Source organism: Solanum verrucosum, unplaced genomic scaffold, assembly GCF_900185275.1.
Source record: "Solanum verrucosum unplaced genomic scaffold, falcon-dt-bn FXZP01000220.1, whole genome shotgun sequence".
In the NCBI taxonomy this organism is placed as follows: Eukaryota; Viridiplantae; Streptophyta; class Magnoliopsida; order Solanales; family Solanaceae; genus Solanum; species Solanum verrucosum.
The window spans coordinates 363395-584765 of NW_026020308.1; the positions used below are offsets into that span (position 1 = coordinate 363395).

A 221371-nucleotide genomic window follows, 5' to 3' on the forward strand; every position below is an offset into this window, starting at 1 on the left:
AAGACAGTTCCTTTACATAACGTACATTGATAGAAATATGTTTGAGTTTCTCTTGAAAATTAATATTTGAAGTTAACTATTGAATTGTACATTTGTTGTTACATTGATTTGTTCATGAATGATTTAATTGTTGGTTGGATTTTTAATTTTTAGTTAAGAGAATGCCCATATATATATAATTAATTTTTATTTTTTTAAAATAAAAGTTTGATTCTTCGGTGCACAGAAGTTTTGAGACCCTTACACCGAACATCGAACCAAAAAACCGAACTTCCGAAAAAGTAACACCGAATCGAAAAACCAAAAAACCGAAGAACCAAATTAGTTCGGTTCGGTTCGGTTTTTCGGTTTTCCGGTATTTATGTCCACCCCTACTTTTCTTCATTTTTATCCCAAGAAAACTCAAGCTCCTACAACTCAAAAGAAAGTGAGGAACTACAAAATTATGAGAATTTTATGGAAATGAATGGAAGGTTAAAAGGTTTGTAACCGATGTGCAATTATAATGACCAATAAGTATAACTCAATTAATAAAAAATAAAGGTGATTGAAATTTATCAAAATTTAAGAAGTGTTTTAATTTTTAACGAATGAAAGAAATATGTGAGAAGGAAGAGAAACGGTTTTAGGAAAAAATAATTAATAGTATTAGTAATGAAATTATAAAAAGAAACAAAAAAGATTAATTTTCTGAAATTTTTTGTGACAATACATTAAATGAGATTGATTGAGACAAAAGTTAATGAAAAAAAAACGTTTATGGTAGTAGAAAAAAAGTTTTTTATTTTATAGAAAATTATTATAGACATAAAAGGTAAAATTTGGAGTTCCCATTTTGCTTGAGTAAGTCTTCCGTTGAGTAATGAGCCAGACCAAGGGTTCGCTTGGAAACCAACAATGGTTCTCGAGTGTGAGTCACGTTTAGGGTGTAGACTCGGAGCGTGACATAGAGTCAACAAGTGGATATAAAGTAGAACTGGTTGGAAGGATTAGAGAGCTAATGCAGCATGTGAAGAAGTCTAAATTCTATACTAGAATGCTAGATGATCTCAAAAATATAATGAGATCATACAACAACAATTCAAAGAGGCTCATGTACGCATGTTCATGTGGTAATTTGTTTGGGGAGTATTGAGTACGATTTAAGTCCACAGGTTCAACTTGCTTTAGTTCTCAAACTAAAAGAAGATGTAAAGTTCAGTCGGCGGGTTATGTAGAATGTCTCTGAAAACCGCTTATTTATTGTAATTGCAAAATTGCAAGTGATTTTGTATTTAAGTTGGGATCTTAGCGATACTAAAGACTCATTAAAGTTTCTATAAATGAGTTTATAGGTATTATTGTGATAAAACTTGTGTAATTATATATGACAGTATTCTCATTTTATCAATTTGGCCTGATGAATAAGGATTCACAGCTTAACTAATTGTGTGCATTTGTTACTTATTTGCTCTTAAGAGATCTGATTTAAGATGTGTTTGGTACTGGTTAAAATTTTGAGAACATTCTCCCCACAACCTATACCCCTACTTGATGTTCTTACATTGATTTTGATTCATTTTATTTGCCGCCTTAAATTCGGTATTAGCGTGAATGTTGTACTCTTAGTTTTCCTAGTGGATATCAACAAACATGTTTGCCACGAAAACAATTTGAAGAAAGTGGAATAAAATCCTAGTTTTTATTTTTAAAATCCAAAGTTATTTTTTCTTTTTAATGAAAATACTTTATTTTTTCTATGGTCTTAAACTATATTTATATATATATATATATATATATATATATATCAAAATATTTTTTAATCTTATGGTCTTAAACATGTCATGTGGAAGTTAAATTTAAAAATTGACAAAAAAGAAAGAAACATTCTTTAATGTTTCAAAACGAACTAAAGAAAGACAAAATATAATTTATTTTTTGTTAAAAAATACTTATAATAATTCTATTATTACTATAAAAAAAAATGGGGCCCCTCAAATTGGGGGACCTAAGACGGATGCCTCATTTTTAAACGCATCAAGCCTCTAAAATAATGCCTCAACTTTTTTTTTTATTAGTAATGATTTTATGGTTTTGGCTGTGTTAAAAATGAATGTTTATGCTTGTTTGAGATCGAATATAATGGAGAATTCTATTCATGTACTATGGTTGAATAATAAATTAAGGTGAAAATATGTACTTAATATTCGTTGGATTGTGGTTGTATTCATATTAATTTCAAATTTCCAGAATAACGTTTTCTTTTTTATTTTATTGTGCCGGTACTTTCTTCTTATTAAATTTTTGTTAGTTTTTGTGTTCCTAATTTATTTTTAAGATTTTTTTTTAAAAAAAATAATTCCTTTCTAGGAGCTTCTACATACCTTTTTGTTTGTTTGGGGACTCAACTCTCAATCTTAGGTTTGTATTCATAATTTTATATTACTAGACAAACTTATTAGATTTTGAGGGATACATCTATCCGAGTGAACTATTCTTGAGACTATGCGTTTGATACGTGTGAAACTTTAGAAGAATTTCCTATAATGTTTTGTGATCAAATATTTTCATAAAATTTCCAATAATTTTTAGGCAATCTTATGAAAGTCCTTGAGCAAGGATTATTTTGGTCATAACTATTTTACGTACTTGAGCAAGGATTATTTTTTTTACGATAAAATTTCTTGCATTCTTATAATTATATTCTGCAATTTACTTTTTATTTGGTGTTTGAAGAACAACACATTGTAGGTGAGAGCTAAAATAATTGTTGGTATTGTAGAATATAGATTAATCATTAAAACAAGGAAAAACTACATAATTACTTAATTAGATATATTTTACTACCATATATATTAACATTATCTATACTCTCAAATTATTACGTATCTTACTACTAATTGAGAGTTTTCTATCACATATTGAAGAAAATACGCTTATATACATGTATTTTTGGTACAAGGCACACAAAAATAGGGAGAGAGACGAGCGAGATTCGTATGTATCCCAAATACATGTGAATCACACTAGATAAATGTATTTGTATGTATCTGGTGTGATTTGCATGTATCTCGGATACTAGCGAGATGGGAGAGAGGCGAGGGATGGCGAGAAAATTTTGTTATGTATCTCAGATACATGTGAATCTACTTGAATACAATGTATCTAGGACAAATTACACATAATTGAGATACATGTATCTGGACGTGTATGGAAGCAGGGGCGGATCTACCTTGGCGGTAGGGGGGTCACCCGAACCCCCTCGTCGAAAAAATTACACTGTATTTATAAGGTCAGATTCGATATTTATAGTTATATGTAACGAAATGAACCCCTTTAGCACAACTACGAAGCTTGGCTCAGTGGTCTTGCGGGTTCAGAATGATGTTCATGTTGCGTGTTCGATTCTCCCTGGTGCGCCATCATTTTTTATGGCTTTTCCAGCAGTACTTGGGTTATTTAATAGTTAATACATATATCACCAGAAATATATGGGAAATTGGCTTGAAATTGGATGATAATTAATTAACATAACATTTGATTTTTTGTTTTGTTTTTTTCATCATTAATATTTGCATAAATTATGTGTAAAATTTTATAGTATTTTACGAAGAATATAATATAAAATAAAAATTGGGTACTACTAATAAATATGTTTAAAAGCTAAAATAATAAAACTAGTTGCGTGATTGATTATATTTCTAAAATTTGTAATTATGAAAATTACTTTTTATATTTCTAAAATTTGTAATTATGAAAATTACTTTTTATCAAAGTATTTTTGTATATTAACAATTTGTGTTTGACTAATCAATTTAATTATTTTTTTGTTAATATATTAGAGTTCTATTTGTCTTTGACCAAGATTCCAAAACTGTTTTTGAAGAAAAATAGTAATTTCAAAGATAACATACGATTGAAAGAAGGAAATTAATTCAGAAAAAGCTCAACATTGCAAAGTGAAGGGGAAAAAAAGCACAACAAATTTTAGTAAGGACTCAATGTAGTAAATGTTAAACGGGACATGATAATGTGAGTTAAAATTTAGTGGGTTAAAATTAGTGTTGTCCTTCCTTGTGTCGCTTTTTTTAGTTATACTGTAATTTTTGCGGGTTTACTTCATATATATTTTGAACCCCCTGAACGAAAATCTTGGATCCGCCACTGTATGGAAGCACCAAAATCTAGTAAGATATGTAATATTACAAACTATAATGGATTTAAGTGATTAACTACTCCTAAAATAATTGAATTTATGTAAGCTCCCTTAAAACAATCGATCGACAACTTGTATTATCCAAAAACAGTATATATCATTCTTAAAATAAGATAATAGGGACATATAATACCAACCAATATTAAAAGTAAATAACTCCAATCAATGCTATCAATAAAGTCAAATCTGTCAAACACAATAAACAAATGGGAAAAAGATTGAATTCGAAAACAAAATAAACGTACAAAGAAAAAACATAATTAAGGTGATATTGATTAATGATTTTGGTAACTAGTTCTAGGCTTCTAGCTAATAGCAACTCCAAAGATCACATTCAACATACATAATACATAACAAATTGATTGATGAACATCATTGTAGTAGTGTACATATCCCGGCTAGAAAACAAAAATAAAAATAGCGATAAACAAAATTTCTTGCTAAATAATAAAAATTTCATGTTAACCCCCAACCCTCTGCGAACGTGGAGGTTAATATACACTAGCGACAGAATACTCACATAAGGCACAAAATTCACCAAAAGGATCCTCAAGATTCGCTCGGAACCCCTTACAATAAATCAGATATGCTAGCTACTTGACTAAACTCGACATTCCGGACTTAATGGAACCATCGAAACATGAATTCGAGGTCTCCTTAACCCAAAACCCGTGAAAATTACAAGAAGCAAACATAACGCCTAAAAAGGTTAAATCAAGCTCGGGATCCCTGAAAATTCAACCAAGACCTCCTCTAGGCCTAAAATCATCCCTTGAATCCAACAGAACTTTAGGAATCCGATTTGAGCATCTAAACCTTGAATGTTGACGAAAGTCAACTGAAAGGCTAAAATCTCAACAATTTCCAACTTTTAGGACCTCAAATCCACAACTTTAGCCTTTCAAAACTTTAAATTTCCACAATTCACAACTTTTCACTCAAAACCCGAAACCAATTTCAAGATCCAATCAGAAATGACTCGGAGTCGCTATCAAGAAGGCTAAAACGATAAACGAAAATTGATTGATGACCATCATTGTAGTGTACACATCCCGGCTAGAAAATAAAAAAATTAGCGATGAACAAAATTTCGTAGCTAACAATAAATTTTTTATGTTAATCCCATTTAGCGATGGATTACAAAAATAAAAAGTTAGCTAGGTTTTTAGTGATGGATTAGCAGCTAGAAACTACCACTGCTGATGTTAGACCAGAATGAGTTTACAGGTTCTATCCCTGAAAGCATTTTCAATATATCAGCAATGCAGATCCTAGATTTTTCAATGAACAAGCTTTCAGGTACTCTTCCTTAGGATTTAGGTCGTGGAATGCCCAATCTAGAAGAACTTTATTGTGGAGAAAATAGTCTGAGTGGTTTTATATATGATTCAATCTCAAATTCTTCAAGACTCAGAATGGTTGATCTCTCAGACAACAGTTTCACAGGTGTAATTCCTGAATCACTAGGTAACTTAGAGTACCTTGAGGTTTTGAACTTGGAGCTGAATAATTTTATCAGCGATTCATCGTTGAGATTCCTTACATCATTAACAGACTGTAGGAAACTAAGAGCACTCCGGTTTAATGAGAATGCATTGGATGGGGCCTTATCGGCGTCTGTTGGTAATTTCTCAAACTTGCTGCAAAATTTTCAAGGAAATGGCTGTAAGCTAAAGGGCGTCATTCCTCGAGAAATTGGTAATCTTACAGGAGTGATATATATGAGTTTGTATAAGAATGAGTTGACTGGACATATTCCAAATACTATCCAAGACATGTTTAACCTTCAAGAATTTTATCTACAAAGCAACGAGATTGAAGGAGCCATACCAAATGTTTTATGCAGTTTAAAGGATCTTGGTGCATTAGACTTGTCAGGAAATCATATTTCTGGTTTGGTACCCTCATGCTTAGGGAATGTTACTAGTTTGAGGAAACTTAATCTAGCTTACAACATGCTGAATTCTAGATTACCTGCAAACTTGGGGAACCTTCAAGACCTCATAGAATTCAATGTTTCATCCAATTCATTAAGTGGTCATATTCCTCTAGAGTTGGGAAATTTAAAGACAGTGACACTCTTTGATTTGTCAAAAAATTATTTTCCTGGTAAAATTCCTAGCACTTTAGGGGGTCTAGCTGAATTGGCTGATCTTTCTCTAGCACATAATAGATTAGATGGGGCTATTCCAGATTCATTTGGCAAAATGTTGTCACTGGAATACTTGGATTTATCGTATAACAATCTTAGTGGTGAAATTCCAAAGTCATTAGAAGCTCTTGTGTATCTCAAATACATGAATTTCTCATTCAATAAACTCAGTGGAGAAGCCAAGAGGAAAAAGAGTGCTTATCGGTTTATATACATTGTTAGGGATTGGATCACTCCTTGTGTTGGCCGTTGGATATGTGGTGTTAAGATTGAGAAAGACAAAGAAGAATGAAAGTCAAGCAGATGTGTCTTTAGTAAAAGAGCATGAAAGGATTTCCTATTATGAACTTGAACATGCAATAGAAGGATTCGATGAAAGCAACTTGCTTGGTACCGGGAGTTTTAGCAAGGGAGTAAAGGGATACTTAAGGATGGTACTCTTTTGGCAGTAAAGGTATTCAATGTGCAATTGGAGGGTGCATTCAAAAGTTTTGCCATGGAGTGTGGGATACTCCGGAACCTTCGCCACAGAAATCTGACCAAAGTCATCACCAGCTGCTCCAATCTTGATTTCAAGGCCCTGGTGTTGGAATACATGCCCAACGGGACACTTGATAAATGGTTATACTCTCACAACTTGTTCTTGAACTTATTGCAGAGATTAGATATAATGATAGATGTTGCATCTGCAATGGACTATCTCCACAATGGCTATTCAACGCCTATTGTGCATTGTGACTTGAAGCCAAGCAATGCCTTGCTAGATCAAGAAATGGTTGGTCATGGAAGTGATTTTGGCATTGCAAAATTGTTAGATGCAGGGGAGGCTTTCGTTCAAACAAGAACAATTGCAACCATCGGATATATTGCTCCAGGTATATTAGTTAAGCAATTCTTTCCCCTAGATATGGATTGATGCTTTCAGTTTTGGCATATTCCATTTTAATTAGGAGGCTTTTATGATCATTTTTTACCATGATTACAGAGTATGGACAAGATGGAATAGTATCCACAAGTTGTGATGTTTATAGTTTTGGCATTCTGATGATGGAGACATTCACAAGAAGAAGACCAAGTGATGAAATATTTGTCACGCCCCGAGCCTACACCCTGGGCGGGACCGGCACTCGAAGACCATTGCTGGCCCCAAGCGAACCCTTGGTCTGGCTTTCTTAACTCAGCGGAAACTTAACTCAACAGCATAACTCAATGCAAGGAAAGGTTAAAAACAACCCAACTGATAAAATTTGGCCAAAACGGCAACTCGAGTCTCAAAATAGAATATTTACATATATATACACAAAAGAGAGACTCAAACTAACTGACTGACTGACTGTCTATGAAGCCTCTAAAATACTGAGATGGATGTTGGGACAGACCCCGCAACATCCTAATAAAACAAAACTTAAGAACATAAATAATTGAGTCCTCCGGAATGCAAGGAGGCTCACCACTGACTCTGGAGTTCTCAATTGGATCAACGGCGTACTGGATGCTGATCCTGGGTACCTGCGTCTGCATTATAACAAGATGCAGGCCAACTGGCATCAATACATGGAATGTACGAGTATGCGAGCTGGACCGCTAAACAACAACTTAAGCTTGAAAAGAGATGCAGAAGAGAACTTACCTTGGTTTTGTTCAACTTAAGAATAACTGAACTCAATATATAAAGCAATAAGACACATGCAATATATAAAGCTTGTAAAACTATTAAAACATGACGTAAAAATCATATTTATAATATCATGAAAATACCATGCTTCCTTTCGAAGTCTACTTGTGCAATGCATGAATGAAGTCCCATACCCCCATCCACACTAAGCAGAACTTCTCGAGGAACCAAGCTCTTTTTACTATGGGAGTTCTCTAACCGATAACCACCACTACATGCTTAAGTAGTGATACAACATTTTACCTCACGTTGCCCAAGGATCATCCTATACCTTGCCGTGATATAGGAAGCTAACTTTACTTTAACTTTTGCTTAATGGATCCACTAGCTTAACTTTCGTGATCATCTAAAAAGTATGACCCGAGAAATCCCATGTTTGGCTACATGGTTCTATGGGGGCTGTGAGTTCTTTGAATGCTACCCCAATTCGGTGCTCAAGACTACTCCCAAAAATACTTTGGCTCATAAGTGTTTGAAACACATCTTTCTTTAGTTGAGATAATTACTCAAAACTTAGCCCAAAGGCTCTTGAAAAACTCTCTTTAAAAAGAACATCTCAAAACCATATTTTTAATATGATCATTGATGACTCGGGATATTCATACTGCTTAAACATTGATGGTATATCTAGATACCATACTGTTTAAACATTGATGACATACTCGATTTGTCATACTAATCATGTTTTAGAAACTCTTTCGCAAAACTCATTTTTTATCAAAAAGAGATAGTACTCAATTGCTCAAAACTCTTTTGGAAATCTCAGTTTGCTCTCATCTAAAATGTGAAAACATTTATAAACTTCTTTGGGAATACTTAGTTCCCTAATAACTTTTGAGAAATGAACTCAACTCTTGACTCTTGACTTAACTGGAAACTCGATACCCTTTACTCGACTTGAAACTCTATACTTAACATAGAACTCTATGCTCTTTACTCAACTTGAAACTCTATACTTAACTTGGAACTTGAGCCTTAAAAAGAAGTTAAAACGTTCAATGAAGACTCTTGGAGAATCTTAAAGACTTGCTTTGACTTACTTACTTCTAAGCTTGACTTCACTTGACTTGGAAACTAACTTTCCTTGAATTGGAATTATGAATTCAAGGTGTTTGATCACATGTTATGGAGGGGTTCTTGATGTTTAGAGTACTTTGGAGTGTCGGAAACAACTATGAAACATAGGTATAATACCTAGGAACATGCATGAGAAAGTGGGGAAGGAATGGGGGAACTTGGCGCTCTGAGAGGTGTGGAGCGCCAGCCCAAAAACTTCAGAGGAGGCCTGCTGGCGCTCTGATGGGCGCGCCACGCCAGGGGTAAAACATCAGAACCCCTGTTGGGGCGCGCTGGCTGGCGCGACGCCTCAGCCTTTCCCCCAAAAATCCGACTCTTCTCCTTCATTTTTCCAACTCTAAACCTCCTTAACTTCAATGGATCCAGCCCCAAACACTTAGAATCATAAACCCCTCAACATACAATAGATTTCAACTCACAACACAACCGGAAACAAGTCTCAAATCAACAAGAACTTCAACAACACAATCAACAACATCAACAGCATCAACAACCCAACCAACAACTTCAATAACACAACCAATCTTTTCTCAATAATAAAATGAGTTTGGTGTTTGGGGGAAAGGATCAACCCAACACTAAGAACTCACATACCTTAATAGGGATCACCCCCGACGAAAACCACGACGATCTTGACGAATCTTAGCTTCTTCTTCTCTTTTCTCCTCTTCTTCTCCTCTTCCCTCAAGAACCTTAACTCTCACTCTCACTCTTTTAAAATGGGACCAAATGATCCATAAATCAGCCTAACACAACCATATAACCCAAAAGAATTGGTTAGTGAAAAGACCAAAATGCCCTTAAAATTTCCGGACGGACTTCACTTCCCTGCCAACTGCCCAACTTCCAAAGGGCATAACTCACTCATACGAACTCGGAATAGAGCAAACTTGGTGGCGTTGGAAAGATCATTCCACGAGCTTTGCAATCATACTGGAACTACATCTAAAACATTCTGAGCTAGGAGTTATGACTGTTCAAAGTTGGCCAAAAACTCACTTTTTTTTCCATAGTCAATTTTCCAGATCTTTAAAATTCTTTCCAAAAATGAAAATTTCCAATTCTAAGCCTCTTCAATTATTTCACATTGCTAGATGTTACAATATTTACCGGAGAATTGAGTATACAACGTTGGATTAGTGATTCCTTCCCAAGTGGAATTCATAAGGTGATGGATTGCTCTTTGGTACAGCCAGGGGATGAACAAATTGATGCAAAGATGCAATGTTTGTTATCAATTACAGAATTAGCTTTGAGTTGCACTTTAGTGACACCTAATGCAAGAACTAGCATGAAAGATGCACTTTCAACACTCCAAAAGATTAGGCTCCAGCTTGTCAGTAGTCAACACTAGGTGGGAGCAGGTAGTCTACTCTTGTATGTTATTTGATTACCTATATCAGTTATGTTAATATGAGGACAACATTTTCCAAAACTCTTCTCCAACTTCATATTACAATTTTTTTTGTTGAAAATAAATAAATTTAAAGCTTATTTTTTAAAAAAATATTTTCAGCTTCAACTTTTTTTTTTATACCCCACCCCACCCTCACCCTACCTCCCCTCGACATACCCCTACCCCCTTCCCCCAAAAAAAAATAATTAAGTTTTTTTAAAAAAATATCTCCAATTTCAAATTTTATTTTTATCCCACCCCCACCCCCACCCCTACCCTAGACCCCTCCCCCCGCCAGCCACCCCCCTCCACTCCCTCCAAAAAAAATAAAAAATTAAAGTTTGTTTCTAAAAAATATTTTCAAATTCAAATTCTTATTTTTCATCCCCCCACCCCATCCGACCCAGTCCCCTACCACCACCACCACCCCCCCCCCCTCCAAAAAAAATAATTTAAGTTTGTTTTTAAAAAATATTTCCAATTTCAATTTGTTTATTTTTTTACCTCACCATCACCCCTACCCCCCCCCCCTACCAGCCCCCTCCAAAAAAAAATTAAGTTTGATTTTAAAAAATATTTTCAATTTCGAATTTTTATTTTTTCACCCCCTACCCGCGACCCCCCCCCACCAACCCCCCACCCCCTCCAAAAAGAAATTTAAGTTTGTTTTTAAAAAATATTTTCAATTTTAATTTTTTATTTTATTGCCCCATCTCATCCCTAACCCCCCCCCCCTCCCACCACCACCACCACCCCAAAAAATCTAAGTTTATTTTTAAAAAATATTTTCAATTTCAATTCAAAAATTATTCTCTACTCTCTAGTAAAAATAAAAGATATTTTTCTCAAAAATATTTTTCATTCATTAATCAAACACTAAAATATCTTTTCCTGGAAATATTTTCTACTCACCAACCAAACATGAGAAAATAAGTTCAAAATCAACTTGTTTTAGGAAAACATTTTCCTTCATACCAAACACACCCTTGATGTAGTAATCAAAGAGAATAAACATTGTGATAGAATAACATATTATAGGGATAGAATAACTTGTCTTTAGATAGAAATGATAAATCTTTAAATTTAGTTTCAAGCAATCTTAGCTTGTTGACAATGCCAAGAATCGGCCTAAGTACGCTTTGACGGTCTCAGATTTCTCTTCCATGGCCTCCAAAAACTCTTCAGCCTCAAGATAAGTCTATTTTTACTGCATAAAGCTGACAATTTTCATTATCAAAGACAGGGGAAGCTATCTCAAAAAAAAAAACTATTTCCAGAGTTAATTTCTCACTTACAAGTCTCTCAAGAAAAACTATTAGAAATGGATCATCTATATGTCATATGTTAAAGTTTTGGTTCATTTATGTCATTATTTTTTAACGGTGATTTTGTAAAACCAACTTTGCCACATGACTTCTTGTTAGAGGTCCACATCACCAAATTAGACCCTTTGAAATCTGACCTATTAAAAAACACATAAGTGCCATTTAACTTGGCATCAACTGACATTTGTATCCTCCAACTTTGAATGTACAGAAGTAAACACTTAAACATGTATAAAATTGAACAAGTTGACGTAGGACTACAAAATGTCATGTAGGACTTAAATGTGTAATGACTTTTTGACTTAAATGAATTAATTTAGGGAAAAGGATCTGAAAAATATTCCAACTTTGGCTGAAATTGTTGTTACGATACCAAACTTTATGGAGGACATTTTACCCTGCACTATTTAATAGTGTATTTTAAAGATATATATGTACCCACGTGGACACATTACTATTTAAAATGATGAAATATTTATGATGTCCACGTAGACATATATATACCTTTAAAATACATTATTAAATAGTACAGAGGGGTAAAAGGTCTTTTCCAAAGTTTGGTATCGTAACAACAATTTCAACCAAAGTTGGAGTATTTTTCAGACTCTTTTCCCATTCTAATTAAATGGATAATATTCTAGTGACTCCTTTTTCCCCTACCTCAATCATAACTCAGCTTTAATCAAATGAAGGTGTCAACTAACACACCCCATGCCCCACACAAGAAATATAGAGGCAACTTGGTGTACTTAACTTTGAAACTATTGGCTAAAAGACACTCCGCTAAGGTTGACTGACTATCACTAATTCGAGTAAACGTCAATTGGGAGGCCGTGGAAGAGGTTATAATGTTCTTCCGCTGCCCAATAATCCCACGATGACAATACACATTTCTTGATTTATGTAGTTTTGATAATATATGGAATTGTATTCTCATATATTAGTTTATTTTTCTTGAGTAAAATATTCAATAGGATGAACTAGTTTCTTCCAAGTTACAAATGCCACAAGTGACCAGAAATAAAGGACTATGAAGTTGACTTTTTTTGGCACATATCATAGAGGCAAAAGAATGCCTAGTGCCTAAATTGTTGACTTGGTTTACTTTGATATTTTCTTCACTACTTAATTCATTATTTGCAAATTACAATTGGAGATTATCATACAATGTGAAAGTCATAAAAAAAGGCTTGACTACTAAGGCCCACACCGGGCAATTTGTCATAAAAATCTGCTTTAGCACATAAAATTCTTTTTTTTGTTGACCACAATAATGTTTGTTTCCATTAGTAGTAAGACATTAGTGTCTAATTCTGTTCACTCTCAAACCCCACAGAAGAAAAGCAGACAGAGGTGGTCACAACTTACAATACAACTTGTGCTAACCAAAAATAGTAATAACAAAATATCCACAAGAGAATTTGTGGAACACAAGTTTGATACGTTATCACTTGTGCGGACCTCCTTGTATTCTGAGTAAATTGGTTGATGTTATTTCTCTCTATATTTTGTACTCTCATATTTATAGTGGATTGCTCATCTCCTTTGTGGACGTAGGTCGATTGACCGAACCACGTTAAATCTTTGTGATTTGGTATATTTCTCATTTGTTTTCTTACTCATGGTCTTTTGAGGTTTGCTTTGCTATCTTCCGCATGACACCTATTTTCAGAGGTGCTCAGATTATCTATGCTCGAACTAAAACAACCTATCCAAAATTGGACGACACTTAGAATAGAAATGACATTTTATGAGCAAAGTAAAGAAACATAGTAGAATTAAAACTCCTATCGTAATGGAGCAGCTTCAATATTGGCACCACATTGTCATAACTCAGAACAATAATATATCTATAATCATTGTTAAAAAGTTAAAGTTGATTTTTTTGGATTATGATAGATTGTTCTAGTTATACTAAAAATAGGGAAGCCACAAAGTTAAAAGTTGAAATACCATTTTACCCCTATCCTAATTCAAAATGTGATAAAATAGCTATTAAGTTAAATCTTAATTAATCAAAATGTTTCACAATCTTTTCACCTCCTAACTTAATTGCAAAGCTAAAAAGTCATAAAGTGATCATATTCATCTATAAGTTACAAACTAACAGTTCTTGAAGATGAATATGGTCAATATATTGGTTAACTTTTGAATAAAATCATTTTATTGAATGATCAATCTTTTCTTTAACATATTGCTTTCAAGTATGCATTTAGTTTTGTAAAATATAGAGACAATGTACCAATCTCCTTGTTCTATTATTCCAAGAATAAGAGCTATTTGTAGGTGTACATGTAAATCTATCTAAGGAAAGAAAACCAGAAAATATCCCTAAATACCTCTACCAATAATTATGCTATGAGTAGATATGACTATGTACATTTTGTAACACTCCTCCTCAAGTTGGAGCATAGATATTAAGCATGCCCAACTTGTTACAAAGATATTCCACCCAAGTTCCATTTAAAGCCTTCGTGAATATATCACCCAATTGCTCTCATGTCTTCACATAGCCAGTAGAAATCACGTTCTCTCATGGTTTGAATCCTTCTTTTCCAACAAAACTTTGGTGTGATAATCAGGCTGCTCTACACATTGCCTCAAATCCAGTGTATAATGAATGGACAAAACATATTAAGATCGACCTTAATATGTTTTGTCCGTTCATGATACATTGGATTTGAGGCAATGTGTAGAGCAGCCTGATTATCACACCAAAGTTTTGTTGGAAAAGAAGGATTCAAACCAACCTCAACTAAAAGGTGTTGTATCCATAGTATTTCACATGTGGACTGAGCCATAGCTCTATACTCGGACTCTGCACTAGATCGAGATACAACATGTTGTTTCTTACTCCAAGATACTAGATTTCCACCAACAAAGACGCAATAGCCAGTAGTCGATCTTTTATCAATTCTTGATCCTGCCCAATCTACATCTGCAAAACATTCAACACGAGTATGTATGTGGTCACTATACAATATGCCAAGGCCAGGGGATCCATTCAAATAATATAGAATTTGTTCCAAGGCATCCCAATGTTTGACTGTTGGTATAGACATAAATTGACTAACAATACTAACTACATAGGCAATATATGGACGAGTCACAGTAAGGTAGTTTAGTTTCCCAACCAACCTTCTGTATCTTTCTGGATCATAAAAAGGCTCAACATCATCCTTATTAAGATGTGCATTAGGAGCCATTGGTGTGCCACAAGGTTTCGCTCCCAACTTACCAGTTTCTGCAAGTAGGTCAAGTACATACTTTCTTTGAGATAAGAAAATCCCATTCTTGCTTCTGCCTACTTCTACACCTAAGTATTTCAGTTGTCCCAAGTCTTTGGTATGAAACTTGGCATGTAAAAACTGCTTGAGAGAAGAAATTTCAGTACAATCATCTCATGTAATCACAATATCATCAACATAGACAACTAGAAGAATAATACAAGTCATTGATTGTCGGTAAAAGACTGAGTGATCACACTTGCTCTTCTTCAACCCAAATTCTTGAACTACATCTCTAAATTTTCCAAACCATGCACGAGGACTCTGCTTTAGACCATATAAAATTTTCTTAGATGACAAACTTTTCCATATTCCCTCTGAGCAACAAACCCAGGTGGTTGCTCCATATACACCTCTTCATGTAGATCACCATGAAGGAAAGCATTCTTGATATCCAGTTGATGTAAAGGCCAATGTTGAGAAGCTGCCAAGGAAATAAACAAACGAATAGAGATCATGAGCTTAGCTATGGGGGAGAAAGTGTCAGAATAATCTACCCCATAAGTCTAAGCATGGCCTTTAGACATAAGTCTAGCCTTAAGTCTTGCAATAGAACCATCCGGATTGACTTTGACGGTAAAAACCCATTTGCATCCTACCTCTTTCTTTCCCTGGGGTAAATCCACCAAATCCCAAGTATGATTTTCATCTAGAGCATGTATCTCTTTAAGCATTGCATTATGCCATCCAGAATGATTCAAGGCTTCTTTTATTGTTTTAGGGATAGTCACAGAGTCTAGAGAGCCAACCAAACAACTAGATGCAGGAGATAAGTGATCATAAGAAACAAAGTTAGCTATGGAGTATGAGGATTTACACTGACATGTACCTTTTCGAAGAGCAATAGGAAGGTCCAAACTTACTAAAGGATTAAATGGAGAAGGATCTGATAATGAAGTTGATGTAGGGTATGTATCGTTAATCTCTCGCCTCCTTGAGTAAACTTGAACAATTGGTGGTCTTACTGGTGCAGATTGAGTAGGTTGTGACGGCACAATGGTCGATTAATGCTCAATAAAAGAACTGGGAGATAGAGGAACAATGTCATGCCCCGAGCCTACACCCTGGACGTGGCCGGCACTCGAAGACCATTGTTGGCCCCCAAGCGAACCCTTGGCCTGGCTTTCTTAACTCAGCGGAAACTTAACTCAACATCATAACTCAAAGCAATGAAAGGTTATAAAAAAAACCAACTGATAAAATCTGGCCAAAAAGACAATTTGAGTCTCAAAATAGAATATTTACATATATACATAGATGAGAGACACAATTCTAACTGACTGACTGTCTATGAAGCCTCTAAAATACAGAGATGGATGTTAGGACAAACCCCGCAACATCCTAATAAAAACAAAACTAAGAGAACAAAACAACCGAGTCCTCCGAAAAGCAAAAAGGCTCACCACTGACTCTGGAGTGCTCAACTGGATCAACGGCGTGCTGGATGCTGATCCTGGGTACCTGCGTCTGCATTGTCATAAGATGCAGGCCAACTGGCATCAGTACATAGAATGTACGAGTATGCGAACTGGAAAGCTAAACCACAACTTAAGCTTGAAAAGAGTACAAGAGAACACTTACCTTGGCTCTATTCGACTCATGAATAACTGAACTCAATATATAAAGCAATAAGACACATGTAATATATATATATATAGCTTGTAAAACAATGTAAACAACTTAGCTCGTTAATGATAAAACAATAACAAACTCAACTTTTCTTATATAAAAGTAATATAACTTTAGTGGGAGATTCTTTAACCGACAACCACCACAATGAGCCCTAGTGATGATACAACGTTTTACCTCACATTGCCCAAGGACCATCCTATACCTTGCCATGATATAGGACCTTACTTTAACTTAGTGGATCCACTAGCTTAATCTTACGTGATCATCTAAAAAGAATGACCCGTCAAGTCCCATGTTGGCGCATGGTTCTTATGGAGAGTTGAGTTAATATGAACTCGTATCCCCAATTCGGTGCTCAATACTACTCCCAAAAATACTTTGGCTCATAAGTGTATTTAAACACATCTTGCTTTAGTTGAGGTAATTACTCAAAACTTAGCCCAAAGGCTCTTTTGGAAAACATGGTTCCCCTCTTACTCAAATGTAAAAACATTTATAAACTTCTTTGGGAATACTTAGTTCCCTAATAGCTTTTGAGAAATGAACTCAACTTTAAACTCTTGACTTAACTTGAAACTCGATACTCTTTACTTGACGTGAAACTTGAACCTTAAAACGAAATTAGAACGTTCAATAAAGACTCTTTAACGACTTTGAAAACTTGCTTTGACTCACTTCTTTAACTTCTAGACTTGACCCTTAACTTCACTTTGACTTGATCCTAACTCGCCTTGAATTGGATTACGGATTCAAGGTATATGATCACACGTTTATGGATGAGTTCTTGACATTTAAACGTACCTTGGAGTGTTGGAAACAACTAGGAAACATAGGTACAATACCAAGGAACATGCATGAGAAAGGGTGAAATGAATGGGGAAACTTGGCGTCCTTGGCGCTCTGCAAGGCGCGGAGCGCCAGCCCTCGAAGCTCAGAAGGGGCTTGCTGGCACTCTGCTAGGTGCGCCGCCCCAAAGGCTGGACTTCAGAGTCCTTTTTGGGGGGCGCTGGCAGGCGCGACGTGCCAGCCTCTTCGCCAAAAAATCTGACTTTTCTCCCTATTTTTCCCAACTCTAAACCACCCTAACTTCAAAGGTTTCAACCCCAAACACTAAGGATCATAAAATCCCTCAACATACAAGAGATTCAACTCAAATACACAACCAAATCATGGCCCAAATCAACAAGAACTTCCACAACACAATCAACAACATCAAGAACACAACCAACAACTTCAACAACACAACCAATCTTTTCTTGAAAATAAAACGTGTTTGGCGTGTGGGGGAAAGGGCCAACCCCAAAACTATGAATTCACATACCTAGTAGGGATCACCACCGAATATATCCACGACGATCTTTGACGAAATCTTACTTGAACTTCTCTTTCTCCTCTTCTTCTCCTCTTCTCTCAAAAGTGCTAACTCTCACTCTTTAAAATGGGAAAAACTGATCTAGAAATCAGTCTAACACACCAATATAACCAAAAGAATTGGTTAGGGAAAAGACTAAAATACCCTTTAAAATTTTCGGACTAAATTCCCTTCCAACTTCCCAACTTCCAAAGGGTATATCTCAATTATACGAACTCGGAATTGAGAAAACTTGGTGGTGTTGGAAAGATCATTCCAAGGGCTTCGCAACCATAACTGGAACTACACCTAACTCATTCTGAGCTAGGAGTTATGACTGCTCAAAGTTGGCCAAAAACCCACTTTTTCCCATAACCAAATTTTCCAAATTTTGAATTCCTTCCGAAATGACTATTTCCAATTCTAAGTCTCTTCATAGTTATTTCAAATTGTCGGATGTTACAAACAATATCAGCTGATTGCTCTATTACAACAAGAGTAACCTGGTAGGCTAACTACTCATCTTCCTCCTTCAGACTTGTAGAATTTGGAGGTACATAAAAGAATGGTGTAGTCTCTGAAAATACCACATCAGTTGATACTAAATATTTACCAAGTATTCTACTGATACCCCTTCTGAAGGTGAGAATAGCCCAAGAAAAGACACTTTAATGCTTTAGGATCCAACTTGGTAATAGATGGTCGAACATCTCGAACATAACATGTGCTTCCAAACACCTTAGGTTCCACTGGAAATAATGATTTGTTTGGAAAAAGAATATTATACGGCGTATTACCGACCAATACAGTTGATGGCATGCGATTGATCAAAAAACAAGCAGTAGAGATGGCATCAGCCCAAAATTGCTTAGGAACCTTCATTTGGAACAGCAGTGCCCGAGCTGTCTCAAGTAGATGCCTATTCTTTCTCTCGGCAACTCTTTTTTGAGAGGGTGTATCAACACATGAAGATTGATGGAGAATACCATGTTGTCTCATGTAAGACCTAAATAATTCTGACATATATTCTTTAGCATTATCACTCCTTAGAATACGCACTTTGGCATCAAATTGAGTTTTGACTTTAGCACAAAAGGCAAAAAAGTAAGTGAACACTTCAGATCTGCTCTTCATAAAGTATATCCAAGTCATTCGAGAAAAATCATCTACAAAGGTGACAAAATATTTATGCCCAGTTTTGGACAACAAGACATGGTCCCCAAACATCAAATGAACTAACTCAAAAGCTGACTCGACTCTCTTAGTAACCCTTGGACCTAAAAGAGATGTGATGGTGTTTTGCAAATTGGCATGACTCACATTCCAATGAGGAAATATTCTGAAATTGAGGGCAAAGCTTTTTCAACAAAGGTAACGAAGGATGTCCCAGTCGACAATGTGCCTCAAATGGAGACACGACACTAGAGCAGGCAATAGATAGAGAGTCCCACTCATCAAGGATATAAAGATCATCAGAAACATGTCCTTTACCAATAACTTGATTTGTTATAAGATCACGAAAGAAACAATAATCGGGAAAGAATGAGATATAACAATTAAGTTCTCTCGTAACTTTACTAACATAAATCAGATTAAATGCCAATTTTGGTAGACTTAGTACAAATGGTAGAGTAATAGACGAGGTTAGTTGAACAGTACCCAATCCAATGCTATTACAAATTGATCCATCAGCTACAGTAATAGGAGAGGCTGTTTTGTGTGATCTAAAGCTAGAAAAAATATTAGGATTCCCTGTCATATGATTTGTAGCACTTGAATTGATTACCCAATTATTAGAAGAGCTGATAAGACATGTTTTATCTGACCTAACAAAGGAATTAACAGAAGCAGATTCCTTCAAAGATTTCTATTATTGAGAAAATTTGGCAAACTCCTCAACCGAAACCAAAACCATTTTGTCGGATAATGAACGTGAAGCAGCAACTTTTAACAGATCTGTCATTTTACCAACTATATTTGAAAGTGTTTCAAAATCCCCAAACAAACAAACAACAGCCTAATAACACAATAAAAAAGAAACTGACAGCAGCCAAACTCGATGGTCCTCTGGAAATAATTTCCCAAATAAGCTTCAAATAGCCTCCAACAAACAATATCAACTCACAAGTTGGTCAAGCAACAATTCCACTGCTGCACTCATACACAATTTCCATAATCAAGTATAATTAGCAACAAACAGAGAAGTCTCAAACCTGACCAAAGAGGGTCCACAGATTATGTTTGGAGGGTTTTCTTCTCGGAAAAATTGGTCCTATAATTAGGGGATCACCACCAATCAACCAGAAATGACAAGCCGATGCTAGAAAAGAAAGCCGGACCAAGCTTGGTCCACTCACTCGTGGCAGAAACTAAATTCAAGCTCACTAATTTCATTCACGGACACTGACCGGATTTCGGCAAGCTCCGATGAGCTTTCTGACTGACAAAGAACATACAATGCTCTGATACCATGTAAAATATAGAGACAATGTACCAATCTCCTTGTTCTATTATTCCAAGAATAAGATCTATTTGTAGGTGTACATGTAAATCTATCTAAGGAAATAAAATCAGAAAATATCCCTAAATATCTCTATGATCCCCAAAGATCTCTACCTATAATTATGTTATGAGTAGATATGACTATGTACATTTTGTAATATAAACTAATAAAAAGAATGGTATTGGTCAATAACATGCTAACTTTTTCATATTTCGGATGAATATAGGCAATTTAAAGATTAATAAATAGTTATGTAACTTAATGAAATCCTATTAAATATTAAATAATTGTTAGATATTGCCAAACCTTTTGTTTTCCATCATTTAGTATCAATCAACACAATAATATGATATTTGAAGAAATTTTGAGTGTGGTGAGTGGCAAGGTTGAGAAGACTTGACTATTGACATTCTTTAGTCTAAACCCAAAAACACATAAAAATCTATCTTGCTTTATTTCAAATCACTCTCTTCCACACAAATGAAAAATATAGACAGACTTTTGAGTGTTGTGAGACTTGACTATTGAGGTCTTACATTGCTATCATTAAATGCATGTTCTAACATCATTCCTTTGCATTATCAATTCTGAGAAACCTTCTTGGCTTAATTATGGGCAAAAGTTTCATCCTTCTCTTTTTTCTTGCAATTTTCATTCTACCACATGACAATACATTACTTGCTAATATTAGCACTGACGAGGCTGCTCTTCTTGCACTTAAATCACATATTTATTCTGATATTAACAATATCATAGCAAGCAACTGGTCTTCTTCCACCCCAGTTTGCAGCTGGATCGGAATCACTTGCAGCTCCCGTCACCATCGAGTCACTGCTTTAGACATTTCGAGCATGCAACTTTATGGTACCATTCCTCCACACCTTGGAAACCTCTCATTTATTTCATCAGTTGACATCAGTAACAACACTTTCCATGGAGATTTGCCAGTAGAGTTGGCTCATTTGCACAGGTTGAAATTCATTAATGCCAAAAACAATAACTTTACCGGAGCCATTCCATCATTTTTAAGTTTGTTACCAAACCTACGCTCTTTGTACCTATCGAATAACCAATTTTCGGGGAAAATTCCAACTTCCCTTTCCAATCTAACAAAACTGGAAGTGTTGCAATTACAGAGCAATTTTCTTGAAGGAGAGATCCCTCGAGAAATTGGTGATCTTCGTTACTTGACTGTCCTAGACCTGCAACTTAGTCAGCTTACTGGCTCTATACCACCATCAATCTTTAACATTACTACAATGCAAGTGATTGCTCTTAGCGGCAACAATCTTACTGGAAAGCTTCCAATAACTATATGTGATCATCTTCCAGACTTGGAAGGACTTTACCTCGGTAGAAACTCCCTAGAAGGAGTTATTCCACCAAACCTGGAGGAATGCAGAAAGCTTCAACAATTGGTATTGTCATTCAATGAGTTTGCTGGAACTGTACCAAGAGAGCTTGCCAACTTAACAGATCTTACAAAATTAGCCATGACAGCTCTGCATTTGGAAGGTAGTGTAAAATTTTCTTCCTTCTCTTTTCCCCCAAGCTTGTACTCATATATTTCCCGAAAATTGACAGGAGAGATACCAATGGAGCTAGGTAATCTTAAGAAACTTCAAGCATTGGGATTATCACAGAATGAGCTTACAGGCTCTATCCCTGACATCATTTTCAACATGTCAGCACTGCAGATTATAGATTTTGGACTAAACAAGCTTTCAGGTACTCTACCTTCAGATTTAGGTCGTGGAATTCCCAATATAGAAGAACTCTTTTGTGGAGGAAATAATCTGAGTGGTTTTATCTCTGCTTCAATCTCAAATTCTTCAAGACTCACAATGTTAGACCTCTCCAACAACAGTTTCACAGGTCTCATTCCTAAATCACTTGGTAACTTAGAATACCTTGAGGTTCTGAACTTGTGGGGGAATAATTTTGTCAGCGATTCAACATTGAGCTTCCTTGCATCATTGACAAACTGTAGGAATCTAAGATTACTCACGTTATCTGGTAATCCGTTGGATGGTGTTTTGCCTGCATCTGTTGGCAATTTCTCCAACGCCTTGCAAACTTTTGAAGTACAAGGTTGTAAATTGAAGGGCGTCATTCCACAAGAAATCGGTAATCTTACTGAAGTGACAAGGATGATTCTGGTTAACAATGAGTTAACTGGACATATTCCAAATACTGTGCATGGCATGTCGATCCTTCAAGAACTTTACCTATATGACAACAAGATAGAAGGAACCATACCAGATGTTATTTGCAACTTAAAGAATCTAGGTGCATTAGTATTGTCAGAAAACCATTTTTCTGGTTCAGTGCCCTCATGCTTAGGTAACATGACCAGTCTGAGGAAACTTTATCTAGATAACAACAAACTGGATTCTAGATTACCTTCAAGCTTAGGGAACCTTCAAGATCTCATAGAATTCGATGTTTCATCCAATTTATTGAGTGGGGAAATTCCGCTGGAGAGTGGAAACTTGAAGGCTGCAACACGCATTGATCTGTCAAATAATTCTTTTTCTGGTAAGATTCCTAGTACTCTAGGGAGTCTAGATAAATTGATTAATCTTTCTCTAGCACATAATAGATTAGAGGGGCCTATTCCTGAATCATTTGGCAAAATGTTATCCTTGGAATACTTGGATTTGTCCTATAACAATCTTAGTGATGAAATTCCAAAGTCATTAGAAGCTCTTGTGTATCTCAAACACATGAATTTCTCATTCAATAAACTCAGTGGAGAAATTCCCACAAGTGGTCCCTTTGCAAATGTCACCAGTCAATCTTTCTTGTCCAATGATGCACTTTGTGGTGACTCCCGATTTAACGTAAAACCATGCCTAACCAAATCTACAAAGAAGTCAACAAGAAAACGAGTGCTTACAGGTTTATATATTCTATTAGGGATTGGATCACTCTTCATGTTGGCTGTTGGATTTGTGGTGTTAAGATTGAGAAACACAAAGAAGAGTGCAAGCCAAAAAGATGTGTCTCTCGTAAAAGGGCATGAAAGAATTTCATATTATGAACTTGAACAGGCAACTGAAGGATTCAACGAAGCCAACTTGCTTGGTAATGGGAGTTTCAGCATGGTTTATAAAGGGATACTTAAGGATGGTATCATTTTTGCAGCAAAGGTATTCAATGTGCAATTGGAGGGTGCATTCAAAAGTTTTGACACGGAATGTGAGATACTCCGTAACCTTCGCCACAGAAATCTGACCAAAGTCATAACCAGCTGCTCCAATCTTGATTTCAAGGCCCTAGTGTTGGAATACATGCCCAACGGGACACTTGATAAATGGTTATACTCTCACAACTTGTTCTTGAACTTATTGCAGAGACTGGATATAATGATAGATGTTGCATCTGCAGTGGACTATCTCCACAATGGCTATTCAACGTCTGTGGTGCATTGTGACTTGAAGCCAAGCAATGTCTTGCTCGATGAAGAAATGGTTGCTCATGTAAGTGATTTTGGCATTGCAAAAATGTTAGGTGCAGGGGAGGCTTTTGTGCAAACAAGGACAATTGCAACCATTGGATATATTGCTCCAGGTATATTAAAACTTTTTAAAGTTCTCATATCATATAAATAAAAACAATTCCTTCCCCTAGGTATAAATTGATTTATGATCATTTTCGACCATGATTGCAGAGTATGGACAAGATGGCATAGTATCCATGAGTTGTGATGTTTATAGTTTTGGCATCCTGATGATGGAGACCTTCACACGAATAAGACCAAGTGATGAAATATTTACTGGAGGCTTGAGCATACAACGTTGGATTAGTGATTCCTTTCCGGGTGAACTTCACAAGGTGGTGGATTCTAATTTGGTACAGCCAGGAGATGAACAAATCGCTGCAAAGATGCAATGTTTGTTATCTATCATGGAATTAGCTTTGAACTGCACTTTAGTGAGACCTGATGCAAGAATTAGCATGAAAGATGCTCTTTCAACACTTAGAAAGATCAGGCTTCAAGTTTGTTAGTAGTTGGCACTAGGTGGAATCAGACCAGCCTGCTCTTGTATGTTATTTAGTTACCAGTCTGCTCTCTTATGTAATTCAATTTCACACAAGTGTATTTTATCTTGGTTGTTGGAAGCAACTCAGTTCTTGATATATGGAAGTTGAAAATGAGATTTAACATGCTCAACACAAGATTTTCTTTTCGTATTTACATAACTTCGAGAATCCTTCCAATTATCAACACTGAATAACACAGAACACGACAAATACTTGTGGAACGATTCATGCCTAGGTTTTAGGTAAATCCTTTGCTCCCACCAGAAGTCAGAAAGTGCACCTCTCAACAGTTGCTAAAAAACTATTTCCATTGAGAGTCCAAACATAAAAGTAGATCTAGTCTCGATTCAATAATTCCATTAAACCTTGAGCATGAGGATCCTGATAAATGAAAATTCTTTTCCAAGGTTGTCTTGAGAAACTACAACATCTGGCATTATCCCGAAATGAGCTTACTGGTTCAGATTTAGGTCATGGAATGCCCATCCTAAAAGAACTTTATTGTGCACAAAATAATCTAAGTGGTTTTTTCTCGGCTTCAATCTCAAATTCTTCGAAACTTAGACTACTTGATCTCTCAATAAACAGTTTCACAGGTCCAATACCTGAATCACTTGGTGACTTAAAATACCTTGAGCATCCCTTACATCATTGACAAACTGTAGGAATCTAAGAGTACTCATGTTTGGTGGTAATCAATTGGATAGTATTTTTCCTACCTCAGTAAGTAATTTCTCCAACTCATTGAAATTTTTTGAAGCACCAGCTTGTAAACTGAAGGGCGTCATTCCAAAAGAAATTGGTAATCGTACTGGAGTGATACATATGAGTCTGCAATACAATGAGTTGTCAGGAAATCAATTTTCAGGTTCCGTGCCACCATGCTTAGGAAACGTTACCAGTTTGAGGTATCTTTATATAGGTTACAACATGCTGAATTCAATATTACCTGAAAGCTTGGGAGGCCTTCGCGATCTCATAGAATTCAATATTTCATCCAATTTATTAAGTGGGAAAATACCCCTTGAGATTGGAAATTTAAAAGGCTGCAACGCTCATTGATCTGTCACAAAATAATTTTTCTGGTAAATTGATTAATCTTTCTCTGGCACATAATCGACTAGATGGGCCTATTCCAAATTCATTTGACAAACTGTTGGCAATAAAAGGGAAGTACAAAGTACCACTTTGTGATACAAAAACTGGTAGATATACTCTAAGTTGTGCTGTTAGTAGGATAATTGAAAAATGAAAATGCCCTCAAAGTTCTTATGAGCGTCTCAGAAGAAGGAAAAAAGAGAAATATACCATGCTCGAGCTCGGTTCTACTGTAATAAAGCTCGATTGAATTCAGACAAATTTACAACATAGGCAGGCAAAAATAACAAGTTATTAGGTTGTCAATTTCATACTGATGCAACTTCTAAAATTTTATGACTGGATACCGTGCAAAAAAAAAAGACTCGCATCATGTATACATCATAACACGCAAAATGTGGTAAGCAAAAAAAAAAAAAATCCATCCTGACAACGTTTAGAAATGAATAAGTGCATTCAAATTGAAGTAGAGACAACTTAACTGCACCAATCTAGTATAAAATAAGCTCTCTCGCCCCCGCCCCCGCCCCCCCCCCTCCTCCCCGTCCCCCATGAGGGCAGGGAACTTTCCGTAAGTTGCCCATTTCCGAGTTGCAGCAACTGATTATTTTCATCAAAAAGCTTTTACTTCTTTTAATTGACTATGTCAAGGTCTGATTGTTCCATGAGTAGTAGAATTCTTCATATACATCAAACGATCACTGAAAGCTGTAAACATATTTAGTTTTAGTTGCAGGTTGAGTCTCCTAGGCGGACAACTCCATAACAAAGCATCCACAAAGGAAGAGCACTCCATATACTGAAATAGAACGTTCACTTCTAAAACATCCACCTGGGTGGTAGCACCAACTCTGTAGTGTTGTTGCAGATGTTCCATTTAGTAATCAGATGGAAGAAGATGTCTTATTCCAATAGGTAAGCAATGTATAAATACAATAGATTGTGTGCTAACTTAGGAAAGAAATAAAAGATGATTCCTGTGAATCTGCTAATTCCTACAAATCTTCTATCTAAATAAGGCTATGTATTCTACTAGGAATCAAGTCTATATACATTCTATAACACATTTTAATCTCAGTGAATTCTTCAAAACGAATCGAAACTTGAGACCAAGAGGCCGGCGACTTTGATAGAAACTTTCTCAACTTACAAAACCAGTCAGCATTTATATTGTCTAAGCTGTAAAGAGAGATTTTTGAGTGCTCCAACTGTCTTGCAATTTTAGATTCAGGAATTTGCTTCCCCGTGTACTCAAATGACACCAAATTTTGAGCATCAATCTCCAATATGCCCTTTCTATACCAAATCTTCAAGACCTTAAGGTAAACTGACTTGATCTTTTGAAGATACGCCGTTTCCAAGCCAATACGATTCTCAGAGATGAAAGTGTCAATCAAGGGACAACTATTGAGTATAGTCTGACGCATGTTTTTGTTTAATTCTACATGAGACAGAGAAAGCTTTCTCAAAGAATTTTGATTCACAACACTACTAGCTAACGAAAGAGTATAATACGCAAGAACCAATTTTCTTAAAGATTTTGCTGCCAAGATTGTTAAAAATAGGCGTGGGGTATGATATACGGTCAAGGACAAGATGTTTTACACCATTTTGAAGTGCAATGTCAAGACAGTTATCAATAGGAATGGGAGGTAAAACTTTGTGACCATAAGAGTTGCTCTCTGATAATTCAAACTTTTTTATCGGGACTTTTCCGTCCCTATATCTCTCCATGATTGTGTCGACTATCTTTATATTGCATTTGACACTATGAAGACAGAATTCCAAGCCGGGAAGAGTCGACGATGCTTGCAGCCATGTTTTGGAGAGAATGCTCATCTTGGATGCTTCTTTATAACTAAGAAAACAGAGTATTGTTTGAATGAGACATTCAGGCAATATGTCAGCCATGATATGGTGGTTGTGAAGGATCACAATCCTAATTTCACTTTTCTCAGAGCTACTTGTGAGATCTGTACCAGGGATGTTATCAGCTGATTTGTCACATCGATTCTTCGAAAAAACAAAATATAACCACCTGAAATTACAATTTCATGATGAACATTAAGGCTTTAATACATGATAAGTCTACTATCAACCAGTAAACAAAAATGGTACTTTAATTTAAATTTTTAAAAGAGAAGAGAAGAAAACCACAGCGGACAAGTTATCAAGAGACTAACTAACAGCTCCAGAACTTGCTAACTGTACTGTCACTTGGTGGAAGGAAGATATACAAGGAACTATGCATGTTAAAACAAAAGAATATTTTTTACATACAGGTAACAGTGATTTCTTCAAGAGTTCACTAATCAGCATCAGCCACAAAAACGCCTCTGATCTCCTAAACCCCATAATATTCTGTCCAGGCCCAGTGTTTTGTGTTCCCCAACCAGCACCAAAATTCTCGAATCTTTGGGGACCAGAATGTTTGTGTTGCTTCGCCTGAGAAGAGCTATCATGCTCTGCCCTCGACCCTTATCAGCAGCTGTTGAAGACCCAGGAAGCAAGCTAGCACCACCACACATCACCATCTTGGTTATCTATAGGCGATAATTCTACAGACAATGGTAAATGATGAATGGCGAGTCGGGACCCACTGCCGATCCTAGAAATTGTGTTTCCATTGATTTCAAGTTGTATGCCATAAGCCTTAATATGATTCCTTATGTTCACTTTTCTCATTACTCTTTTTCATCTCTTTTTTTCTAGTTTTCATTAGAGTTTACACTAATGTAAAACAATCAACCAACTGAGGTAATTCAAGATTTTTCCTATAAACAAAAGTAGGCACAATGCCAACCTACTACAATCATGCGATTGGTTCTCGAAGTCCTTTTTTAGGAAGGATTGTGTTCCCACTCCAATAGATATATAGAGATCTTCGACATAGTTGTCTTTATGGTTGAAATGGTCCAAAATTTGACACTGAAGTATAGAGAGCATAGTCCTCTTTGTGCTTAAATTGATCCAGGAGAAAAGTTATTGAAAGCCACCTCAAGATGAAAAGATATATATATATAGACAACATATCAAAAGCAGCAACAACAACAAAAAAAAAAGAAATTGTGAGAAATCAATGGGAAAAATATTATTGCATTGTTGTTATAATAATTACATAGAGAACCCTATTTATAAAAACTATATAATACAATTCCTTACCAAATAGGAGACTATAAACTATTCCTATTTTGTGTAGGATTGTGTATAGCTATTCTATTCTAACACTCCCCTCAAACTGGTGCATACAAATTATATGTACCTAGTTTGTTACAAATGTAATTAATACGAGGACCGGTGAGGGACTTGGTGAAGATATCTGCAAGTTGATCATTTGACTTCACAAATTTGGTAACAATATCTTCTGAGATTATCTTTTCTCTTACAAAGTGACAATCAATCTCAATGTGCTTAGTCCTCTCATGAAACACTGGATTTGATGCGATATGAAGGGCCGCTTGATTATCATACACAAGTTCCATATGACCGGCTTCTCCAAACTTTAGTTCTCCAAACAATTGTTTGATCCAAACTAGCTCACAAGTTGCTACAGCCATTGCTCGATATTTTGCTTCTGCACTGGATCGAGCAACAACACTTTGTTTCTTACTCTTCCATGACACCAAATTACCTCCTACTAAAATACAATATCCGGATGTAGAACGTCTATCAAAGGGTGATCTTGCCCAATCAACGTTTGTATATCTAGTGATATGCTCATGGCCTTGATCCTCGAAGAGTAGTCCTTTACCAGGAGTTGACTTTATATATCACAGAATACAAACAACTGCATCCCAATGACTATCACAAGGAGAAGTAATAAATTGACTTACAATACTCACAGGAAAAGCGATGTCTGGTCTAGTCACCGTGACATAATTCAACTTTCCAACCAACCATCTATACTTTTCAAGATTCCTGAGTGGCTCCCCTTGTCCTGGAAGGAGTTTAACATTCAGATCCATAGAAGTGTCAATGGGTTACATCCCATCATTCTTGTCTCCTCAAGAATGTCTAAAGCATACTTGCGTTGAGAAATAACAATATCTAATCTAGACTAAGTAACCTCAATACCTAAAAAATACTTCAGTCTGCCGAGGTCTTTAGTTTGGAAATGCTGAAAGAGATACTACTTCAAATTAGCGATACCAACTTGATCATTGCCGGTGATAACGTTATCATCAACGTAAACAACCAAATAAATACACATATTTGGTGATGAATGCCGATAAAACACAGAGTGATCAGCGCCACTACGAGTCATGTCAAACTTCTGAATTACTGTGTTGAACTTTCCAAACCAAGCTCGAGGAGATTGTTTCAGACAATAGAGTGACTGACTCAATCGACATACAAGGCTTCTAGACTCCCCTGAGCAACAAAACCAGGTAGTTGCTCCATATAGACTTCGTCCTCAAGATTACCATGCAGAAAAAGCATTCTTAATGTCTAACTGATGAAGAGGCCAATGACGAACAACAGCCATAGATAGAAAAAAATGAACTGATGTTATTTTGGTCACAGGAGCAAAAGTGTCACTATAATCTAGCCCAACTATCTGAGTATACCCTTTGGCAACAAGGCGAGCCTTGAACCGATCAATTTGACCATCTGGACCAATTTTGACGGCATAAACCCAAAGACAACTAACAGTAGACTTACCTGTAGGAAGGTTGACAAGCTCCCAAGTACCACTCGAATGTAAAGAAGACATCTCATCAATCATATCCTGCCTCTATCCAGAATGAGAAAGTGTTTCTCATGTAGTCTTAGAGATGGAAATAGAGGACAAATATGATACAAAGGCATAATAGGGAGAAGATAAATGATGATAACTCAAGAAAGTATAATGTGTATTAGTATTTCGAGTAGATCGTATACCTTTTGGAAGTGTAATCGATTGGCTAGCAGGACGCAAGGCAGCAGTGAGAGCAGGGTCCGGCGCATGACATGAATCATTTGAGACTATTGCTGGACGTGGACGCCGATGATAAGTTAGAAGTGGTCGCACTACAACTAGAGATGGAGAAGTAACCGTAGGTCCCTCAAAAGTCGGTACAGGCAAGACCTGAGGTATGGGTAAGACCTCAGAGATGTCAGGATGATCAGAAGATGTGTAGTAAGGTTGAGATTCAAAGAATGTTACAGCGGCAGATATAAGATATTGATGGAGATCATGTGAATAGCAACGATACCCTTTTTGAACTCGAGAGTAACCAAGGAAGACACATTTAAGAGCACGAAGGGCTAATTTATCTTTTCCTGGGGATACGTTATGAACAAAGCATGTGCTCCCAAATACATAAGGAAGGATAGAATAGAGATGTGACTGAGGATATGGTATGGAATGTGGAACCTGATTCTGAATAGAAGATGAGGGCATTCTATTAATTAACTAACAAGATGAAAGTACTGCATCTCCCCAAAAACGCAGCGGAACATAGGATTCAATGAGGAAAGTGCGAGCAGTCTCAATGAGATGCCTATTCTTCCTTTCTGCTACACCATTTTGTTGAGGAGTGTATGGACAAGATGTTTGGTAAATAATTCTTGGTGAGACATAAACTCCTGAAACTGGGATGATAAGTATTATAAGGCATTATCACTACGAAAAATACAAATAGAAACACAATACTGATTTTGCATTTCAGCAAAGAAACTTTTGAATATAGAAAATAACTCAGAACGATCTTTCATTAAGAAAACCCAAGTGCATCTCGAATAATCATCAATGAAACTAACAAAATAACGAAATCCTAAGGTTGAACTGACTCTATTAGGACCCCAAACATCAGAATGAGCTAATGAAAAAATAGACTCTGAATGACCCTCAGTACCACGTGAAAATGTGGCACGAGTGTGTTTCCCAAGTTGACACGACTCACAATCAAATTTGGATAAATTAGATAAACTAGGCACCGTTTGTTGCAGTTTAGATAGACTCGGATGTCCCAAATGTTTATGAATGAGGTCTGGAGGATCTGTAACAGAGCATGTTGTGAAGGAATTTGAAGAGGTAAGATAGTAAAGGCCTTGTGATTCATGTCTTGTGCCAATCGTCTGTCTCATACTGCAGTCCTGCATAAGAAAAAAATCATCAAAAAAGGATGTAGGGCACGTGTCAAATGACTAACAGATGCCAGATTAAAAGAAGAACCAGGGACATAAAGAACAGAGTCTAGAGTGACAGAAGATAGGGGTGTGGCTTTTCCAACCCCTTTTGGTTTTGTTTGTATCCCATTGGCCAAAGTAATAGCAGGAATAGATTGTGAATAAGCAATATCTGACATAAGTGATTTGTTACCAGAAATATGATCAGAAGCGCTCGAGTCCATAACCCATGATCCATGAGTATTAGACTGTGAAACACAAGCAAAAGAATTACAGGTAACCGCAACATCATGTTGAGCAACCGAAGCTACTTGTGGAGACGTTTGGTTACTTGCTCGATATTGAAAGAACTCATCATATTCTGATTGAGCAATATGAGAATTATGGGATGGTCGATCAGACGGAGCAACAAATGCTTCTTGTGAAGATGTCTGCTTACTTGCACGATTACGAAGGAACTCATTATATTCCTTTAGAGCAGCAAGATCATAACTGGGTGGTGGATCATGTAAATTATGACATATGTCACGAGTGTGTCCAGACTTATAACAATAACTACACTTGGATCGAGGTTTTCCAAAATGACCTCTTTTTTATCGATTCCCCATAGATTGATATGCTCGTTTTTCTATGGTTTGAGATGTGAGAGTAGATGAGTCAATGGTAGGTGATAAACTACTTTGTGGTTGGGAGGCATGGCAAGACGAAGTAGACGAGAGAATAATTCATCAATTGCAGGAATTGTAGGAATTGTAAGAATTGTAGGACTAGCTAAAATCAGATCACGCACTGAATCATGGTCAGTAGGAAGTTCAGCAAGTGTAAGAACTAGAAACAACGTTTGTCTGTGTTCTTGTTGTTTGTCCACATTTGTAGTGATTGGCATCAACGTGTCAAATTCCTCCATGACTGCTTGTACCTGACCCAAGTAAGTAGACATATCGGATTCTTGTTTCTTTAAGCTAGTCATTCTAGATATCACATCATAGAATCGAGATATATCATTAATATATAAAGTATGAGCCTTTTCCCAAACTGAATAACATGTTTGGAATGGGCGAAACAAGGGCATCAACTTGGAATCAATAGATCGCCATAGGAGACTACATAATTGAGCATCAACCTTCTCCCATTGTGCTTTGACTTTATTATATGTCTCACTAGCCTTTGCCTTTTCATTTACCACACAAGTATTGTTGGTTAAGTTATCTTGAACGCCTTGCCCCTTGCACCATAACTCAACCGAGGAAGCCCAAGCTAAATAGTTTGAGCTTTCCATTAATGGTTCGGAAGTGATCATAGCACTTGAACTACCTATATTCTTGGAGCCAAAAATATCAATCCCTAAAGACATTATGAATTTAGAGAGAGAGAAAATAGATAAGGCAGGTCGGAATCTGGAAAAAAAAGAAAAAAAGGGTGCAGTCGTCGGAAATTAGGTCCGACTGCCCGAAATTGGTCGGAATAGGAAAATAAATATACAATCTGCCTCGGAATGGAAAGGTGACCTCAATGGGAAAAAAATTGGTCGAAAAAATTGGCGGGAAATTGTCACATGCGTCGGTGTGTGACGTGCGTGGTGACACGAAGGTGAAACTTCCGGCGGTGCATGAGGGCGCGTGACACAGTAAAATTAAGAGGAGTTCACTGGGGTTTGCTTGCCTGAGTGTTCCGCACCTCGTGGTGGTGTGGGTTTTCACACTACACTGATAAAACAAAACAACAATGCAAACCAACCGTTAACAGTCACCGAATTCTAACTTTTTTTTGTTTTTTTTATTATTATTATTTTTGGGTAAGTTTATCACCAATGCTCTGATACCATGTGAAAAATCAATGGGAAAAATATTATTGAATTGTTGTTATAATTATTACATAGAGAACTCTATTTATAGACACTATATAATATAATTCCTTACCAAATAGGAGACTATAAACTATTTCTATTCTGTGTAGGATTGTGTATACCTATTCTATTCTAATAGAAATTATGACGGTGATGTCAGGGCTAGCTTGCATGTACCTCGACTATTCCACCACGTACCTACTACCCCCACCAGAATAGGTACTGGGCCCACCAAGGCTTGGGCAAATGGAAAGATATTGTTTAGATTGTTTTATCACCGACGAGATTTAAACCTAAGACCTCACATTTCTCCACCCACTTCATAGACTACTAAGCCACACCTTTGGATGCAGAAAAATCTTATCATCAACGATGCAGCAAAAAAAGAGTTTTTGGAAGAACATCTGATATTAGATGACTAGTTTTACACATAAATTGGTTCTTTTTTAGAAAGAGCATAGGAAATAATTAGTACTGAATAATAAGGGTAAAAAAGGTATAAATTGATAAATTATCCCTTGGTTTTCTAAAATGGACAAGTAAAAATGGACGGAGGGAGCAGCAGGTGGCAAATTTTTATATGGCTTCCCCTCCAAACCAACCATAACTTCTACCAGACAATATCTAAACCAAATTAAAATATAATTAAGATTCGGTGAATTTAGAGAATCCAAAATATTAAGTCGAGCGTGCTATAAACCTGAGGAGTGAGATTCTGCCGCGGCTGAGAGGCATCAGAAGGTTGTGCACTTTTAGAAGACAACAAACTGCCAGAGGATCCATAAGAACTGTTTTTGGTTTGAATCATGTCAGTCGCTCCACCAATTTTCAGCTTCAACTTTTCCAGCTTGCTATCAGTAGCGTCACCGTCCCCACTCCCTAGCATTCCCTAACTGCCTAACCGACGCATCATGCCTGTGATTTGTATCATCTCCCCCCACATGCATTGTCGCGTTTCCTCCTTGTTCTTTTTAGAAAAATAATAACCTTTGAACTTGTTTGCAGAAGAATCTCTAGATATAGAGTAATTGAGGTTGTAGATTCTTCCTCCTGCATTAGCATCATCATCGCTAGAGGCACTATCAACAGTATCTGAAAGTGATGTCAAGGGTGAGTGAACATGGTATACAGGAACTATCAGATTCTCTATCCTAGGTCGCTGCAACGTCTGGCTCATTTTCTTTCTAATTGTACTCAACAATCTTTGATTTCTAATCCTTCCTAGAAGCGATAACGAGATACCTAAAAATTTCTTTCTCAATAAGTATAATTAAATCAGAAAATAAATTGCCTCAACTGCTCAACATAATAATTAGAACATGTGTTTTCACAAAATAGACCAGTTACACCACTAACAATATCACAATGTATCTCAGATGTATCAAGTCAAATCAGTACCACAATCATCTCAACTCAATGTCAAATCAATATGAAATGTAATGTAATAAAATGCACTGGTCAAAAATTGGTATACACTCACTTCCTTTGTCGAATAGTCAGGACCCATGGGGGACTCATGAGGTCCATATAGCTGCCACAACTATTTCTCATCAGCATAATAACACTCGCTGGCACCATTTTCCATATCACTCACCGAAATCATTTTCCATCGACTTTTGTAACGATCTACTAGGTTGTTTTGAGCACTAGACCTATTTCTCTTGTAAAAGAACCTTTCCGAAGATTTTAAATAAGAATTTAGAACTATTAGTTTAACTATGGTTATTTAGTTGGCAGGTATTTTAATAATCAATTTTTAGTTGGTAGTTAATGGGCCAAGTCTGAAATTTAGTTAACACCTTATACCACTTGGCCCAAGTTTATTAAAATAAATTAGTGGAATTTAACATTGATTTATTTATTGAATCATAAAATTTTTGCCCTAATTATCTAAAAGAAACCAAAGTGAGCGAGAATACTTACCCGGACAACAACTACAAGGAGTAATCGTGAAGTTTCTTCAACTAGTATTGTTTAGTTAAGGCATTGATAACTATGGAATAAGATTGTTGAATAATTTCATTCATATGTTTCTATGTCATATACATGGATTTATATATACATAAGAGATTGTGGAATAGAATCACCTAAATCCCATGAAATTTGGGATTATACACAATCATATATTTTACATTAAGAGAAAAATCAGAGTAATTCAAAAAAAAAAATATTACCACAATTATCCTAAGATCTTAGAGGATCATATCTTGATATGAAGAATATATTCTCATATTAGAGGATCATATCTTTGATGACAAGAATATCTTCTTGGAAATCCTCTATCAGCCAACACTCCCCCTCAAGCGGGTGTATGGATATCTTCCATTTCTAGCTTGCTTATTAGATCTTGAAACACATTGTTTGGCAATCCTTTTGTTAAAACATCACCCACTTGATCTTTTGTAGATACAAATGGCATACAAATGAGTCTGCTATTTAGTTTCTCCTTAATGAAATGTATGTCTACCTCAATATGCTTAGTGCGATCATGTTGTACAGGATTATGAGCTTTAGGCTTATTGCTGACCAATTTTATTCATCCTATCTTGAAAAAACCCATTTTGCTATCTGTATTTGCCCAAAACATGTCTGAAAATAGTACTGCCACAAACATTCAAGACTCTGAAAATGTTTCTGCAACCGTAAAGAATAACTCTACAGTTTCAACTAGAGATTTACAACATTCAGCTTCAACAAGTAGTTGTTCATTGGCCTTCATAGGTATTTCTTACTCTTTTATTACTAATATCTCAGACAAACTTTCTCCAATGTGAGTGATTGATTCTGGGGCAACTGATCACATGACCATTCTCTCTCATCTCTTCATATCATATTTCCCTTGTCCTAGCTATAAAAAAAAATAACTATAGATGGTGGTTCAGTTATCACTGTAGCTGATCAAGGAGACATACCACTTGGAAAATCCTTGATACTTAAAGATGTCCTTCATATCCCAAAGTTGGCACCTGAGCCTAACTCAACCCCAAAAGCTAGCTCATGAGGGGAGTCCAACTCCATATAAGGAGACCAAATTTCCATACCTCTACCAATGTGGAACATCTTAACACTCCCCAGCACGCCCAGACTTCAACTGGAGCGTGAACACTTCTAAATGGGGGGCCATCATCGGTGAACAATAAATTGGGATGGGTCTAGCTCTGATACCATGTGGAATAAGATTGTTGAATAATTTCATTCATATGTTTCTATGTCATATACATGGCTTTATATATACATAAGAGATTGTGGAATAGAATCACCTAAATCCCATGAAATCTGGGATTATACAGAATCATATATTTTACATTAAGAAAAAAATCAGAGTAATGATATTCTAGATTACCACAATTATCCTAAGATCTTAGAGGATCATATCTTGATATGAAGAATATCTTCTCATCTTAGAGGATCATATCTTTGATGACAAGAATATCTTCTTGGAAATCCTCTATTAGACAACAATAACTATCATCTTATACTGTTATGAGAGAATGATTTTTTTTTAAAAAATTCTAATTGTAATTTCTACTACTAAAGATTGCAAAGTAATTTAAAGATGGGGTTTAGGTTTAATGATGATATGACGACAGTTTAAGGTAAGTGGGATCTTCACACTTTCATTTGGATAGATTATAAACGCTATTTGGTGGATCAATATGTGTAGGAAAGCTATCTTTTCTTATACCGGATTGTAAATTCTTTAGCCGAAAATACATTACTACCACCTTGATTAATTTTTTTCCTTGAAATAAATAACAAGAACAATAAGCATCATCCGCACTAATGTTATATTCCAATCAATCACGATATTCATCAAACCACGTATAAACAAAACGACGTAGTGTTCCCAAAAAATCAGTTTGAGGGAACTGATGAGTTCGAGGTTGACAAAGACCTTATGATGTATGCCCTCTTTATCTCATCACGAAGGTTTGGATGATCACTCAAAATTGGAGTTCTTTCAGCCGGATCATGCTTTAAATCATTTACATCAAATTCTCGTCTTTTAGAAAAGTGTGATGATATTTATACTTGGTCGACATTTTCATCTCGGCGTAGTTGACTTTGCTTTTGAGACGCCAAACTTGTTTTGGATTCTATGTAAATTGAAATAACAGTCAAGTGCACCACACTTATTAAAAATCAATCAACAATACACCAAATATTTGATCGATACTCGAATAAATAAAGTAGTTTTCAACATAAAAATTAAGATACACAAGTCTTTCAACACATGATTAGAAAAAATTAAACTAACGAAAAAAAGAATTAAGAAATACCACTTGATTTACATTATTTATGTTCTGATTGAGCCACTTGATTTTCCTGAATGTCGGTGTTTACAATTGTTGTGCAGCAATATGATGCCAGGTTCAAAGTTACAGCCTAACAGGTTCAGTCAGCGGGCTATGTAGAATGTCTCTGAATACCTCTTATTTGTTTTATTGTAATTGCAAAACTGCAAGTGATTCTGTATTTAAGTTGGGATCTTAGCGATAATAAAGACTCATTAAAGTTTATGTGTATACATGAGTTTATAGGTTTATTGTGATAAAACTTGTGTAATTATGACACTATTCTCATTTAATCAATTTGGGCCGATGAATCAGGAATTACAGCTTAACTAATTGTGTGCATTTGTTACTTATTTGCTCTTAATATATCTTATTTAAGATGTGTTTGGTACTAGTTAGAATTTTGAGAACGTTCTCTTCACCACCTATTTCCTACTTGATGTTCTTACACTGATTTCGATTCATTTTATTTGCCGCCTTAATTCGGTATTAGCATGAATGTTGTATTCTTAATTTTCCTAGTGGATATCAACGAACATGTTTGCCACGAAAATAATTAGAAGAAAGTGGAATAAAATCCTAGTTTTTATTTTTAAAATCCAAAGTTATTTCTTCTTTTTAATGAAAACACTTTATTTTTTCTATGGTCTTCAACTATATATATATATATATACCAAAATATTTTTTAATCTTGTGGTCTTAAACATGTCATGTGGAAGTTAAATTTAAAATTGACAAAAGAGAAAGAAACATTCTTTAATGTTTCAAAACGAACTAAAAGAAAGACAAAATATAATTTATTTTTTGTTAAAAAATACTTATAATAATTCTATTATTACTAAAAAAAAATGGGGCCCCCTCAAATTTGAGGACCTAAGACGGATGCCTCATTTTTAAAGGCATCAAGCCTTTAAAAATAATGCCTCGACTTTTTTTTATTAGTAATAATTTTATGGTTTTGGTAATTATGTTAAAAATGAATGCTTATGCGTGTCCCATACATGCTCGTACATTCAATGTACTGAAGTCATTTGGCCTGCATCTTTCATGATGTAGATACAGGTATTCAAGGTCATCAACAAACGCTCTGTTGATACCACTTGCAGTTCCAGTTAGCTTTGGTGAGCCTCCTTGCTTTCGGAGAGTTCCACTTTTACTTTCAGTTGTTAGGATGTCATGGGTCTTGTCCCGACAATCCTTCTGTAATTGTAGAGGCTTCATAGATAGTTTAAAGGTCGATGAATCTATCGTTATTTCTTTTGTTATTGTAATGTTTAGAGGTCATTAGGCATTTAACTAATATTTGTTAAATTATTTTTAGACAATTATTGGATTTAAGTTTAAATTGAGTTTTTAAAGTTTAATTATGCATTTGGAGTTCCCATTTTGCTTGAGTAAGCCTTCCGTTGAGTAATGAGCCAGGCTCAGGGTTCGCTTGTGAACCAACAATGGTTCTCGAGTGCCGGTCACGTCCAGGTTATAGGCTCAGGGCGTGACATATAGTCAACAAGTGGAAATAAAGTAGAACTTGTTGGAAGGATTAGAGAGCTAATGTAGCATGTAAAGAAGTCTAAATTCTATGATGGAATGCTAGATGATCTAGAAAATAATAAGATCATACAACAACAATTCAAAGACGTGTTAGGCTCCTGTACGCATGTTCATGTGGTAATCTACTGTTTGGGGAGTATTGACTACGATTTAAGTCTACAGGTTCAACTTGCTTTAGTTCTCCAACTAAAAGAAGATGCTAAGTGGATTGGCAATATAGAAATATACGATCCAGTCATATATATGGTTGATATATTGGCTTGCAATAGACTAGGTCTTAAGGTTCTAGACTTTACTAAAGATTGTAAGAGGAAATCTCAGAGACCAACAATGTTCTACATGTCATATCCGTACTATACTCTTATTGGAAATCTATTGGGAGCAAACTGGTCTTCGATTTGTCTTAACTGGATCATACTGCTGACATGCTCACTTCACGAAGCATTCAAAAAAGTGTCCCACAATCTCTTGTGTAATCATGAAACGATGATACGGTTACAGAAAATTATGAAATTCACAATAGAATTTGACATTAAAATTACCGAAAAAGAAAAAGAGGAGAAGTTCCCAGACGTTGCCTGGCATTTCTTTGGCGTGGATGCCAACTTCGACACAGACATTGTGTCACAACCCGAGCCTATACCCTGGACATAGCCGGCACTCGAGAACCATTATTGGTCCCCAAGCAAATCCTCATCTGGCTGACTACAAGCAAAAGACTAACTCAAGCATACAAAAGCTTAAAAACTGAATTAAATTCAATATACTCAACTTTAAAATAATCTGAACAATACTCAATAGATAACTCAGAGTTTGTAAAAAAACAACTCAAGGAAGATACATACTGAAAACAACTCAACTTTGTCTATCTATGAAGCCTCTACTATAATAGAAGGATACCGGGACAAGACCCACGACATCTCAAAACTACTAACTGTAAGATAAAGGTGAAGTCCTCCGGAATATAAGAAGGCTAACCAAAGTTGACTGGAACATCCCATGTCCTCAACGAAATGCCTATTGATGATCCTGAATACTTGTATCTGCATCATGAAACGATGCAGGCCAAATGGCTCAATACATGAAATGTACGAGCATGTAAAAGGAATTCTAAAGCATAAACATAAGCTTGAACTGGTGGAAAAGAAACATACTTACCTCTTCTCAAACTCACTCAACTTAACTCAATCTCAAGAATACTCAAAGGTACTCAAACTTACTCAACTCAGAAGTACTCAAGGATACTCAAATGTACTGAAACTTACTCAGCTCAAAAGTACTCAAGGATATTCAACTCAGTGAAAAAGGACTCAACTCAACAACAAGATACTCAACTGTGGATACTCAACTCAAGGTAAAGCTGCAATAAAAGATGCAATATATGGAAAGATTTAAAACAATATATAGCAACTGAATGTCTTAAAGAATACAATTATAACTCAGTTTGTATATAAAAATACCTATGGGGGATTCTCGAACCAACAACCATCACTATGAGCTATGTGATGATACAACGTCTCACCCACGCTGCTAGAATTGTCATATACTTTTCCAGGGTATAAGACCTACTACTAAGTGGATCCACCAGTCTATGATAAAATCATTAATGAATCATCTAAAAAGTATGACCCTTTCTACCCACGTTGGCTACATGGTTTATGGGGGTGTGAGTTGTATGAATTCTCCCCCATATCGGTGCTCAATACTACTCCCAAAATATACTTAGCTCATTATGTTTTAAAGAAAACATTTCCTCTTTCTATGGTTTGAGATTATTACTCAAAAATCTCTCTTAAAAGAGATGGTACTCAAACTGCTCAAAACTCTTTTGGAAATCTCAGTTTCCTCTCATCTTAAATGTAAAAACATTTACTCTTGAGAATACTTAGTTCTCATATATCATTTTAAAGAAAATGAACTCAGCCCTACTCTTCCTTAACTCAGTGCTCAAGTCTTCAAAACAATTAGTAAAAATACTTCTTAAAATAGGGTCCATGCCGAATTATGGACGTGAACGACTCAATTCAAGACCATGCATAGAATTCAATACTTGGAACTCAACAACTCCAAAACTCAAGAACTTCAATGATACAACTCATTTCAAGAATACTCAACTCAGAGGTTTCATGCAGAATCATGGGCACGAACAACTCAACTCAAGTACTTCATGATACTACTACATCTCAAGAATGCTCAACTCATAGGGTTCATGCAGAATTATGGGCATGAACAACTCAACTCAAGGACCTTCATGGGTAACATATATGTCACGACCCAATTTCTCAAGTCATGATGGCACTTACTATAACCCACCAGTAGGTAAACCAACCCGTAACCCGGAATAACAAGTAATGGGTCTGAGGGTAGAAACTAAACAAGAGTAGGCAAATAACAATATAAACAGGCGGAAGCAAACCAAAAACATATATACAAATAAAAATCCCTCCCAGAACCTGGAAGTCACTAGTACAGAGCTACTAACAAAATGAGTACAAGACCCAAAAGGGGACAACAGAGACTGGACTGTCTCGAAAGGAAAAAGACAAGTCTATATATACAGATGGAGACTAAAATAGTACAAAATGTCGTGTGCTCACCCCCGTCTCCGGATCAGTCTGCTCCAAGCTCGATCAACGCTGGCTACTAGTACCCGGACCTGCATCACGAAACAAATGCAGAGCGTAGCATGAGTAACAAAACAACAGGTACCCAGTAGACATCATAGGCTGACTGAACTTGAAAAGTAAAGGCAATATGAAAAGAAGGAATAACACAAACTGAAGTTAAGAACTAAAATCTAACTAACAATGGAATGCACACGAGTGTAGAAAGAACTAACTAAAGTAATCTATAAGCTAACTACACCTAACTGGACCCCATAAGCCCAGAAGGTACACTCGCGCGCAAGTTAAATAAAAACCCAAACGGACCCCCATAAGCCCGATGAGTACAAAGAATAACTATAACTAAAGAGAATTGCATATGAGAACCCAAGAATGGAGAACACGAACCAGAACCTCAACCCCAATTAGTAGACTCTGACAGTACGGATGTCGGACATCGAATCAGATGCTCACCAGAAGTACCTAAGTAACCAATCACAAGTATCAAGTATATGAGGTCGGGACTCTAACCGGATGCTCTGTATAGGTATCTGGGCAATAGAGGCCGGAACTCTAACCGGATGCTCTATATAAGTATCTGGGCAATAGAGGCCGGAACTCTAATCGAATGCTCTATATAAGTATCTGGGCAATAGAGGCCGGAACTCTAACCGGATGCTCTATATAATTATATGGGCAATAGAGGCCGGACCTTAAACCGGATGTTTTATAAAGGTGCCAATGTAGCTGCTGAAAGAGTCCTAATCAATCCACACTCATAAATGTCCGTGGAACGCCGTCTATACTTAGCCAATCAATGTAAGTCCTTGGAACCAAATCGAAAATCAAATTCAAATCGCGAAGTAGAATTAGTGTCGCCGACGTAACTCGTGAAGCCGTAACATCGGGGAAAAATAAGGATAACTAAAGTCAGAGCAAGCGTATCGTCTAGCTAAGGCCCAATCTATCAGACTCAAGTCTGCTACACCAGTCTACAGGGATCTAAGTCGGCCGAGCGACGTCGGGGCAAAACTAAGGCCTATCGGATCTAAATCATGTATTTCTAAGGTAAGCCCTAGTCAAACCTAAACTAAGGCCCAAATGCTTCAACAAATAGTAAATTAAGCATGAAAGCACTCCACATAGCGAGGAGGGTCCATTAATAACACAAATTATGCTCACAGTTACCCGATAATTCTTGAAATAGGCCGAAAACATAATTTTTAAACACTTATACGTGATTCAATAACTACCAACCCAAATCCCAATTAATCAACATGCATTCACACTCTCAAGCTCAATCTAAGAGAGGGAAACCGTAGCCTACCTGTAGGCCGATCACACGCGCTCCAAAATCACTTCTTCGGAGCTTTCCCTTTTTGAACGGTCTCAAAACGCTGCCCCGCTATCCAAAATAGAGTCACAACGTTAATACGGTCGTTTAGACACCAAAATCACAACAAACGGAGATGGGTCAATTTTGGAGTCAAAACGAGAATCGTGGGACCCGCGCTGGAAATTCTGGATTTAACCCCAAAAGTGGGTCCTAACCAATTTTCCCCAGCTCATATCCCAAAATGGGACACAATTCGGGGCTCGGGAACAACACACTATCAACATGCAACCAAAACCCAAATTACACTAAAACGGAACAACAATAGCAGCAGCTATTTACAAGAAAATATTAGAAACGAGGGTCCAGATGCTGAAACCAATCACACCATGATGATCCTCACGAAAAACCCCACGATCTAGGCTTTTGAATCACCATATTCGCACCTAAAATGACCACGAAATCACCTTCTAAATTTTCCCAAGAAATTGAGCTCGAAATGAGCTAAGACAGCAGCTAAAGCACAATTTTTTACCTCCAACAAAAAGTTAAATACGAAATCTAACCACACCAACGCATTCTCCTTGAAAAACCACTCAAGATAGCCCCAAGAATCACCGAAATCGGATCTAAAATGACTGAAATATCAAGTCTCAAAAATTCCCAAAATCAAGTTCACAAAAAGGGTGTGGCAGCAGGTATTTTACTAAAATTACCTCAAACGGGGACCCCAAATCACTATCCAAGCTCACCAATGCATTGGCCTCGAAAAATCTCACAACTTTGCCTTTTGAATCGGCCAAATCGGTTGAGAGATGAGAGAGTTCTGAGAGTTTGAAGTTTGGAAATGTTACTGGTTTTTCTGCAATAAATAGCAGATTGCTGCAAAAAAAATTTCCAAAATTCTAAAACTTCGACGGAGTGCTCCGAACTCGTTCGGAACCCCGTGTACGCAAACGAGATATGCAACCATACCAAATTTGATATTCCAGACTCAACGGCGCAATCAAAATTTCCATCAGAGGTTATTTCGATAAAAAGTTAGTCCCACTTCCAAAAGTCATTTTAAGTCAAAACCCACAAAAGGGCTCAGAAAGATATCGAAAACCTCCAGACACAAAAGAAGGGTCAATCTAGACCAAACTTCACATTCCGGAGCTAACCGCGCTGACGGAATTTTCATCTAAGTGCGTTTTCCAAGAATGTTGACCAAAGTCAACCTTATGCCAAATTTCAAAGGCTAAAACGCCTAATGATCCAAACTCACATCGAAGGCCTCGATACTCGTGCCAACTATGCTACTAGTCTGATTTGGCCTTTCAGGAGCTGATGGAACCGTCAGAATTCTATTCTGAAGTCGTCTTCTTGAACTTTTGATCGAAAATGATCGTTCAAGGTTCATAAGCTCCAAAACACAAAAACTCGCACCAAGATCAAACTAACGACCAGGTGACCGAACTGTCAGTCCCAGCAAGTCATAAATGACTTGGGGTCGCTACAGGAACGCTCTAAACGACATACAGAAGGTAAGACACAGAAATGACCTGGAGGGTCATTACAATATAATAGTCTCATGATTAAGAATATAATCTCAAAAGGATTGGGAACTCAATACTCAAGACTTAGAACTTGAAGATACCACTTCTCTCAAAGATGCTCAATTTATGAAGTTCATGTGGAATTTATGGGCATGAACGACTCAACTCGAGGGTCTACATAACAATATGGAACTCATGTATACGACTCTTCTCATTCTCATACTTACTTCCTCAAAATTTAGCTCAAATCGATAGTTGATCTCAAAGGATTCACAATCGAACTCAAAGACTTTCTTGAACTCTACTCTTAAATCTTTTTAGAATTTGATTAATGAATTCAAGAGTTATGGTTCATGAAGGATCTCATGATGACAAAGTAGACTCATGAATACGTTCTCCTCATTCTCATACTCACTTGCTCGAGTCTTGAAACAAGTTATTAGAAATTGTAGAAGACTCTTCAAAAAGACTCAAAGGCACTTTCTCAAAATGTTCGAAAGAACTCTCAAGACTTAACTATTAGCTCTACCTTGAATTTGAATTATGAATTCAAGGTTATGATTTGTGACAGGAAAGATATATTGATGATTAAAAGTGTTTTAGATAGTTAATCATGAGAAATGGTTGAAAAACACTGTCTGGGGAGCAAGTCCGCGACGCGGAGATGAATTATAATATTTGGTTGTGAAATAATTTGAAACAGTGGAGTCTATGTTCTCTCCACGATGTGGAGAGGAAAATTTCACTTATGTTTCTTACTCGTTTTTCGACCCTAATTCACCTAGAATCGAATGGTTTCTTTTCCAATCACTTAGATTCAAATACTCAACTTATGTACACGATAATCTACTCCAAACCACCCTCAATTCACTAACTTTTATCTCAAGAATTCATCAAACTCATCCTAATTCAAGAACGGAAACAATACTTTTAAGAACAAATCAAGAACTCAAATTCTTCAACTTCAAGAACGAAACTTCGGTGAAAATAACATGATTGGTGTGTGGGTGAACGAACCCAAGACTATGAAAAACTCACATACCTCTTAGGGATCAAACCCTTGACGAAAATCGGCAATGAAACTCAAGAATCTCGACAAACGCTTTGATCATTTCTTCTTTTCTCCTTTTTTTCTCTTCTTGAAATCTCAACTAAAACCCTAAGCGTAGATTAGGATTATAAAACTGAAAAAAATCAGTTTAGACCCCTAAAACCTTACTAAAAATGAATTAAATCTGATTGGGTAAGGAGAAGACCAAAATACCCCTCATATTTTCGGGTAACTTTCCCTAACTGGACAGCCTGACTTCAAAAGGGAATATCTCACTCATCCAAACTTGAAACTTAGAAAACTTGGTGGCGTTGGAAAGATAATTCAAAGACCTTTCATTTGATATCTTATGGGCCACCTAACTCATCTTGTACTGAAAGTTATGTTCATTTGAAGTTGACCTAAAACTTAAAGAACTTACGAATGACTTGAATGAATTCTCTTTAGTTCTTTTTTTTTTTGGAACTCAAGGTGTTACATCTAGTGACTTTAACACTTAAGAAATTTTAAATTCCTCGGTAAAATCCTACTCACAACGAAGGATGGTTCGAGTCTTAGCTCAAAAATTTTCGGGGTGTTACACATTGGCAAGCTGGGATATTATTTCTTTGATATGCAAAGGTATTTGGGGTGTATTGATTAAATACTGAAATTTCCATTTATTATGAAATGTGATTTTCAGTCATCGTTATCCTGTAACTTTTAATTTTTCGTCTTGCAGGCAGGGGCGGATTTAGGCATATCTAAAGTGTGTCACGTGACACGGCTTCGTCGAAATGTTTTACCAAGTATACCTATATAAAAAAAAACAAAAGGTTAAAATAATTGAAAGGACACTCCTTGTAACAGATTGCGCCTAGCTCAAATGGTAGACACGCTACATTCTGGGCGCGACGTCACTGGTTCGACTCGACTCCCAAGGGGGTGTTTTTTTTTCTCTGTTTCATTCACGTTTTCTGTTTGTTTTATTCACATTTTAATTTTTTCTTTCTTAAAATTATTAATTTTTTGTTTTAAATTCAAAACGATAGGTCTCTTCATTAAAAACCCACCCACCCACTTTAATTCATTCAAAATCTAACAATTTTTATTTTATTTTTAGAATTAATATAAAACTCAAAATCTCCTTTATCAATTAGAATTATAGTTCCACTTTAATTCATTCAAAATCTAACAACTTTTTTTTATTTTTAGAATTAATATAAAACTCAAAATCTCATTTATCAATTAGAATTATAGTTACATAAAAATAGTGTTGACTCCTTATCAGGTTAATATTATTTTGCTATTCTATTTTTTTATTATGTTCTTGAATTTTTATTTTTATTTGTTCATAATAATAGTTACTATATTTTTTACTATCTACTTGTTTCAAATGGAATAATTTAGAGGCATAAAACAAAACTTTCATTGATTTTTTTCTGGAGCCATTTTGTTTCTTTAATGGTGACACCGCTTAGAAAAAATCATGTGTACGCCACTGCTTGCAGGTATGTTGAAACCAGACTATTAACTTGTGGTAATCAAAGTTATGAGATTAGTGAGTGGCTTAGAGAATTTGTGGGTCATTACCGTATGCCTCATCATGCTAGCATAAAGGAGAACCAGCAAGGGCAATTTAGTGGTGTCTTCCGAGATGAAAACGGATTTTGTTTAGGTAGTTACAGTGGTGAAACGGAATTTGTTTAGGCGTAGTTACAGTGGTGATACTGATGTCCAAGACGATGCTTGTTGGACTTGAGGACTTGATATATGGGTTGAACACAGCAAGGAAGGAGAGCCAAATGCAGAAAAATTGATTGTGGAGTCGCTTGTCCGATAAGAGAATTGGGGTCACTTGAGGCATTTCATAACTAATCCACTAGCTCCCAAATTAGTTGAAGTTTTAAAGCTTGTTTGGCCAAAAAATTTTAAACACTTATTTTAAAAGTATTTTTATTCATATTTGGATAGTAAAACTTTGTGTTTGACAAACTTATTGGAGAATAGTTATATTAAAATTTAATTATTTAATAACAATATGGACTCCTTATATGTGTATTGTAATTTGTAAACATATTTCCTTCCTACCCTTGCTTAATTAACTTAAGTATTCTATCTTAATTTGACTTAAAGTTTGTGTCAAGAATAGTGCTATATATATGAAATGTTACAAATATTATTAGTAAATACTCATATATAAACTGCTATACATGGATCATATGGATTCAAGTCATCTAAAAAGTTTAACATGTTAGATAACAACTAGTACTTTTATTTATTGTAATTGTTAAGTGTAAAACATGCATAACAAACGAGATTCTTTCTTCTTTATTTCTTTTGAGGTGAAAATATTTAATTAATGAGTGATGATGAAATTAATTCAAATTATTATATATAGCTACAAATTATTGTACTTTACTTTTAAATTTTTAATTAATCATTATTTACATGTTTATTAATATTATTTGTATTATTTTAAAAATTATATATGTTGACATTGGACAAACATGAAACGCACGTTCCCAAAGACTAGTATTACTAAAAGTAGGAAGCTCTAAAGTGTAAAGTTGAAATATCATTTTACCCCTATACTAAAAACTTTTTTTAAGAATCATATATTATTAATTATTATATATCAAATATCATGGGATACTAGAAATCTACTTTTTTTAATGAAATAGTAAAATGTCTGAAGAATTTGAAAAGTTAGTTTTTCATTAAAAAACATAATAAAAGATTGCATTCATCTATTAAAATTGTCAATCATTACTACTAAAATATAAAGAATGTGAAGAGTTAATATTGAAATAAAGTCATAATAAAAGACCATAATCATCTATATAATCAAATATATACGGATCATTTTGATAGGAAAGAAATGAGAGAAAAAACCATGAATTTTGTGGATTAATGTTGGAGGTGAGAATTTTATATATATATATTTGAATTTTTTTCACTAACTAATTTTTATTTGTTTCTCTACATTTCAGATTTAAAAGTGCAGTTGTTATTCTTCACTTCTCAATCACAACATCGGGTACTCATTTTCTGATAATTATTATTTGCCAATTTTTTAAATTTTTTTCGCTAACTAAATCTTATTTGTTTCTCTACATTTCAGAGTTAAATTTGCAGTTGTGTATTCTTCACTTCTCAATCACAACATCAGGTGCTCATTTTCTGACAATTATTATTTGCCAATTTTTTAAAAAAAATTCTCTAAGTAATTCTTATTTGTTTCTCTACATTTCAGATTTAAATTTACAGTTATGTTTTCTTCACTTCTCAATCACAACATCAGGTACTCATTTTTTTTTACAATTATTATTTTACAAAAATGTAACAGAATAAGCAGAAAAATGTAACATATGTCTAAGATTAAGATTTATGAAAACTATAAAAGATATAAACTTTAGATACATACATGATTATTAGTTCTTTGAACTTTTTTCCCTTTTTGGGGGGATATTTATACATGGTGATAGATTTTGTTATATTTTAAACATTATTATTATATTTAAAAAGGTTTACTAAAATTATTGGGAAAATACATAAGTACCCCCCAACCTATGCTCGAAATCCCAGAGAATAAGGTCATATTACCCCCTCCCCCCCCCCCCGACTTATTTTATAAATAATTTTCTACCCCTTTTCGGCCTACGTGGCACTATCAACCAGATAGCTTGAAAAAATAGTCAACATGCGCTATGCCCCAGAAGATAGTGCCACGTAGGCTGAAAAGAGGTAGAAAATTATTTATAAAATAAGTTCGGGGGGGGGGGGGGTAATAGGACCTTAGTATAGTATAAGTGTGTCTCTCGGATTTCGGGCATAGGTTGGGGTACTTATGCATTTTCCCAAATTTATTTTGTCAAATTCACATGTATTATAATTTAGAATCTTGAATTAAACAAAGGATGCATATAGTATGTACAACTATGATTTATATATATAATATAATAATCTTGAATTAAACAAAGGATGCATGTGTGTACAACTATGATTTATATATATGTAGTATTGATTAAATTTTCTGATATCACTAATTATTAATTAATTATCTCTATCACAAGACTATTATTTTTACACGTGTTGAGCCATGAAATTGACAATAATATACTAGAGTATGAGACTTTATAAAAGGAGAATGCTACAATTTCTTAAGACAAGATACAAACTTTAAGACTCGAAGCATTTGCAAACATCACTGGCCATGTTGCTCGTGTTCATATTCGAACTATTTGTTATTGAAATATCAAAATACAAAGAAACATATATCATAAAAACCACACAAGAAAAAGGTCAAATTAATTCAAATTATTATATATAGCACAAATTACTGTACTTTACTTTTAAATTTTTAATTAGTCATTATTTACACTAATATTATTTGTATTATTTTAAAAATTATATATGTTGGCATTGGACAAACGTGCAACGCACATTTTCAAAGACTAGTTCAGGTATAAAACTCAAGATACTAGGAAAATTTAAGAGTGTATTTTTATCATTTAACTTTATTTTATCATGTCCTCTTTATTTTTATAATTTACTTTTTCAAATTACTTTGATATGCGTTATTTGAGCCCAAAGTCTTTTGACAACAACTTATCTATCTCTACATAGAATAATCTAAGTAAAATTTGTGTACACTTTATCTTCTTTGGACTTCACCTATAAGATTATATTATTATACACTGTGCAAATTTAAATTAATTGAAGAAATAAATAAAAGAAAAAGGAAAAGTAGGGGGACAAGGTATGACAAGTTTTAATGAAATCCACCCATCTTTGAGGGTACATATTCTTGAGGCAGTTCACACAACCACTTGATTGTTTCCCTTGAAAGAGACCTCTCAACAACTTCTCTCAAGAGTGGATAAGCTTTATAAGATATTTATCTAACATAAAAAAAAAGTATCTAGTGCAATAAATATTTATTTACATCAGGTATTTAGATCTATTTAATATAAATAATATCAAGTGCGAAATTAACATATAATCCTAAACCTACACTCCTTTTTTTGTTTCATTTTATGTGTCATTGTTACTATTTAGCAAGTTAAAAAGATTTTATTCTTAACCCACGATAATTTCAAATACATTGTAATTAATTTTTGAATTGGTAATATTGTCACTAATTATAGCTTTTTGTTATGTATTGTCAAAATATTTAAATTTTATTTTTAAAAAGTTAAAAGATTTTTATGTTCAAATTCATACCGAAAATTTGTTAATTTGACCTTCGCACTTTGAATTAAGTTACATCAGTTGAAACGGAAGTAGGGATGGTGGATCTATCCTGTCGATACCATTCATCTCAATTTATTACTTTCGACACGTACTATAAATTTATATGTAAAAACTCATCAGACACTAAATATAGTGAATATCAAAGCATAACTTTAATTTGAGTATGTAATGAATTAATGCAAAAAAAAATCTCTTTACGCGATCAGGTTATTTTGAACCTAATATTTTTCATACAAAACATAAATAATGACCAACTCCTTCGAATGAATATGGTCTTATATGGCCACTTACCATTTGAATAGAACAAAATAATCTTTTCAAAACTCGTGTATGTTATTTTCAAATGTGCTATGTATAAAATTGAAAATCTCTTATTAAAAAAGCACACAAAACCAAACACTTATCAATATTTGTATAAAATAAAATCTTGTATAATAACCACTTACAATTCAAACATAAAAAAAAATACTTTCAAATTCTCGTTTGTTATTTTCATATCTGTTATGTGTAAAAATGAAGATATATATACGAAACCAACCTACCTACCACCAACTTCCAAACCTTCAAAATATCTTTTTAGGAAGAAATATCTACCCCCAAAGATACCTAACTACATTATAACATTTGTAGCACATGATATTACATTGATGAACCCCTTCAACTAACATCAATCAAATAATATTACCCTTTTTTTACTTCAAGGTCTTTAACAACAACAACAACAACAAGAAAATGGAAGTGAATGGAAATATTAGACCAAATAGAAGTGATGTTCATTTATCAAAAGAGGAAGAAACAAAGATAGAAGAGACAACAAGGGAGTATTTTGATGGCATTGCACCAAAAAGACACACTAAACCTCAACGAAGTGATTATTCTTCAACTTATGTTGATCACATCAATCTCCATCCTTCTTCTCATGACACAATTCTTGAAAATCTCGAATTTCATCGTCTCGAAAATGATCCTCAAGACTACCTCCTTCTCTACATTTGTCTATTTTGTTTTATTCAGTAGAGGCGGATTCAGAATTTGAAGCTAGATGAACTCTTAATATAAAAGTTATGGTTTAATATGTAACATCCGACAATTTAAAAATGAATATGAAGAAGCTTGAAATTTGGAAATAGTCATTTTTGGAAAAAATTAAAATCTGGAAAATTTGGCTAAGTGTGGAAATCAGTGAGTTTTTGGCCAACTTTGAGCAGTCATAACTCCTAGATCAGGATGATTTAGGATTAGTTCCAGTTATGGTTTCGAAGCTTGTGGAACGATCTTTCCAACGCCACTGAGTTTGCTCGATTCCGAGTTCGTATGAGCGAGTTATGATCTTTGAAAGTTGGGCAGTTGACAGGGATTCCGTTCCGGAAATTTAAGGGCATTTTGGTCTTTTCACAAATAATTTCTTTTGAGCTTATATTGTTGTATTAGGCTGATATTTGGATCATTTTTTCCCATTTTGAAAGAGAAAGAGTTAGGGTTCAAGAGAAGAAGAAGAGAAGAAGGAGAAGAAGAAGAGAAGAAAGAGGAGATCAACAAGATTTGTCAAGATCATTGTGGATTTTCGTCGGGGGTGATCCCTATCAAGGTATGTGAGTCTTTAGTGTGGGTTTATCCTTTCCCCCCACATACCAAGCTCGTTTTTATGATTTGAGAAGAGATTGGATTTGTTGTTGAAGTTGTTGAAGTTGTTAGTTGTTGTTGATGTTGTTAGTTGTGTTGTTGAAGTTATTGTTGGTTGTGGGACAGGATTGGGCTGTGTATTTGAGTTGTGATCTATTGTATGTTGAGAGATTGATGATCCTTAGTGTTGGTTGGTTCATACCCCCACACACCAACTCGTTTTTAATTCCAAGAGAAGATTTATTGGTTGTTGAAGTTGTAGTGGTGTTGTGTTGAAGTTCTTGCTGATTTAGTACAGATTTCTGGCTGTGATTTTTGAGTTGAATCTATTGTATAATAAGGGTCTTTATGGTTCTAAGTGTTGCTGCTGAAACCTTGAGGTTGAGAGGGTTTAGAATTGGAAAGAAACAAGGGGAAAAAGTCGGATTTTTGGGGAAAAAGGGGTTGGGCTGTTGCACCTCTCCTAGTGCCAAGGACACCAATCCTTCCCTTTCATTCACCATTTCTTTTTTTCATACATGTTCCTAGGTATTATACCTATGTTTCCTAGTTGTTTCCAACACTCCAAGGTACTTCCAAAAGTCAAGTAAAACTACAATTCAAGTGAAGTTAGTTTCCAAGTCAAGTGAAGTCAAGCTTAGAAGTAAGTAAGTCAAAGCAAGTCTTTAAGGTTTTCCAAGAGTCTTCATTGAGCGTTTTAACTTCATTCTAAGACTCAAGTTCCAAGTTAAGTATTGAGTTTCAAGTCAAGTCAAAAGTTAAGAGTTTCATGTTAAGTTAAGAGTTTCACATCAAGCCAAGAGTTCAAGTAAAGTAAAGAGTTTAAAGTTGAGTTCTTTTCTCAAAGTTATTAGGGAACTATGTATTCCCAAAGAAGTTTTAAAGAAATGTTTTTACATTTAAACAAGGTTGGAAACTGAGATTTCCAAAAGAGCCTTCAGGCTAGTTTTTGAGTAATTATCTCATATCAGCAGGAAGAAATATGTTTTAAAAACATAAGAGCCAGTACATTTTTGGGAGTAGTATCGAGCACCGAATTGGGGGAGCGTTCAAAGAACCCACAGCCCCCATAGAACCATGTTAGCCACCATGGGTAGAAAAGGATCATACTTTTTAGATGAATCCTTTTCAGATTAGACTAGTGGATCCATTAGGCAGTTCAGGTCTTATACCTTTGGCCGGGTATAAGATGCTCTGGCAGCGTGAGGTCGATCGCTGTATCATCACTATAGCTCTTATGTGATGGTTGTCGGTTAGAGAAACTCCCACAGCAGTTATTGTATTTTTCATACACAGAGATTATTGTATTTTTTATATACATCAGTTCATTGTATTTTTATACACATTTCAGGCTTATTGTATCCTTGTATACACACAGAGTTCATAGCATGTTTTAAGCAATCTTTCTTTATATCGCACTTGTTTTAAATTGCCTTATATTGAAAGAAGTCAGTCAGGTTGAGTTAAGTTGAGCCAGGTAAGCTATTCAGTTTCTTCCAGTTTTCCTTCTAGCCTTTGTTGCTTAGTTTTCCAGCTTGCATACTCGTACATTCCATGTACTGATGCCAGTTGGCCTGCATCGTTTGATGATGCAGATTCAGGTACCCCGGATCAGCATCCTGCACGTCGTTGATCCAGCTGAGCACTCCAGAGTCAGTGGTGAGCCTCCTTGCATTCCGGAGGACTCAATTATTTTGTGTTCTTAGTTTTTGTTTTATTAGGATGTTGCGGGGTCTGTCCCAACATCCATCTCAGTATTTTAGAGGCTTCATAGACAGACAGTCAGTCAGTTAGTTTTGAGTCTCTCATCTATATATATATGTAAATATTCTATTTTGAGATTCGAGTTGCCTTTATGGCCATATTTTATAAGTTAAGTTGTTTTGTAATATTGCATTGCATTGAGTTATTCTGTTGAGGTTTCCGCTGAGTTAAGAAAGCCAGGCCAAGGGTTCGCTTGGGGCTAGAAATGGTCTCCGGGTGCCGGTCCCGCCCAGGGTGTAGGCTCGGGGCGTGACATAATACCTACTATTTATTTGCAAATTTTATGAATTTTTTTTGCATAAATTATACTCCGCATTGAAAGTATTGAATCATAATTCTTTTTGTTTAATAGGTTCTGAGTAGATTATCTGTACATATTAGATGCGTTTTTAATACAAATATGATGTTTTAGTTAAAGTTAATGAATTTTGTCGAACTCTTAACTATGCCTTGAGAATGATTTTCATGTCAAGCTTTTTTTCCCCTCATTTTTTCACTTTTGGGGTTTCTTCTTGTTGGTGATTTATATATCAGTAGAAAATGTAGATTTAGAATTTCTAGTAATACAAAAACATGTTTTTTTAAAATATAATATTGGAGCGAGATGAGGTTAAATGAAGCAACCACTACTGAAAATAAAGGTTTTTCTCGCCGCAATTCAATGGGAAATTTGTGTAATAGGACATGATTTTACCATTTATTTCCCATCGAACTAGCTTTACTAAGAAAATGTATAGTGGAGAATAACTTCCCACTAAAATAGTGAGAAACTTCCTAAGTTTTTCATAGGAATAAGGTACAAGTATTCCCTAGACTATGACAAAAATCTTAAATACATATATTAACTAAACTAAGGTCCTATTAGCCCTGAACCCATTTTTTTTGTATTTTTATACACCTTTTTGTTTTACGTGGCATCCAAATATCTCTCACGCGTCTCAACTGTGTGGAGTCACAGAGTGTGCGACTGCCACGTAATCCCAAAGGTGTACAAAATTACAAGAAAAATGAGTTCAGGGGTAATAGGACCTTTTAGTTAAGGTGTGTCTCTGAGATTTCGGTCATAGTCTATGGGGTACTTGTGCCTTATCCATTTTTCATACGAAAACATTACTATTTTTTCTTTTCTCACCGATCTAATCAAAATATCTATGGACGTAGCCACTGAACAATGACTTTTAGTAGTGAACATGATGAAGAGTAACCTTTTGTATAGCTGACACTAGCTTGGAATTGAAGTGTAGTTGATCCATCTGAATCTCACTTTTGTTGATCCAATGGCACAGAAATAGCACTTCCCTTTTAAGTGTTGAGTCATGTACAATTTTTTCTTCCCGATGTATCAAAGAGTACCTATGAACTATGTTCCGGTTTACTCATAAGGAAGATAACGGGGGACGGGGGTGGGAACCGAACTATATGATGTGTTAGTAAACAGGAACCATTATGTAAAAGATTTGGGGATCTATGTTTGGTCAGATTCTTCCAAAAACATCGCTAGGTTTGTGTTGAATCCTACAAAATGTCTGTATTTTTGAAGGATCTGACACGGGAACAGAAACATTTTGGAGGGTCTGAGTAACATAGTCGGGGATTATAAATCACATTAACGTCAATCGGATTCATATATATTTTGGTTTTGCAGAAATTGGTTTACAATGACAGCCAAGTGACAGAGGAATTTATTGAAACAGAGTATTACAAAGATCTTAATTGCATTGACAAGCAGCACCACACGGTTACTATTCTCACTCTTATAACACTCTTATTACCAAACAAATCCAATTACAGTCGAACCTCTCTATAACGACATCGTTTGTCTGAATATTTTTTGGCTGCTATAGAGAGCATATAAGAGTTAATAGTAAAAAAATACACTTACACACTTTTTCGCGAGTTTCATATCTCAACTATGATTGTTCTCTTTATCTAAACTATCACTTCTTTTGTATTAAAGTACATATCAATGCTGAGTTGGCCAAATATTTGTTCACAATCAACAATAGGCGTGTGTAGGCCAACTCAACGTCGAGATATGTTTTAATACAAAGGGAGTGATAGTTGAGGTATGAAACTCGCGAAAAGGTGATAGATTAGAACAATATATTGTTGAGGTATGAAACTCATGAAAAAAATGATGATTTAGGTGTGTTCTTTTACCACGAGCTCAACATATAATATAATCTAATGTGCAAAACGGCTCCCAAGAAAATTTAATTGTTATAGTGAAATGTTGTTATTGAGGATGGATGTTACAGAGAGGTTTGATTGTATTCCTTTAGTCTATGTTGTTCGGGTTCTCTAAAAATAATGCAATTTCGGAGGATCTGACATGCTCGTGGCCGTATTTTTAGTCGATCCAAGAGCAATGTAGCTTTTGGTTAAAAAATAAGGTTCATGAACTATTTTTTGTGGGAAATTGCAGACAGGAACAGGATTTATCAAAGTGGAGAATAATGGGAACACTTTCAATATAGGAGCTGATTCTGCTACTGATCCAAGCCATGTTTACAAGGGGAATCCAGCTACTAATGATTGGATTCCTTCTGCTGTTGATGAGGTATGACCAAATGAAACTTTTTGTATATGTGACAAAATGTTTGCGATAACTTGCTGAGAGACGTGTGAGATGAAAAAGTCTAAGAAATGATCTCATGTGACACAATGAGTTCATGGTGAACACCTGATAGGGGGAGGGGATTGGGGGTTAATCTATTCACTCAAATTAATTTCCACATGTATTGCCACTTGGAATTCTTTGGAGGAGCTTTTGAAACGTGATATTCACCAACATGCCATATTCCTCCAAGGGTATTCTAAAAAAAGTTCAGGATAATTCCGTGAGCACTCAATAATTTAAATATGAAACTCACAAAATGAGATTGGTTTAGTGTTTGTTAACCTATTTCAGGGGCGGCTCTTGCTTAGAAAAATTAAGGCACATGCCTTAGGCCCCCAATTTTGGGAGGCCTCAAATTTTTACCAAGAACAAATTATGTGTTTTTATTTTTATAAAAATAATAATTATTTATAATCAAGCAACGGGTATTATATTATGATATATAAGTCATACGCAACCACACATGCAAATCCTTGATTTGAGAGAGAGAGAGAGAGAGAGAGAGAGAGAGAGAGAGAAAGAAAGAGAGAGAGAAAGAACCTTTGCCCATTCATATACCACTTCAACCAAACCAAACTTCAGGTTCTCTTGGGCATACTCCTTTGGGTCAATCGGTAGCTTAAACTGAGCCTGAAGCTCCCCAAGTCTTATTGCAGTTTCATGTAATCTGAAATCCAACGATAATGATATTGTCATTGAGAACAAAGTAACAAAAAAAAAACTATAATCCCAAAGAACAGGGTTAAGTTACAGCTCATGGTAATTAATGAGAAAATACCTACAGAATACATCAGAATGACTTGAAACAATTAGAAAAAATATGAATGAAGCTATCAGAATGAAATTACTGTAATCAACAACTAGAGTTGCACTAGTCAACTAAAGACAAGTAGACAACATTGACAAAGTGCAAGGAGGAGATGACATGACTTCAGAAGTAAAAGAGAGCGAAGTGGCCATACACCGTTTAAACAGTAACAACCTTTGTAGGCACAAATAATGACAGAAATGTTCTGCGGAAGATCTGAAGCTGTGTAAAACTCTATCCTCTGTTGTTCCAGTAACTTCTTTACAGAAGGAAATTTGGCTATTTTGCAGTCAAAAGATATTCCATTAGCAGTTGTGCATTCAGAGAAAGACCCAAAATCAGCAACCAGGTCTTAGACCATTACATGATTGATTTGTAAATCTGACCAAATCCCATCTTCAAAAAATCTTTCAATAAAGGAAAAGCAGGGCATACACTGACAATATAAGAGAATTGGCAGCTGGCCCGAAAATTCTTTCCCTCTATAAAGTGTATTCACTATAACAAAGAAGAAACAACTTGATAAGAAATGAGCCTCGAGCCTAAATCAACTCCAAAAGTACTCATGAGGTAAGAATTGCCCAGGACCATATAAAGAGACAACAACCCATTTCCACCATCAAGGTGGGACACTCAACAAAAATTGCTTACCACACATTTACTCTATCAGTACTTTCACAGCACCCACTTTGTGATATCAAGAAAGTGTGTCATAGCTCTTTGACCTGTGACCTTGTGATGTGTCTATTCGGATGTGCAATTCCGTGAAACATGTGACATATTTAACTTGATATATTATAATCCAATTATAGAGATATACCCAAGTTAGTAACTAGCATCCCGTACAACTTGCATATGCGATTCTGTGAAACATGAGAATACATTTGACATGATATGTTTTGTTCTCATGAAAAAAAAGAATGATGTATTTTATTCCAATCCTAGAGATAAAAACCAATTTCGAACCCTAAATTGTCCAACAAAGTAGTGATAAAAAGGAAAGTACATCTTGTTTGATATCATATTCCAATCATCTCATCAATTAATTTTGACGAGTTTTCTATCATTAAACCTAATGTATAACAAGGAGAAGTCTTCACTGTCTTTTAGGCTCATCCATTAAAGAAACATTACAAAAAATCGACATGGCTGATATACAGGTTTGATCCCACAATAACTCAGACACCGCAAACACAAAATCTTACCAAAACTCTTCAATAAAAAAATTTTTATCCAAAATTACTAACAACAATTGAATATATATTTCATAGATGAACAGGAAAAATGACAACACGAAGACATGAGCATATCACACCATATATTTTGAAAAGAAAAATAACCTCTTTTTAGCCTGAGAAAGCTTTGGCGTGAGGAAAGATTCAGAAGTCTCCTTCTGCTGAAACACAAAGGAAGACATGATCGCCACTGCCTCTTCTGGTTCCAGGTCATCTAGTTGATTCTCAAATAAACATTCTGTGCATATCAACTCCTCTCCGGAATTCATTACGCAAGCAACACGGCCTTTGATTTGAACTACAAGGTCAGCATCTATGCAGCCAATTTCTTTTAACACATCTATCTGCAAATAGTGTAAAAGGGGATGTTTATGAACCCTTCCTTTGCAAGAATTGATTGGCACGAAAAGGGAAACCAAATTGTTATGATAATGTGGTTCCATACCCGACCCTGAAAATCTGGCATCTGCTGAAGTGCCTCATCTGACATTTCAAACCTCATCTAATTCTTTAGCCAATTTCATGTGCTCATCCAATTTAATACAACCATGACTCTTATTCTGTGCCATTTTCTGCAAGAGATTATTCCATTTGTAGTATGCTTCCACAAGATTCATGTCTTTCAACTTCAGATCTGGCATAGAATCTTCATTAGAGAATGAAATGTGGAGAATCTTACAGACAGTCATTGCCATATATTCACTACAAAAAATTCAAAACTTTAGAGACAATGCGAACATTGGACTAGTAAGTCAAAAGGTTCTTTCTCCAGGATCACCGGAAACCTTGGTAGCCGTGTTTTCCTTCAAGCATACTTGATTGACTAAAAACATGGTCAAGAAGAGTAATATTAAGGCTGGAGACAAGTCATCCAATATCACAAAGAATGTCACCTCGTCGGAAAACATGGTTTGGATGGAGGGAAACTAGAGATAACTTGCTTAGAAGGATGACAATCAGATGGAAAGTTGTGTCATGGATTTGCTATTTATTGCACAAGGCTTCTGAGGTCAGAGGTAATGAAGTCTGGAGGTGGAAGCTTAGGGACCATCGAGCCGTTTATTTCTGTACAAAGAAGTTAGTGCTTTCGGCAGATTTGTTTCCATTGTCGCAGTACAGGGGAGTAAAAGGTCCATTATTTTTATTATTCCAGAATCAGCATTCAATGCTGGTTGAGACAAGCCAGCACATAAAATTGGAAATTTTATTCAGAGAAAAACAAGATTACAACAGTCACATCTCCCCAATAATTGAACTCTTCCCATGCTGAAGCTACTAACAAATACAGATGGACAGTGAGATCTGGCACTCTCTCAATGGAGGAACTCCATAAAAACAAACGGATTGGAGGAATCCAGGATAAAGAGATCCTGGGAAGATGCTTGCTGGGCCATTTCGACGGTCAGGAGATCCCAAACCATAGTCACGTGGATATGGGCTAACAGAAAATGGGGAAGCTACATAGGGGTATTCGAAATGTGTGACCATCATTTTCTCTTTGAGTCCCTTTTTGAGAAGTCTTTTGCAACTAATTCTAACTTGTTTTAAGACTTGAGTAAATGAGTTTGAGGATGAAGAGGGTTGAGTTTCATATTTCAAAATGAGTTTAAGGGAACTAAGTATTCCTAAGCATGCAACACTCTTACATTTAAGGTGAGAGATGCTTTGATTTCTAAATGAGTTTATGAGGAATCTTGGGCATCACCTCTTTTAAGAGGATATTTTTAGTAATTATCGCACATTGAGGAAGAGTTATGTTTTTAAACATTTGAGCATGAGTTATATATTATTGGGAGTAGTATTGAGCACAAATATGGGATGAGTTCAGGCAACTCAAAATCTTCATAAATCATATATGCCAACATGGGTAAAGGGTCATACTTTTTAGATAATTCCTTATTGCTTTTAAGCATAGCTTAGTGGATCTACTTAGTTGAGGATGACTATACTCCGACAAGGTATAGGGCAGTTTTGGCAGCGTGGGCGAGACGTTTTATCATCACGTAGCTCATAATGATGGTTGTCGATTCGAGTTTCTCCCAAATAAGAGTTATTATTATATTTTTATATACAGTTGAATTATTATTGTATTTTTACATACAATTGAGTTATTATTGTACTCTTACCTACAATTGAGTTATTATCCATTGTTTTAAAAGTTTTCCATACATTGTATCTTTTATGGTTGCTTTATCCTTGAGTATTTTGAGCTGAGTATCTTGAGCTGAGTATTTTTGAGTTGAGTTGAGTATCTTCGAGCTGAGTATCTTATCTTTGAGTTGAGTATCTTACCTTTGAGTTGAGTATCTTATCATTTAGTTGAGTATCCTATCCTTAAGTTGAGTTTGAGTTGAGTTGAGAGAGTTTGAGAAGAGGTAAGTATGTTTCTTTTCTATCAGTTCAAGCTTATGTTTATGCTTTAGAGTTCCCCTTACATGCTCGTACATTCAATGTACTGACGTCATTTGACCTACATCTTTCATGATGCAGATCAGGTATTCAGGGTCATCAACATACACTCCATTGATACCACTTGCAGTTCCAGTTAGCTTTGGTGAGCCTCCTTGCTTCTGGAGGGTTTCACTTTTACTTTCAGTTGTTAAGATGTCGTGGGTCTTGTCTCGATAATTCTTTTGTAATTGTAGAGGCTTCATAAATAATTTAAAGGTCGAGGAGTCTATCATTATTTCATTTGTTGTTGTAATGCTTTGAGGTCATGAGGCATTTAACTAATATTTGTTAAATTATTTTTAAACAATTATTGGAGTTAAGTTTAAATTGAGTGTTCAAAGTTTAATTATGCATTTGGAGTTCCCATTTTGTTTGAGTAAGTCTTCTGTTGAGTAATGAGTCAAGCCAATGGTTCGCTTGTGAACCAATAGTGATTCTCGAGTGTCGGTCACGTTCAGGGTGTAGGTTCGGAGCGTGACATAGAGTCAAAAAGAGGAAATAAAGTAGAACTAGTTGGAAGGATTAGAGCAGGGGCGGAGCTACAGTGGTGTCAGTGTGTCCAACCGGACACCGTTCGTCGGAAAATTATACCGTATATATAAGTAAAATGGTATCCTAAATGACTCTTAATATATATTGGACACCGTGAACACATAAAGCATGTGTAGGCCAGTGGTTCTTTGGGCTGACGATGTAGCGTGCAACATTTGTCCTTTATGCTTTTTTTTATATATATTTTAAAAAGCTTTTTTAGTTACTTTCTAAATCTTAATAATAGTTAAAAAATCTATTATTAGAAATAATTTAAAATTAATATTATTTGATAAAATTATCCTTAATTAGATACAATTAAGAATTTTAGAAAAAAACTTAAAAACTTAGCAGCCAGAATTTTAATTGATTTGACTTTGACTTTTTTTTAATTAAAATTTTAAATAAAACTTATTTTTATTTAATTTAAGTTAATAAAGAACCCTCAAATATTATATAAAACAACAAAAAGCAAAAAAGACTTCATATAGAATTCTTTTTAAAAAAACTTGTTTGATTGTACTCTTTATTTTACATGTCTTGTTGTTACTGTCCTCGTTGCTTGAAGCGTAAAAATAATGTCATTCTAAGTTGAATTTTCTCCCTTTTTTCTCTTTTTTTTTCTTCCGTCTGATCACGTCATATTAAACTAAATATACACCTTAAAACTAAATATTATGTAGTTTAACTTTATTTTTTTTGTACATTTGTTCATTAAGAAATTTTATTATTAATATTACGTAGTTTGATTTAAAAAATTTCAGTACACTCATTCGTCATTTTTTTTTAATTGATGTAATTTGTGGACACCCTTAGTAAAATTTCTGGCTACGCCACTGGATTAGAGAGCTAATGCAGCATGTAAAGAAGTCTAAATTCTATGTTGGAATGCTAGATGATGTCGAAAATAATAAGATCATACAACAACAATTCAAAGACGTGTTAGGCTCATGTACGCATGTTCATGTCGTAATCTACTGTTTGGGGAGCGTTGAGTACGATTTAAGTCCACTGGTTCAACTTGCTTTAATTCTCCAACTAAAAGAAGATGTTAAGTTCAGTCGGCGGGCTATGTAGAGTGTCTTTGAAGACCGCTTATTTTTTATTGTAATTGCAAAACTGCAAGTGATTTTGTTTTTAATTGGGATCTTAGCAATACTCATTAAAGTTTCTGTGTATACATGAGTTTATAGTGTTATTGTGATAAAACTTGTGTAATAATGACAGTATTCTCATTTAAGATGTATCTTAATTTTCCTAGTGGATATCAATGAACATGTTTGCCATGAAAATAATTAGAAGAAAGTGGAATAAAATCCTAGTTTTTATTTTTAAAATTCAAAGTTATTTTTTCTTTCTAATGAAAATACTCTATTGTTTCTATGGTCTTAAATTATATATATATCAAAATATTTTTTAATCTTGTGGTTTTAAACATGTCATGTGGAAGTTAAATTTAAAAATTGACAAAAAAGAAAGAAACATTCTTTAATGTTTCAAAACGAACTAAAAAAAAGACAAAATGTAATTTATTTTTTATTAAAAAATACTTATAATAATTCTATTATTACTAAAAAAAAATGAGGCCCCTCAAATTTGGGGACCTAAGACGGATGCCTCATTTTTAAAGGCATCAAGTCTTTAAAAATAACGCCTCAACTGTTTTTTTATTAGTAATGATTTTATGGTTTCGATTATGTTAAAAATGAATATTTATATGCTTGTTTGAGATCAAACATAATGGAGAATTCTATTCATGTACTATGGTTGAATAATAAATTAAGGTGAAAATATGTACTTAATATTCGTTGGATTGTGGTTGTATTCATATTAGTTTCAAATTTCCAGAAGTTTTTTATTTTAGGGAAAAAGGATAAATATATTCCAAATTATCGTAAATGGTATGCAGATACCCTCCGTCATATTATTGGGATATTGGTTTCCCTGTCATCCAAAAACTAGAGTATATATGCCCTTCACACTAACAAAAGAAATAATAGGGACATGTGGTGCAATCTTATCCGTCGATCCAATATTTAATAAATATCGAAACGGTGGATAAGATTATGATACGCGTATGTCCATTAGTATAAAAGGTATATATGTTCTAGTTTTTGGACGGCAAGGGCACCAGTGTACCAAAAGTATGACGGAGGGTATCTACATACCATTTACGATAATTCGTGGGTATATTTTGTCTTTTTTTCCGTTATTTTATTGTGATGGTACTTTCTTCTTATTGAATTTTTGTTAGTTTTTGTGTTCCTAATTTTTTTTTAAGATTTTTTTTTTAAAAAAAAATTCCTTTTTAGGAGCTTCTACATACCTTTTTTGTTCGCTTGGGGACTCGAACTCTGAGCCTTAGGTTTGTATTCATAATTTTATATTACTGGAAAAACTTATTAGATTTTGAGGGATACATCTATCCGAGTGAACTATTCTTGAGACTATGTGTTTGACACGTGTGAAACATTAGAAGAATTTCCTATAATATTTCTGATCAAGTATTTTCATAAAATTTCCAATAATTTTGTGGTAATCTTATGAAAGTAGGTCATAGCTATTTTACGTCCTTGAGCAAGGATTTTTTTTTTACGGTAAAATTTCTTGCATTCTTATAATTATATTCTGCAATTATTTCTTATTTGGTGTTTGAAGAACAACACATTTTAGGTGAGAGCTAAAATAATTGTTGGTATTATAGAATATAGATTAATCATTAAAACAAGGGAAAACTACATAATTAGGTATATTTTACTACTATATATATTAACATTATCTATACTATCAAATTATTATGTATCTTACTATTAATTAAGAGTTTCCATCACATATTGAAGAAAATACACTTATATTATATATATGTATTTTTCCTACAAGGCACACAAAAATTGAAAGAGAGGCGAACGCAATTCGTATGTATCCCATATGAATCACACTAGAATGTATTTGTATGTATCTGTTGTGATTCGCATGTATCTCGGATACGAGCAAGATGGAGAGATGCGAGAGAGATTTGTTATGTATCTCAAATACATGTGAATCTACTTGAATACAATGTATCTAGAACAAACAACACATAATTTTGACCCATATATCCGAGATACATGTATTTGGACGTATATGAAAGCACAAAAATCTAGTAAGATATGTAATATTACAAATTAGAATGAATTTAAGTAATAAACTCCTAAAATAATTGAATTTATGTAAGCTCCCTCAAAAGTTTCAGGAGTTAAAACAATCGATCGACAACTTGTATTATCCATAAACAGTATGTATCATTCTTAAAATAAGACAATAGGGACATATAATACCAACCAATCTATATATATATATATAAAGCTGAATATAGAATAGCTTATGTGGCATGCCTAAATCATATTTATCTTCTTCTTTTTTTAGGCTTTTTTTTTCATTTTAAAAAACACAATATTTATTTAAAGTTTTAACATAATATTAAAGTTTAGTATTTAATTTTTTCCTCATTAAAAGATGAGCATAAAAACTTCGGTTATCAATCTTTACCGTGAAACACATTTTCCTTAATTACATAATCTGAAAAGTCTTTTCAAATTTAATTTGAAAGTTTATTCCTTATCACTTAATTAAGGAATTTGAAAAGTTTTTTCAAATTTAATTTGAAAGGTACTACTAATCTATAAATTAGAGTAGCTAATCACAATATATTGCATACAATATGGTAAAAGGTATCCACCAATTTTTATTTTTGTGTTTATTCTTGTCGCGAGTAGTAGAAATAATCATGGTTTGATTAGTTTTTTTCAATATATTATTTTTGTGGTCAGACTTTTTGTTTTACTTATTTTCCTTCTCTTATTTACTTTTTAAATTTTGCAGGAACATCAAACAAGTTTCATTGAACATACATACATGTATCAGTGAGAGGAAAATTCAACAACGACCCAAAACAGCAACAACAATTATAAAGAAAGAAAGATAACAAGCAACAGCAAAAGAACAACAAAATTGACACAACACACTAAAAGCTAATTTAGAGATGAGGAGAAGAGATTTTAGAAAGAACAAAAAGATCGCGACTCTTTTACTTTGTCTCTTCTTCTGATGATGATGGAATGTTATATCTTCATGAAAAAAGAAAGAGATGATTTCTCATGATAGTTCTGAAAATACTGATGTAAGAAGAAAAAGCATGTATGTTGAGAGAAAAATCATTTTGATAGAGAAACTTATAGAAAGAATAATAAGTGGTCCAAGAGCAAGAAAATTATTTAGAGAGAGAGATTCAATTTATTTATGGAATTTATATTAAATTAGGAGGAGAATAAGGAGAAATCTATCAATATTTTAATTTCATTTTTTTTATTTTTTTTCCTTAAAACGTTTTTCTAATTTATTTTTCCTTATCTATTTGTTTTATTATCTTTTATATATTTTTAACTGAAGTTTGTCTATATTTTTGTAGTTTTTTGTTTTTGTTTTTAAATTAAATTATTTTTTCTAATTTTAACGACTGAAATTTCACTTTCAAATTTTATTGAATATCAAAGCTGACCATATTTAATTTCATTCATCATCAATCAGACTTTTTCTTTACTCCCTTGCCTTAATTTGATCTTTTTATTCTCATTATATTATTTTTTTAAATTGCTTCTTTCCTTTTCTTTTTTTTTATTTATTTGTTACAAGAAAATAGTTATTATAAATTGATAAGAATTGCATATATATTTTATGAAATTTAATTTATTATATTTAAACTTAGATTATTTCTTCTGCTAAAAAATTCATATCTATACGTAATAATAAAGTTAAAGTTAGAAAAGAATGGCAACCTTCTTACTTCAGATATTTATTTATTTATTTTATTTTTATGACATTTTCTCTTATATTTTCTTAAAATAATTGGTAAAAATTGTGTCTAGAAGTTTATTTATTTATTTTTCTAATTCTTATTTTGTGCATTTTTCCTATTTTTTAAAATAATGAAAATTTGACCTTGAAATTTTGCAGAATATCATATATGACCATATTTAAATCCTTTCATCATAGATGCTATTAATTTTAAAAAAAAAAATTCCTTAATCTCATCATTAATGTAATTTATATCATTTCCTTAAATTAATTTCTTCCTTTCTTTGTTCTTTGTTCTTTGTTCTTTGTTCTTTTTATTTATTTATTTTAAAAATTAACTGTTATAACTTTATAAGAATGGCATTTTTTATACATAAATAGACTTTAATTTGTCATTTATTTCTAATTTCCGTTTTTTTTTTTGCATTTTTCTCTTAAAACGTTTTTTTCTTATCTATCTTTAATTATAGTTTTTTTTTTTCTTTTATATAACTTTAATTGAAGTTTGTTTTATTTTCTTTGATATATCTTTGATTAGTTTTTTTCTCTTAAAATGTTTTTTTCTTATCTATCTTTAATTATAGTTTTTTTTCTTTTATATAACTTTAATTGAAGTTTGTTTTATTTTCTTTAAATTTTTTATTAGGGAAAAAGGACAAATATACCCTCGAATTATCGTAAATGGTATGTCAATACCCTTCGTTATACTTTAAAGTTGTATTTACCCTTACCATCAATATTTTAGGTTGTGTATACCCTTGAGACTAACGGCTGGACACGTGGCTACATCTCAATAATTTACCTAATATTTATTATTTTTTTATCCGAAATTAAAAAAAACCCACCCATCCTCCCTAACCCGTCCATAACCCGAATTAAAACCCATCTTTCATAACAATTCCCTTCAAACAATGCTAATTGTTCATCTTCTTCTCTTCTATAATTCTCAAAAAATTGTTGCACAAATAAAAAATTTCACTAACATTAGCCATTTTTTGTGTGTTTTAGAGTTCATGGATGATTGTGCACAAAACCATCAAGTTAATTTTGTGATTGGCCACCGCCGCAGTCGCCGCCTTCTTCTCCGAAGTTCACACACAAACATTTGAATCATTAGAAATGTGATTCATTACGTTTCTCTTGATGAAATGAAGTGATTTTTTGTGGGTTGTGTCCGCCTTGGAGAGGCACCCATCTTGGCATTGACCTTGCTCCGTTAAAAGCGCCGGGAAACTGTCGTCGACGATCAATAGTGGTCTATCGGAGTTCAAGCCGCTTGAATAAACCAAAATTTCTTGATATAGAAGATAAGAGGATGGGAAATCCAGGGGTATTTCTTAATTTAAGTTAGGATTGGAGTTTCCAAACATGTGAGTAGTGCAAAGCATTTGAAAAATACTGCCAAATGAGTAAACCCTTGTGCAGAGCTTATTTCCTTCTCGACCTTAGCCTGCATTTCGCGAAGAGCACATGCTTCATCCTCAATCTCCTTAGCATTAGGGTCATCCTCAGATTGATTGTCCTGGTGCTCCATCTCCCCTCTCTCTCTCTAACTGTATTATAACACAAGTGTTCTCTCGCGGCGGAGTAGGGCCGGAGATGGCGGCTATTCAAATTATTTCAAAAAAGATTTCGGGTGGGTTTAATATAGAAATGGGGCGGATTTTTTTTAATTTTGGGTAAAAATAAATAAAAATTGGGTTAGTCGTTGAGATGAAGCCACGTGTTCAGCCGTTAGTCGCAAGGGTATACACAATCCAAAATATTGACGGTAAGGGTATATACAACCTTAAAGTATAACGAAGGGTATTGACATATCATTTATGATAGTTTGGGGACATATTTGTCCTTTTTCCCTTTCGATTAAGATCTATATATATATTAAGGCGTAAAATTTATTTACTTTTTTATTGTTTTTTTCGTTTTTTTAATTTTTAATTTTTAAAAAACTGAAAATTTTACCTTCAAATTTTAGTGAATATCAAAGTGACTACATTTAATTCCGTCCATCATCAATCATATTATTTTTTCTTACTTCTTTTGGATTATTACTTTCATTTATCTCATTTCCTTAATGCACTTTTTTTATAATTTTTTTTTACCTTTTTTAATTTATTTTTTATAAGAAATTAGTTATTATAACATGGTAAGAATCACATATATACTTTTTATGAAATTTAAATTTATTAATTTAGATCACTTCTTCGGCTACAGATTCATATATATGCGTAATAATACAATTAAAATTAAAATTAAAAAAAGAAGACTACCTTCTTATTTCAGATATTTGTTTATTTTAATCAAAAAAAAAATTGACAGTTTCTCTTATATTTTCCTTAAATAATTGTTAAAAATTATGTGTAAGTTTATTTATTTATTTTTCTATTTTTCTTATACTTTTCCAAATTTTGAAAAGACTGAAAATTCTACCTCAAAACCTTATTGAATTATCAAATACGCCCATATTTAAATCATTTCATCATTGATGCTATTAATTTTTTAAATTTTTTCCTTAAATTCATCAATAATGTTATGTGTATCATTTCCTTAAATCATTTCTTTTCCTTTCTTTTTTCTCTTTACTCTTTTATTTCTCTATTTATTTCAAAAAATAATTGTCATAACTGTATTAAAATATATTTTTTTAATATATAAATAGAATTTGATTTGTCGTTTTATTTTGAATTCTTAGATTATTTCTTCTACTAAAGTATATCAATTTTGTTCTTAAATGTCTATTGAAGTATAAAAATAAAACTAAAAGTATAATAATGCTATGAATGGCACAATATCGACTAAGAACAACATTGATACCAGGTCATTCATAGACTATTTCTTATTATTTGATCTGAGCAAATTAATATCAATGTTGTTTTTAGTCAATACTGGGTCATTCATAGCATTATTATACTTTTAGTTTTATTTTTATTTTTCAATAAAAATTGATGACCTACAAAATTCAAGCTTTATTCATATTGAATTATCGATTTAAAAGTAATCACTTTTAGATTGTTAAATTATTTCTGATTTATTATTAATTTTCTATTTTGCTAACATAATATATTAAAATATTAATTTCGTTCTTATTATTGATTAACTATTATAACTTATGAATCTAAGGGTTTTGGAATAAAATACATATGAACTTGAAGTAGTGCAAGTTATATTTCATGAATAGGTAATTTATAAAAAGCTTATTTTAAATTATTGTTATACCGTGTGAAACGCGGACAAGTTTTCTAGTATTTTATAAAAGTAAATAACTCCAATCAATGCTATCAATAAAGTCAAATCTGTCAAACGCAATAAACAAATGGGAAAAAGATTAAATTCGAAAACAAAATAAACGTACAAAGAAAATACATAATTAAGGTGATATTGATTAATGATTTTGGTAACTAGTTCTAGGCTTCTAGCTAATAGCAACTCTAAAGATCACATTCAACATGCATAATACATAAGAAATTGATTGATGAACATCATTGTAGTAGCGTACATATCCCGGCTAGAAAATTAAAAAAAAAATTAGCGATAAACAAAATTTCATGCTAAATAATAAAAATTTCATGTTAACCCTCAACCCTCTGGGAACGTGGAGCTTAACAGACACTAGCAACAGAATATTCACATAAGGCACGAAATTCACCGAAAGGATCTTCAGGATTCGTTCGGAACCCCTTACAACAAATCAAATATGCTAGCTACTCGACTAAATTCGACATTCCAAATTCAATGGAACCATTGAAACACGAATTTGAGGTCTCCTTAACCCAAAATCCGTGAAAATCACAAGAAGCAAACATAACGCCTAAAAAGGCTAAATCAAGCTCGGGATCTCTGAAAATTCAACCAAGACCTCCTCTAGGCCTAAAATCATCCCTTGAATCCAACGAAACTTTAGGAAATCCGATCCGAACATCCGAACCCTGAATGTTGACGAAAGTCAACTCAACAATTTCCAATTTAGGACCTCAAATTAATCCACAAAAAGATTCTGAATCTGAAAATCAACAACTCTCTTGAACCAATTTCCACATTACGAAACTGATGGAATTGTTCCAATTTGAGACTCGAAACTCTAAAAGACACCAAAAACCACTTTTTAACAACTTTAGCCTTTCAAAACTTTAAATTTCCACAATTCACACTCAAAACTCAAAACTAATTTAAAGATCCAATCATAAATGACTCGGAGTCGATATCAGGAGGGGTAAAACGATAAAAAAATATTGATTGATGAACATCATTGTAGTGTACACATCCCGGCTAAAAAATAATTAAAAAAATTAGCGATGAACAAAATTTCGTAGCTAACAATAATTTTTTTATGTTAATCCCATTTAGCGATGGATTACAAAAAGAATAAGTTAACTAGCTTTTTATTAATGGATTAGCAGTTAGAAATTATCGTAGCAATTTCATGTTTTTTTTATAAAGTTTGTGTAGTCGAAAATTGGTGTCCAAATAAATTGATGTTACTACTCTTATCAGCAATCACACAAATGGTCGCAACATCAATGTGATGATTCCTATCAGTTTAAACTAGCCGGATTTATTAAATAAATGTGTTGGGTCATATATGTAAGCATTTTAAATTTATTTATTAAGTAAAGGATGTAAAAACTACATAAAATTCAATTTTTTATACCAATAGAAAGTAGACTTAATTTTAGTGAATATATATTGCAAAACATTGCATTAATTATTTTTGTGATGCAGGAAATATTTCAATGTCATCTGGCTGCGTACCCTATAGAAGCCTACCCCTATAGGCAAAGGCAACGCGCGCTACTCACTCTCTGTCACTTGCTTAACAAACTTCACCTGCAGCGGGTGTGATACAAACTCGATTACAACACAAGCACTATTATATATAATTATTGCAAATACAAGTTACTATTAGAATATGCACTACAAAGTTAAAATACATTAATTAAGGAGAGACTAATAACATAGAAGAAGGTAACTAGAAGAGGATGAGATACAAGAATAGAGAAAGTTGATGAGAGATATTTTCCTGCGAATTTTCATACTAATTCCTAGGAAAATCCCCATGTAATTCACAGTTTTCCTGTAGTGTTATATATATGTAATATTGATTAAATTTTATGATATCACTAATTATTAATTAACTATCTCTATCACAAGATTTTTTATTATTTTTTTACACGTGTTAAGCCATGAAATTGACAATAATATACTAGAGTATGAGACTTTATAAAAGGAGAATGCTACAATTTCTTAAGACAAGATACAAACTTTAAGACTTGAAGCATTTGCAAACATCATTGATCATGTTGCTCATGTTCATATTCGAGCTATTTGTTGTTGAAATATCAAAAGATGAAGAAATATATATCATAAAGACCACACAAGAGAAAGGTCAAATTAATTCAAACTATTATATATAGCTACAAATTATTGTACTTTACTTTTAATTTTTTAATTATTCATTATTTACATGTTTATTAATATTATTTGTATTATTTTAAAAATTATATAAGTTGACATTGAAAAACGTGCAACACACGTTCTCAGAGACTAGTTCAGGTATATAACTCAAGATAGTAGGAAAATTTAAGTGTGTATTTTTATCCTTTAACTTTATTTTATCATGTCCTCTTTATTTTTATATTTTTCTTTTTCAAATTACTTTGATATGCGTTATTTTAGCCCAAAGTCTTTTCAAAACAACTTATTTATCTCTACGTGAAATAATATAAGCAAAATTTGTGTACAATATATCCTCTTCGAACTTCACCTATACGATTATATTATTATACACTGCAAATTTAAATTAATTGAAGAAATTAATAAAAGAAAAAGGAAAAGTAGAGAGACGGTATGACAAGTTTTAATGAAATCCACTCATCTTTGAGAGTACATATTTTGAGGCAGTTCACACAACCACTTGATTGTTTCCCTTGAAAGAGACCACTCAACAACTTCTTTCATGAGTGGATAAGATTCATAAGATATTTATCTAATAAAAAAAAATATCTAGTGTGATAAATATTTATTTACATCAAGTGTTTATATCTATTTAATATAAACAATATCAAGTGCGAAATTAACATAATCCTAAACCTACACTCTTTTTTGTTTCATTTTATGTGTCGTTGTTACTATTTAGAAAGTTAAAAAGATTTTATATTTAACCCACGATAATTTCAAATACATTGTAATTAATTTTTGAATTGTTAATATTGTAACTAATTATAGCTTTTTGTTATGTATTGTCAAAATATTTTTAAAAAAATTAATAAGTTCAAGATTTTATGTTCAAATTCATACAGAAAATTAGTTAATTTAACCTTCGCACTTTGAATTAAGTTACATAAGTTTAAACGGAAGGTAGGGATGGTGGATCTGCCATTTCGGTACCATTCATCTCAACTTATTACTTTCGACATGTACTATAAATTTATATGTAAAAACTCATCATAATGACACTAAATATAGTGGATATTAAATTAAAGCATAACTTAAATTTGAGTAAGTAATGAATTCATGCAAAAAAAAATCTTTTTACGTGATGAGGTTCTTTTGAACCTAATATTTTTCATACAAAACATAAATAATGACCAACTCCTTCGACTGAAATGGTCTTATATGGCCACTTACCATTTGAATAGAACAAAATAATCTTTTCAAAACTCATGTATATTATTTTCAAATCTGCTACGTATAAAAATAAAAATCTCTTATTAAAAAGAAACACACAAAAACCAAGCACTTAACAATATTTGTATAAAAACAATTCTTGTATAACCACTTACAATTCAAACATAAAAAAATAATCCTTTGAGATTCTCGTTTGTTATTTTCAAATCCTTTATGTGTAAAAATGAAGATATATATACAAAACCAACCTACCAACCACCAAATTCCAAACCTTCAAAATATCTTTCAAGGAAGAAATATCTACCCCCAAAGATATCTAACTACATTATAACATTTGTAGCACATGATATTACATTGATGAACCCCTTCAACTAACACAAATAAATAATATTACCCTTTTTTACTTCAAGATCTTTAACAACAACAAGAAGAAGAAAATGGAAGTGAATGGAAATATTAGACCAAATAGAAGTGATGTTCATTTATCAAAAGAGGAAGAAACAAAGATAGAAGAGGCAACAAGAGAGTATTTTGATGACATTGCACCAAAAAGACACACTAAACCTCAACGAAGTGATTATTCTTCAACTTATGTTGATCACATCAATCTCTATCCTTCTTCTCATGACACAATTCCCGAAAATCTTGAATTCCAACGTCTCGAAAATGATCCTCAGGTCTACCTCATTCTCTACATTTGTCTGTTTTGTTTTAATCAGTAGAGACGGATTCAAGATTTGAAGCTAGTTGAACTCTTAATATAAAAGTTATAGTTTCATACCTACTATTTATTTGCAAATTTTATGAATTTTTTTGCATAAATTATACTCCGCATCGAAAGTATTGAATCATAATTCTTTTTGTTTAATAGGTTCTGAGTAGATTATTTGTACATATTAGATTCGTTTTTAATACAAATATGATGTTTTAGCTAAAGTTAATGAATTTTGTTGAACTCTTAACTATGCCTTGAGAATGATTTTCATGTCAAGCTTTTTTTTCCCTCATTTTTTCACTTTTGGGGTTTCTTCTTGTTGGTGATTTATTTATCAGTAGAAAATGTAGATTTAGAATTTCTAGTGATACAGAAACTAGTTTTTTTTAAATATAATATTGGAGCGAGATGAGGTTAAATGAAGCAACCACTACTGAAAATAAAGGTTTTTCTCGCCGCAATTCAGTGGGAAATTTGTGTAATAGAACATGATTTTTCCTCTTATTTCCTATCAAACTAGCTTTACTAAGAAAATGTATTGTGGAGAATAACTTCCCACTAAAATAGTGAGAAACTTCCTAAGTTTTCCATAGGAATAAGGTACAAGTATCCCCTAGACTATGACCGAAATCTCAGAAACATACATTAACTAAACTAAGGTCCTATTACCCTTGAATCCATTTTTTTGTATTTTTATACACCTTTTTGTTTTACGTGGCATCCAAATATCTCTCACGTCTCAACTGCGTGGAGTCACGGAGTGTGCGAATGCCACGTAAGCCCAAAGGTGTGCAAAATTACAAGAAAAATGAGTTTAGGGGTAATAGGACCTTTTAGTTAAGGTGTGTCTCTGAGATTTCGGTCATAGTCTAGGGGATACTTGTGTCTTATCCCTTTTTCATACGAAAACATTACTATTTTTTTCTTTTCTCACCGATCTAATCAAAATATCTGTGGACGTAGCCACTGAACAATGACTTTTAGTAGTGAACATGACGAGGAGTAACCTTTTGTATAGCTGACCTCAACTAGCTTGGAATTGAAGTGTAGTTGATCCATTTGAATCACACTTTTTTTATCCAATCGCACAGAAATAGCACTTCCCTTTTAAGCGTTGAGTCATGGTACAATTTTTTCTTCCCGATGTATCAAAGAGTACCTATGAACTATGTTCCGGTTTACTCATAAGGAAGATAACGGGGGACGGGGGTGGGAACGAACTATATGATGTGATAGTAAACAGGAACCATTATGTAAAAGATTTGGGGATCTATGTTTGGTCAGATTCTTCCAAAAACATCGCTAGGTTTGTGTTGGATCCTACAAAATGTATGTATTTTTGAAGGATCTGACACGGGAACGGAAGCATTTTGGAGGGTCTGAGTAACATAGTCGGGGATTATAAATCACATTAACGTCAATCGGATTCATATATCTTTTGGTTTTGCAGAAATTGGTTTCCAATGGCAGCCAAGTGACAGAGGAATTTATTGAAACAGAGTATTACAAAGATCTTAATTGCATTGACAAGCAGCACCACACGGTTACTACTCTCACTCTTATAACACTCTTATTACCAAACAAATCCAATTACAGTTGAACCTCTCTATAACGACATCGTTTGTCTGATATTTTTTGGCTGCTAAAATGAATGTTGTTATAGAAAGAATATAAGAGTTAATAGTAAAAAAATACACTTGCATACTTTTTCGCGAGTTTCATATCTCAACTATCATTGTTCTCTTTATCTAAACTATCACTTCTTTTGTATTAAAGTACATATCAATGCTGAGTTGGCCAAATATTTGTTCACAATCAACAATAGGCGTGTGTAGGCCAACTCAACATCGAGATATGTTTTAATACAAAGGGAGTGATAGTTGAGGTATGAAACTCGCAAAAAGGTGATAGATTAGAACAATATATTGTTGAGGTATGAAACTCATGAAAAAAATGATGATTTAGGTGTGTTCTTTTACCACGAGCTCAACATATAATATAATCTAATGTGCAAAACGGCTCCCAAGAAAATTTAATTGTTATAGTGAAATGTTGTTATTGAGGATGGATGTTACAGAGAGGTTTGATTGTGTTCCTTTAGTCTATGTTGTTCGGGTTCTCTAAAAATAATGCAATTTCGGAGGATCTGACATGCTCGTGGCCGTATTTTTAGTCGATCCAAGAGCAATGTAGCTTTTGGTTAAAAAATAAGGTTCATGAACTATTTTTTGTGGGAAAATGCAGACAGGAACAGGATTTATCAAAGTGGAGAATAATGGGAACACTTTCAATATAGGAGCTGATTCTGCTACTGATCCAAGCCATGTTTACAAGGGGAATCCAGCTACTAATGATTGGATTCCTTCTGCTGTTGATGAGGTATGACCAAATGAAACTTTTTGTATATGTGACAAAATGTTTGCGATAACTTGCTGAGAGACGTGTGAGATGAAAAAGTCTAAGAAATGATCTCATGTGACACAATGAGTTCATGGTGAACACCTGATAGGGGGAGGGGATTGGAGGTTAATCTATTCACTCAAATTAATTTCCACATGTATTGCCACTTGGAATTCTTTGGAGGAGCTTTTGAAACGTGATATTCACCAACATGCCATATTCCTCCAAGGGTATTCTAAAAAAAGTTCAGGATAATTCCGTGAGCACTCAATAATTTAAATATGAAACTCACAAAATGAGATTGGTTTAGTGTTTGTTAACCTATTTAGTATTCACTCTAATTTATAACTCGATAAAGAAAGAGTAGGGCAAGTCCCCATACATCTGAGAAAACTAACTCAAATAGTACACTATAATGACTCTCATTGTTGAAATATTACTTTATAACAGTGGAATATTACATATACAATAATGACTAGTTTGAGTTGGTTTAATAGATGATTGAATGAAAGGAAAATGTTTAATTTTATTTCTTTGGTTATTGTAATTCTCAAAATTTACGTCTAATTGTCTTTCATTTTTGGTGGATCAGGTTAATTTTATCTCAGGAAAACCAAACAGAAGTGATAACTGAAATTGAGTTTTTGATAAGGGCAGTAGCTGCTTATTTTGTATTTCTGTGAAGCTTGGCTTCAACTTGTCTCTCTTTTGTTTGGTTGTATTTGAATAACATGCTGTATGAATTATTTCAGACGATTTTTCCCTATATCCCTTCTCTTTTTATTTCCAGCAAGCAGTCTGCTACTTTCTAGTTTTAAAACGATGTAAATTAGCCAAATATCTGCTAAGGGGGTGTGATGAAATGAATGGAATAACCTAAGTCATTAACCAGAGACTGTTGTGAACAAAAATAGCATTATAAAGGATGCCCTTTTCTTGTTGTGTCAAATCTGAAATTCCCTCTGTGCTCTTTTTTTTTTTTTTTTGGTTTCCAAGCCGGAGTCTGGTACCCACATTGAGGGAGCACTTTGTTACCTTCTTTGTCACCCAAAGAGAAATAGAAAGATGACCAGATCAACAGCTTGCTTAGCATCAATCACATTCAAGTGATAAACTAGAACCCAAGTCTTGTGTAACAACTTTAAGACAAACACATAGATGCAGAACTTCAAAATCATACCTAAATTTTAAGAGAATGCCATACAGTAAATCTTGAAGTTCATGCATTTCTCTGTGCTAATCAGGGTGTAATTTACTGTCGATTGGTAAATGTACATATGAAAGACTTGAATTTCTGTACAAATTGGCCAAAGTGTAGGGTATCCTTGCTCAAAGTCCACATCTTGGCGTTCATATTTTAGTGTACAACAAGTGTATCGTCAGGTCCTTTAGAATTGCAAATGAAATCAAGGCTTCCTGACCTAATCAAACTCCAGTAATATACAAGCTAGCTGCAAACACGATATCGCGCTTGATCACATTAGATGCAGTTTCCATTTTCTTGTACAGTGCAGAGTTGCCCATAATTGCAGCAGCATTTCTAAATTCCCGACAAGTCTCGTCTAATCTAACAATAGTCCTCACTATTACACCTTCAGGGACATCTGTGAGTTCACAAATCTCAGCAAATGGGGTCCCCTGCAAGAGGGAAGCAGAATTAGAGACACCCCACACTGGAGAACAGAAGAATCAAGCAACGGGTACAATATTATGATATATAAGTCATACGCAACCACATGCAAATCCTTGATTTGAGAGAGAGAGAGAGGGAGAGAAAGAAAGAGAGAGAAAGAACCTTTGCCCATTCATATACCACTTCAACCAAACCAAACTTAAGGTTCTCTTGGGCATACTCCTTTGGGTCAATCGGTAGCTTAAACTGAGCCTGAAGCTCCCCAAGTCTTATTGCAGTTTCATGTAATCTGAAATCCAACGATAATGATATTGTCATTGAGAACAAAGTAACCAAAAAAAACTATAATCCCAAAGAACAGGGTTAAGTTACAGCTCATGGTAATTAATGAGAAAATACCTACAGAATACATCAGAATGACTTGAAACAATTAGAAAAAATATGAATGAAGCTATCAGAATGAAATTACTGTAATCAACAACTAGAGTTGCACTAGTCAACTAAAGACAAGTAGACAACATTGACAAAGTGCAAGGAGGAGATGACATGACTTCAGAAGTAAAAGAGAGCGAAGTGGCCATACACCGTTTAAACATTAACAGCCTTTGTAGGCACAAATAATGACAGAAATGTTCTGCGGAAGATCTGAAGCTGTGTAAAACTCTATCCTCTGTTGTTCCAGTAACTTCTTTACAGAAGGAAATTTAGATATTTTGCAGTCAAAAGATATTCCACTAGCAGTTGTGCATTCAGAGAAAGACCCAAAATCAGCAACCAGGTCTTAGACCATTACATGCTTGATTTGTAAGTCTGACCAAATCTCATCTTCAAAAAATCTTTCAATAAAGGAAAAGCAGGGCATACACTGACAATGTAAGAGAATTGGCAGCTGGCCCGAAAATTCTTTTCCCTCTATAAAGTGTATTAACTATAACAAAGAAGAAACAACTTGATAAGAAATGAGCCTTGAGCCTAAATCAACTCCAAAAGTACTCATGAGGTAAGAATTGCCCAGGACCATATAAAGAGACAACAACCCATTTCCACCATCAAGGTGGGACACTCAACAAAAATTGCTTACCACACATTTACTCTATCTCTACTTTCACAGCACCCACTTTGTGATATCAAGAAAATGTGTCATAGCTCTTAGACCTGTGACCTTGTGATGTGTCTCTTCGGATGTGCAATTCCGTGAAACATGTGACATATTTAACTTGACATATTATAATCCAATTATAGAGATATACCCAAGTTAGTAACTAGCATCCCGTTCAACTTGCATATGCGATTCTGTGAAACATGAGAATACATTTGACATGATATGTTTTGTTCTCATGAAAAAAAAGAATGATGTATTTTATTCCAATCCTAGAGATAAAAACCAATTTAGAACCCTAAATTGTCCAACAAAGTAGTGATAAAAAGGAAAGTACATCTTGTTTGATATCATATTCCAATCATCTCATCAATTAATTTTGACTACTTTTCTATCATTAAACCTAATGTATAACAAGGAGAAGTCTTCACTGTCTTTTAGGCTCATCCATTAAAGAAACATTACAAAAAATCAACATGGCTGATATACAGGTTTGATCCCTCAATAACTCAGACACCGCAAACACAAAATCTTATCAAAACTCTTCAATAAATTTTTTTATCCAAAATTACTAACAACAATTGAATATATATTTCATAGATGAACAGGAAAAATGACAACATGTAGACATGAGCATATCACACCATATATTTTGAAAAGAAAAATAACCTCTTTTTAGCCTGAGAAAGCTTTGGCGTGAGGAATGATTCAGAAGTCTCCTTCTGCTGAAACACAAAGGAAGACATGATCGCCACTGCCTCTTCTGGTTCCAGGTCATCTAGTTGATTCTCAAATAAACATTCTGTGCATATCAACTCCTCTCCGGAATTCATTTCGCAAGCAACACGGCCTTTGATTTGAACTACAAGGTCAGCATCTATGCAGCCAATTTCTTTTAACACATCTATCTGCAAATAGTGTAAAAGGGGATGTTATGAACCCTTCCTTTGCAAGAATTGATTGGCACGAAAAGGGAAACCAAATTGTAATGATAATGTGGGTCCATACCCGACCCTGAAAATCTGGCATCTGCTGAAGTGCCTCATCTGACATTTCAAACCTCAAAGCATTCACTTCCGCTCGGTGCAGCTCTAATTCTTTAGCCAATTTCATGTGCTCATCCAATTTAATACAACCATGACACTTATTCTGTGCCATTTTCTGCAAGAGATTATTCCATTTGTAGTATGCTTCCACAAGATTCATGTCTTTCAACTTCAGATCTGGCATAGAATCTTCATTAGAGAATGAAATGTGGAGAATCTTACAGACAGTCATTGCCATATATTCACTACAAAAAATTCAAAACTTTAGAGACAATGCGAACATTGGACTAGTAAGTCAAAAGGTTCTTTCTCCAGGATCACCGGAAACCTTGGTAGCCGTGTTTGCCTTCAAGCATCCTTGATTGACTAAAAACATGGTCAAGAAGAGTAATATTAGGGCTGGAGACAAGTCATCCAATATCACAAAGAATGTCACCTCGTCGGAAAACATGGTTTGAATGGAGGGAAACTAGAGATAACTTGCTTAGAAGGATGACAATCAGATGGAAAGTTGTGTCATGGATTTGCTATTTATTGCACAAGGCTTCTGAGGTCAGAGGTAATGAAGTCAGGAGGTGGAAGCTTAGGGACCATCGAGCCGCTTATTTCTGTACAAAGAAGTTGAGTGCCTTCGGCAGATTTGTTTCCATTGTCGCAGTACAGGGGAGTAAAAGGTCCATTATTATTATTCCAGAATCAGCATTCAATGCTGGTTGAGACAAGCCAGCACATAAAATTGGAAATTTTATTCAGAGAAAAACAAGATTACAACAGTCACATCTCCCCAATAATTGAACTCTTCCCATGCTGAAGCTACTAACAAATACAGATGGACAGTGAGATCTGGCACTCTCTCAATGGAGGAACTCCATAAAAGCAAACGGATTGGAGGAATCCAGGATAAAGAGATCCTGGGAAGATGCTTGCTGGGCCATTTCGACGGTCAGGAGATCCCAAACCATAGTCATGTGCATATGGGCTAACAGAAAATGGGGCAGCTACATAGGGGTATTCGAAATGTGTGACCATCATTTTCTCTTTGAGTTCCCGACTAAGATCATGGCGGAGCACACTCTAACAGGGGACTGGAGTGGGAAAAGAAAGCACTACATCTGTCATGGTGGTCTACGGCATCTGGTTGCGTGGCGGAAAATTGTTGATATGCCAGAACTTGGATTAGAATATTGGGCCTCCCTCTAAAGCTTGGGGTGAAGAAGATGATGAAAGAAATCAAGAAAGATGCAGAACGAAGAAACTGAGCTCAAAAATCATCTCCGATGTGCTCACATGAGGGTCAAAGGAGCCACGGAGTGAATACCTAGTCACATCAGCATTGAATGGGAGGGTCATTTATGTCCCATCCCGATTTGGAAAGACATTCTGAAAAGAATCAGCCTTCGGTGACTTACAGACAGTCGCAGGGGTCAAAGGCTGGCATTGGTAATAGCCTGGGTCTAGGGCTAGACGATATGGCAGATCCTATATTGGGTAGGGGTCTTATAAAGTTCAAACCAAGTTTGCATGCCTCAACACATGGGAAGGAATTAATGGAGAATCTGGAAGATGCTATTTTATCTGAGGTGGGCTGACCCAAGTTTTACAAGCCAAACTTGACAGAATTAATAGAAATTGGTCCTGGGCCTTTTCAAAACATGGAGATGGTCAACCCATCTTTTAAGACCTTAATTGTAGAATCTGATCCTTCTCTACGGGTCTCGCTCCAGCCAAGAATTGATGTTATTGAGAATGCAGAGGCACAACTCAGACCCGATGCAAGACAGGATAATTTATCCACTGCTGGAGAATATTATTTATGTCACTCCAATCACAATTGCTGAACCAGAGGAAGATATTTTGGGGTACAAGATAACATGCAACTGGAATTGATTCCACAAGAACCAGAAACCAGGAAGGATGATGATGAACTACGGGTGAGTTAGGTAACTCTTCTATTATATCTACCAAAACTAGGGGTTCAAAGAAAGTACAAGGATTGATCTGCAGTATAAACTACAAAGTTTAAGGATGGGGAGCCAAGAATCAGGTGGTATATATACGGCAGGTACAGATAACCATATAAATAATGCTGACATACCTTTAACCGGATCTAAGGCAGGAGGATACATATTTCCTTCAGATTTCAAACCGAGCAGCTGTTGTATTGTGTTAGAGTAGGCCCCCGCACTAACATCTTCAAGAAGCCGAACTTGGTCGATCTTAATCTTTTTCACACATATATACAAGAAATCCTTGTTATCAACTCCTCGAACCTCATAATTCATGCCGGCAGCATTACCGCGGTGAGGCAATTTGATGTTGACAGCGCCAGTTCCCTTCCGGGAGGTGACTGACGAACAATACTCATCGTCATAACCCCGTCTTGATTTAGGCACTAGTATCTGCATTTCAGAATTTTTTTGATCTTTCCTGTTGCTTGCATCTGACGAAGTTTCCAGAGTTGAAGGCAATTCTGGAGTCAGAACTAGAACTATATATTGTCTGTTGTTAGAGGAAGGTGTCTTCACCACAACGCCTAGTAAGTGATCTTGAGCCTGCAAGTAGTAAAGGGAAAGAAAAGCATTTGCACATGTTTTGGACTTTTCATGTGAATCTCTTTAATGGAAATATGAACTGTGAGGCAAAAATCATATACTTCCAATGTCCAAGTAACCTCATGAGATGGGCAAAAGTAGACAGGATTATGATACTTCTAAAATGAACAGTGATCAGAACAAACCGCAAAAGGAATTGGAACACTTTCAGTTTTCAAAACAAGTGATCTCAAACTGCAGAAGTTTCTATACTAGGAGGCCCAGTCAAATCATCCAGATTATCAACCTTCAGCCATTTTTACCATTGAAAATTCCTTAAGAGACGTTGACCTACTTCATGAAACACTTTGAACCATATGTTTCTTTGCTGGTTTATTAATAATACCATATTTGGTTACATTTAAATGATATATCATCAAAATGTTCATATGTTTCTGCATACTGAAGATTATGATGTGACTTTCCGTTGCAGAGGACTAGATCATGGAACTAAAGAACTTGGCCTTGTAAATTTCCAAATCATACCAGATAGCTCAACTCTACTGTGTCTCAAAAGAAAGATTTTTGAGTATTAGAATGAAACATGTGCAAATAGAATAATGTGTTGATACACAGATGCAACTACTTTGGGATCGATGCATAGTTATTATTATTATTGTATGCCAGATAGCTGACAATATTTTGACCTTGAAGATGAAAAGAGGCTACTGCCTAATGCCTATTTAGTGAATAGAATGTAATAGAACTTACTGATTGTGATTTTACAACCACTGCTCTCCCAAGAGTAAGGTACTGCTGAGAAGCTGGTGACTGCATTACTGCTTCTGCTATTTGGTGGCTATATTTTTCTGCCTCCAAATACATGTCATAGTATTCCTCAATTGCTGGCTCACCCTTTATGCATCTATATCAGACAAACTGTACTTATTACTATGCAAATAAATATCACAAATGATGCAAGAGTCATCCACAGAAGGTGGCATTTAGAAGCTATAATAGGCTTCATAGTAGCAAGTATTTCATAGACCGTACAGGCTTTATAGAATTTAGCAATTAAAAGCACTACCAAAAAACAGGATTCTCAAGACCATTGGTGTCTGTGCTTCTCTCTCTTGTGTGTGTGTGTGCGTCTGTGTGAGAGAGAGAGAGAGAGGACATGTTAAACAATACCAGGAAGTACAAAAGAATTAAAAAAAAAAAAAAGGGGGGGGGGGGGGGGAGGGGGGGGCAATTAGTCAGAAAAAATGGTGGAGACTTATCCCTGCTTGCAAATGGTGGACCATTTGGAAGGAGAGGAACTATAGAGCTTTTGAAGACAAATACAATTTTGTGGAGAAAATCAAGATGAGTTGTATATTCTTGTTTTATTTTAGGTGTAAAGAAAGCCGTGCTGAGGAGGCTGAATCACTAGTTGATATGATTGGATCCTTGTGAAGCAGTAACCTAAGCTAGGTTGAGATTTTGTAAAGTCATTACCAGTTTCAAAAAAAAAAGTACAAAAGAATAAGCTTGGGAAAATCCACACAACATCAAAGCACTGAAGCAAATGCAGACAAACAAGGAAGCACATATAAGTGTTTTAAGGTGTGACAAATACATGTCGAAAAATGAATCCAGAAAGACAATTATGGTCGAAAACTCAGATAGTGTAACTGTTTTAGTAATTCTTACTCAACAGATTTTGTAGGCTGAGCAAGCTTTCGCATCAAGAGTTGCTGTTGCTCAGGTAGTTTCTTCTGAGCATGAAATTCAGCAAAACTTCTTTTCAGCATGTCCTCAACCTGAAAAATTTGTAAATTGTACTTCATCAGGAGAAATCTGCTGGGATGAATTAACTAAGCTAGTGAGAATGAACATCAATCCGTGAAATGGAACACATCATTAACATGAATCATATTACTAACAAGTGCCATTACTCTAAAATTATGAGTTAGAGATGTAATGGCAATACGCCGTTGCCCAATAATGTTGTTGAGCAAATCAGCTGTATTTTGCAAAAGAAAAAAGAAAAGGTTGTGTCAGTGGTATATGCAGTACTTTTTTAGAGTAGTTAATGTCTTTTGTGTTGATCCTTCTTTACTGCTTATTAAAAACAAAAGGAAACAGAAAAAAGAAGAAGAAACATTGAATTTCCTAAGGATGCTTCAAACTTTTAGACTTATTGTATGTATTCAATAACCATGAACTTTATCTGCTAAAGCGTTCTTAAACAATGTTTTGCAGGTGAATAAAGAGACTTGAAAATACTTCCAACTCGCTACTACATACAAGCTCCAGGAGAGAGAAATGAGAATGGTAATGATGCAGCAAGAACCAATTAGCTCTAAAATCATATAAAACTAAATTGCAAGGAAAATGAACTGTCAGAAACTGAATTTTGAAATAGATGCTGTGTATGGGACTATTTTGAGAGATCAAACTGTTCTCTTCTTTCCTAGTTAGTCAAAACATGTACCTTCAGTTCTTCAACCCGAAGTAGATGCAAAATCATGATGTAGGTCAGTCGAAACTGAGATTCAAGCCTAGTTGCAGTACCAACTATTACATGCTTCAAATCATTTTCGAAAGGGATCTCATCTCGGCACATCACCACAACTGTACCAGTTTTATCAAGTCCTCTCCTTCCAGCACGCCCAGCCATCTGAGTGTACTCTCCGGGAAGTAGTTGCCTAAATTCCTTGCCATCAAACTTTCTTAAAGAATCAAAAACAACCTGCCCAAAATTTAATATAGTTTAAACTTTTTTAGCAATAGGATATTTGAATAGAGAGATATGCTTGCTTACAGATCCTTGAATAATTAATAGCAAATATCAACAGGGAAACTAAAGAAATTCTGCAATCTAAGATGGTACTCTGCAGTCTGCAATAATATGCCACATGTCGTCAAGGAATTAGAGAGTACAAGAAATTTGAACATCAAGGAAAATAAGCAGGTAAAAAATTATAAGTCAGGAATGACCATAATACAGAAAGCAAACCCGCCAAAAGCTATATTAAGGATTGCCATGTTTGGTACTGAAAATTCAAAAATTGATCAATACATAATCAGATACTGAACTAAGTAGACCTTTTACCAATAGTTCTTCCAGTGAGATCACTTATCCCACATAAGAAGTGAACAGCTCAAATTGTTCTTGACCTTCTCTCCTCATGCTACCATTTTCTAATAACTAATATATTACAGTAAAAAGATATAGAAGGTAAGTTGGGTTCATTATACTTTAAAAAATTCAATGTGAAGTGGTTAATTATACTTTAGACCCAATTACCATGTAAATTTTCTGTACTAACAACTAATATTTATATCTGATCATTTGCTACCTATGGAAATGCAACAATTGAATTGGATAAAGGGAGAAAGCACATAGGGTCAGAAGTAACCAACACTTCCTTCGATACAAATAGTAATCTTAGAGGTTTGGGAGGTACTAAAAGAGAAATCAATGTTTTACAGGCAAGTATTGTCATCTTGACAAATTCCACCACTGAAGTTGTTTTAACTTATGAGTGTCACCACTTAAGTTGTTTACCTATTGAGCAACACACAAGAGCCCAGGTAGCAAGCTACCTTGATGGATGCTCCCCTTAAAAAAATTGAATTAATATTGTGCGGGCATAGCCCACATATAAGATATTAAACTTATAAGAATAGATACTACTCATGATCTTAGCCAAAAGGCCGACGGCCCACATATCAAATATTAAACTAATAAGAAATTCTGCAATCTAAGATGGTACTCTGCAATAATATGCCACATGGCATCAAGGAATTAGAGAGCATAGGAAGTTTGAACATCAAGGAAAATACGCAATGACCAGAACCAGAAAGCAAACCTGACAAAAACTATATAAAAATATTAACATGTTTGGTACTGAAAATTCAAGATTTCAACAAGAATGATTTTCTTCAATATAAAGAGACAACAGCTCAGTCCCTCCACCAATGTGGGACACTTAACACCACGCCCCCACCCACCCCTGCACTCCCAGGACTGGACATCTAGAATATGGACAACATAATGTGGAAACAACATTGGATAGTTCAAGATATGGATAAGTTTTCTCTCTGATACCTCTGCAAACAAATGGACCTTGGAGCTAATTACTCAAATTAATAGTCAAATTGAACTTCAAGAAATTCACCCCTTCAAGATGAGTCATTCATTGGGAACCAATGGATAGTCAATTCCACAGAAAAAATTCTTGAAAATACCCACCAAATCATAGACTATAACCCCCTAAGATTGTCAATAACATCTGATTTCCTATGTGGTCTTTTCTTCATAAATATGTGCATATTTTGTGCTACTGGCAAACTTGATTGAAACGCAGTCAAGAAATTTATGTGATTTCCTCTACATTCTCTGCTTTCCTCCATTATCTCCACTTTATAAGTTCTTTAACTCCCAGCTCATTCTTAACTGTTTCTGCATTCTGCCCAGACCCTGAATAGAGCTAATATACTACTATAGCTCAGTTAAATCTCTCTTGTATGTGCTTTAGGTTTTTCCCTGAAAGAGGATATTTCCAGAATTAATCACTGTTTCTAAATATGTTCTGAGGCTGACAAATAAAGATCCAGCGCTAGTTCTTAAAATTCTCAGCCTTCAACTCTTAACAATGAATAAATAGCAAAACCATTCTACAACAATTAAATGGAAACATGATCACTATCATCAGTTACTCAAGAGTCGAGACATGGTGTGAATCATATGACAAAGACTCTTTTATCATAAAAAGAGTAAACTTTTTATTCCTAATATCCCAATTTATGTGGCAGACTAACCTTTTTAGTCTACCCAAAAAGAATAACATCTTTTTCTGTTTAGAAAAATTTTAACTTTACACTTTCCATTTTACCTTAATAAAATGATTTATAGTCATATAAATGTCCTTGATTTGTTCCAGACCACAAGTTTCACAAGTCTTCCTTTCTTTTGTAAACTCCGTACCCAATAAAACATGGCCACGTGAAATGGGATGGAGTGAGTATGTTCTATGAAAATAACTGCAATCAAAGTAACAAGATCACTGCAAATGATGACTTACCGTCCTGGCTGGAGCATTAACTCCCATTGCAAATGTCTCTGTCGAGAACAGAACCTAAGAAAGAACCAAGAATTGAATGAGCATCTAAGACCTTCAAAAGTAAAACTCACCAAAGGACAGGAATTTTGATAACAAATGGGTCACAAAATGGCAAAAGGAGGTAAAGAAAATTCAGCAGCAGTAGTAAAAGTAGATAACATGAAAATGACTAGCCCAACGTGCAACTTCGTTCAAGGATTTCACCACTTAACTGATAATTCATTTCATCAGAACCGTTTTCCCTTTATTTATTTAGTTAATTTTTTACTTGAAAAGAACATAACATTAGATCACGAGTCATAGTTCAAAAAACAAGAATCATGGGGTCCAAAATTTCTTAATTGGATCCAAAGCTAGGACTCTTCCCAAATCTTAAGAAGTTATTTTAGTATAATTTCCTACTAGGATATACTATCAGTGCTAGTATATACAAACATGACCAAATGCTAATTGTTTTATTTTTTTCTTTCTTAAAGGTTAAATAATTTTATTTATAGAAGGGAAATCACCGCATTTTAAGTAGTATTAGTATACCTAAAAGAAGAGAAACATTAACCAAAATATGTCTCTACAAAGGTCACCCAATAATTATCACAAAGACACAAACAAGGGGCCTCATGGATAAAACAAAAAGAAACTAGTGACCAGAGGTTACTCCTCACATGTACAAAATTGTTCTCAACCCTCCTATTCCTCTTTCTCCAATTTACCCACTTGATTGCTAGTGAAACTACATTTAGGTCTTCTCCTCCATCTTCTGAAAGCCCAGCTATACATTGCCTCCTTTACTGTTCTCAACATAACCCAATGTACTCCAAACCAGTTACAGACCTCCCACCACAGGCGTGTAGCTACTTGGCAATGTATTAGTAAGTAGTAACGTAATTTTCAAATATCTTAAATTAACTTCCACTAATTTTCATTGAGTCTCTAACTTTATTCTGTATGTCTGAGTATCTAATTAAGTATATGAGCATGTCTTTGTGTACACTAACAAGTGCTCTAGCATAAAATTATAAGCCTCTTGCATGCTTAATGCAGAATAATATCTGAAATTAAATAAGTAATTAAATATAGTAACATCCTAACGATGTGCTACCTCCACAAGGTAGTGGTAAGGTCTGCGTACACTCTACCCTCCCCAGACCCCCACTTAGTGGGATTTCACTAGGTATGTTGTTGTTGTTGTTGTAACGTCCTAACAATATGGGCATTTCTGTGGAACAATGTGCCCTTTCCCTTAAAAAAGCTGGCATGTTATATTACCTTAACCAAACCTCGACAAAAAAGCATTTCTACAACTTCCTTGACAATTGGGAGGAGCCCTGCATGATGCACAGCAATGCCCCTGTGCAGAAGGCTTTGAATTCTGACAATCTGTAGTTTAGATGACCATCAATAAGACACTGTTCTGCAATTAGCAGGACACCAAGAAGCAGACGGTCCGCTAGATTAACAAATGCAGCAAATTAGGTAGGACACCTGCGGTAAGTTTCTGTCAGATCCCTTAAGCCGCGAAAATGCTTTAGCACAGAATATCCTAATTTCACTTTTCTCAGAGCTACTTGTGAGATCGGTACCAGGGATGTTATCAGCTGATTTGTCACATCGATTCTTCGAAAAACAAAATATAACCACCTGAAATTACAATTTCATGATAATTATTAGGCTTTAATAAATGATAAGTCTACTATCAACCTGTAAATGAAAAACGGTACTATTAAAAAAATTTAAAAGAGGAGAAGAAAAACACAGCGGACAAGTTATCAAGAGATTAAATACTAACAGCAATGCTAACTACACTGTAAGACGCGGTGGAAGGAATATATACAAGGAACCATGCATGTTAAAAGAATTTTTTTACATACAGGTAACAGTGATTTCTTCAAGAGTTTATTAATCAGCGTCAACCACAAAGACACCTCTGATCTCCTAAACCCCATAACATTCTGTCCAGGCCCAGTGCTTTGCGCTCCCCAACCACCACCAAAATTCCCGAATCTTTGGGGACCAGAATGCTTGTGCTGCTTCGCCTGAGAAGAGCTATCACGCCTCTGTCCTCGACCCTTATCAGCAGCTGTTGAAGACCCAGGACGCAAGCTGGCGCCGCCAGAGACAGAACTTGCGGTCTTCTTCTTATGTACATCTTTGGCTGCTTTAAATCCATGAGGCAGAAACTCTTCATTCTCACACACTTTGTAAAGCTCCCCAGAATAGAAGAGACAATGTTCCAAAGGGACAGGTCTTTTGGTCGTCCTGATAGAAAAGTCCATAAAAGAAAAGGAAACCAGATCAAGCAAGCACTCTATAGATATATTATAATGATAGAAGCTCCTATCTTGTTTCCTGAATCATAGTAGGTCCCGGAGAACTTCAAGAAACAAAGTCATGTAACTTCATTTTTTTGAATTATAATTTAAAGAAAGCACGACTAACCCAGTAACATGAATTTTCTTTTGTTTTGTACGACCAATCCAGTCTGCAAATTCAATTGTGTTGGGTACCTGCAATAAAAAAATGAAACATCTCTTAGTTTCCCTCCTAGCACAGGCTCAAGCATTTTCTTTTCTAGTTCATAGATAGAGACCAATAGTGGGGCTAACATTTCTTCCCACTGAAGCACCTACTTATATTATGTCTTCCCACATTGAGAGCTCCTTTTGACAGGTTTTGCTAACCTATTACATGGCAACTGCAGTAGGTTAGCATCTTTCCAATTTTAATTCCCTTCAAATACCCATGCAATGTTATAAAACATTGGGGCCTTTCAATGGTAGAAATCTCTTTACTGCCAGCAATTTGCACACTGGCAAGTTACAGAAAGCCTGCCCCCACACATCTTTACTTGCCATCTTGGTTATCTATCGGCAATAATTCTACAGACAATGGTAAATGATGAATGGCGAGTCGGGACCTACTGCCGATCCAAGAAATCGGGTTTCCATTTATTTCAAGCTGTATGCCATAAGCCCTAATAGGATTTCTTCTGTTCACTTTTCTCATTTCCTTTTTTTCTAGTTTTCATTAGACTATTGTAAAACAATCAACCAAATGAGGTAATTCAAGACTTTTTCAGTTTTTCTATAAACAAAAGTAGGCAAAATTGCCAACCTACTACAATCATGCAATAGGTTCCCAAAGTCATTTTTTTAGGAAGGATTGTGTTCCCGCTCCAATAGATATTAAGAGATCTTCGACATAGTTGTCTTTATGGTCAAAATGGTCCAAAATTTGAAACTGAAGTCTAGCAAAAAAAAAAAAAAAAAAATGATGACGGTGCTGTCCATGCTAGCTTGTGTGTACCTCGACTATTCCACCGCGTACCTACTACCCCAACCAGAATAGGTACTGGACCCACCAAGGCTTGGGCAAATGGGAAGAAATCGCTTAGATTGTTTTGTCACCGCTGAGATTTAAACCTAAGACCTCATGGTTTTCCACCCACTTCATTGACTACTAAGCCACACCTTTGGATGCAGCAAAAATCTTACTGTCAATGACACATCAAAAAAAGAGTTTCTGGACGAACATCTGACATTAGCTGACTAGTTCTACTTCTATTTTTGGTTCTTTTTTAAGAGGAGCGAGGGCTCAACTAGATGAACCTTAAGACTTTTGTCCAACATACCCATTGTTTACAAGCCACAGTCCACAGAGATAATTTGATGGTCAATTACAAATTTGAAGATGTTCTTTTTCTTCTTTGTGGCACCAAAAGGTTTCTTGTCGACAGGATTTGGTGAAAGAATAAATCAGCATACTGCCAAGTTACAGATTTTTCAAAAGTTTCAATCTGGTTTCCTATGTTTCCTCTCAGCAGTGCAATGTATCAAGCAACCGCTTCTGACCAACAACCAAGCACTCATTATCATCAATTAATGTATACCCAAAACTGATTAAGGAGTGTCATGTCATAAGAAAGATGTCTCATGCCATAAAAATGATAGCTAATCAACTCTGTTGGAGTATAACGATTATGACTTTGATGACCAAAAAAGTTTTTCAAAATAGTAACTAAGGGAGGCCTCTAATCCATGACACCCTACAATTGTTACTCACATAAAGTATAATATGCCTATCTGTTGACCCTATTATGCTATTTTAGACAATAGTAATTAAGCTCAGATCAGGCAAATGTCAAATGCTACCTTTCTTAGATAGGCCAAGCATCAATGGTTCAAAGGGGCTGTCACTTACGTATGAGTACCCCACATTGATCAAATGTATAATTATACTTTGTAAAGTGTGCATATAAAAAGATGCAGGCATAAGGCATTGGTCTCACGCATTCCCATAAATCGTCTGCGTGCCTTTATTTCTCATATATTGATGCTGATCGAACGGGTTCTCTTCTAATAGACATTTTACTTTTGGATATTGTGTTCTAATTGGAGACAATTTAGTATCCTGAAGAGCAAAGATCAAAGTGTGATTACAAGATCCGATGTCAAAGTCTTGAGCCATCGCAACGGCAACTTGAGAACTCATACGGATCAAGCAAATATGGAAGGAATTTAAGTTCAATAACCCACTTAGATGGAACTTGTGTGTGATGATCAAGCTGCACCTGATATTGCATCAAGTCCAGAGTTTCAAGAGAGGATTGAATACATACAAGCTGCTATCACAGAAAAGATACTCTCAAGAGACATCGTCACTAGATTCATAATGTCAAATGATCATCCAAACATATTTACCATGTCCATCATCGAATTAGCGGCATTCGATCAGTGGGCACTGACTTCAGGTAGAATGTTAGATTTGCTAAGCTAAATAGTTAGAAGTTGTACTACTGTTCGTTGATCAAATGTGAAGTTATACATAGAAAAGTGTGTATAAGAAAGTGCAGGTGTAAGACATTTGTCTCATGCATCCTCACACATCTTTTTGTTGTGTCTTCAACTCTCATACCTACATTAAGAGTACTGATCCAAAGCACAAAATAAAGTGACTAAAATATCAAGACCTACCGTAGCTGAAAGGAGGACAAAGTTGATATGTCTTGGAAGCATAATGATAACTTCTTCCCAAACAACACCTCTTTCAACATCATTGACATAATGCACTTCATCAAATATAACCTAAACTCGCAACAAAAAAATACCAGTAACCAACCAAATTATCTCAAGTACTGGAAAGGTTGTAGAAGTGAAACGAGCAGAGCAAAATATTTAATAATTACCCATTCTATATCCCGAATCATATCAGCCCCTCTATAAAGCATTGACCTTAATATCTCAGTGGTCATTATAAGACAAGAGGCCTCAGGTCTTATGCTTATATCACCTGTGAGAAGGCCAACATCAAATTTCCCACAAAAATCCCTGTATTTCTGATTGCTGATTGTTTTGATTGGAGCTGTATATACAGCCCTGGTACAGTGCTGCAGCACACAATAAAAAAACATAAATTTGGTGCAAACCTATTGACAAATAAAGACAAGAAAATTTGGACAGGATTGACCCAAAAAGTTGTAAAGGAACTTATACATAGGATATGTAAAACAGAAGACATTTTATTTATAAGCAAAGAAGAAGATTATACATTAGATATCAGTATAAAATTCTTGATATATTTTTTTATAACCAAAAAAAGAGTCGAATAGTATAAAATCCATGATATAAAGAGAATTCATACTTTAGCTGCCAAAGCAAATGCATATTCTGCCACAACAGTCTTCCCAGCAGATGTATGAGCAGCAACAAAGACAGAGTTCCCTTTTTCAAGATGATAGATGGCCTGCAATTAACACAATGAGAAGGACCACAATTTTTTTAACAGCTTGATAGGCATATATATGCCTGAAATGAAAAGGAAAAAGAAACACAACAAATCGTTTCAAGTTAATAAAAAAGCAAACAGAACTCAACCTATTATGTTCAAAATTAACACTTTGCCATTCATGCCAATGAAACATCATCTGACTAAAACATGGGCCCCGTGATTGAAAGCTAAGTTGCTCGGACTCTCCAAAAATGTTGCCACACGTCGAATCTTTCAAAAATACACTATTTTTGGAAGATCCGACACGCACCCGTCGACATTTTTGAAGAGTCCGAGCAACATAGATTGAAAGCATGTATTTACCCATCAATTTTAAGGGACACAAGATTAAATAAGGCAGAGATATGCCAAGTTCCATATCAGCATTGAAAAACACTACATAAATCATAGATTTATACCTCCTTTTGAAAGGGATCGAGTTCAAAAGGGAAAGTAAGAGCCATATCAGGGATGAGATCATGAAATCGTTCTACAATTACTTCACTGCCACCAGTAACAGCCCATCCCTGCATCAGATGTGTAGAGCAAAAGCATAAAAAAGATCACTATACTTGATGCAGTATTCAAAAAATTGGAGAACTCCTCTTTAACTTATCAAATGAAGGAAATGGAAAACTCTGTTAAGCAAGAAATGTGTCTGTTACGTCATTCTCTTGACGTGCACCATCTTTATCCCCATCCAATCTTGATATTGATCCTTCTGCTTCAACAGACAAAATCTCATCCAAGACGGATATCTCAGTGTCTAGACCCTCATCAGACACTTCGGACTTGTTTACTTCAGCTTCAACCTGAAGTAGCTCTGGCTTGACAGATGGCAATTGTTCCGCTTCAGATTGCAATTCAGACGTATGACCTACATGAGAGGAATAATTATTTTTTTTGAAAACTGGTAATTGTATTCCTCAGAATTAAGGGTTATGCTGGCCATCTCCAAAAAGATATCAACAATGAAATGAAAAAAAAAAACCAATTACAGATATCCTAAAAAGTATATCAACTGGATAGCATCCTCAATGTTTTCTTCTTAGAGAACACATAGAGAAGATAATTCTCTCTCTAATAATTAATTTATTTCACAGTAGCCCATGATTCAAATATATATCATTGTTTGATAACTTTGCTATAATCTTCCGGTCTCTCCAATGTTTAACTAGAAGCATCACTTCTTTTTTGAAACAGTTAACATATCTTATATAAGTAGTAATACAATACAAAGACAGTATAATCATCCCGAATCACAGGACTGTAAAGAGACCAAACTTACAGCTCCTCTATCATCTACAAGGAGTCAAAAACAACAAAACTTGAATCATGATCTTTCTACACATGTGCCTTTACACCAAAAATACAAAAGTACCAAACACTTCAACTTTATCTGCTTGATATGACTTGATTTATCTTCAAAGCATCACTTTTTCTTGTAAAATAAAGTTTAGAAAAAGTCTCACCTATGCATATGTTACTTCACAATTCAACATCTCCTTTAACTTCCATGGTTACTACTTACTCATAGTTGAATTATGTGGACATCTCTTCTAAAAGCTTAACATGTCAAAGAGAGAGCACTTTTTTTTTTCTAAAAGGTAAGAAGTATTATCAATAAAGGTACCAAGATGGTACTAATATTCAGTACAAGCAAAAGAACATGTCCAGTCCTACATCACAAGAGAATCAAACAAGTCCATTGTTTTTAGCATCCTAGTTACATAATTCTCTTTCAAGTTTCAACACAAAAGACTAAATTCTGAATACATATATGGCTTAACATAAGAAGTGGAATCCTTTCTGCCGTCAAAACATCTCTGACTCTTTCCGAGAAAACTGTCCATGCAATACAGACGGGTATTTACATCAACAGTTTCTTCTGTCCTCTCCTTGATCTAAGGTCTCCCCCACCCCCCCGAATTAGAAAAGCAGACAGCAATTAAGCATTCCTCGTCCATAACTAGGCTGAAAGTGCTGGGAACTGACCCTAAGAAGTTCATCATTGTCCTGTGAATCTGTCCAATTCTAGTTTTTCCTCTCATCACCAAATTTCAACTTAATGCAGTTTCAAAATCACCCCCATAGAGTCATGATCTGCTTCCGAGCTGCAACCCCAAAGAGAGAACCAACTATTCTGGGATCCCAATATCTATTTTTGCCATATTTAGTAACAATGACCCTCTTCCACAAAGCATCCTTCCCATCATTCAACCTCCACAACCATTTATAGAAGACTTCTGTTATCTACTTTGAGTTCCGGACTCCAAGTCCTCGCCCATTTTACTCCTAGTCACAGACTCCCATTTAACCAGATGAAATTTTGTCCTTTCGGCATTTCCACCAGTTTTTTAACTACAGATCAAAGATTTCCATCCCACAAGGTGAACATCTGTTCTCTTTATTTCCTTGCCCTATGAAGTTCCTTCTAAGTGAATCCAATCGTTTTTTCACCTTAGGAGATGAGGGGAAAAGTGACATAACATAAGTAGAGAGACCACAATGCTATTACCAGAACTATCCTTCCTGAAACCCCACATCATTCTTTCTAGCACCCAAGGGAGTTAGGGGTGGCAAAACCAAGTCCAACCCGCCCAAACTGTTTAAGTTTGGGCGGGTTATTGACCCGTCCATTCATTAGCTCAACCCATTAAAAAATGGGTTAATATGTAACCCAAATTGGCTAAACTAGTTTAAAAGAACAAATAAAACAATTAAGCTTGGTAAAAATTGGGTTGGGTTGGGTCTAGACCCGTAATGTAACCCATTTTGACCCAACCTGTTTTGACCCAAGCAAATTTGGGTTGGGTTGGGTCTTGACCCAATTGTTGTCTTAACCAATTATGACCCGTCTAAATTTGACCCCCCACCCAATTGCCACCCCTAACGGAGTCCCAAATGTGTAGTGGGAAAAGCTTCTACTTTACATTGCAGGATCTCAGCAAACAGAGCAATAGAATCCACAGCATTAACAGAGAAAACAGTACTTTTGGATAAGTTAACTTTCATCCCTTGCAAAGCTTCGAACACCAAAAAAATGACCCTCAAATATAGAGCTTGCACCCTGTCTACTTCACATTGCAATAGGGTATCATCAGCATAAAGCACATGTGCAATATCGTCTCCATTTCCTTCATTGCCATCAACATAAAATCCCTTTACCCAATGCCTTTATCCAACCTAAACCAGCATCCATGACCAAAACATTTAACTTAAGACCCGTGATCAAAACTACCTAAGCACATGATGGTGTTCAACAAGCATTTCACTCTTCTGCTATGGAAACTGCTTTCCCAACAAAAGTGGAAAAAAAAGGAAAACCTGAGCTTCAAGGAAGAATGCATGACATATAGGCATGCTATCCTAAAATATTACATGTTTGCTATGTCTATCAGATAAAGAAAATTAACTCTGTCCTGGCTAAATTGGCCTTTTGGCTAATCTAGAGATCTTTGACTATGAAATCACTCTTCAAACACAAGAAACATAAAGCAATTAAACGAAGTCTCTAGATGATACAAACCATCTCCAACAAACTCCGTGACATCCTCTTGCCAAGCTTTCTTGAACAAGTCATCAAACTGCACGGATAAGTCACTCTGCAGATTGCCAGACAGAGATGTTTGTCAAAAAAAACAGAAGATGAGAACAAAATTACTTGACACATTCCAAAGCAATTCCGGCAAGCAGACCTAGGGTGCATATAATCCACCACAGTATTTACTTGATAGGAAGGAAACATAAAAGTAAATGTCTATATTTTATATAAGAAAACTTGAATTTATTGTGGTACTAACCAGTTTCACCTCCACTGTGTTCATGACAGCACTCTGATCCTCATATATATTCCAAGAGCATGAATGTGTATCCTTAGATAAATACAAATAAGATGTTTCATAACGTCTTATATACAGAATAATAACTTAATCAAAAGCTCTTCAATGGTTAAAAAACTCAAAAACCTTACCTTAAGATCACCAAGATCAGGTCCTTGCTTAAAGCTTGGAGGAGCGGTTTGGGCAGGACCGCCATTAAGCACCTCCCTTACCCATCCACCGTTTGTAGCACCATCAGGAACAACTCTGCCCAGCGAAGGGGAATCATCCAAGCCACCAGGTCGAAACGGACGACTATTAATGCTTCCTCTAACAAAATCCTTTGGTGGTCCAACAATGCGCGGTAGTGCCCCAGAATCATCAGCTCCAATTGTAAGTTCTGATACGTCTCTCTGAGAAAGTCAGAAGTGAGCCAAAAAATGTCAGGATTAGCAACCAAAAAGGAAATTTCAGATCCTGAAATTCCCCAGTGGTTTTAGTATGGAAAGGAAATGAAAATCAGTAATGAAAGGAACTTGTTAAAGCATGAACACTTAAAAAGTTGATAAAATGATAATGCAAATTCTGTATACCTCCTCTGACTTTGGTTCCCATCCTCCATTATCCAATCTGTCCCGCTGACGTCTAAAAGGCACTTCCCATGTAGGAACAACAACAGATCGAGGCAAAGATGGATCTGGAAGGATTTTAGCTCTCTCAAACCAATCAAACTCCCACTGCCTTCCGACTTTTTCGGGAGAAAACTCATCTGCGTCCAGCTGAGGCAACAGATACTTCTCCCTAATAAATTCCTTTATTGTTTCAGGTGTTTCCTTTGGAAATGCAGGTGGCTGAAACATAAAAGTGATCATAAACAATATTTACACTTTTTTTAAGAGGGATGTGTATGAGAACTGATATGGAGCAAGTATTGAAGTTATAATTTTAAATATTAAACATCAAGTACCGATGTCATTATTAGGGAGTTTAATAAAAGGCAATGACTGAAGTGATTCATATAACTGGAAATATTAGGCATGGATATGCTGCTAGTATATGAAATTTAAACAAAGATTTGAAAGTCCTTGGCCTTATAGGTAGCAGTTCAAAGAGAAATCAACTATCACTCTGTCCCAGATTAGATTGGCTGGGTATCGGAATCCTCTATATTCATTAAACTCCAGGTACGTTCTGTTTAAATGCAAGATAAATTGTCTTTTAATGAAAAGTTAGGGATTCTCTAAAACTAAAGCTTCCTCAAATCTCCCACTTATAGAATAGTCAGAGGCCAAAAGCTAGATTAATATCATAGAGCCAAAACAATACATAGGCTTCAATTAAGGAGTCCCAGAAAGGACAGCCAGAAGTTTGCAGGGTGTTAATTATTACTGCAAAAGCAAATTGGAGGGAAAAAGACAAATCAAACTAGGTCCAGCCCTAAAATTTGATCTCTAAGAATTCTGCAAACAATATATTACCTGTTATTAGGTAGATATCAAGAAATTGGTGGGTCCTGGCTTGATCTGAATTATATGGACTTGATTATCCATCCAAATCAAGAAAGTGTAGTTTCTGCTAACCAATCAAGACAACCCGTAATTATAAACAAGACCCCTTAGTGAAAATCCTAGATCCGCCACTGTCATTGAGGGCATGACCCTTGATAGAAGCGGGGGAAGGTCGAAGATTAAGGTAGAAGGGTAGTAGGTAGGCGGGAGTATTTCTTTCCCATTCTTAGAGTATTAATAATATTCTTCTTGTTTTCCCTATCTTTAGATTACTATTACTACATGTTATTATTAAACCTCCTTATCTTATTTCATCTTGTTGTTTCTGCGTGTTACTGCTGCCTCTTTTTTATTGTTTGTTTGGCCGAAGGGTCTAACGTAAACAACCTCTCTACCTTCTAAAGGTAGGAGTAGGTCTGCGTACACTCTACCCTCCCCAGACCCCACCTATGGGATTATATTGGGCTTGTTTTTGTTGTTATTGGTGATGGTGGTGGTGGTTGTATCAGAGCATGATACGAGCATGGTATCAGTTGAAAGATATTCTTACAGAGTCACTCTATCACTCCAAAATCCGAGTATATCTATTGCAAGTTAGGAACATACAATATGTACACTCCTACTTGATTTGAGAAGGAACACTCATGATTGGGAGATGGAAGAGTTTCATAACTTGATAAAGCTTTTGTATGGGCTAGACACACCAAACAACTTTTCGGATGTATGGAGGTGGTGGGAGTCTGGTGACGGCTTACCCACTATTAGTTCTTTTTATAAGATTTTGCTAGTGAGAAAGGCAGGTACCTTCCCCCCACAATTCCATTTGGATCCCTAGAGCACCAAGAAAGCTTTGTTTCTTGGCATGGTTGGCGGCAAGGGGTGTGACCTTTCTAGATGAAGTTAGAATATTTTTTATGACATTATTTTTGACAAAAATGAAGTTAAAATATTATTAACAACAGAGCATTAACTTTCCCAAATACAAAAAGCATACCAAAAAGTTAAAAAAGCATACAAAATACATGATTTTCTATGAAAGCCACCCGATCATCTATACAAAAAGTAACCTCATGGGTGCACCAAAAAGAAATAAGAGAAAAGAGGTTATTTCTCAAGTGTATGACATATTTCTCTATTCCATCAAAAGCTCTATTTCTCTCTCCATATAGTCCACATCAGTGCTAAAGGTGCAACTCCACATGCCCTGTGTCTTCTACGAGCCCAACTAAACATTGTTTCTTTCATAGTTCTCGCCTCTTGGCATTACCCACTCAAACTCAAACCATCTCATCAGCTACCCCCATAACAAAAATGCTTCCAGGCAATGTAAGAGTAGGTGATCTACGTCTTCCCCTGATTCTTTGCACATGAAGTACCAACTAACACAAGTTATCTTTCTCTTCCTCAAGTTCTCCATTGTCAAAATCACCCCCGTCATGCCTAACCATGTGAAGAAGTACACCTTTCTCAATACTCTAGGGATTCATATCGAGGATGTGGGAAAACAATCTCTTGTTTCACTAAAAGCATCACATAATAGGACTTGATGGAACAGACTCTATTTCCCTCCGTTTCCCGACCTTGCAATTCAAAACATGTGCTAGAGCCTTGTTATAGAATATGGTAACAAATCACAGAGTGATTGTAGAATATTACAGAATAATAAGAGTTATTGTAGAATATTTTCTTTTATTTGTTTTGATTGATTTCCTTTTATAGGATTCTTTGTAATTGTATAAATACCTTGTATATTCATGAATAGAATAACTTCTTTCGTTAGATTACATGGTATCAGAGCCTAGGGCTCAAATTTCTTTAGAAGTTCGACTCTTTTCCTGGCAGCCTAAGAAAGGGTTGGGTCACTCATTTGGAGTGACAAATTTAGTCCTCACCCCAAGGCAAATAATCCCTTTCCTCTCTTTCCCGCTTATATTTTAGCAATCTATTAATATTATTATCATTATTATATTGTTGTTGTCATTACTACTATTATTTAGATATTTTTTAAAAATACTCTGTGTAATCCCACAAATGAGTTTGGGTGTACCACCTTACCCTACCTCCCAAGGTAGAGAGGTTGTTTACGATAAACCCTCAACTCAAGGAAAAGCATATCAAAGTAGATGCTATAGAAAGCATGACAAAGCAAAATATAAAGAAAAAAGGAACAACTACAGTAAAATAGTGTAATTACTATATATATGTAGCTTAATATTTTTTCTTTTTAAGTTTTATTTGGTATAATGATGGCACGAGTTGAGATTAAATGGAAAAACATGATTAGTGACAATCATACAACTGCTCCCAACTTATAGAGGAGTGAGGCATAGTTGTTGATTCAACCTATTCCTCCTATTGGTGACCTAATTCAAGGACACTCCCATTTTTTTGCCATATTTTCAAATTACATCTCTCCCACATCAAAATGCTCGCCAACTTTACCGTAGACATACTCATTGTTCGACTATCACACTATAATTGCAGACCATGAGAACTTGCCCCTTCTTACACGCAATACTTCCCTCCATTTCTCCTTGTAATCCCCTTTGTCTCTCCTCCAAATCCTGACAGACTTATCTAGTCCAGAGAGAACGGCTCACTATTTAACTCTCAGAACACTGAAACAATGTGCCCCATTCCCCATCACAGATCACAATGGATGTTGGTACCCTACCAACATTTCTCACCAAAATCCTAATACATGACATATCATGTGTGACATATATAGCATTTACAAAAATAAATATGCATCTCCTACTTTCTTTAAAAAAGTCAAAACAACATGTGTACCTATAGCCCAACAAAGTGCCCAACAATAACATCGCTAGCAAACTTAGGTCAACATATCCTTACATCTCGCTCTATCTTTCAAGCTTCAAAAATTTCTGCACATCCATCTTCAATCTTCAAAAGGTTACCATGCCCCAAACACCAGTGTGTAATAGCTTCCGGTGAACACACCCACTTTCTGAAACACCCTACCAAACACGTCCTTGCAAATCTCTTCCCCCTCTTGGTATACTCACTTGAATCCTAAATATTGGTTCATTAAATTTAATTGTAGTCACATCACAACATTCATGAACAACTTAATTTATTTATTTTATTTTGATAACCGAGAAATCTGTCTGTGACCCGCCCTTTGGACCAACCACAGCCTTCTAAACTCGGTGGATAATGGGCCCGCCCCTCTACCCTTCTCCACTTAAATACCAGGCTTTACTTTGCATGGTGTGGGGCTTGAACCTGCGACCTAAGCCACAAATCCTCCACCCTTTTGCCACTTGAGCTAGGCCTTGGGGGCATGAACAACTTAATTATTAATCTTCTTTGATTCAACAGAAAAGAAATAGCCTCCTCCGGTGGTTGCCATCCAATTGATATCTGGATAATGGAACAAAGAGGAAAACAGTTGATGGGAAAGCTAAGAAGACACTTAAAAACTTGTATTATTGCTTTCTGGTCACCGGATAAGGCCTGACATGGATGATCAAACTCAATTATGAAAAGTGAACTCCCTAAAGAAAGAATGACGCTGAAATGTAGTCAGCAAAGCAAAAAAGTCATCAAAATCAATCGAAAAGCAGTTATCACTTCTCTGATCACCAGGAAGAGCATTCACCTAGACTGGAAGACTTTAGGATGGCGATAGAGCACCTTGGAAGAAGAAAATATTAACAAAAGTTTTATGACAAAGGCTCGCGTGCCTGCAGTCATTGAAGAAGTGCCACTGCTAGGTGACACATGTGGGCGTGTGCCGCTTCTGACAAGATTCTAGTTTGGTGGGTTTTGTTGTGAGGTGCTTCCGACCTCGGTAGTGTGGTTGTTGGTTGGAAATATGGTATGGTCCCCGGTTATGGATCTAGTTATGGGACGCTGCAAGATAAATTCTGAAGTTTTCTTTTTTCTACCTATGGTGCTGGTTCGTTAAGAGAGAACTTGCGATCTCTTGAGTTTGAAGTACTCAAAAACTTGACTAATTTTCTATTCCCCTTTTCCATTGAATTCAAATAACTTAAATACAACATTGGTGATTAACCACCCACCTAATAACAAGGAAATAACTTCCCACTACTACTGAAATGAGAAAGTGGAAAAATAACCTCCTTACTGTTAATAACTTCTAATAACTACTACTACAGAGAAAACAACTGCTATAGGAAAACACTATTACAGACTTCTAATAACTACTACTACAGAGAAAACAACTGCTACAGGAAAACACTGTTACAGAACCTATTACAGAGAAAACAGAAAAACATAATTAATAGCTACTGATTTAATTTCCATGCATAAAATTGTTGGTAGACTAAAAGGGTACTAACATTACTCCCCTCTAAAAATCGCGCTTGTCCTCAAGCGCTAAGTGTGGAAAGTAATTCTTCTTCATCGTTAATGAAATCAATCCAGAATAACTTCTTGCATTGGTGACCTCGAGTGAATGGTTCATCACAGTTGAAACAAAGTCCCTTAAGTCGTCTTTCCTCCATTTCAGATTTGGTCAGTTTCTTCACAAATCTGACATGTTGTTGAGGTGAGAAATCTGTTGTCTTTGATTTGCAAGCATCTAACAATTGCGAACAAATGGGTTGTTCCTTGCGTTCATAAAGTCGGGAAAAACTCATCGCTGTAGCCAAATCTGGAGAATTATGCAACTCAACCTCAATTGCTATATAATCAGTAAGACCGCTGATATAAAGTTCAATTTTTTGTGACTGCGTAAGTGTACCAGCCCGCGAAATTAACTGCTCAAATGTTTCTTGGTAATCTGCCACAGACCCGATCTGGCGTAGCTTAGCCAATTCTCCCAATTTCTGACTTCTGATTGGTGGCCCAAAATGAAGGTTACAATGACGTTTGAAGTCATCCCAAGATAGTTGAGGCAGATCTGTCTCTAATTGAAGAAACCAAAGTTGTGCATTGCCCTCCAAATGAAAAGAAGCAAGTCCAACCTTTTCTTCTTCCAGTGTTTGTTGGTGTCGAAAAAAGTGTTCACACCTGTTCAACCATCCCAAAGGGTCCCCTTGGCCATTAAATCGTGGGAAATCCAGTTTTGTATGTCGAGGAATGATGAAACTTCCACCTGTTTCTGATCCTGACCCCCTGCCACTCTGTTTTACCCTTCCAACCGCGATTCTGACTGATATGTTCAGTTGAATCAGAATCGACCTTAGAATTTACTAAATCCTGTGTCAGTGCATCCAAGCGAGCATTTGTTGCTTCATGTCTGGCTAAATTGGCTGCACGTTCTTCTTGGAACAAATTCACTAATTGTGCTAGTTGATGTTGAATTTGGTCTCCCATAAACGCCGTCTCTGATACCAAGTTGGTATGGTCCCCGGTTATGGATCTAGTTATGGGACGCTGCAAGATAAATTCTGAAGTTCTCTTTTTCTACCTATGGTGTTGGTTCGTTAAGAGAGAACCTGCGATCTCTTGAGTTTGAAGTACTCAAAAACTTGACTAATTTTCTGCTCCCCTTTTCCATTGAATTCAAATAACTTAAATACAACATTGGTGATTAACCACCCACCTAATAACAAGGAAATAACTTCCCACTACTACTGAAATGAGAAAGTGGAAAAATAACCTCCTTACTGTTAATAACTTCTAATAACTACTACTACAGAGAAAACAACTGCTACAGGAAAACACTGTTACAGACTTCTAATAACTACTACTACAGAGAAAACAACTGCTACAGGAAAACACTGTTACAGAACCTATTACAGAGAAAACAAAAAAAACATAATTAATAGCTACTGATTTAATTTCCATGCATAAAATTGTTGGTAGACTAAAAGGGTACTAACAAAATATTTGTCAGATTATGATGTATTCGCTCTCCCCTCAAACCCCCAAGGGTTACTGCCTATGTAGGGAGCATATAACGGTTCAAATATAGAAGAATGAATAAAGAGTATCCATATAATTGACCCAACAATTTGGAATTAAGTGTAGTTCTCATTGTTGTCATAAATAAGTCATATTAATTTAAAATTCACTTTCCTCTTTTCATTGGTGGCTAACGAACATGCATTCAATCAACAAACTAAAATAAGTAAACACATAGAACTGTAAAATCTTCAGGAGTGTATAGATAGGGAGTGTAAATATATTAAAAGCTAAGTAATTTCTTCTCATATACCTAAGTCTTGATTGACAGAGTTACCAAGTAGTAAGTCCTATCAAGTACGGGTTTAATGAAACCTGTGAATTCTGATTCAAACCCTATTTACATGTGATTGATTAACATGTATTCCTATCAGAGACCTCATTCCAGGTCCACATATGTTGTAGACAACTGTTATGAAGTAATAAAACCTAAAATGGATGAACACCTAATGTGCGTGAGCATGTATGCTAGAGTGTGTGTATGTGTGCTAAGACCATAGTAGGGCTCGATAATACAAAACGTATAATGGTAACTTGTCCTTCCTAAAAAAGGAACTTCTGCGCCTAAGGAGAAAGTCTTTGCAACCGAAGTGAGCCAAGGAGCCGAGTGGCGTGCCAGCGCTACTAATTGAGTGCCAGCACCTAGCTGTTTCATGCTAGAGCAGAGACTCGGATGAAACTTGAAAGACATTCCAAGTAAACACATGTTTTCAGATAGTTGTTAAAAAATTATAGAACCTAAAATAGATGAAATGCCTTTTAAAGAGCATTAAATCCCTCTTTCTACCCAACGTCATTCCAATCACTCTCCTTCCTATCCCAAGATCCAACCACCTATTGCTTCCCTTCGGAGAAAGAACTTATTTCCAACTTATTTATCCAAACTATATATGGCAATCAAGCTAGAAAAAGACTAAGAAAATGCTCTTGGAATCATTATTTCCATTGCTAATTGACACATTTCAATCATTATCATCAATGAATTAGGTGAAAGTGCAGAAAGAGTGGGCTTTGAACACTCGGTAAACAAATGCCTACATAGCAGTTCAAATGCTACACCTTAATTCAGGACCTAATGCCTAAAAATTCTAGATACATCTCTGTAGAAAGTTTCATGTTTTGACAAGTCCCAGTTGCAAGCAAGGTGACCCCAATACCACCTTAGGGGTATTTCATGATTAATTATTATCTCTAACCAAACACAGTCTGCATTTTATAGCGGGATTATTATCTCTTATCCCTCATACCAAATGACGCCCAGGAAAAATAAGGAGTGTGAGTGACAGAAAAGCTTACCAAAATGAAGTCAGGAATAGAATTGAGAGGAGTATCGCGTTCAACGGGAGGGAGAGGCTCGATCGTGAGGTGACCACTGTGTCCTGTAAACCCTATTCGAAAAGATAGTTCCTTTGCTGCTACTAACCGATCCATTGCTCTGTTAATGCTCTTTCTTCGCTTTTTTCAGTTTTGATTCTTCTACAGGCTCAAAACAAGTGTATCAGTATTCTGATATCTCCGGCGATGTTCCGCCGGAAGAATGCCGAAGAAGATAAGAAAGTCTGCCGTTTGCGGTGAATTCGGAGATACTCGCCGGCGATAAGTCACGGCGGGATGTTTATTTATATTTTGTTTTTTTCTTAGAACCTAAATATTTAGCACTTTTTCCTCTAATTGTTTAAGGGTGCAATATTTATTTTGCTACATAAATTAAACTTTTTTGCTTTAAATCCCAATAAAGTTTAAATAGATATAATAAACTTTTTTTTTATGAGTTTGATAAGTTACGTTGAAATTTAAATTAATTCAACTAATACGTTATAAAGCTCATTTATGGAGATAACGCTTTAATAATGATAATTCATTGCAAAATACCCCTACAAGTTAACTAGTGTTAGATTAAAGCTATTTAAGAGGGAAAAAATGGCTAAAACAAAATAGTTAAATCAATCAACTTAAATACTGACATATATTTGCTTTTGTTTGATTTGATATTAAATAAGAAAAAATGAATTGAACTGATATATAAATTATATATTTTGTTAGATAATTTAAAATGTTATAGAATTTTTTATAGCCTTATCATATGTGGTTTTTATGAGTTTAACTATATTTAAATATGATTCCTATAAAAAAAAAATTTTTTTTTTTTAAATGCTTGATTGTAACATATGTTATCATCTTCTTATCAAAATTTGTTTTGATACTTCAATTTCTTTGTTCTTTGTTTTTTTAGAAAAGTTGTTTTATCAACAATATTTCTCAATAGTGAAATGAAGATACTAAGGTCCAGAGTTTATAAGAAAAAAATGAGTTCTATATTGAATTTTTAATAGTTATTTGTTTAATTTTAAATTATTAAAATTTAACTAAGTTTGGAAGTATACATGAATGTAAATTTGTTGTTATACTATACTAGTGTTAGTGAATAATTATCAGAGATTACAGATTAAATTTCACATAAAGATATTTCGATAAACAAATTCATCACTATGTTCAATGCTTGCTAAGCACATTTTGATTATAAAAATGGTTTATCCATAACTATAATAGAATGAATGTTTAGTTTTAGTAGCAATAATTATGTGGAATTTTAGAATATAATTACTATGATGGGATTTACCATGGATCAATTCTTAATCCTTTTATTTATTTATTTATTTATTTTGGTGATGGACGAATTGACACGGCATATTCAATTAGAGGTATTATGGTGTATGTTATTTATGGATAACATAATTTTGATTGATAAGATTCAAAGTGGAATTAACAATAAGCTGAAGGTTAGGAGGTAGACCTTGGAGTTTAAAGGATTTACGTTGAGTAGAACCAAGACATAATATTTGGAGTAAAAGTTCAATGACATAATGTTTGAAGCTACCGCAAAAGTGAGGCTTGATACACAAGTCATTCAAAAAAGAGGAAGTTTCAAGTATTTGGGTCTATTGTCCAAGGAAAAGGAAGATTGACGATAATGTCACACATCATATAGGTGTAGGTTAGATGAAATGGGGACTCGCATTCGAAGTTTTGTGTAATTAGAAGATGTCATCAAAACTTAAAGGCAAATTTTACAAAGCGATGATTAGACCGGCTATATATGTTGTATGGAGCGGAGTATTGGTCAGTCAAAAACTTATTAATTCAAGAAAAAAAATGGCATTTGATTGAGAAAAGAGAGGAAGAAAGTTTGTAACGAGAGAGGCAAAGTTGTGCAGAGAGAGAGAGACAGGCGGATGACATGATTATTTTGTGGCGTATTAAATAAGACTGAATGTTGTTAAGACTCTTCCGTTCAAATTTATTGTGATTCATTAAGAGTTTAAACAAATGAACTTAATATGTTGAATATGAATTTGTTGAGTGCAAACAAAATTAAGACATATTCTAATGACTTTTGACTTCTTAATCCTTTCCATGCCATGTCTATGTTCTATTGGCTATCATGCTTCCTTTTTATGTATATATGTATGTTCATGTTTCATTCTGTCATTTTCAGGGGCGGCTCAACGTAATCGGAGGCCTAAAGCGAAATCTTAATTAGAGGCCTAAAATCTAAACAAACTTCACATGCATTTATTTAAATTTTATTTTTCTTACATTTTTAAATGCAAAGTATTACTTAATATTTTTTTATATATATAAATAATTTATTCGATTTCTTTTTCAATTATTAGTTTTAAATAAGATTTTATTAATTCAACATTGAAAAATATTATTTTACTCGGGCAATCATTATATGAATTGTTAACATAGTTCTGCAAGTAATAAGTTGACAAATTTCAAATAAATATAAGAGTTAGAACCATAGCTTTGATGAAGTTGATAATTTAGTTACCCCACATTTTACTATGGTTGTTGTAATGCTTGAAAATCTAAGAATAAGAAATGGAAAAAGAATTTACAATTCAATTTATTCAACACTTTTCGACTATTAATTGATATTTTTGACAGAATATTACTCTAACTTATCAACAATTTAAAGAAGAGAGTGGAAAAGGAGTTAAAAAAGAAAATAATGTGAGTATTAGTAGAGAGTGTAAGAAAATAAAACAATATTTTCTTGATTTCTTCTATTTGAATAGGGTTGAAGAGAATAAAATAATAATTTTAAATATATATTTTTTATCATAAATAATCAATATTTTTTTTATAAAAAATTAAAACATAATTTATTCTTGGTAAAAAGTTGAGGCCCCTAAAATTGGGGGCCTAAGGCCAATGCCTTATTAAATAATACATAGAGCCGGCCCTGGTCATTTTATATATAACACAATTCAATATCTGCTTATAATTTTTGTTAGGGATATTGTATCTTTTAAATGATGCAGACACAGTATGTAGATACATGTGATTAGGGAACACCTTAAAATTTTCATATCCTACATCGGGTGAGCCCCCACCTGCTTTCAAGAGTTTAGTTCTATCTTTCAGCACATTAGATTATTTCTCTTAAGGTATGTCAATCGGTGTCTTCTCTCGATAATCAATATTAGAGATTTCACAAGTAGACAATAATATGTTATCATGACACGTATTCCCATTATAGTTGTTGTATTGTTGTATGATAATTAACATTATGAATTATGATTAATACAAAGTATCTATTTTACAAGAAATATCCCCTCAACTGCTTGAATTTATGTTTTCCGTTTATGTCTAAAAATAAACGTGTGCACTATATTATGTCATGCTATGGATACGTTTGGGCTAACAATGCTCATGAGATTTTACCACTATAATGGAAAGTCTCAAATTATAATGTAAAATCTTAATATATAAAAATAAAAAAGGAGTTTACCATGAATATATTCAAATTAAAAAATTGAAGACCAACAATATTGTTCTCATTGGTGTGGGGATGTACAATATTACATTAATATCGGGGAATAAAAGCTTCAATTATGGCAACACCTCAACATTTAGTAAATCTATGATGTTTATTTATTTCAACTTCAATTGATATACCTAATTTAATTAGATTTTATTACTTTAATTATGCTAGATTAGTTTTTTGCTTTTTTGCTCTTATTCTCAAATTTAAAATTTTCTCATCAATTTATTTATTTAGTTATTTCTCAATACATGGGAATGGACAAATTTTTGAAATTTAAATAAATGAATGTTAGTTAGGAACATCAAAGGTACTTGAGGGCTCTTCACATTTTTTTTTTTTTTTTTTTTTATTATTATTATTATTATTATTATTATTATTGTTATTGTGCCAAAAAAAACAAACCAGACAACCTATACGATCTAGAATATATTCCCTCAATTTCAAATTAATTAAATTGTTGAGACATTTTTTATTTTTCAAATTAACTTAATTGTTCAATTTTCAAGACTACTTTTAAAATGTTCTTCCAATTTTACCCTTCATTAGTTAGTATATGAAATTGGTTACTACTTAATGTTTAGTTATTTTAATCATAAATTTGACAATAATTAATTAGGGTAAAAATAAAAAGTTATGTCAAATTTATGTCTTAATCTTCTTTTCTTAAAGGCATGAAATACCTCAACAATTCAATTAATTTAAAATGGAGGGAGTAGATTAAATAAATGAGAAAATATGTTGAGTAGGTTCTATTTTAGGTGTTAATTGAGTAGTTATTTCTTAATTCAATTTGTCATTTTCAAGAGACTAATATTTTTTGGTAAAAAGATTTGAAACTCCTATTTTAGTATTTATTTTATCGGTTGAGATATAATAAATATGCAGTACCGTATGTTGAACTATAGATATATATGCATCATTCTTTCAATGAGGGATATATTCACTCTAAATGGCAAAATTGAAAGACATATTTACCTTTTTTCCTTGAATAAAAGTAATCTGGATTTTTAGAATTTAAGAAATATTAAAGACTTAGCTTTATTTGGGAGAAAAAAGGATTATATTGATCTTTTTATATTTATTGTCATACTTATTTTAGTACACATAATTGTGATCATTTAGCGGTTCCGTGCACTCATAAATTCCTCATTTATGGCAATGGTGCAAATAGCAATTTTGAATTAATAGTAGTGTTCCAGTAGGTTAAGAAATTTAAAACAAAATAATAAATTATCCTTTCTGCAAAATAGACCAGTTGTCACAATTACTTGGGAGTAGGTTGCAGTTAAATTTATTACTTTTTAGTTTATTTGTACTTGTCATATTTAAATTTGACGTATTCATCAAGAAAATAATAATTGGTATATTTTTTTACTATACGAAAAAATGTTTAAATATGTTATCCAACTTTAAGAAATGACTTATTTATATCATCCTTTAAAAGTTTGAATCATCCATGTCATTTTCGTTTGAGTAAAGGCTAATTGAAATGATATAGATGAACCAAACTTTAAACAGATGACATAAATGAGTCTTTTCTCAAAGTTCGATAGCATATTTGAGCATTTTTCTTTTTAGAAAAATGATTTAATTAATGACGTCGTCAAATTATTATTGACCACATATAAAAAATGATTTAGCAAAATTGAAACTTTTTTCACTTAACAAATAATGGCATGGATGAGCGCTTTCTCAAATGGAAATGATATAGATGAACCAAACTTTTAACGGATGACATAGATCGATGAAACTTTTTCAAAGTTCGATGTATTTGAGTCTTTTCCCTTTGCTATATTATCCCTATTAATTGATTTTTGATAAATCTTAAAATATTATTTAGAAAATAAGTAATTAATACTAAGAATAAATAATAAATTAAAGAAACCCAAAGTTGCCGCATAAATTCAGACACGTGGATCATTATGTATGGCCAAACAAATAGAAAGTAGAAGTTCAGTAAAACCTCACTAAATTAATAATCTTTCTAAGACAACATTTTTCTCCGATTCCGACTTGGGTCAATGAAAAAAATCGCACATTTCGATAAGATAATAAGATAATATATTATCAGAAGACCCCTATATGAATATATGGTCTCATTTATATTATAAATATATAATTCTTTAAAAGTAAAAAAATATATAAGACAATTTAGTGAAATATGATTCTATTGTGTGTTTTTTTGTTGAAATTCAAATTTAGTTGAAGCTCATCTCTAACTTTTCTTATTGCATCCAAAAGTTTCGGTGTTGCCACGACTACAAATCTTTTTAAGTGCACGTGGAATGATCTCTTTTGTACTCACATAATACTTTACGCATTTGATTTGTCATTGTTGATTTTGTGATACTTTTAAATGAGAAGCCATTTTTGTATATGGTTTCAAGAAATTTTCTATGTTGCTCATACAATTTATTCTCTTACCATCATACACTGAATGTTTTTAGTAAAAATATAATGAACAAGATTTGATTATTAAGAAACAATTAACATTTTGTATAATGAATTTAATTTTATAATGAATTATTGAATTTATTTTACAATGAATCATTTAACCAAAAAAATATATTACAATGAATCATACACATACATTGTATTTTATGTATAATGAATATATTTTTATATGAATTCAATAAATATAATTAGTAAGATACAATTATTTTGATCTATTCATTGTACTTTATATATAATAAAGGAAAAAAAGTCTGAAATATATCCGAATTTTGACCGAAATTGTTGTAACAATACCGAACTTTGAAAAAGACCTTTTACCCTCTGCACTATTTAATAGTGTATTTTAAAGGGTATATATGTGCCCACGTGGAGATCATATATATTGCATCATTATAAATAGTAATGTGTCCACGTGGGTGGGCACATATATACCTTTAAAATACACTATTAAATAGTGCAGGGGGTAAAATGTCCTTCATAAAGTTTGATATCGTAACAACAATTTCGGCCAAAGTTGAAGTATTTTTCAGACCCATTTCCCTATAATAAATAATTTTATTTTTATGTGAATTCAATAAATATGATACTACCAACGTCCACTTTTAATTGTCATAATTTCTTATTTTGAAGTCAAACAATAATAACTTTGACTAACATTTTATGATGTATTTTTTCATCATATTGAAATGTAAAAAATTGAAATTTATAGTACTTTTCGTATAGTTTTTGAATATCTAAATTATTTTTGTTTACAATATCAAATTAATGTAACCTAATTTTGACTTTGAAAATTAGTCAAATTGACTTTCATTAATGAGTGGACATATATAGTATATAAATTAATAAGTTACATTAATGATTCTAATTTAGTCAAAATTAACCTTCTTTCACTGAATCTCTCAAAATAATAATATTTTATGGTCCACCATTAATTTAGGTGAGATTTTACTATAAATGAATTTTTTTGAGAGTATAAATAAGTGATCCATTTTCAAAGTCACTATCACAAAATCTTTCACTTCAATTTTGAACACCATACAATGCAGTCGTTACCTATCTCTCATCGGAATGTTCTGCCGTTCTCCCTCATTTCTAGCCGGAGTTCAACTTATGCTCGTCTCCATTGCTGCTCTCTCAACTCTTCATCTCTTCGTCATGGTATATATCTCTTGTCGTACCAAACTACTCCGTTTTGGCTGTTTGGATTGTTTTCGTTATTTCTTTCTTTATACTACTTTGGATTGTTTTTTATTGAGTATCGAAAAAAATAAAATAAATGTCTAGTAGACAAACTTTTAAGAAGTTGAACAAATTTATAAATGTTACTATTTCAAGTTGTGTTTTACTAATGTTTCCTTGTTTATCAAATTTTCTGAATTTTCTACTGTTGCTATTTTGATATGTATGAGTAAAATAAATCAGTAAATTGCTAATTTCCTTTTGTTCAGTTATGGATGAAGAAAGGTTCATTGAAGTTTCTAAAAGCGGAAACTTGATTCCGCTGCACAAAACCATTTTTTCTGATCATCTGACTCCGGTGTTGGCATACCGATGTTTGGTGAAAGAAGAGGATCGTGAAGCTCCAAGTTTTTTATATGAGTCAGTTGAAACTGGTTTTGAAGGTTCTAGTGTACTTGTAAGGATTCTTTAAGAATTTTAATCTACTTAGCTTTTTGATTGATTTGATATATATACATATTTGTCGGAAACAACCTCTCTATCTCGTTGTAAGGTCTGGGTACACTCTATCCTCCCCAGATTTCACTGGGTATGTTGTGCTAGGTAAAAGTTATAGTTGTTTCTCTCAGGGTCGATACAGCGTGGTGGGAGCTCAACCATCCATGGAAATTGTAGTTAAGGAACACAATGTGACTATATTGGACCACCATGCTGGAAAATTGACAGAGAAGATGGTCGAAGATCCGATGACAATTCCAGCAAGTATTACCAACGGATGGAAGCCCGGACTTATTGATGATGAACTACCTGATACCTTTTGTGGTGAGGATTCTGTTTTCACTAATTGTGGTATGAGCAACTTATTTAATTAGTTTCCCACTATAGCTTGCTACAAGGAATAAATATAGGGCTCTGCTCTCGATTAACAACTAGATTTCACTGGAAAACATACACTTATATATTCAAGGGCGCGCATCTAAGGCCTCGCGAGAGTGTTCATCTGAATACATAAGTGTCATAAATATTTCCACATGTGTTGAAGTAGTTGAGAAATAAAGTAATATGTATGACACCTACATAAAAAATTGCACTTATGGTATGTTATCTAGTAGTAGTTATTATAAATCAACTCCTCAATTCTCAACCAACTCCAATATAATTTTTAAATGAACTGCATTTTCTGTTGGGAGCTTCCATATTATTAAGTCAATCTGCTCGGTTCCATCTCATTACGTACAGTCTAGTCATAGATGTAGTTTTGCATCAGAATACGGAAGTTTAGCATGCTTCAGCACATGATTTGCTCGCATGATCACTTCACTTATATTATTCTGCCCACTGCATTTTCTTAATTAAATCACAAGTTTATTGTCATTAATATCACTTCAAACAGGTGGATGGTTTGGTTACTTCTCATATGACACAGTTCGGTATGTAGAGAACAAGAAGTTACCATTCCTAAGGGCTCCAGAGGATGACCGGAACCTTGCAGATATTCAGTTAGGACTTTATGAGGATGTCATTGTATTTGATCATGTAGAGAAGGTATGTTTGTCCAATTTTGCACTTATGAGTAGTCTCTCTATCCATTACTTCTTATATGTCTGGCCTTTTCAAAGTCAAACTGTTATCGTCGTTTGTTCTTGAGAACAGGATAAATACTTCTTGTTCCTGCAGAAAGCGTATGTGATTCACTGGGTGCGGTTGGATCAATATTCCTCTCTTCCTGAGGCTTATCTTGATGGGAAGAAACACTTGGAAATATTAATGTCTAGGGTCCAAGGAATCAAGTCGTAAGTCCTTTTTCGTTTTCCTTTTTTGCATAAAAACAAGCAACTGAGAAACATTATTTACATTTTGAACTTTTATATAAAAAGTCCAAGGTTATCTCCCGGTTCTGTGGATTTCTGTATTGATGAATTTGGAACTTCATCAACCACGGAAAACATGACACGTGAGGAGTACAAGAATGCCGTCTTACAGGCAAAGGAACACATTGCTTCTGGAGACATACATCAAATTGTTTTAAGTCAACGTTTTGAGAGAAGAACATTTGCTGATCCATTTGAAGTCTATAGAGCATTAAGAATTGTGAATCCAAGCCCATACATGACTTACTTACAAGTAAGTCGTCCGTTCTTTGTGTTTTCAGTGTGACTAAATTAGTTACTTCCTAGTTACCTGTGCTTCAGTGAAGTTACTATGCTATCTTTTCTATATCAGGCCAGAGGCTGTACTCTAGTTGCATCGAGTCCAGAAACTTTGACGCGTGAGAAGAAAGTAAGAGGGATGATGTTGTTCTTCTCCCTTTTTCTCTGTTTCACACATTTAATTAGTTTTTGAGAGTTTGTAATGTTGATCATTTGTTCCATTGACAGAGAAGAATTGTTAATAGACCATTAGCTGGGACAAGCAGAAGAGGGAGGACACCTGTTGAGGATCTGATGTTGGAAATGCAGATGTTAAAAGATGTTAAACCTGGTTTTGTGAATGTTGAAAAGCTCATTAGTGTCGAGAGGTATTCGGATGTGATGCACATGAGCTCCACGGTGAGTCCATATTTAATTTTATCTGAGGTTATACTGTTTATGATAGTGATGTCCGGTTCAACTCGGCTATTTCAATGGGTACCTAGCTACCTGCTATGTCCCACCAGCACAAAGTACCGAGTACTCTACCTAAAAAGGCTTAAACAGATAGGAAAACATCACATAGCATTGTGTCTTTTTTTAAAAAAAAAAATCTGTTGGAATTTGATTGACATCTCACTCTCACTTCATCGACCACTAGCAAGGCTATGCATCTAATATTTATTGTTGAAACATAAGAAATATACTTTGAGCTAACCTAACCTTAAAAGTTAGCTCATGGGATTATAACATATCTCGGAAAAATGATCTTTGGTTGTTTCATGTGATGAAAAATCTGACTTCCTACTACTTGATATGTCTAGACAACCTTTACAAGCATGGCATTTTTTCCGCCACAGGTGTCGGGAGAGTTGCTTGATCATTTAACCTGTTGGGATGCACTGCGGGCTGCATTGCCTGTTTGGACCATCTGTGGAGCACCAAAGGTTACACTTTCGACTTTTTGTTGGTCATTCATTGTTGATGGAAATGTTACAAATCCTAGGATAACTTGTTCCCCAACCAAACAAGCTTATCTATTTGTCTTAATATTATAAGGACCAAAGTCGAAGTTTCATTCATTTCTAGATTTAACATGCTGCTACAAATTTGTACACTATGGAATTATTTCTAGTCCTGTTCTTTGTTCATGTATGATTCAGGTCAAGGCGATGGAGTTGATCGATCAACTAGAAGTAGGTCGGAGAGGGCCTTACAGTGGTGGATTTGGAGGCATTTCATTTTCAGGTGACATGGACATAGGATTAGCTCTAAGGACGATGGTATTCATGAACGGACCTCGTTATGACACAATGTATTCATACACGGATGCCAGCAAACGTCAGGAATGGGTTGCACATCTCCAATCTGAGGCTCGAATAGTCGCTGATAGTGATCCTGATGAGAAACAAAAAGAATGTGAAGATAAAGTAGCTTGTCTATGCAGGGCAATTGACTTGGCTGAATCAACTTTTGTTAAGGGAAGATCATCTAAATGGTTCCGTGCCAAATGTATTTTCAAGGGCCAGAGTACATGAAAAAAAGAAACTTACTAGCTGAATGAAATGAGAATGAATTCGGAAAATCTTAGTAGTTCAGTTAGTTGGTTGTCTGATCTTTCACCTTGTTCAATGGAACTTACGCTTAACTTTGTGAAAGAGGGCACTTCATTTTTATTTTTTTTGCATATTCTCTATTTTTGTTTATATATATCTCACTTTTTCAATTATTTTCTTACCTTTTTCTTGTCTATTTTAACGTGTCAATTGAATATATTACTAAAAATGAAAATTACCATATGGTAGATAGAAAAATATATACGATTGAAGAGCAACATGCTAGAAACACACTTGGAAATATAATTTTTAAAAACCTAATTGTTATAACTTAGAATATAAATCAAAAGAAAAGTTGCCATGAAATAAGGAAATATAAATGTGAGACTTTTTTTAATGACTTATAACATAATATCAACGTTTTAAAATAAGTTTCCTTCCAAAAACCAAGTAAATTGTCTTAAAAGGGTTTTTTTTTTTAAAAAAGAAATATTTTAAGAAAACGTTTGTAGGAGACTTATTATTCCTTGAGAAGATTTTTTATTTATTTATCAAATTTTCTTTTCTTTGTATCTCTATTATTGCAGTTATTTTTTCTAATTTATTGATTGTTTCCTTAGGCGTTTTTTTTTTAATTTGGTATTTCTCTCTCAAAATATGGTAATTCTTATTTTTAGTAATATTTACATTGATTTACACGAGTAAAATAGAGAGAGAAAATTATTGAAAAATTAACACATTGGTGTCTATATAAACAATATGAAGTGTTATTATGCATATAACAAACTGAGTTAGGCTTCATCATCAACGTAAGTTCATGACCATAAAATTAATACTATATGTTTTTCTTTTAATTCAACATGAAAGAAGCTATTTAAAAAAAAACAAAACGTATTTTGATTCTTTTTTCATTAACTTTGTTACTTTTGCATTCACAGTTGTTCGAGCTAGTTTGATATATAGCATACACCAAAAGCAAAAATGTCTTCCTCAAAAGGCAAAACAATTGAGAAGAACTGGGAGAAGTTAATAGATACGAGACAAGAGATAAATACCCGAACAAATGACATTAAAAATCAACAAGAAAGTGAAACTGATACCAGGAAAGAAAGATTCGAGGCCACAAGTAATCTTTGGTAAATGAAGGACAAAGAGGATCAACTCGAAGATAGATTGTACAAATTCGGGGTTCCTAAAAGGATGATATAGACTATTTATTTATTTCTTACTTGCTATTGTTTACTAGAATGCTTAGATTTAAGATTTTTACAGAGTTATTACAAAGAGTTCGTTTAATATTTTCATCACTATCTTATGTTTTGTTATTTTTTACTCTCTTTTTTTCTAGATATTCAAATAAAAGAGAATTCAGTTTACCCTAGCACATATATTGATTGAGAACTGATCTGCCTAACTTTTTGTTTCAGATTGAAGAAATTTTAAGTTCTTGAAAGAATGATATAACACTCTTGTCTCTCTTTGACCAAAAAGAGTCTAATTTAAAACAAACAAGATTCATGGACGAATTTGGTTAAATTTGTGCAAGTTAAAACAAATTAAAAGGAGATTGAATAATAACTTATTATACACAATTTGCACGGATCCAAATATAAAGTTAAATTTGAACTAATCAATCGATTTATCCAAACTCAATCTTTTTCTATTTGATTGTTTGTTTTTTAATAGTTTGTTTAGTTGTCAAACCAAACTTAGAGCAATGACCTTTTAAAAAAAATATTATATATGGTTGTATCTAATTAACAAATAAAACCTATTTTTGTCTTTTTTTTTTATTAATTGGAAAAAAAATTCAAAACTAAAGTTGGAGGTCTAATTATCAAACAAAATGATAGCTTGCATAATTAAATCAAATAGAATTTTTTTAGGAGCTGTTATTGGGTGAATTTCGAAAACTTTCGCTATATTAGGTAAATATAGTGTATAAGACCTCATTGTTTTTATTAAGATTAAGGCCTCATTTGTTTTCATTAAGATTAAGACCTCTGAATCTAAATACACGTCTGAACATTAAGATTTGTATTAATAGCTACATGTCTAGATCTGAATACACATCTGAATATTAAGATGTCTCCAAATTTGAACACTGAATGATTATTGTTTGTTTTCAATATCTGAATGTGCATATGAAATCAAACATTATATTAATCAAATATTATAAAAAATTCATTTCAACAAAAATATTACTTTTTGATTAAAAAAATATCATAATCATCAAGCATAATCTAAAAAAAATCACGAATAAAAAGTATTATATAGGTACAATATAATGAAAAAAAGTTCAGTAAGTATGACAAATACTAGTTGAAATATAATAAATAAGGTATCACACTATCAACACCTAACATATATTTTGGCTAATTAGAAAAAAACTAAAGAGTTCTTATCTTTTTTCCGATAACCTTAATCCAATTCTCTAACTTGTGAACCTCTAACGTCATTCATGCTTTTTTGTAGTGGACACTTTCACAAAATATACTAACACATGTACTGTATAATGACTCTTCCCATCCAAGTCCATCTAATTTTTTCATTTATTCTTCAAATGTAGGTTCACTATTTTTTTAATCAATAACTCCAGAGTAGTAATCATCTTCTCATCAATTTCCAATTCAGACGAATAAGTTTTTTTCTTCCCCAAAACTTTTTTATCCAGATGAAACTGAAGATTGGGATGGAGAATTATTAAGAGCTCCATTATTTTTGTCACCAACTAGTTCAACAACAATAATATATTAGTGTTATCTCACAAACGGATTTGATATCAAAGAGTCTCAATAAAATAATTGGCCTAAGACAAAATTCTAATAAGAGACCTTAAATATGTATACATAGTTATTATTTTTTAATTATGAATAGTATTTTTTCACTCAAAAACCTTGATGAACATCAATACACTAAAAATATTATTTCAACAAGTGTTCTTGACAAACATCAATACACCCTAAGAAAATTATTAATATAAAAAAAATACTTGTAAAGATTATGAAAACTTACCAGTTCAAGAGGAAAAAATTGGTGTTTGATTGAGAAAAGAGAGGAAGAAAGTTTGTAGTTGTGAGAGCAAAAGTCATGCAAAGACCGAGAGAGGCGATATAATATTATTTTATAACTTATTAAATAAGTCTGAATGATGTTAAGACTCTCCTGCAGATCTGATCCGTTCAGACCTTTTCAGGTCCATTAAGAGGCTTTTGAAAAAAGAAACAAATGGACTTAATGGGCTGAATCTGAAGCATTCAGATTTAGACCTAAAAACCAAACACACTTAATGGACTAAATCTGAATGATTAAGATTCAGACCTCCATTAAGTGCAAACAAATGAGGCCCAAGATGTTTGAATGAATGAATCTTAATGATTAAGATATTTTCAATATCTGAATGTGCATGCTTTTTTTATTATAAAATATAGAGGTGATGGTAGTAGGGATTGAAGGCAGATATTGTAATGACTCGGTTGATAATTTTTGGAAATTTTCATAAAATTACTGTTTTACCCCTCTCAATTTTGACCTCGAGTTATTTATGATTGAGTTTTAAAAGTTGATTTTGAGATTTGAGTAAAAGCTGATAATTTGGTAAGATTTGAAATTTGAAAGGCTAAAGTTGTTAAAAAAACCCGAAAAAATTTCGAGGTTGAAAAACCTGAATTTATTTGTTTGGTTTGATTTATATATTTAAAAATTTAACATCAATGATTTGGTTTGATATTCAAAAAATCCAAACCAACCCGGTCCATGAACACCGCTAGAAATGTCATTCTATTTTTTTTCTTCAATTTATGAAACCATTAAATTATATTGATTCACTACAAGAAAACTGTGAATTACTTGGGAATTTTACCTTGGGATTTTATCCGTAGGAATTTCCTACGAATTTACATGCAAAATTATAAAATTCCTAAGTTATGCAATATTTTACCTGCGTAAATTTTTTTCAAGGAAAATCCGCAGGTAAATTTGGCGCAAAAATATTACTTGGAGAATTAGTTGGGGAAATTAATCTGCACATAATATTTTCGAAGGTAAATTCATAAGTAAATGAACAAAAATAAATTCCTTTATTATTTGGCAGAAAAATCCCCAAGTAAAATTACTACGGATTTAGTTGGGGATTAAAAAAATTAAACTTTTTTAAGTTAGAGAATTACTTGGGAGTTTGTTTCTATGAATTTAGATATGGATTTATTTAATGAGACTTTACCCGAAAATTACATACCACGGAAATTACTCAAGGTATTGTCATTGCGAATTAGTTGGATTGCTTTAATTTGAAATTATGGGAACATTTTTGTACCGACAAATGTTTTTTTTTGTTTGAAAACACTCTCTTAATTAATGTGGTTAAAACTGGTGAAACAATTTTACCAATTATCATATACTATTAATTATTTTATGAAATTTAATGTTTTATTGGAGGCATTATAATAAATGTCTCGGTTTCATTTTTTTAAAAATTTAATACTCTTTTTTTTTCTTGAAATAAAAAAAACACTTATGGCTTGAATTTTCATTTTTCATTGAAGAATAGTAAATAATTTTAATCATTGACTAATTTAAATAAAACTCAATTATAATTTTGAAATATGGCTTTCTGCATTTCATTAAATGTGTATTACTGGGTAAATAAGTATACGTTTTAAGTAGGGAATATTTTATTTATATTTGTTATTACCATAAAGTTTAATTGTCTTCTACAATAGATAAATCTATAGTAAATAAAAAATATTTTTGAAAAATGTATATCCTTATATATATATATATATATATATATATATATATAACAAAAGTATATATTCAATAATAAGCATAAGAGCCACAAACGGAGAAAGAAAAGACTCATCAGACTCAGAAGGAGAAACGTTAATAAACGAAATAGAATTAGAGAAACTAAATTTAAATAATCTAAATGACCACACCTTTGTTTATATACAATGTGACCATGAATTCACCAAAGGAAAAGGTTTAGATAGCCAGCGATGTTTTAATTGCATAGGATACCCAAGTAAAGATAGACGCGCAAAATGCATGAACTGCTACTTAGAAGGATGCATTAGGTGCATTGATAAAGTGTGCAAAATTAAAGTCAAAGACGAGCAAGTTATCACAAAAGAGAAATCACTGAAAGCGTTAGAAGATAGGATAGAAAATCTAGAAGAAAGAATAGGTAAATTAGAAAAAGGGAAAAGCGTAGAAATAGAGGAAACCAGCAATAAGTCGCCCGAACTAGAAATAGAACTCCTAAACAAAATAGAAGACGCTATGTCATTCGAAGGATTAATTTGTAACGAAGACAAACAAATTAACACCATAAATTTTTTGACTAGAATAAAAATTCAAAACTGAGATAGAAACCCTCGCTCTAGTAGATTCGGGATGTACAAAGAGTATAATAAATAGATACATCTTGCCCCCCGAAGTAATAAAAGATTTCCCAGAACCACAAAGCGCCATGCAAATGGACAGATCCTCTAATATATATGATCATTACGTTAGTGATGCAAAAATAAGTTTTTTAAACACTTGTGCAGACTTTTATAAACCCACATATAAGTTGAAAAAAATCTGGGTAAGAGATCTAAATATTAGGGTAGACTTTGTGTTAGGATTAGATTTCCTACTACATAATAATGGAAGTTGTCTCCATACAAGAGATGGAATAATATTCTCAAAAAATATTACTCAAACCGCTATAACAACAGAATCATTTCCAACAAAATCGAGATATCTTATAGAAACTAAGGACCTTAGCCCAAATACTTCAAAATGCGACAAAGGAGAAGAATGCACTTGTACAAAGATACATATTATAGATGAAAAGGAAGAAATTGAACTATTAGAACTTTGCCTTTCAGATACGAAAGATGTAGAAAAGAATTACAACTTAATAGAAATAAATACAGGGCTTTACAATTTCAAAAGAGGGTTACAACATGTAGGAGCAATAAAAAATCAAAAGGATTTAGAAGAGGTAATTCTAATTCTAGATAAACTAGAAATAATTGGAGAAAGACCCCTGAAGCACTGGGACTCCAATCACATAACCTGCAGACTAGACATAATTAACCCAAAATATACGGTAAAAATAGCCTCTATAGAATAAACAAATGAAGACCTGAAAGAATTTGAAGACCAAATAAGAGAGTTACTAAAGTTAGGAGTAATCAGAAGATCAACATCAAGGCATAGATCAACAACATTCATGGTAAGAAATCATAGTGAAATAGTAAGAGGAAAAGCAAGAATGGTTATAAATTACAAAAAACTCAATGATAACACCCGAATGGACGGATATAAGCTACTAGATAAAGCAGAGTTAATAAATAGAATACAAGGAAGAAATTTTTCTAGTAAGTTCGATTGTAAGTCCGGATACTGGCAAGTAAAAATGCATGAAGATAGTATAGAATGGACTGCTTTTACATGTCCAGAGGGACATTTCAAATGGCTAGTAATGCCTTCCGGACTAAATACAACCCCCCAATTTTCCAAAGAAAAATGGATAATATATTTAGAGACAATAAAAACTTTATTTTGGTATACGTAGACGATATTTTAGTATTTAGTAATAATACTAAAGAACATCTAGGACACTTACAAACAGTATTCAAGTTTTTTGTAGACAACAGAATCATAATTAGCAGAAAAAAATGGATTTATGTAAAAACCTCATAAATTTTCTAGGAGTAGAAATTGGAGATGGAAAAATTAAATTAAAACCTCACATAGCAAAGAAAGTCCTAGTTATGCAGATAAATTAGACAAAATTAAAGATTTACAAAAATTTCTAGGAATTTTAAATTATGCACGGAATTTTATAAAAGACCTAGGAAAAGTAGTAGGACCTCTATACTCAAAAACAAGAACTAATGGACAAAAAACTTTCAATACGGAAGACATAAAGTTGGTACAAAAACTTAAGCAAATGGTTAAAACCATACCGGACTTATCTCTCCCGTTAGAAACTGACTATCCAATTGTAGAAACGGACGGAAGTTTAGAAGGGTGGGGAGCAGTACTTAAAACAAAGAAAAATAAGTATGAAGACAAAAAAGATGAAAAGATCTGCGCCTACCAAAGCGGAAAATACAAAGAAAAAGGAAACATGAGTAGTATAGACGCATAAATACTAGCAGTAATCTACGGCCTAAATAGCTTCAAATTATACATAATCAATAAAAAGGAGATTTTAGTAAGAACTGATTGCGAAGCTATTGTGAAATTTCATAAAAAAAATAGATGGAAAAAGTAGTAGTAAAAGAAGATGGTTAAATTTTTTAGATGCCACCTCAATATACAATATATCTCTAGAACACATAAAAGGGAAAGATAATTCTTTAGCAGACTCATGAAAACTAACTATTTATTTTCAGCATGAGTACATGAAAAGACAAAGCAAGGGCCTCTAGCTCAAGCAGCAGTACATATCAAAGGGACAAAGACTTATATCTCCATACTTTATTGAAGAACACTTTGTTCAAACCCCAGACAAAATTAGATGGAGCAAGACTAAACACCCTAAGCATGGAAAGACTGCATTTCGGAAGACAAAATTGAATATTTTACCCCATCTAGCTTGAGTTTCAGAGTAAAACCAGAAACAAAGATATACAGACCACAGAGATGTTTGATAGACAATCTATGGAAGCGTATAACAAAGTGCCAAGAATTAGTAAACATGGGACCAAACCCGTACAACTTTACTAATAAAATACAAAACCTAATAATAAGAGAGATCAAAATAGTGGATTAGTAGTATTACAAAAGAATGCGTTGATAAAACTAGAACAACTTAGCATAAATAATTGGTGTCATATAAAGAACTTCTTAAAAGACTTCTTCTATTATTGCGCCATAAGCGGTAATGCGTTTGACCAAAGTTTAGGAAAAAAGCTTTTCAATAAGCTCCCTGGAGCTTTAGGAAGAGAAATAGAAGAACATGGAATAAAAGAGAAGGAGTAATGCATAATCCAAATGCTAATTGGTCCATAGGACATAAAAGACAGCATGTAATGTAAATACTACAAGAAAAATGTACAAACATACAAATACAAAAACAGTTAAAACAAAGCGAGACTGATTTCTGTAAAAATATAATTCAACACAAAATTACGATCAAGATAAACCACAAATGAAATATAAGAAGAAATATCAAAATAGACAAGAATACAAACACTATAGAGAAGAGCAGATGTGCATATCAAGAGACAATAGTGAAAGTATAAGCTTAATTAGCAAAAAATCTATGAAAGAAATACGAAAAAGAAGGATGAATCTCATGCATATGGGATTAGTAGTAACTATACTTAAAGGTTAACTAGGAAAAACATAGGAACTAAAGTGTTAATTACTTTATATGATGATAGATGGGCGGAATCAAAAAGATCTATAATAGGTCTAACAAAAGTAGATATGACCAACAACGGAGGAATATTTTACTGTAGCCTAGACTTTATGATAAATTCAACCGAATTTGATAAATACATAAAAATAGGAATTCAAACTAAAGGTTACGAAGAAATGAACTGCGGAAATAATCTGCTAGTGTGCGTAGGCTTCATAGGAAAATTAGCCACTAGTAGCAGCTCCAAATTTAAAATCAAAATAGACGATTCGGTAGGTTTAATGGAAAATAAGGGAATAAAACTAATGAAACTTTTAAAAATAAACTCGGAAGAATATGCTGGTAGAGAAAGGAATTTAGAAAATTTTTGTAAAAAGGAAGTTCTAAGACCAAATGACCACCTTACATACACTAATAATAAAGGACAAACCTCAATAATATTTACCGACTATATATATTTAGACCAAAGAGAAATAAATGAAGACCTCGACGACTACACTAGCGAAACAACAGTAAACATGGAAGGAATGAATGTCCAAATCATAAAAGAAGACGACTATGAGGTAGATAAATCGATAGAAAAGGCCAAAGAAATACACGAATTAGATGAAAAAGCTATCTTAAGATGTAAAGGCTGCAAATTAAGAGGAATAATTTTTTCTATGGTAGAGAAACACTTTAAAGAATGAAGAACTAGAACAGACAATTAAGGGTATAAACAAGAGGAAGACGCACAAGAAGAAAGTGATGATGAGACAACACGGAGCTTAAAAGAATTTATGGAGACTACCTCGACTAGTTCAAGCCCCTTTCAAAAAACCACACCCGTACCATCGGTAGAATATACCATAGGTAACTTACCAAGGCACATAGTCTTTAGACAAGACCCAGCTACAAAACCCGAAATGGTCAGACCAATAGGAATAAGAATGCCAATAGAAGCCCCTATCAAACTTCAAGACGGAGGAGATAGAGGAAAACTACTAAATATAGCAGCACATGACCCACAATTATGGAATTTCGTAATAGATGTATGGAAAGGTATAGTAGTAGCAGACTACATACAACATTACAGTGAAACAGATGTTGAAACCATGTATAGGTATATGGAGACCTTTTTAAGAGAATCAATTAAAGGAGTATGAGAAGCATACAAAGTAGCTTACCCCCAGGAGTTCCATGAATTAGTAAACATGGGACCAAACCCATACAACTTTACTAATAAAATACACAGCCTAGTAACAGGAGAAGATCCAATAGTGGATTAATAGTATTACAAAAGAATGCGTTGATAAAACTAGAACAACTTAGCATAAATAATTTGTGTCATATAAAAGAACTTCTTAAAAGTCTTCTTCTATTACTGCACCATAAGCTGTAACGCATTTGACCAAAGTTTAGGAAAGAAGCTTTTCAATAAGCTCCTTGGAGCTTTAGGAAGAGAAATAGAAGAACGATGGAATAAAAGAGAAGGAGTAATGCAGAATCCAAATGCTAATTGGTCCATAGGACATAAATTACAACATGTAATGGAAATACTACAATAAAAATGTACAAACATACAAATACAAAAATAGTTGGTTTCTGTAAAAATATATATACAACACAAAGTTACGATCAAGATAAACCACAAAGGAAGTATAAGAAGAAATATCAAAATAGACAAGACTACAAACCTAAGAAAAGTACTATTTAAGGAAATCAACGGTAAGAAAACCTTACCTGAATAAAGACAGACATGTAAGAAAACATAATAATAATAGGATTTATAAAAATAGACTAGCTTGTTTCACATGTGGAAGTGAAGCACATCTGGCCAATACTTGTTCGGGAAGAAACAACAGTAGAACAAGAAACGCCCATCTTATAGAAGATTTCCAAGAAACCCTGATAAATGTAGACGGATATATGTTAGATAACGAAAATATATTTAGTAATAAGCATAAGAGCCACAGATGGAGAAAGACAAGACTCATTAGACTCAAAAGGAGAAACGTTAATAAACGAAATAGGATTAGAGAAACTAAATTTAAATAATCTAAATGACCACACCTTTGTTAATATACAATGTGACCATGAATTCACCAAAGGAAAAGGTTTAGACAACCACCGATGTTTTAATTGCACAGGATACCGAAGTAAAGATAGACACGCAAAATGCATGAACTACTAATTAGAAGGATGCATTAGGTGCATTGATAAAGTGTTCAAAATTAAAGTCAAAGACGAGAAAGTTATCACAAAAGAGAAATCACTGAAAGCGTTAGAAGATAGGATAGATAATCTAGAAGAAAGAATAGGTAAATTCGAAAAAGGGAAAAGCGTAGAAATAGAGGAAACCAACAATAAGTCGCCCGAACTAGAAATAGAACTCCTAAACAAAATAGAAGATGCGATGTCATTCGAAGGATTAATTTGTAACGAAGACAAACAAATTAACACCATAAAAATCTTGACTAGAATAAAAATTCAAGACTATGAGATAGAAACCCTTGCTCTAGTAGATTCGGGATGTACAAAGAGTATAATAAATAGATACATCTTGCCCCCCGAAGTAATAAAAGATTTCCCAGAACCACAAAGCGCCATGCAAATGGACGGATCCTCTAATATATATGATCATTACATTAGTGATGCAAAAATAAGTTTTTTAAACACTTGTGCAGACTTTTATAAACCCAAATATAAGTTGTCTCCTTGCAAGAGATGGAATAATATTCTCAAAAAATACTACTCAAACCGCTATAACAACAGAATCATTTCCAACAAAATCGAGATATCTTGTAGAAACTAAGGACCTTAGCCCAAATACTTCAAAATGTGACAAAGGAGAAGAATGCACTTGTACAAAGATACATATTATAGATGAAAAGGAAGATATTGAACTATTAGAACTTTGCCTTTCATATACGGAAGATGTAGAAAAGAATTACTTAATAGAAATAAATACAGGGCTTTACAATTTCAAAAGAGGGTTACAACACATAGGAGTAATAAAAAAGCAAAAGGATTTAGAAGAGGTAATTCTAATTCTAGATAAACTAGAAATAATTGGAGAAAGACCCCTGAAGCACTGGGACTCCAATCACATAACCTGCAGACTAGACATAATTAACCCAAAATATACGGTAAAAATATCCTCTATAGAATAAACAAATGAAGACCTGAAAGAATTTGAAGACCAAATAAGAGAGTTAATAAAGTTAGGAGTAATTAGAAGATTAACATCAAGGCATCGATCAACATCATTCATGGTAAGAAATCATAGTGAAATAGTAAGAGGAAAAGCAAGAATGATTATAAATTACAAAAGACTCAATGATAACACCCGAATGGACGGATATAAGCTACTAGATAAAACAGAGTTAATAAATAGAATACAAGGAAGAATTTTTTTTAATAAGTTCGATTGTAATTCCGGATACTGACAAGTAAATATGCATGAAGATAGTATAGAATGGACTGCTTTTACATGTCCAGATGGACATTTCGAATGACTAGTAATGCCTTCTGGACTAAAAATAACCCCCCAATTTTCCAAAGAAAAATGGATAATATATTTAGAGACAATAAAAACTTTATTTTGGTATACGTAGACGATATTTTAGTATTTAGTAATAATACTAAAGAACATCTAGGACACTTACAAACAGTATTCAAGTTATTTGTAGACAACAGAATCATAATTAGCAGAAAAAAATGGATTTATGTAAAAACCTCATAAATTTTCTAGGAGTAGAAATTGGAGATGGAAAAATTAAATTAAAACCTCACATAGCAAAGAAAGTCCTAGTTATGCCAGATAAATTAGACAAAACTAAAGATTTATAAAAATTTCTAGGAATTTTAAATTATGCACAAAATTTTATAAAAGACCTTGGAAAAGTAGCAGGACCTCTATACTAAAAAACAGGAACTAATGGACAAAAAACTTTCAATACGAAAGACATAAAGTTGGTACAAAAACTCAAACAAATGGTTAAAACTATACCATACTTATCTCTCCCGTTAGAAACTGACTATCCAATTGTAGAAATAGACGGAAGTCTAGAAAGGTGGGGAGCAGTACTTAAAACAAAGAAAAACAAGTATGAAGACAAAAAAGATGAAAAGATCTACGTCTACCAAAGTGGAAAATACAAAGTAAAAGGAAACCTGAGTAGTATAGACGCATAAATACTAGCAGTAATCTACGACCTAAGTAGCTTCAAAATATATATTATCAATAGAAAGGAGATTTTAGTAAGAACCGATTGCGAAGCTATTTTGAAATTTCATCAAAAAATAGATGGAAAAAGTAATAGTAAAAGAATATGGTTAAAGTTTTTAGATGCCACCTCAATATACAATATATCTATAGAACACATAAAAGGGAAAGATAATTCTTTAGCAGATCAACTTAGCAGACTTATGAAGACTAACTATTTATTTTCAGCATGCGTACAGGAAAAGACAAAGCAAGGGCCTCTAGCTCAAGCAGCAGTACAGACCAAAGGGACAAAGACTTATATCTCTAGACTTTATTGAGGAACACTTTGTTCAAACCCTAGACAAAATTAGATGGAGCAAGACTAACCACCCTAAGCATGGAAAGACTGCATTTCGGAAGACAAAATTTAATATTTTACCCCCCCCCCCCCCCCATCTAACTTGAGTTTCAGAGTAAAACTAGAAATAAAGATAGACAGACCACAGAGATGTTTGGTAGAAAATCTATGGATAGCGTATAACAAAGTGCCATGAGACAATAGCTACTTCATTTCAGTAATGAATTCATTAATCCACTATTTTACAGAATAAAATGAAGACAAAAAATTTAAATTTTATGTGGTAGTCCAAGGAACACTGGCTGGAATTTTCCAGACATGGATGGAGGTAATAAACTTAATAAAAGACTTCCCCACTCCCCCCTTCAGAGGGTTCTATGACCTAAACGAAGCTTTGGATTACGCAAGAGGGACTCTAGGACCAAATTATTTCATAAGCCCAGCCTTAAAGACAAACCACAACTCCTTTCTTACAATACAATATCCGAAAAGACACATAAAAAATAATATTTTGTGACCACTGCTCCTCAATGACATAAGGTTTCAAAAGACAAAACCAAACCATTGAGTGACTCGAAAAAGAAAAAGAAAAAATGACACAATACACCCACCTTCTACATGATAGAATAAATGTTTTACATTTTGAGATCAATCAGACCCAACCTTTACAGCTCGAAGAACAAAAAAGTTCTCCATCTCAGTCTAAAATGGATAAGAAGGGTGTACTTTCCCTAAAGAATGTAGAGAAATCTATTGGGTCGGCTAAAAGGTTCAACTAGTCCCGTTCAAACGGTAACTGGTAAGACTTATCAAATCCGTTGATGACTGACACTTTGCCAAAAAGTGTGAGAATACTACCAGCTAGTTTTAATACACCAAGAACCACAGAAAAAGGAAAAAAGACTAGAGGATTCCTGTTAAAGAAAAAGAAAGACAAAAGAATTGAACTAATGATACAAAATTCCCTCCACAAGCTATTTGGTGAAAAGACTAAAGAAGTCATATGTGAAAACCCAAACCCCGAACCAGAGATTGCAGACACTGGAGATTCACGAAGTAGCGAATACAACCCATCGCTAGAACAATTTGCGTAAGACCCAAACGAAGACGATGACTCAGGGATGAGTTTCGTCTCCATAGCATTACGCAACCTAGACACGTAGAAAAAACGTAAGCAATGACGAGTCACGATAAAAGACAAAGAAGGATAGGTAAGCCATGACGTAATAAACCACTACTCTAAAGTAGTCAAGAAAGAAAGACACCACTACTCAAAAATGGACAAGAAAAAAAGACAATTATTTTGAAAAAGTCTTTAAAAGCCATGTGACGATGGGGCCCAAAGAGCACCTAACATGTAAAGAGAGACTATTCAAAATTTTAAAATCCAAATTTCAAATTCAGAGAAGGTCATCCTCGCTTATAAATATAAGACCATTTGCAAGAAGAAAAGACAGAGCGAGAGAGCACGAGCAAGCAGAGCATATTAGTTGAAGAGTTAGCTTTACATATTTCCTTTCCTTTCCTTTCAAAATAAAAGTGAGTTTGTAAAAAGAGTGTGAGGGTTTAATTTCTGAAGTAACTGCTAGGTCACTCGGGGACTCCCGAAAGGGAAACCTCTCTCCGACCTCTATCAATGTAAGTAGTTATGTGCTTTCTAGATCTTAGTAGTTTCCCCCAGTTTATGATATTATGTACAATTATATAGTACTGTTGTTATATAATATGATGTTCATACATCTACTGTTTATGTTATATAGTATTGTTGTTATATGATGTTCATAGTACTGTGTCATTACTTACTCTTAGTAAATGGTTAGTTCCCTATCCTTTTAGTAACAACGATGGATTAACCTGTAAATATCTAGGGAAGTTGAATGTCCGACATGGTCAGGAAACCGAAGGATTGTGTATCCCGGGGTTTGGTTAAAGAAGAAGTTGCTAAGAACATGGGCTATGGAAAAGAGATGAACAGAGTAAGAGATGAACATAGATGAATAGAGTAAAAAAAAAGTAATTTTGGGAGAAATTACGAAGATGTAGTAATAACAAACTACTAAACCAGATAAGGGAACCGGAGGAGGGAGTACTGAGTAGGATTTTACAACATAATTCACACATGCATCATAATTCCCAAACTAATATATATATATATATATATATATATATATATATATATATATTGTCCAATTTATGTTGCACAATTTCGAGAGTCAAACAATTTAATTTTGATCATAAATTTAAGCATAAAATCTTTAAATTTTTTGAAATAAAATTTACATATTTGAAAACTAGATAAAAGTAATATAAATAATAATAATTAATTCAAATATTTTAAAAAAATCTATCAAGAAATTATGGTCAAAGAAAAATATGTTTGGATCTCAAGATGACACATGAGACGAAGGAAATACTTTATTTACATATATTAAAAGAATGTAATTTGAACTGGATGAAATACTTCTTTTACACATATTAGAAATAGAGAATAAATAAATATTTTAACACATTGATTTATTGAAGGAAAATTGGAAAAAAAAATTAAAATGTAATTTTGTGAATCACTGATTCTATACCACATTGGTGAATGAGGATAAAAAGTTCAGCCTTATAAGGCATCCTCCTAACGTGATTAGTAATTAATTTTTCGGTCTTCTAGGAATTAAATTAGGAACCTAACTAATAAGTACTAGTAATTAGTTAGGGTTGACTAAATAGTTTGTGTGCACTATTAAATTAATTAAATTGGGGAGAAAAACAAATTAAATATAGAGAAAACAAATAGAGGCACTATTAAATTAATTAAATTGGAGGGATGAACACATTAAATATAGAGAAAACAAATAGACATAAATAGAACAAGAAAAAAAAATTAAATATAGAGAAAACAAAAGACAATAAAATAATTAATCCCTTTTCGTCTCACAAATTTTTACCAAAAATTACTTGTGAATTTTTAGAATTTCTTGTGAAAAAATTCGTAGGGAAATTACATGTGAAATTAATATCCCCAAATAACTTACTTGGGGATTTTAAAAATCCGTAGGTAATAATTACCTATGAGATTATTTCCAATGGATTTTGATTGCCAGGAAAATCCGCAACAAACTTTGATACCTGCAGATTCTGCTTCAAAATTTGCAAGAAAATCCCCATGTAATTTGAGTTTTTCTAGTAGTGATTCCTATCTCAAAAATGTGTTTACATAGATCTCAACAATTTTGCAAAGCTTCTTTGAGATATTTTCCTAAATAATAAACAATCAAATATAAAATGCTTAGATTGTACTCAAGTCAATTCTTTTTGCTAGCCCGAAAGAACTCATATCACTTATTAAAAATTAACTTGAAGCATACACTCAACTACTTTGGCAATTATCATTAACTATATAAATGGATCATTCTTTAGGCACAGTATAACTTTTGATTATTTTTAACTATTTAAACCTTTTCTTAATACTATATCTAACATATGTATATTTTATGCATGGAAATGTTATGAAAAATACTTTATTAATAACATTGTAGGGAGTTGTTTTAAGCTTGAGGCTTGTTAATGAGACTCCCTTAAGAATATTTCACATGATGTAAATGCATCCTCAGTATTCAACAAGCACTTATGATAGATAACTAGGAAAATATTTATGCAATGATCCGGTTGGTCATTTTTGAAAAATTACCATTTTGCCCCCCCACCCCCCCTATTTTAACTCCAAGTTGTTTCTAATGGAGTATTGGAAGTTGGTTTCGCACTTATGATAGATAACTAGGAAAATATTTATGCAATGATCCGGTTGGTCATTTTTGAAAAATTACCATTTTGCCCCCCCCCTCCCCTATTTTAACTCCGAGTTGTTTCTAATGGAGTATTGGAAGTTGGTTTCGAACTTCGAGTTTAACGTTGAGGATTTGTGAGTTTTAAATTTGAAAGGCTTAAGTTTCTTAAAAGTGGGTTTCAAAGTCTTTTGGAGTTTTGAGTGTCGGAAGAGAATTCCGTCAATTCCATTAGTTCCGGGATGCGAAAATTGGTCTATAAGAGTTGTTGGTTTCAGATTCATAATCTTTTTGAGGATTTGAAGTCCTACGTTGTGGAATTGTGGAAATATAGCCTTTGGGTTGACTTTGGTCAACATTCGAGGTTCAGATGCTTGATCGAAATTCCGAGAGTTTAATTGGATTTGAATAATTTTATTTTTAAGTGAGGTCTTGGTTTAATTTTTAGAGGTCTTGAGCTAGTTTTAGCCTTTTTAGACATTGTGTTAGTTTCTTGTGGGTTCTAAGATGTGGGGTGAATGAGACCTCAGATTCATATTTTGATGGTTCCATTGAACCCAGAAAGCCGAGTATAATCAATTTGCATGTATGAGTTGTGTGTAGAGGGTTCTGAACGAATCCCACGGGTCCATTCGATGATTTATTTTGGTTGAATTTTCTGGTGTCTGCTAACTTCGCTTTTTCAAAGGTTAGTCCGCTTAAGTGAAACTTGGCGAAAGTGAATGGAGCATCGCTTTTGCGAAGAGGTCTACTTCAGCAGGGTTCACTTAAGTGAACTGGAGGCCGCTTTTGGGATGTCCACTTAACCAAAATAAAGATTTTGAATTGATTTTATTCTTTTTTTCGTAATGGTTTTCACTAATGAGTTCCTAAGGCCTTAAATATCATTTTTCAAGTATTAGTTTTAGGATTCAAACCTCCTTTTTGAAATTGAGTTTTGAGTTGATTAACCCATTCTTACTAAGTAATTGATATGCATATTTTTTTTCTTGGAAAGTGACTGAGAATACTCGATTGTTATAGATTGTGTTACTTTGGAAGTGATTCGGAAGGGGAAAACTCAAGCTTTAGATTGATGAATTGATTACTCTAAGACAAGTGATCTCTTAAACTTTGTAAGTAGAATTGTTTACTTCCCTTCATTGTATGTGAGTTTGGGAGTAATTGGGATTGAGGTGAATGGTTTATTGCTCCACTTGATCATTGTTAACTAATAAAAGAACGGAAAAAATGAAAATGCTTCTTGATGAAAATGATAAATCGTGAATTGCCTTGTTTTATTCCCTATTTGATTAGTTGGTGAATTGCTTTAATGCATGAACGTGGACTTGAATTAATTTAAACTGCTTGAATCGTTGTCTCTTCCGTGTGGTGTAATATTACTTGTGTAAATTGATTGTTGGCCACCGTGATGAGACATGTGATAACTTGTGATGTTGAGGTCATTTCAAGCAAGAGCTTGTGATGCTGAGGTCATTTCTGACAAGAACTTGTGATGCCGAGGTCATTTCTGGCTAGTGATTGATATAAAGATGATGTTATTTTAATCTTGTGATTGATATAAACCCGAGGTCATTTTCGGCTAAAGATTGATATAGAGTTAATGGAAAATGGTTCTGGCGAGAATTGATTCTTGTGTTTTGATGCATTTTGATGCTTATGATCGACCTATTGTTTAATGCGATTGATGTAATTGATACTTGTGATTTAACTACTTGATGCATGTTGGTTCTTGACTTGTGGCTTTTGGACTGTGAATTTTGAATCTTGTGATCTGTTTATGTAGAATTGTTAGGGTGGACTGATTTCTATACAGGTTGTAGTTTGAGGAGGTTTGGTTGGAACGAAAATGAGTATTTGATTTCTAGCTAGTTGCTTGGTTTGTTAGGTTGCTTGTTGGGTATCGTGTTGTTGAAACTCACCCATTGCTTCTACACTTATGTGGCTTCTAATCCCGATTCTTTGTGATCATCCTTCTTCTCCTACTTACCGAGGTTTATTAAAGGACTATTAAGAGGCAGCTGCTTGTCATCCTGACTGAGTCTCTTTTCCTTTATGTTATGCTTTGTTCTATTTGAGAAACAAAGACATTAAAACTTGTATTTATTTCTTAATTCTGCACTTTAAGTATTAGAGACTTGTACATGTGACAACAAGGTTTTGGGGTGTTAATAGAATGAAAAAGTTTTCCGTCTTTGTCTTGTCTTTGCTTTATCTTTCTGCTTTTCTTTCATTTCGTTTGGTTGAGGCTGACTTGTCTTTCTGGGAATAGACAAGTGCCATCACGTCCATTTTTGGGTTGCGACAAATAGTATCAGAGTTAGCTTCATAGGTCTCATGTGTGTACAAGCCAAGTCTAAGTAGAGACTCAAGGATACAGATACATCTATACTTATCTTTGAGAGGCTATGAAGACTGTTAGAAAGCTTTCTTTTGTTCATTCTTTCTTATCGTGCGTGGTTTCCTTTGCTAGTGCTTAGTTGGTGCATGTTGTTTTGGTAGATGTCGAGGACTAGAGCTTTTATTTCCCAAGGTAGGGGGAGCAGTTCTTGGGACCTCAACTAGGGGTAGAGGTTAGGCTAGAGCTAGAGACATGCTCGTGGAATTGCGCCGCTTAAAGGCCTTGCCTATGAAGCGGCACCAGCTAGAGGCAAAGCTAGAGAGACTGTAGTTGAGCCACATATTGAGGTTGCTTAGAACCAGGTTCCTCACATGCTTGGAGCTCACTTGTTTCAGGAGACTTTGTTAAGGATACTTGGTGCGCTAGAGAACCTTTCTTAGGGTGGTGCGATAGGTACACCATATGGTTCTCAAGCTGAATTAGGAGCGCAGACTCCAGGTTAGCAGCAACAAACTTTGAGTATTCAAGATCAGATAGGTCAATCACCAGTGCTTCCGACACCGGTTATAGGTGTTTTAATTGCTCCTAACATTATTCTAGCGATACTTGAGCAGTAGTGTTATGAGAGGTTTCAGAAGATTAAACCACTCGAGTTTCAAAATAGTAAGAGCGATGATACTCATGAGTTCTTGACTTTGTGCCATGATATTATTGAGGAAGTGGGTATGATAAATGCTCATGATGTTCATTTTATTGCACTTCAACTGCGCAGACACGCCAGTGAGCGGTGGAGGACTTTTGGGAGATCTGGACTAGTTGGATCTCCTCCAATAGAGTGAGTTGTGTTTTCCAGTTCTTCCCAGGACCACTTCATTCCTTGGAGAGTGGAGTCAATTGAGGTTTGAGAATTTGAGATAGGGCAATTTGTCTGTGACTGAGTATGAGGCCCGATTCTGTGAACATTCTAGGCATGCTATAGATCCCGATGAGGCAGAGAGAGTTCACTGGTTTGTAAAAGGGTTGATTTCTCCAATTTTTATGTGAATTCAATAAATATGATACTACCTCTGTCCATTTTTAATCGTCATAGTTTTCTATTTTGAAGTCAAACGATGATAACTTTGACTAACATTTTACGATGTATTTTTTCATCACATTAATATGCAAAAAGTTGGAAATTATAATACTTTTAATATAATTTTTCAATATCAAATTTTGTTTAAAAAAATATTGAATTAATGTAATCTAATTTTACTTTGAAAATTAGTCAAATTGACTTTTAAAAAGTGTAATATGATAATTAAAAGCTTACATATATAGTATATAAATTAATAGGTTACTTTAATGATTCTAATGTAGTCAAAATTAGCCTTCATTCACTGAATCTCTCAAAATAATAATATTTTATGGTCCACCATTAATTTTGTGAGATATTACTGTAAATGTTTTTTTTTACAGTATAAATTAGTGATCCATTTTCAATATTATCCATATTAATTGATTTTTAATAAATAGTAAATATTATTTAGAAAATAAGTAATTAATACTAAGAATAAAAAAATAAATTAAAGAAACCCGAAGTGTCACGAACCGATCCTACACCCTGAACGTGGCCTGTACTCGAGAACCATTGCTGGTCCCCAAACGAACCCTCAACCTGGCTGACTAAAAGCAGAAGACTAACTCAAGCATACAAAGCTTAAAAACTGAATAAAAATTCGTGAAACTCAATTACAAAGCTTTAACTCAAATGAAAAACTCTGAATAAAAATAAATTATTCATCTCGCCATAAAATAGGCAACTTAAGTCTTTAAAACATTTAACAAAATAAATGAACAGACTTCTGAAACTCTACAGTCTATCTATGAAGCCTCTAAATGACAAAGATGGAAATCGGGACAAGACCCACAACCACCTAACAACTGATATAACTGAAAGTAAAAGTGGAACCCTCCGGAAGCAAGGAGGCTCACCATAGCTAACTCGAACTCCGTGTGGTATCAACGAAGCTCCTGTTGATGACTCTGAATACCTATATATGTATCATGAAATGATGAAGGCCAAATGGATCAGTGCATGGAATGTACGAGCATGTAAGGTGAATTCTAAAGCATAACATAAGCTCGAACTTGATAAAAAGGAAACATATTTACCTCTTTTCAAACTTACTCTCAAGGAATACTCAAGGATACTCAAAACTACTCAAACTTACTCAACTCATAAGTGAGTACTCAAGGATAAGATACTCAACTCAGTAATAAGGTTCTCAACTCAGTGAAACTCAACAATAAGGTACTCGACACAATGAAGCACAAATCAATTCAAGATACTCAACTCGAAGGTACTCAACTCAAGATACTCAACTTGAAATACTCAACTCATGATACTCAATGATAAAGCAATAGTAAAAGAAGCAATATATATGGAAAGCTGTAAAACTGTAGATAGCAACTCAATGTATTGAAAAATACAATAATACTCAATGTGTATATAAAAATACAAATAACTCTGTGGGAGTTTCTCTAATCGACAACCATCACTATGAGCTATGTAATGATACAGTGTCTAGCCCACGCTGCCAGAGCTGTCCTATACTTTGCCAAGTTATAAGACCTCTCAACTAAGTGGATCCACTAGTTTGTGCTAAATGCAGTAAGGAATCATCTAAAAAGTATGACCCTTTCTACCCACGTCGGTTACATGGTTTGTGGGAGCTGTGAGTTGTATGAACTCTCCCCCATATTAGTGCTCAATACTACTCTCAAAATATACTTAGCTCATATATTTAAAAACATAACTCTTTCTGTGGTTTGATATTATTACTCAAAATCTTTCTCTAAAAAGAGATGTTACTCAACTTCTCAAAACTCTTTTGGAAGTCTCAGTTTCCCCCTCTTTTAAATGTGAAAACATTTACTCTTGGGAATACTTAGTTCCCATGTATCATTTTAAGGAAAATAAACTCGACTCTACTCTTCTTAACTCAAGTGCTCAAGTCTTAAAACAAGTTCAGAAAAAGTTGTAAAAGACTTCTCAAAATAGGGTTCATGCCGAATGATGGACGTGAACGACTCAATTCAAGATTTTGAATAATCATACAGATAACTTGATACTCGGAACTCAACAACTCAAAACTCTAGAACTTCAATGATACTACTCATTTCAAGAATGCTCAACTCATAAGGTTCATGCGGAATTATGGACATGAACAACTCAATTTAAGGACTCAATGATACTCCTCAACTCAAGATTTCTCGACTCATATGGTTCATGCAGAATTATGGGCATGAACTACTCAACTTAAGGATTGCATGGGAAACATGTAATAGTTCCATGATTAGGAATATAATCTCAGAAGGGTTAGGAACTTAATACTCAAGACTTAGAACTTGAATATACTACTCCTCTCAAAGGTACTCAATTTATGAAGTTCATGCAGAATTTATGGGCATGAACGACTAGACTTGAGGGTCCACATAACAATATAGAACTCATGTATCTGACTTTTCTCATTCTTATACTTACTTCCTCAAAACTTAGCTCAAATCGATAGTTGATCTCAAAGGATTCACAATTGAACTCAAAGATTGTCTTAAACTCTACTCTTAACTCTCTCTTGAATGTGAATTATGAATTCAAGAGTTATAGTTCATGATATGAAGGATCTTGTGATGATAAAGTAGACTCATGAATACATTCTCCTCATTCTCACACTCACTTGCTCGAGTCTTGAAACAAGTTATTAGAAATTGTAGAAGACTCCTCAAAAAGACTCAAAGGGACTTTCTAAAAAAGGTTTGAAATAACTCTCAAAACTTGACACTCAACTCTACCTTGAATTTGATTTATGTATTCAAGGTTGTGATTTGTGATAGGAAAGATCTCGTGATGTTTATGAGTGCTTTTAGATAGTTAAACATGAGAAATGATCAAGAAATCATTTCCTGGAAGCAAGTCCGCAACGCGGAGATGCATTTAAATATTTGGTTGCGAAATAAATTTTGATGCAGAAGAGTCTGTGACCTCTCCGCGATGCGGAGAAAAATTCTGTGAAATGGGGAGGCAGGTTCGCAACGCGGACTGGGTTGCCAGATTTGCCCGACTTTTTCCTTCTTTGTTTTCTAACCCCAATTCGCCTAAATTCGATTATTTTACTCTACTTCTCTTTAGATTCAGATACCCACCACTTGTACACTAGAATCTAACTCACCACAACTCTATAAATCGACGCAATAATCTCAAGAACTCCTTAATCTCAGCTCAATTCAAGAACGAAAGCAAATTCAAGAACACATATCAAGAACATCCAACCTTCAACTTTCTAGAACGAATTTAATTAATTGGGTAGTGAAAAGACCATAATACACTTCAAAATCCGGTTTTGATTTTCCTTACCTAGACAACCCAACTTCGAATGAACATATCTTCCTCATACGAACTCAAAACTGAGCAAACTCGGTGGCGTTGGAAAGATAATTCAAAGAAAATTTATTTGTCATCTAATGGTACACCTAACTCATCTTGAGCTAGGAGTTATGGTCGTTTAAAGTCGACCCAAAACTCATACTTAGCTTAACTTTGTCAAACTTTCCAAATTTGATTATTTCCAAAAATGGTTTCTTTCCAATTCTAAATCTTTCTAGATCTTTCAAAAAGCGAGGTGTTACACGAAGTTGCTGCATAAACTGAGACACTTGGATCATTATGGATGGCCAAACAGATAGAAAGTAGAAGTTCAGTAAAACCTCACTAAATTAATACTCAATAAATTAATAATCTTTCTAAGACAAGATTTTCCTCCGGTCCCGATTTGGGTCAATGAAAAAAATCACTCATTTCGATAAGATAATAAGATAATATATTTTTAGAAGACCCCTATATAAATATATAGTTGATTTTTGTGATATCTTTTAAATGAGAAGCCATTTTTGGATATGGTTTCAAGAAATTTCATATGTTGCTTATATAGTTTATTCTCACCATCATATATTGGATGTTTTTAGTAAAAATATAATGAAAAATAATTTGATTATTAAGAAACAATGAACATTTTGTATAATGAATTTAATTTTATAATGAATTATTGAATTTATTTTACAATGAATCATTTAACAAAAAAAATATATTAGAATGAATTATACACATACATTGTACTTTAATTTATGTATAATAAATATATTTTTATATGAATTCAGTAAATGTAATTACTAAGATACAATCATTTTGATGTATTCATTGTACTTTATATATAATAAATAATTTTATTTTTATGTGAATTCAATAAGTATTCAACTACCTCCATCCACTTTTAATTGTCATAGTTTTCTTTTTAAAAGTCAAACGATAATAACTTTGACTAACATTTTACGATGTATTTTTTCATCATATTGATATGCAAAAAATTAGAATTTATAATACTTTTCGTATAATTTTTGAATATCTAAGTTTTTTTGTTTAAAATATCGAATGAATCTAATCAAATTTAACTTTGAAAATTAGTCAAATTGACTTTTGAAAAATGCAATATGACAATTAAAAGTGGACAAATATAGTATATAAATTAATACGCTGCATTAATGATTCTAATGTAGTCAAAATTAACCTTCATTCACTGAATCTCTCAAAATATTAACATTTTATGGTCCACCATTAATTTCGTGAGATTTTACTATAATTTTTTTTTGAGAGTATAAATAAGTGATCCATTTTCACAGTCACTATCACAAATCTTTCATTTCAATTTTGCACACCATAAATTGCAGTTGTTACATTGGAATGTTCTGCTGTTCTCTCTCATTTCTAGCCGGAGTTCAACTTATTCTCGTCTCCATTGCTTCTCTCTCAACTCTTCATCTCTTCGTCATGGTATATCTCTTGCCCTTCCTAGCTACTCAATTCGTCTCAATTTATGTTACGTAGTTTGATTGTTTGGATCATTTTCTTTATTTTTAGAGTCGAACACACTTAATGTCTATGATCTGAATGAGTAAGATTAAGGTCTTCATTAAGTGCTAGCCTTAGTGGTTATAGAATACTTTTAGCAACAATATTTATTGTTGTAAAAACTTATAACGACAATTGAGTTAATGTCATTGCATACAACACTCTATATAAATGCTACTAAAGTCTTTGGCGATTTTGGATGCAGTGACATTATCTCAATTGCCCTTAGAAGTTTTTACACCAATAAATATTGTCGAAAGCCAAATAAATTAAATATGTTTAAATGACTTAAAATAAGTCAAAAGCCAAAGTAGGTCTCCCCCTACTTTTTTATTTTTTGACTTAAAAGTCATTTAAGTTTATCTTTTTATTTTTGACTTAAAAACTACTTTTTTTTTAAGTCAATCCAAATGGGCTCTAAGAAACAATGAACATTTTGTATAATGAATTTAATATTCTAATGAATTATCGAATACTTGAATTTATTTTACAATGAATCATTTAACAAAAAAAAAATATTACAATGAATCATACATATACATTGTATTTTATGTATAATGAATATATTTTTATATGAATTCAATAAATATAATTAGTAAGATACAGTTAGTTTGATGTATTCATTATACTTTATATATAATAAATAATTTTATTTTTATGTGCATTCAATAAATATGATACTACTCCCGTCTACTTTTAATTGTCATAATTTTCTTTTTTGATGTCAAATGATAATAACTTTGACTAAGATTTAACGATGTATTTTTTCATTATATTGATATGCAAAAAAAATGGAATTTATAGTACTTTTCGTATAGTTTTTGAATATCTAAATTATTTTTGTTTAAAATATTGAATTAATGTAATCTAATTTAACTTTGAAAATTAGTCAAATTGGCTTTCATTAATGAGTGGACATATATAGAATATAAATATTAAGTTACATTAATGATTCTAATGTAGTCAAAAATTAATCTTCGTTCACTGAATCTCAAAATAATAATATTTTATGGTCTTCCATTAATTTCGTGAGATTTTACTATAAATGTTTTTTTTGAGAGTATGAATAAGTGATCCATTTTCATAGTCACCGTCACAAAATTTTTCATAAAATGCAGTTGTTACCTATCTGTCATCGGAATGTTGTGCCGGTCTCTCTCATTTCTAGTCGGAGTTCAACTTTTACTCGTCTCCATTGCTCCTCTCTCAACTCTTCATCTCTTCGTCATGGTATATATCTCTTGCCGTACCTAATTACTCTGATTGTCTCAATTTATGTGACATAATTTGACTATTTGGATTGTTTTCATTATTTATTTCTCTATACTTCATTGGATTGTTTTTTCATTGAACTAAGGGTCTATCGAAAAAAAAACAATAAATGTCAAATAGTATGATATTTACGATATATGTGTGAGTAAGATAAATAAATAAATAAATTGTTTTATTTATTACTTAGCTTTTTGATTGATTTGATATATATACATATTGATCGGAAACAAAAATCTCTACCTCCATTAGGTAGTTGTAAGGTCTGGGTACACTCTATCCTCCCCAGATTCCACTTGATGGGATTCCACTGGTTATATTGTGGTTGATCATTCTATGTAAAAGTTATAGATGTTTCTCTCAGGGTCGATACAACATGGTGGGAACCATCCATGGAAATTGTAGTTAAGGAACACAATAAGACTATATTGGACCACCATGCTGGAAAATTGACAGAGAAGATGGTCGAAGATCCGATGACAATTCCAGCAAGTATTTCCAACGGATGGAAGCCCAGACTTATTGATGATGAACTACCTGATACTTTTTGTGGTGAGGATCTCTTTTCACTAATTGTGATACGAGTAACTTATTTAATTAGTTTCCCACTATAGCTTGCTAAAAGGAGTAAATATAGGGCTCCGCTCTCGATTAACAACTAGATTTCACTGGAACACATACACTTATATATTCAGGGATGGATCTAAGACCCCGCGAGGGTGTTCATCTGAATACATAAGTGTCATAAATATTTCCACACGTGTTGAAGTAGTTGAGAAATAAAGTAATTTGTATGACACCTACATAAAAAAAAAGTTGCACTTATGGTATGTTATTTAGTAGTAGTTATATTAAATCAACTCATCCCCAATTCTCGACCAACTCCAATATAATTTTTAAATGAACTGCATTTTCTGTTGGGAGCTTCCATATTTATAATTTAGTCAATCTCATCGATTCCATCTCATTACGTAGAGTCTAGTCATAGATGTAGTTTTGTATCAGAATTTGGAAGTTTAATATGCTTCAACAACCTCTACCAGTGATCTCGGGACCAGGTCCCTCGACAGAATAATAGTGCAAAAGTAAAAGTGTGGAAAATAAATAGCACAATGTAAAACATACACAAGAGTTTTACAGGGAAACCGCCTTGCTTAAGGGGGTGAAAACCACGACCTGTCCTCACAGGATTTTCAACCAAACTCCATTTCACTCAAACGGAGCAACGATTCAGATTATAACTTCTTGCAACCTAGGAATTTACCTTTAAATCCCTTCCCTCTCAATGTAGTAACTCTACCACAAAGAAAGCAACCAAGCAGATACCACACTGCCCACTAAGCTACCTAACTCTAGATAACTTAGAATTTGACTAAGTAGATACAACACTGCCAACTAAATCAGTTACCCTTAACTGACCTAGACTTTTAGATGAACAAAAAAAATCTAATTCCATTATAATATAGGAATAAATTTACAATTTAAGCACATAAGATACACAACTATAAATACAACAAGACGCTTCAGTACTCCATCTGGTCCCTTGTTGATATGAGCAGTGTTCTTCCTTGAAGATGGTCTTCTTTTTTCAAGCTTGTGAATTTTCAGAGAAAATCCAAGTTTTGTTTACCGAATCTTAAGTTTGTGTTTTGTGTTGAGAGATTATATCAAAATGAACACAAACTCCTTGGGACCGCCATTGAATGAGAGCTTGTCTCTCTGGAAAGACGTGCACCTACCACATTAGAAGTGACAACTTTTCTGATAACTGTCTTGTCGTATACGCAGTCTTGAAGGGACCAGGTTCCTTGCAAACTTTTCTTAGTGAGTTCTTGAGAGACTTGCTGGCTCCCTCTCCTTTTGAATGAATAATTTAATTTGTTGTTTGTAATGTTGACTAAGTCAACCATAAAGAGTTATTGACCATTGGACAAACAACCTCGTCCATTATGATTGGTGTAGTATGCTGACGCCTCACCAACCTCTGACAGGACATCTTTACAGTTGTACACCACTATAGATCTGGACAAGCGAACTCAGCCAAGGACCGGATCTCTGCAATTGTGAGCCACTGAAACAGACAGTCTCGTCCGCTCTTCCTATTGGTACAGTATGCTGGACTTTTCACCTACCACCTCACATGACAGCTTTACAACTGTACTCTATTTAAATCTGGACAAGAGCACTCTGCCAGGGACCGGCCCCTGCATTTGTGAGGATAATAAAAACACCTAGAATATAACATTTCCCCCCTTTTTGATGATGACACACAAATATTCCTCACATTGAGTTTATTCATTCATTTCACTGTCATCAGTCCCAATAACGAAGATATGGTTCCTTGTTAGATCTCTAAGTTTGTTAAATCATCAAAACTTAACATCTGCTCCAAAATAACATTTTACCCCTTTTTGGTGATAACAGACTTATTCATTAGTTCCCCTTTCAACAAGAACTCTTTAGGTAACTGAGTTTCATCATCCCCGAGGTTTGTCAAATCATCAAAACATCAAAATAACATTTCCCCCCTTTTTGATGATGACAAACTTGTTCAACTTCTTCCCCTTATCGGCATGACCATGTTCTCTACAAGTAGCTAGCATTGATTCCCCATATCGGCATGACCATGTCTTCTTCAAGTAGATAACCTTATTGATCTCATACCATAAGATTCCCCCTATCGGCAAGACCATGTTTACTTCAAGTAGCTAACATAATTGATCTCATACCTTAACAATTTCCCCCTTTTGACATCATAAAAAAGGGATAAAACAGTAAACCAAGTTGATAGAAATGCAGTTCAAGCAAATTCATGGACACTTGGGTAACACTGAGCATGAGTAAAAATGCATAAAGTAATGAGAAAAGTCAGTAGAAACAAGACATTTTTATCCATAAATAAAAGATCAGCCATTAAAGCATTGCAAATATGATCATGAATGAAAACCAGAACAATGCGCACTCAATTTTGATAGAAAAAGAGGAATGAGGACTAAAATAGAAAGTTAGGAAGAGAAGGGATGACTTAGAGGTAAGGGATTGAAAAAATAAAATTAGTAGAGCATATCCCTTTTGCATGGTATTTTCAGAAGCCTCTCTTGAAGCTCATATTCTTTGCTGCCAAGCCTTAATGTTGAACCTTCAGGCCTGCTAATTTTTTTATTCAACCTGGTCCCTCCGGTTGTGCTGTTTCAGAAGCTGAGCCTTAAGACAAACCATTTCGGTATCCCTGTTAGCAATAACAACTATCATAGCTTCCAATGCAAGCCTGAGTTTCTCATGACAAAAAGATTGGTAGAATCAAACTTACTCAAGGCCTCCGAGATGAATAGATCAATAACTGAGGAACCATTTCATTTTTTTTTCATTTTTTTTAAGGTCAGACACCCTCCTATTCAGAAAACATTGAGTTCTCAGAGTATCAACCTCTTCCTTTTTGAACATCATCTTTTCCACCTTCTTCTTTTTGTTTGTAGGACCTGGTCCCTTTTCACACTTAAAAACATATTCATCAGAAAATTCTAGCAAATGGTATAACCATTTATAGTGTTTTTTGAGAAAAGAGAAAAGAAGGTTTTGAAAATTTCTGATTTTGGAAGGGAATTTGAAAAGAAATATGGAGTATAAATAAAGTGAAAGGAAGTGTCATTTTGGTACTCAAATGATGGGACAACGGTCAGATATTGGAATGACAGACATGTGGCAATTGCAACTGTTCTCATTCATAATTCAAACTGCAATGTTAAGAGTCCTAACCTTTGAGAACGAACCGGGTCCCTCTCTGTAGTTTGAATGTGATGGCCTAGATCTGTCCTAACCTACCTTTTCCTTCAGCCCTTTTTCCATGTGTGTATACTTACAGAAGGTATGAGACTGAATTTGCTAAAACATACATAACTGAAAAGTAAGGATACCTGCTCCATTTGCATAGTTGATTAACGTTTCAAGGACACTTCTTCCAATTCCAAGTGTCAACGATAGCTAGTCAGTATATAACCCAACTAAGTTAGTTGTGATCGTTCCCACAAAGAGCGGTACGTTCTTAAGATTTAATAGGTAAGTACAAATAAATTCAAATCAATCATAGGAATAGAAATTATCGAACAAAAACATAATTTAAATTAGGGGTTGACACTAATGTCAAATGGGAGTTTTGGTTGTGACATTAACAACTCCAAACAACAACAAATAACACCAAAAATAACAATAATGAGACGGGTTCTTGGGATGTGATTCGATTACAATCTATTATAGACAAATGGGTAGTTGCAAATATTAGAAAACAACTGAAAATCAGTGAGTAAGCTAGACTATAGAGGGGATAAACTTTCTCTCGAACAATTTACCCCGAATCAAGTCGATTTCTCTCGAACATCGACAAACATGCAAAATAAGAACCGCCCACACCTTAGTACATTCACTCTCTCGAGCTGAACCCAGGCCAACCCAATACCCAACGACCATCAATCAAATACCTTAGTTCTAAAACCTCTCTCTTGAACAAGCCAAAAACACAAAGGTGGAATCACATTTGCAACTGCAATTTCTAAATTAGCACACAATAAATGATTGAACTCACTTCTAAACAACAATTACACTAACAATTAGCAACACCCATTAGCTAAATTGGCACATAATCACATAATCACATAATCACATAATCACATAATCACACACCAAGAATTGGGGTTTTAGCTAGACATCATAAAAAGATAAAAATCGTTACCAAATTGTGTTTCCATTAACTGGGTAAGATTAATTTCGTCTTTACAAAGGTCCAAATTGAAGAATCTCAAAGACCCACTTTCAATTTCTCAAAAATGAAAAATTTCAATTCTTCAAAGCTAAGGAAAACTTGTCTCTCAATTCAAAACTCTCAATTCCAGATGAAAAAATGCTTATCAGATATTGATAAAGCTCTCAAACTAAATGTTCAAAAATGTATTCATAGCCGCCAAAAATATGCTGCGAAGAGCCATTTGGCGCAGTAAGTCGGGCTCGCCGATCAACTCGGAGATGTGCCCTTTAGCCAATTTCATTGCCTTTTTGTCTTGACCTTCAGAAACCTCCAGGTCTGTAACTTTGGGCGATCTAACACTATATCGTGGAACCACTCGGCGATTCGCCGACTGCTCATTTCTCTCGCCAACTTGATTTTCTCTTTCAGGGCTTAACACTCTAGAACTTTAGCGAATCATTGATGTCACTCGGCGAGTCGCCAAATGGACTTGGCGATCACCAGGCTCTCTTTTCTTTCTTCTTTCAGCTCGCTTTGTTCCTTTTGCAAGTTAGTGCACATGCTTTGCTCCTTAATCCATAATCTTGAAAATCAAGGACTTTTCATCGGTTATTGGCACTAAATGAACATTTGAGGACACTAAGCCTATACAAATAAAGCCCTAAATGAGTCCAAATCTCTGACTTATCAATAGTCATGAGAGAGTTGATTGCTTCAGGAAGAATCCATTCAAGAAGGTTTCAATATTCCCAACATCAGTTTGATTATCTTAGTTGGGTCTAATAGGAGCTTCAAGATGCTGTTTGGTCCACAAGAGTTTAGCACATCAAGATGCACTTGCTACATTATCTGCCTCAGTTGTTGAAAGAGCAACTGAATCTTGCCTTTTAGTTCCCCATGAGTGAGAGATCAACCTAGAACATAAGCCAATCTTGAGGTACTGTTTCTATTGACTTGATACCTAGCATAATCAGCATCACATGTTCGTCCAAATAAAAAAAGTCTCCTGTGGACAAAATAAAACCAGGTCCCTATTTTCTTCAAGTGTCTTTGGATTCTTTTAGCAGTCCTCACAATGTGATTCCTTTGTACAAGAATGAAATCTCTGAACCAGGTTCATCAACATTCATCTTCAAGTTAGTGCCTATGATAGTATGAATTGTCTAGGCATCCATAATATGAAACCTTTTGAGCAGCTTCTCTGAACTGGTACCAGGTCCCTGTCTTTGTTCAGACATCAATTGCCCTGATCACGCTGTGGTATCTTCTTCTCTTCATCTAAGTCACTATGAGTACATACATGTTCTTGACAAACTGGTCCTTACTTAGGGCTTTGGTGAAGATGCCAACCACTTGATCTTACATTTTGCAAAACTTCATGATGACATTACCCCTTTTTAACATTGTCTTGACTTCAAGTATGTTAAGACTTTTGAGCAGCTCATTGATGTACTTTTCTGGACAACCGAGGGTACCTTTAGAGGTTTACTCAATCTGTAGCTCTAGGATGAAATCTCCCATTGTGCTCATTTAGAACTCACTACCCATGAATGCGACACTTCACACAACAATTCAAAAGGCTGCTCCAAAGATGACATCATCGATATACACTTGAATGATCAACAATTCCTTTCCTTGTGATTTCAAAAAGAGGGTTTTGTCAATTTTACCTCTTTTGAAGTCATTGTTGAAGAAGAACTTGGACAACCTATTAGCTTGTTGGGGAACCGAGTGTCATACTTTGCTTCTTTCAAACTGAGCTTGATCAGCTTCTTCATTCTGACCTTCAGAATTCACATTATCAGTTTGAACTGCATCATCTTTGTTCAGCACTGTCTACAGGACCGGGTCCCTATCAGGTTCATCATCTGCATCAGCTTCCTTGAGATTGCTGGATTCATGAAGAAAATGTTTTTCAGCAAGCTTATTATTTAGACCGTCTCTTTAATTCTGAAGCGGCCCTTCCATCTCATAAACTTCTTTCTCTTGCAACTTCTCAATTCTTCCAGACTCATAAAAAATCACATGACCACCTTTTTATACACCCGATAAGCCTTGCTGGAAGAAGAGTGTACCACAACTATTCTTTCATCAATATTGAGATCAAACTTCTCAATATCATCACTTTGGTCACTAAACATGTAGTATTCACCACTTCAACCCGAAAGTTGTTTAAAAGATTAAAAGCCTGCATATTTCACTTGAAGGGTGGTCTGATCTGCTTCTTTTAACACAAACATCATAAACTTTGTCATCTGCATATTTTATTTTGGGCAGACCAAGGACCATGTCCATTGACACAAGTTTGTTATGTAGAGGAGCATTCATATGACCGAGTCTCCTTAGTCATTGATCAATAATCTCACCTTGACCACAAATGAGAGTGAGACTCTTACTACGAGCAGATTTCAAATCAGCAATATACATACTCTTGCATCTCTTTTATGTCAAGATTATCACTCGAGAGAGCAAGTTTGTGACAACCCATTTTTCTCACAAGCACTTAACTTCATTTTGTTCATCACAAATCTATGAAACACTTGAAAGAATGTACTTCAACCATTGACATAGTTCACATCCTCAGTAGTGTGTTCCATAGATTTTCCAAACATGCCTACACCAAAAATATACAATTTCTTGCAATTGCCAAATAAGACACCTCCACCTTGAAGTGCCTTGAGAGAGAGATGAAGTTTTTACAGTTTTCTCAGTCATGTATTTTGAGCATTCACTATTCATAAACCAACACTAACTGATGCTACATCCTCTCACTTGCATAGCAAATCACTTGTTAGCCTTAGGAACCCATACGAGACTGAGTTCCCAGTAAGCAGATAACAGAGTGATGGGAGAATCTTTTGTTTAGTAAGGCAAGATGGTTTTCTTTTAACTCTGGACCAGAAGCATGACCGAGTCCCTTCTTCAGTCTAATTCTCTGTTTGGAATAGTTTGACACATTTCCTTCATTTTTTTTTCAAAACTGGGCAATTTTTCTTAGGATGTCCATCTCGACCACAATACACACATAGCAGAGTATAAGCATCAGAACCATTTTTGCTGTAAGGATTGTATGATAACTCTATCTTCTCATACCCCAGCCCTCTTCTACTGTTGTTGCCTTGACCAATTAGATTTGTAAGAAAATTAGAAAATTTGGTCCATTTGAGGGATTTTTCAAGTTCCTCGTTTACACGGACCAGGTCCCTCTCCAACTCAAGGTTTCTTTCTAAAGCCAATTTCATCTTCATTTCAGTAGTATGCAACTTATTTTCAAGCTCCAGTTGCAAGCTGCTTGCCTCGTTCTTTCCTTTACAAACTGTATTAGTTACCCCTTTCATCTTTTCCTTCAGTTCTAGATTTTCAGCTTCTAGAACAACCATTTGATTTTCAATATATGATATTTGGGCAACTAAAGCATATTTTCCATCTCGAGAGATGTATAGAATATTGTTCACGAGATCATTCTCAGTTGTTAGCTCACTTATCAAATCAAGTAGTACAACAACTAGATTTCTTAATTTATTGGTAGAAAAAGTATTCAAGTTTTGCTTAAAGTATGATAGGGTTACCTTTTCATTAGCATCTTCCTCATCTGACTGTGCCAGGAAAGCATCATCTGAGTGTTCAGAGTCATCTGAATCACTTGAGGAATTTTCCCATGCATCCATATCCTTCATCACTGCCTAAAGAAAGGCTACTCTTCTGCTTAGCTTGTCACGGACGGTCTCCCTCTTTGTCTTTACTTTCTCCAGACTTGACATATTCTCCGTGGTCAGATTTGTGCATAGAGCAGTCTCTAATGGAGTGACCTGGTTGATCACACTTGTAACACACGTTACCAGAGCTTGTAGCACTATTGTGATTTTCTTTCTTTATGAAACCTCCACGTTCACTCACGATTTTTTGAAATCTTTGAGTGAAATAGCCCATGGTCTCATCTATTTCATAAATTTCACTTTGTGACACCTTTGAAGCTATGATTCATCCAGTTTTGCATCTTTTCCTTGATCAACACCACCAGTCAAATTTGCCCTCATGTCTTCACCCTTGAGAATGATACCCTTCATTTTTCTATGCATCTCATGATCTTGAAGATGCTCAAATAATGTACACAATATCACTACTTCAGGCTCTATTGTCTCATTGATGGTCACATAATTATTTGTCGAAGATTTGGGAAGAATTTCCAGTATCTTGGAGACTTGTTTGCACATGGGTACTGGTTTTTCAAGGAGCATGAACTAATCTGTAGTGGTGGAGAATCTTATGCGCATTTCATGAACAAGTTCACCATCTATCATGGTGAAACTTTTGAACTGAGCAGTAAAGAAATCTAGCTTAGATTTCCTTATTTCCTGAGTGCCCTCATAGGTAGATCTCAGCAGATCCCAGATTTATTTGGCTGATTCGCACGATGAGATCAAATCATATTCGTTCATTCCAATGCCACACATAAGTAGCTTCCTGGCTTTGTGATTTTTCTGAACTAGTTTCTTGTCAGAGTCATCATACTATTTTCTAGTTTTGGGAATGACCCTTGTGATCTTTCCAACCTTAACCTCTATGGTAGGCACATAAGAACCTTCACATATCACGTCCCACACTTCAATATCCTCATCCATGAGATAGTCTCTCATTCTAATCCTCCAGTGTATATAGAACTGTCACGACCTGAGCCTACACCCTGGATGTGACACGGTGTACAAGACTCCAAAAAGCCTCATACAAGACTCATAATATTCATAACATAAGACATAAGCAAAATGGTAGGGAATTTAAAACTTATAATCCATACAATCTAAAACCTTTATTTAAAACAACAGAAGTCTAGTCATAGTCTCACATGTCCATCTAATACAATCGAGGTCTCAAAATACGGTCACGACCCTTTACAATAGAAAGTCTAAAAGTATCTAGTACAATGAAAGACATGAAACATCAATAAAGCACTTGTCCTCAGATCCATGAGGACATACCACATGCTTTGGAAGAAATCAACCCAAACTTCGACTAGAAGGAATCACCTCAAATGCCGGAACCTACACTTTGTAGTAAAATAAAAGAAATATGGGTTAGCACAAATATGTACAAAGTATGATAGCCATGCAAAGATCATGCTTAAAAAGGACATTTTTGTTGAATACCATGCATATGCCAATTTTTGAGAACCATCATGAACTTTAATATAAAAGGCATAAGATACAAACATAATCAACATATAATCCATTACATCACATTAGGACCATCACCTTAGATAACACTAAGTTATACTTGTGCAATGTAAGAATAGCATCCCATACTACTATTCCCACTAAGTACCACTTTGAGGCCACCATAGATGAACTTGCCATTCTTCATACTCATCTTTAGACAATACTCATGCATAAGGAACATAAACATTTCATAAGTCATGACAAGGAAAGTAACTCATAATAACATTTCCAAGTAAAGCATTCATCATTACATTAAGCCTTTTAGTCAGCATTCTCATTAGCTTCATTAAGAGCACATTCATTCATTAGTCATTAAGACATTAAAGAACTCACCATAGACCTCTCAAAGCCTACTCGTGCACAATGCATGAATGACATCACATACTACCACCCACACTTCATAGAACCCCTTGAGTATCCATAGTATGCATCTCACATGATGAGAAAAAGCCCTAATCGACATAGACCATGAGAGCAAATCATGGAATCCGGTATCATGATCCACACCGTAAAGAGTTGGTCTACTTTTTTAGGGTAGAACCGATAATTTAGCTTAGGTATATCCACTAGCTATACCTGTGTGGGCAAATAGTTTTGGGATAAGAAAAATGTTCATTGAAGTCCGACCTAACATGGGGAGAGTTTCCATCTTACCATATGCACTCCGTGCTAAGCTTACATTCCCATAGAGTAGTTCATTCACATTAACATTGTTGTACTTGAGAGGGCTACCAACATTAGGTCTACCGACCCAAAGTACATTACACATGAAAAGGCCAACACCATTAGGTCTACCGATTCAAGGTACATTATTAGGATAGCTAATTGAATCCTCAAGAAAGGGCCACCACCATTAGGTCGACCGATTCAAGGTTCATAATTTCACACATGAAAGGGCTACCACCATTAGTCCTACTGATTCAAGGTTTATCAATACATTCGTTCATAGACTCATCATGAAGGGGCTACCACCATTAGGTCTACCGGTTCAAGACAAAGCCTTAGAATACTTCATTAATCGATTATGAAAGGGCTACCAACCTTAGGTCTACCGATTCAATGTTCATTATTCAATACATGAAAGGGATACCAACATTAGGTCTACCGATTCAAGACAAAGCCTAGAATACTTCATTAATCATTTATGAAAGGGCTACCACCATTAGGTTTACCGATTCAAGACAATGCCTAGAATACTTCACTAATCATTTATGAAATGGATGCCATCATTAGGTCTACCGATTCAATGTTCATTAAGTCAAGATATATTAGTAACACAAGGAGAGGATGCCCTAGGCCTATCAATTCAAGGTACATCAATCAACATTACTTTCATTTACACAAGAAGAGGATGCCCTAAGCCTACCAATTCAAGATGTAACATTACATTTAAGAAACCTATCACATTCTATCATCATCATTCATAAGTGTATAATTGAGAACAACCTTTCAATAATAACACAATTGCATTGTAGACATGATCACATTACTTTCATTGAAATCACAAGCATATACATAACATCATGATCATACATCAATCCTTCATACTTTGCCCTTCAAGGCCATGAATCACAATTCACCAACACACCTATATTACTACAATTTAGGCATGAATAATTACATAATTCAATAAACTAAATCAATATAGACTTCATCTCTTCACATACTTCCATAATCAATCAATCAATCAATCACAAATTTACAATTTAGTATTTTGGTGGAATCATGGGTTCATGGGGAAATTTCATCATAAATCAACATAAATTCCTCAATTAAATCGTAATACATCATTAAACAATCTTTGAAAATGTTTTGAAGTTGAAACCATGCTTAGATTGAAACCCTAACTTTTGGGGGATTTTGGAAACTTTGAAATCATGTTTTGAGGGGCTCCTTGGATGGAAACTAACTATGGATGAAGACTACCATACCTTGTTTGAAGGAAATCCACGAAATTGAGAAAGAAAGATGAACTTGAGCTCCAAACCTTGACCTTGATCTTCTTCTTCAATGGAGTTTCTAGATAGAAGATTTTTGTAGATGGTGGTTTCTATTTTTAAGTTTTGGGAATAATGATTTATAAAACGTGTTTAATAGTTTAAAAACCCTTAAATAACTAATAAAATAAATATAAACCGTCCCCAACCCATAACTAATTAATTAGGTTACCAACCTACCCTTACCTTGGCCGAGTCTTGGACAGACTTTCAGTGGTGACCTACGCCCCTAGACCTACAGACCATAGGTGGGCTCACGCCCCGTCCTGCATGTCTGTGATTTGGGTTAGTAACTCACCACTTTGGGTCCTTGACCTACAGACCACCCCCATGAGGCATGGATGGACCTATGGAGCTTAGGTCCCATCTGTAGCCCACAACTCCTTGACAACTTGGGCACTTTTGGGGAGCTTTGTGGGTTAGGCTTTAGGATCCTCCTCAAGGACTTTTGGTTGGTCCTTGGGGGTCGTTCCTTGACGTTTAACCCCTAAGCCCTCAACCTCAGCTCGGGAAACCATTTTACAACATAAAACCTCACATCAAACTCAACAACACACTTGTAAGGCTCTAGTTTCACCTACTAGTTTTTGGAGTCGTTACATTTTCTCCCCCTTAGGAACATTCGTCCTTGAATGACACATTTAAACACTTTACGGAATTAAAGACTCAAGACTAGCAGCCCATCATGCATGAAACATCATAAAGAATGAACAAAACAAGGAGGAAACATCAACTCCATCTCAAACATACTCCATGCAACAGAAGAAAGTAGGAACTACATTTACAAACTCATTTTGCATGAAAACTTCAATATTTCTCATTTCATTGGAGGAATTACCTTCTCCAACTTAAATCATGCTCATCATAACGTCATGAAGCAAATTATGCAATCACTCTGAAAAGCACATTTAAACATTTTCAACAATTCATCACATGAAGCATATATGCAACTCATACTAAATGCACATCAACATGAGGAACATAAATCATCAAAACTCATTTTCTCATTAAACATAAATTCATCAAGAACATGCATAACATAAGAAGACCATGGAAATACATAATTCACACATGCCTCCCAAAACATGAAACAAGCCATAAGGAACTCTTCGTCTCAAGCTTGAATAGGAATAGAAGGAAGAGAATGAGGATATCATGATTTTTCATTGGTCCTTAGCCTCCCAAGTAGCACCCTCAACTAGAACTCTTACCAATATATCACTCCTCAACATTTTCATGGAAGGAACTTCCTTACTCTTCTATTTCTTGACTTGACGGTCTAAAATCCCAACCAGTACTCCTAAACTAAAGGAGGTTCTCATTAAGCAACTCTTGCTCACAAACAACCTTACCAACTTCACTCGAGGTCTCATATGAGTCTACCAAACCGAGTCTAAACTTCTCAACTCACTACCCTCTCAAGGTGAGAATTCAAGTCAACCTAAATCATGAACATCAAGAACACTCCACAACCTTGCTATCTAAGCATATTATCTCTCCCTTGGGAGCAAGCCTATACAAACTCTTTTAAGCATCACTTCTTTCAATTCTAAGGTCGGAGCAAGTCTTCACTAAGCCTTCACACCTATCACACAAGATGATTCTAAACCAAGGTGAATCACACTCCTACCCTCCTTAGAAGAGTCTACCCACTCAACACATCAAGGCATTACTATAACACCTATTTATCAAATCTTCCAACATACCTCAAAACTCATCATGACTTTCTACCGACAACACATATAACCATAAAGCAACCCATTTATACCAAATGATTTCATCTATATTTACCATAAAGTTCTATCTAGTCACATTGCCATAATTGGCATCACTGCTAACCTTTTCTCCCTCGATCCTTGTAGCATTAGCCCTTTGAGAAGTCGCATCTTGAAGACCATCGGATAAGGAATAGGAGAGAGATATTATAGAGTTAAACTCTATGGCATGACTTGGAGTAATGAAGTGAAATTTCCTAACATCTTATAGCCTCTTATTTATAAATGTGACTTGTTTCACGCTCATGAACAAGACTCTACTAGACGTTACTTGTGATACATCATCCTAAAAACCATCCCAACATCTTGTGCTCTAATACCATGTTTGTCACGACCCAAGCCTACACCCCAGACGTGGCACGACGTACAAGACTCCGAAAAGTCTCATACAAGCCTCATGGCATTCATAACATAAGACATAAGTAAAATGGTATGTAATTTAAAACTTTTAATCCATTCAATCTAAAACCTTTATTTAAAACAACGGAAGTCTAAACATAGTCTCACATGGCCATCTAATACAATCGAGGTCTCAAAATAGGGTCACGACCCTTTACAATAGAAAGTCTAAAAGTATCTGGTACACTGAAAGACATGAAACATCAATAAAGCACTTGTCCTCGGATTCATGAGGACATACCACAAGCTTTGGGAGAAATCAATCAAATATTCGACTAGAAGGAATCACCTCAAATGCCAGAACCTACACCTTGTAGTAAAATAGAAGAAATATGGGTTAGCACAAATATGTACTAAGTATGATAGCCATGCAAAAATCATGCTTAAAAATGTCATTTTGGTTGAAAACAATGCATATGCCAATTTTTAAGAACCATCATGAACATTAATATAAAAAGGCATAAGACACAAACATAATCAACATATAAGCCATTACATCACATTAGGACCATCACCTTAGATTACCCTAAGTTATACTTGTGCAATGTAAGAATAACATCCCATACTACTATTCCCACTAAGTACCACTTTGAGGCCACCATAGATGAACTTACCATTCTTCATACTCATCTTTAGACAATACTCATGCATAAGGAACATAAACATTTCATAAGTCATGACAAGGAAAGTAACTCATAATAACATTTCCAAGTAAAACATTCATCATTACATTAAGCCTTTTAGTCAACATTCTCATTAGCTTCATTAAGAGCACATTCATTCATTAGTCATTAAGACATTAAAAAACTCACCATAGCCCTCTCAAAGCCTACTCGTACAATGCATGAATGTCATCACATACTACCACCCACACTTCATAGAACCCCTTGAGTAACCATAGCATGCATCTCACATGATGAGAAAAAGCCCTAACCGACATAGACTATGGGAGCAAATCATGTAATCCGGTGTCGTGAGCCACACAGTAAAGATTTGGTTTACTTGCCTAGGGTAGAACCGGTAATTTAGCTTAGGTGGATCCACCAGCTATACCTTTGTGGGCACATAGTTTTGGGATAAGAAAGTTGTTCATTGAAACCTGACTTAACGTAGGGAAAACTTCCATCTTACCATTCCCATAAAGTAGTTCATTCACATTAACATTATTGTACTTGAGAGGGCTACCAACATTAGGTCTTCCGACACAAAGTACATTACACATGAAAGGGCCATCACCATTAGGTGTACCAATTCTAGGTACATTATTAGGATAGCTCATTGATTCCTCAAGAAAGGGCCACCATTAGGTCTATCGATTCAAAGTTTATCAATACATTCGTTCATAGACTCATCATGAAGGGGCTACCACCATTTGGTCTACCGGTTCAAGACAAAGCCTTAGAATACTTCATTAATCGATTATGAAAGGGCTACCAACCTTAGGTCTACCGATTCAATGTTCATTATTCAATACATGAAAGGGATACCAACATTAGGTCTACCGATTCAAGACAAAGCCTAGAATACTTCATTAATCATTTATGAAAGGGCTACCACCATTAGGTCTACCTATTCAAGACAAAGCCTAGAATAGTTCATTAATCATTTATGAAACGGATGCCACCATTAGGTCTAATGATTCAATGTTCATTAAGTCAAGATATACTAGTAACACAATGAGAGGATGCCCTAAGCCTACCAATTCAAGGTACATCAATCAACATTACTTTCATTTACACAAAAAGAGGATGCCCTAAGCCTACCTATTCAAGATGTAACATTACATTTAAGAAACCTATCACATTCTATCATCATCATTCATAAGTGTATAATTGAGAACAACCTTTCAATAATAACACAATTGCATTGTAGACATGATCACATTACTTTCATTGAAATCACAAGCATATACATAACATCATGATCATACATCACTTCTTCATACTTTGCCCTTCAAGACCATGAATCACAATTCACCAACACACCTATATTACTACAATTTAGGCATGAATAATTACATAATTCAATAAACTAAATCAATATAGACTTCATCTCTTCACATGCTTCCATAATCAATCAATCAATCAATCACAAATTTACAATTTAGTATTTTGGGGGAATCATGGGTTCATGGGGAAATTTCATCATAAATCAACATAAATTCCTCAATTAAATCATAATTCATCGTTAAAAAATCTTTGAAAATGTTTTGAAGTTGAACTCATGCTTAGATTGAAACCCTAACTTTTGGGGGATTTTGGAAACTTTGAAATCATGTTTTGAGAGGGCTCATTGGATGGAAACTAACCATGGATGAAGACTACCATACCTTGTTTGAAGGAAATCCACGAAATTGAGAGAGAAAGATGAATTCTTGAGCTCCAAACCTTGATCTTGATCTTTTTCTTCAATGGAGTTTCTAGAGAGAAGATTTTTGTAGATGGTGGTTTCTATTTTTAAGTTTTGGGAATAATGATTTGTAAAAGGTGTTTAATAGTTGAAAAAGCCTTAAATAACTCTAATAAAACAATATAAACCGTCCCTAACCCATAACTAATTAATTAGGAATTTACCAACCTACTCTTACCTTGGCCGAGTCTTAGACAGACTTTTAGTGGTGACCTATAGATCGTAGGTGGGCTTCCGCTTTATCCTATAGGTCCGTGGTTTGGGTCAGAAACTCACCACTTGGGGCCCTTGACCTACGGACCACCCCAATGAGACGTGGATGGACCTACGGTGCGTAGGTCTCATTCGTAGCCCACAAATTTTTGACAACTTGGGTACTTCTGGGGAGCTTCGGAGGTTAGGCTTTAGGGTCCTCCTCGAGGACCCTTGGGTTGTCCTTGGGGGGTTTTCATACCTTGATGCTTTCCCCCTAAACCCCTCAACCGAAGTTTGGGAAACCATTTTACAACATAAAACCCCACATCAAATTCATCAACACACTTATAAGGCTCTAGTTTCACCTACTAGTTTCTGAGTCATTACAAGAACTGACCTTAAAAAAGAGGAGGTCTTATGGGATACTAAATACTTTGCACGCTCACTGGTGTCGTCATTTCGTTTAGGAATCTCTCTTGGTGTTAACCAGATAGAGAGCCCAAGCTCTGATACCAATTTTTGGAATGTATGTGCCTACCAGTGATCTCGGGATGAGGTCCCTCGACAGAATAATAGTGCAAAAGTAAAAGTGCGGAAAATAAATAGCACAATGTAAAACAGGCACAAGAGTTTTATGTGGAAACTCCCTTGCTCAAGGGCGGTGAAAACCACGACCTGTCCTCACAGGCTTTTCAACCCAAACTCCATTTCACTCAAATGAAGCAACGATTTAGATTACAACTTCTTGCAACCTAGGAATTTACCTCCGAATCCCTTCCCCCTCAATGTGGTAACTCTACCACAAAGAAAGAAACTAAGAAGATACAACACTGCCTACTAAGCTACCTAACTCTAGATAACTTCGAATTTGACTAAGCAAATACAACACTGCCCACTAAATCAGTTACCCTTAACTGACTTAGACTTTTAGATGAACAGAACAAAAAATCTAATTCCTTTGTAATATAGGAATAAATTTATGATTTAAGCACATAAGATACACAACTCTAAATACAACAAGACGTTTCAGTACTCCATCTGGTCCCTTGTTGATATGAGTAGTGTTCTTTCTTGAAGATGACCTTCTTTTTTCAAGCTTGTGAATTTTCAGAGAAAATCCAAGTTTTGTTCGCCAAATCTTAAGTTTGTGTTTTGTGTTGAGAGATTATATCAAAATGAACACAAACTCCTTGGGACCCCCATTGGTTGAGAGCTTCTCTCTATGGAAAGATGTGCACCTACCACATCAGAAGTGGCAGCTTTTCTGACACCTGACTTGTCGTCTTTTCACATACGCAGTCTTGAAGGGACCAGGTCCCTTGCAAACCTTTTTTAGTGAGTTCTTAAGAAGACTTGCTGGCTCCCTCTCCTTTTGAATGAATGATTTAATTTGTTGTTTTTCATGTTGACTAAGTCAACCATAAATAATTATTGACAGTTGGACAAACAACCTTATCCATTCTGATTGGTGTAGTACGCTGATGCCTCACCAACCTCTAATAGGACAGCTTTACAGTTGTACACCACTATAGATCTGGACGAGCGAACTCAGCCAGGGACCGGGTCCCTGCAATTGTGAGCCACTGAAATAGACAATCTCGTCCGCTCTTCCTATTGGTGCAGTACGTTGCACATTTCACCTACCACCTCACATGACAACTTTACAATTGCACTCCATTTGAATTTGGACGAAAGCACTCTGCCAGGGACCAGGTCTCTGCATTTGTGAGGATCATCAAAACACCTAGAATATAACATTTCCCCCTTTTTGATGATGACATACAAATATTCCTCACACTGAGTTTATTCATTCATTTCACTGTCATCAGTCCCTGTAACAACAATCTGGTTTCTTGTTAGATCTCTAAGTTTGTTAAATCATCAAAACTTAATATCAGCTCCAAAATAACATTTCCCCCCCTTTTTGATGATAACAAACTTATTCACCAGTTTCCCCTTTCAACAAGAACTCTTCAGGTAACTAGAGTTTCATCATCCCCGAGGTTTGTCAAATCAGCAAAACATCAAAATAACATTTCCCCTTTTTTGATGATGACAAGCTTGTTCAACTTCTTGCCCCTACTGGCATGACCATGTCCTCTACGAGTAGCTAGCATTGATTCCCCATTTCGGCATGACCATGTCTTCTTCAAGTAGCTAACCTTATTGATGTCATACCTTAAGATTCCCCCTATCGACATGATCATGTTTTCTTCAAGTAGCTAACATAATTGATCTCATACCTTAACAATTTCCCCCCTTTTGACATTATAAAAAAGAGTTAAAGCAGTAAACCAAGTTGACAGAAATATAGTTCAAGCAAATGCATGGCCACTTGGGAAACACTGAGCATGAGTAAAGATGCATAAAGTAATGAGACAAGTCAGTAGAAATAAGACATTTTTCATCCATAAATGAAAGATCAGCCATTAAAGCATTGCGATATGATTACGAATGAAAACCAGATCAATGCCCACTCAGTTTTGATAGAAAAAAAAGAATGAGGACTGACATAGAAAGTTAGGAAAAGAAGGGATGACTTAGAGGCAATGGATTGAAAGAATAAAATTAGTAGAACATATACCTTAGCATGGTATTTCAAAAGCCTCTCTTGAAGCTTACATTCTTTGTTGCCCAGGCTTAACGTTGAACCTTCAGGGCTGCCAATTTTTTTTTCAACCTGGCCCATCTGATTGTGCTGTTTCGGAAGCTGAGCCTTAAGACAAACCATTTTGATATCCCTGTTAGCAATAACAACTATCATAGCTTCCAACGCAAGCCTGAGTTTCTCATGACAAAAAGATTGGTAGAATCAAACTTACTCAAGGCCTCTGAGATGAATGGATCAATAACTGAGGAACCATTTCATTTTTTTTAATTTGTTTTAAGGTCAGACACCCTCCTAGTCAGAAAACTTTGAGTTCTCAGAATTTCAACCTCTTCCTTTTTAAACATCATCTTTTCCACATTCTTCTTTCTGTTTGTAGGACCTGGTCCCTCTTCACACGTAAAAACATATTCATCAGAAATTATCCAGTAAGAGCAAAGGGTTCAACCATTTGAAGTGTTTTTTGAGAAAAGAGAAAAAGAAGGTTTTGAAAATTTCTGATTTTGGAAGGGAATTTGAAAAGAAATATGGAGTATAAATGAAGTGAAAGGAAGTGTCATTTTGGTACTCAAATGATGGGACAACGGTCAGATACCTGAATGACAGACATGTGGCAATTGCAACGGTTCTGATGCATAATTCGAACTGCAATGTTAAGAGTGCTAACCTTTGAGAACGGACCGGGTCCCTCTCTATAGTTTGAATGTGATTGCCTAGATCTGTCCTAACCTCCCTTTTCCTTCAGCCCATTTTTCCATGTGTGTATACCTACAGAAGGTATGAGACTGAATTTGCTAAAACATACATAACTGAAAAGTAAGGATACCTGCTCCCTTTGCATAGTTGATTAACGTTTCAAGGACGCTTCTTCCAATTCCAAGTGTCAATGATCGCTAGTCAGTATATAACCCAACTAAGTGAGTTAGGATCGTTCCCACAGAGAGTGGTACGTGCTTAAGATTCAATAGGTAAGTACTAATAAGTTCAAATCAATCATAGGAATAGACATTATGAAATGAAAACATAATTTAAATCAGGGGATTACACTAATGTCAAATGGGGGTTTTGGTTGTGAAATTAACAACTCCAAACAACAGCAAATAACACCAAAAATAACAATAATGAGACGGGTTCTTAGGATGTGATTCGATTACAGACTATTATAGACAAATGGGTAGTTGCACCTATTAGAAAACAACTGAAAATCAGTGAGTAAGCTAGACTATAGAGGGGATAAACTTTCTCTCGAACAAATTACCCAGAATTAAGTCAATTTCTCTTAAACATCGATAAACATGCAAAATAAGAACCGCCCACACCTTAGTCCATTCACTCTCTCGAGGTGAATGTGTGGAAAAGGGTTTAGGATTCACTCTCTCGAGCTGAATGTGTGGAAAAAGGTTTAGGATTCACTCTCTCGAGCTGGACCAAGGCTAACCCAATACCCACCGACCATCATTCAAATACCTTAGTTCTAAAACCTCTCTCTCTCTCTCACTAGCCAAGAACATAAAGGTGGAATCATATTTGCAACTGCAATTCCTAAATTAACCCACAATAAATGATTAAACTCACTTCTAAAAAACAATTACACTAACAATTAGCAACACCCATTAGCTAAATCAACCCATAATCACATAATCACACACCAAGAATTGGAGTTTTAGCTAGACATCATAAAAAGATAAAAATCGTTACCAAATTGTGTTTCCATTAACTAGGTAAGATTAATTTCATATTTACAAAGGTCCAAATTTAAGAATCTCAAATACCCACTTTCAATTTCTCAAAAATGAAAAGTTTCAATTCTTCAAAGCTAAGGAAAACTTGTCTCTCAATTCAAAACTCTCAATTCCAGATGAAAAAATCCTTATCAGATATTGATAAAGCTCTCAAACTAAATGTTCAAAAATGTATTTATAGCCGCCAAAAATATGCTACGAAGAGCCATTTGGCGCAGTAAGTCGGGCTCGCCGATCAACTCGGAGATGCGTCCTTTAGCCAATTTCATCGCCTTTTTGTCTCGACCTTCAGCATCTTTTAAATCTGTAACTTTGGGCGATCTAACACTGTATCGTGGAACCACTCGGCCATCCGCCGACTGCCCATTTCTCTCGCCAACTTGATTTTCTCCTTCTGGGCTTAGCGCTCTAGAACTTTAGGCGATCATTGAGGTCACTCGGCGAGTCGCCAAATGGACTTGGCGATCACCAGGCTCTCTTTTCTTCTTTTTTTCATCTCGCTTTGTTCATTTTGCAAGTTTGTGTCCATGCTTTACTCCTTAGTCCATATTCTTGAAAATCAAGGACTTTTCATCGGTTATTGACACTAAATGAACATTTGAGGACACTAAACCTATACAAATAAAGCCCTAAATGAGTCCAAATCTCGGACTCATCAATAGTCATGAGAGAGTTGATTTCTTCAGGAATAATCCATTTAAGAAGGTTTCAGCATTCCCAACATCAGTTTGATTAGCTCAGCGAGGTCTAATAGGAGCTTCAAGATGCTTCTTGGTCCACAAGAGTTGAGCACATCAAGCTGGACTTGCTACATTCTCTGCCTGAGTTGTTGAAAGAGCAACTAAATTAATCTTGCCTTTTAGTTCCCCATGAGTGAGAAATCAGCCTAGAACATAAGCCAATCCTGAGGTAGTATTTCTATCGACTTGATACTCAGCATAATCAGCATCACATGTTCCTCCAAATAAAAAAGTCTCCTGATGGACATAATAGAACCAGGTCCCAATTTTCTTCAAGTGTCTTCGTATTCTCTTAGCAGTCCTCAAAATGTGATTCCTTTGTACAAGAGTGGAATATTTGAACCAAGTTCATCAACATCCAGCTTTAAGTTAGTGCCCATGAGAGTATGAATTGTCCAGGTGTAGAGACCCTAAAAATAGATAGGTGAAACTAGAGCCTAACGTATGAATTTTTAAAGTTTAAGCATAAATTGGAAGTAGTCACTTTTGGAAAAAAAGTTCTGAATCTGGAAATTGGCTAAGTTCAAAACCTGGAAATTTGGTTAAGTGTGGGAAATCAGTGAGTTATGCCCTTTGAAAGTTGGGCAGTTGGCAAGGAGTCTGTCCGGAAATTTAAGGGCATTTTGGTCATTTCACAAATCTTTTCTTTTGAGGTTATATTATTGTGTTAGGCTGATTGTGGATCATTTTTGTTCCATTTTAAAAGAGTAAGAGTTAGGGTTCTTGAGTGAAGAAGAGAAGAAGAGAGGAAGAAGAAGAAGAAGAAGTTGGAGCTAGGGTTGAAGATTTTGAGTTCTTTCTTCTTCAATTTTTTGTGGGCTTTCAACTTAGAGGTATGGTGACCCTTGATCCTTGATGAATCTTTCCTTCAAGGAGTCCAATCAAAAGGGTTTCAAAAGTGTTTCAAAGAACAAAAATCTCAAATTCTAATCTAAGCATGGGTTCATTGGCAAAACGTTTTCTAAGCCATGATATTGATGAATTAATATTTTTTTTAAGATGATTTCGTATGGAATTCCTTGAAGAACCCATGTTTTCCCTAAATTCCTAAATTTGCTTATGAAGTGGGTCTTTTGCTTATGATTCAAAGTTTATGAAATTGTGTTTGGATTGGATTGTATTAGTGACTCTTATGATTTTCTACATCTATCTATGATGAATTGATGATGTATGGATGAATTGAAAGTTGTGGCCTTATGGGCAAGTTATGGATGAATTCTCTTGTGGTAAGTAAAATGGTTGAGACTTGAGTGTTGTTGATTATGGCTTTGGAGGATGGTAAGTTGGCTTAATCTCTTATTATGGATAAAATTGTTCTTGCTTAGTTTGATCCACTTATGGTGGAGGTGTTTAATTATGGAATGTATTATGAACATGGACTTGAATGCATTATCTATTGAATTAAAGTGTTATCAAGTTATGAAATGTTATTGTACTATGTGAAGGTATTCTTATAGTTATAATGTGATCTTGTACAAAGTGTTATTGTATTGTATATTATATATATAAATGAGGCTATATGTAAAGTCCTATATGAAGCTATATGTAAAGTTTTATGTGAAGCTTTATGTGTGAAGGTATTATGTGAATGAGTTTATGTGATCTTGTGATGATCCTATGTAAAGTGGATAGCATTATGATTTAAAGTATGATTTTTCTCATGATGTATCTATGAAATGATGTTGGATTATGAAGTATCCTTAGATGATAATGTTGTGACTTGGTTGGTAGACTAAAGTGTCTCTCCTTGTTACTTAAAGTCTTGAATGCATGAATGTGTGAAGTGGGCTAGAACTAAGAAATGGTGCCCTTTATATAATGCTAAAAGAGGAATTCTAGGCCAAGACTTGAATCGGCAAAACTAAGAAATGGTGCCCTTTCTATAAATGCTAAAAGAGGAATTCTAGGCCAAGACTTGAATCGGCAAAACTAAGAAATGGTGCCCTTTCATAAGTCTAGCTTTCCTAAGTAAATGTATAACCTTGAAGGATGGGCCTTAGGGCGAAGTTCCCTTCTTGAATGAAATGATAGACTTAGAGATGGATGGAGCCGGAACGGCATGAAAATCCTTATCTAAGAAAGTCAAATGAGCTATCCTTATGAACCTTGATTGGCCATGACTTAGAGATGGGGCCTTTCTTGGGAAGAGGTACTATGAGTTGGTTGAACTAGAAAATGAACCCTCTCTAAGTACATATGTGATTGAATACTCTATGGGAAACAATGCTAGCACCGAGTGGATGTGGTTAGGAAGGTGGCCTAGTTGAGTATGAGATTAGGCACAATGAACTTCCTTAGACATCCCCTAAACCATGTGCCTACATGGGTTGCTTACTAGTTCTACCTTTGGCAAGTAGAACAACCTCTACGGAGTAGGATAGACTCCGGATTCCATGCCTAGCTAGTATGGTCTATGTCGGTTATGCCTATTCCCATCATGTGGGATATGCACTCTAGTTATTGGATAGGTTCTACAACGTGTAGGTAGTAGTATGGGATGCTATCTACACATGGCACGAGTAGGCTTTGAAAATACTAAAGTGAATTCCCTAAGTCTAACAACTATTATGTGAAAGTCCCCTTATGTGCTTGAATGTCTCCTAAATGGTTTCTTAAAGAATGTTGGTCTATTGATGTTATGTTATAAAGGAAATTTCCTTATCTAAGGCAATCTTGAGGAACACTTAAGTGTGCTTGAAGAGGTTGTATGGGCGGTCACTTCTTGTCTCACTCAAGTGTGTCTTAAGGTTATATTAGGTAGAGGTCCTACGGTAATGAAATGGTGTGTGTTCTTTTAAAGTTAAGCATGGGTTGTATATGCATATATGTTGAGTATGTATATTGTTGGCTATGGTTTTATATGTGAACATTGACTTGTATTATGTCTCTTATACTTGTGAAGTGAAGGTTTTATCAAAATAATATGAAAGCATTTATTCCTTGTAAATGTCCGTTTTGGCATGTTTTTGCATGGTCATCATACTTAGTACTTAATTGTGCTAATTCCATATTTCTCTATTTTCTACAAGTGTAGGTTCCGGCAAGTGAGCGGGTTTTGTAGTATCTTGGGATTTGAAGTTCTTTCTAGATTTTGTGGTATGTCCTCATATGTCGAGGGCAAGACTTTTCTATTCTAGTTTTATGATAAGATTCTTGTAATAGACTTAATAGACTTCTTTTGATTGTAAAGGGGCGTGTCCCTAGTATGTTTTCATGTTTATGTCTAAGATGGCTAAGAGACTTAGTATTCCGCTTGTGTACTTTTGAATGATGTTTTAAAAGTGACCTTTGAGTCTTATGGGATTTTATTTAAAGAGTTTTTAATTCCGCACTATTTTACATATCTAATGTGATGAATGTTAAGGGCTTGTATGAGACCTCCGAGAGGTCGAATACGCATGTTACGACTTGGGGGTGCTCTCGGGTCGTGACACCAGGCATCCATAACATGAAACATTTTCAGCAGCTTCTCTGACCTGGTACCATGTCCCTGTCTTTGTTGAGACATCAATTGCCCTGATCATGATGTGCTATCTTCTTCCCTTCAGCTAAGTCACTATGAGTACATACATGTTCTTGACAAACTGGTCCTTGCTCAGGGCTTTGGTGAAGATGTCAGCCATTTGATCTTCCATTTTGCAAAACTTCATGATAACATTACCCTTTTTTAACATTGTCTTGATTTCAAGTATGTTAAGACTTTTGAGCAGCTCATTGATGTACTTTTCTGGACAACCGATGGTACCTTTAAAGGTTTGCTGAATCTGTAGCTCTAGGAAGAAAGCTCCCTTCGTGCTCATTTAGAACTTACTACCCGTGAATGCGGCAAACTCTTCACACAACAATTCAAAAGGTTGCTCCAAAGATGACATCATCGATATACACTTGAATGATCAGTAATTCCTTTCCTTGTGATTTCAAAAAGAGGTTTTTGTCAATTTTACCTCTTTTGAAGCCATTGTTGAAGAGGAACTTGGACAACCTATTAGCTTGTTGGGGAATCGAGTGTCATACTTTGTTTTTTTCAAACTGAGCTTGATCAACTTCTTCATTCTCACCTTAAAAATTCACATTATAAGTTTGAACTGCATCATATTCGTTCAGCACTGTCTACAGGACCGGGTCCTTTATCAAGTTTATCATCTACATCAGCTTCCTTGAGATTGTTGGATTCATGAAGAAGACGTTCTTTAACAAGCTCACTATTTAGACCGTCTCTCTAATTCTGAAGCAACCTTTCCATCTCAGAAACTTCTTTCTCTTGCAACTTCTCAATTCTTCCAGACTCATCAAAAATCACATGACCACCTTTTTATACACCCGATAAGCCTTGCAGGAAGAACAGTGCACCACAACTATTCTTTCATCAATATTGAAATCAAAATTCTCAATATCATCACTTTGGTCACAAAACATGTAGTATTCACCACTTCAGCCTGAAAGTTGTTTAAAAGATTAAAAGCCTGCATATTTCACTTGAAGGGTGGTCTGATCTGCTTCTTTTAACACAAGCATCACAAACTTTGTCATCTACATATTTTATTTTGAGCAGACCGAGGACCAGATCCTTTGACACAAGTTTGTTAAGTAGAGGAGCTTTCACATGGCCGAGTCTCCTTAGTCATTGATGAGTAATCTCACCTTGACCACAAAGGAGAGTGAGATTGTTACTACGAGCAGAGTTCAAATTAGTAATATACATGCTTTTGCGTCTCTTTTAAGTCAAGATTATCACCCGAGAGAGCAAGTTTGTGAAAACCCATTTTTCTCACAAGCACTTAACTTCATTTTGTTCATCACAGATCTGTGAAACACTTGAAAGAATGTACTTCTACCATTGATGTTGTACATATCCTCAATAGTGTGTTCTATAGATTTTCCAAACATGCCTACACAAAAAATATACCATTTCTTGCCATCTCCAAATGAGACACCTCCACCTTGAAGTGCCTTGAGAGAGAGGAAGTTTTGCAGTTTTCTCAGTCATGTATTTTGAGCATTCGCTATTAATAAACCAACACTAACTGATGCTACCTCCTCTCACTTGCATAGCAAATCACTTGTTAGCCTTGGGAACCAATTTGAGGTGGAGTTCCCAGTAAGCAGATAACAGGGTGATGGGAGAATCTTTTGTTTAGTAAGGCAGGCTGGTTTTTTCAACTCTGGACCAAAAGCAGGACCAGGTCCCTTCTTCAGTCTATTCCTCTGTTTGGAATAGTTTGACACACTTCCTTCATTTTTTTTCAAAACTGGGCAATTTTTCTTAAGATGTCCATCTCGACCACAATACATACATAGCAGATTATCAGCATCAGAACCATTTTTGTTACAAGGATTGTATGATAACCCTATCTTCTCATACTCCAACCCTCTTCTGTTGCTGTTGGCTTGACCAATTAGATTTGTAAGAATCTTAGAAAATTTGGTCTATTTGAGGGATTTTTCAAGTTCCTCTTTTACACGGACCAGGTCCCTCTCCAACTCAAGGTTTCTTTCTAAAGCAGGACCGATTCCCTTCTTCAGTCTAATTCTCTGTTTGGAATAGTTTGACACATTTCCTTCATTTTTTTTAAAACTGGGCAATCTTTCTTAGGATGTCCATCTCGACCACAATACACTCATAGCAGAGTATAAGCATCAGAACCATTTTTGCTGTAAGGATTGTATGATAACTCTATCTTCTCATACCCCAGCCCTCTTCTACTATTGTTGCCTTGACCAATTAGACTTGTAAGAATATTAGAAAATTTGGTCCATTTGAGGGATTTTTCAAGTTCCTCTTTTACACGGACCAGGTCCCTCTCCAACTCAAGGTTTCTTTCTAAAGCCAATTTCATCTTCATTTCAGCAGTATGCAACTTATTTTCAAGCTCCAGCTGCAAGCTGCTTGCCTCGTTCTTTCCTTTAAAAACTGTATTAGTTACCCCTTTCATCTTTTCCTTCAGTTCTAGATTTTCAGCTTCTAGAACAACCATTTGATTTTCAATATATGATATTTGGGCAACTAAAGCATATTTTCCATCTCGAGAGACGTATAGAATATTGTTCATGAGATCATTCTCAGTTGTTAGCTCACTTATCAAATCAAGTAGTACAACAACTAGATTTCTCAATTTATTGGTAGAAAAACTATTCAAGTTTTGCTTGAAGTATGATAGGGTTACCTTTTCATCAGCATCTTCCTCATCTGACTGTGCCATGAAAGCATCATCTGAGTGTTCAGAGTCATCTGAATCACTTGAGGAATTTTCCCATGCAGCCATATCCTTCTTCACTGCTTGAAAAAAGGCTTCTCTTCTGCTTGGCTTGTCACGGACTAGGTCCCCCTATTTGTGTTTACTTTCTCCAAACTTGACATATTATCTATGGTCAGCTTTGTGCATAGAGCAATCTCTAATGGAGTGACCTGGTTGATCACACTTGTAACACACGTTACTGGAGCCTGTAGCACCATTGTGATTTTCTTTCTTCATGAAACCTCCACGTTCACTCACGATTTTTTGAAAACTTTGAGGGAAATAACCCATGGTCTCATCTATTTCATTAATTTCACATTGTGACACCTTGAAAGCTAGTGATTCATCCCTTTTTGCATCTCTCCCTTGATCAGCACCACCAATCAAATTTGCCCTCATGTCTTCGCCCTTGAGAATGATACCCTTCCCTTTTCTATGCATCTCATGATCTTGAAGATGCTCAAATAGTATACACAATGTCACTACTTCAGGCTCTCTTGTCTCATTGTTGGTCACACAATCATTTGTTGAAGATTTGGAAGAATTTCCAGTATCTTGGAGACTTGCTTGCACATGGGTACTGGTTTTTCAAGGAGCATGAGCTCTATTGTAATGGTGGAGAATCTTGTGCACATATCATGAACATGTTAACCTTCTTTCATGGTGAAACTTTTGAACTGAGAAGTAAAGAAATCTAACACAGATTTCCTTGTTTCCTCAGTGTCCTCATAGGTATCTCTCAGCAAATCCCAGATTTCTTTGGCTGATTCGCACGATGAGATCAGATCGTATTCATTCATTCCAATGCTACACATAAGTAGCTTCCTGGCTTTGTGATTTTTCTGAACTAGTTTCTTGTCAGAGTCATCATACTGTTTTCTAGTTTTGGGAATGACTCTTGTGATCTCTCCAACCTTAAACTCCATGGTTGGCACATAAGGACCTTCACATATCACGTCCCACACTTCAATATCCTCAACCATGAGATAGACTCTCATTCTAATCCTCCAGTGTATATAGAACTGACCCTAAAAAAAAGGAGGTCTTGTGGGAGACTAACTTATTTGCACGCTCACTGGTGTCGTCATTTTCTTCAGGAATCTCTCTCTTGGTGTTAACCAAATAGAGAGCCCAATCTCTAATACCAATTGTTGGAATGTATGCGCCTACTAGTGATCTCGGGACCAGGTCCCTCGACAAAATAACAATGCAAAAGTAAATGTACTGAAAATAAATAGCACAATGTAAAACAGGCACAAGAGTTTTACGTGGAAACCCCCTTGCTCAAGGGCGGTGAAAACCACGACATATCCTTACGCTTTTCAACCCAAATTCCATTTCACTCAAACGAAGCTACGATTCAGATTACAACTCCTTGCAATCTAGGAATTTACCTCTAAATCCCTTCCCCCTCAATGTAGTAACTCTACCACAAAGAAAGCAACAAAGCAGATACCATACTGCCCACTGAGCTATCTAACTCTAGATAACTTAGAATTTGACTATGCAGATACAACACTGCCCACTAAATAAGTTACCCTTAACTAACTTAGACTTTTAGATGAACAGAACGAAAATTCTAATTCCTTTATAATATAGGAATAGATTTACAATTTAAGCACATAAAATACACAATTCTAAATACAACAAGACGCTTCAATATTCTATCTGGTCCCTTGTTGATATGAGTAGTGTTCTTCCTTGAAGATGGTCTTCTCTTTTCAAGCTTGTGAATTTTCAGAGAAAATCCAAGTTTTGTTTGCCAAATCTTAAGTTTGTGTTTTGTGTTGAGGGATTATATCAAAATGAACACAAACTCTTTGGGACCCCCCATTGGCTGAGAGCTTGTCTCTCTAGAAAGACGTGCACTTACCACATCAGAAATGGAAACTTTTCTGACAGTTGTCTTGTCGTCCTTTCACATACACAGTATTGATGGGACCAGGTCCCTTGCAAACTTTTCTTAGTGAGTTCTTGAGAAGACTTGCTGGCTCCCTCTCCTTTTGAATGAATGATTTAATTTGTTATTTGTCATGTTGACTAAGTCAACCATAAAGAGTTATTGACCATTGGACAAACAACCTCGTCAATTCTGATTGGTGTAGTAGGTTGACGCCTCACTAACCTCTAACAGGACAGCTTTACTGTACACCACTATAGGTTTGGACGAGCGAACTCAGCCACGGACTGAGTCCCTGCAATTGTGAGCCACTGAAACATACAGTCTCGTCCGCTCTTCCTATTGGTGCAGTACGCTACACTTTTCACCTACCACCTGACATGATAACTTTACAGTTGTACTCCATTTGAATGTGGACGAGAGCACTCTGCCATTGACTAGGTCCCTGCATTTGTGAGGATAATCAAAACACCTTGAATATAACATAGACAATCTTCACAAGCATGGCATTTTTTCCGCTACAGGTGTCAGGAGAGTTACTTGATCATTTAACCTGTTGGGATGAACTGCGAGTTGTATTGCCTGTTGGGACCATCTGTGGAGCACCAAAGGTTACACTCTCGACTTTAAATTCGATGGTAATTCATTTTTATGGAAATGTTACAAATCCGAGGATAACTTGTTCCCCAACCAAACAAGCTTATCTATTTGTCTTAATACTATAAGGACCAAAGTCAAAGTTCCATTCATTTCTAGATTTAACATACTGCTACAAATTTGTACACTATGGAATTATTTATAGTCATGTTCTTTGTTCATGTATGATCCAGGTTAAGGCGATGGAGTTGATCGATTAGTTAGATGTGGGTCGGCGAGGGCCATATAGTGGTGGATTTGGAGGCATTTCATTTTCAGGTGACATGGACATAGGATTGGTTCTAAGGACAATGGTATTCATGAATGGAGCTCGTTATGACACAATGTATTCATACACTGATGCCATCAAATGTCAGGAATGGGTTACACATCTCCAATCCGAGGCTTAAATCGTCGCTGATAGTGATCCTGATGAGAAACAAAAAGAATGTGAAGATAGAGTAGCTTGTCTCTGCAGGGTAATTGACTTGGCTGAATCAACTTTTGTTAAGGGAACATCATCCGTACTTGAGATAAATGGTTCTGTGCCAAATTTATTTTCAATTGCCAGAGTACATGAAAAAAAGAAACTAACTAGCCAAATGAAATGAGAATGAATTTGGAGTATCTTAGTAGCTCAGTTAGTGAGGGTTCAAATCTCACTAAAATAATTAATATGAGTATAGTTAAACAACACTCTATATAAATGTTGCTAAAGCCTTTGGCGATTCTAGATGCAATGACATTAACTCAATTGCCGTTAGAAGTTTTTACAACAATAAATATTGCTTCTAAAAGTAATTTATAACCACTAAGGCTAGCACTTAATGAACATCTTAATCTTAATCATTTAGGTCTTAGACATTAAGTTTGTTTGACGCTAAAAGTAATCCATAACCACTAAGGCTAACACTTAATGAAGATCTGAATCTTAATCATTAATCAGATCAATATAGACAAATATAGATAGATTCCGATCTGCTTTAATTTAGAGACTGTATTTATCGGCTTTCATATACTCCAGAAAATTTGACAAATAATTTTCTAATGCTTCTTTGGGATTTCTTGACAAGACATCTTTGCGTAGCTTATATCTCAAACTCGAATTGCTGCAATACGTAACATAAGTGTTGGGATGTAGGAGAACATATAAGGTAGTTTTGGTGATTGATAATGTGAACATGGTTCACTACTTGTTGTCTTATGTGTACTCTATCAGGTGAACCAGGTTCTCTGACTGCAAACGACCTATACTATTATGAGAGATTGCTGCAAAGAAGAAAAAGTGCAGAAATAAAGAAGGAAAAGAAGGAAACAAATATGGAAAGAAATAAAGAAGTAGCAATTCAAGTTAAATAAGGAAAGAAATAAAGAAGCAACAATTCAAGTCAAATAAGGAAAAAAGTAAATATAGACAAGTTCAAGAAGGAAAAGAATTTGATGAAGGCAAATCAAACTCTATAAAAGGTTCAAGCCATTGAAGGAAAAAAGTCGTCTTTGCATAAACACAAATCGAGAGAATTTTCCAGCAAAGCCAGAACAATACCTATTGCATATTCAAGAAATTTATCATCTTGAGAGCAATAGTTACTAGAGAAAAAACGTAGGGCTTCGTGACAACAACGTAGGGACCAAGTTCACGAGTTGTGATCCACTCTGAACTATTGAATTGTTGAAGTCTGATCAATTAAAGTCTAGAGTTATTAGTTTTTGTTGTTTTGTTCTAGGTTTATTATTGAGTTGTAATAATTTCTAGATTGTGTAACAAGAAGTGGGTTTACTTCTTGGGGAGTAGAGTCTTGAGAGAATTGCAACAAGAAGTGGGTTTGACTTCTTTGGGGTAGATTTAAGAGAGAGTTGTGAGAGAATTGTAACAAGAAGAGTGTTCGATTATAGTTAATCGTTGGAGAGTTAAAGGTACTAGAGTTAGTTCATTTTGAGTTGTAATCCTGAAAAGGACATGAATCTTGAAGTGAATAAGATTGTGGTGTGATTTTTACCTTCCTTGAAGTAGAAAGGTTTCCACGATAAAATCTTTGTTTTATTGTGTTGTGACAAAAGTACAAGAACCTGGTTCTTGTATAGGGGTAAGGTTTCTTCAATAATTAAATAGATTAATACAAAACTAAATCAAAGGACATTTACAATTTTATTACTTTTCTTATGTCATAATATATTGATTTTGTTCATGCATGATTGTGCTATATACACCTCTTCATAAAAACAAAAAAATAAATAAAGACAAAGAAGAGCAATATTATTACTAACTGTTATGTTTTTAAGAAAAGCAAAAGAACTTAATACGTACTTAACTTTATAAAAGATGACACTTCATATTCTTGCATATTCTCTATTGTTTATGTAAATTACCATATGGTAGATTAGAAAAATATATACTATTGGAATTGGAAGAAGAATAAAAGGAATGATTGCAATGAAATAAGAAAATAGTAGTAATATAGCACCTTTTTTTTCGGTCTCAAACTTTTCTCAATGTTCTTAAAGACCTTTTTAAGAAAACTTTTAAAAAAGGTTTGTAGGAGTTATCAAATTTTCATTTTACAATATATTTTTTCAGCATATTGATATGCAAAAAATTGAAATTTATAGTATTTTTCCTATAGTTTTTGAATATTTTAATTTTTTATTTAAAATATCGAATCAATGTAGAGGAAAGACTCAAAATAGTCCCTCATCTTTGGGTTAAGGCTCAAAGTCATCCTTCAGTTTTACATGGAGCACTAATAGTCCCTCATGTTTGCAATATTGGTGCACTTTTGGCTCCTCAAAATTTTTGCCTATTTTTTAACATTAATTTTGTCCACAATTTTATGTAAGGAATGTCCAATCGTCTTTTTATATATTTAGTATAAATAATAACTCTATGTGAGAGAAGGTGATAAGAAGAACACATTGTTCTGTTCAGTAGAAATATTACTGCAGCTAAACTAAGAACATCTTAACATATGATGTTGGATGAAAAGAAAAAAAATTGTACTATTGCACGTGAAATTATCGTGATGAACCTCTCGACTTTACCTGCAATACAATTTCTACTAAACAAAACAAGATGTTTTTCTTCTCACATTCTCTCATATGGAGTTATTATTTCTACTAAATATATAAAATGACGATTGAACATATCATACATAAGTTATGGATAAAATCAATGTTAAAAAATAGGCAAAATTTTGAAGGAGGACCAAAAGTGCACCAATATTGCAAACATGAGGGACTATTAGTGCTCCATGTGAAAACTGAAGGATGACTTTGAGCCTTAACCCAAAGATGAGGGACTATTTTGAGCCTTTCCTCACTCAATGTAATCTAATTTAACTTTAAAAATTAGTCAAACTGACTTTTGAAAAGTGCAATATGACAATTAAAAGTGGATAGATATAGTATATAAATTAATAAGTTACATTAATGATTCTAATGTAGTCAAAATTAACCTTCATTCACGGAATCTCTCAAAATATTAATATTTAATGGTTCACCATTAATTTTGTGAGATTTTAATGTAAATATTTTTTTTAAGAGTATAAATAAGTGATCCATTTTCAATATTATCCCTATTAATTGATTTTTAATAAATCTTAAAATATTTTTAAGAAAATAAGTAATTAATACAAAGAATAAAAATTAAATTAAAGAAACCCAAAGTTGCCGCATAAGTTGAGACATGTGGATCATTATGGATGGCCAAACAAATAGAAAGTAGAAGTTCAGTTTAACCTCACTAAATTAATACTCGATAAATTAATAATCTTTCTAAGACAGCATTTTCCTCCGGTCCTAATTTGGGTCAATGAAAAAAATCACTCATTTCGATAAGATAATATATTTTTAGAAGACCTCTATATAAATATATGGTTGATTTTGTGATACCTTTCAAGTGAGAAACCATTTTTGAATGTGGTTTCAAGAAATTTCCTATGTTGCTTATATAGTTTATTCTCACCATCATACATTGGATGCTTTTAGTAAAAATATAATAAATAATAATTTGATTATTAAGAAACAATAACATTTTGTATAATGAATTTACTTTATAATGAATCATTGAATTCTTGAATTTATTTTACAATGAATCATTTAACAAAAAAAAATTATTACAACGAATCATATACATACATTGTACTATTTTTATATGAATTCGTAAATGTAATTGGTAAGATACAATGATTTTGATGTATTCATTGTACTTTGTATATATAATAAATAATTTTATTTTTATGTGAATTCAATTACCTCCGTCCATTTTTAATTGTCATAGTTTTCATTTTTGATGTCAAACGATAATAATTTTGACTAACATTTTACGATGTATTTTTTCATCATATTGATATGCGAAAAATTAAAATTTATAATACTTTTTGTACAATTTTGAACATTTAAATTTTTTTGTTTAAATATCAAATTAATGTAATCTAATTTAACTTTGAAAATTAGTCAAATTGACTTTTGAAAAGTGGATTATGACAATTAAAAGTGGACAGATATAGTATATAAATTAATAAGTTACATTAATGATTCTAATGTAGTCAAAATTAATCTTCATTCACTGAATCTCAAAATAATAATATTTTATGGTCCACCATTAATTTAGTGAGATTTTACTATAAATGTTTTTTTTTTTTAGAGTATAAATAAGTGATCCATTTTCAAAGTCACTATCACAAAATCTTTCACTTCAAGTTTGAACACCATAAAATGCAGTTGTTACCTATCTCTCATCGGAATGTTCTGCCGTTCTCCCTCATTTCTAGCCGAAGTTCAACTTATTCTCGTCTCCATTGCTGCTCTCTCAACTCTTCATCTCTCCGTCATGGTATATATCTCTTGCCGTACCTAACTACTCTGTTCGTCTCAATTTATATGACTAATTTGATGGAAATGTTACAAATCCTGAGATAACTTGTTCCCCAACCAAATGAGCTTATCCATTTGTCTTAATACTATAAGGACCAAAGTTGAAGTTTCATTCATTTCTAGATTTAACATGCTGCTACAAATTTGTACACTATGGAATTACTTATAGTCCTGTTCTTTGTTCAAGTATGATCCAGGCTAAGGCGATGGAATTGATCGACCTCATCAACTAGAAGTGGGTCGGAGAGGGCCTTACGGTGGTGGATTTGGAGGCATTTCATTTTCAGGTGACATGGACATAGGATTAGCTCTAAGGACGATGGTGTTCATGAACGGACCTCGTTATGACACAATGTATTCATACACACGTCAGGAATGGGTTGCACTTCTCCAATCTGAGGCTTGAATCGTCGCTGATAGTGATCCTGATGAGAAACAGAAAGAATGTGAAGATAAAGTAGCTTGTCTATATATGCAGGGCAATTGACTTGGCTGAATCAACTTTTGTCAAGGGAAGATCATAAATGCTGTTATTTTAGTTTTCATTTTTCCCGAGTCTTGTGATACTAATGAGGGTCTGATTTAAGAGTTTGCTTGTGTCAGATTGAAAAAGATCGTGAGGGTGAGCAGCTTAATTGAAGAGTGTTCTTGATATATTTGCTGAAATTGGAAGGGGGGAAATGGAGTATTATGTGAATGACTTTGAAGAATGTTCTTTTTCAAATCTGTTTTCTATGACATAATACTCCAAAGTCATTCACATAATACTCCATTTCCCCCCTTCCAATTTCAGCAAATATATCAAGAACATTCTTCAATAAAGCTGCTCACCCTCACATTGTTTTTCAATCTGACAAGAACTTGTAAAGCTGCTCACCCTCACTAGTTTATCTCAAGGAAAGTTATACTCATTTTAATTTGATGGTTTCGTTTTGATTTGATATAGAGTTTAAGAAAGTAAAAAATAGATAAATTTGAATCTAAAATTTTTTTGAATTGTGATTTTAAATTAATACTCTCTCTATCACGATTTATGTGATACTTTTCGTTTACAGAGAGTCAAACTATTTAAGTTTGACCGGGAATTTGCGCATCAAGTTTTCAAATTTTTTGAAATGAAATTTTATATATTTATAAACAATGTAAAAATTACTATAAGTCAAAATAATTGACAATTCAAAATATTTAAAAAATATATGAAAAATTTACGATCAAGATAGACTTGTTTAAATCTCAAAATTTGAAAAATGCCAATAAATTGAAATAAAAGAAGTAATATGTCAAGTATACCAAAATATCGTATAATCTTATGATTTAATTAACGAAAAGTTGAAATTAAAATTTTTTTAAAAATAAAAATATATAGTACATGTTTTTAAACAACTAAAAACAAAACGGAAATATGTACATTATCAGATCACTTATTAGTAGCAATACGGGTAAATCTCTTAATAAATATTAATAATTAATTACTAGGAGTTGAAGTTTAATATTTCCATCACTACCTTTCGTTTTGTTGTTCTTTATTCTATTTTTCTTTTCTAGATATTCAAGTAAAAGTGAATTTAGTTTACCCTAGCACATATATTGATTGAGAATTGATCTGCCTAACTTTTTATTTCAGATTGAAGAAATTTTAAGTTCTTCAAAGAATGATATAGCACTATTGTCTCTCTTTGACCAAAAATAGTCTAATTTATTTTGAAACAAACAAGACTCATGGACTTTAAATTTGTGCGAGTTAAAACAAATTAAAAGGAGATTGAATAATAACTTATTATACAAAATTTGCACGGATCAAAATGTATAGTTAAATTTGAACTAATCAATAGATTTATCCAAACTCAGATTTTTCCCATTTGATTGTTTGTTTTTTCATAATTTGTTTAGCTGTCAAACCAAACCTAGTAGGTGTTTGGCCATGCGATACCATATCACGATATGGTATCGTGAGATGGAATCAGCGTTTGGACATGCGATTTTACGCTGATTCCCTCATGATTCCATATCATGAGATGTGATTCCATATTCTCCAAAAACCATGATATGGAATTATATGGGAATTCCATATCATAATTTGAGATATTTTAATACAAAAATTGATCCATGAGTTTATAGTTTGTTAAAACAACCCCACATTTATATCTACTAACCATTTATTTCATATGTAAATAAAATTTATAATCACATCATTAGTTTTTAAAATTTATTATTCTCACAGACATAAAATTTATTATTCTCACCAACATATAGTCACTTTAACTCACACCAATCGATTGTTGAGTAATAAATTTGTTCTGTTCATTTACTCCAACACTTAATTTATTACTTCTACCGTTTTGTATTTATTAGAACTATAGTTATATCTATTTGAACATGGAGTGAAAGGTTTTCTCTTCATTTACTCTAATAAATTGATATGAAAGTTAGGTTGGTCAACATAGTTGTGGATGATATTGACCAACAAATGGCTCAAAGTAACAATGTTGGTTCGTTTTCTCGGTCACATGATCGAGAAATGCAAGTTAAACGTGAGGAAATTGTCCGTAATATGTGGGAGGATTATATTAAAGACTAGTACACTACAATTTATGTTCAATTTTTTTATTAAATTAAAGTTAGAATAAACAATTACTTAAGTGGAGAATAAATAGCTTTGTACTCCCTCCGTCCCTATTTACTTGTCCATATTTCCTTTTTTAGTTGTCCCTATTTAGTTGTCCATTTTGACAAATCAAGAAAGGACAACAAATTTTTTCCTATTATACCCTTATTTACACTTCTTGAAAATTGTAAAAGTGTATGTTGTTTCCCTCCAATTTATTTCACTTTAATTCAAATAAGTGGTTGTAATTTTGAAGTGAAAAGTTGTCATAAGGGTAAAATTGTAACTTCACTGTGTTAATCATTGTTGCCTTAATCTGTGTGCCATTTCTAAAGTGGACAACTAAAAAGGGACGGAGGGAGTAATAATTTATTATGAGATTTTATAATTTTTTCTTTATTTGATAAGATTGAATAAACAATTGGGGCTATTTTAATAGTTTTACAACTTATGAGATTCTTATGTTTATGAGAAAATATGCAACACAAAAATTTCATATCGCATGCCCGAACAAAACTTCAATTTCATAACTTATTATACAAAATTTCTGCGAGTTAAAACAAATTAAAAGGAGATTGAATAATAACTTATTATACAAAATTTGCACGGATCAAAATGTATAGTTAAATTTGAACTAATCAATAGATTTATCCAAACTCAGATTTTTCCCATTTGATTGTTTGTTTTTTCATAATTTGTTTAGCTGTCAAACCAAACTTAATAGTAATGACTTTAAAAAAAAGTTATTATGGTTGTATCTAAATTTTTTTTTTAAAAAAACCTATTATTTTTATTTTTTTTTGTAATTGAAAAAATTCAAAATCATAATTTGAGGTCTAATTATCAAACAAAACAATAGTTTGCATAATTACATCAAACGGAAAACAAATTTTAGGAGCTGTTATATCACTAATAAAGGGTGAATTTCAGAGAGCTGTTATATCACTAATAAATGGTGAATTTCAGAAACTTTTGCTATATTAAGTAAATATAGTGTATAAGACCTCATTTGTTCTTATTAAGATTAAGATGTTTGAATGAATAAATTAATGATTAGGATTTTTTCAATATCTCTGAATGTGCATACTTTATTCATTATAAATTATAGAAGTGATTGGCCGTAGGGATTGGCAGCGGATAGTGTAATGACCCGGTTGGTCATTTTGAAAATTTTCATAAAATTACCATTTTACCCCTCCCGATTTTGACCTCGAGTTATAATTTTTGATTGAGTTTTGAAAGTTTGTTTTAAGATTTGAGTAAAAATTGAGAATTTGGTAAGATTTGAATTTGAAAGGCTAAAGTTGTTAAAAAACCCGAAAAAATTCCGAGGTTGAAAAACCTGAATTTATTCGTTTGGTTTGATCTATAGATTTAAAAATCTGACATCAATGATTTGGTTTGATATTTAAAAAATCCAAACCAACCCGGTCCATGTACACCGCTAGAAATGTCATTCTATTTTTTTCTTTAATTTATGAAACCATTAAATTATATTGATTCATATCTCAAAAACTTGTTTACATAGATCTCAACAATTTTGTAAAGCTTCTTTGAGATATTTTCCTAAATAATATACAATAAAATATAAAATGCGTGAAGTTTTACTAGTAAAAAATTTAAATGTAAATTATGTTGTTGCTTAGATTGTACTCGAGTCAAATCTTTTTGCTAGCTCGAAAGAATTCATATCACTTATTAAATTAACTTGAAACATACACTCAACTACTCTGGCAATTGTCATTAACTATATAAATGGATCGTGCTTTAGGCGCATTATAACTTTTGATTATTTTTAACTATTTGAACTTTTTCTTAATACTATATCTAACATATGTATATATTTTATGGATGGGAATGTTATGAAAAATACGTTATCAGTAACATTGTAGGGAATTGTTTTAAGCTTGAGGCTTGTTAATAAGACTCCCTTAACAATATTTCACATGATGTAAATGTATCCTCAGTATTCAACAAGCACTTATAATAATAGATAACTAGAAATTAAAATCTACGAAAGATTAAATAAAGAAGAAAATCCAACACAATGGAATATAGAAAGGAAGAATCTCTCATCATTTTTCTTACACCCAAAAAAGAAAAGGTTTGGAAGAGGCTTAAGAAAATATGTATGTAATGACCCAGTTGGTCATTTTTGGAAAATTACCATTCTGCCCCTCCTTATTTTGACCCCAAGTTGTTTCTAATTGAGTTTTGGAAGTTGGTTTCAAACTTTGAGTTTAAAGTTGAGGATTGTGTAAGTTTTAAATTTGAAAGGCTTAAGTTGCTTAAAAGTGGTTTTCAGAGTCTTTTGAAGTTTTGAGTGTCGGAATAGAATTCTGTCAATTCCATTAGTTCCGAAATGCGGAAATTGGTCCATTAGACTTGTCGGTTTCAAATTCAGAATGTTTTTGAGGATTTGAGGTTCTAAGTTGTGAAATTGTGGAAATTTAGCCTTTGAGTTGACTTTAATCAACATTCGGGGTTCGGATGCTCGATCGGAATTCTGAGAATTCTGTTGGATAATTTTTTTTCTAAGTGAGGTCTTGGTTAAATTTTTAGAGGTTCGGATGTAGTTTTATCCTTTTTAAGCATTGTGTTAGTTTCTTGTGGTTTCTAGGATGTGGGTGAAGGAGACCTCAGATTCATATTTTGATGGTTCCATTGAGTCCGGAAAGCCAAGTATAATCGATTTGCATGTATGATTGTGTGTACAGGGTTCCGAACGAATCTCACGGGTCCATTCGATGATTTATTTTGGTTGAATTTTCTGGTGTCTGCTAACCTCGCTTTTGCGAAGGTTAGTCCGCTTAAGTGAACCTTGGCGAAAGTGAATGGAGCATCGCTTTTGCAAAGAAGTCTACTTCAGCAGGGTTCGCTTAGGTGAATCGGAGGCCGCTTTTGCGATATCCGCTTAACTAAAATGAAGATTTTGAATTTCTTTTTTCTTTTTTTCGAAATGGTTTTCACTAATGAGTTCCTAAGGCCTTAAATATCATTTTTCAAGTATTAGTTTTAGGATTCAAACCTCCTTTTTGAAATTGAGTTTTGAGTTGATTAACCCATATTTCTAAGTAATTGATATGCATATTGTTTTTCTCAAAAAGTAACTGAGAATACTTGATTGTTGTAGAATGTGTTGCTTTGGAAGTGATTCGGAAGGGGAAAACTCAAGATTTAGATTGATTAATTAATTGCTTTAACACAAGTGATCTCTTAAATTTTGTATTCTAGTAGAATTGTTTACTTCCCTTCATTGTATGTGAGTTGGGGAGTAATTAGGATTGAGGTGAAGGGTTTATTGCTCCACTTGATCATTGTTAACTAGTAAAACAATGGAAAAAATGAAAATGATTCTTGATGAAAATGATAAATCGTGAATTGCCTTGTTTTGTTCCCTATTTGATTGGTTGGTGAATTGCTTGAATGCATAAAAGTGGACTTGAATTGATTTAAACTGCTTGAATCGTTGTCTCTTCCGCGTGGTGGAAATTGATTTTTGGCCACCGTGATGAAACATGTGATAACTTGTGATGCTGAGGTCATTTCCAGCAAGAGCTTGTGATGCTGAGGTCATTTCTGACAAGAACTTGTATGTCGGGGTCATTTCTGGTTAGTGATTGATATAAAGACGAAGTTATTTTAATCTAGTGATTGAAATACACTCGAGGTCATTTCTAGCTAGTGACTGATATAAACCCGAAGTCATTTTTGGCTAGTGATTGATATAAACCCGAGGTCATTTTCGACTAAAGATTGATATAGAGCCGATGGAAAATGGTTCTGGCGAGAATTGATTCTCTTGTTTTGATGCATTTTGATGTTTATGATCAACCTATTGTTTAATGCGATTGAAGGACTTGATACTTGTGATTTAACTACTTGATGCGTGTTGGTTCTTGACTTGTGGCTTTTGGATAGTGAATTTTGAATCTTGTGACCTGTTTATTGTAGAATTGTTAGGTTGGACTAATTTCTATGCAGGTTGTAGTTTGAGGAGGTTTGGTTGGAACAAAAATGAGTATTTGATTTCTAGCTAGTTGCTTGGTTTGTTAGGTTGCTTGTTGGGGACCGTGTTGTTGATACTCACCTTCTGCTTCTTTATCTTGTCCTTGCTTTATCTTTCTGGTTTTCTTTCATTTCATTTGGTTGAGGCTGACTTGTCTTTCTGGGAATAGACAAGTGTCATCATGTCCATTTATGGGTTGCGACAAATGGTATCAAAGTTAGGTTCATAGGTCTCATGTGTGTACAAGTCAAGTCTAAGTAGAGACTCAAGGATATGTATACGTCTATTCTTATCTTTGAGAGGCTATGAAGACTGTTAGAAAGCTTTCTTTTGTTCATTCTTTCTTATCGTGCATGGTTTCCTTTGCTAGTGCTTAGTTGTTGCATGTTGTTTTGGCAGATGTCGTGGACTAGAGCTTCTGTTTCCAGAGGTAGGGGAGCAGTTCTTGAGACCTCAACTAGGGGTAGTGGTTGGGCTAGAGCTAGAGACCATGCTCGTGGAATTGCAGTGGCTAGAGGTCGTGCCCATGAAGCGGCACCAGCTAGAGGCAGAGCTACAGAGACTTCAGTTGAGCCACATATTGACGTTGCTTAGCACCAGGTTCCTCACAGGTTTGGAGCTCACTTGTTTCAGGAGACTTTGTTAAGGATACTTGGTGCGCTAGAGAACCTTTCTTATGGTGGTGCGATAGGTACACCACATGGTTTTCAAGCTGAATTAGGAGCGCAGACTCCAGGTTAGCAGCAACAGACTTGGGGTATTCAGGATCAGATAGGTCAATTACCAGTGGTTTCGACACCGGTTATAGGTGTTCAATTTGCTCGTAAGATTATTCTGGCGATATCTGAGTAGTAGTGTTATGAGAGGTTTCAGAAGATTAAACCACCAGAGTTTCAAGGTGGTAAGAGCGATGATACTCATGAGTTCTTGAATTTGTGCCATGAGATGCTTGAGGAAGTTGGTATGATGGATGCTCGTGATGTTCATTTTATTGCACTTTAACTACGCGAACGCACCAGTGAGCAGTGGAGGACTTTTTGGAGATCTAGACTAGTTGGATCTCTTCTAGTAGAGTGAGTTGTGTTTTCCAGTGCTTCCCAGGACCACTTCATTCCTTGGAGAGTGGAGTCAACAGAGGTTTGAGAACTTGAGATAGGGCAATTTGTCTGTGACTGAGTATAAGGCCATGAGGCCCGATTTTGTGAGCATTTTAGGCATGCTATTACTATTGTTCCCAATGAGGCAGAGAGAGTTCATTGGTTTGTACAAGGGTTGACTTTCTCTAATTTTTATGTGAATTCAACAAATATGATACTACCTCTGTCCATTTTTAATTGTCATAATTTTTTTTTTGAAGTCAAACGATGATAACTCTGACTAACATTTTATGATGTATTTTTTCATCTTATTGATATGCAAAAAGTTGGAAATTATAATACTTTTCAAATAATTTTTGAATACCTATTTTTTTTAAATATCAAATTAATGTAATCTAATTTAACTGTGAAAATTAATTAAATTGACTTTTAAAAAGAGCAATATGATAATTTAAAAGCTGACAGATATAGTATATAAATTAATAGGTTACTTTAATGATTCTAATGTAGTCAAAATTAACCTTCATTCACTGAATCTCTCAAAATATTATTTTACGGTCCACCATTAATTTTGTGAGATTTTACTGTAAATGTTTTTATTAGAGTATAAATAAGTGATCCATTTTCAATATTATCCCTATTAATTGATTTTTAATAAATCTTAAAATATTATTTAGAAAATAAGTAATTAATACTAAGAATAAAAAATAAATTAAATAAACCCGAAGTTGCCGCATAAACTGAGACACTTGGATCATTATGGATGGCCAAACAAATAGAAAGTAGAAGTTCAGTAAAACCTCACTAATTTAATACTCGATAAATTAATAATCTTTCTAAGACAACATTTTCCAACGGCCCGATTTGGGTCAATGAAAAAATCACTCATTTCTATAAAATAATAAGATAATATATTTTTAGAAGACCCTTATATAAATATATGGTTGATTTTGGTGGTATCGGTTTCAAGAAATTTCCTATGTTGCTTATATAGTTTATTCTTACCATCATATATTGAATGTTTTTAGTAAAAATATAATGATAATAATTTGATTATTAAGAAACAATGAACATTTTGTATAATGAATTATTGAATTTATTTTACAATGATCTATTTAACAAAAAAATATATATTAGAATGAATCATATGCATACATTGTACTTTATGTATAATAAATATATTTTTGTATGAATTCAGTAAATGTAATTAGTAAGATACAATTATTTTGATGTATTCATGGTACTTTATATATAATAAATAATTTTTTTTATGTGAATTCAATAAATATTCAACTACCTCCGTACACTTTTAATTGTCATAGTTTCTTTTTGAAGTCAAACGATAATAACTTTGACTAACATTTTACGATGTATTTTTTCATCATATTGATATGCAAAAAATTAGAATTTATAATACTTTTCGTATAATTTTTTAATATCTAAATTTTTTTATTTAAAATATCGAATTAATGTAATCAAATTTAACTTTGAAAATTAGTCAAATTGACTTTTGAAAAGTCCAATATGACAATTAAAAGTGGACATATATAATATATAAATTAATAAGCTACATTAATGATTCTAATGTAGTCAAAATAAACCTTCATTCACTGAATCTCTCAAAATATTACTCCCTCTGTCCCAATTTATGTGACTCACTTTCCTTTTTGGTCAGTCCAAAAAAGAATGACACATTTACTTATTTGGTAAATATTTAATGACATTATCCCTATTTTACCCTTCTTGAATATCATTATTTCAACAATTGCACTCTTTTAATTTAAAGAAAAAGTTATTGAAATGCAGTAAAGTACAAATACTTTTCTCTTTTTCTGACGGTCAACAGTACTTTAAACACTTTTTTCAATACTTTGTCATAACCATTTCTTTCTTTTCACCACTTTATCATATTCTTTCTATCTTTACACTAATTATTAATAAGGGTATTTTCGAAACATTGTAGAGTCTTTCCATTTTTCTTAAAGTTTGTGACAAATCAAAGTACCTCATATAAAATGGGACGGAGAGAGTAATATTTTATGGTCCACCATTAATTTCGTGAGATTTTACTATAAATGTTTTTTTTAGAGTATAAATAAGTGATCCATTTTCACAGTCACTATCACAAATCTTTCATTTCAATTTTGAACACCATAAAATGCAGTTGTTACCTATCTCTCATCGAAATGTTCAGCCGTTCTCCCTCATTCTAGCCAGAGTTCAACTTATTCTCGTCTCCATTGCTGCTCTCTCAAATCTTCATCTCTTCGTCGTGGTATATATCTCTTGTTCTTCCTAACTACTCAGTTCGTCTCAATTTATGTTACATAGTTTAATTGTTTGGATCGTTTTCGTTACTTTTAGAGTCGAACACACTTAATATCTAAGATCTGAATGATTAAGATTAAGATCTTCATTAAGTGCAAGCCTTAGTGGTTATAGATTACTTTTAGCAACAATATTTATTGTTATAAAAACTTATAACGACAATTGAGTTAATGTCATTGCATACAACACTCTATATAAATGTTGCTAAAGTCTTTGGCGATTTTGGATGCAATGACATTATCTCAATTGCCCTTAGAAGTTTTTACAACAATAAATATTGTCAAAAGCCAAATAAGTTAAAATATGTTTAAATGACTTAAAATAAGTCAAAAACCAAAGTAGGTCTCCCCCTACTTTTTTATTTTTTGACTTAAAAGTCATTTAAGTTTATCTTTTAATTTTTCACATAAAAACTACTTTTTTTAAGTCAATCCAAACGGGCTCTAAGAAACAATGAACATTTTGTATAATGAATTTAATTTTCTAATGAATTATCGAATTCTTGAATTTATTTTACAATGAATCATTTAACAAAAAAAATATATTACAATGAATCATACACATACAATGTATTTTATGTATAATGAATATATTTTTATATTAATTCAATAAATATAATTAGTAAGATACAATAATTTTGATGTATTCATTATACTTGATATATAATAAATAATTTTATCTTTATGTGCATTCAATAAATATGATACTACTTCCGTCTACTTTTAATTGTCATAATTTTCTTTTCTGAAGTCAAAAGATAATAACTTTGACTAACTTTTGACGATGTATTTTTTCATCATATTGATATGCAAAAATATTGGAATTTATAGTACTTTTCGTATAGTTTTTGAATATCTAAATTATTTTTGTTTAAAAATTTGAATTAATGTAATCTAATTTAACATTGAAAATTAGTCAAATTGACTTTCATTAATGAGTGGACATATATAGAAAGTAAATTAATAAGTTACATCGATGATACTAATGTAGTCAAAATTAACCTTCATTCATTGAATCTCAAAATAATAATATTTTATGGTCCACCATTAATTTAGTGAGATTTTACTATAAATTAAGGCCTAACCCATCAGTGGCCCCCTAAAGTTGGCACAAAGTTTCACTTAGACACACCTCAACTAGGCTATGTTCATTTTAAACCCCTTATGTTGGATCTCGTTGTGTCATTTTGACACTTTTCGCTGACATGGCATGGTGAGTAATACACTCAAAGTCAGCGCGTGAAAGGTTTTTTTTTACCAAAAAATTATTTTTAAAACACTGTTCATCTTCTTCCCTCTTTCTTTGTGATTATCTCATCCACCACACACCATCAACCCACCGCCGCTGTATTATCGCCATTAATCTTATTAAAATCGAAGCAATTTTTAATTTTACAAATCTGAAAATCACCACAACCATCATCTTCTTCTCATTCTTTTTCTTTAGATCCAACAATTAAATTTCAGTGCCACGAAATAATTACTCTATTTCTTGTTCACATATTTGAATCCTCTGCACATACGAGAAATGTAAAAACAAAAACAATTCTTCCATTGTTAGTTATAATTGATTCTTTTTAGAAGTAAAGAAGAGAAAAAAATTATGCTTTTATAAATTAATCTTTTCAATGTTATTAAATTCTTTTAAAAATGTTTCTTGAAATGACGATAGAGTGAAAAAAGGGTTGAGGTTGGGGTGGGTGAGGGTAAAGAGGATGGACAATCTAGTGGGGGTGGAGGAACGGTTGGGGTTGGGATGGGTGGAGTGGAGAAGACGCCTGGGTTGGTTGGGTGAAGAAGACAAGGGTGAGTTTCTTGATGAAAATTAGAAGTGATGAATTTCTTTTTTAAAAAATATTTATTACTCCCTCTGTCCCAATTTATATGACTCACTTTCCTTTTTGGTCAGTCCCAAAAAGAATGACACATTTCCTTATTTGGTAAGTATTTAATGACATTATCCCTATTTTACCCTTCATGAATTGGACTCTTTTGGATTTATATTAATGACTGATGTGACATTAACTTATGAGAGAGAGAAAAGTCATAAACTTTTCTATTCAAAGTCAGCTATAGTATTATTTTTTTTATTTAACAAATTAGACTTATTAACAAGGGTATTTTCGGAACATTGTAGAGTCTTTCCATTTTTCTTAAAGTTTGTGCCAAATCAAAGTACATCATATAAAATGGGACGGAGGGAGTATTTGAGTTTGAAATGCCACATGTCATCAAATTAGTGGTTATTTTTCTTTTTACTTAAAAGTCATTAGTTTAGAATTATTTTTTATATATGTGACATGTGTCTTTGTTTAATTTGTCATTTTGACACGTCATCGGCGAGTGTTTAACACACACTTTATATTTTTGGGTGATAGTTAAAAAATGTCCAAATGACACAACGGAACTCTACATAAAGTGTCTAAAATGAATAAAACTCAGTTAAGGTGTCTAAGTGAAATTTGGTGCCAATTTTAAGGGGCCACCGATGGGTTAGCCCATAAATTAATAAGTTACATCAATGATACTAATGTAGTCAAAGTTACCTATATGTCATCGGAATGTTCTGCCGGTCTCTCTCATTTCTAGCCGGAGTTCAACTTCTGCTCTTCTCCATTGCTCCTCTCTGAACTCTTCATCTCTTCGTCATGATATATATATATATATATATATATATATATATATCTTGCCGTACCTATCTACTCAGTTCATTTCAATTTATGTGACGTAATTTGGTTGTTTGGATTGTTTTCGTTATTTCATACTCTATACTACTTTGGATTGTTTTTTTATTGAGCTAAGTGTCTATCAGGAAAAAAAAAACAATAAATGTCAAGTAGTATGATATGTACGATATATGTGTGAGTAAAATAAATAAATAAATTATTTTTTCCTTTTGTTCAGTTATGGATGAGGAGAGGCTCATTGAAGTTTCTAAAAGTGGAAACTTGATTCCGCTTCACAGAACCATTTTTTCTGATCATCTGACTCCGGTGTTGGCAAACCGATGTTTGGTGAAAGAAGAGGATCGTGAAGCTCCAAGTTTTCTGTATGAGTTGTAAGTTTTTCTTAAAAAAATTCTACTTAGCTTTTTGATTGATTTGATAATAAATAGATATTTATCGGAAACAACGTCTCTACCTCCCCAGATTCCATGGGATTCCACTGGGTATATTGTGGTTGATCATACTAGGTAAAAGTTATAGTTGTTTCTCTCAGGGTCGATACAGCGTGGTGGGAGCTCAACCATCCATGGAAATTGTAGTTAAGGAACACAATGTGACTATATTGGACCACCATGCTGGAAAATTGACTCAGAAGATGGTTGAAGATCCGATGACAATTCCAGCAAGTATTATCAACAGATGGAAGCCCAGACTTATTGATGATGAACTACCTGATACCTTTTGTGGTGAGGATTCTGTTTTCACTAATGTATGAGCAACCTATTTAATTAGTTTCCCACTATAGCTTGCTACAAGGAATAAATATAGGGCTCCGCTCTCAATTAACAACTAGATTTCTCTGGAAAACATACACTTATATATTCAAGGGTGGATATAAGGCCCCGCGATGGTGTTCATCTGAATACATAAGTGTCATGAGAGTCATAAATATTTCCACATGTGTTGAAGTAGTTGAGAATTAAAGTAATATGTATGTTATCTAGTATTAGTTATTATATATCAACTCTCCAATTCTCAACCAACTCCAATAATTTTTTTTTAAATGAACTGCATTTTCTGTTGGGAGCTTCCATATTATTTAGTCAATCTGATCGGTTCCATCTCGTACAATCTAGTCATAGATGTAGTTTGCATCAGAATTCAGAAGTTTAGGGTATGTTGTTGTTGTATTTGGGAAGGCTACTACAGCTTGAGCTCCATGCACATGATTTGCTGGCATGATCACTTCACTCTGCATTCTCTTAATTAAATCACAAGTTTACTGTCATTAATATCACTTCAAACAGGTTGATGGTTTGGTTACTTCTCATATGACACAGTTCGGTATGTAGAGAACAAAAAGTTACCATTCCTAAGGGCTGCAGAGGATGACCGGAACCTTGCAGATATTCAGTTAGGACTTTATGAGGATGTCATTGTATTTGATCATGTAGAGAAGGTATGTTTGTCGAATTTTCCACTTACGAGTAGTCTCTCTATTTATTAGTTCTTATATGTCTGGCCTTTTCAAAGTTTACCTGTTATGGTTGTTTGTTCTTGATTTACACTTGGTGCATATATATAAGAACAGGATAAATACTTGTGTTATTGTCTATGTTGCTCGGACTCTTCAAAAATTGTCAACAGGTGAGTGTTGGATTCTCCAAAGTAGTGTATTTTTGGAGAATTCCTAAGATACCAAAACTGATGAGTCCGCACAACTTATAAGGCTATAGTTGAAGAAAAAGTATGATTAGCAATTTTCTCAACCTAGGAAATAATTTAAACACAATCAATTTAACATTATGAATGAACTCATGCTTTGATTTCCCTTTATTATAAACTTCTTGTTCCTGCAAAAAGCGCATATGATTCACTGGGTGCGGTTGGATCAATATTCCTTTCTTTCTGAGGCTTATCTTGATGGGAAGAAACACTTGGAAATTTTAATGTCTAGAGTACAAGGAATCGAGTCGTAAGTCCTTTTTCGTTTTCCTTTTCTGCATAAAAACAAGCAACTGAGAAACACTATTTACATTTTGAATTTTTATTTTTTAGTCCAAGGTTATCTCCCGGTTCTGTGGATTTCTGTATACATGAATTTGAAACTTCGTTAACCACGGAAACATGACACGTGAGGAGTACAAGAATGCCATCTTACAGGCAAAGGAACACATTGCTTTAGGAGACATACATCAAATTGTTTTAAGTCAACGTTTTGAGAGAAGAACATTTGTTGATCCATTTGAAGTCTATAGAGCATTAAGAATTGTGAATCCAAGCCCATACATGACTTACATACAAGTAAGTCGTTCGTTCTTTGTGTTTTCAGTGTGAGTAAATGTCTGATATTACCTGTGCTTCAGTGAAGTTACTATGCTATCTTTTCTATATTAGGCCAAAGGCTGTACTCTAGTTGCATTGAGTCCAGAAACTTTGACGCGTGTGAAGAAAGTGAGAGGGATGATCTTGTTCTTATCCCTTTTTCTCTGTTTCACACATTTAATTAGTTTTTTGAGAGTTTGTAATGTTCATTTGTTCCATTGACAGAGAAGAATTGCTAATCTACCATTAGCTGGGACAAGTAGAAGATGGAGGGCACCTGATGAGGATCTGATGTTGGAAATGCAGATGTTAAAAGATGAGAAACAATGTGCGGAGCACATCATGCTAGTCGATTAAGGACGAAAAGATATAAGAAAGGTTTAATACTAACCCTTCTTGCATTCCTGCATCACCAAGAGCTTTAAACTATAATTTTTTTGTAAGTTGTTATCTCTGATTTATCACAGTGTAAGCATCTTTCTTGTGTTCTTGATGAATATGTTTTGACATGACCTTGAAAAATACGATGAGTTACCGAAATTTCAACATTTTTCTTGCTATAGGTATCAAAACCTGGTTCTGTGAATGTTGATCTTTGGTTGTTTCATGTGATGCAAAATCTGACTTCCTACTACTTGATATGTCTAGACAATTTTTACAAGCATGGAATTTTTTCTGCCACAGGTGTCGGGAGAGTTGCTTGATCATTTAACATGTTTTGATGCACTGCGGGCTGCATTGCCTGTTGGGACCATCTGTGGAGCACCAAAGGTTACACTCGCGACTTTAAATTCGTTGGTCATTCATTGTTGATGGAAATGTTACAGATCCCATGATAACTTATTCTATAACCAAACAAGCTAATCTATTTGTCTTAATACTATAGGGACCAAAGTCGAAGTTTTATTCATTTCTAGATTTAACATGCTGCTAAAAATTTGTACACTATGGAATTATTTATAGTCCTGTTCTTTGTCCAGGTTAAGGCGATGGAGTTGATCGATCAATTAGAAGTGTGTCGAAGAGGGCCTTACAGTGGTGGATTTGGAGGCATTTCATTTTAAGGTGACGTGGACCACGGCCATGGGTCAACACTTAGCCGATTTATCTGAGGTTTCTGGGAGGAGGGTCGCGGGTGCAAACCACGGACTTGCAGGACGGACCGTGGGTTATTCTACAGTCCGTAGGTCTTGACCGTGGGTTGACCCTTAGCCGAATTTTTCGGGCAGAGTTCTGGGAGAGGCTACAGGTGTGAACCACGGACCACCAGCACGGACCATGATCACCCTACGGTTCGTAGGTGGTTCCCGTAGGTGGCACTTGTAGCTTCTGAAATATGCAATTTGGTTTGCTTCGGATACGGGGTGTTACATTATCTCCCCTTTGGAAACATTCATCCTCGAATGAAGACTAAACTAGCTGAAATGGAGGGGATGAGTTGCAACCCTACCACTAAACACTGGAAGCTGATTCCTAACTGAACTAAGTTCCAATTCATGCAAAATACGCTGAAAATGCAAGTACAAACTGAAGGAACATGATACTAAGACTGATTTTACGCATGAATAACTGAAAAACTGAAGATGAACTAATACCTCAAGTTTGAGTGGAATCGGAAGGAAAGAGGTGAGGATACTTGGACTTCATGGCTGCTTCTGTTTCCCAAGTAGCTCCCTCTACAGACTGACTCCTCCACCAAACCTTGACTGAAGCGACTTCTTTGTTTTTCAATCTTCTAACCTGACGTTCAAGAATCTCAACTGGTACATTCTCATACAAAAGACTATCTTTCACGGCCACACTCTCTAATTGCACTACGGATGCTGGGTCACCCACACACTTCTTCAATAGTGAAATGTGAAAGACTTGATGCACTGCTGTTAATTCTGCTGGTAACTCTAACTCATAAGCCACTTTACTAATCCTTTTCAGATTCTTGTAAGGGCCTACATATATAGGACTGAGCTTCTCTTTCTTGCCAAATCTCATCACCCCTTTCAAATGTGACACTTTCAAGAAAACCCAATCATCAACTTAGAACTCTAGTTTCCTTCTCCTTACATCTGTATAAGACTTCTGGCGACTCTGGGCTGTCTTAAGTCTATCTCTAATGAGTTGCACTTTCTCCATCGCATAAAGGACTAAGTTTGGCCCTATCAAGGCTGCTTCACCTACTTCAAACCAACCAACATGAGATCTACACCTACTCCCATACAATGCCTCATAAAGGGGCTATCTGAATGCTAGAATAGTAGCTATTATTGTAGGCGAACTCTATAAGAGGAAGGTGATCATCCCAACTACCCTTGAAGTCGATCACACAAGCTCTCAACATATCCTCTAAGGTTTGAATGGTACGGTCTGCCTGACCATCCGTCTGTGGATGAAATGTTGTGCTAAGATTAATCTGAGTACCAAGACCTTTCTGAAATGATTTACAGAAATAAGAGGTAAACTGAGGACCTCTATCTGAGATGATAGTAAAAGAAACCCCATGCAACTTGACTACCTCATTAATGTAAAGCTTAGCGTAGTCCTCTACCGAATCTGTAGTCCTGACCGCCAAAATGCGAGAAGACTTAGTGACTCGGTCAACTATCACCCAAATGGAGTCATGTTGTCTGCGAGTACGAGGTAAACCTGTGATGAAATCCATGTTGATCACTTCCCACTTCCAAGTAGGAATGTCGATCTCTTGAGTAATACCCCCTGGTTTCTAATGTTCTACCTTCACTTGCTGACAATTGGGGCACTTAGCCACAAAATCTACTATATCCGTTTTCATGCCATTCCACCAAAAGACTTCCAGCAGATCACGGTACATCTTAGTGGCGCCTGGATGAATAGAATACCTAGAGTTATGGGCATCTGCAAGAATCTGTTGACTCAACTCTCCCACATTAGGAACACATAATAGCGAAGCACACCATCTCCCCCTTGGGAGAATACCTCAACTCTCTGTTGATGGACTGCACCTTTGAGTTCAACCAATATCGGATCACTGTCTTGCTTTTCCTTAACCTCCACTACCAATGAAGATTCTGATCCATTTTGAACTGTCACACCACCATCTGATATGTTCATAAGAAGAACTCCTAAACGAGCAAGCCTGTGAACATCCTTTGCTAGTTCTTTTCTTTCTTCCTCAGCATGTGCTACACTACCCATAAATAGTCTGCTAAGGGCATCTGCTACTACATTTGCCTTACCAGGATGGTAATGCACACTCATGTTATAAACCTTGAGAAACTCAAGACATTTTCTCTGGCGAAGATTCAACTCTTTCTGGGTGAACACATATTGAAGGCTCTTATGGTCAGTGAATACATCTACATGAACACCATACAAGTAGTACCTCCAAATCTTGAGTGCAAACACCACTGTTGCAAGCTCGAGGTCATGAGTCAGATAGTTCTTCTCATGCACCTTAAGTTGTCTGGAAGCATAAACTATAACCTTACCTCGCTACATCAACACACAACCTCGGCTGACTCTGGATGCATCACAATAAATCACATAACCGTCTGAACCCTCTAGTAGAGTCAAAACAGGATATGTAGTCAACCTAGTTTTCAGTTCTGCGAAGCTCTTCTCACAATTATCTGACCACTGAAACTTGACCTTTTTTCTGAGTCAACTTAGTCAACGGAGAGGCTATGGATGAAAATCCTTCCACGAACCTTCTGTAATAACCAGCCAAACCCAAGAAAATTCTAATACCTGTAGGAGAGGTAGGTCTAGGCCATTGTTTCACTGCTTCTATTTTCTGGGAATCCACTCGGATCCCTTCGCTAGATACGATATGCCCAAGGAAAGCAACTGATTGTAACCATAACTTGCACTTGGTAAATTTAGCAAATAACTGGTGATCTTTGAGAGTTTGCAGGACAACCCTCAAATGACTCGCATGTTCTTCCCTATTCCTAGAGTAAATGAGGATATCATCAATAAAGATGATAACAAACAAGTCCAAGTACTACTTAAACACCCTGTTCATCAAATCCATGAAAGCTGCAAGAGCATTGGTTAGTCCAAATGACATAACTACAAATTCATAATGACCATACTGAGTTCTGAATGCCGTCTTCAGAATGTCACTATCTTTGACTTGGAGCTGATGATAACCCGATCTGAGGTCTATCTTTGGGAAATGACTAGCACCCTAAAGTTGGTCAAACAAGTCATTAATCATGGGGATATGGTACTTATTCTTGATTGTGACTTTGTTCAACTGCCTATAGTCAATGCACATCCTGAGAGAACCATCTTTCTTTTTCACAAACAACATTGGTGCACCCCATCGCAAAATACTAGATTTGATGAAGCCCTTATCTAGAAGGTCTTTCAACTGCTCTTTCAATTCTTTAAGCTCAGCTGGAGCCATTCTGTAAGGAGGAATAGAAATAGGCTGGGTATCTGGAAGGAGATCAATTCCAAAGTTGATTTCCCTTTCGGGAGGAACTCTGGGAAGATCTTGTAGAAACACTTCTGGAAACTCATTAACCCCTGGAATTGACTCAAGAGTTGGGGTCTCGAAGCTTGAATCCTTAACCCGAACTAGATGATAGAGATAACACTTAGAAATCATATTTCTTGCCTTAAGGTAAGAAATGAATCGACCCATAGGCGCTAAGCTACTACCCTTCCATTCTAAGATTGGTTCGTCTAGAAACTGAAAACTAACAATCCTAGTTCTACAATCGAGTGAGGCATAACAAGAATGTAACCAATCCATGCCTCGAATGATATCGAAGTCTACCATTTTTAACTCGACAAGATCTGCTGAGGTGACTTTCTGAGAGACTGTGACAGGGCAACTTGTCTAGCTATAACTGGGTCACCAACTGTAGTAGAGACAGAGAAAGGTTCTAAGAGAGTTTTTGGACTAACATCAAATTTAACTGCTATATAGGGAGTTACAAAGGAAAGAGTAGCCACTGGATCTAACAAAGCATAAGCATCGAGATCAAAGACTTGTGACGTACTAGTGACTACATCAGGAGAATCCTCCTGATCCTGGCGAGCCTGGAGAGCATAGAGCCTATTTTGGTGCTGACCACCACCTGTACCAGATGAGTTACCCTTTTGAGTCGAGCGACTTGTTGAGGCCGCTGAAGTTATGGACTGAGCTTTACCATTTCCTTCTGGACCCTGTTTAGAAGGACTAACCATCAATCTGTGACCAGACTGACCACACCCAAAGCATATTTCATTTCCTACAAGGCACTCTCCCGGGTGGTTCTTACCACACTTAGGGAAAGTTGGGTAGGTTTTGGTTCTTGAAACACTTCCCTGAGATTTAAAGCCTGATGCCCTACCTTTCTGATCTTGTCTGAACTTGGAGGACGGAACACTAGCTGATGAAGGTGCTGGAGCTGAAAATTTTTGTTGACCCTGCGAGCGATTTCCACCACCCGATTTCTGTCAAGAATAGTCATAATTCCCAGTCCTAGCCTTCTTGTTCTCCTTAGCCTGTTCCCTAAGCTTATCACTCTCAACCTACTGAGCATGAGTCATGAGCCTAGAGATGCTCATATTTTCCAGCAACATAGCATTTCTACACTCTGTCTTCACCAAGTTTGACACTCCATATAGGAACTTATTCATCAGATCCCTGGAATCAGCGACCATGTGAGGAGCATACTTGGAAAGTTGGATAAACTTTAGCCCATACTCTTGGACTGTCATGCTACATTGCCTTAAGTTCATAAATTCCTGAGCTTTCGCCTCCCTTAGCTCTTTTGGGAAAAACCTATCCAGGAAGGTCTCACTAAAGCAAACCCAAGTGATATGAGTTGCATCTGTACCCATGTTCTCTTTCCACTGAGTATACCAGATATGAGCCACATCCTTAAGTTGGTAAAATGTTAACTCAACCCGATCATTCCCAGTTACCTGCATCACTTCAAAGATTTTCTTAACCTCATCAATGAAATTCTGGGGATCCTCACCAATCTGCGATCTTAAGAACTCTGGCGGATTTATCCTAACAAAATATCGCACTCTAGCTGCAGCTGACCCAACATTTGCGTCTTCCGGAACTGGAACCCGCTGATTGTTCTGGTTGGCAACGCTCTGAGCCAACATCTGAATGACGTTCCGAAACTCTGCATTCTAAACTTCATGATCTGGGGCTGGAGGGGCTACGTTTGCATTCCTGGCATTCACATTCCTAGCGTTAGCTCTACAAGGAGGCATGATCACTGAAATATAGAACATCAAGTTAGAATGGAATTAGATCATACCTTATGCACGATAAGAGTAACAAGAAAATGAAGATTTTTCTAATACATTTTGTAGCCTCCCTCTCATTAGATGTGGTGCGCACTACACACCCATGAAAATGACTCTACCTAGTACGGCTTTTCAGACATCCTAGGAAACTTAAACCTAGTGCTCATATACCAAGTTTATCACTCCCAAAGCTACCCCGAGACGCGGACACGGGACCTAGGATCACAAGTGACCCCAAGCTAACTTTGTTGGCATAACCATGAGTATACTAAAGATAAACTGAGAAATAAAATTGATGTGGAAGCTAATAATAAGTGAATCTGAAATGATGGGGGATACCCATATACTAAAACTGAATATCAAAGCGGAGAGTTTAATACAAAAGGAATATCAAACTCAAATACTAAGTTGAATCTAATTATGTCTGAAAATAGCCTCTAACTGACTAGAAGTGTTGGGACATGCCCCAGCTAAGTCTAGAAAAACTGAAACTAAAACAATAAAAACTAAAAGATAACATGACTATTGTCCTCGAAGAATGAGGACTCACTACTGATGTTGCTGAACTGGGGACCAATCTAAGCGTGATCTAGATGCTGAGAATCTAAACATACATCACAAGAAGATATAACGCAAAGTATGCGTCAGTACTTGAAAGGTACTGAGCATGCAGGATATAGTAAAGCTGAAATAAACATATAATTGAACAAGCAATGAAGCAAGAGTATAATCTGAACATGATATAGATACTGAATACTGGGCTAACAGAATGCAATGAACAAATTTAGATATGCTGATGTTGAATACTGATTATATTGAAATGTGGTCAATGCAATGGAGTCTGACTGAACTATGAGAGCTACTAATAAGCGATAATAAAACCACATGAGCAAAATGTGGAGTCCAACGTATACGCCCCATCGAGATGACCCAATACACCCGGCCAAAGGTGTAGAGGCATGTTGGTGTGATCACTAAAATGATGCCCACAGAGGGGACTTACAACCTACGTAGCTCGTAGTTCTGGGACTATATGGGTGACTAACCCTAGTCCAACTCGGTATTATGCTACTCCCAATAGATTAAATGATTAACACATTATGACTGAATTTCTGTAATCTACTAGTAGCTCAAAACTGACATGCAAGCTGAGAATTTATATTAATATACTGATAATAACACATTCAAGACTGAGGCAAGTATATCTGAAATACTGAAATATCTGACCTAGCATGTGTAATTCAAGAACTACAGAAATACATAGCTAGGGTTTTGAAATTCATGCGAGAAACGAAGTAATAATATGATAATCTGATTTGGAATATGTAAATAACTAATTCATGATAATCTGCTAAAGTTCTAGAAACCTATGTTTAGTTAATAATAAGGAATCAAGAATCTCACTGAATTCTAGGGACCCAATGGGCGAAAGGAACCCACTACTGAAATCCCACATACCTGGTGACAAATTCCACGGAGAAATCTTTTGATTTCGGGGTTGGACCTGATGGAATCTTGTTGTGTTCTTGAACGAGGGTTCTTGACCAGTTTTCTTCTCTTACGCTCTAATTTTTTCTACGTTTGATTAATAATTTAACTTAGGTAAGTTCTAGTTATGTTTATGGGCTTAAACTGACTAAAACCTCATTATTTAGGGTCTAAACGACGTAGTTTAGGGGTCAAATGTGTAACATCCGGCAATGTGAAATAATTGAAGAGGCTTAGAATTGGAAATTTTCATTTTTTTGAAAGGATTCGAAAATCTGGAAAATTTTGGCTATGTATGGAAAAGGTGAGTTTTTGGCCAACTTTGATCAGTCGTAACTTCTAGCTCATGACGAGTTAGAAGTATTTCCATTTATGGTTGCATAGCCCTCGGAACGATCTTTCCAACGCCGCCGAGTTTGCTCAATTCCGAGTTCGTATGAGCGAGTTAGGGCCTTTGAAAGTTGGGCAGTTGACAAGGAAATCCGTCCGGGAATCATTAAGGGCATTTTGGTCTTTTCCCTAGCCTTTTATTTTGGTTATATAAATGTGTTAGGCTGATCATTTTGATCAGTTTTACCATTTTAAAAAGAAATGAGAGTGAGGGTTTTGAGAGAAGAAGAAGAGAAGAAGAAGAGAAGAAGAGAAGAAGATGAGATCAAGCAAGGAGATCATCGTGGATTTTCGTCGGGGGTGATCCCTATCAAGGTATGTGAGCTTTTAGTGGTGGGTGATCCTTTCCCCCACACACCTAGCCCCTTTTACTCATTAAGAAAGGTTTGGTTATGTTGTTAAAGTTGTTTGTTGTTGTTGTTGGAATTATTGTGGGTTGTGGAACATGATTGGATTGTGTTTTTGAGTGGTATTCTATTGAATGTTGAGGGATATTATGTTTCTAAGTGATTGGGGATGGAACCCTTGAGGTTAGAGGATTTAGAGTTGGAGACGTGAAGGAGAAAGTCGGGCAGCTTGCGAGGAGCACGTCCGCGTCGCGGACTTGTTCCCTCTATGAACAAAATCTGCTCCGCGTCGCGGACAGGACGCGGACTCCACTGTTTTCAGAATTTATGTTCGAAGATTTTCTTTAGTTTGGCTGTCCCAAATCATTCCTAAACACCATGAGGTCCTTCCAGATACCAAATCAAGTCCTTAAATCCATAATTCAATTCAAGAAAGTCGGGATCAAGTCAAGTGAAGTTAGAGCCAAGCTTAGAAGTTAAGCAAGTCAAAGCAAGTCCTTAAAGCTTTTCAAGAGTCGTTATTGAATGTCTGAATGTCGTTTCAAGTTTCAAGTTGAGTTAAGAGTTTCAAGTCGAGTCAAAAGCAAAGAGTTCAAGTAAAGTAAGGAGTAAAGAGTCGTGTCCATTTCTCCAAAGTTATTAGGGAACTATGTACTTCCCAAAGAAGTTTCTAAATGTTTTTACATTTAAGCAAGAAAGGAACCATGTTTTCCAAAAGAGCCTTTGGGCTAAGTTTTGAGTAATCGTCTCAATCAAAGAAAGAAGTTATTTTAAAAGCATGAGCCGAAGTATTTTTGGGAGTAGTATTGAGCACCGAATTGGGGACACGAGTTCATATTAACTCAAACTCTCCATAAAAACCATGCGCCAACATGGGACGTGACGTATCATTCTTTTTAGATGATCACGTAAGATTAGGCTAGTGGATCCACTAAGCAAAAGTAAGGTCCTATATCGATGGCAAGGTATATGATGGTCCTTTGGCAACGTGAGGTAAAACGTTGTATCATCACTAAGGCTCATAGTGGTGGTTGTCGGTTAAAGAACCTCCCACAAAAGCTGTATTATGTTTATAAAAGAAAAGTTGAGTTGTTATCATTGTATCCTTAACGATCTAAGTTGTTTACATTCTTTTACAAGCTTTATATGTATGGCTTGTGTCTTATTGCTTTACTTTGAGTCCAGTCATTTATATGAGTTGTTCAGAGTCAAGGTAAGTGATCTCTTGTTCTCCTTTCAAGCTTAAGTTGTGGTTCAGCTTTTCCAGCTCACATATTCGTACATTCCATGTACTGATGCCAGTTGGCCTGCATCGTCTTATGATGTAGATACAGGTACCCCGGATTAACATCATGCACGTCGTTGATCCAGCTGAGCACTCCAGAGTCTGTGGTGAGCCTCCTTGTATTCCGAAGGACTCAATTATTTTGTGTACTTAGTCTTGTTCTATTAGGATGTTGCGGGGTCTGTCCCCACATCCATCTCAGTATATTAGAGGCTTCAATAGACAGTCAGACAGTCAGTCAGTCAGTTAGTTTTGAGTCTCTCATCCATGTATATATATATATGTAAATATTCTATTTTGAGGCTCGAGTTGCCCTTTGGGCCATATTTTTTTTATTAGTTAAGTTGTTTATGTCTTTGCATGACGTTGAGTTATTCTGTTGAGTTAGGTTTCCGTTGAGTTAAGAAAGCCAGGCCAAGGGTTCGCCTGGGCCAGCAATGGTCTCCAGGTGCCGGTCCCGCCCAGGGTGTAGGCTCGGGGAGTGACAAACTTGGTATCAAAGCACATAGTTCAAGAGTCCTAGGGTGTTTATGAAGCCGTGTCTGTAGAGTCCTAGTTATCGGTGTGAAGCGCGCCACATCTATAATTGGGAGGCTACAACATTTAGGAAGGTTTCCCATTTTTTTTCATACTCATCTCGTGCGCTAGAGTTGATCTCTAAAGAGTTTCCTTTTAATCCGTGCTTGCGCGTGTTTTCAGATAGTCATGCCTCCACGAAGAGTTGGTAGAGGGCGTCTTCCTAGACGCTATGTTGATGAGCAAGAGTTACCCTATGCACCGGGAGTGCAAGATCGAGGGGAAGTTTCTAATGCCGAGTTCAGAGAGGCAATTAGGATGTTGAGTCAAGCGGTAGCCAATCAGGTGGGTCAGCAAATGGGAGTTCGACATGAAGGAGCTGACACTTCAAGGATCCGTGAGTTCTTGGGGATGAATCCTCCGAGTTTCATGGGATCAAGCACTACTGAGGACCCAGAGAACTTCATTGAGGAGTTGAAGAGGATTTTTGATGTAATGCATGTAGCAGACACTGAGCGGGTTGAACTAGCTGCATATCAGCTGAAGGATGTTGCTAGAACATGGTTTGACCAGTGGAAAGGGGGTAGAGTTGAGAATGCACCATCGGCGAGTTGGGCCGATTTTGAGGAAGCTTTCTTGGGGCATTTCTTTCCTCGAGAATTGAGAGAGGCCAAGGTACGTGAGTTCCTTACCCTTAAGCAGGAGTCCTTGAGTGTTTGCGAGTACAGTCTGAAGTTCACCCAACTTTCCCGCTATGCTCCGGAGATGGTTGCGGACATGAGGAATAGAATGAGCTTGTTTGTTGCTGGGCTGTCTCGGTTGTCCAGTAAGGAAGGTAGGGCTGCGATGCTTATCGGGGACATGGACATATCCAGACTAATGGTCTATGTACAGTAGGTTGAGGAAGAGAAGCTGAGGGATAGGGAAGAGTTCAGGAGTAAGAGAGCCAAGACCGGTAATGAGCCTGGGCAGCATAAAGGTAATGTGAATCGTCCGTCCTTCCAAGAAAGGCAAAAGGGACCTGCTGCATCATCTGTTAGCGCACCCGCACCAAGGTACAGAGGTGGTCATAATGGCCAGAATTCGAAGGACTTCAAGGCTAGACCAGTACAGTCCTCAGGTAGTGTGGCACAAAGAAGCAGTTTGTTTCCTACATGTGCTAGGTGTGGTAGAACCCACCCGGGCAAATGTCGTGATGGCCAGACAGGATGTTTTAAGTGTGGGCAAGAGGGTCACTTCGTGAAGGAGTGCCCTAAGAATAATCAAGGTAGTGGAAGTTTGGGTAGTAGGACCCAATCTTCATCAGTTGCTCCCCAGACAGGATGGCACCTAGAGGAGCTACTTCTAGTACCGGTGGAGGAGCAAATCGCCTTTATGCTATCACCAGTCGCCATGAGCAAGAGAACTCTCCGAATGTTGTCACTGGTATGATCAAAGTCTTTGCTTTTGATGTATATGCTTTGTTAGATCCAGGAGCAAGTTTATCTTTTGTAACTCCTTATGTTGCGAATAAGTTTGATGTTCTTCCTGAAAGACTTGGTGAACCCTTTTGTGTCTCTACACCTGTTGGGGAATCTATTCTAGCTGAAAGAGTTTATCGTGATTGTCCTGTTTCTATCAATCACAAGAGCACCATGGTTGATTTGATTGAGTTAGACATGGTAGATTTCGATGTCATTTTAGGTATGGATTGGCTTCATGCTTGTTATGCATCGATAGATTGTAGAACTCGAGTGGTCAAGTTTCAGTTTCCGAGTGAGCCAATCTTAGAGTGGAGTAGTAGTTCAGCAGCGCCCAAGGGTCGTTTTATTTCGTACCTTAAGGCAAGAAAGTTAGTTTCAAAGGGTTGTATCTATCACTTAGTCCGAGTTCATGACTCTAGTGTTGAGATACCTTATTTTCAGTCGGTTCCTATAGTAAGAGAGTTTCCAAAAGTTTTTCCTGATGACCTACCCGGAATTCCTCCCGAGAGAGAAATAGATTTCGGCATAGATCTCATACCAGATACTCGTCCTATCTCTATTCCGCCGTATAGAATGGCACCAGCAGAGTTGAAAGAGTTGAAAGAGCAGTTGAAAGATCTTCTAGAGAAGGGTTTCATTAGACCGAGTGTCTCACCTTGGGGTGCTCCGGTTTTGTTTGTGAGGAAGAAAGATGGTTCCCTTAGGATGTGTATAGATTACCGCCAGTTGAATAAGGTTACCATCAAGAATAAGTACCCTCTTCCGAGGATTGATGATCTTTTCGATCAGCTTCAGGGTGCCACTTGTTTTTCGAAGATTGACCTCAGATCAGGTTATCACCAGTTAAGAGTAAGGGAACGTGATATTCCAAAGACAGCTTTCAGAACCAGATACGGTCATTATGAGTTTTTAGTCATGTCTTTTGGTTTGACCAATGCGCCGGCTGCTTTCATGGACCTGATGAATAGAGTCTTCAAACCTTATTTAGATATGTTTGTTATTATCTTTATTGATGACATACTAATCTATTCAAGGAATGAAGAAGATCATGCTAACCATCTTAGAATAGTTCTTCAGACTTTGAAAGACAAGGAGTTGTATGCCAAGTTCTCTAAGTGTGAGTTTTGGCTTAAGTCTGTGGCGTTCCTAGGTCATATCGTGTCCGGTGATGGAATTAAAGTTGATACTCAGAAAATTGAGGCTGTGCAGAATTGGCCTAGACCCACATCTCCAACTGAAATTAGGAGTTTCTTGGGTTTAGCTAGTTATTATAGAAGGTTTGTTGAGGGGTTCTCGTCTATTGCATCTCCTTTGACAAAGTTGACTCAGAAGGCCGCGAAATTTCAATGGTCTGAAGCTTGTGAGAAAAGCTTTCAGGAATTGAAGAAGAGATTGATTACGACTCCAGTTTTGACACTACCAGAAGGTACTCAAGGTTTTATGGTGTATTGTGATGCATCTAGAGTTGGTTTGGGTTGTGTCTTAATGCAGAATGGCAAAGTTATCGCTTATGCCTCTAGACAGTTGAAGGTTCATGAGAAGAACTACCCAACCCATGATTAGAGCTAGCTGCTGTAGTATTTGCTTTGAAGTTATGGTGTCACTACTTGTATAGTGTGCATGTCGACATATTCACTGATCACAAGAGCCTTCAATATGTGCTTACTCAGAAAGAGCTTAATCTCAGACAGAGGAGGTGGTTAGAGTTACTCAAGGATTATGACCTGAGTATTCTTTACCATCCAGGTAAGGCTAATGTTGTTGCTGATTCTTTGAGCAGGTTGTCTATGGGTAGCACCGCCCATATTGAAGAAGGAAGGAGAGAGTTGGCAAAAGATGTGCACAGACTGGTATGTCTGGGAGTCAGATTTACAGATTTCGCAGAAGGAGGAATTGCGGTGACGAGCAAGGCCGAGTCATCGTTGATGTCAGAAGTGAAAGAGAAGCAAGATCAAGATCCCATTTTGCTTGAGTTGAAGGCAAATGTTCAAAAGCAAAGAGTATTAGCATTTGAACAAGGGGGAGATGGCGTTTTGAGATATCAAAGTAGATTGTGTGTACCTATGGTAGATGGACTCCAAGAAAGGGTTATGGAGGAAGCTCATAGCTCCAGATATTCCGTTCATCCGGGTTCCACGAAGATGTACCGTGACTTGAGAGAATTTTATTGGTGGAATAGCATGAAGAAGGGCATTGCAGAGTTCGTTGCTAAGTGTCCAAATTGCCAACAAGTGAAAGTTGAACACCAAAGGCCCGGTGGTTTGGTTCAGAATATAGAGCTTCCGGAATGGAAGTGGGAGATGATCAATATGGATTTCATCACAGGGTTGCCAAGGTCTCGCAGACAGCATGATTCTATTTGGGTGATTGTCGACAGAATGACAAAGTCAGCCCATTTTCTACCGGTAAAGACTACCCATTCGGCAGAAGATTATGCCAAGTTGTACATTCAAGAGATAGTGAGACTTCATGGAGTGCCAATCTCCATTATTTCAGATAGAGGTGCACAGTTTACTGCACAGTTCTGGAAATCTTTTCAGAAGGGTTCAGATTTTAGATCGCCAAGTTCGTAGGTTGAGAACGAAAGATGTGGCATCAGTCAAGGTCCTTTGGAGGAACCAATTTTGTTGAGGAAGCCACTTGGGAAGCCGAAGAAGACATGAAGAAGAGATATCCTCATCTTTTTGAATCCGGAGGGAATGCGGATTAAGGTATTAATTTCCTTCTTAGTGCTCTTTAATATATAATGGGCATGTTGTTGTTGTTGTTGTTGTTTGCATGATTGCTTGTTGGGTGTTTGAGTTTGATGTTACACCCTTAGTTTTGTAAAAGTAACCTCATTCGAGGACGAATGTTCCCAAGGGGTCAAATGTGTAACATCCGGCAATGTGAAATAATTGAAGAGGCTGCTTAGAATTGGAAATTTTCATTTTTTTGAAAGGATTCGAAAATCTGGAAAATTTTGGCTAAGTATGGAAAAGGTGAGTTTTTGGCCAACTTTGATCAGTCGTAACTTCTAGCTCATGACGAGTTAGAAGTATTTCCATTTATGGTTGCATAGCCCTCGGAACGATCTTTCCAACGCCACCGAGTTTGCTCAATTCCGAGTTCGTATGAGCGAGTTAGGGCCTTTGAAAGTTGGGCAGTTGACAAGGAAATCCGTCCGGGAATCATTAAGGGCATTTTGGTCTTTTCCCTAGCCTTTTATTTTGGTTATATAAATGTGTTAGGCTGATCATTTTGATCAGTTTTACCATTTTAAAAAGAAATGAGAGTGAGGGTTTTGAGAGAAGAAGAAGAGAAGAAGAAGAGAAGAAGAGAAGAAGATGAGATCAAGCAAGGAGATCATCGTGGATTTTCGTCGGGGGTGATCCCTATCAAGGTATGTGAGCTTTTAGTGGTGGGTGATCCTTTCCCCCACACACCTAGCCCCTTTTACTCATTAAGAAAGGTTTGGTTATGTTGTTAAAGTTGTTTGTTGTTGTTGTTGGAATTATTGTGGGTTGTGGAACATGATTGGATTGTGTTTTTGAGTGGTATTCTATTGAATGTTGAGGGATATTATGTTTCTAAGTGATTGGGGATGGAACCCTTGAGGTTAGAGGATTTAGAGTTGGAGACGTGAAGGAGAAAGTCGGGCAGCTTGCGAGGAGCACGTCCGCGTCGCGGACTTGTTCCCTCTATGAACAAAATCTGCTCCGCGTCGCGGACAGGACGCGGACTCCACTGTTTTCAGAATTTATGTTCGAAGATTTTCTTTAGTTTGGCTGTCCCAAATCATTCCTAAACACCATGAGGTCCTTCCAGATACCAAATCAAGTCCTTAAATCCATAATTCAATTCAAGAAAGTCGAGATCAAGTCAAGTGAAGTTAGAGCCAAGCTTAGAAGTTAAGCAAGTCAAAGCAAGTCCTTAAAGCTTTTCAAGAGTCGTTATTGAATGTCTGAATGTCGTTTCAAGTTTCAAGTTGAGTTAAGAGTTTCAAGTCGAGTCAAAAGCAAAGAGTTCAAGTAAAGTAAGGAGTAAAGAGTCGTGTCCATTTCTCCAAAGTTATTAGGGAACTATGTACTTCCCAAAGAAGTTTCTAAATGTTTTTACATTTAAGCAAGAAAGGAACCATGTTTTCCAAAAGAGCCTTTGGGCTAAGTTTTGAGTAATCGTCTCAATCAAAGAAAGAAGTTATTTTAAAAGCATGAGCCGAAGTATTTTTGGGAGTAGTATTGAGCACCGAATTGGGGACACGAGTTCATATTAACTCAAATTCTCCATAAAAACCATGCGCCAACATGGGACGTGACGTATCATTCTTTTTAGATGATCATGTAAGATTAGGCTAGTGGATCCACTAAGCAAAAGTAAGGTCCTACATCGATGGCAAGGTATAGGATGGTCCTTTGGCAACGTGAGGTAAAACGTTGTATCATCACTAAGGCTCATAGTGGTGGTTGTCGGTTAAAGAACCTCCCACAAAAGCTGTATTATGTTTATAAAAGAAAAGTTGAGTTGTTATCATTGTATCCTTAACGATCTAAGTTGTTTACATTCTTTTACAAGCTTTATATGTATGGCTTGTGTCTTATTGCTTTACTTTGAGTCCAGTCATTTATATGAGTTGTTCAGAGTCAAGGTAAGTGATCTCTTTTTCTCCTTTCAAGCTTAAGTTGTGGTTCAGCTTTTCCAGCTCACATATTCGTACATTTCATGTACTGATGCCAGTTGGCCTGCATCGTCTTATGATGCAGATACAGGTACCCCGAATCAGCATCCTGCACGTCGTTGATCCAGCTGAGCACTCCAGAGTCTGTGGTGAGCCTCCTTGTATTCCAAAGGACTCAATTATTTTGTGTACTTAGTCTTGTTCTATTAGGATGTTGCGGGGTCTGTCCCCATATCCATCTCAGTATATTAGAGGCTTCAATAGACAGTCAGACAGTCAGTCAGTCAGTTAGTTTTGAGTCTCTCATCCATGTATATATATATATGTAAATATTCTATTTTGAGGCTCGAGTTGCCCTTTGGGCCATATTTTTTTTATTAGTTAAGTTGTTTATGTCTTTGCATGACGTTGAGTTATTCTGTTGAGTTAGGTTTCCGCTGAGTTAAGAAAGTCAGGCCAAGGGTTCGCCTGGGGCCAGCAATGGTCTCCAGGTGCCGGTCCCGCCCAGGTTTTAGGCTCGGGGCGTGACAAAATGAATAAGGAAAAGACAAAAAGACCCCTAATTTATCTACTATCGGAGTGACTGATGAACCATCGATTGACTGAGGGTCCGTGTTGGTTGACCTTCGTTCGTAACTGAAGCTGGGCTTCTGAGGCATCGATCCATGGACACGAACCACAGTTCGGCCGTGGGTCAACACTTAGCCGATTTATCTGAGGTTTCTGGGAGGAGGGTCGCGGGTGAGAACCACGGACCTGCAGGACGGACAGTGGGTCATCCTACCGTCCATAGGTCTTGACTGTGGGTCGACCCGTAGCCAAATTTTTCGGGCAGAGTTCTGGGGGAGGCTACAGGTGTAAACCACAGACCACCAGCACGGACCGTGGGTCACCCTACGGTCCGTAGGTGGTGCCCGTAGGTAGCACCTGTAGCTTCTGAAATCTGCAATTTGGTTTGCTTCGGATACGGGGTGTTACATTATTTGTTTGGTTTGATTTATAGATTTAAAAATCCGACATCAATGATATGGTTTGATATTTAAAAAATCCAAACCAACCCGATCCATGTACACTGCTTAGATTTTATACAATCAAATATAAAATGCTTAGATTGTACTCGAGTCAATTCTTTTTGCTAGCTTGAAAGAATTCATATCACTTAATAAAAGTTAACTTGTAGCATACACTCAACTACTCTAGCAATTGTCATTAACTATATAAATGGATCATTCTTCAGGCACTTTATAACTTTTGATTATTATTAACTATTTAAACCTTTTCTTAATACTAAATCTAACATATGTATATATTATGTGGATGGAGATGTTATGAAAAATACTTTATCAGTAACATTGTAGGGAATTGTTTTAAGCTTGAGGCTTGTTAATGAGACTCCCTTAAGAATATTCCACATGATGTAAATGTATCCTCAGTATTCAACAAGCATTTAAAATTATAGATAACTAGGAATCAAAATCTACGAAAGATTAAATAAAGAAGAAAATCCAACACAATAGAATATAGAAAGGAAGAATCTCTCATCATTTTTCTTACACCCAAAAAAGAAAAGGTTTGGAAGAGGCTTAAGAAAATATGTATGTAATGACCCGGTTAGTCATTTTTGGAAAATTACCATTTTGCCTTTCCCTATTTTGACCCCAAGTTGTTTCTAATTGAGTTTGAAAGTTGGTTTCAAACTTTGAGTTTAAAGTTGAGGATTGTGTAAGTTTTAAATTTGAAAGGCTTAAGTTGCTTAAAAGTGGTTTACAGAGTCTTTTGAAGTTTTGAGTGTTGGAATAGAATTCTTTCAATTCCATTAGTTCTGAAATGCGGAAATTGGTCTATAAGAGTTGTCAGTTTCAGATTCAAAATGTTTTTGAGGATTTGAGGTTCTAAGTTGTGAAATTGTGGAAATTTAGCCTTTGGGTTGACTTTAGTCAACATTCGAGGTACGGATGCTCGATCGGAATTCTGAGAGTTCAGTTGGATTTGGAGGATAATTTTATTTCTAAGTGAGGTCTTGGTTAAATTTTTAGAGGTTCGGAGGTAGTTTTAGCCTTTTTAAGCATTTTGTTAGTTTCTTGTGGTTTCTAGGATGTGGGGTGAAGGAGACTTCAGATTCATATTTTGATGGTTCCATTAAGTCCGGAAAGCCGAGTATAATCGATTTGCATTTATGATTTGTGTGTACAGGGTTCTGAACGAATCACACGGGTCCATTCGATAATTTATTCTGGTTGAATTTTATGGTGTCTGCTAACCTCGCTTTTGCGAAGGTTAGTCCGCTTAAGTGAACCTTGGCAAAAGTGAATGGAGCATCACTTTTGTGAAGAAGACTACTTCAGCAGGGTTCACTTAAGTGAATCAGAGGCCGCTTTTGCGATATCCGCTTAACTAAAATGAAAATTTTGAATTGATTTTATTCTTTTTTTCGAAATGGTTTTCACTAATGAGTTCCTAAGGCCTTAAATATCATTTTACAAGTATTAGTTTTAGGATTCAAACCTCCTTTATGAAATTGAGTTTTAAGTTGATTAACCCATTCTTTCTAAGTAATTGATATGCGTATTGTTTTTCTCGGAAAGTGACTGAGAATACTTGATTGTTGTAGATTGTGTTGCGTTGGAAGTAATTCGGAAGGGGAAAACTCAAGATTTAGATTGATTAATTAATTGTTTAAAGACAAGTGATCTCTTAAATTTTGTAATCTAGTAGAATTATTTACTTCCCTTCATTGTATGTGAGTTGGGGAGTAATTGGGATTGAGGTGAAGAGTTTATTGCTCCACTTGATCATTGTTAACTAATAAAAGAAGGGAAAAAGTGAAAATGATAAATCGTGAATTGCCTTGTTTTGTTCCCTATTTGATTGGTTGGTGAATTGCTTGAATGCATAAAAGTGGACTTGAATTGATTTAAACTGCTTGAATCGTTGTCTCTTCCCCGTGGTGTAATATTACTTGTGTAAATTGATTGTTTGCCACTATGACGAGAGATGTGATAACTTGTGATGCTGAGGTCATTTCCAGCAAGAGCTTGTGATGTTGAGGTCATTTCTGACAAGAACTTGTGATGTCGAGGTCATTTCTGGCTAGTGATTGATATAAAGACGAAGTTATTTTAATCTAGTGATTGAAATAAATTAGAGGTCATTTCTGGCTAGTGATTGATATAAACCCGAGGTAATTTTTGGCTATTGATTGATATAAACGTGAGGTCATTTTTGACTAAAGATTGATATAGAGCCGATGGAAAATGGTTCTGGCAAGAATTAATTCTCGTGTTTTGATGCATTTTGATTCTTATGATCGACCTATTATTTAATGCGATTAATGTACTTGATACTTGTGATTTAACTACTTGATGCGTGTTGGTTCTTGACGTGTGGCTTTTGGACAGTGAATTTTGAATCTTGTGATCTGTTTATTGTAGAATTGTTAGGTTGGACTGATTTTTATGCAGGTTGTAGTTTGAGGAGGTTTGGTTGGAACGAAAATGAGTATTTGATTTCTAGCTAGTTTCTTGGTTTGTTAGGTTGCTTGTTGGGTACCGTGTTGTTGATACTCACCTATTGCTTCTTTATCTTGTCCTTGCTTTATCTTTCTGGTTTTCCTTCATTTTGTTTGGTTGAGGTGGACTTGTCTTTCTGGGAATAGACAAGTGTCATCACATCCATTTTTGGGTTGCGACAAATGGTATCAGAGTTAGGTTCATAGGTCTCATGTGTGTACAAGCCAACTCTAAGTAGAGACTCAAGGATACGTATATGTCTATTCTTATCTTTGAGAGGCTATGAAGACTGTTAGAAAGCTTTCTTTTGTTCATTCTTTCTTATCGTGCATGGTTTCCTTTGCTAGTGCTTAGTTGTTGCATGTTGTTTTGGCAGATGTCGAGGACTAGAGCTTCTGTTTCCAGAGGTAGGAGAGCAGTTTTTGAGACCTCAACTAAGGGTAGTGGTTGGGCTAGAGCTAGAGACCATGCTCGTGGAATTGCACTGGCTAGAGGTCGTGCCCATGAAGCGGCACCAGCTAGAGGCAGAGCTACAGAGACTTCAGTTGAGCCACATATTGAGGTTGGTTAGAACCAGGTTCCTCACAGGTTTAGAGCTCACTTGTTTCAGGAGACTTTGTTAAGGATACTTGGTGCGCTAGAGAACCTTTCTTAGGGTGGTGCGATAGGTTCACCACATGGTTTTCAAGCTGAATTAGGAGTGCAGATTCCAGGTTAGCAGTAATAGACTTCGGGTATTCAGGATCAGATGGGTCAATCACCAGTGGTTCCGGCACCGGTTATAGGTGTTCAAATTGCTCCTAAGATTATTCTGGCGATATCTAAGTAGTAGTGTTATGAGAGGTTTCAGAAGATTAAAAAACCCAAGTTTCAAGGTGGTAAGAGCGATAATACTCATGAGTTCTTGACTTTGTGCCATGAGATGCTTGAGGAAGTAGGTATGATGGATTCTCGTGATGTTCGTTTTATTGCACTTCAACTGCGCGCACGTGCCAATGAGCGGTGGAAGACTTTTGGGAGATCTAGACTAGTTGGATCTCTTCCAGTAGAGTGAGATGTGTTTTCCAGTGCTTCCCAGGACCACTCTATTCCTTGGAGAGTGGAGTCAACTAAGGTTTGAGAACTTGAGATAGGGCAATTTGTCTGTAACTGAGTATGAGGCCCGATTCTGTGAGCATTCTAGGCATGCTATTATTATTGTTCCCGATGAGGCAGAGATAGTTCACTTGTTTGTACGAGGGTTGACTTTCTTTAGTTTTTATGTGAATTCAATAAACATGATACTATCTCTGTCAATTTTTAATTGTCATAGTTTTCTTTTTTTGAAGTCAAACGATGATAACTTTGACTAACGTTTTACGATGTATTTTTTCATCATATTGATATGCAAAAAATTGAAAATAGGGGTGTACATAGGTCAGTTTGGTTTGGTTTTTTATGAAAAAATCCTAAACCAATTATGTCGGTTTATTAAATCTAAAAAACAAATCAAACCACATAAAGTTGGATTTTTCGGTTTCGGCATTAGTCTGTTCTTTCGGGTTTTTTCAGTTTTTTGGTTTTTTACAACTATACGGTGTTTGAAAAAGAGATCAAATATATTTTCACTTACCTGTGTGATAAGCTAAACTTAAAAAATGTTAAACGAATAGAAATCTTCGAAAAGACGATAAAATTCACATGAGTACAAATTATTATTTTTTGAAATATCAATGTTCAATATGTATAATTAATAAGATCAAAAGCTACAATCAAACTGAATACAAAATGAAATATTTACAAAGTAAATTGTTAACTACGAATTTGAAAAACTATAATAATATTATTGTATTTTCTGATCTTAGTACAAAATAAAATATTTACAAAGTTTTACAAGCACAAATTTGAAATAATATATATAAACATTGGAAACTATAAACTAACTAAAAATATATTAACAAAGTAGATTATAAATAATATTTTTTGAACAAAATAAAATTATATATTTATATTATGTCGGCTTAGTTTGGGTTCGATTTGACTTTTTTTCTTTGAATACCAAACCAAACCAAGAGTGGTCCGTTTTTTTTTTTGCAACGCCAAACCAACCAAACCAAACCACAAATCGGTTTTTTTTCGGTTGATTTGGTTCGTCGTTCGGTTTGACTTTACGGTTTGGCTTGTACACCCCTAGTTGGAAATTATAATACTTTTCGAATAATTTTTGAATATCTAACTTTATTTTTTAAAATATCGAATTAATGTAATCTAATTTAACTTTGAAAATTAGTCAAATTGACTTTTAAAAAGTGCAATATGACAATTTAAAAGCTGACAGATATAGTATATAAATTAATAGGTTACTTTAATGATTCTAATGTAGTCAAAATTAACCTTCATTCACTGAATCTCTCAAAATAATAATATTTTATGGTCCACCATTAATTTTGTGAGATTTTACTGTAAATATTTTTTTTAGAGTATAAATAAGTGATCCATTTTCAATATAATCCCTTTTAATTGATTTTTAATAAATCTAAAAATATTATTTAGAAAATAAGTAATTAATACTAAGAATAAAAAATAAATTAAAGAAACGCGAAGTTGCCGCATAAAGCGAGACACTTGGATCATTATGGATGGCCAAACAAATAGAAAGTAGTTCAGTAAACCTCACTAATTTAATACTCGATAAATTAATAATCTTTCTAAGACAACATTTTCCTCTGGTCTCGATTTGGGTCAATGAAAAAAATCACTCATTTCAATTAGATAATATATTTTTAGAAGACCCCTATATAAATATATGGGTGATTTTTGTGATATCTTTTGAATGAGAAGCCATTTTTGGATATGGTTTCAAGAAATTTCCTATGTTGCTTGTATAGTTTACTCTCACCATCATACATTGGATGTTTTTAGTAAAAATATAATGAATAATAATTTGATAATTAAGAAACAATGAACATTTTGTATAATGAATTTAATTTTATAATGAATTATTGAATTTATTTTACAATGAATTATTTAACAAAAAAATATATATTAGAATGAATCATATACATACATTGTACTTTAGTCTAATAAATATATTTTTGTATGAATTCAGTAAATGTAATTAGTAAGATACAATCATGTTGATGTATTCATTGTACTTTATATATAATAAATAATTTTATTTTTATGTGAAATCAATAAATATTCAACTACCTCCATCCACTTTTAATTGTCATAAGTTCTTTTTTGAAGTCACACGATAATAACTTTGACTAACATTTTACGATGTATTTTTTCATCATATTGATATGCAAAAAATTAGAATTTATAATATTTTCGTATAATTTTTTAATATCTACATTTTTTTGTTTAAAATATCAAATTAATGTAATCAAATTTAACTTTGAAAATTAGTCAAATTGACTTTTGAAAAGTGCAATATAACAATTAAAAGTGGACAGATATAGCATATAAATTAATAAGCTACATTAATGATTCTAATGTAGTCAAAATTAACCTTCATTCATTGAATCTCTCAAAATATTAATATTTTATGGTCCACCATTATATAGATACTAATGTCTATATAAACAATATGAAGTGTTATTATGCATGTAATAAGTTGGGTGAGGCTTCATATCATGAACGTAAGTTCATGGCCAAAAAATTAATACATACGTTTTTTTAAGTCAATATATATATGAAAGAAGCTATTTTTAAAATTACATATTTTTTATTTGTTTATCATTTACTTTGTTACTTTTGCATTCACAGTTGTTCGAGCTAGTTTGATATATAGTACATCAAATGCAAGAACGTCTACCTCAAAAGGCTAAGCAATTTAAAAGAATTGGGAGAAATTGATAGATACGAGACAAGAGATAAACAAAAGAACAAATGACATTAAAAACCAACAAGAAAGTGGAACTGATACCAGGAAAGAAAGATTTTAGGCCACATGTGATCTTTGGAAGTTGAAGGACAAAGAGGATTGTCACACCCCAAATCCGGATGTGATGGCACGTGTCCATTTTCCACCGGACACGTCAGCCTAACCCAACCACAACGATAGAGAAGTAGAAATATGAGAATAAAAGATAATAAATAAGCGGAAGACTTTAATTAAGACTTAACACTACCTAAAATTTGGTTGTCACATGTGCAAACCTCTAAATACAGAATTCGAATAAAAATATACAAGTCTCAGAGTATAGTTCTCGAATAGAACAAAACTGAAAGTAAAGATAACTCAAGGGCACGTCTGGAATGAACCGCTACCTCTCGAGTATATCCCGAAGCTCAATCTACTAAAGAAACTACTAAGCCGAATCTGAGAGAGAGCTGTCAACCTACACAATTATGTAGGAGCAAGGGTGAGTACCAAAAACCACAGGTACTCACAAGTAACTCTAAACTAAGCAAAACTAGCAGCTACAAACAACTCCTTTCAATCCCAACCGAACCACCGAAACTTCAATCTAGCAGCAAACCAACCAACCTATACTAAACAGTTCATATTTAACAGCCAGAACCAACAGTATATCCTCATCAACCTCAGATCAACAAATAAGAGCAAGTAGATCAAATTCCACATAAGAAGGGTAAACCGATACAATCCACACATCACAGACAAAGATAAGGCAAATGCGATGAAAATGCAATAATGATGTCAGGTAGTCGTAATGCATGTATGTTCTACGATACACATCTGTTGACGTAATCAGTTCGCGCTGAATACTCAAATCAGAACCCATGGGGGCCACACATGGATCATATATCACCGCCGGAACCAGATCCCATCGGCATCAATATCGCTAGCCGGAGCTAGTCCATCTCATATATCTCTAGCCGGAGCTAGCCTCAACTGTGTCTCATATCCATCCATCCTCATATTAGTGTCTCAGAACTCATGCAACAGATAGTTCACACATGGGATGAATAATGAATATGCACATGTCATCAATCACAATCATATCACGATCACATCATAGTATTACACATCATCTGTCTCAATCACAACCATATCACGGCCACATCATAGTAATACACATCACATGTCTCAATCACAACCATATCACAACCACATCATAGTATTACATCACCTATCTCAATCACAACCATATCACGGCCACATCATAGTATTACACATCACCTGTCTCAATCACAACCATATCACGACCACATCATAACACATTTAGCTCGTTTTATTCCCCATCTTTCATTTACAACAAATTTCAATCAACAAATAAAACTCATCCTCAATCCCCATTACTCCCCAACACAATTAGGAAAGTAGCCATGCGTATTCTAAGAATTTTACAAAGTTTGGAAGCCACTTGCCTTAAAATGAACTCCAAAAGTTACTTGACTTGAGCCTTTCCTTTCCGAGTATAATCCGGATCACGATAATCTATTCAAACAATTATTCACAATCACAATTCGAGTCCAATGACACCAAAATCAAGAAATTTAGGGAAAAAGGGCAAAATGGTCCAAAAGTCTCATACCGAAAAACGATACCCAAATCTGGAAATTTTTTATGTAAAATGATCCTTAAAGTATTTGGAAGCTAATGGTGAAAACCAATTTGAAAACGGAGTTGAAATCAATTCACAAACTCAATTTGAAGGGAAATCCACGTTCTTGAAGAAGCCTAAAATATTCGGATCCGAAATCCCGACTCGAAATGCAATATCTCTTTGAAAAACATCTTACCCATGCTTAGATAAGTTTCAAATATGAAATTTCATCAAAAACGGAGTTAAGATCGACCTTGAAATTCTCAATTTATCAAATTTACCTTTATCGGGAAAGTCCAAATTGTACGCGGTTAATATGATGAAAATAATCATGAATCAATAATTTTATGTTAAAATCAGTTTACCCATAACATAAGGATCGTAAATATACCTTTTTCATCAAAAAGGGGTCCTAAATCGATAAAACCCCCAATTTTTCCCAAGAGGTTTTACGAATAGGGGAAAAAAACCAGATAAAGAAATTATGAGAAAATGTCGAATTGGAAGATGAATACTAACCTTCATATTAATTCAAGAAGAAACACGTAAGAATCACTCCATTCCGATCTCTAGAACTCCCGATATGCTCAAAATACCAAATGAACACAGTCTGAGATTTTTATAACAGTACTGGCTTGTTATGCACCAGAAAAACAGCAGTTAATCTTTCACTAAAAAGACCGTAATTTCCTCATACGATAGTGGAAATGACCCGATTCTTTTTGTAAATGTCTTTAAATAATGTTACGGACCTGCTCGTTCAATCGGAGCTCAATTTCATGCTCGTTTGCCCAGTCAAATATCATTTCTATCGGTAAACAATTATTTCTTATTTGCGATAAAAGTCCAATCTCGGATTAGCAAAATGCACCAAAATTTTCAGATAAGTCCTATAATTCATGCTCAAAGTTTCAGAACCTTCGAATAATTTTTGACCTTTAAACTAGTAATGAACCCTTTAGTTGCCACAATTTGCTGAAATAGTGTCAAAGCATCCAAGAAGCTTAAAAGCTCACCCAAAACTCATTTGGCACTTCCGAACACAAACCAAATATGCTACTAGCTTGAAAATGACATTTCGGACTCAATGAAATCGTCGGAATTTGAATTCGAGGTCTCCTTGACCCGGTATCCGATAAGGCGTCAAGAAACTAACTTTAGGCTCAAAAACTCGAAACGCACTCGGGGCCTCTAAAAATTCAACCAAGACTCATTCTAGACTTAGAATCACCCCCTGAATCCAACGGTGCCCTCGGAATTCCATTTCGAGCACCGGAACCTCGTTTGTTGACCAAAGTCAACTCTTGATCAAAATTTCACAATTTTTGCAACTTAGGACCTCAAATCTTCGTTTTAACTCCAAATTCGACTCCGTAAATTCTCATAGACCCGTTTCGACATTCTAAAACTGCTGGAATCGACGGAAATCCGATTCGAGTCTCGAAACTCCAAATGACTCGAAATAGCACTTTTAACCAAACTTTAACTCTTAAAAACTCAACTTTCCAAAAACTCAACTTTTCATCAATTTTCCTTCAAACCAACTTCGAAAATACAACAATTAGGACTCGGGGCAACTATCGGGAGGGGTAAAACGGTCATTTTATGAAAATTTCCAAAAATGACCTTTAGGGTCATTACATTATTCCCACTAAAAATCATTTCCTCGAACATAAAGTAGAGAAGACAAAAATACTCGACTGTAACGACCCTAAAAATTGATAGGTGAAACTAGAGTCTAACGTATGAATTTTTAAAGTTAAGCATAAATTGGAGTTATGAAATTTTCCAAAAAAAA

At 34.8% G+C, this 221371-nt stretch overlaps 7 protein-coding genes, 1 non-coding gene and 3 pseudogenes across 10 annotated transcripts; 8 read left to right on the top strand and 3 right to left on the bottom strand.

The window, feature by feature from the left end:
- The first annotated feature begins 5610 nt into the window (after positions 1-5610).
- LOC125835077 (receptor kinase-like protein Xa21) lies at positions 5611-10453 on the top strand. The gene is made up of 4 exons (XM_049514212.1): positions 5611-6588; positions 6754-7222; positions 7333-7436; positions 10292-10453. Exons 1-4 carry the CDS (start codon positions 5611-5613, stop codon positions 10451-10453), a joined length of 1713 nt encoding a protein of 570 aa, XP_049370169.1.
- Positions 10454-21444: 10991 nt separating this feature from the next.
- Positions 21445-23008, top strand: LOC125835078 (putative receptor-like protein kinase At3g47110). Its single transcript, XM_049514213.1, has 2 exons — positions 21445-22936; positions 22992-23008. The coding sequence occupies exons 1-2, from the start codon at positions 21445-21447 to the stop codon at positions 23006-23008; spliced, it is 1509 nt and encodes a 502-aa protein (XP_049370170.1).
- A 45-nt stretch (positions 23009-23053) lies between these two features.
- Positions 23054-24604, top strand: LOC125835080 (probable LRR receptor-like serine/threonine-protein kinase At3g47570). Its single transcript, XM_049514214.1, has 2 exons — positions 23054-24166; positions 24267-24604. Exons 1-2 carry the CDS (start codon positions 23230-23232, stop codon positions 24602-24604), a joined length of 1275 nt encoding a protein of 424 aa, XP_049370171.1. The 5' UTR covers positions 23054-23229.
- Positions 24605-26384: 1780 nt separating this feature from the next.
- On the bottom strand, positions 26385-27649 carry LOC125835081 (putative F-box/LRR-repeat protein At4g00320). Its single transcript, XM_049514215.1, is given in 3 exon segments — positions 26385-26589; positions 26792-27297; positions 27299-27649. Coding segments are annotated over 3 exon segments (1062 nt in total).
- An 11754-nt stretch (positions 27650-39403) lies between these two features.
- LOC125835082 (protein SENSITIVITY TO RED LIGHT REDUCED 1-like) lies at positions 39404-47888 on the top strand (annotated as a pseudogene).
- Positions 47889-51925: 4037 nt separating this feature from the next.
- Positions 51926-77665, top strand: LOC125835138 (uncharacterized). The gene is made up of 5 exons (XM_049514276.1): positions 51926-52003; positions 74201-74467; positions 75956-76048; positions 76750-76884; positions 77498-77665. The coding sequence occupies exons 2-5, from the start codon at positions 74228-74230 to the stop codon at positions 77537-77539; spliced, it is 510 nt and encodes a 169-aa protein (XP_049370233.1). The 5' UTR covers positions 51926-52003; positions 74201-74227; the 3' UTR covers positions 77540-77665.
- LOC125835083 (uncharacterized) lies at positions 56322-57254 on the top strand (the record flags this gene model as incomplete). The annotated part of the gene is made up of 2 exons (XM_049514217.1): positions 56322-56426; positions 57114-57254. Coding segments are annotated over 2 exons (246 nt in total), but the record flags the coding sequence as incomplete, so codon positions are not given.
- Positions 77666-78053: 388 nt separating the features above from the next.
- LOC125835132 (DExH-box ATP-dependent RNA helicase DExH11) lies at positions 78054-208472 on the bottom strand. 3 transcript variants are annotated; one of them, XM_049514269.1, is made up of 23 exons: positions 106609-106871; positions 98503-98760; positions 98062-98322; positions 97892-97963; positions 97618-97693; positions 94754-94965; positions 94508-94615; positions 93963-94064; positions 93508-93708; positions 93296-93406; positions 90762-90829; positions 90194-90581; positions 89808-89963; positions 89592-89702; positions 88287-88340; positions 85691-85948; positions 84907-85016; positions 83986-84139; positions 82779-83235; positions 80646-80860; positions 80307-80545; positions 78701-78827; positions 78054-78543 (listed from the first exon to the last, which is right to left on the bottom strand). In XM_049514269.1, the coding sequence occupies exons 1-23, from the start codon at positions 106741-106743 to the stop codon at positions 78331-78333; spliced, it is 4086 nt and encodes a 1361-aa protein (XP_049370226.1). In that variant the 5' UTR covers positions 106744-106871; the 3' UTR covers positions 78054-78330. The 3 variants fall into 3 exon arrangements, with proteins under 3 accessions (XP_049370226.1, XP_049370228.1, XP_049370227.1); XM_049514270.1 differs by lacking the exons at positions 78054-78543; positions 78701-78827 and adding an exon at positions 78899-78937; XM_049514271.1 differs by lacking the exons at positions 98062-98322; positions 98503-98760; positions 106609-106871 and adding an exon at positions 208468-208472 and having other exon boundaries at positions 97892-97967.
- Positions 86738-86927, bottom strand: LOC125835157 (U2 spliceosomal RNA). Its single transcript, XR_007443397.1, has one exon. It is a non-coding gene; the product is annotated as a U2 spliceosomal RNA (small nuclear RNA).
- On the top strand, positions 114051-118420 carry LOC125835084 (anthranilate synthase alpha subunit 1, chloroplastic-like; annotated as a pseudogene).
- Positions 179002-195301, top strand: LOC125835085 (anthranilate synthase alpha subunit 1, chloroplastic-like; annotated as a pseudogene).
- Positions 208473-221371: the final 12899 nt, after the last annotated feature.

What these genes read in the sequence shown, in the direction of transcription:
- LOC125835077 (XM_049514212.1), top strand. Translation starts at nt 5,611, where the DNA reads ATGGTTGATCTCTCAGACAACAGTTTCACAGGTGTAATTCCTGAATCA. An exon ending in CATCGGATATATTGCTCCAG is followed by an intron (nt 7,223 to 7,332) that starts GTATATTAGTTA and finishes CCATGATTACAG; the next exon opens with AGTATGGACAAGATGGAATA. An exon ending in GACCAAGTGATGAAATATTT is followed by an intron (nt 7,437 to 10,291) that starts GTCACGCCCCGA and finishes TCTTTGGTACAG; the next exon opens with CCAGGGGATGAACAAATTGA.
- LOC125835078 (XM_049514213.1), top strand. Translation starts at nt 21,445, where the DNA reads ATGCAACTTTATGGTACCATTCCTCCACACCTTGGAAACCTCTCATTT.
- LOC125835080 (XM_049514214.1), top strand. Translation starts at nt 23,230, where the DNA reads ATGTTATCCTTGGAATACTTGGATTTGTCCTATAACAATCTTAGTGAT. An exon ending in CATTGGATATATTGCTCCAG is followed by an intron (nt 24,167 to 24,266) that starts GTATATTAAAAC and finishes CCATGATTGCAG; the next exon opens with AGTATGGACAAGATGGCATA.
- LOC125835138 (XM_049514276.1), top strand. Translation starts at nt 74,228, where the DNA reads ATGGAAGTGAATGGAAATATTAGACCAAATAGAAGTGATGTTCATTTA. An exon ending in GTCTCGAAAATGATCCTCAG is followed by an intron (nt 74,468 to 75,955) that starts GTCTACCTCATT and finishes TTGGTTTTGCAG; the next exon opens with AAATTGGTTTCCAATGGCAG. An exon ending in TTCCTTCTGCTGTTGATGAG is followed by an intron (nt 76,885 to 77,497) that starts GTATGACCAAAT and finishes TTGGTGGATCAG; the next exon opens with GTTAATTTTATCTCAGGAAA.
- LOC125835132 (XM_049514269.1), bottom strand. Translation starts at nt 106,743, where the DNA reads ATGGATCGGTTAGTAGCAGCAAAGGAACTATCTTTTCGAATAGGGTTT. An exon ending in TGCCTTAGATCCGGTTAAAG is followed by an intron (nt 80,861 to 82,778) that starts GTATGTCAGCAT and finishes ATTCTATGCCAG; the next exon opens with ATCTGAAGTTGAAAGACATG. An exon ending in CTTTCTCAGGCTAAAAAGAG is followed by an intron (nt 78,828 to 80,306) that starts GTTATTTTTCTT and finishes GTTGGATTTCAG; the next exon opens with ATTACATGAAACTGCAATAA.